The 280,637-nt window shown below is 43.1% G+C and overlaps 12 protein-coding genes and 1 long non-coding RNA gene across 19 annotated transcripts; 9 read left to right on the top strand and 4 right to left on the bottom strand.

Annotated features, from left to right (window-relative positions):
* Positions 1-8,871: 8,871 nt before the first annotated feature.
* ndnf (neuron-derived neurotrophic factor) lies at positions 8,872-19,865 on the top strand. Its single transcript, XM_041039525.1, has 4 exons — positions 8,872-9,246; positions 15,201-15,395; positions 15,840-15,964; positions 17,180-19,865. Exons 2-4 carry the CDS (start codon positions 15,202-15,204, stop codon positions 18,574-18,576), a joined length of 1,716 nt encoding a protein of 571 aa, XP_040895459.1. The 5' UTR covers positions 8,872-9,246; position 15,201; the 3' UTR covers positions 18,577-19,865.
* A 7,536-nt stretch (positions 19,866-27,401) lies between these two features.
* On the top strand, positions 27,402-54,197 carry prdm5 (PR domain containing 5). The gene is made up of 16 exons (XM_041040596.1): positions 27,402-27,618; positions 28,428-28,511; positions 29,043-29,165; positions 30,435-30,603; positions 30,752-30,929; positions 31,155-31,247; positions 31,368-31,489; positions 32,143-32,222; positions 33,639-33,723; positions 33,818-33,975; positions 34,428-34,521; positions 37,083-37,243; positions 39,968-40,061; positions 47,475-47,560; positions 50,676-50,780; positions 52,595-54,197. The coding sequence occupies exons 1-16, from the start codon at positions 27,520-27,522 to the stop codon at positions 52,757-52,759; spliced, it is 1,896 nt and encodes a 631-aa protein (XP_040896530.1). The 5' UTR covers positions 27,402-27,519; the 3' UTR covers positions 52,760-54,197.
* Positions 54,198-115,146: 60,949 nt separating this feature from the next.
* On the top strand, positions 115,147-118,693 carry LOC121183205 (chymotrypsin-like elastase family member 3B). The gene is made up of 8 exons (XM_041040161.1): positions 115,147-115,220; positions 115,329-115,417; positions 115,499-115,596; positions 115,775-115,903; positions 116,060-116,196; positions 116,716-116,858; positions 116,973-117,125; positions 117,277-118,693. The coding sequence occupies exons 1-8, from the start codon at positions 115,178-115,180 to the stop codon at positions 117,292-117,294; spliced, it is 810 nt and encodes a 269-aa protein (XP_040896095.1). The 5' UTR covers positions 115,147-115,177; the 3' UTR covers positions 117,295-118,693.
* A 5,405-nt stretch (positions 118,694-124,098) lies between these two features.
* slc34a2b (solute carrier family 34 member 2b) lies at positions 124,099-128,450 on the top strand. Its single transcript, XM_041040380.1, has 12 exons — positions 124,099-124,144; positions 124,238-124,360; positions 124,448-124,576; positions 124,735-124,878; positions 125,060-125,171; positions 125,296-125,491; positions 125,578-125,673; positions 125,987-126,098; positions 126,688-126,855; positions 127,157-127,273; positions 127,370-127,494; positions 127,625-128,450. Exons 1-12 carry the CDS (start codon positions 124,099-124,101, stop codon positions 128,165-128,167), a joined length of 1,911 nt encoding a protein of 636 aa, XP_040896314.1. The 3' UTR covers positions 128,168-128,450.
* Positions 128,451-137,347: 8,897 nt separating this feature from the next.
* On the bottom strand, positions 137,348-147,115 carry LOC121183946 (protein sel-1 homolog 3). Of its 2 annotated transcripts, none has more exons than XM_041041283.1 (24): positions 146,931-147,115; positions 146,269-146,791; positions 146,017-146,143; positions 145,403-145,524; positions 145,104-145,219; positions 144,758-144,807; positions 144,487-144,610; positions 144,249-144,387; positions 143,940-144,080; positions 143,643-143,848; positions 143,355-143,534; positions 141,508-141,630; positions 141,180-141,320; positions 140,973-141,035; positions 140,717-140,893; positions 140,501-140,628; positions 140,054-140,137; positions 139,856-139,943; positions 139,495-139,570; positions 139,294-139,412; positions 138,988-139,109; positions 138,425-138,536; positions 138,117-138,180; positions 137,348-137,948 (listed from the first exon to the last, which is right to left on the bottom strand). In XM_041041283.1, exons 1-24 carry the CDS (start codon positions 146,994-146,996, stop codon positions 137,701-137,703), a joined length of 3,339 nt encoding a protein of 1,112 aa, XP_040897217.1. In that variant the 5' UTR covers positions 146,997-147,115; the 3' UTR covers positions 137,348-137,700. The 2 variants fall into 2 exon arrangements, with proteins under 2 accessions (XP_040897217.1, XP_040897218.1); XM_041041284.1 differs by having other exon boundaries at positions 139,862-139,943.
* A 620-nt stretch (positions 147,116-147,735) lies between these two features.
* LOC121183320 (proteasome subunit beta type-11-like) lies at positions 147,736-149,034 on the top strand. The gene is made up of 2 exons (XM_041040351.1): positions 147,736-148,383; positions 148,552-149,034. The coding sequence occupies exons 1-2, from the start codon at positions 147,736-147,738 to the stop codon at positions 148,891-148,893; spliced, it is 990 nt and encodes a 329-aa protein (XP_040896285.1). The 3' UTR covers positions 148,894-149,034.
* Positions 149,035-156,027: 6,993 nt separating this feature from the next.
* On the top strand, positions 156,028-169,303 carry LOC121183319 (cadherin-24). The gene is given in 12 exon segments (XM_041040350.1): positions 156,028-156,534; positions 160,129-160,423; positions 161,332-161,451; positions 161,792-161,959; positions 163,294-163,475; positions 164,094-164,350; positions 164,450-164,870; positions 165,840-165,957; positions 166,084-166,392; positions 166,537-166,726; positions 166,852-167,251; positions 168,443-169,303. Coding segments are annotated over 12 exon segments (3,828 nt in total).
* Positions 169,304-171,776: 2,473 nt separating this feature from the next.
* Positions 171,777-175,879, bottom strand: cltrn (collectrin, amino acid transport regulator). The gene is made up of 6 exons (XM_041040574.1): positions 175,634-175,879; positions 175,145-175,203; positions 174,818-174,903; positions 174,490-174,606; positions 173,081-173,275; positions 171,777-172,995 (listed from the first exon to the last, which is right to left on the bottom strand). Exons 1-6 carry the CDS (start codon positions 175,698-175,700, stop codon positions 172,863-172,865), a joined length of 657 nt encoding a protein of 218 aa, XP_040896508.1. The 5' UTR covers positions 175,701-175,879; the 3' UTR covers positions 171,777-172,862.
* A 2,429-nt stretch (positions 175,880-178,308) lies between these two features.
* Positions 178,309-196,043, top strand: reps2 (RALBP1 associated Eps domain containing 2). 3 transcript variants are annotated; one of them, XM_041040832.1, is made up of 19 exons: positions 178,309-178,696; positions 182,631-182,754; positions 183,255-183,430; positions 184,562-184,667; positions 185,093-185,199; positions 185,296-185,437; positions 185,571-185,634; positions 186,745-186,913; positions 187,023-187,076; positions 187,323-187,401; positions 187,863-187,937; positions 188,327-188,375; positions 188,483-188,619; positions 188,955-189,016; positions 189,175-189,264; positions 192,268-192,354; positions 192,453-192,586; positions 193,103-193,208; positions 194,653-196,043. In XM_041040832.1, exons 1-19 carry the CDS (start codon positions 178,517-178,519, stop codon positions 194,719-194,721), a joined length of 2,010 nt encoding a protein of 669 aa, XP_040896766.1. In that variant the 5' UTR covers positions 178,309-178,516; the 3' UTR covers positions 194,722-196,043. The 3 variants fall into 3 exon arrangements, with proteins under 3 accessions (XP_040896766.1, XP_040896767.1, XP_040896765.1); XM_041040831.1 differs by having other exon boundaries at positions 178,310-178,696; positions 184,559-184,667; XM_041040833.1 differs by lacking the exon at positions 187,023-187,076 and having other exon boundaries at positions 184,559-184,667.
* Positions 180,081-185,814, bottom strand: LOC121183665. Its single transcript, XR_005894216.1, has 4 exons — positions 185,540-185,814; positions 183,261-183,591; positions 183,020-183,108; positions 180,081-181,354 (listed from the first exon to the last, which is right to left on the bottom strand). It is a non-coding gene; the product is annotated as an uncharacterized LOC121183665 (long non-coding RNA).
* Positions 196,044-200,138: 4,095 nt separating the features above from the next.
* nhsa (Nance-Horan syndrome a (congenital cataracts and dental anomalies)) lies at positions 200,139-249,226 on the top strand. Its single transcript, XM_041040873.1, has 9 exons — positions 200,139-200,519; positions 238,925-239,077; positions 239,946-240,079; positions 240,789-240,851; positions 242,777-242,969; positions 244,370-244,501; positions 245,087-247,939; positions 248,173-248,296; positions 248,394-249,226. The coding sequence occupies exons 1-9, from the start codon at positions 200,240-200,242 to the stop codon at positions 249,043-249,045; spliced, it is 4,584 nt and encodes a 1,527-aa protein (XP_040896807.1). The 5' UTR covers positions 200,139-200,239; the 3' UTR covers positions 249,046-249,226.
* A 5,899-nt stretch (positions 249,227-255,125) lies between these two features.
* Positions 255,126-266,455, top strand: zmp:0000001174 (retinoic acid-induced protein 2). The gene is made up of 2 exons (XM_041040540.1): positions 255,126-255,258; positions 262,852-266,455. Exon 2 carries the CDS (start codon positions 262,929-262,931, stop codon positions 264,582-264,584), a length of 1,656 nt encoding a protein of 551 aa, XP_040896474.1. The 5' UTR covers positions 255,126-255,258; positions 262,852-262,928; the 3' UTR covers positions 264,585-266,455.
* Positions 266,456-267,594: 1,139 nt separating this feature from the next.
* Positions 267,595-278,703, bottom strand: LOC121183776 (sex comb on midleg-like protein 2). Of its 4 annotated transcripts, none has more exons than XM_041041017.1 (15): positions 278,635-278,703; positions 276,704-276,799; positions 276,078-276,152; positions 275,666-275,736; positions 275,073-275,307; positions 274,461-274,549; positions 274,110-274,353; positions 271,812-272,077; positions 271,607-271,700; positions 271,302-271,505; positions 271,028-271,189; positions 270,618-270,746; positions 269,601-269,822; positions 269,347-269,510; positions 267,595-269,226 (listed from the first exon to the last, which is right to left on the bottom strand). In XM_041041017.1, the coding sequence occupies exons 2-15, from the start codon at positions 276,723-276,725 to the stop codon at positions 269,101-269,103; spliced, it is 2,103 nt and encodes a 700-aa protein (XP_040896951.1). In that variant the 5' UTR covers positions 276,726-276,799; positions 278,635-278,703; the 3' UTR covers positions 267,595-269,100. The 4 variants fall into 4 exon arrangements, with proteins under 4 accessions (XP_040896951.1, XP_040896950.1, XP_040896952.1 ...); XM_041041016.1 differs by lacking the exon at positions 278,635-278,703 and adding an exon at positions 278,427-278,505; XM_041041018.1 differs by lacking the exon at positions 278,635-278,703 and adding an exon at positions 278,427-278,505 and having other exon boundaries at positions 269,347-269,507.
* Between the last annotated feature and the right edge of the window lie 1,934 nt (positions 278,704-280,637).

Raw genomic sequence — 280,637 nt, 5'->3', positions numbered from 1 at the left:
TATGAATGCACCTGCCCGTCAGTGTATTGCATTATTGCAGGTAATACAATTAGGCGTGTGTGTCTCAGTGTGTATGTATGTGCCTGTGTGTGTGTGCATCCACACATTGTCAGAGGGCATCTCAAGTGTCCCCAGAACTGGGGGTCAGAGGTCGAGAATGACAGGTGTCTCTGGCCTCAAGATGCCTTGCTGGACACTGGCAGGTGGAGGAGGAGAATAGATGTTAATGAAAACAGGATAATCGTTTCTGTTTCTTTACTCTTCCTTTGCTTTTTCTGACTGATGTCATGCTCCTCTTGTACCTCAGATGCTCTTTAAATGCAGTTAATTCACTATAAACTCTTTTGCATCACATGCTCTGATATACTCTGATATGCATGTTGATGATAAAAACTCCAAAAGCTAATTTACATAATCAAGTGTAGATCAAAACATGACCACAGAATTATCATTCTTTCTGAAATTATTTGTAGTTTTGTTGGAAAAGGTGTCTCTACAGGTTTCTGAATCCAAAAACCCAAAAACATTTTAGATAAAAAATGATCACACTGCACAAAATCTTGCAGCTTTGTGATTATTTTAGATTTATGCTAATTATGCATTACAGAAACATTCTTGTTTGACTGTTTTTCGTTTGTTTGTTTTTTAACTGAGCTGGGGTTTGTTATTGCCAGCGAAGAGTAGGTGAACCTTGTTAGAAGAGACTTCTGTGAATCTCCCCTCTACACCTGTTTCTCCTACCCAGAGTGCAGCACTGCATCTTCCTCATTTGAGCTGCAGCGGTGGTTGGAACTGTAAACTTTACACATTACTGCCGCTCAGTGGTAAGAGCTGACACTCAGAGACCTGCACTGAGTAGGGAGAAGGCAAGGTGAAAGGTTTTCTGTTAGCCATAATTTCTTTTCAATCGATGCAGTCATGACTGTGAAAAGGCTTTGGTCAACACTCTGAGTTCTGAAATTTCACATTATCTTTTAAGTCAAGCAAATCTAACTGCTTCATAATTCTCTGCACCACAGTGTCACGACTGCCCTCTGGTGTTTTTCAGGGTATTAACATCTTTTGCAAATACAAGAGTCACTTCCACACTAACATACTCCGCTGAATTTACTGTTTTTAAATTGTCTAAAATGTCCAAAAAGACCTGCACAAACATGAATACCCTCAGTCCAGGTGACAGTCGTGGAAGATCAAACAAAAGAAACAGGTTTTATCGGATATACAGCAAACAGTCCCTTCCCCCGACAGACCCTCCTCTGGCTTTTGTTGACTCATCTGCAGCTCAGCTTGACAGTTTATCCATTGAAGCCTCAGAGAAGATTGGAGAAGGTGAATGGAGACAGGCAGCTGGTCCAGATGGTCTCCTGAGCAGGTTTACGGAGGAGTTTGTTTAAGATGCGTTGATAAAGTAAGTGAAAACTATCTCAGTGTTGCAGTAATTAAATGCTTGTCAGGTGAGCACGGCAGGGCTAATTATGACATGTTTATATTTGTTTCAGCAATGTACTACATGCATTTCAATCTCAATGCTACTGCAGGAACACGCCAGCCAAACATGACACAGTTGTTGAAAAACAGTTGCACTGATTGCATCTATTTCTGGGAGTGATGCACTGGAAGAGTGGGTGCTATAATTCCTCCTGGCTGTGAAGAGGGCCCCTCTCAGTTTAACTGAAGTAACTGGGAATAAATCCACAGTCTTTGTTCTGTGCAAAAATACTTTCTGTAGTTCTGCCAAATCTAGTACAAAGCTTCCGCAGGCAGAATTAGTCAAGTGGGTACCTACCAAATGTTACAGTAAATTCCCTCATCGTGTTACTATTCCTCCTCCATGGCTCAGCAAAGAAATGGTCCAGGAAAATTTTGCTTTAAAAAGCCTGTGTCTTTGGACAATAATAGTTTGTATAATGCAGACTGCTGAAACATCATGAATGCATCTTTACACAGAATGAGTTCAGTATATTCTGCCTTGCATCTCTTCCAGTGAAACTTTATTAAGAGGGGATCTTTGCATTTGCATATTGGTTTACAATCTTTTATGATTATTAATATCTTAACACAAATCTTAATGTGATTTACCTGCTGAAAAAAGTTAATAAAAATATTCACTATACTGAATCTCTCTGGTGTGTTATTGTACCTTTATCTTTTCAAACTCATAAAGAAGTATGATCTGTGACAGTAACTTAAAATACAACACAACAACCTACTGAAACTGGAAGGTGCAGAGGGGCATGAAGATGAGAGGATCTGTGAATATTGTGAATTGTATGAGGTGGAAATTCATTTTATCCTCCACTGTCCTTACTATCATGATTCATTTATTTTGTTATTTCAATACATTGTGCTGTTAGATGCTAGTTGGTATGCATATCTGAATTATGTGTTATTGATTAAAGTGTCTGAATAATAACAAAAAGGAGCAAATTATTGAAAAGCTAAACATGAAACACTGAAGACTCTTTTGATGCTGCAGATGTGACTGCAGTGCGCATCTCTGGCCAGGAGGGGGCAGTATTTGCATTCCTAATGCTTCACACATCCCTGCAGCCAACTCCAGATATTGCCTTAACAGACGTGACACTTGGGAGTGAGGGACTGAATTCTTGGAGGCTCTCTAATACCACTTTGGCTCTTAATGTGCCCATATTAAAGTCAATGAAACATCTTTTTATTTTGCATTTAATTTATGTGTTTTTTCAGTCCAGTAAATTGGATTATCATGTCCGTGGTTGTTTCTCCACGGCTGTGAGAGTGTGTGCTGGGTAAATTTGTTGATCTCTAACATTTGATATCAGAGCCATAAACTTGGCTTGCTCCAGTAGACTGTGATATGGTTGCTGGAATGTTCTCTGAAAGGATTTTATGGTCTTTTCCTGTAAAGTCTCTTTTGGGACCGACTGAAAATCCTCCTCAACAGACAGTCAGGACATTCAGTATTTTTGTAGAAATTCCCCCTGACAACCACAGAACAAATCTAATAAAGTCTGAGCACCTCGCTGGGCTTTCTCAGGTCTCTGTGATGATTGCAGCACTCCCTCCCTGCATGATAGAAACTCTAAATCTATGTGGTTCTTACATTCATAGACCTTTCGCGTTATCTTCTTTTTTTTTTGCACCATTATAATGTGTTAAAAAGTTGATGTCTCAGCATTGAATTATAATACAGCTGTTCGGCTACAAATCCATCCACTTTTACAGAGCATGATTTACATTTGATGTAAGTTTCCAGTTTGCGCTCTGTTTCTGCTGGACCATAAAACATCACAGTAAATCCTGTCTTTGAACTTCTGGCAGAGAAATGAGAAACACAGGTTTTCCACAGCAATGCCATGAAAAGGACCATCACTTTGTTTATGGGATTATCTGCTAAACGTGGATTTAGAACTATTCTGTCTGGGCTATTACTCATTACAAATTTAGAGCAATGACTAACCTTATGTGTGTACCTGTGCAGAGAGATCAATACATTTGTACTGGTGAGTATTTTAAGCCGATGGTTCTTGTTGCACAGACTCAGTCTTTTTGTGTGAAATAAGGCTCCAGATGAAATTTATGTAGGAGAAGATTGAATTACCTGAGAGAGGGTCTGGGAATTTTTCCTGTTTCTTGTTTGATTTACCCAAAGTATCTGGGTTAAATCGAATACAGGTACATGTATCATGCATGGGTCGAGCATCAGTGATCAGGCTGGTGCTTAGAGAACAGAAAAAACTGGTTAGATTTACTTAGAACACTGTCATATGGGATAATGTTATTAAAAAGAACCAAGAAATATAAAAACATTAAAAGAATAAAGAATAAATTCACGTGACATTTAATGCCATTTAATCTATCTATCTATAAAATGATAGGTAGATGATAGATGCTGCATGAATAGGAATAACTGACAGTATGTATATACAGATGGTCATTTTCAGGGTCTGGAGTGGAAAAGAAAAACAAACAGGATTTGACAGATCAGCAGCAGATGAACCAGTTATGTAAGCGATGAACGTAAAGTGAGCCGTCTGTCCTTGTTACACGAGGAAGCAAGGTGAGCTGTTATGTGTAGGTGCAGGCCAATATTATGGAATTATGATATGTGGTCTGAAGTAAATGTGATATGTGGCTTAAAATATAACAAAGCCTATAACATGATGATGTTGATGAAAAATACAGAGAGGCACATGCAGAACACAAAGGCTTTTTACTGCCATGCACTGCACACCTCTCCTTTTTCAACTAGATATGGAACTTTACAATCGAACATGTCCCCTATGAAATGATCCTCTCAGTGTTTGTCGTCCAGGAAACCAAACCCCATCCACACATTTCTTTTCTTTGTGTGTGTTGTCTCCACATGTCCACGTCTCAGATTACAGTGTCTTCTTTTTTTTTTTTTTTGTACAGCTCAGGGTTTAACATGACATAGCTATGGATCATCTGTCAAATCAGAAGCGTATTCCTAACTGTCCAAGGTGGATGAGCATGTGCCAGGGCCATTTGTTACTCTGTCACATACAGTATGAACTGGGTGCAGCTGTTATATCCTGGAGCACACCTCACTGTCTCACAATAGCACAGATCTCTAAGACAGAGTTACATTATAAAAGCACTCTGCTTCTTTAATTCTTTATCTTTCTTTATAGCATTTAGCTCGTACCATCAATACCATAATAAATAAAATTATAATTATTTTAATGCATTTGTGCCAAATTTAGAAATTAGTTTAACGTTGTTATCCTCAAGATTTCAGTCCAGGTTGAGTTAGCAACACCTGTGGTTACCATGGTAACAGCAAGCGTGGTTTAATGCTGCCGCTAACACTGTTTGAGCACACACTTTGTCAAAAATATACCAGCAGAGCAGCTGGTGGGTCTGTTTACAGTGCGACCAGACAAACTTTTACAGGTGTGTGTAGGCAATCTGAATCAAAGGCAGGGGAAACAATGAGGATTTAGAAAAGATGATCACTTCAAACATCTGTTTGCATTGTATATGTGTGAATGTCAGTTGTGTGATATGTTATGCATGATGTAGTGCATCTTCTGGTTTGTCCCCCCCGTCCAGCCTGAAGACACAGAGCAGAGTGGGAAGAGTGGATCCTCCTCCACTTGTCTCTTTCTCCTCACGGCTGTGTTTACAATCGACATACCATGCCTGGAGCTGCTGCGCTCTAGAGTTTCACTAAAAAGGCCGGGCACAGACTCCTGTTTGAATCTGCCTCTGTGTGTGTGTGTGTGTGAGTGATTGTGAGTCTAAACTTTGCGCTCTGTTTATGTCTCCCTGTCCCCTGAGAATTTCGGGCACCTCTGACATGCTGCTCCCTCGCTGGATAATAGGATGAAGTTGGACGCTGACAACTACTGCTCTCTTATTGGATAATGAGAGGAAGTTAGATGCTGACACGACACGCACTCTTCACTTGTGTCCTTTCTCATCTGGTTTCAATTGTGGCTTCTACTCTTTTTTTTCTATCAAGAGCCAAAAGAGCTTTTGAAGAAGAGGAGAGGATGAGTGAATGCAGGAGTTAAAGGATATAGACTAATTTTAGAAATGTTGAGCCCCTCACTTACCCAAATGCGCTGTATGTTTATCTGTATTTGTCTCTGCAACCTAATGGATCGCTATGGCACACAAGCTCGACAAAACACAACCCTTCTCAAGTAACAAACCCTTCAGGCCTGCCTTATCTCCACTCCCAGGTTCATTCTGTTTGAGCTGACAGAGATATCTGCTGAAGGCCAGGTGGGTACACGATGGGCTAAAACTTGCACAGGATGTCCTCAGCACAGCCTCATTTCCCTTCACCATCCATCCCTCCCTCATTCTTTCCCTTGAACTGTAACCTCCTGTCTCTCCTCCCACTCCGTCTTGCTCTTCTCTACAGACATGATGCCTTCAGTGTCACTTAGAGCATATTTTGACCGGTTTATCTAATGGAAAAGATGGGGAGTGTATACCATCTTCAGCTGGGTCAGAGTTCACGCATTCTTCCTCCTCCCTGCCCCCATCAAGAAGGAACAAAAGGAGAAAAAATGATGGGGAGAAATGTTTACAGAGTGGATGTTTGCCTGCACGAGGCTCTTAGCACTGCTGAGTTAATGATGAACTCAGTTTTAGGCAGGTAGACACTAAAAGGCAGACCTCATCCTCTGATGTGGGGTGAGTGATGCAGATTACACCTTCCAGCCTCCGCTCAGCATCGAATGAACGCACTTTGGTCCAATAAGTTATACTTTCCATCCTCCCTGCACTAATGGATTACCTGAGCCACTGGAGAAGAGTAAGGAGATGAGTTAGATGAGGCCACAGTCAGCGACAGAGCTGTCCCGATCAGGATGGTAAACAAGGCTGGTGAAATGGGTGACTCGATATCCAAAAAGCAAACAAGTCGGCCACACAATCTCCACGTTTCACGCTGACAATAAACCATTAATCATTGCTGAAGTTCACTGGGTTAAGCTCGGCTAGATAAAGGCTCGGTCCAGCCAAATTACCAAAAACATCTTTCTCACTTAACACTAGAGCTGAGTGAGGAACATGTTGTCTTATCTGAGGGGGGTTACTACATTTTAGGTCGTATTTGTCCAGGTTTTGAGCTGCCTAGGTATCATTTCACAGAGGCTGATCAAATGCATGTGTCTGAAATGGCCACTTGTTTACCTGAATACAGATAATACAGTGACACACAGATTAAACAGCATGGACTCTTTCTTCAGCAGAAAGTGGTTCCAGTGAAAACATGCAGGTTAGGTTTTGTGTTAAAGTTTGGAATTTTATCAGTATTATCAGTTTTATTTATTTATTTTTAATTATTACTCCAAGTTGTCAAAAGAAAAAGTACATGATTTACTGAACATGTGACATTTGACAGGCAGGAAGTTAACTCCTCCAATCCTCCGGTGGAGCAGCTCGGTGACCAATACTGTAAACTTCCAGATGTAAACGTTCAGGATGTAACTGAGTGAATCAGGGCGTTGCTGGAGAGCAGAGTGTTGACGTTCTCAAACGCAGAAAATGTGCGTTTTGTGTGAATTTTTGTCAGCAAATCTATTAAAATGAGACTTTTTTTAATTCTCTGCAGTGGAGTTGAAATAGCACAGAGGGATTAGCATTACAGGAGCGTTTTCCACCCCTTTATTCCCCTCCTCCTCCCATCTGTACTAAACTGTCCCTGGTGTGGATACATTTTCAAGATTCTGGCATGTAGCTGGGTTATTTTGTGTGTGTGTGTGTGTGTATAGGGGTGTGTGTCTGAGTTATTGTGAGCTTACACGTCCCCTGAGTGGATTCGTTTTCACAGCTTGGTGGTGTGTCTAATAGAAGATTCAATTTGGCATCTAATCTTGAACCCAGGCATCAATAACCCCAACACACCTGTACATCAGTGCATCCCTGTCTCTGTTATACGGCCTAAAAAAAAAGCTTCTACAGCGTGTGTTATAAACTGATGTGAAGCCTAACTGATGCTGAAAAGAACATTTTTTGATGTAAGTGCACTTTCCAGACTCGTTGCCACTGCCTACATAACTCTGTTCAGTCATTTGACCCTGAGATGATCATGTTTTCTAAGAAAAACTTAGATGTGGAAATAAAAAAAAAAAATCTGTCTTTTTTCCTTTGAGTGAATAAAGCACCCTCTGTCCTCTGTGGCCTTGTCGTGGCAGACGCTAGATGACGCTGTTGTGCCAACACATTGTCCAGCTTCTCACTCTCAGCAGTCTGCTGTCCAAAGGATCTGCTACTTATACTGAATCAACAATCTCAGGCTCGTACATTTATAGATATTTTCACGTAAATTTTTGGGGGAAATGAAAAAGTTAAATCCAGATTTCTGTAAACATCAGGCTGTGTCGTGGATCCACCTGTTTGACAACGGTCTCATTTGAGAACAAGTTTTCATTTGGGTAGATGTTAATAAAATGACACACTGAAGATGAGCCGAATGAGAGATGAAGATGAGATGAAGATGTCACCTGCCCAGGTCCTGCTGGAGCCTGAATGCAACCTGCAGCCGCTCACGCGTGAAAATCTGCAGCTACATGAGACATGAAAGACGGTCCTCCTGGGGAGGAAACAGCAGGAAACAGCAGCATCCTCTAAATCTAGATTGCCCCCCGCCCCCATCCACCCCCGCCCCATTCAAGCCATAAATTTGGGGGCAATTCAGTTCCGAGACAGTCAATGGGTCTTATCTTGGATAAATATTTGCTTCCCTGGGCTTCAACCCAGCAACAGACAACAACACCAATGCCTCACAGGGAATTTCCACAGCTGATCATCAGATTTGCATCGGTGAAGTCTATTGTCACTTTTTCCTGTGCATTTCTTGCCATCACTAAAGTTGCTGTGCAGAGGATGTGTACTACGATCACGATTTACATGCCCAGCTATCAGAGGCCCATGATAAAACTTGCCTACGCAGTATAGCCCCGAGGGTTGCGTGACTCTGTCAGGGCGCTATCGCCCAAAGTAATAATTTCCAGGGAGCATCAGAGTAAGCAAGCAAATAAAAAAGTATGAGGGGGAACCCCGCTCTCTAGAAACCATCAGGCGTCAGATTTATGCTCCAGTGACATCTGACAGTCTGTTTTTCTGCGGCACTAAGCCCGGTTTACTCCAAATGTGATTTAAAGTCAAGTAAACTGAAGAAGTTATTTGACTTTCAACAATATTATACACAACGGAGAATTCCAGTGATGTGTGTTCCAGATCCAGTTCCTCTGTAGTTTATGCACAGAGTTTGAGGGCCAGTCAAACCTGGGAGTAACTCTGTCTGGTCCCTGTTTGGCTTTTTTTTTTTTTTTTTTGTGGTGCGCTGCTGCTGCTGAAGGAGTGGGCTGGTTCTGTGTCTTGGAGTCTTCCTACAGAGGGAAGACGAAGTTTCGCACCAGTTTTGCCTCCAATCCAGTGGAGGTTTCAATAGCAGCAGCGCGGCAGGGGAGGGACGCACTGCCAGCACTCAGGATACCCACTCACACACACTCTCTCACACACACTCCTGCCCACCAGAGACCAGTTAAATCCGCAAGAAAACTGCAAACACGCACCAGAGCAGTCGCCTAATCCGATTGATAGGCACCAACAATAGAAGTGAAAACTGGGGGAACTACTGGACACTGCAGAGGACAACTTGTGTTTTGATTTTTCTTTGAAATCGCTTTAGTTGTGAAGCACTTTGTGATCTTGGTGATATCAGAGCGGTTTTAGGAACAAGAAGCGCCATCCTTCAGATAACTTCGCCTTTTCATATCCCGAAAGGTAAGACTGTCTCCTGTTAAGATTGTCTTTTCTTTTTTCGTATGATCTTCCTTCTCGCATGTAGCGGTGCGTCTGATCCAGAGCTTCTGAAAATTAGTAGATCAGGAAAAACAAACATTCTTCCTCGCTTTCTTTAACTTTTTTGAAGCGTTTTCTTAAATTTTATTTTAATGCGCAGAGAAAAGCTCCATATAAACCCAGAGCCGGACTCCTCGGGTAAAGTAGTGCCTTTGAAACGTCTGCCAGAGAGAAAGAGAGAAAGAGAGAGGGGAAGAGGTTTTGCGGTTTACAACTCCGGGAAGTTAAAAGTTTCAAACACATTTCAATCAAGCCCGAACTCGCATGCTCTTTTAATTTTGGGTTATTTTGGTTTGGGCTGTAGCCTGTATCACAGCACATGGCACGGTGCTGACGAGGACCGTTAAACTGATGAACTTTAGAAAACCCTCTTGCTTTTGTGCCTCCCGAGGGTTCCCATGCTCCCGGGGGTGACACGGCGCCCATTAAAGCCGATTTATCAATACGCGCAGTATTTCTAACGGCCCGTGCGCTATGTGTGGCGTCCTCTCCGTGCACGCTCCTGGCTGCGCGGGTGTGGAAAACCCTGCACGGTTTTATGTTAAATGTTTTGGCTCACTGCGTCACCCACGGGCGCTTTTACGCACCTGTAAGCGTCCGGGCGGGTGGAAGTGCAGCGCTTAGCGAAGGATAATTTTTCACATAACTGACATTTGAATATATTTGACTCACCGCCGCCTCACTTGATTGAACTAAACCGATTCGAGGCAGATTAATGACAGTTTTGCCCGCTCTGGCAGTTGTTTTCCCTCATCCGGTCCATGTGAGAGCCGTGTTTTTCCTCTCAGTCGGCGTTTAATGAGAGACATACCCGGAGTGGGGATTTGAATAACTGTATTTAGTAGCAGGGTGAAGCCACACTGCCTCCCTTCTACTTTCTCAGGAGAATGAATCATGAACAAAAAAAGTCTTAAAATGGGAAGGTCTGCGTCGCATACCGTAACTAAACCGTGATTTGCATATGAAAACTCTCGGGCTGAAAGAATTCCGCCAGTGTTGCTGTAGCCGTTTGCGTCCAGAGAAGTGACAGGCTTCAGCGGTGGATATACAGTCTCCTCCGCGCTGCCTCTTTTTTTTTGTGGTCACTCACACACAGAGTCACTGGTGAAAGATTAAGGACGCACGTTTTTTTTTTAAATTTCCTTAGTTAAATTATTCATCATATCCACACCCCATGCGCCCCCCAGTCCCCCAGCACATTCATTTTTGCAAAGCCCCTCATTATGCTTCCTCTGATGGACACATGCAGACGCAGAGCCCGGTCACACTAGCTGCTAAACAGGCTTTCTGTGCTCCCATTCTCTGCTTTCCCCAAGCACAACACAACGCATCATGATTGACTCATTTCCTAGACGCAGACAGGGCATGTGCATGAGTGGCCTGGATGATGGGCGGTGGGTGAATGACTTTCCCATGGGGCATTTGCTGTTGTAATCTATAATCACCCTTGCAGCCACAATGCCAGCACATCAGCGACAGCAACCCCCACTTCCCCAACTCAATTCTATTTGAAACGCAGAAAGCGGCCCTGCGACCTGACCCTTCTCATAGAGACATTCCAGGATGCAGTGCTAAAAGCGAGCTCCAGAGATGGACTATAAAGAAGCAGGAGGGGAGTGTGAGAAGGAAAGGAAACTGGGCTCTCCTTTCCTTCGGGCCGTTGTGCCAGCTTTCGTGGTTCTGATGATGTGGAGGGTTCAGAAACTCAAACTGTGAGTGATGTTGTGGATGGCGAGGAGACGGGTCCTGAGTGATGATTTAGACTTATACACTGAGTGGAGTGGAGGAATGTGATGGTTTATACACACACACACACACACACACACACACACACACACACACACACACACACACACACACACACACACACACACACACACCAGATAAAAATCTCCACTCTTGGATCAGAGCCTTTACCACAGTCTCTACCAATTCATTAATGAGCTGTTTAGCTGTCCAAGAGCATCAGACCTGCTTTGGTTTGGTCTGCCTATAGAACAGGTCCAGGTCCTGTGCGGTTCCATCCTTGGCTCCCAGCTCTCCATACACTCCTCTCACTCCAATCCCCACATTGGCCCTGAAGTGACAGCAGTGATGGAGCTCGCTACTGAGGACCCACCATAAATCTGCCTTCAGACTTCCTTAAAGAAAACACACAGAGGCTTCAGGTCCTGCGAGCCCCTGCCAGGCGTCTTGTTGGGTGGAATCCGAAATGTCTCTTTATTTGTGTTGAAATTAAACTGTCTTTTATTCCCTCCCGTTCTGTTAATGAGCTCCATGTGGCAGCGGGCAGGAGGCTTATCCGTCTTGACAAGGAGCTGGAGGGAAGGAGAGGGGGACCGGTTAAACAAAGTGGGGGGAGAGAGGGGAGGCCGGGGGAAGTTTGGTGCACACATGCACGAGCATAAACGTGCACATGCTCGCATGACGGCGCCGGGGATACGTGCCTGATCAGGTGGATGAAAATTGTGGCTGAATCGTTGCAAGTAATTGATATTTTTTGCTTTAATCATCAGTGGATTGTGAATTATTTTCATTTTGCAGTTGATTGATGTCGCTGAAAAGATTGCGTCCATCTGGGATACGTAAAGACAATAGTGTGAACACTGTGTTTTTCCTTTGCACGATTTGCTCATAATGACCCCAAATTAGAGCAGGGTCAAAGCTCTTATTGGCAGAAATGTAAATGAAGGGATATGATCCTCAGATCAAATAAGTCACGAGAAGAGGCGGGAGTCTTTTTCTTGTTTGTTTGTTTTTTCTGTTTAAGATTGATACTGTAGATGTGTCAAAGACAGCTGTGGAAAATCATTTTCCTCCCATTGTTAACTGCTGCATTTTCCCTTTCATCCCATTACACAACTCTCCCAGATTCCACATCTTGCCAATTAGAATATACGGGATGTTTTCCAACCAAAATGCTTAGTTAATTCCACTAAAAGTGAAACAAAAAACTATAAATGTACAAATAAACAGACAAAAAGCAACAGCAAAACAAAGCTGACAAGATTGTGGGTGACCTTGCCTTAAAATTATCCCTTCTTCAAATTGCAATCATACATTCTTCCCTGTTCTAATTAAACATTCGACTTTATGTGTTCCAGATGCAGCTTTTTTTGATGTGTTATTTTGGTAAGGGAACCCTGTGGCATGAGAATGATGCAGGCCCGCATGTAAAAGCAGATCCAGTGCAGACTGTGTTACCATGTTGACTCTGCGCTGGTCCATGCAACCGCAGTGACCCAGCACAACTGCTCTAATATTCAGATGTCATCTCTCTGCAGTATATACTGTGAACACACACTGAGTGCTTCGGTGCATGTGGGAGAAGCAGAGAGTCATAGGGTTTAAATCAGTAGTGTCACATGTGAGGAGCACACTGAAAGCACACATCAAATGCGCTAATGACAGTGGTGATAAAACCCTTTCTGTATGAGTGATAGGCATTATGTGTAATGACATCAGCGTGGTGGACAGAGCCGTCCGGGGGACGGGGCCCTTGCTGTGTCTGTGTGGCGTTTTGGGATGCTGGAATGAAAGACAGCTCTGAACAGCTCTGTACATACCACCTCAGCGCTGTCTTGAGTATTAATAGACATGTCTTTGTTCCGACTGACACGCTTCTGAAGTGGAATGAGACAAGCTGAGGCGATAAGGATCTCCACTCGCTGTGTGAGTCAAACCTCAAAGTACCACTTAGGCGGCTTTTCTTTTGCTCTCTGAAGTCTAGCAGTACAACGGGAGGTTGGGCTCAGACAGCAGCAGAGACGGATACACTGACAGGAGCTGTCAAAGGCTTTTTTCCCTCCTGCTTGTGTTTTTAAAGGACCATAATGTAAAAATGAAGCCATGTTTGTAGTGTGGAGGTTTGTCCAGGCCTGAGTCTGGTTTCACTAATTCTGTTTACGAAGGCAGACGGTTGAGGAGAAAAAGTAATGAAGGACTGAAGTGAAGGCTATATGTGTCCAAGTGTGAAAGAAAAAAGGGATTATTTGTTGATGAAAAAACTGTGATCAAGGGAAAGAGACAGACAAGGGAGGGTGAGCAGAGAAAGGGAGCGGGGTCATTAAAAGGACACCATCTCGCTTGCAGTAAATGGCAGTAAAGTATCTGGCTAATCTGCCATCATTACACTGATTAAATCACCAGGGATTTGGCGTTCCCATCAGCTGCAATCAATGGGGCAAAATCAATAGACAGGGGATACGTGAGAGGCTCTCAGCCACGGTCAGCTGCACCTCGTCCCGAGCCACAGCTCCATCTGTGGACTGAACCACCAAACACTTTCATATTAGCGTCAATAAAAGTTAAACGACGTGGATTTGGGGATTTTTTGGTTAAGCGTTTTATGAAATAGTGTGGTTCCCTGGAGCTCCGGGCAATGTCTTTTCCTTCACACGTCTGTGTTTAAATCTAATCCCCCCCCCTCCTCACTAAGGCCTGGAGGACTCATTCGCTCTCACTTTACTTTTTGTCTCTCACTCATTGATTCACTCACAGATGTTGTGTGGGTTGCCTTCCAGGTTTAATGGTGAATCTTAATTAGGGCTAAAACCTAAAGGAAAACACATTTTAACATTAAATGAAATATGTAGGAAAAAAAAGCAGAATGCCTCTGAAAACACCGTAATGTCTGCTGCTGAAACAATGTGATGCCAAATATAACTCATTAAGAACAATTTGTGTTTTTAGTCAATGCCAGGAAATGAAAGGATAGATAGGAAAATCCATTCAGAACTTCCATGGCAAAAACAGACATTTTGGACACGTAACAGATATTCACCATTAATATTTACTGTTAATGTGCATTTATAGTTAAAGATAGACATTTTGAGAAATACTTGTTTTCTTGCCGAGAGTTACATGAGAGACTGATATCACTCTTGTGACTGTGCGCTAAATATGAAGCTATAACCAGCAGTGAATTAGCTTAGCTTAGCATGGCACAGAGACTGTAATCAGGGGGAAACAGCTTCCTCGTTTCTGTCCAAAGGAGAAAAAAATCCATCTAACAGCACCTGTAAAGTCTGTCCTTTTATCAAAGATATGTTTGGTTTTCCTGTAACGGAATAGCTTGACATTTTGGGAGGTGTGTTTACTGGATTTCTTTGCAGAGAGTGAAAGTCCATAACACTATCATGTCTGTAGCCTATGCTAAATCGTAAGCTACAGCCAACATTAGCTTAGCTTAACATAGTATAAAGCTTTGCCAACCAGATCCTCTGAAGTCTTTAATCAAAGAGTTATGTTTGATTTTAAAAGAAATAGTTTGACATTTTTGGAAAGACACTTATTGATACCATACTCATATCTTTAGCCTATAATAAATACACCAGCTAGACTCAAGAGTCGATTAGCATAAAGACTTGAAGCAGGTGGAAAAGGCCAGATTGTCCAAAGGTAAAAAAAAACAAAAGAAGAAGAAGAAGAAGAAGAAGAAGTTGTGGTGTTGGGGATGTGATTTTTGACCTGAAGCAACAATAACCACAAACTGTAAAAACTGCAACTTGTCATTTTTACACTGTTCCTTTTGTACAAATTAGACATACATGATATTAATTTGTGAGCTCTGTGTGCTGGTAGACAGACTTTGTCAACTTTGGACAGATCCATGCTAACTGTCTCCCCCTGTTTCCAGCCTGTTGCTTCATATTTAGTGTGGTACTGATCTTCTCATCTAACTCTTGGCAAGAGCAAATAAGCAAATTTCCTAAAATGTGGAACTATTCCTATAAAATTAAACACTATTCTATGATCAAAGAAAATACTATCTCAGTAACAGGACCTGAAATCCTATGACAAATATAATTAAAAAACAAACTGACAGCTAGTACGGCGTCTGCTTGTGACTGAAGTCATTTCTCTTTATCTTTCAGAATGAGGCAGTGTAAAGGTTGGAATACGGTGCTACTGGTGCTTTTGGGACTGGGAGCTGTGGCCCAGAAGCTGCCCACGAGAGACGAAGGGCTCTTCCAGATGCAGATCAGAGACAAGACGCTGTTCCACGACTCCTCCGTCATCCCAGATGGAGCTGAGATCAGTGGCTACCTTTTCAGAGACACAGCTAAGAGGTAAGAGCTCTTCAAACCAACAATGAATAAATGAATTCACTAATGCTGGTCATTAAAAATTGTTTACATGTTGTTATGAGTGCAAAAAGGAGTCAGTTCCACCTTCTACTGCCGACTGACCCATAACAATCACTGAGGAAAACATTAAACTTGTTGATGGCCACTTACTGTAAGCAGATAGGAAACATCAGATGTTGTACTGTAACATGATCTATTATGTTGATGCCAAAACTAAATAATAGATGAGAAAGTTGTGTTTGTGTAATTGAGTGTCTGTCAGCTCAGAGAGAGAGAGAGACCAAGGTCGGTGGGACGATAATATCATGGCGTGCTATAGTCTCAAACAGTCTGCTCATGCATTTACCCCACACATTATTTACTATAACGTCAAACTATGACGAACCATGAATGCCGGTGCTCATATCAAGCCTTTCATTTTCACAGGTACTACTTTGTGGTGGAAGAAGACAACACACCCTTGTCTGTGACCGTGACACCTTGCGATGCTCCTCTGGAGTGGAAACTCACACTGCAGGAGCTGCCAGAAGAGGCCAGCGGAGAGGGATCAGGTATAATTGACATCAGGCAGCAGTGGAAGAGGTTAATGACACGTTATGTGGAAATATCACTATCCCCCACACACAATTAACTGGCACAGTGATGTTAGGCTTTGTGTTTTGGTGGGTTTTAATTAAGTCACAGTCGTAGTGTCTAGTCTGACCACTTATGATGTCTGACTCGGCCCAAGCTGACGTCTATAATTTTAGAGAAGGGCTCCACTCTAGTCAGCCTACTGAATCAAAGCTATTACATCCCTTTACTTAAGCTGTCTTGGTCTTCTTTAGGTAAATCCTGCTGCACTCTGTCTGTCTGTCTGTCTGTCTTCCTTCCTCTTTTCCTTCCCTTCTCTCTGCCTTTTTTTTCCCCCCATTTCTGCCTCACATTAAAACTTTCTCCATCTGGAGGGTGTCTTTTCAGCACAGGAGATCTTGCCAGATGACCAAAGTGGTGGTTTTGAGCGTATGTGTGATGTGAGCATACATTTGAATGTCAATACATTAGCACCTGCGTGTGTGTCTGTGCTCTTGTCAAATCAAATATTACAAAATGATTTATTGGGTAGCTATGCTGTTGAAGACACGCACCTTCCCTCAAGAGAAAAGAATTCATCCTGGAAGAACAGTAACAGCCAAACACACAGGATGCCACTGGTAGAAGTGTGACTTCACAAAACGTGCTGCAGCAGTAATTCAGCCAGTGAACTTCTTAATGTCCCTGCAGCTCTTTTTGCTAAATGTCTCTGGTGGGAGTAGATCTTTGAGCATCGATTTTTAGTGCATAACTGTGCACACTCTCTGGCTGACAAAAATAATATTATGGTTTTTTGCTCAAGCCGGAGTAAGAGCTCAGACTGTCTCTCTCATGTAGAAACTACAAGGCGCCTCTTTCTAACACAGCTTCTCCGGAAAGGCCGAGTGAATGCTGGCCTGTGATCTTTGGGGTTGTTTGGAGTGAAAACATGGCTGCCATGTGAGGGGCTAATCGTCCGTGAGGCTTGCAGAGCTTCATCATGACCTCGCAGCATCAACACATGAAAGATTTTCAGTATGGGTGGAAATTACTTTTCATCAAAGCCAAAAAATGAAAAAGAAGAAAAATACTTTAAAGGTCATGACTAAACACCTCTGTCAAAAGGTTCAAAATTTGCAGTATAAATGTTGGTCCATTTGGATACAGTGTCAAGCAAAGAGCTCATGTAGTGTGTATTTGTTTTTGTTTTCCAGGAGAGCCTGAACCTCTGGACCAGCAGAAACAGCAGGTGACCGCAGACGAAGGGACGGAGCTCTTCACCTACAAGGGTAATGATGTGGAGTCCTATGTGGCCACCAGCACGCCCTCTGGCCTCTACCAACTGGAGCTGCTGTCTACAGAGAAAGACAGCAACTTTAAGGTGTACGCCACCACAACTCCAGAGTCTGACCAGCCATACCCGGAGCTGCCTTACGACCCTCGTGTGGATGTGACTGCCCTAGGCCGTACCACTGTCACCCTGGCTTGGAAGCCTACACCTACAGGCTCTCTGATGGGCCAGCCAGTCCAGTATTGTGTAGTAATCAACAAAGAGCACAATTTCAAGAGCATGTGCGCTGCTGAAGCTAAGATGAGCACTGATGATGCCTTCATGCTGGCTCCAAAGCCCGGCAGAGACTTCAGCCCGTTTGACTTTATGCACTTTGGCTTTGTTCCTCCTGACAGTGGTTTTGGCAAAGATCGAGGGCTCACAAGTAACAAGATCTCACGTGCGTACACAGCCAAGCCCAAAACATCAGACATTCAGAAGGTGTGTATTGGCAATAAAAATATTTTCACCGTGTCAGATCTGAAGCCAGACACACAATACTACTTTGATGTGTTTGCTGTCAATTCTGCCACCAACACCAGCACAGCATACGTGGGAACTTTCGCCCGCACTAAAGAGGAAGCTCGTCAGAAGACAGTGGAACTGAAAGACGGCAAAGTATCGGATGTTTTCATCAAGAGAAAAGGCAGCAAGTTTCTGCGTTTTGCCCCCGTCTCTTCCCATCAGAGGGTCACTCTGTTTGTCCACACATGCCTGGACGCCGTGCAGGTGCAGGTGAGGCGCGATGGTAAGCTGCTGCTCTCCCAGAACGTGGAGGGGGTACGGCAGTTCCAGCTGCGGGGAAAGCCAAAAGCCAAGTACCTGATCCGCTTGCGGGGTAGCAGGAAAGGAGCCTCCACTTTGAAGGTACTAGCCACCACACGACCCAGCAGCAAGCAGCCCTTCCCTTCACTTCCGGAGGATACTCGCATCAAAGCCTTTGACAAGCTGCGCACCTGCTCCTCCGTCACCGTGGCCTGGCTGGGCACACAGGACCGCAACAAATACTGCATTTACCGCAAGGAGGTGGCTGATAATTACGGCGAGGAGCAGAGGCGCCGGGAACAAAACCAGTGTGCCGGGCCAGAGACCCGCAGGAAGTCAGAAAAGGTCCTGTGCAAGTACTTCCACAGCCCGAACCTGCAGAAAGCTGTGACTACAGAGACCATCACAGGTCTGGAGCAAGGCAAGACCTACCTGCTGGACGTTTACGTGGTGGGACACAGTGGTCACTCAGTGAAATACCAGAGCAAACTGGTGAAAACAAGGAAGTACTGCTAAATGACTCTGCAAAGAATAAATCTATTATAAATATATATATTAAATAAGTTTATTTAACTCTAAGTGATATTCTACTAAGGAGTGTATACAGACTGACTACTCACACAGCTGATGGGCCTGTGGCAGTGACTGAACTGTTTGTAGAGAGAGAGATATCCACCTGTATATTTATGTTTACATTTCATTGTGGCACGTCTGGGTGGCCCATGGTGTGAGCTGCTTTGTTACCAGGCTTGTCGTCTTGACATCATGTTGCCACTGGGGAGGCAGAACTTCAAAGAGGATCATCTTTCATGTTCTATGTTGCTTTGTCGCTGCATGACATTTGCTTTTGTCTGTCATATTTGTCTGTTCCTTCGGTTTCACATCACGTTGATCGGAGGAGATACAGTCGCTGCCTGTATTGTATAAATCTCTCACTGCATATTCACATACATGTTTTAGGAAGAATTTAAATTATTTTATACTTTTCGTCTCTCTTTTCAATTGTCTGTTTTTATTGATGACAATAATAACTGTTACGAGGAAATTCCAGTTTTATGAGGAGGTTGTTGTAGTTCAGACATTCCCTTATGTATCTCAGCCAGTGTTTGCTCTAGAGCCCATCTTGTAAATGTGTTCTGTGCTGGAGATCTGTGTAATTATCACTGTATCGCTGTGTGTGTGTGTGTGTGTCACATGTACAGAGTTGTCCTGCCAATATTCATGTACATAAACACTAAATATAGAACAAGTAATCCCTGTGTCACCCTGGGTGTCATGTTCTTTTGCCAAGCAGTTAACATCACAATCATGGCTCCGAGATGAAAGAGCGCTCTGCGTATTGTGTTCATACTCTCAGACACCTATATCAGGGCTGTGTATAAGCAGGACTCGATACTTGGAGTTATTTTAAATGATAACTTGATCCTAAAAATGATTTGTGACAAGAAAAGTTCATAAGAGGATGAATTATTCGCTGGAAATAACTTTTAAGACCCTCATCACACACGTGGAAAATGTTACTTCCTGGCACCATCGTTTGCAGTCAAATCTCCACATCTTAGCATGTTCTGAGAGCATTTATTTGCCACTGCTAGACAACAATTCATATTTTTATTGGGAGGTTTTATTTTTTTACATGGTCTACTTTTCTTGTGCTCTTGCACAAGAAACTTCTAATACATACGTTTTAGCTCTTTACAGCTCTGAGACTATACTCCATCTGTTTCACATGGTCCCCCTGTAATCTTTGTTTTTGTATTAAAACAGTCACGAGAAGTTATCTGATGTTGCTGCCCTGTACACTGATCCCCTCAATGATCAAATACAAATGTTGCTACACAGGATGTCATTGATTTGTAAATTTGCATTTCATACATGAAATGATGCACGATCTCAGTATCAAAATGGACGGAGTAACACGTCTGATAAAAGTCAGATGTCTCCTTTAAGATTCAAAGCCTTTAATATTGGAAGAACTCTTTCTGCGATTTGCTGTTATGGTTTGTGTCAAATATAACATTATTTTGTTGTGTTTAGCTTTTTATGACATTTAAAGTCACACTATGTAACTTTAGAGAGAAAGAACAACATCATTGACCTTCTACAGATTAAAAGTTGAATTTCTAAGTATTAAAACTCACCCTTCTTCATGTCGGTACACACGAGGGTTTTACTGATACGGCCTTACTTGGTCTGGTCGTGACCAGTAGCCTATGGTAGCCAATTTTAAATAATGTTAACAAACTTTATGTTAGCAATCTTTAGATAGATATTGTTGTGTAACTGTAACTTCTGACGACTAATTGTGCTACTGCTACACAATGCCCTAGCATTTCACGGACAAACATCTCAATAAACACATTATATTGTTGTTTATTTTACTTTTGTGATGAAACCACTGGAATTAGTATTTCAAGAATTTAGAACTTAGGAGTAATAAAGTCAGTAAAATTCAGTAGCTACAGCAATATCAGTGCAGCGTTCACTAGCATTAGCTAACATTATCCAAGACCAAGTAAGACTGTAGCAAAACCCAGATTGTATTGATGTGATCAGGGGTGCTTTTTATTTCTTGATTTCATATGTAAGAGGAATACTTAGTTTGTTCCTGAAATTGACTGGAATAATCTACTAATCAAAATAGCACACTGACTGCACAAGTTTTGGAAAACTTTTGAAATGACACCATTCCAAATTAAAAAAACAGGTGATACTGAACAGGCCGCAATCTCTGCAGCAATCGTTCTGTTCATCTACCCTGTTGTTTTAAGCGCATACACTTCAAGAAAGCAAGCACCAAATTTGGGAGAATTGGGTGACTTGCAACACTATTTAACCATTAGACACAGTTAACCACGAATAAGCAAAGAGAAAAGCCAGACACACATCAGTGCACACATCCACACGTTCCAATTAAGAGTAGTCTCAGGTGAATGGAAATGCTTTCTCTGTTGTGGCCAAGAAAAGCAGCTGTTGCTCGTGAATTGCCATGTTTCCATCCCGACCTTGATTCTGGGTAGCTGTGCTCCGATTCATCGCCACAACTCACAGTCATTCAAGTGCTCCTGGTCAGAGGAAATGGCGGAAGGCTCCACCTGGCTTCCATTAACCTGCTGTTGCCCTGAAATAATGTGGATGTGCTTCCAGAGAGTTGTGGGAGTGTCATGGATATCCCTGTAAACCGGCTCCAATAAAGCTGGTCAGTTCTGCCTAAGATGTTATCCTGCATGTGTGAATAAGATCTGCCATGAAGCCCTTCTTTAAAGAGTCCCCTGCTCTCCGGTCAGCTCAAGAGGTCTAGGGTGGAAAAAATGTACAGACACTTCTATTTTGCCAGCATGCTTCAGGAGATCTCCTCACAAACACTTACGCAAACATACATATACAGAGAAACCTCTATCCGAGAGCTAACCATCTGCAGGGCTGTCCATGTTTATCTTTTGCTTGGTAATGAGTGCAAGGCTTTGATGTATGAGGTTTGTATATATGTGTGTACACGGAGCAGTGTAAGGACTGGAGACAGACATGTAATGCTCGGGTAAGTGGTGGAGTAATCACAGCGGCTCACGGAAGACCTGGTTCTGGTTCCTGGTTCGGTCAGTTTGATTTGCCACTACATTAGATTCAGGCTGACGTGAGCCATCATTTCCGACCAGCCTAAGCAAATGGAACAAATGTATGCTGTTTGTGACACCTAAATTAAACTGAGGTTGTAAATGCTTACAGCATCAGGAATTAAAGTTGACTTTTATATAGGCTACATTATTTATTCTCTCTTGTGGAGAGTTAGATGAGAAGACTGATACTACTCTCATGTCTATTGTCATGTCTATTCTTTTAATACAGATCTAAAGAAAGGAAGGTGGTTAGCGTAGCTTAGCATAGTGACTTGAAATAGAGTGAATCAGTTAGCATTGATCTGTCCAAAGGTTAAAAAAAAAATCCTTCAAGCACCTCTAAACTCGACTAATTAAAACACTATATATCCTTTGTTTAATTTATACAGAAAATACACAAGACGTTGTGGCTTTTTGGGGAGTTATGTGCCACACCTTTTCCTGGTTAGTCGCTGTAACTTCAGTAATGCTGTTTTGTGCAGCTTAAGCAAACCAGATATGACATTTTAGTTAGTGGGGTTTAGAGGAGCTGGAATGTGGAATTTTGTGGAAAACCTTTGGAGAAGGTCTTGTTACTTTCTCCCATTTCCAGTCTTTGTCCTAAGCTAAGCTAACTGGCTCAGTCAAATAAATCTTTTGGTAATATCACACCGTTCCTTTGAAAATGGATTCTCCTCAGTTTCACTAATTTTTTTTACGTTATTAAAAATAAAAACACAGTTTGAACAAGCCATCCAGAACTGCCCTTTAAAATGATTCGGCATTGAGAAACAGTGCTGATATTCAGTGTCTAATTCTTTCCATTTGGGAATCAGACTTACATGCCAGTTGAGTTCTGTGCTTGGACCAGGGACACTGCCAGCTGATCGTAGTAGTGGCTTATAAATGATGCCATTATTAAAGGAATCGTTAACCATTTAGGGAAATATGCTGACTCACTATCTTGCCAAGAGGAAGCTTGTGATGAGAAGCCTCTCATGACTGCTCTGTATGTTAGGAGTCTGTTAGCCTGGTTTATCTTAAAGACTTTGTCCAAACATAAAGAAATTTGCCGACCAGCTTCCTGAAGCTCAGTAATTAACATATTACATCTTGCTTGTTTCATCTCGTCTTTTTATACTTCAGTTTTTTTGTTAACTAGTGAACTTTAGAGGTGTTGGCAGGCACATGTTTATTTAACATATGGACAGAGCCAGGCTTCCAGTCTTTATGCTAAGCTAAGCTAATCCATCTCCTGGCTGTAGCTTCATATTTAATGTACGGGTATGAGAGTAATATCAGACTTCTCATGTAACTCGGAAAGCAAGAAAGCGAAAAATTCCCCCCAAAAGTCAAACGATTCCTAGAAGTTAATGACCTTCACACAGCCAGTTTCTCTAAAGTAGATGTGGAGCATTGAAAAAATAGCTTTTGGTGAAAGCGAACTGTGGTAATTTCTTGCAGAAGTAGGACTCCCACCACCACCCTCGCTTCACAAAGGGCTTTAGGAGTTGGCATTTGTGAGCATGCTTTGTGCATGTGTGTGTGAATGCACTTGCTGCTCAACTTAGAGCTGAGTGACACTTTTGGACAGAGATTGTGAAAAGGGAGCAGAGGCTCGAACAGAATCCAAACAGAGATGGACAGCAAACAGACGGACACACTGGGAGGGCTTTGAGTGTAACTCCCGTGGCAGAGAAAAGCAGTGAAACACTGTTGTGCGCAAAAAGCTCAGTGCAGCGAATTAAGGACTCCTGCCATCCAAGGGGTCGGTACGATACTTGAGGGTGGCTAAATGAAATGACTCGGCCTTACACTGGTGGCACTGTCTGAGAAATTTCCAAAGTAAACAATGTGAAATGAAATTATGATGCTTTGAAACCTCACACACGTACAAAGCGAGGGAGCCCCGGCAGGGAAGTGCAGAGGAGTAGACCATGATGAAAATGATTCCACTTCAGCGGCTCCAGGGATAGATCATTGTTGAGGCTCGGGTCCAAACCAGCTCTACATAGCTCTGATTTAGCAGAGGGCCAGGCAGAAATCGGAGGCTTCCTTCCAAACCCATCCTGACCAAGAGCCCGTTCCCAGGAAGGGTGGAGAGGGACCAGTGGCCCTCGGGCATTGCCCGTCTCAGCCAATCTCCATTAGGATAACTCAGGCAGCGAAAAAAACAATGACTGGCTCCTGAACATGGCTTTCATTTAATCCTGTGGTTTAACTCTAAGGTCAGTTTTATTATCTTACACAGACACAAACAATCTTGTACATATCATTCGCATTTGAGGATCCCTGGATGGAGATCCTGTTATAATGCTGATACTCCTGCACTTGAATGTGATTCCGTGTGTGAGTGTGTGTCTGGGTGTGGGCGCTGATGTGTGTATGTATTAGCTGTGTGCACACATAAAGCTCTGTGTTTGTGTATTTGTGTACTGGCTGCCATCACTCCCTCTCACCCGAGCTGCATAGGGGTGGTCCCCCTGCTCTCTTGTGTTCATGAAATCACTTCTAAGTGCCTGTAATTTCTCATGCTTCATCAGTACTGTAATTTCAAAAGGCTCCCTCTGAAGACCCTCCTTTAGTGGCGACCCGGGGTTGTCAAATGAAAACATCATTTATCCAGTGACCTCGGAGCTTCAGGAAATGGTTTGCCGGCTATTCAGCGACAGCCTTGAAATAGGGAGCTGTGGTGAGGGACTGCGGGGGTTTGTGAAACATGAAACAAAAGGTGGTCTGGCCCCTCAATCTACAGTATCAGGTTTGAGAGATTTCAGAAAAATGCACACATCCATTTGGAAAATCTTGTATGGAACCATTTGTATGTTTGCCAAACTGAGGTTTTCCTCCAGTGAAAATATTTACTTAGAAAAAAAGAAACTCTGAAAGTATTTATTTCAATGCAATCCGTTCCTTCACCATGTCCTAAATGTGGTTTCTGTAGTTTTTGGCCCTCGGAGAGTCAACTGGCAGTCCAGCCACTGAGTGGCTCCGTTCCATGACTGGGTACTTTCAGGTTCAAAGTCGTGGTCCTGTGGGGATGATGATCTAAATGTCTTTGTTTAGTTAAAAAAAACTTTATCATTGTAGATTTTTAAGTTCTCAATGCATCATTGTCATTGCTAATGCTGGTTTGTGCATGTGGAGGCTTTGTCATTACATTATAAGGTGAGTCATGGATAGCGTCTGTCACTCATACATGTCTGTATTAGTCAGAGATGGTGAAAGATGAATGACCAGACTTTAGAATAAAAGAGTAGGAGATGCTGTCCATGGCTGTTTGTGGGTATTATGTCTGGAAGAGACTAAAAGATTTTTAGCCATGCTGACTGCGTGGTTCTTTGGGTGGCATAGTGTTGGCCTGTCGGTTGTTCCACTACTTTATTCCACACATGGCGATCCAAGCAACCACTGGATTGGATTGTCATGAAGTTTTGTGCAGACATTCGTGGTCCTAAGAGGCTGAATCCCCAGATGATCCCCTGACTTTTTTTCTTGTGCCACCATGAGGGTAACTATCTGTGGTTTTTGGGTGAAACATCTCTACTGCTATGGAATGAGTTCCCATGAACCTATGTACACACATTCATGTTCCCCTCAGGATGAACTGTGATCACTTTGGTGATCCCTTAAATGTTTGTGCAGTGCCACCATCAGGTCAAAATGTCAGTTTGACCAGTATTTTGGCCTGTGACCAAATTCCTGCAAAATTAACAACTTACCCATCAGTAATTTGTGTTAATGCTAATTAGCAAGCATTAGCATGCTAACACAAACGTGTTCTCAACATTATACCTGCTTTGCATCAGCATGATAGCATTGTTATTGTGATCATCTTGCCATGCTGACATTAGCATTCAGTTCAAAGGACCACTGTGCCTTCAGGAAGTACAACCTCACAAAGCTACAACTTGATTTGCAGAATCACATTCAGATTGTCCCGGACCAAACACGTGACGTCCCAGTTTCCTACAATCTGAGACTCAAACCTGAATGAAGAGTCCTAAACCTCCACAAATCTGTGCACGCCAGCACAGACTCTCCATGATCTTAAAATGGCCAAATGTGGATTATCGTCTTGCCTGGTATTGGGTTCCCTGGTTTAGGAGATGAGTCCTGTGTGAGTTTCTGTGTGTCTCTTGTGCAGGTGTTGGAGATCAGAGCTGGTCTGGATAACCCAGGGATCTTAGTGAAAGCTGAGTGAAAGTTAATGGGTTGGAGGGTCCTCAGAGGGCACAGAGGAAAAAAGGGGTCATGACATTTAATCGTCTTGTCCCGACAGGCCAAGGCTCTGACAGAGAGGTCAGGGAAGACAGAAATGGACCAAGGAGGACATGGGTGGGGTGGACACACACAAAGGCCCTCTCAGTGCAGTGATCAGGCTTGTCACCCAGTAAGTCTCCCTGTAACCCTCTCTCATGGCTTAACTCAAATACACATGGAATATGACTCCAGGCCACTGAGGACATTATCTTGAATACAACAGTGATCTGAGGAATCTGGGGGGTGGGACATATCCCAGTGAAGGACATATCTACTCCAGTTTTAAAAACAGCAGTTGGAAAAGTCTGAGAGAAACACTCGAGCACACCAGCTCATTGACTCTGAGGTAAACACGAAACATCCCGATCCAGTCTTTGCGGTAATTGCCGACCAACGCCGGCCATCTGGACCAATCATGAAGCAGTTCGGCGTCGAGCCACAGCACAACAGGAAGCCGTTGGCATAAACACCAGCTATAAACATTGTAAACAAAACCAACATAACACTGACACACTGCTGATTAAAGGGCGAACACGTTTGCAGAAGAGGTGTTCAAAAGCAGAATACACACAAGCAGTCAGTGATTAGAGCTGACACTAATCTCTGTGTGCAGGGTGAAAGTCAACAAATCAAGGTGAGTGGAGATAGAAAGAATGCATCGTAGATAATGTGAGGTCTGCTTGTGCCCTGATGGTTTCAGCATTGTCATGCAAATACATGCAAAAGGGCAGTAGAAACCACGTCCACTGCTTAAGCATTTAATGTAAACGGTTAGTTAGCTAAGAAAAAAAGTGTCACCTGGTTTTATTCTCAAGACAGTTTTCACTCAGTGTCCAGTTTAAATTCTACAACAGTAGTCGTACTTGTTCTACAGGAAAAAAAGTACTTATAGTGAATAAAAAATAAGAACTAATATGGCAGTTTCACCAAGTATTGTATTATGTTCATTCTGTCCACTTGTAACACACATTACACACATATAATAAAGCTGAATATTAAATCTCAAAAATCTAAAAACTCAGAAAAGCAGCATCTCAACATGAGGTGAATTTTATACTTTATAACTTTAACTGCTCTTTGTCAAATTAAACAAAGTTTTATTTTCACCCATTCTAAACCAGTTAGTCATTGACGCTGACAGAGTGAGTGAATATGTTATAGACTCACAGAATATAAGTCTTTTCAGGTTTGGGCTTGTTGAGAGAAATACGTGTGTAATCATTTTGGGTAATATTTATTAAGATTCAGTGTTTGTGTATAGCCTACAGTTTTTAGGGAAAAGTATAAGTTTTACTACTATTACTATTATTACGACGGTACAAACTATCATCACCGCGTTGCTCTCACGCTGGATGGGAGAGCAGCCTGAAGGAAACGCAGCCTGGAAGCGTTGCACGACAGTAAAGGTAGCTTCTGGTTACAAACTTTGGACCAATCAGGACGCCGCTTTGCCTTCCTGCAGCAGGAGTAACAGAAGTTCAACCTGGACCGCTCCACGAAGAAAACTATCTGCTCTAATTTCAGACTGACAATGCTGATTCACTTCCGCTGACATATCCGACAGCCAAATAATTGTCACTGAAGGAAGCGCTTCCGAGTAATGACAATGTTGGGCATGTATGTGCCAGACAGATTTTCTCTGAAATCGTCAAAGGTCCAGGATGGAATCGGTCTTTACACGGCGAGGCGAGTGAAAAAGGTTTGTTGTTTCTGGCTGGGCAACTTTGTAAGCGAGTTTTCCGCGCGGGAAGCGTTTGATGCTTGTCTTTTTCTTACACTTCAAAGCGCTGTAGATAAAGTTTTTTGTTGTTGTTGTTGGTGTTAATCCCTTATAGTCTGTGTCAGAGCCTCAGTCTCAGCCCACGGCTCCTCTGACGTGAAGTGCCACGTAGCTGCAGTAACTCCGGCTGCTTCTCTCCGTCTCTGCGCAGCGACCCGTGTTCCAGCAAGGGTCGCGCGCCCGTCTCGTGAACACATATTAAAGTCCAACGTGACGGTTACATTCAGCTTAAAGCTCGACTTTTTTTTTATTTAATTTATTTTTTTTTTACGACGTTTTGTTAAACTGAAGGCGTTTTCCCACCGCTGTCTGATACACGGCCCGGTGTTATGACGCTGGGAAGTGCTCCAGGAGATGAATGGGTTCATGTGTCAGTGGGGACACATTCACATTCAGGTGGACATTGTCCTTTAAACCCGTGGCCCTGTAGTAAAACATGTTGAGGATGAACATGAATACAACATGTTGACCACGCCCCCCGGAGTTTTGGCTCTTGTGGGAAAGTCAAAGGGAGAAATGTCCTGTAGTGAGGGGATGTGTTCACATGTCACATTAAAGCGTAGGCCTGCCCACAAGACATCCAACATGTGTCCACAGTGCAAAACATCACGGTTTGGACTGTCCACTGGGGTGTACAGTGTTTGGATATAATTCATCTTGGCTGCTAGTTTCTTTTTTTTTCCTGTGCCATTGTGTTTTGACAAGTGATCCCTGTGTTTGTTTTAAAGGGAGAGAAGTTTGGCCCCTTTGCAGGTGAGAAAAAGCTGCCCAGTGAGCTGGATGAAGGCTCGGACACCAGGCTGATGTGGGAGGTGAACGCACACACATCCACAGCCGTGTTCCTACAGTCACTGTGCACACAGTGTTTGTTTTGATTTCTTTGGTGGAATGTGCCTTTATGTGGTTCTATAAACCATTCTCCTCCTAACACTGATGTCACACGTTCATTAACACAGTTGTCTCCTTGCAGCACAGGACACTTCCTTTACCACAGGACAGCTGTGGAAGAAAGACACAGCTGCTTGCATGTGTGTCCAAAAATGTCCAGCGATTTTTCTGTGATACAGAGAACAATGAAGTATGCTGCAGATTAATTAACCCCACTGGCTGATTTAAACTGACTCTAATCTCATGATGCAGTGAAGCCACTGATGGTAAAACAAATGCTGTGATGTATTTATCTTTAGCTGCCACATTGTGAGGTACAGGCACATGATGAGATGTTCATATGAAAGGCCAAACTCACTTTGATGTACAGAAGACAGGGGAAGCAACAAGAGGAGATGAAGAATCAGTTGTTCACTTCTGACAGCTCATGCAGTCATTGTTTTTTTTTTCCCCAGGTCCGTGGCAGTAAAGGGGATGTGCTGTATATTCTGGATGCGAGTAACCCACGCTATGCCAACTGGCTGCGGTTTGTCCATCAGGCGCCTTCGCAAGAGCAGAAGAACTTGGCAGCCATACAGGTATATTTCCTCTCAGTGGACAATGAATCCCTTACACTTACTCAAAAGAAAGAGAGAATGATGCATTTTACAGGCAATACACATCTGTCAGGACCAGCTAATGATTTTTTTTCAACCAAATGTGGCTGTAAAGAGACCTCGACGATCAATCATTTTTGACTTGTATAGGTGGAAGACGCTGGCATTTAGTTCAGATCTCTGCGAGACATCCCAGACGACTGAGTTTAGTTTATAGATGACAACGGTGAAAGAGTGAAAACGGTAGATAAGACAAATGTGCAAACATACAAACTGAAGTGAAGGAATTCTGTATTTTTCTAATGAAAATAGGTTAAAAGTGAATGCATGCCAAAGGATGCGTGTTGTTCCTTTACATTGCAAAACGTATCGCTTTGTGCTTCAGGTCTGTTTGTGTCCAGATGACTGAACTATTTTGTAAATATATGCAGCAGCATATTCGTTTCTGGTGCATTTATCTCAGAGACATTTATTTGGATTTTGCTGAGGGAGAGTTTTTGTGATTGTTGAATTTGTCAATTTGTTATTTCTTAAAGACTCCAAGTTATTTTTATTGACAAATAATTCATCAACAATAGTAACCAGGCTTATGAACACCAGGACAACTTTTCAAAACACAAAGCACACAGACACACATTCACACACACACTTGTGAACACAACCTTACTGGGTTGGATCTGGATAATTTCACCTCTTGCACTCTCATGCGAAAGATAAAAAAAAATTGTTCTCTGACAGTGGAAGAAAAAAATCGAAGTGGAATGAGGAGAAGATGAACATTTGAGGTCTTAGGGCCAAGTTCCCTCCATTAATACACGAATCCCCAAAGTGATTGGTCGTTCAAAGGTCATCCATGTGTGTTAAAGCTCTGTTTTCCATCAACAGTGACATTTATTGTGCAGCTTTCCTCTTCTTAATCATTATTTATGTGTATTTAGAATCCCATAGTTAAAACAAAATGACGCTTTGATTTTATTAGCGTGACCTTTAAGGACAGGGAAGTTAATGACAACATTTTTAAGGGTTTGAGCTTTTGACCTGTGGCCTCAATCAGGCCATAACAGACTGTTGTCTGGGTGTAATGAGTTCAACCTTCAGCCAGTCTCAAGAGTTACTCACAAAATGCTTATAACTGTATTTTGGCAAGAAAGCTTTTGTCATTAGCTACATTCCTCCTCTCGAATTTGTTAGGCTCAGTTACGTCAGTTCTCCATGGCGTCGTTAGACAACAGCCATGTTTTTATCTCTTAGGATGGAGAAAACATCTTCTACCTGGCTGTGGATGACATAGAGACAGACACAGAGCTCCTGATAGGCTACTTGGACAGTGATATGGAGGAAGAGGAGGAGGAAGAAGAGGAGGAGATCATCAAAGATGAGGATGAAAACAGTAAAGACGCCAAGCATCTTGTTGAAATGGGTACAGTGAAATGATATTTCCTCATTTGTATGTTGTGTAATCATAATTAAAGATAATAATTTATAATAGACACAGGAATCATATTTACCTCTTAAGGCTCTGCTGTTTGACTTAACGTGCTCACTGTGTGGGTACCACATCTCTACAGAACTAGTAATAAAGAAGGAGGACCACCCCTGCTTGCTGTGCGAGAGCAGTTTTCCCAGTGAGGAGATCCTGGCCGCCCACCTCCAGAGCCTGCACCAGAGGCCCAGCACAGAGGAGAAGGAGTTCAAATGCAGAAACTGTGGCAAGAAGTTCCCCATCAAACAGGCTCTGCAGCGCCAGTGGGTTTACTGTTGCATCACTTAACTGGCTGTAGAGCTGTTTTATCTCACTTTCATTTTTTTTCCCACAGTATCTCAGGTCATTAAGAAGTTAGAAAAGTAGTGAAAATTGAGAATGAAGAGAAAGTTTTAACTTTCTAAATTCAGTACAGACAAGCGATCACCCTGATGCGTTTCATTTCCTACATGGTGCCTAATTTGTTTTTATTTTGAATCCTTCCTCAGTGTTTTGCATTGCTCTGAGTCACTGGATCCATCAGCCGACTCTAAAGCTCACCAGTGCTCCTTGTGTCACAACACATTCAGCTCAGAATCCAGGTAATTTATAACCTGTATACATAACAACAAACCATTATTACCATTAAAAACACGTATAATTCTGTAACTCCTAAAGCTCTTTCCTCCTGTTTCTTTTTCTTCTGTATTCTGCGTGTACAGTTTTGAGCAGCATAAGGAAGCCTGCAAAGGAGATGCCAGGTTCATCTGCAAAGCAGAGAGCTGTGGTAAAAGATTCAAGAGCAAGGACGCGCTGAAGAAGCATAAAGGAAATGTTCACACAGGTTGGCGTTCGAGCCTCTGTCTGCTTGTCTGTGATTTTCCTTCCCTCTTCCTATCCACACGTTCACATGCTCTGCCCTTTCCTTTCTGCAGAACGTCATCTAATGAAGTTAATTGTCCATTAGCAGCCTCAGCACTCAAGAAACTGTAGTAACAGTACTTGACCTCGATCAGTTAAAATCTCTGCAATATTGAGACACATCTCTAATTACTTGCGCTCTATAATTGCTGACCTGTGTGTTCTGGGGCTGCTCACTCTTTCAGATAATTGGACTTCCATAGCTATTTATGATGGGATGTAGGGCAGCGGGGATCTGCACAGCCTTACACGTGAATCAAGTATCAACCCGAGATTAAGACATTCATCTCGGGGGCTGATGTAGTCGGGATCCGGCCTTTATGTTTTACCAATGTGGTTAGGACAAGTGTTGTGTGTGTGTGTGTGTGTGTGTGGGCGAAGGGGAAGTGGCTCAGACGCGACAGATGTGGGTCATGTGATTCAGATGGGGCTAAGGGAAGGGTCCCAAAATGGTGGGACGGTGGGATCACAGGGCCTGTGAGGAGGAGAGATTGCCCACGTTAGATACCGGTCCTGTCGCTGAGGCAGTATGAGCTGAGGTCATTTTATTCATGTAGTTCTTTCTTTCTTTTACAGGGAGCGCCCGACGGAAACTCACATGCACCATATGCAACAGAAAATGCTCGTCCTCTCTGAATCTACAAGAACACAGAAAGGTGAGACTCTGCAATGAGCGTCTACTGTGAAGCTCAAATTATCACACTCAGATATTTTGCATTGGATCTGAGAGGATTTACTCAGCTTAGGTAGTTTTGCATGATCCATTTTTACAGCGACGCGTCTTTATTGCTGTACAGTGGAATCCATCACACCCGACTGTTTCTGTAACCCAGACTAACCTCTTAATCACTCCGAGTTCGCTTTATTCAGCTATTCCCTCTCCATGTGAGGGTGTCTTTATGATCAAGTTGTTACAAATTTATTCGGGGCGACACAGAGCGGAGGGTTGGTTTCTTTTTCACTAGCTCATCCCACAGGTCTTGTGAAATTTAAGAGGCTCTGTTGGCAGACAATAAGGTTTTAGCCTTGGCGTCAGGATTCTCCCTCTTACTGATGGATTACAGATTTGAATGAGGCCGTTTAAATACTACTCTAAAATATTTTCACACAAAAATGTTTGTTTTGGTACTGTAAATCAGTACTTTACTTTCAGCTATTTTTTTTGTTTCAAGCCCAGCTTCACTTTGCTCGATGTTGGGCACTGGATTAGTGTACAGTTTGTCTCAAACAATTTGTATTCTTGGCTGTCATTCATTAACTTACATTCTCTGTTAATTATCCCAGTTGTGACATTTCATTTTCTCCTGTCAACATCTATCATCCAGACTAATCAACAGGCACTAATCCATCCCCGAGAGCTTATTTATCATCAAGCCACTGTTCAACATTTAAAGTCACCTGGAAGTTGGCATAGTTCTACAACTCTCCAGCTTCAGATCTCCAGGGTGTTTTAAAATAGAAATATGCAATATTCCTGTGTGGCCTCCTTATGTGCCAGTTATGTCTCTCTTGTAAAAATGTTTTCCAATCTCGCTCTATTGTCTGAGCCATTATATTTTTTTAGAATAGGAGATTAGAAAGTCAAAATATGTTTCCATAAATTTAGGCCACTTTGAAGAACTGAGTCCTACTTAAACAAAGTGTTATTACAAATGTTTCTGGTAAAAGCTATGTGGTGTATTCTTATAGCTTCATTCTTATTCTTTTGCCAAAGAGCAATCAAACTTTCCATAATGACACATTAGTTCCAAAGCAGCTTAAAACTGCCATTGTCATCATGTAGCTGAACAGGCCTGTGCAGTAGCAGCAGTGACAAGAGGAGCTGCTTTGCATTAGCATATGCTATTGAAGCTGTTCGCCGGGGAGTGATTGAATTTGCAATTATAGGAATTATACTGTAAAGCAGAAGAAAAGGATTGAAACTTTTCATCACTTTAGTTGCTTTTCTGTCTACAGACATCAGAACAAGATTTAGTTTCAGCTGACCACCACAGACCGAAGTTACCCGGAGTTTTTGAAATGATCGGCAAGACCAAAACTTTAACGTGCTGTTGTTTGTTCTTTTGTTTTAGGTACATGAAATATTTGACTGCCACGCGTGCGATAAGAAGTTCATTTCTACAAATCAGCTGAAACGCCATATGATCACACACTCGGGTACTAAAACACAGCATTAAAAACGTCACTCCTTCCCTTTCCCCATCATCTCTGTTTACCAGAATGCATCTCTCTCGATCTTTTTGTTGGTTAGAGAAGCGACCGTATACCTGTGAGATCTGCAGCCGCTCGTTCAAGCGTCTGGATCAGGTGACGGCTCATAAGATCATCCACAGCGAGGATAAGCCATACAAATGTAAGCTGTGTGGGAAGGAGTTTGCTCACCGCAACGTCTACAAGAATCATAAGAAGGTGATCACACATTGATTCACTGGTGAGCTAAATTATACCATTAATTTATACCATTATATCCAGCTGTTTGGTATTTGCTGAGAAGAGACAGAGACACTTCAAAGCTGAATTATTAGTTAGGCTGTAATCAGTCAGGGTCTCGTTGGTGGCGGTTATCTGTGGGGTCTTTGGCCCTCTCCACCCCTGAGGTTCCCCATGTTTACTTTTGGGATTGAGGTGTCACTCAGATAGACAGGTCAGGGACGGATGGAGGGGGAGCAGAAAAACAGAAGCACTTTGAACTTAAATCCCCTCGAGCTGCTTGTCCCCATCGAGTAAACAAACCAAATTGGCTTCGGAGCCTTGCCCGTGATCCTCTCACATCAATTTAAGAAGCCTCATCAATATCGGCAGCGAGGCAGGAAGCCCTGAAACCTTACAGACACACTGATGCTACTCTGCTGTCTCTGCAGACCCACTCTGAGGAAAGGCCCTTCCAGTGTGAGGAGTGCAAAGCGCTGTTCCGCACCCCCTTCTCTCTACAGCGTCATCTGCTCATCCACAATAGTAAGTATGAGTGCGAGTCCTCCTGTGTGTTCGTCTAACCCGCCCACAGTGAATACATACGCCCACAAGTGAGGCTTCGGCAGTCATTTACATTACGAGACCATTGACAGGAAATGAATGTGCGGCTGACATTAATGCTAAAGCTAAGTGCTCTAATGTAACAGTAATATAAATAGCCATCATAAAGTCATTAAAGTGACTTAGTAATGTGCATTATAAAGCAACAGTTAAAGTAATATGTACCTCTTCTAACATTAGATAAATTAGCATCCATAAGCTACTGGTCACACCGGACAAAGTTCAGCTGCAAAACTCCAGAGCGTACCAAACTGAGTGAGGGTGCAGAGAGGGGAGGGCGGTCACATGTGAGTGGTTGTTTTGGAAAAAAAAAAAAAAAGTTCTCTGACGTGAAGATATCTTATTTTAAATGATTATCAATTGGTTATCGTATGATGGTCTGACAAACTGAAGTATGTGGATGGGAAAGTGATGTCAGACTTTTGGACCCTACTGTAATCTGTGGTGGACTTTTCTATTTTCATAGGTTTTCATAGGGTAAACAGTTTATTGACAAGATATTCTGCAGATCAACTGACAATGAAATGAATTGTTAGTTACAGTCCTACTCACTTAATTTCTCTTATTTTGTGCCACACTGAAACAAATCTGAATATTTTTTTCATTAATTGAGCCCTGTGAAATAGGAAGTATGTTTTTTTATTTGGCAGAAATGACGTCAAATTAAGAAATTACATTTAAATTAATTTCTCCCTTGAGTTTGATCATCCAGAATTCTAATCCTCTTAATATCTTTAAGGACAAGAGTTAAAACCACTCATGACGTGTTCTTTAGGCGATCGTCCTATATTTTCATCTGTCTCAGCTCATCCTTACCCCTGTGGACATTTCCATTAACAATACATGTAACTCCATCAAACATCTCTCTAAAGACACATCAGAAAGTGCACGAGCTGCCTGCTCGTCCTGGGTGCTCTAGTCTGACAGAAGCTTTCTGCTCGGACAGTTGAGCGGCAGTTGAGCCTCGGCAGGATGCGGCGCTGGTCCTTGAATTGAGCCAGATAACAAAGAGATTGTACAGCTTAAGGCATTTCCTGCCGCTGTCTCAGGAGGCAGGCCATATAATACCAGGACCTGTATTATGTATCAAGTTCTAGACAGTATGTGGGGCGGGAGGACCGAGTGTGTGATTTCACTGTACTGCAGGTGAGAAAATAGTCATGCCAGTGAATGAGTGTGTCTGTCTGTGTGAGTTAGCTCCTTAATGATTGGCCCGCAGTGAGAAAATGAAGCACAGCTGTTGTGGCATTTAGAGGTGAAATCATATCAAAACTCAGTCGGTCTTATGTAAGAACATTTTAGAATTCTTATCCTGGATCTCTTCACTTTTTCATTTGTAGTTTGTTTGCATGTGTTCCACAACTGCACAGACTTAAAAATTATTCGTTTTAACTTGACGAGATTTGATCGACAGCGTAAATGACGCCTCTGAATATCTGCGTGAGGCTCCCTGTTCTGCTCTGTGAAACAGAGTTTGGTTCACTGTCGAACTTTGTCCAAGAAAAATCAAAATACTAGAAAATTAGTGAGCGTGACAAGTTGTCTCAAATTACTTGTTCGTGCCACGTAGGAACAGATCAGTTGATATGCTTGGTTCTTGCATGAGGCTCACTGAAACATGCGCACCACTTTTATATAAGGTCAAATGACAGTTGGGGACTTCTGGTTGTTTTAAGACCGTGAGTTTAATCCCGTGTGTGCGAATGTTTAAATTAGTGTCTGTGCGCCTGTGTAAGCTCCTGTATGTTTTAATACCAGACTGAAGCCCCGTTCCAAGTAACAATGAAATCTTTATGTGAGGGTGTTGTTGACATTAATTATCATCAAGCGAATGTTTCGATTTGAGTGAAAACACAATGGGCCTCAGCTTTCGCTGCTGTTTCGTTTTATTGCGCTGACCATCATTGGCCTTGGTAACAGGAGAATGAGCACAAGCTTGTAACCACTTGCCCCCACCGAACACACATTCAGTCTCTCCAAACTACTCTGTGGAAATGGAATGATCTCCATTTAATGGAAACAACCACTCTTCAACAATAGAGGCTGTTGTATGGAGGCGGAGAGCAGAGGCGTGAAGGAAAGCATCAGGCGTCACTCTGTGAACAGCTGAGACTTACTGTCTGACTACTGTCTGTCTGGGGTCCTAGTGCTTTTCAGAGGAATGATTAATAAAATAGGGCACTTGCACTTCAAACCTACCAAACTATTTATTATTCAGAAGAAACAGACTGCAGAGAAGTTTGTTTTACAGTTTCCCTTTGGATGTACACAATAAAAGACAACTTTTTCCTGACCAGACCTTTCTAAAGAAGAATCACTGCTCTTTGTAGTTTTTCTGCCCACACAATTGCCCCCGTGAAATTGGGTCCCCTCTTGCTGTGCGTGCTGACATTATAATTCTGACTTCATGACTGCGCGTTTACAGGCACAACAATGGAGGACTAGAAATGACTCTGACAAACAGACCTTTATGCTTGCTGCAGGTGAGAGGACGTTCAAGTGCGACCAGTGTGACGCCACCTTCAAGAGGAAGGACACGCTCAATGTCCACATCCAGGTGGTGCACGACGGCCACAAGAAGTACAAGTGCGACCTGTGTGAGAAGGCCTTTGTTACGCCGTCGGTCCTCAAGAGCCACAAAAAGGTAAATGAAAAGAACTTGAGCCAGACGACCTCAATCGCAGACAGAGATTGCATGTCTGCTGGGACTGTCATTTTGTCCCGAAAATGAGTTCAAGGGAAATTGTTGTTGTATTCATTTGAAATGCAGACATAACAGTTAGAAAATAACTTATGAAACCTTTCAAAATTATCTCGAATGAAAAAACATGTTTGAAGTTCTGCATGCAGCTTCAGGTACTTTGTAAGAACTTCCATCTTTTCCATCATCAATCTTCTGCTGTCAAACTAAATTTAAAAGGGAAGAAACGACAGCCCGAGCATCTACTTTTCTAAAATGTTTCCATTGTTTCATATCCAGTCTTACTGTCCTTGTCTCACGAAAGTGATGTAGCTAATATCTTGGACTGTCAAACCTGGCAGAGACATCCATCTTGACTGTTGCTGCTCTTGAAGGCTTGGAAATCAGTTCCTATGTTGATTAGAAATGGCAGTTAGTCCATTAGCTCCGCAGGGTTTCAAAGCCCCAAACAGATCACGCTGCAGATTATGAGCCCTGAATCTGACAGCGTCCGGTGTGGTTATGGATCAAGATTGAAACCAAACAGCTTCTTGGCACAGGGCAAAAGAAAACGTCTCGGAGGTTGTCTCAGAACAGTAGGGCTGAAGACAGGCATGTTGAACTGTCTCACTGCTTATGAGGTCTGGAGGCTGCTGAGAGATCTGGCCTTGATCAAAGTCAGGTTGCAGAAGAGACGACAACTTGCCGGCGATGTTTACATGTCCAGAGTAACCCTGCTTTTGGTCATACTCGTGTTGAAGCCTCATCTAATGAACACTTTGATACTCTGCAGCTGTTTGTCTGTGCAAACTTCGCTTCCCACTAACAATCACAAATAGTTATCACAGCCATCTTTTGTTATCAAAGTCTAACCGTAGCTCTGTGCAGCATGTCTGACTGAACATAAGATGAAACTGAAAAGTAATTGACCTAAATAACTGATCATCAAAATAGCTGCTAATTATTTTTCCGTCGATTCACTAATCGTTTAATCACCAAATCTGCTCAGCTCTTGTTTTGAATTACCAGGTGGCTCCTGTCCAGGCACGTACAGATGCAGCCACTGAGCCTGACTGACTTGGAATGGAATGGAAAGAATTATCTGACATTTTTTTGTGGCAAATGCAGTCATCTCTTCAAAACCAGGATTTTTTTTATAGGTTTTGCGAAAAAAAAAAAAAGGGAAAAAAAATTGACTTGCAAAGTCAGAACCATCCTCTCTCCTACTTTCCTCCTCAAGCCTAAACAGAATGGATCTTTATGTCTTGTTCTTGAGCAGCAGTTGCTTGTGTAAATGAACGGTAATGCTGTGCATATCTGGCAGAACAGGCCCGAGTTATTCATGGAGCACTCTTGTATTACAGCGAATGCTTTCTCCTCAGTGGGCCTGGATTTGTGTTATATGAGAGTGTGTGTGTGTGTGTGTGTGTGGCAGCATGTATGTGCATGCATTGTATGTTTTTCACACTGTACAAGCCGGTCTCACCCCTGTCAGTGCCCGCCGAGAAGAATTCACAATGAATGAAAATTACAGGGTTGGTTTTAACTAGTTTCAGACTTACACTGTATTTATTCATTTATATATAAAACCTTTGATAATTACATACAACTTCCAATAAAACTCCATTTTGTGTTTTTCTGCTCTGTCTGGGACACACGTGTTTATATACGTGGATTTGTTTGTGCATGATTGTCTGTGTGTTTGCACATGCTTATGTGTGTGTTTGTGTGTTTGTGCGTGAGTGTGTGTGTGTGTGTGTGTATGTGAGTGAGCATGTGTGTGTGTGAGTGTGGATGGAGCCTTTGTAACGAAACACCCGAGGTGTCAGAGGGACACAGTGGGGTGATGGAGGGAAGGATGGGGGCCCGGAGAGGAGGTGTTCCTGGATTGTTGTACTGCTGTTGAAACTGTCGCTCTGAGTTTGAGCCTTTCATACTCACGATTATTTTCGGGAATTTACAACAGGCCAGGAGGTGGAATTCAGAGCGTACGTTTCAACAAGGAGAGAGGGAAGGAGAAGAGTGCAGGGGGGGGAGGCAGAGGAGGTAGTACACTCTTTCCACATGCTCTTCTCGCATGTTTGCATGTGCACCCCAGAGCTCTACGCTGTGGATTGTCGGGCGGTGGGGGGAGAGGAAGAAGAGGGAGGAGGAGGAGGAGGAGGATGAGGAGAGATGTATGCATACGTGCACCCTGGCCTTTAGTCCCCGGGGCTTTGGTCCCTGGCAAACCTGCATCGTCCATGTTCTTTGATCCTGCCTTCAGGGCAGCTCAGCGCATCCACTGTCAAGTGAACATGTGCATCTCCATTTACTGAGCCGGCCACTCGTTGGTCCATTATGGGGGATGAAAAGTGGTTTACTCTTTACCCAACCAGCGAGCGGACTTAAGAAAATGTACTAAAGAAGGCATTTAAAGTGGGAGCTGCTCCTCGCTAATGAACAAAGACGGACTACAGTCAGATTATGTTTGTGTGAATGCTTGTTTGAAGAGACAGTTTGATGAAGCTTCATTTTCTGTTTCTGATAAATGATGAGTATCTGATGAGTATATGTCCTGACATGGAATTCCAGCTATCACCATAGGTCACATTTTACTTTGTAATGTAGGAAGGATGTGAGGACGAATGTTACACATGTTTTTCTTAACATCAAACACATGTCCATTTTATCATTTCTCTTACCCAGACACACACGGGGGAGAAGGAGAAGATCTGCCCGTACTGTGGACAAAAGTTTGCCAGCAACGGCACGCTAAGGGTGCACATACGCAGCCATACAGGTCAGTGGTCCTCCGCAGTTCAGTGCTGATCGCCACTGATTTGGAATGTGTTTAAGTGACATTATTCATGTAATTGTTATGCTTGTCCATTTTATTTTCCTCTGGTTAAAGGAGTAGTTTCTGGCAGATATGCTTATTGGCTTTCTTGCTGAGAGTGGATCAGTCTAAGGATGGGGCCCCAGATAACCAAACCAAAATGTTTAACTATGCATTTAAAGGTTTATCAGCAGAAACAAACCTGGACACCTTCTTAAATCGAATCTCAGTGCACCTGTGCTTCCACCTTTGCACTATCTTATCCCAAACAAATGGATGAAGCCCATTTAAATGGTAGAGAATTCCAACATGTTGCAGCGCTGCTTGCGCCAGTCTTTGCACGGCCACAGAAATAGAGCCCTGAATGTTCATTAAACTGCCTTAAACTAGAAAGCTACACATTCCTGTGCGTTTCCTTACCAACAGACTGGTGCAGAGCCCTGGCACGGCCACACGCACTTCTTGGCCTCTAAACTTGTTCGCTCACTCTTTCTTTCTTTCTTTCTCCCTGCCTGCTCCTGGCCGTCTCCCTTTTTTTCCTCACTCCCACTTAAATTCATCTCTCTTTTCTTCCCTTTTTCTCTCTCATGTTGTCTTCTCTCTTTGTCCTGTGGAGTTTTTTTTTTTGGGATTGAATACATCAGTTTCCTCTGCTGGTTTTCTGGCAGCAGACACACCTGGTGATGAAAGGTTTTCTGATCTTCCTATTTAATCCAGGTGGAGCCATGGAATCATTACCGGCTCACGTAAATGGCCGTCTTGATGAACAAATCATTTACCTAATCGCACCTCAGTCAGCTTCACTAGCGGCCCACAGTCATTTTTTAACCTTTGGGTTCAGTTTCATCTAAATCATATTTGTAGCCTGTTAAAATTTCCCTCCAGGTGTAGTTTGTCAAAATGCGTTTGCATATTTTAGTAGTGGAAGGACGACGGTCCGCTGACAAGCCTACCGCATTTAATCAACAGGGTATGTATGTGTGTGCTCTCGTACATGTGTATGTGTGAAGGCCAAACTAACAGAAAGAGAGAATGTATGCGAGTGTGGGCCGCGGCCCAGTCTGATTGTATTTATATAGAATAAACAAAAGAGAGGAATGCTGGGGGAGGGGTGGGAGCCGAGGGGACACCTCAAAGAAAGAAAGGAGCAAAGAGAGAAAAGACCACTCCAAGAAAGCATCCAGCCGGATGACCCTTGACCCTGACTGGCTGTAAATCTGTCCCCTCATTCTATAGACTGGGTTTTTTTTTTTGTTTGTTGTGTTTTTGTGTGAGGGGAAAAATAAGCTTTGGTGAACAGTGCGAGTCGTTCTCTGAGCAACAATCCTGACAAGACTCATCTTGTTCTCAAACACTGAAGAGTAAATTTGTCGGCACGCTCAGCTCCTGCAGCTCATCCGTGAATATGCAGAATATTCTGTTTAAATGTGGAATGTGTAAATCGTAAAACAAGCCTCATAATGTGAGTAAAACTTTACAGACGGCCAGTTTTTCTGTCAGTAATCCCTTTAAAAAAGCCACCGGCTGAGGTAAAGACCTTTAAATCGACAGCTTCTTTAGCTGGCAGACGGGAAAGCTTGATCTTGTTTGTCTTCCTGCTTCACAGGAACAAGTCAGCATTGATTATTTACCTGCTAAACACAGAGGACTTTGTAAGGAATCCTTGGAGATTTCCTTCCCCTATCATATTACCAGCAAACACTGTCGGGCGTTATGAGAGAAATGGTCAAAGTGTGAAATAGATTAAAGAGAAATTTGACAACATCGACCTGAAAGTATTAAGTAAGCTGGAAAGACGTGTTCTGTGTGTTTGGCCTTAGATTTTGTTTCAATTCAATTTGGTCAGAACATCATGTTGAGCTCAAACAAATTAGCTGTAGTGCCACAGAGGCAGGCGTCTTCTCGGAGAGCAGACTTTATGAGTTCGCCGACGACCCATAAAGTGCGAGCTGTCAAAAACTTGGACGAGGATGTTGAAGACGTCGTGGAGCTCAGTAGTCAGTGATGGATGTTTCTATCATTTTCTAAATTGTTCTTTTTGGCCCCACGATGGAGAAAATGTGTCCTCCTCCACATCAGAGCTCAATGAGAGCAGACTTTCCCACCATGTGTGCCATGATGTGGTGAATAACCATCGTGGGGTCGTGTGAATTATTTGTGCCAGGGGAAATGTTGACAGAGCCCAGTGCCTCGCTGTCACACTGACATCATAGGACGTGTAATGTTTGGGCACAGTGATAACTGTAAGCCCCTGAGCTCTGTTATACAACAAATTGGTGCGGCATTTCAACTCTTAATGCTGATTTATGTTACGTGTTTATGTTACGTTACGATTCAAGCTTCAACATTTCGACTTTTCCCACACGCAGACGGGGCAGTGGGTCTCCAGCGTGTCTGCACATGTTCGGTAGTCAACAGTGGAACATTTGTCATAAATTTAAGTTGTTTGCTGATGATTTTCATCATCACCAACAGAGAAAAGCTGCAAACTGAACAAACACAAACACAAGACAGAATAAAACAAGTAGCAACAGCTTAGTTAAACCTAACTGGGAGAAACTGATACCAGCGGGTCGAAAGCAGCTCACAGACGGCACCAGCACAAAAAATCCAAATAATTTAAAATGTACATTTAGAAATGTGTGTGAAATATACGCATAGTGACTTTAAAGAGACACTTTACTATGGCACTGCCATAAATTTGGTGGAACAACAAAACTGAATCAGCAGAGGCTGAGATATCCTAATTTTCAGTTTGAGTATAGATGTAATCTGGTGAAATTAGCGTCCAAATTTAAAGATATTTACAGAAATTCAGCAAAAGTAAATGCTAAATTAACTGTGATTCAATCCGTCACTGTTCTGCTGATTGCATTGCAGTGAAGAGACGTAACTGAAAGTAAAACCTCAGACTAATGAACACGATGTGAAGAACATGATGGAAGTGCAACATTTCTGTTTGTTTATTCTTTGTTTTCTCCTTAATGATCTCCTTCGCAGATGTTTTGATCTGCCATTACGTGTAGCCTCTCCAGTTTAGCAGAGGCGTCAATGCACTTTGAAGTTTATTTACTAAGTTTGTTTCCATTACACTTTGCCACATGATCCTTTTCATCAGTTTCTTTAATCAGATTTTCCACCGTGCCCCTTTCTGCTAAATACGTGTTGTCACCAAGCTGAGAAAACCGCAAGGACATCATCAGGGTAGTTTTCAGATTTTATAAGGCTTCATACAAAGACACAGACGACATTTTACTATGTGTGCTAATGTTTAAAATTGTGGGAGTGCCCCTTTAATGTACTGGTCAACAGAACAAGCAAACAGCCATAAAGATTCTTTCTTTGCTCGTCCAGTAAACATTAAAATTCACTCAGCTTGGAATGTGTATTATATGATCACAACGTTTCCCTGAGGGAAGCACAACCAATTCACAACAAGCCCAGGTTCTCACTGACTCAGACCACTGGGCAACCATTATTTCCAAACCCTAGATTCTGTTATTACCAGGTTAAATACAGTAGATAATTTACATGCAGGCCAAAACCCAGTGTCTGGCTTTCCTCAGAGACATTGAGTAAGGAGGGGTTCTGTAACTTTTGGACGACAGATGACAAGTAAAATATATCTGCCTCGCTGAACTAAAGACTTGTGTTCGAGTCGTGTCCAATTTGAAGCGTTTTAACATCAGTAAATCACTGGTGCATAAATTTTGAAACATGGAATACACTATAATCTAACTTAATTACATAATCATTTAATTTAATGACCATACTGGGAAACTTAGAGTCACAGTGCATTTTTTTCTTGTGCACTTTATGCTGAATTGCTGTAAATGAGATTACTCTCTGGCACCGATCTCTGTGAAAATGTGTGTTTTTCAGTGAGGCAGCAATTGATATTTGGGTCAAAATAATCAATACTTTCTATCCTCAGAAAAGAAAAAAATGCTGTCTTTTATTTTTCTAACAGACACTTGTTATACCACTGGCACAGGACAGAGGACACTGACTGTCTCGATCATGGTTCGATCATACTGATGTTTTACAAAGCTACACACTGCAGTTTTAAGTGATCTCACAACAGAACAACTGCCCTCAGCTGGACATCTGGTAGAACTCTGGGTTCGCTGAACCTGTTTACGTACAGATGATTTTGTTTGTCTTGACTGTGGTCATGGTTACAGTCTTGTGAAGCAGAATCACCTTACACTGAATTATTGTCTGTCCCTGCCTCACTGTCGCAGCTTTAGCTCTTTTTGGGTGTGGTGTAGATCCTTCATTTGGATTGAGGGTTGTGTTTTGAGACGTGTCAGGTTCGTGTGTGCGTGGTGAGGCTCGGGACTGGACTCGTCTGATGCAGGTACCTTCACGTGGGCGAGTTTAAGAGAATTGTTTGAGGAAGTGGAGAAATCTGCAGAGACCATGGCCATAATGGAAAGGTCAAGTGTAAAAGCTGTTGGGCGTTCCTGCGGCTCATCAAAGGCAATCTCTTATTGTCTCCAACACACTGATATCACATTACGTCCGTGGCCCCTGTCGGCATGTGGCACCAGGCAGAGAGTGGAGGGCCACTGTCTGACTGAACTGGAGGAAGCCAGGAATTAATTTCTGACGGACTACACTAATGTCTTTCAGACCGGAGCCCCAGAGCTACAAAGCGTTCTCCATAACACGAACGCTGTGCGGCAGGCAAAACGACAAAGCCGACCATCTGCTAACCAGACACACGGCCGCGCGCGCACACATACGACACACAAGGGGTGCCAAACGGATCGATTAGCAGACAGGGAGTGTGAGGGCCACAGCAGGGGGGCGGGCGGGGGGGAGACACCCAGGGTCAAAGAGATGGTGTACTGTTTCAGCACATGCTAAATCAGTTACTATCTCTGCACACATAAAGCCCCAGCTCAGGGCTGCAGCCACCCCTCGTAATCCCCAAACAATCTGGCTCAATCTGGAGAATAAGTGGAGGGTTTCTTGTTACAGTAACACTCAGCACAACAGACACCAAGCCCCTCGCATGAGCAACAGAGACCAGCGTTGCAAGACTGTTACTGCTTAGGTTTCTAAGTAGCATTTGTTTATTTCCTGTTTCGCTAAGGGATTGAGTTCCTCTCGTTTTATTCTGTCCATGTCGAACCAGTGGAAAAGCAGCGACCGCTGAACAAAAGCGGTTTTGAGCGGGAGCTGTAAGTTACCATATTTATGAACGACCTCGTTTAGAATATCAAATACCATCATTTTCTCTGTTTGCATTTTCCAGATGACGCACACATGGCCAGAGCCAGAGAGCGTGTAGGTTAAGTAGGTGAATTGGTGTGCACTTATCGCGCGCCCCTGTGTGTGCAGGGTGTGGTTGTCTGTGCTGTGTATTAACTGACAATAGCCAGCTCCTGCGAGGGATGCGATCCAAGTCACAGAAGTACACGGTGCTCCGGTGCTATTAGCACACTAATGCCTTCTCCAGGACTCCCCAAGGCTAGTGCTGGGCCTTAACCCGATACCACACATGCTACATAAGACATAGGACTTGCTCTCCTCTGTCTCAAAACACATCTGGGATTCAGATTTTCCTGTTTGTCAACAAAAGGCCTCCTAGAGGCTGAAACTGCACAGAGGGGGATTTTGGGACAGAATGCCGTGTTGCCCTCATGCACACGTCTCAGTGTGTGTAATCAGTTCACATATGTCACGTTAACCCTTTCTACACCAACGTGAGGTTACGTGTTTTATGGCTCGGTGTCACAGCACTCCTCTGAAGCCCTCTTGTGGGGGGTTTATGGCGGGTGTAGACCCTGACTTGTATATCTGCTACATGACAGCTGTTGTAGCTTTTCTGTTGAAAGACGGAGGCTTTATGGGGTATGAATCACTGGGAAAGAACCATTGTAGTTGTTTGACAATTGAAAGTAGGAGTACTGGTCAAGTCTGAAAAATAAAACAATGTCAGGTTTCACAAGAAGATACAGAGACAGTCACGAGTTTTTTGTCGGGAAAAAAAAAATCAGCAATATTCAAATAAAATCATTCAAATGCAAAAATATCCACACATTTCCACGAAAAACATTTGTTTCTGCCAAGATAAATGCCTGAGTGCGCTTGAACATTTGTTTTCGCCGTGTAACTTTTAATCAAATATTAAAAAAAAAAAAAAAATGGCCATTCAGTATTTACTTAACACCTCAATCAAGCTTTCACATCTTGGCTGCTCAACCACACTTGGACTTACTGTAGGAAACACAAGAGAAATATTCCTCCAACACCGTCGTGTTTATAGCAGTGTGATAATATTACTCTTCTCATATATTCCCCAGATGGATTTTCTGATTTAATAAGCATCTTTGCATTTTGAATCCCAAGGAAACACAGCTAATTAACCTTATTACTTAAAGGGGCAAAACATCTCCCCCATCAACAAAATTACTCGCCTGCCTGTTCAACAATTAGTCACTAAAGACAGATTATGTTTCTGTGCCGCGGATAAAGAATTAGATCATTGAACGGGAGCAATAGACACAGATATCTCGCTGTAGGTATCCCACTTTTGGCAGTGTTTCATTAAACTGCACTGTGCACTTGCAGGCATATATATATAGAGAGAGTAACCCCTAATATAATATGATTCCCTGCTCTATTTTTAGTTTTCTGGACACAGGAAATTTGTTTGGCACTAGTTTCCTGATGAATGGTACAGCTATGAAATAAATGATGAATTTTCTTGTCTGTTTCATTCTGTGTTTTCCTTCCTGAATCTTTCATTTCAGTGTGGTTATATAGCTTACTTCATATCTTTTCTATAGATTAGTAATCAACTGTGGTGCTCCTATCTGGCCCGTGGATCTGGCCTGGTAAACAGATCCATGTGTCAGTGGACTGGTTGACTGACGGCCTGTCACTTTCTCTTCGTCATCAGCGGTGTGCGCTCAGATAGGATCTGTAGGAGTTTGGCTGGACTGCTTTTGATCCAACTGGGATAAGCCCCATCGCCTCTGATGTGCTCCTAAACTGTTGGCCAGTTGTAGCTCAGATATCGGGCCATGAATTTTAGCCAACACAAGCTTTGCTCTGCAATGGAAAGTCAGTGTGCATCAGAAATGACTGGCTCTGGGTGAATGATATCAGGTCTACCAGTAACCAGGTCAGGAAGAGGGACAGGACAGAGGTACTGTAGCAGCACGTCCACCTGCATCTGTGAAGCAGGACACATTTTTCTTTTGTCTTCTACCTGAGCGTGAAGGTCTTCCTTCAGTTGGAGAACATTTTTCTATCTGTCAGCGTGTGTGTGTAACATACATGCACACATTTGGTTAAACTTGTTTAAACCCTTTACATGTCAGTGGTGTGTTCTCATGTGCACTAATGTTTTTTGTCCCCTAGGTGAGCGTCCGTACCAGTGCCCTTATTGTGACAAAGCATTCAGCAAGAACGACGGCCTGAAGATGCACATCCGCACGCACACTCGTGTAAGTTTGAACCATTTCTACGCTCTTGTTAGTGTGATTGATTGAATGCATATGGATGTACAGAGTGTTTGCTGGTTGATTTTCTCAGTGTTTGCCTGTGTTATTGGCTGCCATGTCTTCTATCAGTGTAAATGGCAGGACAGGGAAAGATGCACTACGCGTCAGGTTGTCTGTTTAGCCTCGGTGCGAGTTGCAGTGTGTACACAAAGAAACTCTCACACATCCTGCCAAGTGGAAAACGTCCTGTCTCCTCTGTGTCTAACATTTGTGACGCTCCCTGCCCATTTAATTATGAGGTAATTCCCACACTTGCAGGTTCTTTCATAAATCATCTGGTAATACTTCCTGACAGTAAACACAGAGATAGTGTAGATACAGTAAACTGGCAGCGCGTGGGCTACGCACATTCGCAGTTTTATTTCTTCATAAACCGAGAACAGCTGACTCCATAGCTACTGTGGCAGCAAAGATCTTCAGATGCAGACGTAGGATACAGAGTTTTCAGGACCTGAACATGTAACTGTAAAGTGATTCAGTGCTGAGGGTGGAGAAGGTAAAAGGTAGGTTCTCATCGGACATCATGAGGTCATTTCCTGGGTTGGGACGCCGCTCATTTCCCTGCGTCACTTCTCAAACCACTGAAGTTCTGCACCGAAGCGACACTTTCCATGAGCTCTGTGAGCATCTGGACGTGTACGTTAGTGTCGCGTTTGATAAATGAGACTTAATATGTGTTTCATCTTAGATTTCCATCATCAATTTCTACAGCTATGACTGCGACGGTCAGGGCCTGTCAGCGCCGTCCCTTTCAAAGATTTGTCCTCTCTTAATGCTGTCCAGAGCACAGCGCTCTGCTGTTACAGTGTGTTGATAATGGACGTATCCTGCCCAGGTCGACGTCTCTCGGTAGAAACAGACAGGTATAATTTTGTAGTGAGCTGCTGATTAAACTGACTGATGTTTTTTTCCTAACGTTCCCAGATCTGCCTTTGCTCACAACGCTCTGAAATATGGGCTGAACAGTTACAAACAGCAGAGCCAGATGAAGTCACTGCTGAGCAAAAAACAAATGTCATTTGGCTGCAGCTCGCTGTTAATGTACAGACGAGTGGAGATGGATGCATTTGGATTTTTACCACAAACCACATCAGCGGCAAATAAAATGGACCTTTGATGGCGATACGAATGCCTGCTACTCTGGATATTAGAGCTGTTGTTTGGATCTCTGATATAAACGAATGTGAACGTATGTGCATCTTATATGTTCTTGGGCAAGTCTGTCAAATGCTCTTGGACTGGGACGCTGTGAAAGTTAAAACGTTTAAAAGAACTAACATGCAATTTGTTGTAATTAATTTAGACACAACTCTTGTCACTACTCATCTCGAAACCACACAAACACCCACACATTTAACATGACACGTGAGACGTGAGGCTCTTTTGGAGCAAGTAAACAAAACTCTGTCTTCGCATTTATAGATGTGCTCTGTGCAGAGAGTGGTCAGATTCAGAGGAACGCTCAGGTCAAAGGTCAGAGAGTGAACAGCTGCTCAAGAGTGAAGGTCACCAGGTACAGATGTTCAATGTTACCGGGGGTCACAGTGATGCATTCTGGGTTCACCACATCACCTAAGTCCATCCATGTGTTTCCTGACCTTTGAACTCTGAACCCTCATAGTTTTCGTTTTTTCTTTGTCATACAAGAACCGTCCTACCCTTATGGAGAAGGAGGTCAACCTTGCTAAAACATTTGAGATCTAAGTGGAAATTTTCGTTACACAGATCATCACAGGCTGTGTCCTCCAGGCAGGTTCCTCACACGCACACATTCCTGTCTTACTGTCTTTGTGAGGACACTCTTTGACAGAACTCATTCCCTTGCCACTTGCTCGAACCATAACCATCACAACTAAATGCCTCAACCCCAACCCTCACCCTAAACCCAAGTCCTAACCCAGATAAAATGTCCCAACATTTTTGAACCAAAATTTGTTCACACAAACATAGAAAGACATGCACACACACACACACACCCACACACACACACACACACACCCACACACACACACAGCTTTATTTCCTTTGTTTCCCTTCATTCTGTGACATGCACACTAACAGTTGCACACTTAAAGCTGCTCGCACACATGTACCCGCTCACATGTGCACATGCAGTGAACCTGATCTTTACCTCCTTTTGTATCCTGTGTCACTGGGCGCTCCTTGCTCCGCCCACATGATAGTGCCTTTCCCAGGACCCTTACTTCCTGCATTCACCCTGTTCCCATGACAACTAAGCTTTAAATGGGTAGAGCCTTCGCTATCAGCCAGACTCGTCAAAAACAGCTCCACAAAGCCCGACACTGGGAACCAGCTCCCTGCTATCTTCATGCTTCTTACTTCTCCTCAAGTCTTTTAGGTGTCACCACTGTTTCCCCTCCGACTGTCGGACACACCCACTGTCCACCCTCTTCAATACACGCACACACATACACACACAAACACACACACATACTTGGAGTTTTTGTGAAAACACACCCACAGTGAGATATCTGCTTTGACTGACAGTGAGGCAGGCCTCCGAAAGGCGCAGAGGAAATGTTCTTTGGTAAACTGATGAGGTGTGGAGACAGAGGAGTGATATTCTACAGCCCCAGAGTGCCAGTGCACTGATACACGTTCAAAGGGATTTTATGTGCCGTGTTTTCCTTACTCTTTTGAGGAATCCATGTGTTTTTGATGGCCCCTATGCCGCTCATTTCCTCCCTACTGCAGGGGCTGTACAATCTTTCATTTCATATCTTCATAAACTCACAGGGAGAGAACACCAGGGTGTGAAGGGAGAGGGTATCAGTGTGTGAAAATGAATGTGTGTGTGTTACAGGCACATTTCCACATCTTCGCGTGTTTTCCAGTGTTCTGTGCGTGTGTTTGTTTTTCCGTGTGTGTGTGTGTGTGCGTGTGCACATATGTGGATCATTACACTTTTTTCCTCCAGGTTTTGTCCATATGCGACCGAACTGGGGAAGTTTTGTTTTACGTATTGTTCGGCCGCACACTGACAGATGAAGTACACCCTTTAAATTCGGTGTGTGTGTGTATCTGTGTGTCGCTGCAGGAGAAGCCGTATAAATGCAGCGAGTGTAACAAGGCCTTCAGTCAGAAAAGAGGGCTGGATGAGCACATGAGGACCCACACAGGAGAGAAACCTTTCCAATGTGATGTGAGTATCTACCTGCCTCTGCCGTGCCTCGAAACCAACCTGTGCCTCGATTCTTGATTGTATTTGTCCGTGTGTGTATGTGATGACGCTCTGGCACCCGGCCAGATGAGGGGAAGAGTTGGGGGAGCTGCTCAGTAAGAGGCTGATAGTGATCTTGGTTGTCTGAGGGGGGGGGGGGGGGGGGGGGGGGCTCACGTAAACACATTGAGAGGATCAGAGGGAGAAATTACCCCTTGTTTATAATACTCTGGGAGTAAAAATTATTCTCAGAGACTGGAGAGGGAACGTGTGACAGAAGATGTTGTCCATGTTTTGAACAAACTGTTTCTGTGTTTTATAACCACGACAGAATTTTTAGAATGTCATGAATTCATAATCTGATGAAATTCTATCTAACCCTAAAAAAAAGAAAAATGCAGTGATGGATAAATGTAAAGCAAAGATTCGGGGCACTTTGGGGTAGTTAAGCTGTGTATGAAGCACACACACGATACACATACATTTTATACTTTGACTTACACTTTCCATTGATATCATTATTTATATAAATGTCCACAAAGTTTTAATCACTCTCAGACTAATCCAGTGACAGAGCAGGCGCAGTGTCAGACTCTGAAAAGCCCTGTTCAGTCACGAATGTAACCCTAGAATACAAATGTTTCTTAATTCCATAAATCCATCACCCAGCTCTGGATTCTCAGATTTTTGTTTGAGCTTTAACACTCAAATAAGCCCCAATCTGTGCCATCGCTTTGAGCTCTGAGCTAGAAAATGTGCCCGTGTCCCTTTAGAATCATCTATAGTTGTTGTTGTTAAGACCACAGAATCAGTATCCCATTCACTGTCACTGAAGCATCACCAGAAAGTGTCTCCCAGCGGCAACCCAGCACTCATCTGGATTCTTTTTCCCTTTTGGACGAGACATTTTCATGTAAATAATTCTACGCTAAACTATTAAAGATAATACAAATAACATGTGGATTGTATTTTGTGGTGGATTTTGAGTCAGACAAAAGGATCGCATGGTTCCAGGAACGTTTTCCAGACAAGCTAGAGGGGCTCCATGAGCAGCGTCTGTCATAACAGTATTAAAAATGTTGTAGAAGCGTCCAGTAACATCTGGGTTACGATGAGACATGGAGGCCCCACTCCCATCAGCCCCTGTCGCTGTTTCATTTATAAAATTCTAAATATTTTACCGACACTGGATCAGATTTGTAGATTGTCTGCGCTATATTTAATTCCACTTGGATAGCAACTTGATAGCACATCAATACCAGTGTCCAAGTTACCTGATAACGTATTCATACGGTTTTATGTGGTGTTTCTGCTGCGTTCATTCATAGCTTCCATTTTTTTTTCTTTTTTGCCCACAGATGTAAACTGTCTGTGAGATTTTCTGAATGTAATTCATAGCACTGAAGTTCTTCACAGATGGAGCGAGAAGGAGACATGCTGTGATTCCTGAAGCAGTATGTTAAAGTGCAGCTGAACGCCAGCCAGTGGTGGATTATGGTGATTGATAGAGGACGATGGAGTCATTTGTACAGTGTAAAATGGCTCATTTGTGATGGATGTTAAGTTGCATGCATTCCCTCTCTCTACTGGTAGAAAAAAAAAGGGGGGGGGGGGATTTCTGTCGCGTATGTGATTTACAAATCATCCTCTGTGTCTCCGGCTGTGCCTGTGATAAGACTGAACCCTGCAGTGAGCAGAAGAGTTTGGTAAACAAGACCGGAGGCTAAATAGAAGTTGTGTGTTTTTGTTTGCTTTAATCATTAACGTTAACATGGTTCATTTGTTTTGTTCTGTAGGTGTGCGACCTGTCATTCAGCTTGAAGAAGATGCTCAGCAGGCATAAGCTGACACACAACCCTAACCGGCCCATGGCGGAGTGCCAGCTGTGCCATAAGAAGTTCACCAGGAACGACTACCTCAAAGTGCACATGGAGAATGTCCACGGGGAAACTGAGAGCTAGAGGCAATTATGATGGAAGCACTGGCTGAAAATCTCTGATATCTGATTCCTCAGATAAAGTTCAGTCTCCTGCTTCATGCAGCCAGTATGGCCTTTACATACTGTATACACAGATGGATAGATAGCAGAAATGTTGTTATCAAAGATACGTACATGCAGAATATGGAAAAAATCAAGGAGAGTATTTGAAAACTGAAACAAAGACTGTACATTTGTAATTTTCAGTCATACTGTTTAGATGCTGCTTTGGAGATTTGAACAAACAAAATTCCAGGTATGTTTGATCTGCCTCCAGAGCCGCTGTCTGCTCACAGGGCAAACGAAATGTCTGACATTTCACTTCCAGCCTTTCTGACTTCTAACCAGTGTTACTGTTCCTACTGTTACACCCTGACCTCTTTCACTGTAGTATTTACTGAATACCTTACTGTACATCTGTGGCCAGTTGGCAATTTAAAAAAGAAAGAATCAAACAACAGCAGCATGCGACCAAACATCTTTCAGTGCGCTTCTCTGGTTGTACCTGTACACTTGTTTACACATTTCTTACATTTTACAGCTGTTCTTTTGTGTTCAGACATGTTTACTGCTTTGATTCTGTTGGGCCCCTGAGCATACTTTCAAAACATGTTGCTTCATTTATGGTTTCCAAATATCACCTTTTTGAAGTATTAAAAAAAAAAAAAAAAAGATAGTCAAAGAACAGATGGAGAGGGAGAAGTGGACCTCGGAAAACACAAAGTTTCTATTTACATGATAGCTTGAAAGTGTAAGCATGCTGTCCTCAGACATTCGTGCTCCTTTTCCCATAAAAACCTGCGGCTGTGTGATGTTTGTTGCTCCATGTGTGCAGAGTTCCCAAAGAGGTCATTTCAGAAGACCTCCATTTCAGATTTCCTCTGAAAATTGAAGGTCCATAAGACCCGATTTCTGTCTTTAGGTAAGATTTGGTGGATTACTGCTCGACCTACATCATTAACTTAAAGTGACTGGGTTCAGCTGTTGTCTTTCCCATGACCTGTTGCATGAAAATCAGTGGTATTTAAAGTGTGTTACTGTTCCTGGGTCCCAAATTAGGGACCGAAAGAAAATCCAAAGTACTGTTTGTTGACTTATGTGATGAATTAAGTGTTTTCATATGAATGGCCCAGGGTTATTGGGCCTTAGAGTGTGTGTTTACATTGTTCTTTAGTAATGAGAGTTCAGTACAGTATTTCATGTATTTCAGTAGTGAAATTCTGTCCTGTTTTCCATCCACATTCATTTGCTTCCTCGTTTACTGCCTCCTGTGATTAATGCCCAGTTTTCCAGCTGTTTATTCTGCATCTGTAGACTGTGAATTGTCACTTCACACTTTTGTATTTTGAAATGTATAAAACCTCATCACCTACTAAACATCCATTTCCTCCACTCGTTCTAATTACGTGTTTGTGAACTGTTGACATTGGAGGTGTGTGTGTGTGTGGGGGGGGGGGGGGTGATTAAAAGTGTTCACTTCTCGTTCTTCTATCCTCTATTCTTGGGTTTTCAGTTTGCTGGGAGTGAAGGCTAATTAAGGCTTCTTTTTTTTTTTTTCGGAGGCCACAGTCATCGCTCGCCTGATCTGTAAAGCCACACACTAAATGGTGCCTCTGATGGTTTCTCTCTCTGTGGATGCGGGGACTCTTTCTCACGTCCATCCCCTGCAGAGGATTTAACTCTGAGAATCTCGTGAGCGGTGAAGTGAAGTGGGAGAGCTGCAAGTTGTTCTCATCATCGCTCTGTGAAGTTTGTCAAACGGGCTGCCGTTCAAACTCGATAAATCTTGCCATGTGTGGCTTTGGCTTCCTGAAAACACATAACTATTACAGTATGTCGATCTTCGCGTCTTTCAGTGTGTGCTGTTTGTTTAACAATTAACTAATTACTGGTGTTCATGTTAGATTACATTTCAGCTCCACTGCTCACGGCGTAGAAATCAGAAACTGCATGATGTCTCCGCACTCCTATCAGCCGCTGTCAGGCTTCCCAAGAAGCACGGTTAGTGATGACTCTTAGTTCACATGCGGCCGGGATAACCCGCTCTCCCTCTGGGGCTTAGTTCACTGCTTGGCCGCGCAGGGCGTGGCCCCAGCCGCCCGGGCCCCAGCTGCCCGGCCCCGCTGAGGCCCACGCTGCCCGCTGAGCTCGTGCCGCCTGCCGCCTGCTCTTTAGTGGTGAAGCCGCCATGCCATACTGACGCATTCACAAAAACAATGGCATTTATATTGCATCTTGTAAACAGTAGTAGTAGTAGTAGTAGGGATTTCCAACAGTGGAAAATTATTGTCTGCCACATGTCTCGTCTGTCCTAAACCAGCTGACAGGTCAGACTGCTGAGATGTCCCTGCTTTTGATTATCGCTGTGCTCTCTTAAGTCTGTAACAATGTGTCTTTCCTGTCACTGTCCATGTCTCTAGTTTTCCATTTTTGTCTCAAAACATTTGATTTTCTCATGGGACTTTCCCAGTGACCCGCTGATCTTGTCCTACACTTCAATCAAGTTTTTTTTTTTTTTCCCCGTGTGCATCCCTGCCTGCATGTGACTCTCCCTTCCTACTGGGTGTATCATGCCAAAGCTCCCAGTCAATGTGTTTCTAATTACATGTTTTTACTGGAAGCCCCAGTTTCCTGTGTTGCCTCCCCATTTGTGAGTGTGGCCAGACTGGGCCCCGACCAGCGTCCACAGAGCCGAACGCCAGCCCCGCCCACTGCCCAGGAGTATCATTACCACCCCGGCCCGGGTTTATGGCAAACCGCTGTCACGTTAGGAATGACACGGACACGCTTGTCTGACCTCTGTGTTTGGCCGACGTTGCCGTAGCAACAGGTAGCCTTTCCTTCCACTCTCCTTGACCAGAGCAACGTGGAATGCATGTGCCCAGAGAACAGTGCCATCCAGAAGAATTTTAATGCGATCGGGCAGGGCGTGTTTGGGTATTCTGGGTCACCCTTTCAGCTGTGATGGACATTCCCTCAAAGCCACATTTCCATGGAAACAGACTGTGGAACTGTGGTACCTAAAAATCCTTGACACTGAAAACCAGCAAATGTTTGAGCCATAGGGCTTGAGCTGAAAACTTGCCCATCTAAATAAAAACACACACACACACACACACACACTATCCTTCACTCACAATATTCCTGTCTTGCTTGCTGACTGACAAGATGGTTCTAATTTAATCTCCAGACACGACTCCAGGCAACAGATCAGAGTATCAGGTCAGGTAGACAGGGATTATTTCATTAGGAGGAAATTAGGAGAGGAACTGTCATTAAACTGCGCACAGCAACTCCCAGCCCCCACCCTATACTCAGCCCCAAACCTCATTTACATGTACACAATCATTTAAGAAAGACAACAGGAAACTCAAATATTATCTTCTCAGCTATGCAATATACAGTTTCAGAATGTAGTTTTATTTAGAAATGTTATGTAAACAATGGGTCAAACGACTGTGTTTAATGTAAAAAGAGTTGCTCATAGTGACAAACCCTCAGACAATTACCGCCTAACTCTTCACTTCCTTTCAGTTGTATGGAGTAGTTGAGCATCTTTCAGCTCATTGATCCGGTTTTACAGCCGAAGGTTTCACTTCACTCTCTTATTCTCTAACCTCTCCAACTCCAAACAGCAGACCAACACAGCTGGTGACTAGCTAGTGAATATAGTGGAGCATTTAGAATATTCCCATAGGAGAAGGTGGAGACCAAAAACTGAGCTAAAAGAGAGTGTCTGTTGATCTTATATTTACAAGGTGGCCAGAAACACGACTCTAAATGAATGCTAATGTCATGTCTACTCTATGTGTAATGAGGAAACTGTTTGCAAAAAAAAACATTTCTAAGTCATCTGAATAAGGTGTTAATAAATCGATGTGTGGCCAAAAAAATCAGTTAATGCTGATTTGAATATATTATGACTCAAAATTCTTTCACATCTAAAGCCAAAAAAAAAAAAAAAACTTGTAACACGTCATTCTATGTCAAATTTTGTTTCCCGTGTGGAAAGACCCTGTAAAATCAGAGTAGACGTTCATTAATGGCAAAGCAGCACACACTGGTTGTTTATGTTTAAACTGCCTGCAGGAAATGGAACCACATTTGAACTGGAGCACAATGGTGCTCGGGACACAGACTCGTGAGAAAGACGAGAACTCTACAATATACAGAGGCTGAAAGCTGGCCAGGAAATGCTACAGAAGAATGATGGAGAATTGTCTCCTTTTCCCAGTTTTGTCCTCTTCGGGAGGTTATACCCTGTAAGAATGGCTCGGCCTGTGCCAAGTATAGCTGCTAATTCCAATAAACAAGAATGTTGACTTTTTCTAACTGTGGAGAAATACAGGGGATGAAAGGCCCCGCAGTGAGTTACAGGACATAGAGGCTCATTCTGAAAGGCTGGAGGACTGAAGACATCAGTCAGTGGGTCGGTCCACCTCGGGAGCTTTAGTGTTGGTGAGTTCTGTCAACACATTGTTGCTCTGTGCTCTCGTTCCTCGGTCTCATTAGGAACTACAGTGCTGTCCTCACTTCATACACACTGACTGGATGTCTCTTTATGTGGCCATGCACTGTAGCAGCAAAACAGATAGAAGTCAGACAGGGTTGGTCATTCAGGCTGGTGTGATCTTACAAAACGGACCGCAGGGGGTAAAAGAAACGATGCCGATGCTGTGCTCAAGTTCAGCTGTCAAAGGCAAAATTTAACTTGGCAGAAAACATACAACAAAACAGAAGATCCAATACGATTCTGACCTTTGCTGCGGTTCAGTGTGACCCACTAAGTAGAAAATGTCTATGATGAGCAGCCAGAAACCAAATTCATCCCATTCTTTTTATTGAATATTTGAGGATGCTGTGTAAAAGGCTGCCTCTCTTTCTGCTTCTGTCCTCCCCCCTTCAGAGTGCTGCTCTGGGATTTATTGTTAGGTGATTAGTGATGACAGAGAAGACTCAACTGGTCTAGCCAAAACATTTGTGCAAATGTGACGATAGATGCGCCATAATTCCCCTCTTTTCTCTTTGGTCAGACTGTTGCTCATCCTCCTCCTCCCCGTGCTGTCATTGTCTCAGCCCCCATAATCTTGGTGTTTTGGGAGATCTGTGTTACACACAGCCCAACACAAATAAGACCAAACTCCTGCTGGGCTGGAGAACCACGGGTAAAGACTGCAAATGTTTCACTGCGAGAACACGCAGAGAGAACACAGAACAGGCTGAAGCAGAGTGAAATGAAAATATTAAGCACCGGATGAAAGAAAAAGCCAATTTTAGTATTTGCAAAACATTTTAATTTTTTTGAATTCATGCAAAATTGATATATTTGGAACAGCAGTGGCCAATCTGTGGAATTAAATTTAACCAGTGACATAACATTGGCCGTATTGTCCCCACTCATGCTACATTTCTGTTTTGAATTTTGCACCATGTTTGAAATCGAGTCCTGTGTGAGTTTGGAGAAACCAAATACCACAGCGAGGGTCTGTTTCCTGTCAGAGCAGCCGGAGAAGCAGCGCTGAGATACACACCTTTCATGTGCTGATTTAAGTTTCGGTCCAGTGAGCAGTCACACGCACATGCACGCACACACATATCCACACACACAGAGCCGAACACGCACAAGCACGCTAACCTCATGGAGAAAGGCCTCCGGTTTCTGTGGCCCTTCTGAAAAGTGTGAGGTGGGACCAGGATTTCTGTCTGGGTCCTGTGAATTAGCCACGCTGAACTTGTTAACCTAGACCACACACACACACACACACACTCACACAAGCAGACACACACATACATGCGTGCACTGAATGATAATTTCCCCTGCCATACAGGGACATCATGCGAGGGGAGTGACTGTTGTCAGAGTGAACAGCTGCCGGGCCCAAAACACATCTATCTTCCACAGGAAGTTATTGGTCAAACAAATGTAATGAATCTGTTGTTCTTGTCTTGTTGACCGTGACCGTATCTGTCTCCCCCTCACACACACACACAGCCCACGCAACATACACATGCACTAAAAAAACAGGCGTGCATCTGGCTCTCCCTCACCCCCTTCAACAAAAACAGTAGGGTGGAGAGAGAATCAAGGTCATGGACCTCTGGCATAAAAGAAGGCTGGTTCTCTGCCACATGCATTTGGTTTCTGCACTCTTATCAATGAAAGCTCTCGGCAGCTTGCACAGATACATGCAATATGTGTGCGCTTGCACATGCACAGTGTTGTGAAATGACACAACATTGGATCCATCTCAAAAACAGCCCATTACATGTCAGCTTTGTGTTGCTTCATTTGGCTTTTGATCACGGCTGTAGCTAAAATGTGACCTAATGTACGAGCCAGTAAATGTGAAGCCGTCCAGTGGGATGTCATGGATGGGGACCTCAGGTCTGTGAGCAAACAGGAAGTGAATACCGTCCTCTGACATGAGGTCCCTCACTTCCTTCTGTATACAAATAAATGTTTGTTTTTTTCGGTTAGTTTCTGTCAGTATGGAGGATAAGAATACTGTAACCTCTGTGTAAAAAGGATGCTAGAAGCATGGCAGATGAGAGGTTCATGTTTTCAGTTTTATCTCAGAGGATATAACAGAATCAGTTTTACATGGTTTTGTAGGGCTAACATAATGCTAGCTTCTCCAGAATCACCTTCACTTTATCAGCTGTTATTCATTTTTTTGGTAATATATAAAAATTAAGGCGGGTGGCAGATGCTAAAGCTAAAATGGATGCTAATCGCAGCTCTACAGCTCCACCAATTAGTCGTCACACTCTGCAGGTGCAACAGTCACAGAGGAGGAGAGAAGCTCAGTCCGTCATGCTACATTTCTTTGGAAAAAAAAAAAAAAAAGACTGCACATATGTACAACATCAGACAATGCTCTGCCGTCCTGCCTCTGGGCTGTCATCAGAAGCAAATGATTTATAGGGGAACGTGTTCGTGTTCACTTGTTGGAGAGCTGATAAAATAAGGAAGTGCAGATACCTGTTCCCCCGAGCGGTGCTCTGTAAGACATCAGCCTTGATCCCATAACTCCAGGAGCCCAGCCCTGTCATGCTGAAGAATGAGTGAGTCTGACCCGGGGTATGGAGTAGTCAGGGCCTTCAGATTCTCATAAATTACACCCTTGTTATAAATAAAATCCTGTCCAAAGAGCCAAACAGGGAGAAGAAGTGGTGAAATCTGGCTTCTGTTCACTACAATGAAAATCAAGGCAGAGCATAATACGGAGAATAATGTCGACTTTTCGAGACAATATCTGCACACAAAAAGAGGAAGACGCTGCTCTTCTTTTGTTCGAATGAAAATAACCAGATAGTGAATCTAGAAAGACCTCATTTACATTCTCAAGTTTCAGCTTGTGTTGGGCCTGAGACAGTTTACCTCCATGTCCTTGAACGAGCCTTTGATGCACTGAGCCTCAGTCTCTGTGCCTCAGTAGCACACAATGATGTTTGTGTAGGACTTTCCGCTTGTTTCTCCTCGCAAATGTGGGCAACCCGTATATTTAACCTCTGCACCAAACCTTTACAGTCATTGCTCTCACATCTCCCTCCCTTTTTTTTTTTTTTTGCCACACACGGTTCAAACTGATACCATCACAAGGGTACTCATGCACACCAGGACTGGAGGCTGCTCGCTTTACGGAGCACTATCTGGGAGCCATTGTGCTCTAAGTCGTTTCTAGCTCCCTTTTCTTCACGGCCAATGAGCGAGGCCGAGCTTAAGCTCCATTAAGCAGAGGGGCGGTTATTTACTGTATTTGTTTTCTTTTCCTCAGCCCTGGACGCGACTGGCCACAGGTGCAGGCTGAGCTCAGAGACCTCGGGGGGCAGCGGACCACCAAACGAAGTGGTCTCTGTGGGGGATGTAATGGACCTTCCTCCTGGTCCTCCTGGACGTGGACCATTTGAACCAGGATTTGTGCTCTCAATGGAGTCTCGTGTGCTGAGTTGAGGGACAAAGGATGAAGCAATTTTTCTGTTGTTTCCACTCTTCTTGCTATTCTAAGCTAAGCTAACCGCCTGCTGACTGCAGCCATGTATTTAGTGCACAGACATTTAACTCTCGGTAAGCAAATAAGAACTATTGCTTCAAATGTAGCCTGACAGAAATATTTCCCTTCATAATTTACAAAAATTGTCCCTTTAATTAAACCGTTTCTCATCTTTTGTTTTTATTCACAGTATTTCACGAGCGTGCCACGCAGGGCAACATATGTTTGAGATTGCTGTTCTGTCGACTGATTTTTAAAATGTTTCTCATCTTCAAAGCGCTCCTCGGTTTCAGTAGCCTCAGCTTTTGGCCTTTACATCTCTGGGAGTCACATGCAGCTTAAACTGTAGTTTATCCACGTGTCACCGAGTTTTCAAAACAAACTGTAATTCTAGATAGCAAAGGTAGGAAGTCTGGCTACTTTTGTCAGGCAGCGTTACGGGAACAAGATGCTTCAGAGGGGCCGTGTTTGGAGTCGGCCTTTTGTGAAGAGCTGGTGTTTGGAGCTGCGAGCACGCTTTAGCTCAGGTCACCTCTGCAACAGCTTTTGATTTTTCCGTCTTTGTTCTCCAATCAGAAACGTGTTTCAGTTTGAGTTTCATTAAAAGCATATCCTGAAATTGGATCCGTCTCTAAGATCCAGCTACAGTGTGGGAACAGTGTGCGAGCTAACTGGAAGCAGATCATCCTACCCTTCATCAATGGACCGTGCTACATGCGTGTGTGTGTGTGTGTGTGTGTCGTGCGTGTGCACACCTATGTTTTGTCCAGTGTGTGTTGCATTGTGTTACATATCTGCGCTTGTGAAACACTATAGCCCAAAGTGTCACTTTCTCTGCAAACGTCTCGCAGGGTCTGACATCAACATATATTCACTGTGTATGAGATCATTTACCCCTCAGACATATTAATGATTATTTCATTCTCTCTTCCTGCCAAGGAAACACCCTCGCCTCTAACAGAGCGCAGCAGCACACTTAGCATGGATTTTCCACAGGATACAGACGCTTGAAGTGTCTCTGCTGCTGCCTGCTAATCCGACAAGTGCCAAGTGTCCTACAAACATCGTTGAGGTCTCATGATTTGCCTACAGTAGATGCTAGCATGCGATCACACATGCCACAAAGCATCTCATCCTCATCAACTTAAAATAGGTTTCACTTTTCTGACCTTCCACAAAGAGCCCCTCAGAACAAACAAGGTGTTAAAGACTCCGGGACTATGGCAGCAAATTGCTTCCATTTTGATCTCGCTTCATTGTCCGCCCACCGAAGAAAGCGATCCCGTAACATCAGGGGGGAGGAATGTGTCCAGGATGCATTCATTAGCCCAGAGCTGTTGTGTAGAAATCTCAGTCTCCTTTTTCACATCATTACAGGAGCTTCACATTCAGGCCTCCTGGGAGAGGGAAAGTGAGCAGAGAAATGTCTATGCAGCACATGCAGGGAAGAGGTTCCAGATGTGACATGTCAGCATCAACGACACGCAATGACAAGGTGGAGATGTTGAGGGGTGGAGGGTGGGGGTGGCTGACTGACTGACAGGCTCTCAGCGTGAATGAGAATATCACTCAAGAAGAGAGTGAGAGAAAAATAATCATCTTTTCAATGGAAACCTGTGTTTGTATCTCCAGACACGTTCGGAGAAGGCTGTGTTTACATGTGAATGACTGCGCTCAGGCTCGTGTGCATGTTTCAGCGACAGCATTATGCTCTGTGGCCAACATCAGAGTCAGTGTGTGAAAGGAAAGACACACACATATATGCATCGTCTAATGACAGAAGAGCTGCACAGTTCTTAGCGTGTCTGTGCAAGTTGAGATCCAGCCCCATTCGCCAGAAAACATCAACACTGGTTCCACAAAACCCTGGACTGTGTTCAATGCCAGTGTCCAGTGTCCAGTGTGTGTGTGTGGGGTTAGGGGTTAGGGAAAGAATGGCTTTGGCAATGGACTCGTTGCAAATGTTCGACACAGAGCTCAGCTCTGGTGAACTTTGACATGCAAATTTAACACAGCTACAGCCGTTCACCTGGCGAGTACAGACGAGGCGGTGGTCGGCCATTCCTGCGTTTGATTCAGACGGTCTTTAGAGGAAACAACGGAAACACAGGAAACAATGAATGTTTGTAATCCAGTGTAGCTGTTTGTAATTTGATTTCACTATTTACTGTCCGTTCTTCTCCAGCTGTGTCAGAGTTAGATTAAGTTACTGCTAACGTTCCTGCTGATGCTAACTCCTGTTAAAAGCATTTTAGTGGTGAAACACAAGGTCGCTTTTATTGTGAAGCAGTCACAGGAAATACAGTGTTTGTAACTGTGGTTAGATCATTTCAAATCAGTGGATGATTTCATTATTACAGGGTTAATAAGAAGAAGGAGCTGCTCCAGTGACCTTCAGCTCCTCAGTAAGGTAACCTACTCCACACTGTGCCCTGCTGTTGTTTTGAAAACTGCTCGCACCATGTGCAGCATGAAATCAGATTTTAATTTTTGACTGATGTCTTTATCAAAACAACATGAGTTTGTTTGGCTGCACTGTAAACACATCCAGACGTTGCTCCTCTGACAAACAGGACTGAAATCTTAAGGATTCTATCTTTTAATTGGACACTGTTAGTTTCCGCCTCTCTACAAACAGGACACAGCACTGTTTGTAATTGTGAGGTGCAGAATCATTGTATAATGAAGGCAACTCCTGGGATATGTGTCTGGTGAAAAGTGTGCACCTTTGTGTGTTCATTACTGCTCAGAGACATTGAAGTGTAGTATGTGTGTTTGTGCATACCATCCCTGGGTCTGTGGGCCATATGGAATCTACTGTACGAGCAAAAAGAGGAAGCCCAGCTGCACAAGTCGATGCTGCCGAATTCCTAAAGAGAAGAACGTGTCCAGCCGATCCCGTCTGTGACACGCCTTCAAACGGGGCAGAAACACATGTGAAGGAGGGACGAGGGCTTCAGTACCTCGTCCAACTCAGTCGCCAGGTCGGCTTCATTACCTCAGAAGCGAGGCCTGGACCACGGCGCTCTGGCTAAATGGGCGATAGAGAGCCAATCAGGCCCCACAGTTTCCTGCTGGGCACAAAGTCACTCTCACAGGCATCGAGCCATATGTCAGCCAGATGCTGCTGGCCTCATTCCCCTTCAAAGAAACAATTAGGCGCAATTATCGCAACATATAAATGAATTTCATCCATGATTAAAATGTTTGGGGTAGGGGGCGAGCGGGGCGCACAGCCAGGTGGTTGTAATCTCGATGGCGGTCGGAGTGGGGCTTTGCTCAAAAAGGGCAAAAGAAAGAAAAACCTGCTGAGCTGTTTATTCAGGCACTTGTGCGTCTGGTCAAGTGCTCCCACTCCCCCCTCTCACTGCATGTTCGCCCCACCAGAGAAGGCATCTGTCCCTTAATACCGCTTTAATGAAGGTCATTCATTTTAATGGAGCCTCATTTCAAACTCTAGTAATTAAAGCTCGCGGTGCACTTGACTGGGAGGTTGTTGAGACAGTGTGAGAGCCAGTTCTCCAAATAAACAGTCCCCCCCCCCCCCCACGCAAACCAGCGGGGATCTGAACGCCACAATCACGCTCGCAGTCGTGGAAAGAAGAGAAGGCGGCTCAGCACAGAGTGGAAATCCAAAGCAGGTTAGACAGATGAAAACCACATTTCGTTACGTGGCAAGAAGGATGACAGGTGGCTCGAGCATGTTGTGAGGATAACAGAACAATCACGTGTAATCGGGTTTGAAAGGCTGAGAACACAAGGAGGAACCGAGGAGTGATACAATGAGATTCTGATGTCAAGTGTTTGTCAGCCCGCAACTGAAAACTGCTTCACTCACTGTAACTGTGTGTGTGTGTGTGTGTGTGTGTTTTCTGCAGAGAGAAATAAAAATGCGCGGGAAGATGCTGAATCGACCGAGGAAGAGAAAAACCATCCGGGTGATTTTAAAGCGATATGCCCTCGCTGTGCCAAGCTGCACTCAGGAAACACAGGAGCATGATGTGTTTGGATTCCCAGATGAAGATAGACAGGTAGGTCATGACAGTGAGGTAGAAACATGTCACTCTCTCTCTCTCTCAGACACACACACACACACACTAATGAATTCCACCTAGGCTAAAGCATTAACAGATGTACATTGCTTTCAGCTTCTATCTGCATGTTGGTGTGATATGAAATAAATTCTAAATAAATGTGTAAACACGAGATGAAAACCTGTGAGGTTTTTTTTCTCTGTTTGAAACCAACACATGGTTAAATACATCCCAGGATAATTTATGTATTTACTCCTCTGATTAGACAGATCCATCTTTCTAGGTGTGTCATCTACCCAGCATGCTTTGGTGCTTCCTGGCGTCAGATGGTATAATGTTGATGTATGATCTGTGAAGAGGAGCCTTATTTTATCTCCTGCGTGGTGACATGGGACGGTTGTTTTATCTCCCCGGTGGAGGCATGTGATGCTCGTCAGCGCCCTCAGCCTATCGGCCTGCCTGCTGAGGGCCTGATGAAAGCACAGGGCCACCTTGTCCAGACGGCAAACATCCATCAGAGGAGCAACATGTCAAACGGCGAGGGTAGAGGAGAGTCATCCTCAGGGTGAAGGAAGGGCACGGGCTCGGTCAAACAGGGTTTAAGCCTAACAAACACCTCAGCAGTGGTGCTGCTGGTAGAGATGTTTGGACGGCAGCTTCTTACATATTGGCAGTCAGATGTATAATGCTGTAAATACAGCAGAGACTCCCGTCCACTCTAAGACATTAGGTAAAACTACACGTTATCTTGTTATGGGATCACACAGGCATGTTGAATAAATCTCTAGTTTTAATATTACGCTGTAGAACTTTGGGATTGTGCAGTTTTCACTGTATTATTTACTGTTCCCCTTGGAAAAGTATTAACAGACCGACGTGACCCTCCACCAGACAATCCTGTCTCAGACTAATTATTATAACAACATATTAACATAAGTGTGGAGAGTCTGGCTTCTCTCAGATCTCGTACAGAATCTCTCTTTCTGCTCCTCGATTCTCTGTACACACACGACAGTGCAATAAAAACTGCACAACCAACAACACTATTAAAATGTATAAATGCGAACAGCGAGGCCGGATAATTCCAGGCACATGGTCGTCAGACAACACTTACAGGCCTGATAAATGAAAGCAAACAGACGCAAAGACACGAAAATGATCAGAGCTTTTCTTGTATTTCTCTGCTCAGCGACTAACACACCAGCTCCCTTTGAAGTGGTTTGTGAGGGCTAATGATCGGCATGTTGCCCGCTCTCACAAAACAAATGTTTCTATTTTTGCAAAGTGACCTCCTCTTTAGCAAATGAAAACAAAATGCGACATCCATTTGGAGGCAATTGCCCAAGCAGTCTGATCATTTCAATGGGGCCTTTATAAATTTCTGCAGTTTATCCTCCAGGCTTAGTGACATTTGAATCTGTGAACATAATTTCTCCCTCTCTCCCTCTCTCTCAGTGTTTCCTGATTGCTTCCACACACTCGAAGCAGGTCCAGCTGGAGACTGTAAAAATAAACTTCATGTTTAAAAATGGGCAGATTAGCCCTTTTAAATTGGTTTCTTTTCATGTTTTTGTGTCCCTGTGTGTCCAACCTGGCAGGAGCCAGCAGGTTGAGAACAGAGTGTGTGTGTATGTGTGAGTGTGTGTGTGAGTGTGAGTGTGAGTGTGAGTGTGTGTGAGTGTGAGTGTGTGCTGCATGTGAACATAGACGAGTGCTCAGAAACACTAATTGGCAAGAGAGTGGAGAATAGGACCTGTCGCCTGCCAGATGTTACTGTAAAGGTGCGGCGCAGGTCCACAGCGAGGTGTCGGAGGCCTACGCTTGCATCAGAGGGAGCCGTCAGGACTCTGGCCCGCTCTCCTGCTGGACACCTGGCGTCCTGCCTCCCTGCACAGATGTGCACGGCTGCTCGCTGCATCACGTTCAGGCTGTTCTATCTTGATCTTGATGTTGTATGTTGTCAGATTTTGTTTACTGGTGAACAAGGATACCGTGCAGAGTGGCTGTTGTGGTCAAGTCAAACCAATAACTCAGAACAAAACTTTGGCTCGTTTGGAGTTTTATTACATAACGACTTTGCCTTTGGAGATTCTGTCTGCACAAAGACTCGGATAAAGAGAAACGCACACTGGAAGAAGATCTGCATTTCTAACTTTACCCAAAATACTTCAGGCTTCCCTTTTCAGTCTTTACTGTGCTGGCAGTGCTATCATTATACTGAGTCTCAGCATCATGCTTACAATGCCATCAGAGGGGTAAGTTCAGGACAGTGATAACTGTGATTGAAAATACTAACTGAGAACCAAACAAGATGCGTTTGGTTTACTTGAGTTTGCTGAGCACACGCTCTCACGGCCGCCTCTCGTTTTTCAACAGTCTGTCATTTTTCTATGGCACATTATGAAACCTATAACTCTTCACTCATCACTTTCAGGGAGACAGACGGAGAGAGAGAGAGAGGCTTAACGTGAACCTCAAGCAAAACCCATCTGGGAGGCTTAATTACAAGTAAGCTCTGTTTAATAAGCACTGGATCATATGTCCATAGAGGAGGAGAGAGGAACCTCCAGAGGCTCAGGAATGTCGGTGTTTGTGTATGAATGTACATGGTCGCATGCCAGCACTGCTGCACCGAGGAGCTGTTTCAGGTTGGCACTGCAGTCGACTCTGGCAGGGGAAATTTGGCTGTGGAAAACGAATGAGTAACTCTCTCCCCACCCTCAGCAACTGCTGATGAGGTGCTTTTGAGCAAGGCACTTGACCTTGTGTTTAAAAAGCAAAAGACCTCTCTGTTCTGAATGGGCACACATCGCAGAAAATAAGATAACGTCACAGAGAAAAGCCTCATTTTGGCTTCAGCTGAACTTTAAAGTGCATCTTTGCACAGAATGACGATGATGGATTCATTTTCCACATTTTCCAGCATCTCTCACAGTGGAGTCATGCTAAGGTATCTATTCACAGCCAGTGTGGACAGCAGGAATGATTATGATAACCAAAAACTCAGTCAGTGTTCCAATGGCAATGTGAGTATCATAGGTAGGCTGGAAAAACGAACCTGTCCTTTAAAGCAACAATAGACAACTATCCATACAGGCTTCACTGGTATGTTAAATACAGGTACTGTACATATGAGATAACTGCTCTCCTGTCTCCGTCTCAGATCCTCCAGTTTAGTCAACTCCAAACTGTGTTTCCTGTCTCAGATGAAGCTGAAGAAGAAGCTGTTTCGCTTCCTCTAACAGATCATCAAGTTATATAATAAAATTCCTCCACAGACAGAGGTTGAACATACAAGTGTCGCAGGACTGTGACTTAGAAAAACACAACATGAGTGACTGTACTTTCTGTGAAAGCAAAGCACCAGCTGGAGGTTCACAAGTGAAAATAAAATCTGTAAAACAGAAGGTTTGGGGACGATGGGACACACGTGTGCCCTGCTAACACCCTGACGCTGCACTTTGCTGTTTACTGTAACATGGGCACCGACTCGGCCCCTGCGGTCGTGGTTGCTGTGATGACATCATCCACACGGTGGCTTAGCCGTGCACACGGCCCGACGTCAGTGTTCTGCTTCTCTTCCTAACAACAAACATACAAACCCAACCTGCTGACGATCACAGACGATGTCCACGTCACATTAGTTTGACACGAGCAAGACAAAGCCTTTCTGCAACCACCGGCATGACTTTGCAGCCCCACATCCAAAGCATCTAATCCAGCACAGTCAGATAAAACCGCCGAAACTAAAATAAGGGCTTTAATTTAGCGTAACGCTCACAGAATGGGGGATTACCCTCAGAACAAAACAAAAAGCATGCAGGTTTTATAGACTCTGGAGGATGTGATGTGTGACAAGATGAGAGAATCACCTCTTCTATCAGATGATATCACCCCCCCACCCCCACCTATCATCCAGTCCATCCATATATCCGTGACTGTGAAATAATGACCTTATGAAGCAGTGAAACTAAAGGCCTTGTTTGGCCTTGGTCTGCTCTCTGCTGACTGTTTTCCTGTTAAAACTTTTATCTCAAAGTTAGTCCGGCTTTACATCAGCAGCATCTCTGATAATCTGTCGTACTTCACAGTTATGGCTTTGTTGTCTGCAGGTCGGTTCACTCTGCCGACGCTTCAATTAGTGTGCTGCTCTGCTGAAGTTCTGTTGAAGGAGAGATGAAGGATCTCTGACTTGACTAATAGCCTGAGCTCTAATCTGGGGTGTTGATTGACACTGTCTTCAATGGCCGTGTTTACACAAGGTCCCGCCGTTAGCATCTGTCATCCAGTCACCTCTCATACATGTCACGAGGTGCCCGTGTCCCCGCTGTCTGGCCCTGAGTCAGAGTAAGATACACAAACACAGCTTCTGTCGTCGCAAACTAAACTTCCACGTGCTCTTAAAGCCAAAGGCAATGACACAGTGTACGCAGTTCGCATTCTTTTTCCAGGTTGTGTCCACAGCGCTGCTCGCTCCTCTGCTTCACGCAGGGCCGCTGCTACACGTGTCTGCTCTCAGGCCACATAGTTAAAGACAGGTGAGCTCGTTTTACTCTACTCTGGAAAAGCACTTTGTCTCCATTCATTCTCGACAACGTGAATCAAGCGAACCTTAATAAAAACAAAGCCTTGATTTGATTCTGGCAAAATTCCTGTTTTATCGTTTTTTTTCACTGTGCCTTCGTTGAGTGAGACATTATGTTGCTCTATAATTTTAATCATGCAGAAATACAGGCAACCGCCCTGAACAAATGTTAAACATGTCAACTAACAAACGTAACTTTCTTTTCTTCCATACATTTTCTACTGTTTTTCTCTTATTATTACCTCCCTGCTTCCTTTTACCTGCCTTTTTCCTTCTTCTCTCTTCTCATATTTAATCAACACACTGACTCTTCATTCTGCTAAATTTGTGCTCCACTCCTACTGTGGGAGCTAGTTAGCTTGTTAGCCTAGCTTTCTAACATTAGCACTGATTCCCACAGTGAAACCGTATATGTTGTTTTAACACCTCCTGAGTCCTCTGTAGCTTCTGGAAGCTCAGTGTTGGCTGTCCAGATGTGGTGACCGCAAATGAATAAATAAATAAAACATTTAATCCCTTTACTGAATACAACTTTGAGTCTGGACAAACCTCAGGGCATATACACAAATTTACTGGCAAAAATAAAGTTTTATTTCAGCTGAACTTTCTTATTTAGTGTTTTGTGTCTTATCTTTCCAAACAGAAAAAAACTAACTCACGTTGTATTGTACACAGTCATGTTTAATTACACAGCCGTGCATTTCAAGCTCGGTTTACTGCCATGGAGTATTTTAGAAAGACGAATCAAATAAATGTTAAACAATCTAATTGCTGTACATATGGTTTGTATTATCTGTACACGCTGTAACTCTGAATGACACCAGTGCTGCTCTTTAGTAACAAATGTGAGACACACTCATGAATATAACATACTGTACAGTCACATCCACTTGCCTTCACAGTGAGCAGCTATTTCACAAATACTTCCTTCATTTGTCATTCACAATAAAAGTCTCATTTTCTCATCTCTGTGGTGACAGTGATAGAGTGTGTGGGGTCTGAGCTGCGTAATGAACTATATACTTCAATCCAGTAATTACACACCGGGAGCTGCTCCCAGCAACCCTCGGGATACGTCGCCATTCCTTTCTGACGAGATGGGAATTTCCCGTTTCTGTGTGCTGTCCGTGATTTCAGGTGTTCAGACAAGCTTTAATATGGAATATCTCACAGGAGCCTTTGCCTCAACTCTGCTTGTGTATTGTTCAAGCAAGGTTATGGTTATGTTGGAGGTCTTTGATGAATAATCAGAGCCCCTGAGAGGAAAAATCTCTGCTGCTCTTTACTCCAGTCATCAAAGATTTTGAGCTCCAGAACCAGGAGACGGAAAATGATTATGTCTGTTTACTTGTGATGCAGAAAAGTACAAGAGGAAAAACAGCAGTCTCTGAAAGAGTACGACTCTGAGGTGGCAGGATCAAACGTGACCGAGCCAGAGTGACGATGGAGGGATAGGTTGTGTTTCGCGCAGGAATAATTTAACACTTCTGGAACATTTCACGTCAAACACATGGCCCGTGCAGCACTCCTCCAGGGGAGAGTTTCATTTCACTGCCCTGTACCTGAGCTCAGAGCTCTGCCATCACAGTTTCCCCACCACACACACCACAAAACGCCACTGAGCACTGTAAATGCTTTGTCGGAATACGTTTAGTTGTAATGCACTTGATTCAGTGCTGGCAGGTTATCCGGCAAGTGCCAGTTTTTTTCCGTGCCGGGACCACAGCCACGTTGAACCTCACAGACATGACATCATGCGACAGACGGATGCATGTAACAGGCAACCCTTCACGGCCGCGTTTCATCTCAGCCATCACGTTAAGTATCTTTCACATTACCTGAGTTTTGGATTACCTCAGCTCACTCTGCTGAAATCAAGCTCTCAGCACCAGTGACTGAACACAGGTTTTGTTCTCTACACTGACAGACTCCTTCCATGTTCAGACTGATATGTAAATGTTAACAGGTTCATTTTAGTAAAACTTTTGTCATGTAAACATGACCGGGCTGATTTAAACTTTAAACTGATTTAAACTTTTTTGTGTTAAACGTGTTAAATCGTCATAAGGTTATTGTAAAGGGGCCTGATCTAGGGGGGTTTAGTCTATATAAAAAATTGGAGGTAACAAATTTTGTGCCAATCCATCCAGTAAATGATGTAATTTTTCACAGAATAATACAAAAATAAATTTAAAATAAATTTGACCTGCTGCTGGTGCTAGAGAAAAGATCGGAGAACCACAAAAGTCCACAAGTCATTCTTTGGGGAACACGAATATCTGTACAAAATGTCATAGCAGTTGCTGAGATATTTCAGTCTGGACCAAAGTGGCGGACTGACTCCCTGGAGCCTTTGCTGTTGGCATGGCTAAAACCATACGTCTCAAAAATGTTGGGACAGAAATGTTTTAAGGGAAAATAAAACCCTGTAAATTTGGGATTAAGTGCTACTTTTGAAATGGTTAACATCTCATTTTGGAAACATACTTTAAAGTAATAGCTTTTATTTATGCAGATTTTGGGAAAATGACGATATGGAATGCAGTTGGCACTGCGTACTCCCGTTTGAAAGTCATTCCAAAGAGAAAAACAGATTGAGTGATTGGGAGAGAGAGAAATAAAGAAACAAAGAAATGGACTTTTAGGATTTTAGGATTATGTTTTGATGAATGTAATTAATTATAAAGCATTACTTAAAAGGCAGTTGAGTTTAAGGCTACTTAGCTTAATTATTTCACTGAGAATATATAAATACTGTAAACTCCACTGTTCTTTCACTGTAATCTGTTTTCAGAATTGGCTTCTTTGGCAGAAGAAGTTTAATATGTTCTTTTCTGTATGTCACTCAGTTCTACAAAACTCAGCAGTTCCGTCATCTCTCCTTCCACCACTAAAGTGGAAGTCATCCTCTCAGCCGTGAAAATCATTCCTGTGTTTAGACATAACCCTGTGACATGGGCTTTTAGCACTGTGAGACCAATGAAGCGTTACTGGCTGTCCAACATGGTCTAAGAGTTCACCGGCACTCAGCACACAGGCACCAATGGAAAGGTTAGATCACAATTCTTATACGAAAAACAGGAAGTTCAACAGAGATCAGTAAAACGAAGCAGTGATAAAACACAAAGCCTTTATGGCAAATTTCTGGAGAGCACATTATGTCTCTGTGAGTCCCTGGAGGACAGGGGATGAAGGACATGCTACAGTGCACAGGCCAATCCGTCATGTAATGGATCATGATCCAGAATTTCTCTTTTGAACACTGTTCTCCTGTAGAAAACTCCAGAAAGGCTCCAGATGAGAACTAAAAGTGACTAAGTGTTCCTGTTTGAGTAAGTGAGTGTGTGTGTGTCTGTCTGTCTTTGTGAGTCAGTGAGCGTCTCCGGGCTGTACAGTAGATAAGAAAGGGCAGCGAGAGGCATGGGGTGTCCATTACTCACTGGATGCCTGTGGAGAGCAGATGAGGCAGCACCTGATTCCGGTTTAATGGTGGAAATGGATGCACAGTCTCCCCTCGGAGTAATCCCCTTTATGGCCAGCGTTCACCTGTGATATATGGGAAGAAGACAGATGCCAGTGAGGGAGGCAGTGGGACACAGAGGCGATTGGATGGATTCTTCTGGGTGACGCGGAGGCCGAGTGTAGCTTTGAACTCGTGCCACGGTCCAGGGTCATGCTGGGGGTGATTGAGTGCTGCTGTGCTCCCATAAGAGAGGGAAAGGATGAGAACTTATTTTTGGTTGAGCCAACTGGAAGAAGACGATCTTAATGGCCATACCTCAAGCCAAGTGCACTCGCACGTTGACCTCAGTTTCAAAAAAAAAAAGCTACTGCCATGAGTCATAGAAAACAGGCGAAGCACATTAACAGTACAACTTGTAAAAGGTTTTATCACAGTCAGTGCCGAGAGCGGAAAACATTACATTTTAGTATTAGTATCGAGCGGGATCTGCAGATCATTGAGTATTACATTTAAAACAAGTCAACGGCAATGTTAGCTGCTCCGTTAGGCTGCTATGCTTTGAGCTAAATGCTAACACGCTCAAAATGGTGATGCTAACATGTTGATGTTTAGCATGTAAAGTTTACCATGTTCATCATCTTCTATAAATGTAGAAGCAAATTTCGTGGTAAAACTTTGGCCCACCACTGATGCCAGAGGAAAAGTCATAGGATCACCAACATCACGTTGATGCATAGTCTGGGGACCATGAATCAAGTTTGAGCAGGACTTGAAATTCTCTTTGGTCACTGCCTGAATCTGTTTATGTTCATCTTGTGTCACACTTTTGGATCCTGGGTAACGTTAGTGTAACGTTAATGTGGATAAAAACTGATTAGTAAGTGTGTGAAGTCACATTATCCACAACACTAACATGCAGACGTGCCATTGTATTGTATACTGGTGAGTGCCAGGACATTTAGAGCACTGATCACAGCATAACTGTTGGTAAGCAGACGCACCAATAGAATCAAAGCAATGACAAATGTTCTGCCCGTGTAATATAACCAAGAAGCTGTACTGAAATTTAAGAAAGGTGAAGCCCACCCCCCAAAAAAATAAATAAATAAATAAATAAATAAAGACCTGATCTGTAAAGGAAAGGTTCAACACTTAAGGTCACAAGGGATTCATTTAAAAAAAGGGGGGTTGGGGCACAAGGTTTCATCATTGGCAGTTTGAATGTTAAGAGACTGAAACATCATGGTTTAATATTTTGAATAAATCTTAACATTTTTGCCTTCAGATAGTGATCTTTTGTCTGTTTTTTAATGCTCGACCTTTTCGGATATGTTCGTGGCTGAAAGACTTTCCTTCTTTCAAAGTAATCAACACAGAAATGAATAAAACAGAGCTGCCAGCACTTCCCACGTGTTTTTCAGTGTTTATGTATTTCTGATCATATTACCTCATGAAGAATTTATGACAAAGCGATATGAAATATGATAAGACCGAGCAAGTGTGAAGGCATTTGCCTTCATACTTTTTAATTATTGACAGTCCGCTGTATGACTGCAATAAAAGAAAAGGCAGTAATATCCAAAGCAGGTGGCAACGGTCCTGGAGGCCGATTCCACCGCTGTATAAAAATGAAAGCTGACATCCTTAGTCAGCCATGTTTGCGCAGGTGTGTGTGTGTGTGTGTGTGTGTGTGTGTGTGTGTGGGGATGATGATGACACATGAAACTGGTTGATAATGTTATGTTCAGTAATGTTTATACCATATTTGTGGGTAAAATAAGTAATGAACACGTCACCATTTTCCTCAGTAAACATATTTCTAAAGGTGCTACTGATCATTTTCAATTTTCACCAGAAAGAAAATTTATTTAATACTTTGTACAATAGCCTTTGTTGGTAACGACAGCTTCAAGGCGCCTCCTGTGTGGAGAAACAAGTCGCATTCATAGCTCAGGTGTGATTTTCAAATCTCGAAGGTTCTGTGGGTTCTCTTCTATGAACTCTGATCTTTAATTCTTTCCATATATTTTCTATTGAATTTTTTATTGTTTTCTTTCTCTCAAACCAGCTGAGAGTTTCCTTGGCTGTGTATTTGCCAGTGCCATATGCTGAAAAACAGCCCCACACCGTGATGTTCCCACCTCCTAACTTCACTGTTTGTATGGTGGGTTTTTTCTGTTCTCATCTGACCAGACTATATTCTCCCAGTATTTCACAGGCTGGTCTAAATGTTGAGCAGCAAACTTTAAACGAGCTTCAACGTGCTTTTTCTTCAGTAATGGAGTCTTGTGTGATGAGTGTGCATACAGGCCACAGCGGCTGAGAGCATTACTTATTGTTTTCTTTGAAATAGTGGCCCTTGGCTCTTGGACAACTCTAATGCTAATTCTTTTCTCTCCTCTGTCAGAAACCTTGTGAGGAGCACCTGGTCGTGGCCGCTTTATGGTTAAACTATGTTCTTTCCACTTCTGGGTTACAGCCCCAGCAGTGCTCAGTGGAACATTCAGAAGTTTAGAAATCCTTCTGTAACCAACACCATCAGTATGTTTTACAACAATAAGGTTGTGAAGGTCTTCAGAGAGCTCTTTGCTTTTACCCATCATGAGATGTTTCTAGTGTGACACGCTGCTAATGAGACACCTTTTATAGGTCACCAGTTGGGACTGAGCCAGCTGATATTAATTTGCACTGACAAGAGGCAGGACTGATTACTGATAGAGTTCAGCTGGTGTCTTGGCTTTCCATGCCTGTTTGCATCTCCCTTTCTTCACATTACACATAATTTAATTTCTGAACTTATTTGTTTTGTTTTCTTTGTTTGTGTGGATTATTTGGGTTGTGACCGACGTCTAGTGAAAATTTCATGTCAGTAGCACCTTCAGAAATAAATTAACTGAGGAAAATGGTGACGTGTTCAAAACTTATTTTACCCACTGCATTTCTCTGCAGACGTGTTAATGTTGAGAATCTCAACAGAACCCGGAAGTGAATCACACACTACTACACACACACACACATACACACACACACACACACAGACGCCTAGTTGTTGTTAGTTGTTGTGGGTACGACCCCTCACAGGGACCCCTCTTTCACACTGGAGCATAGGGGGAGTCAGAGCACAGAGGACTCAACTACCAAGTCTTTTTATTGCTTTATTGCTTCCTCCCAAAGAAAAGGAGCATAAAGGACTGTAGCCCCCCACCCCCAATCCCCAACATCCCCTCAGCCCCCCACGGACCCCCTCCTGCTGGGAAGAACAGGCCTGCGGTGGGCATGAGGCCTCCCCCTTATTGAAGGCCGGCCTCTGAATAGTTGGCTGCGGTCATCGTTATCCTCCCAATTAACACTCGTTTGTCTCCAGTGAATTCAATTAGAGCCATATTCATGAGTGACCAGCAGGGGAGGCGTGCGTGTGGGAGGGCGGGTCACTTCCCTACACCACATCAGAGCACTGTAGGTCGGCTCTTGTTCAGACCTCCATGCATATGCGAGTTAGCCCCCTTTATAGAAAAGAACAGCAGTGAGGAGCAAAGGATCATGTAGAGTTTCCACTGAATATAGATTAAGGAAGTTAATTAAAGTACATGAAAACAAGATTTCTGCCGTTAGATACAGTATTTCTGCAAAGCTACTGCATTTAAATATGATTCATGTGGATAAAAGTAAAGCTTTGCTTTCTAACCAGATGTTTAGACAAATTTTTTATTTTACTTTTTCATGGCTAAAAATAAAAAGACAGACTCTGGAAAAACTGTTTGGTTAAAAATCGATAACGTTAGTTTTCTGAAATGCTGACTAAACCGCTGTAGCATGTAACCTTGAGTTACATGCTACAGCCAAGCTAGCATTGCTCTTGAAGCTGCACTTAAGCACAGAAGTGTGCTTAGCTAAATGCTAACGTCGGCATGCTACCATGCTCACAATCACAAGTTTTCATCTGAGCACAGGGCAAACTTGAACCACATTTATAGGGAAATCAGCAAAAGAAAACGCTAATTAACGTGCGTTTCTATCCACTGTTAGAAACGCACTGCTGTGGGCACCAGTTTTCCAGAAGCCATTAAGTCACTGCAGAAATGAGGCTGCAACACGATGAGGTGATTAAAGTGGCACTAGTCAAACCTCGAACACTGAAAAAACATGTAAAAAAAAAAAACCTGATGGAAAGATTTTATGTGTTAATTTGAAAAATGTCTTTTATTGCTCCCCACAGATGGTTTTATCTGTCACTATTATTTTTTTTTTTTTTTTGTCTCTTCAATGGAGCGGAAGCTTCAGCGGACATTTATGTCACATGCTTCCTGCCCGTCATGATTTATTCACCATATGGAAAGTGAGTAGATTGACGCAGTCATTAGGATTCATCATCTGGGGAACATGAACGTCTGTAGCAGATTTCATAGCAATTCATTCAATAACGTTTTACACATTTCACTTAAACCTCATGGTGACTAGATGCAAAGTCACTTTTCTACCAAACTAAATTCACTGTTTAGACATAAACGCCTAGACATCCTTTGATCTGCAAGTCACCAGCATCATGCCTTGGCCTCTAAACACAGGCCTGGCAGCTCAAAATGGCCACTTTAAACAAGAAAAAATACTACGGCGTTCTGTGTCTCCTCCTCCCTTTTGTTTCCTTTATGCCCTGTGTGTGTTTGGTTTGTTCCCGTTTGTGTGTTTGGTCTGGGTGTGTGTGTGTGTGTGTGGCTCTCTCTTGCCACTAAGTGACACAGCTGTTCTGAATCTGCCATCAGCCTTTCCACCTTCGGTTTATGTTCTAACCTGGCTCTTCAGTCTTGTTTGTCACCAAACAAAGTCACCTATCTCAGTTTTTTGATCCCTGCCGTTTATTCCTGTTCTCATCTTGTTGTTATCCTGTTCCTGTAGGATCACCTGTCCATTCACTGCTGTCAAAGATCATCTAATCATCATCCCCAGATACCCGCTTACTCCGCTCCATTGTTCATTCCATGCATTATCTTCCCCCCAGCAAAGGACATCACCTGGCCACAGCCCGGGAGCAGCCTCCCTTCGCTGGCCTAACCACACCGATCCTACAATGAACACTGAACTCTGCACTCCACTGTCTCTGAGTCCTGCATGTGGGTCCAGTCTGGTTAACTCTGTTGCACTCCTGCTCTGTCATAACATGGGCAGTGTTAGCTGTAGTATAGGACGGCTGTGCAGAGGAAAATGTTCCCCTGAGTTCAGGTTTCAGTCCAGTGTCTCTGCCTCTCCCCTCGGTACCGCTGTGTAATGCTGTTCTCGCATGCAACGCAGACAGGATGTGTCAACAGATAAAGCCAAATGAAACACATCTGTCCAGTAGTCTGGACCAGCGTCTCCGCAGTCAGCATCGTGTCAGCACGGGGACATGCTGATTGCACTGGCAACTCCAACTGCAGACCCTTGTTTCAGAGGAAAAGCAGAGGACGTTCGCGAGTGGTGAAGCAGAATGAGTGAAGAGCTTATCCCTCCGAGTGTCTGACACCGGGGGCAACGGGGAAATCAGATAAGATGTCACTGAGGTTGAGCGAGTCTGACGTTTTAATTGAGAAGCCCGGGCTGCTGCTGCTCTACATGAAGCAAGCGATGGGATCAAGTTATGAGTTTTTGGCCGGACCGCAAAAGCGGGGCCAGCTCTGTAATCGCCAGTGTCTGTCGCTGACTGACAGAGTGATGAAGTTACACCACCGGTCGGCCAGCCAGGTGTTGGAGTTTCTATTACGTCATCAGGCAGTGTTTACGGGCAGAGCTGACCCCTTTAGTTAAATTTTTTAGTAAATACTGTTTCAGTCATTATTTCAGACTTGTTCCATTTTCTGACATCGGAAACAGAAAAACATGTAAATGAGAACAGCTTCATTGGAAATGAGTCTGTATTAAATCACTGTGTTTGAGCACAGAGAGCAGGAGAGACGCAAACAGAACACTAGGCAGAATAAAATACATATTCATGACGAGGTGATGCTATGAATATGCTAATCAGTGTATTACATCATCTGCTGGTTCTTTACCAACTGGTCATCTGGCTCTTTAGCTGCTAAATGCTCCACTAGAAACTAGCTGCTAACTTTCCCTGTCTGCAGCTGGTGCAGGATCAGTAGCGTACAGTGGCGTTTTAGAGGGTTTTTTTTTTTTTTTTTAAAGCCGCCTGCTGTAGCCAGTGATGACCATAAGAAAGCAGCGAGAGTGAACCAGAACAATAGCACTGCAGGCTGGAAAACCAAAACAATGTGCTGAAGAAACATTTTAAAGCTCTGTGGATCGGAGGGGAAACTGCAGAGCTGACTAAATGCTCTGCAGATTCATTACTGTGAGCAACACTTTTCACATGCACACACTCATTTGATCCATTGTTAATGTAAAACTTTAAACTGGATCCCATTTTTTAGGAATCATCCTGCAGAGCAAAGCTGTGGTCGAACTGCAGGGGCCGCTGGCTTTAACATGTCTCTGCTTTTCCCTCACACGCTTTGCTTAACAGCACTTTTCTATGTAGCCAATGTGTGTGTGTGTGTGTGTGTGTGTTAAAGAGCAGAACCATGGGAATGATGTGTGGTGATGTGGTGAGCGCATCTACCCCGGTGGCTTCCTCTTTCCCAGCCCTCGCTGTAGCTGCTCTTGTGATTATCATCATTTTTACTCTGTATTTTAATCAAGTAATTTTAACCTTGTGATTGCTCCATCACCAAGTCATATTTCTCCACTAACATGGAAAAAAATAAAATGGTATTTTTAACTTTTCTGGCTGGGTCCTGATGATGCATCTGCTGCTTTTTCTTTGTATGAGTTGTTGATCTTTGCGGTACTTGAGCTCTAAACCACATTTTCTACTTCTGAAGTTTTCTTATCAGTAATTAGAAACTATATAATTTTTGATCTCAGTGTGTGTGAGCGTTAAACTGTACAATGAGTATTAAAGCCCTGCGTTGTGTGTTTGGGTTCCTGCCTAATGCCCTCATTCGGACTGAAGGATGAGCGTGTTCACTTAATGTGACACTGAACTAAATCGTCATGCTTTGCAAATTCTGATGAGCTGATAAAGTGGTCCTCTTAGAGATGAGTTGGCGGTGTGTGTGTGTGTGTGTGTGTGGGTGTGATCATGTCGATGTGTGCTTGTACATGTATTCATTCTTGAATGTTAAGCAGCCTTGGTGAACATTCATGTCATCAGCCCTCACAGTTCCTGCGTGTGAGTGTGTGTGTGTGAGGTCCGTCCGCTTGGAAACCCCGTCAGCCTCCAGCCAGGGCACACAGGCCCCGGCGTCTCCTGAAATCACCTTCATGTGGAGTGACTTTTTGCTCCACCGGCGACAGGGCAATCCCACTCTTCATTTAATGGCTCATAATTACTTCAGAATAGTTTAACGATTGCACTAAATTCAAGCTGAAGTGTTTGGGCCTCTTGTCTCCAGGATACAGGGCAGGCCTGGCGTGGAAGTAAGAGAGTTTCTCTGCTGTGTCCAATACAATGGGGCGCCGTGTTTTCACTCTTGGAAATTATCAGTTGAAACAGAATTGTGAGAAAAACTATATTAATTTCATTTTTTTTTAAATTCAAAGGCCAAAATAAAGAAAAATAGAGTTCTTCAGAAATGGGATCAGCTTGGCTTCGTTTCACTTCACTCATGGCGTTAAAAATCGAGACTTGCATCCAAAAAAGTGAAATAATTTTGCCCAGTGGAATATAACTGCCCACAGTCAAGAAAAGACGAGACAGTTTTAAGAGGCTGGAAAGTTTTATATTACGGCTCTTTTTACAAAAACAAATGTATTTCTTTCTGAGGGACAGGCTTCCTGTGAAGTGCTTTCGTCTACTATAACCCCTGTATTCTCAAAGTATTTCTCAAATGCATCAAGGCCAGGAGGTTTTAGAAAAAAGAAAAAAAAAGGAGAGAAACAGAGAAAAAAATATTCTTATGATATTATGCAACCACCTCTGTGCTGAACATGCTGTTTCAAATGACCAGATGTGATTCTGCACATGTAAAAGCAGCAGAGAGAAAAGACAGTCGTGGTATAGAAGCGAAGCGTTTCCTCCTGTACGACAAAGTTTCTCTGAGAAACTTGCTTTGCCTTAATAAGCTTCACTGATGAGTTCATTTATGTAAAAGCATGAGCTCACTCCATAGTTGCCACACATGCAACCCAGTCAAAACACAAGGAAACGGGTCCAAAAACAAAAACAAGCCTGTGCCCTGACTTTCGGGGGTGTTCGGCATCACACACCACTGCTGCGTTTCTGAGGGGTCACAAGGTTTTGGGAAAAAAAGCCCATCTGGAGGAACCTATGACACAGGGGTGCAGAATATCAGGTAACACTTGGGCTGTATTTTTTCCACAAGTGTCAGCTTTGGAAATGTTAAGCCCTTGTACGTGCGTATGTGTCTGACAGGGTTTCATTTCTAAAGTTCCCAACAGGCGACGTCTTCGACTCTAACGCTTCACTTTGTGTCTCCACCAGCACCACACTACAGAAATTCATTTGAAAGGTGGTTTCTGCGGGTATGAAAAGATTATCTGTACCAGCCACTGTTTCTGAAATGTTATATGCCTTTCTTTCTTTTTTCAAAATAAGTCTTAACCCTGTAAAACAACATGAGCAATCTCTTTACTGGTCATAAATGCTTCTTTTATCTCTGTTGTGACAAATAGCTTTGGTAGCTGTGACACCGAGCGGCTGAACGGGACACTTTGATTGTATGGAATTAAATGCAAGCAGCTGCGGGGCTAATCGAGGGACATGCCATTTGGCTTTAATTACAGAAATGTCATGAAAGAACCACACCAGCACTGTGGAGCAGAAAGAAAAGGGAGAATAAAAGAAAACCTGGCAGAGGTTGTCTCATGGAGATTTGTAGAATGTAGGAAAAGATCAGGAAGAAGGAGGAAACTGCCTCTCTGTTCTTCTTCTTCCTGTCTGTCTTTATGACCCCAAACTGAGATGTTTTATGAGGTTAATGTTGTTCTCAGATATATACCTTGCTATGCTTCACTTACAGCTCAGAAACATATAAAAATAATGTATATTTTTTCATGGACTGTTTCACCAAAGGAGAGATTTCCGTTTTGTTTTTTTTTAAGTACCGTGGGAAAGAATGCATCATACTCTGGGCTTTGTAGTCAAGAAATAACAGCTCTGCTAAAGAGCTAAAGATTGTGAATGTAGTGCAGTTGTAATATATTATGTAGTCCTGCTCTGTGTTCCTGCGTTAGCCCAAGATTGTCCCTGCATCAAAAGCTGATCAAAACCCTCAATTTCCTCCCTGCCAAAACACAGGACTGGAATGATAGAAAGGTTGTATGGGAAAGAAGCAGAGCAAAAGAAAGTTTGGCGTGTGAAGTTAAACAAGTGGGGTTGTGGAATTACCCTTACACAGATGCAGTGGATTAGGGGTGGAGAGGGCCACACCCGGCTAAGGCACAGACTCATTACACTTGATTGATTAGTGTGCAATTAGGTTGGTCACTGATCACTGGTTGACAAAAATACGCATCACATCCTGCGCAGTGATGACCGAAAGGCCACAAACTATAAGGACGCAACGACAAATCCGCACAGTAGCCTGCAGAGGAGTAAAAGTCATGTCTCTAAGCTTTCCCTTTTCAGACGTGACATCTACCAAAGCACCGGGGAATTCCATGAGGTTTTCTGTTGACAGCTGTAAGTGGGCATGGATCGCATCATGCCAAACAATGCTGCTCACTGTTTCACCATGGTGACGCAGCACAGAGGTAAACGGGTGTCAGATAATAGATAGGGACTCTGACCAAGCTGAGATCATGAATAGAGAGCGTCGAGGCTTGAATGTCCAGGTCAGGACGCCACGCTGAATGCAATGATTCAGTGATGCTGGAGCGTCAAGTGTAGGCAGCCGCGTCACAGCTGGTCACGGTTTGCTCTATAAGAGCTGTGGCTTTGGCAGCCACTTCTCCAGAATGGTTATTGTGAGGGGAAGTCGGAGGAAAGGCTGACCACCCTTCCCAAAGCTGAAACACAGCGCTCTTTTCTTACAAACTCAGCTGCTATTCTTTTTTTTCTTTCGGTATTTACATGCCCGAGTCAAGCCTTCGGCCCGCATTCACACGAAACCAAGCTGTCGTCACCGGCGAGGCCGTTCTTTCTTTTCAGTCTGTCGCACATGGCCAGAGGTTAGCCAGTCTGGTCTGAGGGTTTCAGCTGAACCCAGACGGCAGGTGAGGTCCCACTGAGCGCCGAAACCCTGGAATCCACCGCCATAAATAACAAACTGCTTAAATGTGCTGGACTAACAAGACCATGTGACCGACTGGAGTTTTCCACATTCCTCCGCATAAACTGATTCCATATTCACCAGGAACAGGTCCAGCTTTTATTGCCAAACATAAACCATCGTAATGGCATACCGTTTTACTATACAGTATATCACCCACATAAACATCTTCAAAAATAAACCTGAGTGTATGTTTTTCATTGGATTCACTGGGTTAAAGTTACAGAAATGTTTCCATGAGTAGATTAAACTGTCAGCATCCACTCTCAGACTCCACTGTGTTCAGACTGTAATGTGGTTTAATGCTCTAAATAAGACTTGCTTTTCTTACTTTTGGCATGAAATATTGAAAATATTGATTTAAAATATTTCTTCTCCTTTTTATATAAATCATGTATAAATGCTGTTCTCGTAAATGCAACACGCATCCCTGGATTCCCGGGAATCAGAAACCACCTCACACTGTAGGTGTTCAGCAGCAAATCTGGAAGCTCTTATGAATCAACTATTCAACTATGAATTTATAAGAATGGTTGCAGATTATTACTTCAGCAGAAGTAATGTGTAGAATCAAAGGTGCAGGGAGTCCCATACATTTTTAATGTACAGCTCTAGGTGGAGGATGGGGCTCTGCGGCTAAAGTGTAAGAAGATAAAAGGAAGGGGCATAAGCCAAGCTCACACTTCGTCACATGACTCTCAGTTAATTGTTTCCTCCTTTACGGGCCTGAATGTCTCACCCACTTTCATCACCATCATCTCTTTCATGTTGTTTTTTTTTTTTTTTAATGAATCTACATCAGTGGTTACTTAACATTATTTTGCTGTATTTACATGAGGCGGTGCTCAAATAAACCAAATGTCTTTGTCTCCGGCCAAAGTTTGTAAATCCGTCGTTGAATTATTTCAAGATGGCAGCAATTTTATGCCGGCTATGTTTTCTACAAGGCCCACTGCGTCCTCACTTCCTGTCCGCCTCTGCTGTCTTAGGTTAACAGACATTCCTTGTAGCCCATGGGAGTCCTGCTGCTTGCACTGGGAGCACCAAATACACACGTGCACAACCACACATACAAGTGACTCAACAGCAAAGGTAAAAGTTTTTACGTTACTCATAACTTTACTTTGTCACGTCTAGCTTTGGAGTCAGGTCATGTTCCCCTGTCTCCTTTTGTGTCATTTTATTTGTGTTCCGGTTTTATTTTGAAATCCCTAGCCTTCTGTCTCGATTCATTTCCTGCCTTCCTGTGTTTCCCACCTGGCTTGATTACCTGCCTCACCCTAATGTGCTGCACCTGTGTCCAATTGTCTCCCCACCTCCAAGTGTATTTAAGCTGTATGTTCCCCTTTGTCTGTGCCAGACTGTCTTTGTCCCATGTGTCCAGTCTTTTTTGTAGAGCAGTCTTTTGTGTGTTTAGACCCTGTGTACCAAACTCTGCCTTCAGTTTTTGTCTTTTACTCCCTGAGTTGTGTTTTTAATTCCTTTGTTTGTGCCCAACACTGCAACACAGCACAGTTCTGTCAGAGGAACCTTTAAACTGCGCTAAAACCTCAATACCCAAACATCACATTCTCTCTATTCAGATGTGTAGAAATAGAAAACAAGACAATGTGATCTAACAAACAGCAAGTTTTGGAAGTATTCACTGATCACCAACAGCTAGCTTAACATTAGCCCTGCTTCTCAAAGTTAAAACCTGAGGTTCACACTCAAAAAACCTGAATTTAGGATTAACAAAGAACTGAGAACATGCAACATATAAACACAACAACTTGAGAGTTACCAGGAGTCGCATGTCTCCAGGCAGACCCCTGATCAACATGCACCAGACTGTCAACTACATGTACTTCATTGGAAGTAAAGGCTCCTTCAGCAAAGGCCCACATGCCTGCACATACAGCAGCACAACATACCGTCCTCTCAAAGTTATTACAGCCACGAAGCTGCAGAGTTCACACACACATCCCACTGCTGGATAAAATCCTGGTGATTCCTCTCAGCTAACGTTAGCCATCTGTGAAGATACATCCCAGCAGTCCCACACTGTCCCTGTTCCTCATGTTTGGTACATCTCCACACAGGTGAACACAGAGACACCAGACTTCTATTAACCCTCATCAAACTCCTGTTAGCTCCTGCACAACACTACACATCACACGCTTTAACACTGCATTGTTGTTTTGTATCACGGTCGGAGCAAATATACTCAGTGGACAGTCAGCCCACGAGAAGTCAGTCAAACAGGCAGATACACACAGATTCGTGCCCCCGCAACTGTAATTCAGCAAAGGTTTCCTCGTTCCAGCCGTAACGTCTTTCTACAGCAGGAGTCAGCAGCTCTGTAATGGCGAACCTCTCCTGTCATGCAGCCTATAAATGCAGATGAAAATACAGGGGGATAAATCTACTGTATGTTCTTCACCCTGCACATGTCCCACAAGAAATACGATACTCGCAAGTCTTCGAGAGGAACAATGTGACACACAACTTTAATATCCACTCAGTGGCAGTGCATGAGAGCGTGAGCCGAGAGCCTTCGCAAAGCTACGAGCCTCTTCAGCCCCGCACACTTTTTCCTGCTGAAACCTTTAGCGGCTATTCTTGTCTCCGGCACCATGTAATTAAGTTCCTGTCGTTCTCCGCTCTCAAACATTGCTCAACATAAACGCAGGCCTAGCTCGTTAATTAGTTCCAGTGTGCGATCGCGAGCCGCTGCTCTCAGACGCTGAAATGAACCTACTCCCTCTCTATGTAAAGCACGGCGGTGGAGAAAGGAGGGCCGTAAATGAAAGTGGAACATCAATCCTGAGGAGGCGATGGGAGGGAGTCCGTGTCATGTTAATGAAGAGAACAGGGGAAGCCAGTTGTAACTCTGCTCCCGACTATGGATTTACTGAGCTCCTCCATTAATTGTTATCTGTTCCTTTAAAGTTTTTAATGCAGCGCTTTAATGTACTGGTTTTCAACACCAAGCAAAAATAAAAAAAAGTGTCAGTTATACAACAAATAAGAAATGTGCCATAATCTCATTTATCGAAAGTTAGGCTCAGGCTCCTCTGTGTGCTACTGCCAACGAATAAGTAGTAAGATGTCATCTGTTATCTTTCTGCATATATGGATGCTGGGAGGTGGATATATGTTGTGCTGTTTCCATATTTGACATGAATCATATGTGACAAATGTGCGAAGCGATGTATGGTACAGGTGGAGAGATGAAGTTCCTCAGCTTTCATCTTCAGATGCAATTAACTGTGCTATGGATGGGAGGTGCTGATTAATGCGGCCCGGTGATATACGGCGCCGCAAAATGGAGGGGCATATTTATGAAGTCCTTTAATCTCCCTTGACAACAGCCTCATATGAGCCAACAGGCTCATCTCCCATGGCCACATTAGGCCAACTGTTCTCCTCTCTGCCATGAATTACTGCTGTCACCTGTCGGGAGATTTCACAGGACAGCGCTTCATTTGAGGTCAATTTCTGTCTTTCCCAGCAGATCAGCGGGTCCAGCAGAGAGTGAAGCCGATAAAGTTTGGGATTTTGAGGAGTGTGGATTATAGGATCAAAAGGCAATGGCGCTAATCCCTCCCCCGTTATTAAAGATGATAGCGCTATAAATGACAACACATGCAAAACTTCTCCCAACTCCAAACTCTTGGTAGCGTATGTAAGTACTTAACAGAACCAGGCTCAAGGGATGGGGGCCGCCTCCAAGCTGGATTAACCAGGAGAGATGGGATGTTGATCCTATAGTTACTCTCTCAGTTCCCTAAGTTTTTTTTTCCTTTTCACTTTCTCATCTTCTCTGTGAGGAAGTGCATGGCTGTGTGTGGAATGGAGATGGGAATGCAGAGACAGCAGCAGCAGCAGCAGTAGCAGTGAGGTTGTAGGAGCTCCTGTCTCTGCACTGTACACAATTATCTCCAGAAGCTCAGGAAGCTAATTGGAAGAGATGTGGGATAAATCCCAGCCTGGGGGAATTGTGCTAATTTTCCACTTTCAGCTGACCTAATAAAAGACCCTCCACTGGAATGACGGTATAGTGGAGGAGAGAGAAGGAGAGAGAGGAAGCAGTGCCATTCTGTGTTAACATGCATACTTAATGACCCTCACACACTGGGATCTCACAACACCAGCACAGATTATATTACATCTTCAGCCTTTAGTGCCTTCTTTCGCTTACACAAGCATTCTGGTAACATCCATGTGCACAAGTGCATTAATTCTGGGAATTGAGCCCAGTACCTATCCATCTGACACAGCCCTCACATTACTTTGTCCAGTGAACATCCCAAACAGCACGGACACTCGCTTCACGGATTCCTCCCGAGCAGTGAAGTGTGCACAACCACAGTCAGGGCTCCTCTGTGCATATGACAAATCTAATCCTCCTCCTTCTGAGTTCTAACAGGGAAGTCTCTATTCAGACTCGACCTTAATCATATTAACCCCATTTTTTCCACTGTGTGCCAGACCTGCAGTTTGAACTTAGTTCCAGGCTTCCACTGCGTTGGGCAAAGCCCAGGCAGAGGCCGTCCAAGAATTCAAGTGGTGCTACGCAGCCAAGTTTTCTAAGCCACAACATGTCACAGAAGATGGGGAGGAAAAAAAAGCGCTTTTGTTTGAGGGACATATAAAACAAGTAATAATAGGGAGGAGACAGACTTCTCATGAAAACTGACAATCACATGGTAAATATAGAAAAAAAAGTTTATATTTTGTGGTAATATGCACACAATCCAGAGTCATGTTTTGTAATCAATAAACAGCTGTTTTTTTTTTCTTTGTTTTGTTTTTTTTTTTTAACATGCGCCAGTTGTTTGTGGTTGTCTGGTGGACTATTATTGTCCCCAGTCATGAAAAATAGGGAGGGAAACTGGGAAGGAGCAATGGATCTGCATTGTCCATTCAAGCGCTCTATAATGTCGCAGAGCTGGTTGCAGTCTTGCATGCACGTAGGCGTTTTAATGTTTTCCATTATTTGATTCCAGCCAGTTGCACCAGATGTTTGTAGATGAAACTGGGCCTCTTTATAACACACATGTAAAGTAAATTCGGAGTTATGTATCATAAATCTGGACAGCACCACACCTACAGCTACCATGAATTTTGAGTTCCAAATACACCATTGTGTGCTCTCCACCAAATCTAATATGATTTTAGCTCAATTTTTAACAACAGATAAACAGTTTGGTAAATTCATGCAAATGTTAGATGTTTTTGAAAATGTGCGCTGGCGCTATGACAGTAAAATATGCTAGTGCTGTTACCAGCAATAACATTTAACAACATTTCACAAACACTAACTTGGTAACCGATGATTTGCATCATGGTCACACACTGACACACAACTGTAAATGTTGTTTTGTGATTATTCAAAATGCATTAATTTACATGAAGACTAAAATAAATGTTAGTAGAGGGACATCCTTCTTTTAGAGTTGATGTTTTTTAATTGGGTGAAACAGCAGCTGCTTCCTGGAATCCAGCTAACTTGTGCCTTTACTAAGTATGACATTCCATTCAAGCCTGAAATAGAAAAATGCACGTTTGAAACTAACTTTGTGGTATTACGGACACAAACTGAGAAATTGATCTTACAGACACTATTAACTGGTGCAAATCTGTTCACAGCTCCTCGCCCATAAAGGAACTGCGCTGTGAGGGCACCACCGAACCCCTCCTCATCACTTGAACCTTAATCCCACCAATGTAACCTGGAAAACACGTGATTATAGTTTGAGGATCTGACATGGCTTTAGACGGCTCAGATCATGGGATGTGCAGCGTGTTAGCGGGGTCAAGCTTTGAAGTCTTTCTGAGAAATGTGTCAGTTCTGATCTTTATTTTCCAGCCTATGTTGAGCTAATGCAGTTTTATTTTTATGAATAGGATGATAAGATAAGATAAGATAAGATAAACCTTTAATAGTCCCACAATGGGGAAATTGCACAAAAGGATAAACGCACAGCAGTTTTCCATTCTGCACTGCCAGTAACAACCTGGTCTCGAACCTGCGTCTACAGGGTTGGTACGGCTTTCAAGCCGCGAGCGATCCACGTGCGCCACCGCTGGCCGTCGCCGTCATGAAATGATACAGATAATTTCTTGTGACACTGCTGTGTTTTATCAGAATCAAACAAAGTTCTGATAAATGGCATCTGAAAAACATGAAAGAGTCACTAAGGTTGATAATGCTTTATGATCTGATAATGATTTAATGACCTGACATGTCGTCTCATGTCACAGCAGACTCCTCTTCACTGTGTCTCTCTGTGTCTCTCAGTGTTTCCACAGACCTTTCTAACACTTGGGAGCAGCATTACTTTATTTTGGAATAATCAAAAGAAACAAGAGACCCCAGAAACACCCTCCAACAGATGCAAGCAATGACACGCAAAAGCCTTTCCAGAGGCCAGCTTATAATGCCTTTTAATGGTCTTGTTTAACAAGCAAGGGAAGTGGTTTCCCCCCATTACCCACAAACCCCGAAATCTTGCCCAGCCAAGGACAGGGATATCCCAGAGTTCAATGGGAGAGGCATCAATCTTCTTGTCCCCAAAGACATGTGCTTATTCAATAGAGAAGGATCAACCGTGCCCTGGACCGTGTCAGAACTCACTAAACACGCATCACACAGCCTTTGCTTTGCTGGTTCAGCCAAACCGCTCGCACTAAACCGAAATGCCACCAGAACAATCTACTGTAATTGATGTTTTCTCGAGAGCAGTCTCAGCTCCGCTGAATAAATTTAAAGAATCATCTGCATGCTGTCTGGATTACCACAAAGAAACTTCAAACACTTGGATGGCATTATTCCCAAAATGACATCTGAATTTGCTCCACACTGTGACAGCTAAATTTCACACAGTAATAGACTTGAAGCTATAAAGATTTTTTTTGAAAATCATATATTATTGTTGTTGTTGTTGTTGTTCATATCACCATATTATGACTAAATCTAAAATTTTATAGTGCTGTTGCAGTGAGTAAATCTTACCTACGACTGTAAAAGCCCCACAGAGTAAACAACTGAAATCATCACACAATATGAACAAATGAACCCTTCCAGCTGCAACGAAATGCACGATCAGGTTTCGTAAAGAGAGCACACACAGTCTTAAAATTCCAATCCATGCTTAATGACAACAGTTTGACAAAAAACAATCACAATATTTTGAGAAAATACTGCGCCGGCGTGTCAGCAGGTCCATCTCCATGCCAACAAGCAAACTCCATCCGCTGAGGACCATGTGATATGGTTGAAAGGTCTAGAAAAAGCTAGTTAGCAAACCCTTGATTTGGGATTTTTATATTTTAAGACTAAGTGTGTCCCTGGACACATCAGATTATGTGTCCAGGGACACATTTTGTAGCCACCATAAGTTTTCGTGTAGGTTTAGGTAGAGACACATTTCACTGTATCTCCACTTCACATACTGTTGGAACTATGCTCCATAAATTCCCCCGCCTCGCAGTAATCCTTCCTCAGCAGTGCCGAAGATCTGAATTAACTCGTGACGTATAGTCACACTAAACCGTCCAGCGCTCAGCTACTGTACAGTCACAGAGACTGGATGCAGAAGCCTGGAGATGAACTTCTGTATTAGCATCAGGGTAAGACTTTGTTTTTAAGCTTTAGCCGGTACAACGAATGTACCCTGCAAACAGTGCAAATCCTCAGCCTACATGAAGTGATACCATTCAGACTCACAGGCAGGTGGGGCTGGCACCACACTGTAGCTACACATTGATGCTGACTGGTATTTATGTGTAGAGTTCATGTATTAAATGACTGCAGAGTAGCTACGGGAAAGTAGTTTTCGATCTGTGGGAGTCGGCACCAGAAGCTGCTTGGTGTTTTTGGAGCCAGTGGAAACGAACCCAGCGTTCGGTGCTTTGTCCCAAACTGAAAGTGTCCCGGTTCAGCCTCACTGAACAAAATAAGTTGAAAGCCACAGGCCCACACTGCTCATAATCAGTGTGAGATTTTATAAACTCACTATATGCTTCCAATCTGTAATATCCGCCCTGCTCCAAGGAAGCAGAGAGGAAAGGAAACATTAAAGCAACCCCCTGAGGTTTCCTATAAGGCACAAAGACTCTGGATATTATTGCATTGTATGGAGCTATGAAACTATATGAATATTTTCAAAAAGAAGCTGCAGCCCCTCCCTTTTAAATTCCCATTTTAATACAAATTAAAAATGTTTTTACTATTTGTGTGCTGCTATTTTATTTATCCATTCCATTTTTGTCAGGATATTGGCAATTACAGCACCAGTGGGCCCTGCCTTACCATTAAAAAGCTGAAACATTTTGTGGCTCAGGGTAATTTCCTGCTTGCAGTTTTTTTTCTGTACAGCTGAATGAAACTGAATGTGCAATACTTGTTATTTTCAGTGGAGTGTACTTTGACATCGGAAAAGGATCCAGAGGATAAAATTCTGCTTAGCGCTGAGAATGTTTTGAAGAAAACACTATACTTCCATTACACCTGTGCGTTTCACATTTCAGCAGCGCTCTTCTCTCTCCTCTCCCTCTCATCCCTCCTCTTCCCCTCTATCTGTCATGTTAATGATCCTCCCATTTGGGGTTCCTGATATCCCAGCTCCTCTCAGAGGATCCTGCTTGGCAGAAATAGAGTTTAGAGCAGCAGAGCTGTTTCCTCATTGATTTTGGATCTGACCTTCCTGTAACCTCACGTAAAACAATCGCCTGTGAGCCCAAAGTCCCCCTGCAGCAGGAGGAGACCAACCGGCCGACCGTGGAGACAGTCAAACATAGAAACAGGCAAAGAAAAGACACTTTTATCACACTTCCCTCCTGACAGCAGTGAAAACACAAGGGAGACAATAGGGTCACACAACCTGAGAACACAAACGGCTGCTGCATCCCAGAGATGGGTGATCCCTGTGAGGCATCAGTCAAAAAAGCAGAGAATTTCGCACAACAAGTCGCTGCAGTTGTCTTCATTACATGGAGTCCTGAAATCTCGGTGGAAAAAGATAAATTAAACAGAGGGTAAAGAGGTGAGCCGGGAATATCCAGCTGTGAATTGGCCTGAAAAGCATGACTGTGCCAAACCAAAGACGACAGACAACCTGAGGGTCATTACTCTGTGATTAAATACTGTATGTGCAAGAAGTCAAATGTGGAGGGGATGGAGAGTGGGGGTGGTGGTGGTGGTGGTGGGGGTAATTGTAGTTTATCTGTGGAGCAGCTATACAGATCTCAGAGTGACTGTCACGCTCTTTCTTGAACCCTAAACTTCAAAAGTCCTTTTCTTCATGAAAACCCCTGTGATAAATAAAGGTGCGTGCACTCTGCTCACCTTAACACACATCTGTTTCTACGCTGTCTTGTTATCACGGTCCTTGACCACGGCAGGGAGCTCGCCCCGTAATAGAGATCACAGTGATGGATGAGCTGGAGTTTGGAGAGACCTCTGGAAAGAACTCTGGATCCTGCTTATGAAGTTTGTCAGGAGTCCAACATGTCCCGGTGAGAAGCTGGAAAGGTGAAAGCCACAGACGAAAGGTTGTAATCAGACGCGAGCTAACTGCTCATTTTCTCACTCTTTAGGGATTAAATGCTGTATTCTGCTGTCCGTGACCTACACCGTGCATGTGACTAAGCCTACAGCAAACTGCACCACAGATGTTAAAACTACTTTTTTTTTCCTCATTTAACTCACACACACACAAACACTTGGGTGCGTCTCAATAGGAAGTGCTTAAATTCGACGTAATGGCAAGGGTTCTTTTTTAGGACACAGCCTCGATTTTAAAGGACTCCTAAACTTAACTTTACCATCCTGTTACTGAGGTGAGACATTTTTCCTTCTAAGACTTGTCTTCTACCCTCTGTGTACACTTGTAGGTGAGGGCGTGTGTGGCTTTGTGTGCGACATTCCTCTGCTCAGCCCTGTTATTGTCGCACTTTGTGGCTGAAGGAACAACAGCAGGACAATGGCTGCGGCAGCTGTTCAGGCTGCGTCAGTGGTGAAGAGGCAGACACGGCCTGCCACTTCACAGAGATATTTCATTACAGTGACTGTCGTGTGTTTACCTACATTTCTAGATATCATCTTATTGAAGGTATTTAGGATACTGATTCTTCTCTGGACCAGAACGTTCATTCTCAGGTTTCCAGCTGGTCTATTGGAAACTGGAAACAGTTCCTCTGAGGAAAATGCTGATATGTATCACACCAGTGTACAGTGCAACTGTACACTACATAAAAAAAAATAGAACAAATATACAACACAATAATGAGTGTGGTACCTCAGAGTGCAGGTACAAAGTACTGGAAGCTGGTGAGGAAGAAATGCTCATTTTAAGTTAAGACAGCTCATACTGTAACTGCCTGTTCATGGTTGTCAAATGAATTGATGTTATTATGCTCAAACAGGTGTGCAGAGTTTCTTCACATGATCCTGCGTGACTTAATACTTAGCCGCTTTCAGTGGGAACCTGCTAACAGGCTTATGGTAAAAAGTTTTCAAAATGAAGGCTCGAGTGCTGCACATTAATTTGCTTTTAAACAGTATTTATGACTGGTTTCCAGAAAGCGGCTTAACTCTGCAAAAATGTCCACAATTAAGCTATCATGACATTGTGGGAACATGTTTTCTCACACCCCGCTACACAGGCTTCCTGGGTTGTTTGGGAAATCCATCCATAATTCAACCTGGTACGGCAAAATCACAAACCACGGCCTCATAAATGACTACAAACAAACACCTCTCAGTCACAGGTTCAACAAAAAAAATCCACAAAAGTAGTATTTATGGACATTGTGCTAGACTGCATTATATCATTCAGGTGTTCCTTACATTGTGTCAGTCCCCTGCAGATAGCCGAGAGTCCACAGAGAATTAATTTGCATTGTACTCGGTCCATAGACGGATCTAAAATAGCAACATCCTATAGCTGAGGTTCACATTTATTCCTTCTTTTCACCCCAGTGTAATTTCTCCTTTTGTGTGGTGCCTCGCTAAAGCTGTCAAAGGTCTGTAATGAGAAGTATTAACCTCCTCACTGCCTGTTAATTGCTTTTCTTTGTCAAAAATGAAGAGATGGGAAATTGCTCACTCTGCACATTTTAGATATCATCTCCTCCTTTTTGCCTTTTATTCTCCCATCTGCTTGGCTGCACATGCACTCCATTGCCATTCTGAAACGACAGAAACGTGAGGAACCCGAATGGCCTGTGTCTACGAGACAGTGAGCAGCCATCAACAAGCATTAATAATGTGGTAAACCACTGACTGCACATAACCAGGCGCTGCCGTGGAGGTGGCGAGCTGAGAGGTGAGGGTTATGAGTGGGTCTAAACAAGATTTTCCAGGACTTCAAGTCAACATCACATCGAGTGCGGTTGCTCGGGACTAATAAGCGTGGAGGGAGGGACGGGACCTCGACACTGAGATGCCCTTACCCGTGGCACGCTGAATGTTAAAGTGTGTCTCCAGCCTTATATAATGACAGCTCCGGGGGTTAATGGCATCATGGGTGTTTATATCTGTCATAACTGAGTCATAACTTATACAGGCTGTGCCATTAATGACAGGGGATCTATCAACAGTGCTTTTATAGATATCTTCTCTTATCTAAGGGAAAAAATCCAATTCAGGTTTGGTGTCATTCCAGTTTCTTTTTCAACCTTTGTTTCCAGTCAACACTATGACCTGGTGCTACTTGTACCAGTTTTGTAGAAGCTGACTTCATTTACAAGGTTACAGTACAGTAAAAGTTTAAATGTTAACATGCTCACACGCTGATATTGAGCTGTGATTAGACAGAACTGGGTGACTTTTAGGAGCAGAAAAAAATAAAGAAAGACACGAGTGGGTGCAGTTAGCTAATCCACCAGGGGCAGGTCAAAATGAGGCCAAGGTTGAATATGTTCCACCTTGATTTAAAAATTTATACCAGTGCTTTGATGAGTCTATGTCACAACAAAACAAACAACAGAAAGAACCAGAGATCAGTCAGAGGCTGAGCTGAAAACCAAGACACACCTGCATACGTTTCAAGCTAGCTACAGCTAATGTCTGTGTGCTATTGGTCAAATATGAGCAAAATTCGCTTCCTTTTCTGTCTGAACACAGAAAATGAAGCGAATAGTATGCTAATATTTGCTAATTAGCACTAAGCACAACTATTTGTCCACAAACCATTGTATTTGACAAATTAAAAATGTGTCACTATGGCCACATTGCTCACATGTAAAATCAAAATAAAGATGAGCTGCACTAACTGTGCACCTACTTGCCCTTGTGAGGACTACTCTGTACAAGGTGCTTTCAAGGTAAGCAAAACTAATAAAGTCATTATAATAAAATCGTTCTTGGTAGCATTTTATTGGGTTTCAATATCTCAACTGTGTGAGTTCATTTTTGGCTTCGTTTGCTTTTTTATCTGATCTCTCCTGGAACTTGGAACCGTGTTTAGAACTCAGGTGTTTCTGGCCAGAGGTGATAAATACACTATCAGAGCCAAAGATAACAGGTGCCAAGCTCCTGCTCATGCAACTGAACCATGTCACTGGCTGAAAGTAGTTTGGTGTAAATCACTGATTAGAGGAATAAACTGCAGTGGCTGTATTTATTGCTGCACTGTGCTGTAACATGCTTTTATGGAGGCCATCTGCACATGTACGTGCACACACATATACACACACTCATTCCTACAAGAGTCATAACCGCAGAAGGCAAAGTTTACCAGGCTTTATTTAGAAAAGTGTGTTCTGTCGATTTTTTAGCAGTCAAGCAAATAAACCTCAATTTACTCATCTGAACTGGACCTCCCTGTCTGATGAATGGACCGGTGCAGAAAGTGCCAGCTCTTGAATAGGAGCTCTTTAAGGAACAGCTGAACCCATAATCAAGGGCTAATAGAAGAGGATTGTACAGCAGATTAGAGATGATTCAGTAATAAGACTCATATCCGCAGGTCAAGACCCCTGAGTTCTGCTCCGCCTGACTTCGCTCCTCCACTGGAATCACAAACAAATCTTCCAAATACTGGCACTGGAAATAATACAGTTTAACCAAATCCCACTTTAAAAATGCTAGATTTTTGCATGAGACGTAGCTTGTTCCCCAGCCGTAAGTTTCTCATCCTTTTCCATTAACATTAAATTTCAAATCTGTTCAATCAATCCATCATCTCTTTCCCTTTGCTGTGTCACCACACTGTTTCTCCCCAGCCTCTTGCTTCCTGCCACCCATTCTTTTTCCACCCCTCCCTCGCCCCAATCGTTTTTTTCCCCTCTCTTCTTACTTGCCTTCCCCCTCTCTTTGCCCAGACTTCTTCCTGTCTTCTTTTCCATCCTCTGCTTCTCTTTTCTGCCTCTCTCCAAGACCTTTTCCACTGCAGCCATATCACCTAACGCTAATGAGGGTTTTAATCATTTATATGGAGGAAGAGAGGGATCACACCCAGCGGCAACAGATACTGTGTCTGCAGAAAGAAGAAGGAAAGAGAGAAACATGCTACATACTCATTTGCACTCCAGAAAACCAGAAATATGCACTCTATGACTACTGAGCCTTTTCACTTCACCTACAAAGGGAACAAAATTCCAGTTATGTTGTGTATCTTTCCTTTATTCTGAACCAAACGTGACCCTCAGCTAACTCGCAAACTGGATCACGTATGATCATGTGCAGTTAGCTCTGCCTCCTTAGGTTCGACAAAGCGGCTTGCCAAACGAGAGGACATGAGGGCACAATGGTGGAAAACAGTGAAATGAACAGAGGTCTGAGTAGAAGCGCAGCACCACGCTGCCACCCAATTTGGCCCTAGCAGGGGCCCGGCCTGCAGTATTTACACAGGATAATGTGTGTGTAAGGCTGGGGTCCATGGAGAACATCCAGGACCATACGCCACAGATCCAGAGCCAGAGGCCGGGTTTAGTGGCCCCTAGGCTCTTGTAAAATTAAAAGTAGTTGGAATGTAGATGCTTTGCAGAGTGAAAGAGCTGCATCTATGCAGCAGCTCAGCTGGGACCGAGCTGGCGGAGAACACCTGTCTCTAGACTGGACTGACCCGCAACCTCTGAGCCCACATCGTAAACAAGATTTTCTGCATGCAATTGTGTGTGCGCTTACTCACTTTAACAGAAATAGATGAGCAAGAAAAATAACATCTGTTCAGGGTCATAAAATCTGTTCCTGAGTTTTGGCTTATTTTGGAGTGTGGGATTAAGTTAGTCAGATATTTTTCTGTGTGAATGATGTTTCATCGCGAGTGACCTTTGTCCTTCACCAGCAGTTGTGAAGGATAAAGACGTGATACTTTCCTTGAGCATAGCCATTTCACTACTTTACGCTTCTAATAAATTTCAGAAGGTGAAAATTTTAACTCCACTACTTGACAAAAGCACTGAAATCTGGAGACACTGAACTATCAACGTCAAAAAACCTCAACCAGCTGAAATATTAAAATGCTGCTCACGTTAATGCATGTAACTGGCTTTTGTGTATGAGCACCTTACTTTCAAATCCCCAGTTTATTTTGCAAATATGCCAATACGTTTCGCTTAAAGCTGCACTATTTTTTTTCAAGTGACGATGTGTAATATTGCTAAAAAGGTAATAATAATTATCACCTATCATTTCGCAGCACAGATGTTTCGCTCAGCAGTGGGTGGAGACCAAAACAGAGCTGAAAGGAGAGTGATATTTGCACTTTAACTCTTTCTGATCTGAATCTGAATATTTTTTTCCACCATTTTCTGTATATTGATAATTCTGGAAGCTGAGTAGACACAACTTTATTGACTACAACAGAGCTGACATATTTTCCACTGCTGCTGGGAGTGTTTCTGCCCCGCAGCAAATAATTATTGATCCCTGTATTATTGTTTTTACTGCTGGAGGGTACAACATTACTCATTAACTTCCCACAAATAATGACGTCTGCACAGAATGAAATGGCCCACATGGCAACCTCAGTAATGATTTAAAGTTGTAACCGGGGCAGAAAATATTTAAAGCTCAGTTTATGTCTGTTTTTCATGTGGGGGGAGGTTGTGTTTATTATGTCACATTCTTTCACACGAAGTGAAAATGTGGGAGTTTGGGAGTCCTTGCGTCCATTCAGTGGGGCATTACCATGTTCTTTGATGGACTTCATTGGGCCCAAAGGAGAAGGACGTAACCCTGTTTATTTAAATGCACAGCTTTGTGTTCCCTTAAATGCTGCTCTGTCTTCCTTCCTCAGTCACTGTGCCTCCATTCACAGCAAAAAACAAAAACCTTTGACCCCTTTTGTCTGCTTCATTTGTTGCTCCATTTGATTGCAATCTTTGTGCTTCATAGATTTCTCAATTTAACAATTTTCCAGTAAAATGAGGTTGTTTCTCTTTAGACCTGCCTTTGGCTTTCCTGGCTGGGTCTCTGTGCCATTCCGGTGGGAATCTGCACCTAAAGACCTCTTTTTGCTGTGATGTTCCGATGGGAATGCTTGCCCGAGTGACACTGGCATAATGGATTTCAGTCTTTCTGCTTTCTCCTCTCAGCTTGTTACAATTAAAACCGTAAGCAAAGACACTAAACAGATTCCCAGCCAAGCAGTTACTGGGTCTGGCTAGTTATTCTTACTTCAGATAATGGCAGGATTAACTAATTCAGAATGGGCTATTATTTGAGCTAATATTGGGTCCTTGCTCAATACAGTGCAGGCTTGACAGGTCAATCTCCCCACACTCTGGAAGATTATAATATTTCATCTCACAAAAGAGGTTTTATGTCTTAATTCAGCCCACCACTTACTCTTTCTTCTTGATTTTGAGCTCTCAAATCACTTTAGGGTGATTCATGGGTCACCTTTTATAGCAATGACATTATAAGTGCAAAACTTTAAAAAGACAGTTTAATATAAAATCTTAATGTAGTTAAGTTTAAACATTCATTTTAAAGCCTCTTTAATCATGTGAACCCTGGTAGCCCCATTCAGGTGAAAAGAACCACCGGTGCTTTGAGTTGTTGTTAATACTGTGCAGTTGTGTGTTGTGTTGGATGCTTTATGTATTTGGGCAGAGCCGGCTCTGTTAGTGTGAGTTTATGAGCGGCTTTACGAGCTGGTCGCAGGTCTGCTCACAGAGAATGATGCAGAGGCCTTGAACAGTGCTATTGACTGGGCTAACTGCACTCCGTCTACAGCGAGCTAAAATCAACACCGGTATTATACGCTTTAGTGAAAGACCTGCCAGTAAAACACTTCTCTGAGAAACACTGTTGTGGTCAGTCCCTTCGCGACTTCTAACTTCCTTCTTTCCACATGAGCATAACTGTCGGCAAAACATACAACACGCGTTGTACTGAAAACACCTATATATACGAACAATGATAGGAGGGAGTTTGGCCCACTCCCCGTCTTCCCTGATTCGATGACCTTGTGGCAAGCGCCAATTTTGGGTTTGGAAGAAAATACAGCCTCCTGAAAATGCCTTAAATTGTGACCCACCACAGAGAGAGTGTAAAAAAGACTGTGGCAGAGACAGACAGGGAAGTGTGGTAATATGAGGTGTTTTATGATGCCGCCAGGGATAGCCTGATAATCGTGAAATATTGTAGCAGCGCTGGGGCCAGAAATTCAGCCTTCAAGATCCTGGGCAGTGTTTCTCTTAAAAGGATCGTAAATTATTTTGGCAGGTGGGTTCTAAACTGCAGGCCACACAAGGCAAGGACCAACCCAAGACTGTGGCTTCTAACTTTCAGCCATGGAACAGCGCTAACTTGCCATTTTGGTGCAAAAATATTCTGGTGTGCTTTAGACAGTGAGGGTCAACCAGTGTGGTGAGACTCTGATGACTCTTTAGGTTTAGCTAGGATAGCATTTTGTAACACATAACCAAGGTACACAAGACAGTGTCCATTTTTTGTTTTTTAACACTAAAAGACATATTTAATGTCTCAAATGAGGACGAGATGTGTGACCTTCCAATTGGAGACATGACTGGGCTGTGTGTGTGTGTTTGTGGGCGTGTGTGTGTGTGTGTGTGTGTGTGTGTGTGTGTGTGTGTGTGTGTGTGTGTGAAGGGGATGGCTTTAGCAAACCAAGGGCTCATAAAACGACCAGGATTTATATGGAGTGAACAGTATGTCCAAGAACCACTTCTGAGTTATGTGTCTAACAGAGACTTGTCCTCAGACACAGAGCAGGGAGGGGCACCAGTGAAATCCAATAATCTGGTCTGTGTTCAGTTTATTCAGTTCCCAGTCAGAATCTCCTAGTGGCAACTCACATTCAGTCACATAACACAACGTTCAGATAATCATCTACAGATCATTTTTACTTTCTTAAGAAATTTAAGTATTAACGTCTATTATTCAGCTGGAGAGGGAGATCATGACTGTACTAGTACTATCAATACATTCTCGTATTTGACCTTCATAAATAAACTGTTTCATGCAAGTCAGTAGCTACTTTTATCAAATCAGGCAAGCAGAATTTTATTTTAATATATTTTAATTTGATTTCTTATAATCGATGTGGCTTTGATTAAAAAAAAAAAGCCTTTAGTGCTGGTCCGTTCTTTTCACCAAATCCTAAATGGAATTAAAATGAAACATACTCAGTTTAAACAAAACAACAACAAAATAAATCAACAAATAATCCAAATCCCAGGATTTACTAACCAGTTAGATGTATGTAAAGAGCTTAGCATATTCTCAATGCTTAAAGACCATGGTGTGAAACACATCCATGCTACAGTACCATGTTACTATGAGAATGCAGCTGTCAGAGTCCTGCTGACCTTTGACCTGAGCTCTGGGACCAAAACATTTCCTTCAAGAGGAAGCGATCATCTTTGTTGAATATGAACAGAAACACAATTTCCATGATAAACAGCTTCTTAGAGATGTACGGTTCCCCTTCACCTAAAGAGGGAATTCAGGTTTAATGGTGCATGTCAGTCATTGTTGGCAACGATAAAATACAAATTAAAAATTTACATAAAAATTTACATTAAACAAATACTTTGACTTCAGCCACCACACACTCATTTAGTAAATACAGTCAGATCTTTAAAAGCTAACACTGGAATGGATTTATGACCAGAATGTTTTTTTTTTCTGTTTACTATCTCTGTCACAACCAACCTAAAATTATTTAGCTTTAGCCAAATACAGTGAATGATATAGACCTTTTCACTAGTGGTCCATCCACTGTCAGATAACATGATTGCTTCCGGACTGAACCAGCCATAAGTAAGTGCTAAACATAAATAGAACTCAGGATGAACATAAAACTCATAATGGATAATACTACTTAGTCTCTAGTAGAACAGTGGCCAGGCCTGCATTAGATAGATAGGTGGGTGTGTGGTGAGCAGAGTTCATGACAGTGAGGTGGAGCAGGTCACAGGGAGGTCAGCGGGACTAGCTTGGTGGTCTGCAGATGCAGAGCGACAGTTAAGGCCGGGGATCTCTGAGGCTGAGCCTCAGTGCGGGGTTATCGCAGTCACCATCACACACTTCCCAGGTTCTGGTGACATGTTATGGCTATCACTGACAGCAGCTTAAAAGCAGGTTACATCAAATAAAGAGCTGCACCCATGCATGTAAAAGCCCTTTGCTGCAACATATGAGCCAAATTAAATCTATGCTTGGATCATTTTCTGCCTGAGAGGCTCTGGGTTTTTTTTTTTGTATGCATTAGCAAAGATTACCAAAAATTATATGGTTTGCAAGAGGCAAATGATATCTGATCAACAATTAAAGCTGTTTGATGTTTATATTTGATTGGCTAAATGAAGGATATGGTTTTGGGTAGCCTATTCTAATTTAAAATCGGCGTACACACATGCAAATGCGTGCATACACGTCAGCTGAAGCAGATCCAAGAGGTTTGTCCCCACTTTTTGAAATCCCTGGGACTTTTTTAAAGGTTGCTCTGAGTAAGAATGAGTCATTGGCCTCACAATGGGCCACAGTGACAGCCCGTCCTCCGTAGAGCTCTGATAGCGGGAGAATGCCACTCTGGGAGGGTTTTAGACGCTTTATATTCTCTCCACGCCGGGGTCCTAACCCTCTGTGTCGGCCCCCTCACCCCTCACCTCCCGTCTCCTCTAATGTGGCTTTATTGACTGTGACACACTGAGCATGGAGACGATGACCAAACAATTAAACGTTCCCCCAAAGGAAGGGCCATTAGAGTCACAAACCATTCCACAGGCTTTGTGAGCCCGAGCATGTGTGTGTGCATGTGCACGAGTTTGTGCGCGTTCCAAAGTGTGACAATACACAAGTAACGGTGGACAAGTGAGGCGGGATAAATTCCTCTCGCCACACCATCCCCCAACATCAGCTCATGAATATGAAACAGAGTTCTTAGCTTCCTAATCTACACCAACGCCACAAGATACATCGGACACTGCAAACACATCTCTTGTTTTGGTTAAATTATCAGGAGATCAAGAGGATCATATGATCACATGATGCTATTGTTAGCTGATAAAAGTAACTCAACCCTGAACTCTTTAAACCAAGCATTTCATATTGTTCTTTCCTAAGATTACTCTGCGACACATTCCGTTGCACATCTAAGCCTCCGCAAACTGGGTTATCAGTGAAATCAAGCTCACTAACGCTCAAGCAAACATCTCAGAGATCAACTGGATTATGATGAATTTCAGTCTGGGGTGTATTCAGCTGCCACGTAAAGCTCATTCTCTACAGAGACGGATCTCTGATGAAGTGGGGGGAAAACAATGACAAGTGGCTAATACTCTTAAAGAAACACACACACACATGCATGCATGCATGCATACGAGTGCGTTACTGCAGAGTGTTCCTCATGACTTTGAGGACCCTTTGTTTTAGTTCTAGCTCTGGTTCTGTTCTGTCTGCCGCATGTAAATATGAAGCGAAACCCCATAATGAGGCTGCTAATGGCCTGCGTGACCTCTGACCTCTTGTCTCTGTTAGGGTCTTCACAGGGCCATAGGCCAGCCACATAATCGCTTCCATGAACTACTCATAGTCCTTTCAAATGTGACTTTTAGCCCTGTCGAAGAGTTAAATGTTAATTTTGTGAAATGCAGCTAATGCTCGCCTGTCACTTGTCGTCAGGTTTGATTATGTTCGTGAGCGGTTGTTTGTCCTCCTTTATTAGTTTACGCCGCGATGAAATGATCTGTGTTTCATTATGACCTCCTGGAAATAATCCCGTTGACAATTTAGACACGGGTCATATACCCATAGACAAAGACACACACTCATACGAGCACTGGAAAGATTATTTAAAAGGATTAAAACTGAATGGAGAATAGGATGATATTAAAGATTTTTGTGGACATAATACTAGATGACTTTTCCCTAGCTTTTTCTGACATATCCTGGGGTTGGTTTTTAAAAAAGACGGTAAAGTTTCATCTGGCATGAAGATGTTTAAAATTTTTACCTATTCAAAGGTTTTTCATCAGTTGCCATCTGTTCAATAAATGTTTAAACCAACATCTTTGTATCCAAATATACTCTCAGTAAATTTCATCTGTTAAACTTTTACCAGATCCCCCCCAGTGAGACAATTTCATTACTGTTAGAGATGACATCAGGCCAAAACAACTGGCTCTTTTATCTTAGTTAGGAACAGTATCAATTGGATTTGCTGCCTTTAAAGAAAATTGGAAGAACATGAGCCTGAAACGGAGTCAAGCTTTAAGTGGCATGAGTTTGGTAACAGGTATAAAGAATTCAGTTTCCTGTGTGTGTGTTTTCATTCACAGAGGAAATCATTAACTTATGAAAACATTCCTCTCTTTGGTGAGAGTTCTTCATCTGAACATTCACAGGTGAGCCACAGCTATAAAGGCTGAGCTCAGCAAGAGAGAAGTTTTCTTTTGTTGAGCGACAAAGTTGTGAGTCAGACAAAGATTTTGTGTGAATCTGGATGCCAGTGGGGCTATTCAGTGCTTTTCATAATGTCTGTGGCTATGAAGAGTTGAACGCAGTATGTCACTGTAAGTTTGTTGATCATTTAATTGTTTCTTAATCATATAATTATCACTATACCATGTCTATAAAATTAAAGCCACTCTGACATTTTATAATGGCAAGGGATCAAATGACTATATGTAAGGTTAGAATGGTCGTACTGATGAACCCACAGAGAATTATCACCAAACTCTGGAGCACCAATCAGTTTGACAGATGCTTTTAGCATCTTTCAGCTGGTTATTTTGGTTTTACAGTCCACACCTCCACTGTTCACCCTCACTCCTTTCATCTGCATCATTTTCAGCCATGGCAAGCAGCTGTTTTTGCTGAAAAAGCTCTTAAAAAACACCGTATGGCAACTTACCACAACCAAAAGGCAAAGTAGGGCTTAGCAACTAGCTAGTGAGCATAATGTTGCAATTAGCAGGGTCTTGCAGAAGCGAGGCCCGAGCTAGCAAGTGAGGGAATGTTGCTATAACTTTCTTTGGGTTGGCAAATATACAACTCTAATGTTGCTGTATGTCCTAATCTGTAAATTAACAACTGTTTGCAAATGAAGCGAAGTTCACCATATTTAAAAATCAATCAAAAGTTAATCAAAAGTTAATACAGGTTTAAATTAAGAGTTGCGCAGAAGGTGCGCACCAGTGGTGATATTGATGCTAATGCTTTAAATGAATGCCAACAAAGGGGACAAGCTGACAAAAATATTATAATTAAGAAATTATTAATATAAATTAGAAATTATTCCAAGAATATTTTTACTGCTGGGGGACAGAAAGACTCAGAAACAAACTCACAGAAACACAGCCTTTCACACAATGCCACTGGTAGATAGCAAGTTTTTCTGGTTTGTTAGCAAACAGCTTGTTAGCCTTCAATTCAATTTCAATTAAATTTTATTTATATAGCGCCTTCCACAATCAAAATTGTCTCAAAGCGCTTTACAGAGACCCAGAGCCTGACCCCAGAGCAAGCACTTAAGGCAACAGTGGCAAGGAAAGACTCCCTTTTAACAGGAAGAAACCTTGAGCAGAACCTGGCTCAGATGGGGGACCCTCCTGCCGATGGCCGGGCTGGGTGAAAGGAGGAAAAGGAGGAAGATAGGACAGCTAGGAATGGACTCTTAGCTTGTGATACAACCTAAGAGTCTGACTTTCTACCTCACGACAAACGCCTTGAAGAAGTCAAGTATCATTCTTCTTGTACCTTTTGTAAAAACACGTCTTCATCTACCCAGATGTTCAACTTTTCTGAGATGTAACCTGCCAAAGAAAATATGTTAGCTTATTTTGAGGGTTATCGTTAGCTTGTCAGTGTCGTCTCTTGGATGGCGTGCCACAAGCTTAGGAAAAATTCTCCGATCACAGGACTTCAGGCTTGAACTATATTCATCATTATCACTAAAAAAAATGGCATTTTGATTCAAACTGTTCTTAAAGCGTGCTGTGATTACACACACACACACACACACACACACACACACACACACACACACACACACACACACACACACACGTTTGGAAAGGATTACAGGTTGGGTTTTTTGTTTGTTTTTTTTTTTAGACTATCAACCACTTTGTCATCACCTAATGTGTGGCACCTGTGTGTGCCTCATATGCAAAAGGTACAAGTTTAATTAAATATGATCATATGCAATTAATCACAACACTGTGTCCTTAGAATACATATTTCAATCACGTTATCTTGGTTAATACAAAAATAAATTAAAATGTCCTGTGCAGTGTATAAACCCAACGTAAAGTTACCCACTACTACCATCTACTGGAGACTGTTGAGGCATTTCACCAGTCCTCCACACCGTCACAACCACCTGCACTGATGACCGCATTAAAGCAGGGTCACCTTCTTGAGTTTCTCGTGCTGGAACCACCATTAGCTCTAAACAAGAAAGAGAAGCCCTTAAAAACACAGCAGAAACTGATGAAAATTTAGTTGTCGTGAAAGCAAACTCCCAATTACATTCTCAACACGCTGCTCAAGAGGATTGTTACTTCGACGTCCAAATATGATCTCAGAACACTTGTGTATGTGCGAGCGGGTTTAGCCAAAAACCGAGAACAGACGGACAATAAAAGAGCAAATGTGAGCCACACGAACACAGGAGCTGCTAACTATGATGAGGTCAGGCCTCTTTGGGGCTTCTCCTGTTGCCAACGTCATTAAAATGAAAAACTAAACAAAAAAAAAGTCTTTCCTCAAGCCTCATAAATAAGAACTATATGATTCAGAGCTCAAATTTCTTCTTAGGCGTCAAAAATTAGGAGCTGTAAAGGCTGTGTTTGCTCTGTGAACCATGCTAGATGTGTTATAAAGCAACATCTGGAAGTTGATATTTAAAGGGACTATTTTTGAGGTCTTCACATGTTAACGAAACACTGTACTCTAAAAGTTTAGCCAATAACAATTACAATATCTGCCTGCAGATACAGTAAGAGTTTGTTGTCAGTTAATTGTAGTCCAGACTCTCTATTCTCTGAAGTGGGCTTAAAAAGAGTTAAAGCCACCTTTACTGTAATAGACGCATTATTTTTGTATGTTGTACAAGCTTTAAATACATGTCATAGCAATAACACATAGTAAACATTGATGGTGTTGTGATGGCTGATGCCTTTTGAGACAGTGCCCCCCTCTGGATCAACTTAGGGAAATCATCCTAGACCTTCAAGTCTTTACAGGTCACAGACACACACCAAGTATGTTTGCAGTCATGTCACATTAGCACATGAATGTGAACAGTGTGTAATGTTATTCACCACTGATCTTTAGAGCATTGGGTGCACATCTGTGGATGGTAAATGCCTCTGAATATGAACAGCTATTAGAAAAGGAATAGCTCTAGCTATCATAATAAATCCGGTGTTTTAGTGGAAGTTGCTGTTCACACCTTTCCCCTCCCTGGTTATAGAAAAGATTAATACTGCTCACGGTCTAATCTGGAACATCTGCTAAAAAGGATGTGGATCTGTCATAACATTCCTCAGACAGACACCGTGTCATTCCCTAATCAGATGACCCCATGCACATCCACTGGGATTTGGAGAAATTTTTCCTCACACTCAAAGACTTACATAACCCCAGAAGAATCTGTCTGAAAGCGATCCGCAAGGAGACAAATGTGCCACAACAGGTCTTATGTGAATTCTGTCTGGATGACCCAGACAAACACCAGAGACACCTTTAGACAAATCCTGGATCCTATGTAGGTCACAGAGGGAGTCTGTGCCTGCTCTCAGTAGTCACTCATGAACTGGAACTACAAGAATTATATCAAACACAGATCAGGATCAGGGCAGCATGGACATATAAACACACACTTGGTGCATTCAGGACTGCTAGCATTTAGCAATCAAAGTTTTGAAAGCTTTAAATCTCAAAAGGAAAAGTGTTTTTTGTATATTTTGGGAAACTTTTTTTTTCTTTCTTGGAGAGAGATAGATGAGAAGATTGTTACCCCTCTTATAGTTGTTTGTTAAATCTGAAGCACGACCAGCAGATGGTTAGCTTAGCTTAGCATAAAGACTGCTCAGTGGGAGATATACAGGTCTCATTCAGGCTGTGAATGAGACCTGTGCTTCAATTTGACAAATATGAGAATGGTATCAATCTTCTCAATTAACTCTCAACAAGAAAGCCTATAAGCATGTTTCGCAAAATGTCTAAGAATATTTTGCTCTCAAAGACTATCCCAGATTGTCCTCACGATGACCTTCTGAGTCTGAGGAGAGCATGACATGTTGCTCAGTTTTGGACCTCTGCAAGGGTTCAGGTCTTTGTTGACAGTGCTGGTGCCGGCACCAGGCCGCCCAGACCTCAGCCCCTGTCATCCCAGCATACACAGAGGAGAGTGGTGAAATCACTAGCACATGGGCTGTAACACACACTCTGCTTGTGTTTGGAAAAGTGGCATGCTCAGCACCACACTCCTGACCCCTGACGCACACAGACTATTCTTTTAAAAATAATAAAAATAAATCCACCTGGGAAACATGAGATGAATCCAGAGATATTTAAATATTTAGAAGGGAAATCAGAAGTCTGTTATATACATTATGAAAACAGCTTGTAGTCAGATCTGCTGCGAAAATTGTGAATGTGGCTACAAATGTTAATGGCAGCAAGGATCCAACACAATGTGTGTGTGTATGTGTTTGAGTGCATAGTCTTCTCTGTGAGCGCATGTGTGAATGCTTACATCTTACACAGAGAGCTCTTTGTGTATTGCTCTAAATTTCTGGAGGCACCGGCAGTGAGCAGGCTCCAACTTTATGTCAGCGACTTTGTGACAATATTTATATAATGTTTGCATAAAATTATAAATATACAGGTGTATTTACCTGTAAGGACGGGGCGAACTGCTCTTTCCCATGTTGTCTTTGAGACCAGGCACTGTGGAGGTGGTGTTGGAGACATCAGGGCAGTGATTTGTATGTATTTGTTTAAGCCTCAGGTTTCAGGCTGAGCTGGGTGCGTGTCACTTTCATTAACACGTCGGTGCAGCCGGCCATGTGAGTGCAAGGTCATCTAGAGTTACACACACTATGTGATTACCAACAGGCTTTAATTTTACAGGCAAGAAAATGTATAGCTGTATACAGGCTATTTCTGTGTGTCTTTAAATCATGCCAGTTTTTCATTTGTCATCCAGAAAACTACAGATATTTGATTACACCCTTTTTATAAGAATGAAGTATTATTAGTCTGTCCTCTTCCTTTTACCTTTCTTCATTGGAAAAATCTGGTATCCTTATTTTGAAATGCAGGATGTGAAATAAATAACGATACAATTTTTGCAAGTAAAAAACTGTGAATCTGGAGTGGCCTTCTCTTCAGTGGCCTCAAAGCTTCCATTAGCCAGGTTGCAAGAGATTTATGAACTTTTCACAGCTCAGTATATTAAACCACTGCCGCCTGCCAATTTGCAGGGGTGTTGCAGGTATCAGTGGGAGTGTGAGGTGAGCTCAAGCTGGTCAGTGGCCCCTTTATGAAGCCAACACATTCAGAAAAGAAAAAAAAACACTAGAAAGACATTCAAAAAATTAGCCTTTTGCCATTATTATAACTTTAAGGGTCCAAATATACAGTTTATCCACTCATTGTACTGCAATGTACATGTTCTAAAAAATGAACAACTGTGCATATTTACCCTTAAATGCCCACTGTTTTCAGCAGCAATACCATGCTGGCACATGCATGTACAAGCTTACAATAACACAGATGCTAGCGCGGTTGCAGGTAATGCAGTTACTCTATTTTCTGGCCAGCATGGCTGATAAAACAAATCTAAATAGGTATGGTGACAATCAAAGACCCCGTCTGAAACATGAGTCTGGTTGCATGTGGTTTTTCCATTTCATTTGAAGTCTAATAACAGCACTTCTGTAACTATGAAATATGGAGGGGCTGTGTGTAGGGAGGGCTTCCTTGTTATTGTCCATCAGTCACAGCCAAGAAACTTAAGCCTCTGTGGGAGAGAAGACTAAAGACGTCTCTCAGTTTTCCCTGTCTGGTGTTTCTCTGTCACTATCCTTCTGCTGGCATCTCCAAATTTCTCTGGAACCTTCCTTTGAAAGTGAAATTCAGTAGCATATTTCATTTCAGCTCAGTAGGTTAGTGTTAGGCACTGAGCTGTCTAATCTAACCCGACAGTCAATTTGGGGGTCATTAGCCATCAGAAAGTTAGCGATTAAGCCTTATTATGTCGATTTCCTTTTGATGTCTGGGATCCTGAATTATGGATCTGTTCTGTTCAATTTAATCTCACAATAACCAGGTGGCACTTTCAGCAACCGCTGAGAGGTTAGTGCCAAAAAGTGTTACTCTTAAATCTCACGCATGAAAGGAATCCATTTCCATCTGTCACTAAGGTTTTGGTTGTCACAGCGTCACACAGTGTTTCATTGTCTTTCCGTCTCTGAAACATCAGTCCGGATCTGTTCTCCATGTGCTCAGATGTTCCTTCCTTGAGACAGAATAGAGATGCTTTCCACAGTGAAACCAGCCAGACTTCTCATTTTCACTCTCCTTAATAAAAAGCTTCTATCATATCAGGGCCTGCAGCTGAACCCACTTTTGATTTGTGAGTTAACGGTGCAGAGATAATCATAGTGCCTCTGTCTTACATGACCAAAGTACTTTGTGTTTATGGGCTCTTGATGCAAACCAGTGCAGCGGGCTAAACTGTTTTTAATTTGACCAACAAGGTTTTAGTTAGGCAGTAGGCAAGAAGAGGGGAGGAGGAGGTTGAAACAAGGAGGCAATGAATCAAACTGAAAAGTGTCGCCGCAGGAGCCTCGAGGTGCCCAAATGGAGTCAATTACCAGTAAAAACTTACAGTTTCTGAACTGGCCAGCGGGGGTCCGAGGTGTTAAGGTTGGATCATCAGACAAAGTGTGAAATAAAAATGAGGATGATTAAAGACAAAGAGAGAGAAATAGATTCTTTGAATCAGTGAAGCTCCAACTGCTCGGCCCAGAGGGGGACTAAGTTTATTTGGATTTGGGTTTCCTTCATCTATCAATGCCAATTATTAGAACGGGGTCTAATTGCCTTGTTATGAATGGCTTCTTTTCTTCCACCCTTTTGTTTTGTTGGCTTGAGGGCCCTCGGCAGACAACAAAGGCATTTACTTTGTAGTCGTTCTTCCTCCTGACAATGACCCCACCATTATTCTACAATCAGAACAAGACATTTGAGGGCAAAACAAATTTGGCTTTGATTTTACAGGCCTGACTTGAACCTTACAACAATAAGCCTAAATATCACTTTTCATTTGTTGACATCCCGGGGTGAGCCGTAAGTGACCTAAACCTGAGAACTGTGGCCAAGTCGGTCCAAATGTAAAGTGATGGCTCAATATGTAACACACAGATAGCAGCAACAATGTTTAACATTCCTCTAATTCTTCATGCATGGTGTAAGAAATGAATTTGAAATTAGACACTCTTCTGCTGCTAGGATCCCACTGCACAAAGCACTTAAGCTCCAGCGGAGCAGCCTTCAACTGAGAAAGACTGTGCAGCTAAGTGTGAAATAGGCCATTGCTGAAAAAAAAAAAATTACACTCACTCAACTTTTCATGGCTGAGTAAATGTTTTAAAAAGTGCTCAGAACCAACATCTGCTGCAATAATTAGATTAAACCCATCTCATCCATCCTGACAGAGAAGAGACGCAAGAACAGAGCAGAGAGCCTCAGCAGTTAGAGAGAACAGGATTTCATGTCAGAAAAACCAACCTGAAGGCTACAGTTTGTACAGAGCTACTAACAGACATAATCATCTCTGACTGGAGCCTTAAGGCAGACTTCACTTCGCTTCTCCATCACCAGCAACCGTCCTCTGCAAATGGAGAAGGAGTCTGAGAACCGGATGGTTCCAAAATAGCCCAGGGGAGCCAAAGAAAGGGACGGAAATGATTGATTGTAACGCTAAATCGGATTGTCCAGCAGTGCTACAAATCATCATTTAAAAAAGACATGTAAATGTGCTATGTTTATGTCACTGATTTACTTAGATTATCATCTTGAGAAACGCTCTTGTTCTTTCATGGTGAGAGTTAGATAAGAAGACTGATACAGCTCTTGCGTCTGTATGCTAAATATGAGGCTAACACCAGCAGACGATTAGCCTAGCTTAGCTCAGAATGTGTTGTTTTTACACAACCGTTTCTGGTTACTGGCGCCAGGCCGAGGGGCGAGTCTGTGCCGGCAGCAAGGGCTACACAGGGCCAGGTGACACTGTGTAAACCCGTGGACCGAATGAGGAGGACAAACTTTAACCTGTCTCCCGCTGGCGCTCATTTATTTCTCAGCCAAAGCACACTGCCACTTCACCGCCATGCACACACCTATTTACACGTTTAGGTTACCTAGCACGCTCACTCAGCGGCGCGCGCGCACATATACTTGAGCAACGGTCACAAAATGGCGCGGTTTACACCGCAGCCACTGAGAAAACCTAGCGCCTCTTAGAGACCGGCAACCGGCAAACAATACTGGAACAAAGCCAACACTCATCAAACCATATACACATCTCACAAACATCTCCACAGTCTTTACAGCAAAAAGTGCACATTGCGCCAACAAGAAAGAGGGGGCCCAGCAAAAAGGCGAATAAATAAATAAAGCACTCACTTCTAAAGAAGTCTCTTATCGTTGTGCCGCTGGAATTTGGGCCCAAGGCAGGAGCTACAATCCCAGGCTGTAATCCAGACATGTCCCTCTTTCCTCTATAGGCCTTGGCCACCACAACCTCCTCACTTTTATACTGGTGGACTGCACCTGGTCAAGGAATCAATATCAATTATCTCTCCCGGTACACCTACACCAATAATAATATCAGACAACATACTATCAAATAGAAGTTCACTCAAACCCACTTTAAAACTACATATCTCCCTTCAAATTAGATACTTATATGGTTATTTCACCTCAAAAGACAAAACACCCCTCCCACTTTACCACACTTGGTTTCTTCCCTTGTGAACCCCCTATTTAACCAAATGGACCGCTCCAGCTCAGGTTTGGCTGTTTCTGGTCCGATAGAGGAAGAAGTGCAACAAAGGAGACAGGTGAAGACAATTCAATAAATCAAATACACAATCACAATGTGTCTTCATGCCCCACACATCCCACCAGCAGTTTCCACCAGGATTAACATTCTGATAACATCCACCTGAGAAAGGGTGTGTAGTGCATGTGCCTAACTTTAGGGCAGGGGGTCTCCCCGTGACACTGTCCTTCTGGAAAATGTTATTAATCAGTGGAAGATACACTGTACAGAGCATGCTTTCAACCAAATAATATCATGTCCATGCTTCCCATTGTTCCTCTCTTGTGGTAAAAAGTGATATCATGAACTAACTCATGAGAGGCTGCATATACTGTGCATTTATTCAGCCTATTTCATGCCTTCTATCAATGACTGATATTCTTCTTCTCAGTGACTGGAAACTGAATATTGGCCACTTGATGTGACAGAGCAGTAAAATGTGATTTATGTTCCGAAGGCTTAATTGGCAGCATTTCCTCCGACTCCAGGCTGCACTAGTCAGATTTTTGTCATATCTGAAAACCTTAGGAGATGTATACTTGGCCTTAAACTGCGCTGGCTGGTCTCAGATAATTTATCTCTGTCTTGAGCTACCACTGAATGAAGAGCAGACCTTCTTCTGTGGCTAACTGTATTTCTCTTTGGAAATATTGATTTACGTAGTTCAGCAGAACAATGTCTTGATGGATTTTTTTTTTCTTTAAAAAAAAAACAGTGAAAGGGTCATAGATGCAGGCGGTTTGGGAGCAGCTCATATAATTTTACAACAAACTACATTTTTTCCAGCCATTTCATCATAAAATCCAAACATATTATGCTATAAAATGTTAGATTCTGTAATGCGATACAACAATCAGTTCCTCAGACATTTTTAACTTTGCTTGTCATTTTTAGCCATTGGTGTTGGTATGCCTGACTAGTGCACTTTGGCCCAGACTGAAATACTCATTTGCAAAGTGTTGTAATGTGCAAAGTTTGTTTTAAAAAGTTAAATGTGTTTCTGCTCCTTAGTCTTCTCACTGACTTTTAATGTCTCTATAATAAAGTTTCAATGTTTGTATTTTAAAGAACAGTAGTTCACTAACATTAAAATGATTTAAACATACCATTGATTCTTTTTCACACTGTTTGACTTTATAGGTGTTATTGTTTCACACACACTCACTCATTATAAATGACAATTCCCACCTGAGTGGTCTCCTGTAAACAGCATCAGTGGTTAATTCACTGTCAGCTGTAACTTTTGCAGCCCTTATCAGAATTATTCACAGTTCTGTCATTGCTATGTTATGCAAACATACAGCACATGGCTGCTTCATAAATCTTCATGCAGTGTCTGGTGTTGGGAATTACCGTAGCACGGCGAGATAACAAGCAAAGCCTTGTAGCTGTTGAAGCAATATTGATTTGATTTGCTCCCTAAAAGGGGAAATTTATAGATGTGTGCCGTCTTCTCTAGAGAGTGATATTAGTTTCCCTCAGGAGGAAAGAATACTGTCTGAGCGAGGCATGAAGAATTGGGTCCAGATTCAGCAGGAGCATGGGCCCCTCTGTGAATGTATAACATGTTATTAAGGGAGAGAAAGTTGTTACAGGACTGTTTCTCTTGAAGGTAACCCAAAGCTATCCTGTTCTGTGGTCGCAGGAAGAGAATTTATTTCTCGCAGCACACTGAGCATCGAGACAGCTGATGACACTAAACCTTCGTCTCAGTTTCTCTGCCTTCCTCTCTTTTCTCCCCAGTTTTCTTCTTCACTCACTCTGAAGTTGCTACCGCAGCTACTCTCGTTTTCATGCACCCAACACACTCACTTTGGGAACAGATTCTGTTTATTCAAGCTGCAGGGTTCTTCACGTTCAGCGGCATGTTTTCGTACAGCTATGTGCAAAGGTTGTTTTATTGTGTTGTGTTATTTTGTAATATACTGTGTTTAGCGATAAGCTGTCACTGATGCTTTTGCGCTACAAATCCCAGAAGCCACTGTGTAAATAGCGTAAGCAGTAATGTGGGGTCCTTCTGCTTGTATTTTCCATTAGTGACCTTTCATTGCTGCACTAATGCTGACTACCCAATACTGCCTGCAGAAATGGAAAATGTATTATTTCCTCTAACTGTATTACAAGTCTAGGTATATTTTCTAATCACTGGAAACACGCACTAAATGAATGTAGCTACAGTATAGTAAGACAGAGGACAAGCTACTGGTCTTCCTGTGGTGTACAGGATGTTCATGTTCAGTGGAAAAATCTTTCCTGAAGCACCTTCAAGACTTCAGATTGAAAGTTCATTTTTGACTTTGATAAACCTCCCACTTTTTTCCATCGTCACATCGGTCCCGTGTCCTGACAGACCAGCTGATGCATCTGTGGAACAGGAAGTTTTTTCCCAGCTACAATCAGCTCTGGATGCTGATAACACGTTCAGTGTAATCAGTGTTTGGGCTGACGGACAGACTGAGGAGGTATAAGAGAGCTGAACTAAACAGAGAGAGAGAGAGTGTGTGTGTGTGTGTGTTTCCTCCGCAGACTGACATCATGCTGCAGACACTGGTCCTCCTGCTGCTTCAGGCAGCATATGGTGAGTAGTTTGGCTTGGATGAGGACATCAAACAGAGTATTAGACACTATGATTAATCACTGAGCTAATGTTATTTAAGTTATAAAATTCATTATTATGTGTTTGCAGTTTTCGGATGTGGTACACCTGCTGTCAAGCCTGATACCAGCAGAGTGGTGAATGGACAGGACGCTCGCCCCCATAGCTGGCCTTGGCAGGTAACCACGTTTTAAATTCACTCAACATTTCTCTCATTAAGAATTACAGTAAATCCTAAATGTCCATTTTTTCCCACCCAGATCTCCCTGCAGGTGAAACATGGCAGCCGTTACCATCACACTTGTGGAGGAACTCTGATTGGACCTCGCTGGGTGCTGACTGCTGGACACTGCATCTGGTGACTAACAATAAGATCAGACAGCCACCCTGTGATTCGTTCATAGACTTATCGCAGCAAGCACACAGAAGCAATGTTGACTTGTACGATGATACAGATGAGACCCAGAAGTGTGGGAATATGCAGAACGAGGGAAATAATACAGGTGTACTGTGAAATGACAGAAAGTGTCTGACAGGCCAGGAGATGTGTACCGTGTGGTCTTGGGAGAACATGACATGAGCCAGCAGGAGGGCACTGAACAGATCAGAGATATTCTTCGTATTATCGTTCATCCAAAGTGGGACATTGACCATGTGGCTAATGGGTGAGTATATTCTGACTCCTTGGGAACAAGTAAAAAGAATTATGCCATTATACCATTATCAAAACAAGGTGTGTAAAGGTGTCCTGTAACCTACCCAGCCTGTTCAGCATAATCTGAGTGAAAACCACTATATAACTATAATTATTTTTTCCACAGAAATGATCTGGCTCTGCTGAAACTGGATAAGAGCCCCATTATGAATGACAGCGTTGGAGTGGCTTGTCTTCCAGAGGCTGGAGAGATCCTCACCCATGGGACACCGTGTTACATCTCCGGCTGGGGCAACCTTTACAGTAATGTCACCGTGTCCTCATCTGTCATCCTGTCTTTGCACTGCAGATCCACTGCAGATCTCTGCAGTGTTTCATCTGCATAGAAAATGAAAAGGACTTTGGCTCAGACAGGTGCAGATGGTGCCTAGAACTCTGTTTAACACTGGAGCATTAAATGTTAGCATGGTTGACATTAACAATTACACAGTCTGTTCTCTTTGCCAGTGTGGGGCATTAACACATTTACTGTAATATGATTGCTTTTTCAGCAATGAGTAATGTAAGGAATTAGAATTTGGAATTCAGTACATCACAGTTACTAATCCTACTACTGCTCCGTTACTTGCTCCGACATTCTGGGATAAGATTCAGGAGTTTGGTGAACAGACTGATCTGGGACATGTTAGCTTGGCACATGAATTCATGAATAACTGATTACAGTTTTCAAGTCACTTTCCCAACACTGTTCTCTGCCTGCTACACACAATCTAAGTGCAAATGTATGTGTTGTTAATCAGCTCTGTCCTCCCTGTGTCTCAGCCCATGGCCCTATGCCTGACAAGCTGCAGCAGGCCTTGCTGCCTGTGGTGGAGCACAGTGTGTGCAGCCGCAGTGACTGGTGGGGCATCAATGTCAAAAACACCATGATCTGTGCAGGAGGAGACGTCGTAGCTGGATGCAATGTGTGTGTGAGGAAGCAAAAGGAAAGCAACTCTTACCTGTCAGAACTGAACCACCTGCTGTGAACAAGGTCAACTGCTTTATAATGTGTTTCTAAATCCCTCTCTTTCTCTCAGGGAGACTCTGGTGGTCCTCTGAACTGTTTGGGTAAGGATGGCAGGTGGTACGTCCAGGGTGTAACCAGCTTTGTTTCCTCCCGCTTCTGTAACGAAGTGAAGAAGCCCACCGTCTTCACTCGCACCTCTGCCTTCACCGACTGGCTCAGTGATGTAAGTTAATCAATACGCCTGCTGTGTTTGATCTACAGCAAAAACCTCAGCTGTGCATGGCTCTGTCTGCAGAGACACTGAAATGTCCTGCAGCCAATGCCACTCATAAATAAAACATTTGACCTGTCAACAAGTCATGTTTTCTCTACAGGTCATGCTGCATTACTGAGGATCTACGATCAACGACTGATCAAATCCAAAAAATAATGAGGTCCCAAGTTCCAATATTTTCTCTGTTCATAGTCAGCGTTCACATGAGGGTCAGATACAGAACATTAGAAAACAGAAATACACAGTGTGTTTGAATAATTTTCATACACTGCAATAAACGTTTGTGCGTCTGTGCGTACACTTTTAGATGTAAATTGTTGGACTTTTTAAACAAAGTCACTTAAATCTGCATTTTTCATGTCTTGAAAAACGTGAGAGAGAAAAGCGTAGAAAGAATTCCCCGTGTCTGTAAAAAATGCAGAGTAGCACTACATATTTCATCCCTCCTGCCGTGTGATAAGAAGAATGAGGAATGGCTGCCCATCACCGTGTGCAGACGATTTATGAATCAGTATTTCCGATCAATCATCAGCAAGGTCGGCCAAGTGTCGGCGCTGGTGAACGCACTGTGTGATACACCCAGGTGGGAGCTGAGCTGGAAAGCAGCATTTCACATCAGATAAATGGTGGCAATAGTTTACCTTGATGCACCGCCTCAGTCCACTGCATCAGGTAACAGGAGCATTTTGAACCACTTCTGAAAAATGCACATCGACCACAGGCTGTTATTTTTAGCATAGATGGTTTAACACACAAAGTACATACAGCAAGGAAACTTTGTTTGAATCTATCATGTCTGAAAGACTCCACTCTTACATTTAAAGTCATCAGTATGCAAAACGTGTTGAAATATTATTGACTGTGGACTTGTGAGTGGTGTGTTTGGTGAAAACAGCCCTGCCTGTCTGACAGCAGAGGAATATATTCACTCTAATGTGTGTCTGATTTATTAAAAGTGTCATGATTGCAAAGCTAAAATATTTACAGTCAAATGGTCAATTGAATAAATGAGGCTGCGTTTTTTAAAGGGTTTGTATTATTTATCTGATTCTACAAAGTGGCTGAAGATGTCAAATAAATGCAGAGGAATAAAAAGCCTCTGAAGTGGAGAAGAAGTATAAAGGAGTGATTTAATGATCCACACTGAAGAGCAGCCTCATTAATCCTTCAGTTATTACTTCCAAAACTGTTTTTTTTTCCATGGATCAAGGGGTAAAATGCCAAAAGAGAAAACATGAACCTGCACTATTGACAATGAGACATTCATCACATCCAGACAGGTTTAAAAAGGAGAACTGTTCTAATTCCTGTCGATGTAAAAGCAAAAATAAACACTTATTGGTTTCTGTCTCCTCTTCATCACAAATGGAGACATCGGCCTTTGGGTGAATCAGTTTATGAGAGCTCTGGTTTCCAGTCTTTAGAGTGAAGCGACCTAAGTCTTCAACAAATGCTTTATTAAGCTTGTTAAAGCAAAACAAATGAATCTTCACTGATGAATAAAGTTCTGTTGTTTCAAACCATGACATGAGCACAAAGCTTTTGATGTTTATCTATCTCCACCTGCTGGTGGAGGTGGGAACCTGCTCAGACGTGACAGCATCACAGCAGCTTCTCTCAGAGCTGCTAAATGGACAAATCAGTACCAACTCCAGTGATCTCTCCAATGCTCACACATGACAAAACATAAGACTTAAACTCTTATGATGTACTTATGACATGTAACGTAACAAAAGCTGTCCAACTCCTGCTGGTAACGGGGAGAACAGGTCCCGCACTCTCCAAAATCCTATTTCTGTCCCCTTCACTTTCACATTTTCAGTTTGACTTACACACTAAAATCCTTCTGAATATCATCCTCCTTGTGTCCTGCCATCACAGTCCAGGGAGCAAGAAGCTGATAAAAATATTAATGCTCATCTGAGTTGCCTTTAATCATTACAACAGCCAGCCCAGTGCAGGGGACGGTTCTGTTTTTGTTTTGCCCCAGGTTTTGCCTCTCAGGCTGCAGTGTGCCCTGTCGTCGTTGATACAGGTTTTTGGGACCATATTGAGCCTGAAGGCAAAACCCATAGATAAACAAAAAAGTACAAAGTAATCTGTGGTAACATTTCTTTTTTTATTGTTTTTAACTGGTTTTATTAAAATCTGTGATTTGCTGATCATTTTCAACACAAGAGTAACAAAAACTACTGATTAAATCACATTTTTAACCCACAAAACCGTTAAAATAAACTCTGCTGCACCACACTATCAGGACACTGCTGGTCATGCTGCCTTATCATCCCTTCTTTGGTAAAAATGTGTGAAGTTGTTAATTATTATTTTCTCAGTGGTTCAGTGTCTCAGGTGGGTCACGGGACCCCAACTGATACCCTGCACCACCTTTGTGCTTCAGTGCACAATGAACTGTGTGTGACCTACAGCACATTACAGAGCGGGATGGCTTTGCTCCAGGTACTCCATTAAACCATATGTATTCTGAAAGCTTACGATAAGTTGATTTTAAAATAATGCACTATAATCCACAGTATCTGAAATTACATTTTTACTCACTCAACTCAACAGGTACATTATATTTTAGAAGACATCAACGATATGTATTATGTAATGTGTTTTACTCAGAAATGTTAAATGTGGTTTTGTGTGAGTTGTTGTGTTTTCCTGTTATTTCAACACAAAGGGGCTTTCCATGCTGCTAAAGGTCAAGGTGAATAATGACATCATTACTGCCACAGGTACATCTGATATTTCCTTAGAACAGGCAAATTAAAATATAAATTTACTGTGGTTTCTGTCTTTTAAACAGTGTCTTCAGAATACAAGGATCAAAAGACACAGACTTTCCATCGCATCTAATTGTCACTTTGCTCCTAACCTTGATATTGTAGCTGCTCGGCCTGAGCCGAGTTTTATGGTTTTATGGATCACAGCACAGCCTACTCACAGTGTAGTACTACAGGGTGGCCCCTGGCAGTAACAAGAGGGCAAGCTGATTGACCCTCTGTGGACTGTGCCAGCATGGAAGATAGGTGGCATCAACCCAGTGGCCCTGCAGGCAATGATTGACTGTGATATCATAACAAACCTCATAAAAAAACACAACAGTTTACATTTGGACAAAATGGACGATACGAGGCAGATGTAGAATATGCTGCTTTGAATGGGGAGAGGAGAGCTAATACTGTTTTTAAACTGTTTTGCAGTTTTAGGTTTTTAAAAGAAAAAAAGACCAAAGAAAAAAAAATGTCATGATGCATTTTCTAAAAAAAGAAAAACTACTAGATAATTACAGGCATAACTACAAAGTATTTTGATTAGCGTGTGGGTGGAGGGACCATGAAAGCAGCGTTCCAAAGGTTAAAGGTAAGACTCAGCTGATTTTTCCATCCTATGTGGGTCTCCTGAAGTCACATGGGGAATAACCATTGCATCAAACCTAATGGGTTAGTCAATAAATGACTAGGTGAATTACAAAATATAGCCACTTTAAGATGCTTCTGTATACTTCGTGCGCCACGCTTTCTTCACTCGAGCTCGTCTCATGCACACATCAGGTCATGTTACTATGTTCAGTGTGGAGGGGTCATCGTCAAGACAAGACAAACTGCTGGAGCCTGTCACAGATAGTATTACTGGTCATAACTGCACAGGAGCTAAACCTGTGGGCGCCGGCTCAAACAGCCAATTATCAGTAATCAAACAGATAAATAGATATTCAATCAATAATCTGTTATATGCTGCACCTGGCTTTTATATCTTTTATCTTCAAAATAATTAGCAGCTAATAATTACTCCTGATGAATTTTTGTTATGCAATATTTGAAGAAATAATTAAAATTTGATTGTGATTTATTACCATAAAATTATATATGTTCCTATTAAAATATTAATATTTAAGAAATGTATTTATAAAGGCATAAACTAGATGAATTAATGCCTTAATGCCTTTTTTAAAAATGATATTTACGCCTGGCAGTTTGTTCTGGCAGTTTTTAATGTGGTTCTGCTTTTCTCTGTGCACAGCTGTTGCACCAAAAGTGAAGTAAAATGGTTTGGAACATTTAAAATGTATTTTTGTTTTCAGGTCTCAGAGTGAGCAAAGAAAAGAAAAGAAGAAAAGAAAGGGAAAAAATAATCACAAAAGCTGGTTTTGAATTAGTTTACATTCAAATCCAGATTTAGATTTTTGTTTTTCATGTAGAAATACTGAAGATAAGCACAGTGTCAGGTGGTTGTTCTGTTGTAATCACTGAAGTGAAGTGTCTTTTAAGATATGAGCTTCGTTTGTGTATGTTTTTCTCTGCGTTTGTTACTTTTAAAGGTTCCTATGCTGTATAATAATGCAGAGGATTATTTCGATTGATTTAAAAATGTGCTGACAGGCGTTATTTATTGTGTCTGTACTTTTGTTGTTTTGTTTTGTTTTGTTTTTTGGAGTAGGTATTTTCATTTTTTATTTGCGGGTGCAGTTGTGTTGCTCTGCACTGTGCTCCTGGTCCTGCCTGCAGCTGCAATCACATTATTGGTTCTGTAGCTGTCCAGTAGCACCGTGTAATGATTGTTGGTTATGAGCAGTTGTTTTGAGGTTAGTACAGGATCAGTTTAGAAGATCAGGTTACTAGCTCTTAAGGCAATAAGAATTTCTATTACTTTTTTCTAGTCATTTTACTTATGGCTGCTGTTTCTAAGAAATGCACTGGTGTGATTTTTTTACTCATGAGTTTTGATCTTAAAGTGATAAAAGCTGTAGAAGAAGAGGACGACAGGCTTTTTAGACGTATCTAAAACATCTAGAGGGAATTCCAGGGAAGGAATTACACATAAATCTAACTCTGATGTCCAAAGCAGACTGATCATGAGGGACTCTTCAGGCTGCCTTTGGAGTCCCACAGTTACCATAAAATCATCTCCACTTAAATGGCCAAATAAAGCGAGTACTCCACAACGAATGTGCCGCATGACAATAAGAATAACCATAATCATCATCTATCATAATAGATTTAAAATATTTTACAAAGATCTGCTTGAAGATTTCAGAGTTAATTCTTTTCCATCAACTCAGTGAACCCTTTTTTATAAGTACAGCATTAAATCTGTGGTGATTATTTTATTGCAGTTTGGGAGTAACTGAAACATGATTCAAGCTTAATCATTTACTCATATTCACACCATTGATTTTAGATGTAATATGCACTGTTGTTACAGGCGTATCTCAGCCGTGTCTCTCGCTATAAACTCAGACTAATAAGCAATAAATGTGTGCACGGACAAGCGTGTGTGAATGCGTGTGTTATCTAAGGAGCTATAAACCTTGTGCATGCGCATATGTGAGTGTGTGAGTGGGAGAGATTGAGAGTGTGTGTATGCACATGCAAGGTCGGGCCTGTGTAAAGATAGTAGGTAGATAATGTATACGACCAGAGCTATATGTTACACTCCTTGTTTTAAGTTGTGTTTGTATCACAACAACAGTTGTGGTGAGTGATGGTGAAATGCACTGCATGAAGCAGCTATAATGTTGTGTTTGCTACACACTGAACATAACACAGCAGAGTCCATCAAAAAAAAAAAATGAACATTTAAAAAGCACAGTGCACGACAACCTGCAAAGATCAACAGAGGATTAATGTGATGCAGAGTAATAATAAGAATAAAGTGTAACCCCAGCCATTACAGGTTATTGTCTCTCTGTGGACATCATGAGTAGTTTGCCCAAAGAGTGGTTTTCCCTCTCAGTTTAATTTGAGGGGTTTCCAGAGTCCTGAGGAGACAAAACTATGCCGTATTTTAGGGGGAAAAAATCATTAATTAAAAGAAAATATAGAAAAGTTAGAAGAAGAAGAATTTAAAATAATTTTGTGCAGCAGAAGATTCTGGTGACCTCTGGCCTATCAGAGCAGAAATCAGAAGAAAAGCGGCTTAGTCCCATTCACAGCCACCAGGGGGCAGTTTCTTTGATTTCATGAATGTATGATGGAGTGGTCTATTACCTGTGCAATGAGTTACACCTGTGGTCTAGTCTAAAGCCTGCAGACCGGCGCTGCCTCACCATATCCATTTTGAACTCATGTGCTAATGTTATATTTCAGCTGTAACCACACTAAAGTCGACCAACGTAAAGTCGAATAACTGTATTCGACTGTAGAACCATGTTGTGCGTGTGTCCGTTCTCCCATCCTCTCCCTCTCATAATCCTGAAAAGTGGTGTGACTGCAGATGTTCGGCTTTATCAAACGGTGTGTCCCACATACAGATGCACTTTCCAGTCACAGGTACTCGTACACATGTGGTACACGACCTTTGAACTGAGAGCAGCGCGCGCGTGCTCGGCGCGGCGCTATAAAAGCAGCGCTCTGCTTCGAGGTGCGCTACAGGTGGAGCCAGGTGAAGCCTCCCACTCTCCTCTCAGAGGTCCGGACAGACACGCGCTCCGCCGCAGGTGCGTTCACTACCATCACTGTTATACTGAAGTAGAAAACTGGGAAACGGACTCAGACTGAATCCTCACTGATCGATGAAATGCTGAAATGAGTCAGATTACCTGTGGATCCAGGGAGGTTTCGTGTGAGATGAAGCTGAATTTAGCGAGACACTTATTTGCATGTGTTTTTATTCAGAGACCTTAGAGTGATGTGGTTGTATTTCTTTATTTTTTTTTTCCTGTTCAAGCCCAAAACTGCATAGAATTTTACCGTGTTACCTTCACTGTTATATTTACTGATATTTAGTAGATTGAACAGTTTAATATGTTGCATTGAGAGTTCATTTCTTTTGAAGAGGTGCTCTGCACAGCTCATACACACACTCTTCAACAACATCAGCTTTTGCTCCATTTCCAAAACTTCTTTTTTTAAATTGCACGTAATTATTTGAATCAATCATCTGTTGTTTTATGGGTTTTTTTGTGCAACAGACAGCCATGGCTCCAAGACCAGAAGTGGGGACTGATTCCTCCCCAGCTCTCGGTATGTCCTGTTCTCTTGGAGTCTGTGAATCTCTCCAAACTCCTGTTTTTGCCACCTTTACTTAACGTTTCCCTCCTCACTGCCCTCCATTAGATGACAACACTCCGGCTAAGGACATCCCACCGGCTTACTCCACCGTGGACCTGGTGAATGAGGATCCAGATGCAGATCCCTGGAATCTCCCAGAGCTCACAGACACTGGGGTCAAGTGGTCAGGTGAGGCGTCTTGTCATTCTTACAGCACAGTGTGGATGACTTTACAAAACCTGACTCTGATTCAGTGCTTTGTGTCGGTTCTTACAGAGCTGGATACAAAGGGGAAGATTATGAGAGTGCTGACAGCCGTACTGAAGCTGGTTACGCTGCTTGGTCTTCTCTACATTTTTATTTGCTCTCTGGATGTTCTCAGTTCTGCTTTCCAGCTGGTCGGAGGTAAAAAATGAATCACATTTCATATCTTGGGTCATTATCGCCACCCATCACTGCACATTGACTTGGTAATGCTAGGGGCCAACAAAGTGCTGCTTATGTAATGTGCGTGGAGTGTTTTTAACCTGAGGCTGTCTGTGTGTGTGTGTGTGTGCACACAGGCAAAGCTGCCGGTGACATCTTCCAGGACAATGTTGTGTTGTCCAACCCTGTGGCCGGGCTGGTGATCGGGGTGTTAGTCACAGTGCTGGTGCAGAGCTCCAGCACCTCCTCCTCTATTGTGGTTAGCATGGTGTCCTCTGGATGTAAGCAGACACTCACACACATGCACATACCTGCCCTCACATGGAAGATGCATACATACACTTAAATACACAATTATATTATTATAAAAATATTTTTTTGTACCCATGCAGAAGTAGCCCCGGTTAGCAGTCACCGCTGTAGTGTATTACACATTTATATAATGCTGTTTATGGTTTTCAGTGCTGGACGTCCAGTCTGCTGTGCCGATCATCATGGGAGCCAACATAGGAACATCTGTCACCAACACTATCGTGGCCATGATGCAGGCAGGAGATCGAAATGAGTTCCGCAGGTAAATCAGAGCCTGTCGTGATTTTCATCCTGTGACACATGGACAGGAGGAAAAAAAAAAAAAAACAGTAGTAACACTCAGAAGTGTCTGGTACATGTTGAAGAGTGTGTTACTTCACCTCCAGGGCATTTGCTGGTGCTACAGTCCACGACTTCTTCAACTGGCTCTCTGTGCTCATTCTTCTGCCCCTGGAAGTAGCTACAGGCGTCCTGTACAAACTCACCCACCTCATAATCGAATCCTTCAATATCGAGAGTGGAGAGAACGCCCCCGACCTGCTCAACGTCATCACGGACCCTCTCACAAACTCCATCGTCCAGGTAGAGACGGTGACATTAAGATGCAGCATTAACATTAAGAAGAAATTCTCCTTTAAAAAAAAACAAAAACTTTTGCCTTCTCATAGCTGGACAAGTCTGTGATCACTGGCATTGCCACTGGTGACCCAGCAGCCAGAAACAAGAGTCTGATCAAAGTCTGGTGCAAAAAAGAGACCAACACGGTAAGAAATCAACAAGCTGCATCACATGCATGAAATTATTAGTTTGCCACGGACTGAACATAACACAGTAACAGTAAAACCACATGATAAAGCCATGGTTACCTCTGCTTTTTCTGTGTTAATGACTGATATTTTCCTTCTTGTATTGTGACCGCAGTGATTCTGTTAGGTCATACTTTTTTTACACTGTGTTATTTTATAAAAATGTTGCCTGTGATCATTCAAACATGATCATACCGTAGCTGCATTAACTTCTTCGTTATTGCACTGTCTGCTCCTGCGTCTAAAGCTGTGTTTGTGCCTTTTCTCTCAGACTTTCTGGAACGCGACGGTGGAGAACTGCACTGCCGGTGCCGTCTGCTGGGAAGAAGGAAACCTGACCTGGACCCAGATGAACACGACTTGGACTGATTACCAAGAGAAATGTAAGCGTGTCCCCATCAGTGGACAACCACGGCTGGAGGAGGGGGGGCATTTACAAAGCAATTAGGATTACCTGATCTACTAAAGCTCAGTGAAATATGAGAGAGCCATTCCACCACAGCAACGTCCTTCATGCAGACCCTCTGATGTTCTGACAATGACTACCTTTGAGCCGTTATAGTGACTCAGCTAATACCCTCCCTTGACCCAACTACCTGCTCAATAGGTCTATTCATTGTCTCACTGATGCACCTGAGTGCCACATGACCATAAAATGGACCACTTCTTCAAAGTATTCTGGCCCCAAATAAAGTTAATTCTTTTGTGTTTGGTTTTTAAAATAGAAAAACCATTAATCTGATATGATCAAAAACTGGCCTTGAGTGATAAAGCACAGTTTGTTTTCTAATTACAAGGAATATACACACATATTTTTTTTTCCTCACTAAAAAAAAAAACTCCTTACAGCTCCATTTATCAAAGGTTTGCTCTGAAGTGAGTCACGCACACGAGGGTATTTTTAGCTGTCACATAATACAGGCCTGAAGTGGACATTTTAATGCCAGTCATCTCTTTGACTGTCCATTGCAGGCAAACACCTCTTCGCCAATACTAATTTGCCAGACTTGGCAGTGGGCCTCATTCTCCTGGCTCTGTCTTTGCTCGTCCTCTGCACCTGCCTCATCCTCATCGTCAAGCTGCTCAACTCCATGCTGAAGGGACAGGTGGCTGTGGTCATCAAGAAGGTGCTCAACACAGGTACGGAAACAAAATAAATCCTCCTCAACACACGCCATTCATCCTGTTTGATAGTCAGCACATCTGCTTCGATGGTGTTGCTTGATGAGCAGCACAGGTACAGCCTCCCTGCTGCTTCTGGCTCACCTCCAGGTCCAACAGTCCTGCCGTGTGGTGGAGAAAGCTCAGGCACAAATATTGTTTTGATTTAAAAAAAAAAAAAAGTCCTTGTTTGCTTTGGTCATGTGGTCATAACGTGTGCGGTAACACTGTGCTCACTTCATCAGGTTTATTGCTCACCTGTGTTTCTGTTTGACGACAGACTTCCCCTTCCCCTTCACTTGGGTTACTGGCTATATTGCTATCTTGGTGGGAGCAGGAATGACCTTCATTGTTCAGAGCAGTTCTGTTTTCACCTCAGCTATAACTCCTCTTGTTGGTAAGTTGTCCTTTATATATCAGTATATGGCTGTAGTTTGTTTTTTAGATTATTCCAGGACTTACTGTGTATCTCGTATCAATCTTCTTTCACCAGGTATCGGTGTCATTAGCCTTGAGAGAGCCTATCCTCTGACCCTGGGGTCGAATATTGGTACAACAACCACTGCTATACTTGCAGCTATGGCTAGTCCTGGGGAAACACTAGCCAACTCCCTGCAGGTAAGATGCAGTTAAATGTTTCCCTTGTTTTCACGCAGACTAACAGCCTGACTCTTGGGATGGCACTGTTGGTCAACAACCACTGAACGGATTGCAGCCATGTTTGAATGTCATTTCTTTGTTTTTCTAGATTGCACTTTGCCATTTCTTCTTCAACATCATGGGTATCATGCTGTGGTATCCAGTCCCCTTCATGCGAGTGCCCATCAGGTTGGCCAGAGGGCTGGGGAACCGTACGGCAAAGTACCGCTGGTTCGCTGCGCTCTACCTCTTCCTGTGCTTCTTGGTTTTCCCTCTGCTGGTATTCGGCCTGTCTCTGGCTGGCTGGCAAGTCCTGGTTGGCGTCGGCGTGCCCCTCGTTGTGTTGATTGTCTTTGTGATCATTGTCAACGTGATGCAGTCTCGATGCCCCCGCTACCTGCCCAGGGTCCTCCGCAACTGGGACTTTTTACCCCGCCCCCTGCACTCCATGGCGCCGTGGGACGCTCTGGTAACCTCATCCATGGGCTTCTGCTGCAAACATTGCTGCTGCTGCTGCAAATGCAAGTGCTGCAAAAAAGAGGAGGATGAAAAGATCAGAAAGAACAGCACGAGGAGTCTGGAGATGTACGACAACCCAGCCATGTCAAGAGACGAGGATACAAAGGAGGCTGTCAAAGCAACACATCTTTAATACTCTAAAGTTTAAAAAAAACTTGTATCTCAATGCAATAATTTTATTTGTAACACACTTTTAATTGTTCGTCACTTCTCAGGTTGTGGTATGTTGATTATTCCCTTGTACCAGATGATATATTAAGCTGTATTGTAAACACTGCCGATCACCATCACGCCGGATGTAGAGAAGTGTTGGACGTGTCATTATGAACCTGCTGTTTCTGGACATGTGTTGTTTATTTTATGATGTTTTCAATTTACTGTGCAGACTCACCGTCTGAACTGCTATGACTTAACTATGGGTGGCTCTGAATGTTATGACTTATTTTTGTATTTTTTATGATATGCATAAGAGGCCTTTGGTTTTATTTTCAACTTTGAACATTTAAACTTCGAACGTGTAGCATTTGAAATATTTGTTATCCTTCAGTATTTAAGACTATAATGTTTGTAAATAAAAAAAATTGCTATTTTTAAAGGGCAGTTTTGTTATTTTTCCCCCGTCCAGTTCCATGCAATCAACATGAATATCAAAAAAATCTGATATTAAGCTCAGATGTTGCTGCTCTGCATGATAGATGAGGAGATTCACTGGTTTCATGTAAGTTTCCTGTAGCAAATAGATTCCAACGTTCATATCTGATGTGCCTTTGAACGGCAAGTTTATGACTTCTGAGTGAAATACCAAGAAAAGTTTAACTACTATATAACTAGCAAGACACAATCCATGCAGCTCTTGATTTAATTTGGTAAAGAAATTTAAAGATTTTTTTTTGTGTGTGTGTGTGAAGAAAATGATTTGTATAATAATAAAGTGTTTTTGTAAGTTGTTTAAATGAAAAAGAACAACGAATTTGTGGATTCTGAAATGGAGTATGGTGTAGGGGTTAGGTAAGAATGATCTTAAGACAGCAAGAAATGGCCCCACATGTAGTCATCTGACCTTGTGAGTCCAATCAAAGTATCTGCTCCTCCCCCATCCACCACCACCACCACCACCCACGCTGCTGTGCCTGGACACTGCCCTTCCTGAATGAGGTCCAGGAGATCTAGGAAGACTTCATGAACACAATGCTCAGCTGAGAGGCAGACTTTAACCACCATCTTTTATGGCTTTATTTATTAATTAATAATAACTGACAGTCACAAGGTGTCATTTGTCATTACAGAGAACAATGCTGACAGTGCATGTGACTGATTTCAGGACAACGCTGAATTAATTTCAGTGTGATTGTAGCTTTAAACGTACCATAAATGAGCTGTTCATTAGATAAGTCACAGCAATAACACTGAGGATTCAACACACTTGTAAGATAAGTTAATATTCATTTAGGTTATATTCCCAAATATGTTTTTATTTGACGGCCTTGAAGAAGTGTTTTCGTCACATGGCAATTAAACTTGACAGTTTAGAGAGTGCACGGTTAACACAAGCAACATGAAGCTGCAAAAAAAACTTATTTAAGTCATCAGCAAGGTGCTACACTGCAGTCAGTTACTATCTGTGTGCCATGGACTGTGGCTGGTAAAAAAATAGTTAGTGTGGCATCATAGTGTGCAGGTCTGGAGTTCACGTAAAGTGTATCCCTGTTTTATCTTCAGGTAGGAACACAATACAAAAGGCAAAGATGGAAGCATAGATTTGAATACTATGATAAAAATACAACACTTTATAAGAGAGTAAATATAAATATTGGACCATGCTGTGGAGCAGATAGCAATTACAAAAGCAGGTCCACTGACCGTAAACGGTTTACTTTAAATATGAAACGAACCAGGCCTCCAGTTTCACCATCCATCACAATCCTTCATCCACAGAAAGCTGTCACTAATCTCTGTGTGTTGCATTTATCACAACACAACATTTCGCAACAAAACGGTTCGAGATTGTTCACAAAGATACCAGTGGTGTGAGCACAGCTGACTGGGCTTTGGCTTCCACCAACCGACCGTGGATAAACTGCTCTGAAGCAACTTTAAATTATTTTTTCCTGGCACACAATCTGTGTCACCTTTACACACCGGCTGGTGACGCAGTGGAAAGTGGTGCTTTGGAGCTTATATTTTAGACAGAATTAAGTTACTCGAAGATTATTTTCCTCCACAGCAAAGTCCATTATCTGGACACATACTTCACACGTTTGTAAAAAAAAAAAAAATAAAAATTAGGTAGTTAGGTATTTAGGTAATAATAATTATGATCTGTTCTTACACTTACAAAGCAATAAACTGAACTACCAGCATTCAAGGTCACATCAGTCGTTATTATCAATATTATCAACTCATTTAAACTCGAGGGATCAAGCAGGGACAATAAAACCGGCTCTAACAGAACTATTTCAGATTACAATCATTTTACTGCAGAAACATTAGAACACCTCAGCTTCAAGTGATGAACTGTCTTTTGTAGGTTATCTCAACAGTTTTGACCGACATGATACGGCAGACTTGCAGCTTATCAGATTTCCACAAGTTAAGGTGAACTCATGCTGTTCCAAAACTTTTTTCCTGCAGAAATGTATTAGATATGTTTGATGATCTACTAGATCTGAGATTGGAGGAGTTTGTATTCAGCATCACAACAAAATGTGCACCTTTACATGCATTTTGCTCCAAAGTGTAGGAAGAGAATTTCAAACCAGCTTTAACACTGACATATTATCACCATTTAAGTAGGTGAACTTGTTGACACAGTTAAATCTGATATCCACTCTCCTTTTAGCTCTGTTTTTGTTCACTCTTTGTGCCCACTGTGCTCACCAGCTAGTCATTACCTGCGTCTGCCTGCCATCTGGAACTGGGAACGCTGCTGAAGAGCAACGCTAATAAACACGCTAAACACGCTGCCATGACCAGCCACCAGGCGGGCTGTTTTCTGAACCCTTCTGTTTTGTTTTGAACTCTTTCGTGGACACTTGGAGCTTTTGGACTCTGGTCTATTTTAGCTCTGTTGTGTAGTTCTTGTTTTATTTTGAAGTCATAGCCCTTCTGTATCTTGTTCTACTTCCTGTCTTTGTCTAATTTCCCGCCATTTGTGATTGTCTGCACCGCCCTAATTGGTGTCACCTGTTCCCCATTGCCTTGTGTATATAAGTCTTGTTGTTCCTCTGTGTCCTGGTTTGTCTGTGTCTGTACCTCTGTTGTTTAAGTTTTGTTCTCTGGCCCTAGAATCTCCCAGTGATTTTGAGTTAATTGAAAGACTTTAAACTTTACTCGTCACCTGTCTTGGGGTCTTTGCATCTCTCTTCCCTCGTGTTTCGTTAGGAAAAATAAGTGAAAAGACCTGGGGAAAGTTTGCAGCATATCACACAACAATACACTGCAAAACAACCTAAAAGATCTGACACACAGTCCTCTTTGAATTTGATTCCTCCGTTTATTGTTCTGTTCGCCTGTTTCACAAACACTAAATGCTGAATACAGCCTAGAATACCTGGACTGTCAGAGCAGTGCAGCGGAGCGCATTTTTCTCAGTTCCAAATCTAACAATGTTATCAAGTCAGGCTGGTCCTAGTGAGCCTCAGCAGACACGTCTAAAAGATAAATGAGCTTGTTATATTTCTGCTATGGTTTCATGTGGATGCACCGGTAAGAACAGAGGAGCGGTGACACAGTGTATTCCCTTGCTCACAACATTGCCACCAGTCTGTTAGGAAGGCCCAGTTAATCTGATTATTAACGGTAGTACAGATGGTTTTACAGCCGTCGGCAGGCTAGTATGTAATTACTGGCTGCTGACGGCTGAAGGTCCACAGCAGCCAGCCGACAAGTGAGGACATATGGAGACTGTGGTTGGACACAATCTGATCTTCACTCACAAGTTTGTTCCAGCTGCAATATGAAGTATGTATGTAAACTTCAGCAGCTGCTCTAAATGCAGTGTGTGTGGTGTCGCTTTCAGTTTTTATTTGAGTTCTTCTGTTTCCTTGTGTTTGAAACTCAACTCATAAAACACAGTAGAAAAATGTAGAAACACTGTCAGTGCATTTTCACACAAGTCAGTACCAGTGTGGCCTTCTCCATTATATTCTCATCATTAGGTGACATTGTTGACATTAGGTGTCAGCTTTAAATCCAGTAGGTTTTTCCTTGTCAACTATCAAGAGAAGACTTTGTGATCATAACCTCAGAGGATTCACCACAAGATGCAAAAACAGAACAAAATCATTCTGAGTTGGATCACCGGAGTTTTCCAGAGCGAACAGAGCGATGGGATATCCTCGACTGGCCGAGTCAGTCACCTGATTTCAGTCTGACTGAGCTGTGGTCCACCGGCTGGAGACCAGACTAAAGGCTAAGACCCCACAACATAAAGATCTGAAGGTGGCTGCAGTGAAGCTCTGGGAGAGCATCACCACAGATGATACAAGGCTTTTACACAAAACATGAAATATTTTCTTTGACTTCAGGCGTATCTGTCTTATTACTTTTGAAACCCTGAACTCTGGGACTGTATTAAAGGAGTTATATCTCCCTCACAGTTCTGTCTATACCGATGTAAACCTTCTCAGATTAAAGCTGTGATTTGGCACTTTAATGTTCTGTCAGTGATTTTTATTTCAAATTGAAAGCCGAGCCTGAGGAACAAAAAATGTGAAGCTGTCCAAAAACTTATATGGACTGTGATCCCTGCATCACCAAACCCTGCAGGTGCAGCATCTTATCTGCTGGCTGTCACGACATAATTATCAAGAATACTGAATCATTCAAAACAAAATTGTGAGAACAACAGCTCCTAAATACATACCAGCTCTGCAGCGGTACAAACTGGTTCCAGCCCATTGAGTCCAAAAACAACTCTCCCTGGCTAATTGCCTTCCCCGACATGTTCACGGCTCTTTATAATTACTAGTAAGCTAACTACTGCACACACAGCCAACTCACAGCTTTTATTCAGTGCAGACAAAATCACTCAGTGTATGACTTACTGTGACATTACTTGGGTGGGTCACACATTTTCCCCTTAAGGCTTCCCATACGGACTTAGATGCTCAGTCTGTGTACAGTGCATCAGGTCTGTGTGCTGAGAGCATTCAGTACTTTAAATTATCCCTAATGACATTTCCAGGCTAAGCGGTACTCTGACCTTGAATCAGTCAGGGCTCTGGGCCTGTGTCATTTTAAACTGTTGGAACTGTGTAAAAAGAGCTTGTTCTGCAGGGCACCAGAAATCCTGATAACATTCTTGACTTATTTCACATTGTGCAATCATTCATTCACTCGCATTCAAGTGCTACATTTGCACACATACTTTAGATTCATGAAATTCATCCCCTTGACTCTCTGGTTCACCAAGGCTAAGGACCAATGGTCAGACTCCCCGGATGCCTGCCCTCTGGGCTGCCAGTGGGCAAGGATGTCTATTATCATTAATCACATTAATATAATTAATAATAATATTAATCATTAGTCCCATTGTTGGGAATTGGCTTTGTTTTGGGGACAAAAAGCAAGTCCCCATAATGTAAATCAACAGATTCTGGTATTGAGTTTGGCAAAAAATAAATACATAAAAATATCCCTCCACTGAGCTGTTATATAGTTGATATTGCAGCCTCTCGCAGCCACCATACTGGCTATCACTATTACTTTCTGTTGAAAATGCACTCGGTTGTCAGTTAATTAGGCACACCTAGCTAAAATTATGCCATCTAGTATTAAATCCTTCTTTCATGAAGGTTATAATGTTCAGTTTTTGCTGAAAATGATGTAGAGAGGCACTGATTCAGCTGTACGGTCATTTTGGAGGCAGTTAGTTTGCAGTGCCCTCAAATTGTACTCCTTTATACTGACAGCTGTTTGCACTATTTTGCCCACTGTATTTCTAGTATGCCTAAAAAAAAAGAGCACATCTTTGTGTTGTGTGTCAAACAGTTTGAACAAAGAGATTCAGAGATAAGGAAGCTGGATTTGATAAAAAAAAAAAAAAAAAATGTGTTTAAATATGTGGTAAGAGTCAGGACATGCAGGCTCGCTCATGAAGTTACTAATTAAATTTAACATCATCATCTATGCCAAAAAACACTGGCTGGTTTCTTTGTCACCAAAGCCATTCTCTGCCTGCAGCAGGATGCGGTGTTAACTTCAGCTCATCATGAAAGCTGATGGAAAGTAGAGTTATCACGTTACATCAGTAGCTGCTCATTAAATTTATGACTTTATTTTTGTTTCCTTTTATTACGGTGGCAGGGTTATTGTTCACCAGGCTGGTATATACTTATGTTGCATAAGTCCAGCTGAGGCTGCGTGGCCAATGCTATTCATTAATCGCATGTTACAGAAGAAGTGAAATTACATTGGGGGCAGTTTTATCAAACTCTTTTTTAATGGTGACAGTGACTAAAATTGCTTTTGACATTTGTGAAAAATTACTGCGTGCATAATTTGATTTTGTGACATTTGTGCACATGCCAAGAACACATGACCCAGCTGGTTTGAAACCACTGGACTTTGAAACATGTGCAAATCAAATATTAGGGTTTTTTTCTTTTTTCTTTCTTTTTTTATAACAATAATGTCTGCTGTGAATTTTTTTATCCACCCCCATGTTAATCAAATATTCCCGAGTTCAGTGAGAGTTTAATTCAACTAGAAGAGAATGAACAAAGGCACTTGAGAGATTCTGTCTGCCATGAGCGATGGTACAGTGTGATAATTCAAGGACACATCAATCAGCATGTTTCATTTAACGTATTGAAAACCACCTGAATAATTCTTACCTATGTCAGGTGAGGTTTGTTGTATAACCTGAATCAATAAAAAGGAAAAAGCTTATCAGTAGAATCTCAAAACCCATATGACACATACAGTATGTGATACGGCAGAATTAAAATACAGCATCAGACTTTTGCAGATGCACAGATTTGGTTGTAATCCATGTTTTACAATTAAGTATTTCTGTACTTTGAGCCTTTTGGGTGTTTAGTGGTGTTTGTATCTGTTTCTGGTCTGTGCTTCTGTTGTACTTGGTAACCAACTGCTAAAAATACTTAACACAACAAAAATAGTTAATTTGGGTATTTTATCTGGTGTGACTCTGGTTAGCACGAGGGCTAACCTCCTTAGAATAATAAAAAAAGGGGATGTTTTTCTTGTCCTCACCACTCTGCCAGCGCTGCATGAACCAGGCATTAAAACTGAGCATGTTAGCATACTCCCGTTAGCACTTAGCTAATTTGATCCATAGCCTGTATAAAACATGGACGTAGCACCCGTGACGTCACCCACTGGTTTCGGGGAGTCGGTTTAGTGGGAGTGTACTTTCCATATTTGGCGAAGAGGCGGTTACGCTACGGGTCAGCCGGCCGAGAAACCGGCAACTTCGCGCGGAGCAACCGAGCTAGCCAAAGGCTAATCAGCTAGTCTAACAAGCTAAAATGTTTAATATTTAATATTTACCGGCTTTCACCGCTTCCTCCATCCACTATCCACTTACAGTTACAGCAGCACACAAACAACAGCAGCCGCTTACTGACGGAGCTGCTCTGTCCATGCAATGTCGGACTTTTTAAACAGAAAAATGAGACGAAATAAAAGTGTAGCCTAGTATTCCCGCAATAAACGGACTCTGAGAGCACGGAACACACCGCAACAGCGTTCCTAACATTAGCTGCTCCGGTCCTCTAGCTGTATCAGCAGCGACCAGAAATCGGCAAATAAGTCATAAGCCAGCGGTAAAATATGCTAATACATGCTAATTAGTGCAAACATCCAGGTAAAATAGTGAGAAATTTACTTACCGAAAAAACTGCAACACAGCCTCCTTCGACGGTCGGTTAGTACAGTCCACACTACAACAAGCCATACTGTCACAAAACCCTATCCGAACATTGGCAAATAAACACGGACACTGCAGACCCTGTCAACCGCTGGAGGTAACCGTAGGCCTCTGGATGTAGCCGCCTAGCCCAGCCGATGCTTTAGCAACGAGCTAACTGCCAGTGCCTGTCTACGGACTGTCACTCAACGTAACCACGCCCCAATTTATTAAGCCTAAATAACACTAAAACGGTTGTGGTACAAAAAAATTCACCCCCCTCACAGTGTTCACGGAGGTGGAAACTATCAATGGAGACCAAAAACAACTCCCCACTTGATTTGATCTCATTTTGGTTAACAGCATGAATACTTGTCAGAGGGATGGGACGTCCAAAATCTACATTTCCTTTTCACAGTTGAGATTCGGTGTGAAGTCACCTTAAACCAAGTTATAGGCTTTTTGTTTTTCTTTAGATTATCACCTCTGATGATCACAGTGAAAACAGATTACTACAGTACATGTGTAACAGTATGCAATGTTTTTGTTTTGGCGACCTGTCCCTTTAAAGAAGGAGACAAAGACAGACGACATAAGGTACAGAGATAGAAGAAGGAAGAGGGAGATCATTAGTCCATCCCCAAATTATACAGTCTTCACACTAAACTGAGGGAGCTCCACATGGTGTTGTTTACACTGTGAAACTCCTTATTTAACTAATGACAGCTCCATGAATACCAAGCAACAACACTCACTGCTATAAACTGCGCATCATCACAACAGTCACCCAGAGCTGTAAATAACTGTTAACAACTGAGTAACGCTGCCTATTCCTCATATTTGCTGGCAGCCATAGAAACAAAATCCCTCAAAGGATATTGCCCATGATGTTATCTTTATGAACACAGTAACAACATCACCACGGATGGGCATTACTTTTTGACTAACACCCCAACAAGGACTCCAAAGGTGTGTTTGAAGTGTCTTCCATTGCTATAGTAACTTATACTTTCAAATGCCTTCTGCTTGTCTCCCACAGCGACGGCTAAAACTGATACTGTCTTATCTTTTACATCGACCAGGAGCAACTTCCCAGCCAGAGGCTAAATCAATAACCTATGAAATTCCTTTGCTCTGGCCTTGGACAAAATGTTTAAGTGCCCTCCGTGCTCTCATTGCATGTCCAGTCTCCAGTGAGACACTTATCATCCACACGTCACTGATAGGGCCGAGAACAAGCCTTAATAGCTGACCTATTAGAACACAGCTTCCAGCACATCTCCCAACACATCCATCACTGGGGCCGGATCTTTCTGCTTTTTAAAGGCGCAGCCATCAGAGTATATGTCCGTCGGTTTTAACAGTCCCCACTCTGCGATAGAAATCGCTCATTTTCACAAGGTAAATTACTGATTAATCACGGAAATATTCAGTGTTGAAATATTTTTTATTGGACTTACATATTGCATAACAAGCACTTCACTTTACTTCCTTGGCACCACATCCCCAAGACAATATAAGCTCTAGGTTGGATTCAGCATCAATTAAATGGACTGGACGATAGGTGTTTTATTTTCCACACGTAAAACAATCATTATCAAATCTCTGATAAAGTAGCTCACGTTCTGATCTGCATTTTTTTTTCCTTCCTGTCTTAAAATGAGTCACATGCCTCGAACAAATGTGTCACATGAATACTGCTGTAACTCGTCCCCCTAAATGTACACTCTCACAGTAAGTACTGTCCGGGGCTTTTACTGTGGCGACTGGATCACTGTGCTGCGTGTTGTGTGTCATAGGAGATGATAGAGGAACGTGGTCCAGAAAGCACACAGGCACACACCCGACAGTGTCACAGCCAAATCGCTGGCCTGCCGGAGCCACTGCTCACCATCTATGGGAAACCATAGATTCCCTGCCGCTCCGTTGGGTCCTCCCATGATGCCATCTTGCTCTCTGTTCAAGTTGACACTGTTTTGACTGACAGGTGATGTCCTCCTTACCCTCAGTTCAACGGCACCACGAACGGGAAGCCTTTGTTCTGAGTTAATTTGCAGATAAGAAGGATACATGGAGGTAAGGACAGTTTTCACAGAAAACAAACATGATTACAGAGCAAGCGGTAGGAAACCAATATGTGGGGAAATTACACCATCTAGTGGCAAATATGTGCACATGGGTGCAGTAATGAATGACACTCATTACTTACCAAGACAGCTCTGAAATGGCACAATGACAATAAGGACACAGACAGAAAGAAGAGATGCATATGCCTATAGAGAAATAAGAATAAAGATTTAAATAAATTATCACATTTTGTTTAATCTCAAAATAGCAATCTATAGTGGCTTTAATGTCTTATTCATGATGGAAATCCAATTTGCATTTTCACGTTTCAATAATTAAAATTAGATCATATTATCAACGCAGGATAATAGACTTCAGGAGGGCAGCTTGTAGTGTGTTTAATTTTTCTCTTACTACATACAGTATGAGTTGATTGCCTTATGCTTTTACCAAGAGGAGCTGTGCACTGTTCTGAGTCACTCTCCTCAAGGCTTTTCCCATCTGGACTCCAAGCAGAGCTAAAGAACAGGGCGTTGCTTCTTCATGCTCAGTCTCTGCACATCTGAAGAGAAGAAACAATGGAAAGAGTGAAAACTGTGTTACATTCTACAGCAGTAATGTTACCTCCTCATATGTTTGAGGTAATAACATGAGAAGCACATTAGTGCTGATGTCAATGAGCAGCAGCCAGAGTGCAGGAGCGGACCTGGGAGTCCAGCACAGATATATTTAGCAATAACAACAGCTAACGTTAGATAGAACCTAGAACCAGAGGCTAGAGCTTTTCCTCAGAGGAATATTACATTTTAGTAAGTATTTGCTTTCTTGCCAAGACTTAGAAGAGAATTACTCTGCAGACTCTCGTTCCTTAAAAAACTGGTCACAGGTCATTTAAAATATCAAACCATCATATTTTTTGCTAGAATAAAACAAGCACTATTGTTACTTCTGAGTTCTATAGACAGCCTTGGATAAATATTGTGGAAGTTTATGAATTAAAAAAAAAAAAGCACCTTGTTAAAATCTTCTCCACCACAGTGTCCTCGTCATCGTGATGTGACACATTAAACAAGCCGTGGACGCTCGGTGGAAGAACGTGTCCTTGTTGTGCCAAAACGACCAAGTTGTACATTCCCTGTGAGTCGGTGCAGAAATAAAGTCGTAACAGGAGGCTGATGGGTTATTCACTGAGACGGTCTGAGAAATAATAACACTGTATAATTCTGTTTATTGTTTTCGTTGCGGTGGCCCTGAGCCCGTGGAAGTTTAATTAAGTTTATCATTGGGTGATGAGATTACAGCCCAAGTAAATCTGTCACCTGAGGGCTGCCTGCTAGAGCTGCTCTGCTATACATCGATACGGCCTGACCAGCCAAGGATAATGAGCCTTCACGTGTGCTGGAGGAATAGTAGAAGTAGTCTCCCATTTTCAGCAGAGCTATAAAAGAAGATAAATACTTGCTGTTCATTGACCAGATTGACAGGGAGAGGGAGAGCAAAATGAAATGAGAGGAACTCACCGGATGGATGGGGATCATAGTTTAATATAGAGTAGTTATGATATCTCCACTGACAATCATAACTGAGATTCAGTTCCTGCGTTTGGGAGAATGATTGCATGGTGAGAGAGAGAGAGCAGAGCAGTGATGAAGGTTATGTTATCAGCTGCTAATAATTTCCCTCCGGCTTGGTTTTCTTCTCTTAGTATGTGACTGGAATTATGTGCTTCAGACCTCCAATTATATGAAGTTAATGATATATGATAATATATGGTGGTGATGACTTTGATTTCAGATTTGTGCTTAAAATCAAGATGAAAGAAATATGCAGTGTTTTGTTGAAGGGCTGATGCAAAGTGTTGAAACCAGAGAAGCGACATACATGTACCTCACACAGGTGTGCAGCATTGCTCTGGGCCAAACCCAGACCAGTTTCAGCTGCCAAAACATACTTCACAAATGCTTCCTGCCTGTTGGCAACACGGTAAGACACATGTAACCAAGCTGAGACAAAGAGTAAAGACCAGAGAGAATGATTAAATGAGGTCAATTGAAAAGTAATTGAAATTAATGTCCCTACCAAGAGCCCCGGAGGTAGGCCTGGAGAGCCTCTCTGATCATAAATCCAAGGTGTCCGTTCTGTTCACAGACCTTTTTTAGGATTCTGCATGGAGGGTAAAGGATGGCTGATGAATTATGGAATTTAATTTGCACCACATAAACAGAAAATATTTTAACATGATCTAAAAATAGTATCTGATTTGTTGAGGTCATTCTAAAAAAAGCCTCTACAGCTGGAGCAGGAGCTTCTTTAAATTCATAAGTTAGCAGGGGAGCATTGGTAAGCAGAATCACTCTGCGCCAGACAATAATGCGGTGACGGTGGCTCTTATTTTTAGATATGCAAATACTAGGTTCTGACCTTGAATTAGCCACTGTCATTGAAATTAGATGCCACTGAGCTGCAGGCTACAGTGCAACAGCCCATAACAAAGCTTTCTTCACCAAGCTAATGAAAGCCTCTTACATCACAGCCCTTTCCACATCCTGAGATACCCCTTCCAGGCTTCCTGTTGAAAGGTACCAAGCTGCCTCCACTGATGCAGCAACATGACCAGAGCGAGACGCATTCAGAAAGTGCTGGAATGCAGCCGTCTGTGGATCATACAGAAAACGCGTCAGCTCATCAATCATAACATATCTGTCATCAAACTACATTTTGGACAAGGTGTCGGCCTCGAACCTCATTCCTCCGTGGGTCGTGTGGATTTTTCCCGCTGAGATGATAAAGTCCCAGGTTGAACATGCCGTCTTCGCTCCCATTTAGCGCAGCTTGCTCGAAGTATTTCACTGCATTTTTGTGGTCGTTTAATATAATCCCATGGTACCAGCCCAACCCATTCAAGGCATTAATTGAGCCCTAAAGCGAGGAAACAGACCCTGGTATTCATAGTGAAGACACACGCTGTAAACACACAGATTGATTACTTCACACAAACCATCGCTGCAGCTTTCTCCAGCAGCTGAAAACCTCGGGTGTAGTTTCTTTTCACTCCCTGGCCCTGAAGGAATCAACATCAATCAGTGAATCAATAACTGTCAAAACACACACACACACACACACGCACACACACACACACACACACACAAAATATCCAGTTCAATCCAATCATAAAATAGGTTGAGCATGTATAATGTTATAGCACCTTAATCAGTAGGATGGAGTAGTCGTACATCGCTGAGGGATCCTTCATTTGCATAGCACTTCTCTCAAACCACTTCACTGCGCTCACTATGTCTTTTGAGACTCCATTTCGTCCCCAGTAAAGCATTGTTCCCAGGTGTCTCTAAAGATAATAGAGTTTTTTTTTTTTGTCTTAAAACTGACTCTGTGTACTGACCACAAAGGAGACATAAAAGTTGGATTTAACTTTTCCTTTCCTTTTTTTACACGTCTTCCAAAGACAAACATATTCATACAGGCCTTATTTGAGTGGTTCATCTTTACAGAAAGTCCAAATCTATCACACGTACCTGAGCTCCAGCGTCTCCTCTCTCTGCTTGGAGTTTCAGGTACTGAAAGACGTCACTCGTCTCATGTGTCAGGCTGTTTAAATCCTCTTGGTTGCTTAGATAGATGTGGTCAGGCATGTATTGCTTTAGGAAACAAAATAGAAATATTAATATAGTAAACTATTACTACTGCTGCTATGACGAATAATACTACCTGCTTAGTAGTAGTGATACTGCTGCTGTTATTTATTCCACTGCCAACACTGCCATTACTTTTACCAACATTATTGTTACCATTGCCATTAGCACCACTGCTGTTAACTATGTGTACAACTATTATCAGTATCACTGCTCCTTCTACTGCTCGACTAATGCTGCTGCTGACAGTACAAGAGCTGTTTCAACAAAGCAACTTCTTTCTGTTTCTAATCTGTTGCTGGTGCAGAGACATTGTTTTCTTTAAAGCCCCAGAAAACTCGGAATAGTGCTTTCTTAGTAACATGAAATATTCATGACTCAGTGTGTGACAATCAAAGTTTGGCTTAGGCGTCATCTATTTAAAGTTTAACATTCAAAATCTCAACTAATCTGATTCATCAGGACTGTGTGGGTGCGGTATAACACTTTGATTGACGATGTTGGCAACATAAACAACACCATGACAGTCATCAGCTTGGGAATCAAATATAGTTAAATCCCGTTTGGTGCTCAGAAGTAAATGGATGGCAACGCATTGTTTCCGCTGAGCCCCGCCCACTTCAAACCAGTCAGAAGAGCTCAGATAAAGAGCAGAGGCAAATCAAAGCCTTCTCCCTTTGGCTGAACATTTTCTGGTCACATAGGATTCCTAAGCTGACAAGGAAGCTGATAAAAACAGCTTCTCTTGGCCTTTTCTCCGGAGGGATTGCTGCACTGTCATCTACTCTGGTCCTCAGAAAGTTTTCCAGTTGGTCAAAATACCACAGCTTGAATTTCCATTAATAAACTTGGACACAACTGGTACATTCTCGGTAGACTGGCTGTCTATTCCAGCTGGAGCAGACAGTAAGGTCTGTCCGTTGTCTTCGTGAACCTCTATTCATTAGGTGCAGCTTATTTAAACACTCCAAGAATAAACATGAAGTCAGTCTGAAGTGGACTTTTCTCATAGTGGGCTTCTTATCTTTGCAGTGCTCTCCCTCTTTTCATCAGGACAGCTACCTCATTCACGTTTTTAAATTAAGATTTAAGACCCACCTTTTCTCTCTGTTCAGCTCTGATCCAACTGGCTGGACCAGCAAACACTATTAATCATATTTTGGAGACAGCCCCTTTTGTATCACTCTTGTTATGTGCTTGCACGTGTACAGTGTGTGTGCACATGTGCAATAATAAGTCTGGATTTACTTATTATACTTACAGCTGTTTATTCTGTACAAACTGTGCCTTTGTGTGTGTATATACAGGAAACTGGCAGAGAATTAAAATAGAAAAGTGACACCACTCCTGTCCAATGTCTGTGTGTTTGGTTTGGAGCTGGAGCCAGAAGCCGGTTAGCTTATTGTAATTTACAGACTGGAAAAAGGGAAACAGCTAACCTGGTTCTGTAAGAAGTTAATTACATCTGACAACCAGCACCAATAAAACAGACTAATTAACATGCTACACCTTGTTTGTTTAATCAGTGCAAAAACTAAAATGTAAAAATGAAAATTTGTTGTTTTATGTGATGAACTATTTCTTGGTATTTTCCCCCTATTAACAGTGTCTTTACTAAGCTAAGCAAACCAGCTGCTGGCTCCAGCTTTGTCAACCTTCCTGGAACTTTCAGTCTGGACCAGTGGCGGACTGACCCTTAACACAGTTTTCAGTCATTTATTTAAACATACCTTATTTTCATGAAAGCTGGAACTGTCAATGCTGCTCTGTGTCCCTGCATTGGAATAGTAGCTATAAGCCACGTCCAGGTCTTTAAGAAAGCCATCGATTCCTTGTGCGTGTTTGTACCCTGAATGCATCAGGGCGAAGCGGTTATCACCTGACGCCCCGATCAAACTATAGACGTGACCCTGAAACACACAGAGGTCGATATTATCAGCCGTCATTACAGGCACAACGTTCAGGTAGAGACTTTAAAGATAAAGTAGCAATTAAGGGAGAAGGGAGGCATTGACTACCTGTTGTTGATCGACTGAGTGTCCTAGGCCACCGAGGTGGATGGAGGCCAGCAAGAGCGATGCTTTGTGATTCCCAAAGCAGGAGCATACTTGTAGCAGAGACATTGATTTGGATGTAATTTTAATTTGCATCTGATCCACAGGGAACACTGTATCAACTGCCTCCTTAAACAAAGGAGTCCTGAGGTCCTCCATGCCCAAAGACCCTACAGAACAGGACCGCTGTGTGAGCTGTAGGATGCATCCCTTGTACCGTACACTATGTGCTGATAAACCGTGGAAAACAATTTAAAACACCTGTTCTGAGTTCCTCTGCTTTCCTTTGCAGGAGACGGAAAAGCGTGCTGTGTTTACGTGGCGTTTCCCAGGTCCACGTTTCTGTGCAGATTTTTTCACCAAACTGACGCCTCAGTCTCATGAAGTGAGGAGTACAGACGCCTGAAATAAAACACAAACAGCAACAGTAATCTGTCAACACTGGTCTTCCCACACTTAATAGGTGTGCAGCTGCTGTATTGACACCCTTGATATCAGATCTATATAAGGTTGCTCCCTGTAGAACAGTTGCAATGTTGCTTTAAAGGACTTGTCAAAATAATATTTCACCTTTGCTGATTGTTGACAACAGGTGACTCTCGGTTACTTCCTTCAGCAAGGCTTTTGTAAAAGCTTTTATTTCCTGACACTCACGATGGGTCTTATCCAGTTCCTGTAACGTTGTCTTGGGATGAAGCGGATTTTTTATCTGTGATATGAATAACATTGCATTTCACAGTGGGATTGATGGCAATAAAAACAAGGAAACAATGATATCTGACTTGTGATTAAAAAGTAAGCACTTTACCTCTTCAGTTCCAAAACGATAGTATTTGATAGGCCCAAAATACCCACGGATGCCTGGCATGTATTTGCTTCCTCCAACCACAAAGTATCCATCAGTGTCATCATAGTAGATACTGCCCTTAAATCTATAAGATATTTACGGTAATACAACTCAAACACTGAGCAGTGACTGAGCTAATGGGAGCTTTGCAAAGGCAACAATTATGTTTTCCTTATTTCACAAGAAAGGACATAAAGAGAATCTTAAAAGAAAATCAAATCGAACGTCTTACTTGTAGACGTATCTGCGGGTTTCATCATCCCACGTTGCATCCAGCAGCACCTGAAAGTCAGACATAATAATGCATGAGCTCTTGAGACTCAGAAAAAAAAACCTACTCAGCTGTGAACAACTTCAAATTGCAGTACACACTGCAATCGCCTGGAGTTTCCCAGCTGGAAAGGAACCATCGTTCAGGATCTTACGGCTGTTCCAAAAGGAAATCAAACACTGCAAAGCCGCGGCACCAAATGAAACTCAGAGGAGAAAGGATGACTGTAAGATGTTGCCCCGAGCTGCATTTTAATTTCTGTTTTTTAACCCTCCACCCCGAGGCTCACATGCCCATAGCTCCATACCTTTGAGTCCTGTATGTAACAGTCTAATCTAATCCATTTCCACAGGGGCAACGCCACACTGGCTTGGAACGCTTCATCTTCTCTCGTTGTCACATGTGCCTGAATTATGACGCTCCCTACACAGGAGATATGACAGTCATATATTTCACCACAGGAGATCCAAAGCTCTTTATTAATACATAACGCAGTCTGTTCCGCAGTCTCACAAAACACACATCATCACTTACAATCATCCCATGATACCTCAGTCTAATCCCCTGAACTGGTGTCAGGTGTACCCACAAGCTGCTGTGACCCACCTGTGTCTGTAAGCTGCATCAGAACAGAGTCGTATAAATTTTTCCTATCGACATGATGGATGATCCCACAGAGCTTCCTGTGACACCATTTCAGTAGATAGATCCACACGGATAAGGTGACGCTGAAAACCAAGCAACGAAACAACATGTTTTGACAAATCATTTCTTTGGCCGCTGAAGCGTAAGGTTGAATTTAAAACGCTGCGCTGTCTGCTAAAAATGACTGACCTCGCTGTCTTTCATTGACCGTAAATAAAAAGCTTACATGCTCCGGTGAAGAGGCTTCATGAAGCTTGTAAGGTTATTTATAATGAAGTAAAACTAAAAGTGGAGTGTGTTCTAACAGCTGCCAGAGCTGAAAGGGAAACAATCACTGACCTGTGGCCTGTCAATCTATGATAATCTATGATATCAACACAAACCACTGACATTATACACTGTGCATTTGAAGCAATATAACATTTAACTTCTAAGAATTCTGCTATTCTCGAGTGTTTGGTAAAACACTTTTTGAGAAACCTGCAGGAGATTTTTTTCTTGCTGTGTAGTTGAATTTCATGCAGAATAAACTCCAACTAAAACGAACTAACTGAGACGACTGTGTTAAGTCCAACCTGGGCTGTGTCACAGCGTGAAGGCGCGCTCTCTCCAGGGCTCCGTCGATGAAAGGCTGGAACCGGCGGACCACTCCAAAACGCTCACCAGTGCTCGCCAGGGGGAACTTGAGCACATCGATTATGTCTGTGACCGAGCAGAACAGCAAAAGTTTACACACACAAACATGTTCATGTTTCCTTTGAAAGTTCTGGTGATAAAGACGGGGCATGGACAAAATGAGAAAATGTCAATGTGATTAAAGGTCTGACCTGACTCGTGTGGACACTGACTGATTCCGTCTCTGGTCATCTGCCACATCAGCTGAGCAGACCATGAAGGGCACGCAGTGGGAGGTTTGGTTGGACGGTCTGAGAGTGGCATTATCTGCAGCACTTTATAAATTCTCCACATGGAGTCATGGTATGTCGCGGGTCCACTGTCATTTTTAAGACGGTGTAGCCAAGCACGTACTGTCGCACTTTCAGCCTCCAAAATGTTCCTGTTGAAGAAGTCGTGTTGATATATAATGGACGGAGGCAATCTGAGCTGCACCTGGTGGATCCTGTAGACTCGGGGTGCGCTGCTGTTCCATTTCCTCCGGAAGACGACTAAATCTGTCTTCCTTAATGTGGACACCACCACCTCCACTGCAAGCTGACATGGCCCGTGGCATTGATACCGCACACGGACAACTGAGCCATCTACCACTTTGTCAGGGGCTGAGTCAAATCCTATGAAACTGTCAGACAGGCCCTCACTCTTTGGTGAAATGGCCTGTAAAACACATTCTCCCTGCGTGAAGTAAAAGATACACAAATGAAATAAAGTTAAAAAAAAAAAAAAAAGCCTTCCCAAAGATGATGATATTCCCAAAGATACAAAAGTAGTATAAAAGTATTTGCTGTATAAAACTGTGACAGATTTCTCTTACCATTAAAACAGCAGTGAAGACATATCCAAAAATGACGGTGCGCAACACATTCATTTTCTTTTGCATAAGATGAATTCAACCATAAACACAAACATGTAATCCCTGAGTTAATTGCTAATCCATTCGATAAATACAGTAAATTATGTGTGAAATAAAACTGGCTCTCTCTGTGTTCAACACCTGGTAGCACAGTTTCCAAACAGGTGGCAGTTGTCTTCGAGCATACACCCTGTGCGATCCAGGATTTACCAGATATTCTGGTGTTGCAGGTTCAGCTATTTACATGAGTTCCATGAGTTTTTAAAGGGCTACCTACAGCACAGTACCACAAAGGTTGGGTTAAATGTACTCTGCCGTTTAACAACAAGGTTGTTTGATTCATTTTATTTCTGATTCTATCAGGGAACTTTCCCTGTGCATCAGAACTCAGTCTGACTTAATTTGATGTGCTCGACTCAAGGCTTTGCCATTACCCCACGTCCTCTCTGGCCTACGCCCACACAGGACTTTGAAGAAATCTGATCTGAAAAACAACCTGATATTGCAGCCAAAATTAATTACCCATGGACCACTGACAGTCTATGCTTCAAAGTCAAATGAGGCATCGGTGACAGTTGCTGATGGGCTGTTTTACAAGACCTCATGTAGATGAACCTGATCTTGTTGTCTATAAAAAGGGCTGCTGTTAAAACAGACACGAGCTACAGCTCTAGATGACCTACAAACCTTTGTCAGACAATTGACATGAATATTTGTAAACTTGATTAGAGACCGTTTTTGTGAAGGAAAAAAATAATAATTTTCAATGGCTTTACAGGACCTATGCAATTTCCAGGACATCTCCCTGGACAGTGTAAGCACTGAATGCTCTTCAGTGCCTTTTGGAAAGAAGACTGGATGTGATCTCTCTTTTATGCCTGTTAGCAACAGCACAAGTCTGTTTAATTTTTATATACCAGTTGCAGATTACCTAGATGAAAGCCCGATACAGTTTGGGCAAATCAGCACCATCCAGAGCTCCAGCAATATCTTACCTCAGGACTCCATCCTACCATCCCTCTCTTTGCCCACTAGTCCTCTTCTGGATTCCTCTCGGCCTGTCCCTTTGCCTTTTCCCCTTTCTCATGGGACCACCACCCTGGCTTTCATGTTTCAGGGCGGTGTGTTGGCTGCAGCAGACACTCGTTCCAGTTGCTCCGGGCTCGTGGCATGCCCAGCCTCCCAGAAGATCCTGCCCATTCACAGCCACTTGGTCAGCACCACCTCGGGCACCTCAGCCGACTGTGCCCTTTGGAAACGGATTCTGTCTCGAGAACTGCGGCTTTACCAACTCCGCCACGGCCGGCGGTTGTCCACAAGCGGAGCTGCCAAACTGCTTTCACACATGCTTCACCCATTTAAGGGAACTAAGCTGTGTGTGGCTGCCACGTTGTGTGGGTGGGACGGAGGAGAGGTAGATGGATGCAATGACAATGGGCGTACAAAGGCCGATCTTGACAGTTGCACAGAAACAACAAAGAAACTGGAAAAATCTGTAGATACCAGTATTGACAAGGTCTCTCTGGCAAAGTCAAAGAGTTCCTCTTCAACTTTTGATGGTCAACAGTGCTTTCCCAGAAAGAAAATCCATTTCTCTGGACCCAGTCTGTTTTATGTGTGCAGTGATGGTACTCGCCTGCAGGGAACACTCTTCTCTGTGGGCTCAGGATCCCCCTATGCCTACTCAATTTTGGACCAAGGAGTTAAATGGGGACTGACAGTTGATGAGGCCACATCAATAGCCAGAGAGGCTGTGTACAGAGCCACACACAGGGATGCATATTCAGGAAACCATGTAGACATCTATCACATCTCCTCAAAAGGATGGACTCGCAGGAACAGAGAGGATCTGAAAGAGGAATATTACAGAGAAAAGGAAAGACAAGAGAGAAGGATGAGACAGGACGTGACTTTGTCTGAGTAAAGACATGAAACAAACTAAAATGGCATGAGAAAAGAAAGGCAAACATCAGGGAGTATTCTGGAGAGACGTGATGGCATCTTTGCAGCAGATACTAAATTAATGAACAGGACAGGCAGTTGCATCCTCCAGGCTATTTCTCAAATGATTTGGGCACGCATCTCGTTCCCTCTAATAAACAGCTGATGTTTTGTTTGTGCTGATGATAAAATGTATTCTAACAGCGCACTGCTGGCTGGCATTTTGATTTAGACATTAAAAACATTATGAATCATTTGGAGCATGTTAGATAATGACTACCTACCCCTGCTTGTGTTTGAGCCCCACACACACACACACACACACAGAAGCATTAAAAAAAGGGACCACAGCGAAGAGTCCAGAAAATCTAAATGACTGGAGGCTGAGGGTCATAATGTATTACCATATTTAAGGGAACAAATTTAGCTGTGGCAATAACCAGTAAGGAGTTGAAAGCTGATTTGTGTCTGCTGTCAGAATACTTCTGAAGTTTCCTTGACACTTCAATAAATTAATGAACACATGAAATTTTGCTGAACTTGCTTGTCCGTTCTGTATGAGCAGTGTGGTAGTAAATTAAGCCTACTAGTAATTATTCAAATGACAATGACTCTGCAAAGGATATTAGGGCAAAGGGTGTAAAGCTGTTCACCCTCATCCACACACTGTTCACTCCTGACTGTTCATACTGAAGTGAACGGTGGTTAAAGGTTTCAAGGGCAATCCATCACATAGGAGTAGTTTTACAGCATATGGGTTATACTGCACGTGAAAATGTTGGAGTGGTGCTTAATGTTGTGTTGTCACGTGCTGATATGATGAGCTTATTTTTGCAACACACTTTATATGACTGAGTTTTTAATGGTTAATGTGTGCATGTGTGCAAGCGAGCATGTCTACGTGTTATTAACGGCGTAAAATAAATTACAGGCAGGGCTGCATGACGATGCTCAGCACATCTCCAGTGCAGCATCAGACAGTTGAGTGTCTGCTACGGTATGATTGACTGCAGCTGAGAGAGTTAGAGGGGAAAACCTCCCTTCTTCCCCAGCCTCATCTATAATTCCCAGCTTCTCAAGTTCATTAATGACGAGCGAAAAACAAAAAGGGGAAACCAATTTGGTGGTCCAGATTTTAAAGCTTGCAGGGCCAGGCTTGTAAGTGCAGAGCGAGTTCTGAGAGGAACAAAGACAGAATCAGAATCAAAGTTTTGAGCCTGCAAGGCAAACTGTGACTCAACATTTGAGGAAGCACTTGGGCTTCCATGACTTGCCCTTTTCAAAGCTTTTTGTTCAGTTTTGGCAGTTTCCACTGCTCAAAAGAAAACCCCCAGCTGACAGCAGAGAAAGCTCCACTGGATTAGGGTTAGGGTTAGATTTAGAAGTGAAATGTCACAGACACTGGCTTCATCAAGTTTCATCAGTGCATCTGTTTTCTTTTCTTATTTCCTTTCGTGTTAAAGAACTTCACAAACATCTGACCATTACAGCCAGAAATTAGCCAAAGATTCTTTCACATCCCTCTCTTGCTGTCTGAGCTCAGAACATGTTTTGCTCTTGCAAATCTCTCCCTGTGTGCTCTCAAATCCTGACTCACAGACTGATTACTGCTCGGTTTTGTATTGTGCTCGGGCTGTATAGTTTTTTGCATTAATAAACCTCCAAAGCCAGCTGAGTACAAGAGATCTGAGGAATGACCTCAGGGCTGCAAGCTTGCTTTCTAGTCATATGACTAACACTTGCCTCACCACAGCTTGTTTCTTAGTCAGGAGAACAAACTCAAGAAAGATCAAGAAACACTGATGTGCAAAGCAAGACTCTCTGTAGATGAATGATTACTTCATACAGTACTGAGATGCTCAGAGCACGGGATTCTGCTTCTGTGATGAAAAACCACCGACCCGTTCTCAGTGTCTTTCAGATTAAAAATATCCAACACATTTTGTTTGAGAGACAAACATATTCTGTCTCATGGTAATATGTCAAAATGCCAAAATGTCAGATTGCCCAACATTCTTGCAGGAAATCTCATGTTAGCCTGATTTCACATTTAGATCTTGAACATCTAAATGTCTTAAATGTGAAATAGATGCAAATAGAAAAGTATGAAATTATTTACTTTTTAAATCCTTGGAATTTGGATTAGTAAATACAAATTTGTATTGTCTAGTTTGAAGTTAGTTTTTTTTTTTCGGAGACAAAAAAATTTAAATTACTTTAAATAATCTGCTTGAAGTCGAGACTTAATGGGAGACGGGATTACAGCAATGTACCGTTTATAAAATCATTCATTATTTTCCAAGAAAAACCACGTCATGAAAAAAACCATTCAACTCACTGGAGGAAGTATTAAAGTGGGAGCAAAGGAGATAATTGCACACGTTTTTAGCAAGTGAGAGAACACTGGTGGTGAAAATTCATCTCTTAATGCATTACAGTACCTATAATGCCTATAATAACCTATAATAATAGCCCTTACAGTAGCTATTTCCTTGTCCAGCTCCTGGGTGGAAAAATGCAAACTTGTTGAAGATGATTGTGCAGGATGGCTGCATTTAAGCAGCTTACAAAACACTGCACGGCTTCAAGGAAATGACACAGCATCACCAGAAAACACTGAAGGGGCTTAAACGATTTACATGTTATTGAGAAAACTATGATAATGAACGTGATAGTTAGAAACCGATTTTTCTTTTCTTTCTTTTTTTTTTTTTGGTTTTGAATATAGACTGTATAAGACATGTTTTGAAAACATTTGGGGTACGGTGGCCGAGAAAGGCCACGCAAACGCAAACGTCGCAACTACAAACGCAAACGCCACAACACAAATATAAAAGCCTCACAGTGGAAATGGAGGAGAAGTAAGTGAAAACCTTCAGAAACTTACAATTATTGTTGTCATTATGTGAATGTTATGTAATAATTACCTTTATATTTTAATGTTTACTCTGCCGTCGAACTTCTACTATGAAGCTAACTCCGCGACGTTAGCTAACGTGAGGTTAGCTTAAGCATCAGTAAGCATCTGAAGAAGGTTTCACTTACTTCTCCTCCTCTTCCACTTCGTATCCAGGAGGTAACAGCTTCCGTGGTGATTTACTTCCATTGTGAGGCTTTTGTGTTTGTGCAACTTTTGATTTTGTGTTGCGACGTTTGCATTTGCGTGGCCTTTCTCGGCCACCGTAAAATTTGGTTTGACTACAACAAACTGAAAAAGTAAAATGGTATGTTGTTAATATGTGTGTGCATGAGTACTACACACATTACCATCCTGGTCACAATATTCAAAAACCAATAGGCTTTCAGGGTGAATATCATCTTTCTGAGCTCTATGAGAAACTAATGGAGAGAGGGAAAGAAAGAGGTGGGCAAACGGAGAGGGAGGGGGGATACAGAGAGAGAGAGGGAGAGAAAGAGAGAGAGAGACTGGGCTAAGTGGACAGACCTCACGTTGAGCTCAGATGAACCACGGCATCCTTTCCCACGTTGGATCATTTCAGCTCCAATAAACCGGAGAAGCACCGGAGCGGAGCCGCGAGCACACGGTAAGCTCTGTTTTCTTTAAATCTTCCAGATTCACCAGTTTATTTAAGTGAAGCCTCTGACACCTACACAGACCTGACAAGTTTCCAGTCCTCTCCACTTTATCAGGTTTGTTTTTTTGTTTTTTGTTTATTTCATTTGGGAGGCTTATAGTCGCGGTGCGTCGGTTTCCAACTGTTTCCCTGTCAGTTCGAAGCCGTTCTCGGATAATAAGCAGAAACAAACCTTTCGCTGCCAGCAGCAGATGTTGCCATGTGCGAGCTGTTGAGGTGAAATAAGAGGAGGCTGATCGAGGTGTGAGCTAAAGCAAAGCGTGTTCTGGGTGAGTGAACTGAGCGCCAGGCTCTGACAGATGGCTCGGATGATGCTGCGCCTTCTTCCTAATTTTCCGGAGAAGTAGCGTTTGCGCGCGCGTGTGTGTGTGTGTTGACACGCGCGCGCTCATTCTTGTGTGCGCCACGCTCACCTGCCGCGTGCACTTGGACGCGGAGGGGGCGGGGGCAGTGATGGGGTCGCCGGACCTCGGTTAGTAGCCCACAGTGATGTTCCAGGGACGTCGCGTTCGTTAGAACAGTTACACCAAGTGTGTAAATCACATTAACATGCACCAAGTAGGTCACTTTTCTGGATTCCTCTAACGAGACAAGGTCACGCTCCGGGCTGTTCAGTGTGTCTCTCTCCTAGATATGCTAATAGGCTGTCCAGATGTGTGTGTGTGTGTGTGTCTGCGTGTGACACAGAGCAAACAATGAGCCATCATACGCTTGGAGAAATATTATAACGTCCTCCTGTGTTTACAATGCGCTGTCAAAGAACAAATGATCATGTACAACTACTCTCTCTCACACACACACACACACAGACAGAGCGCCTTCCAACCACAGAGGCTTTTCCTTCTGACAGATAAGTACATGGCTAACTAAACACTTGCTCAGCACAGAGCTCCTGCAGTGGTATCACTTAAGGTTAAGCTGTCTGAGTGTCAAACCGTGACATTAATGAGGTGACTGATGTGCTGAGCACAGTGGGCCTCTCCTCACCAGACTCTCTCTCCTCCTGTGTGGAGCAGAGAGTCTGGTGAGAATGGATGAGAGGTCTGTAAACATTAAGACGAATGGCAGAAGCCGAGAAAGCCGGAGATGTTCAAATGGAGCAGAATCTGTCCGAGTCCTGGTTGTTTAAGCCAGTCGGCCAGCCCCCCCCCCCCTCCCAGTGTACTTACACCACCACCACCACCCTCCCTCCTCCCCCCCCAGCCTTTCTGCCTCCATCTCCCATTTTTCCCTATGTAAAAGTCCTGACATGCACAGGCTATTTTTAATAAAAATGAAATAGCCTTGTTGCAGTGAAGCGACTCGATGCAGAGTGAAGTGAGACTGAAACAGCGATTTGCAATTTAGAGCTATGTCACCACTCATCATTCCATTCTGAGCCAGCAACGGCAAATCGTCCTCACGCTTTCATCCCTCTATCCCTGCCTTACATTTCACACATATCTCGCACACACTCACACTCTAAAGACTTCAAACAACAGTGAATGGCATGTACTGCTGGCAACGTGGTTTTGGAGCAAAGCTGACAGAGAGAAATGTAAGCCGTGAGCTCAGTCTATGCTAATGCACAATAGCTGAGGAGGACAAAAGTGTTTTGGAGGAACCATTTCTTGTACTTTGCTAGATTTAAGATGATGGTAAACGGAGGCAGATGCTGAACATGAAGCATTACATATGGATGACTTGGTGTAACTGATGTGCAAAATGAGAAAAAAATGAAGGGTGAATTTCCTTTAGAGAAAAAAAAATGTAAAGGGAGGAGAAATGACTTATTATTTCCTATGATCACATTCTCAAAATGACTCTGTTCTTAAGCCTGCTTTTTAGAAAGTAGGTCAGTATCTGGAGTGAAAAAGAACATTGGTTTAATTTTCATGTGTCCTTCCTTTATGTAGCATATCAATTTGGATATATAAGAAAATGCTATGGTTCATATTATACACTGCCATCAAAGGCCTGTGCATGACTGTAGACCTTCTCTGTGCTTATTTGCATCTAAATTAATCAAAGCATGTGTGTGACTGTACATTTGTTTCGTCAGATGAGGCGAGAGGATTTAGGTTTATCAGTGAGCACCATGCCATTTATGTGCTGTAGCCATGATATTGATCATTTGCCTAGCGCAGCAGGTTGTGCAGAAAAATCTCTTTAGCTTTTTTTTTTTTTTTTTTTTTTAGCATTTTAACGCGCGAGTGTTTCCCTGTAAATCTGCTCAGGAGAAGCACAGTCGTGAAAACTTTATTTAAATTTGTTTTAGGCCCACATCACTGTGCACCCATGACTCATGCACTGTTGCACTGTGTGTGTGTGTGTGTGTGTGTGTATGGTAATGCATGCCTCCATGCGTGTATAAAGGTGAAAACAGATGACAGAAAAATTTACATTCATTGCAGGAAATTGTGAGGCAGAGTGATGGATGCAGGTGGAACGTGGATGGAAAAACTGCAATTACACACTTTCAGTCTTGTTAAGCTGCTGACACTTTTCAGTACATCAAGTTTCAAAGATCAATGGCCACGATCTGACTCAAATACTAACGAAACTCAGATCATTAAACTTTTAGAAAATGAGGACAAGTCATTGATTAAATTATTTATGAGTCTAATTAATCTCTTAAGGGGAACTTCTGTCTCTACTGGGCATTGAGGCATGGGCAGACCATCTTTAGGGATGGCATCAATCACCTGATGTTCGGGCAATTGTGTTTGACAAGGAACAGTAAAGTACCTGAGCTCCACCTCGTTGCCAGGACCTCAGGCTCTGAATTAATTGAAATTTTTTAAGACCACACTTAACTCTCTGATAATGCCTGAGTGATCAATAACAGGATTCAAGCACAACAGCAATGAGGATGATATGACGACCAGCACCTCGGACAAAGCAAATTCTCCTTTTTAGGTTATTTCTTATTGGACCATAATGCACATAATTTCTCTGCAAAACTCACAGCTATTTTTACAGCAGCTTGACACAGAGCTCAGATTAGCAAACAAAGCTGAACGACAAACAGCAGAAAAAAATAATCTACAAATGTGTCTCATAATATCCTCCTTTTTAAAAGATAATGAGCGAGATGTGAACGTCTCTTTGTCTTCTCACTTCTGCATCTTGAAGGACTTGTTTTCCATTTTAATGAATACAGTGAAGATCACTCTAATTATGTGTTCTCTCAGGTGATCCTGTGCAGCATTGTGTACTGTTCGGGAAAATGTGCGAGAAGAAAGTGAAGTGAAGACTCACTCTGGGAAGAGGACACGTGAAGCAGGAGCAGGAAGGAGGCGGTAAAAACGGGAGATGAACCATCATGAAAACCTGCCCCTGGTCAGCCATTCGTCAGTTATCCTTTAAAGCAAACTGATCGGTGAACCTCAGCTATGGCAGCGCATATTGTGCTTCTTTTTCTTTTGTTCTGTAAAGGGGAAAGAAATTGCATCTCAGTGGTTGTTGGCCTTTCGGAGGAAGATCAGAATTTGCAAGTAACATTAAGCGCGAGACAACAAGTTTTAGCACATCCAGAGTCCATGGATGACTTTTTTGTGAGAATCAAAGACCTGGAAAGCCAGCTTCAGAGTAAAATGGATGACACGAGAACCATGCCAAATGTGGCTTTTAAACTAAATGACAGAGAACCTAATGATTTTGACTTTAAGAACAAAGCAGCAGGGAAAACAGTCATGCTTAAACATCCTGAATCTGCTGCCAAACCCCTAACACCTAAACATAGCCCTGAACTCACTGTGAACCACAAGGAAAGGAGCAATTTGACTAATGGAGAGGTTGAAGGTGTAATTAATGATCACAGTCTAGTGCCGAGTTCCGAGGAGGAGTACTCTCTCCAGCCCGAGCTCCAGTCGGAGACAGGTGTCGGTGACGTTTTGCCTGAGAAGACACGAGGCCGCTCTAAATGGGTCACGGAGTCTGAAGACGGTCGGTCAGGGCCTCGCTCTCGCCGCCGGAGGAGCTGGCTCTGGAACCAGTTCTTTGTGATCGAGGAGTACAGAGGACCCGAGCCTGTGCTCATCGGACGGGTAAGCTGTTGTCACAACCGGTCAGCATGCACATGCGAATCACCTGTATCTGGTGTGTAGTTCTATTTGTGCTTCATTTCTGACAGTGCAGTGGGGCATTCTGAGCACAGCCTCTTCAAAGGACATGAGATATATTTTGCAGAGAAATCATTATCACACAAAGTATAATTTAATATGAGCAAACAAAATCCTATTCTGTCCTCAATACATGTATTTACATGTTTGCCATTATCCACAAAAGAGCACAATGATCTCCTTCACTCGGTGTGACTCATTTCCCCTGCTCTGAAATTTCACTGTGTTCTCACTAAACCCTTGGACACATGGTTTTACTGGTTACAGCGAAGCAGGGAAGCACTGAGAGAATAACAAGCAGCACCACATGTGCTGGTTTATACTTTTCCAAAGTCAGAATCGAAGGAATCCAAAGAAACACTTCATTTATTTGACTTCATTTGAATGCAGCCTACATAGAGTAATTCTACATGCACATTGGAGTTAAATATCTAATTTTTATCATTATATATTAATCAGATTATAGCACGATTAAAATGAGATGTCCAGCAAAATAATATCTTAGATTTAGATTTAAATGTAACCAGCACAGTTAAGGCTGCATTAAAGGAACTAATGTATATTAATTACTATAATGCCTCGGCCGCGTAGCTGGAATCATCCAGTTAGCCATCTAGCTTAGTGTTTACTGTTCATCTGGCAGAACTTAGCTAGCTACCTATCAAGATAGCTAGGTGCCAAACGAACATAAATTCTTTACGATCACGCGTGGCTGTCGTGTGCCTGCCTGCCTCTCTCAGTTCACTGCCTTCCACAGTAACCTATAACACCACTGGCAATCCGAGTGGAGACAAAACAGTCATTTAAAAATTACCTTCTCCAATTTGGCTCACTTTAACACAGTGTGTGAGGTCGAGTGAGCCAGAAAACAACCCTCAGAGCACACAGAGCAGATATGTGAAGAGCAAGACACACACTGTGGGCGAGTGTCCAAGGGTCAGGGAAACCGAGAGGGGGCAAATGAGCATTTGTGCATTTTTGTGAATATTAGCAAACAGGCTGACAGGCAGTTGTTGAGGGCAGAATGGATTTTTGTTTGCTGAAATTATTCACATTTTTCTTTGCATAATAATTTGTCCATAGATTCTAATGTCTTGTCTTTTTCTGTGCTCAGAATGCTCCATCGTGAGGAGTGAGGCACAAATATAACACCATACAATTGCAGTGTTTGTGCAGCCATCCACCCCCCACGACCCACCCCCACCCCTCACCCTGCACCCCTGCGCACTTGCCGTGTCACATACTTGAGTCTTTACGGTCGCCACACCAGCACCCTTCAACTGCTGTCGGTGTCGCAACACAAGAAGTGTCTGAGATGATTTAATCCACAGCACACACCTGAACCATTCAGATCCCAGGGGTTTACTTGTAGCATTTCACAGTCAGGTGGTCCGCACTAATGCAGCTGCTGGCAGCTACAGTATACTCAGAGTAGGATTATATCAGCTGTAACACTAACAGGGAATGTTGCCAGCCACTCTGTAGCTCGCAGTATACTTTATAGTGACAGTCTAGATTGGATTCTTACCAGTGCAGTATACACCTCATAAATGTTTAATCTTCCTCTCTGGTTGTTATTGATACAGTCAGGGAGGGGTGTTAAAGCAATCAGTAGACACACAACGCTGCTCATTCCTCTGCACAGTCTTGATGTTGATGTTCATGTAATAAAGCATCCCTGCATTGCAAGGAAGGGGGGGGGGGGTTGGTGGAAGCGCAGCGTTTTCTCTCGGAGACTGCTCGGTTTGTTTGCCAAAACTATGGAGATGATCGTGTCAAACCCATTACTGGTGCAAGGTTTGAGGAGAGTTATCAACAGTTCAAATCACAGGAGCCTCAACCCGCGTGAAAGGAAAGGAGAGAGAGTCTGGCTGCTGCCAAAGAAAACAGTGTGAAGCAGATATAAAACCCGTAGGTGAATGTGCTGCATGAGTGAGAGGAGGGGGGGAATTCTGATTACAGAGTGGGAGAGAAAGTGACAAAGGAACTGGAAGAGAGAATTTCCTCTTTTTTCGAGCTTTGTTTGTACAGGGTGGATAAATTTTCTTCCCTGCTGTGAGAGTGTTTTTCCATGCTGACTGAAGCACAGCAGGACTGAGCCAGCAATTAGACAGTGAGGAGAGGAGGACCTGGTAGAACGAGAGACGATGGAGTTTCGGGGGGGGGGGGGGGGGGGGGGCAAAGAGCAGGGGAGCCAGATAGGACATAGACTCTGACAAAGGTGTCTCTCGTGGTGAAGTGTGGGATCAAAATTTAAACTAGCTTTAAGGAAGAAAGGAGTGAGAAGGATGTGGGTGTAGGGATGAATAAAAACCCTCAGTCCCTTATCTAGCAATTTGTAGGGTATGCTATCATGAGTTTCTATAATCCCAACTTTATCCTCCCAACACACACACACACACACCACACACAGAGTGTACGCTAATCTTACACATTCTCCTGGTCTCTGCCTGCATGCTGCGCAGCGTGTGAGAATTGCACTCGCATGAACATGTGTTGTTAACGTGCATCGTATGCGTGAACATACAGACACTTTCGCATGTGCGTCGTTATGTAGGCAAAGCAAAACAAATTTCACGAAACAGAGCGAATATGCAAAACTCATTTGCAGTCGCCCTGAAAATGTGTAGTCATTGTTGCAGCTGAATTTTAAAATCAAGGCTTTAGTTCTCATCAGTATCTAAGGTCCACAGCAGCAGAGGTTGTGAGTAAGCCTTGTGGATTATGAGCATGTGCAGTTGCGCCTTAAGGGCAGACAGATGTGAAGGCTCCTGGTCAGAAAGCTCAGTGTCATGAAGGCTGAGTAATCTCTTTAGCTTTCTATTTCTGTGTGTTTGGCCTTTTACCTATCTAGCTCACACTAATATCCTCTCTGCCATTAAATACCAAACCAGTATTCTGCACCAGAGAGCAAAACCAGAGAGTCCGAGGGGGAGAGAGAGAGAGAGACAGAGAGAGGGAGTGAGGGGAATGAGGGGAATGAGAAATGTGAGCAGATGGGCATCCTGTGTAACCGAGGTAAGTTGATGAAAAGAGAGAGACACGAGGACTGGAAAAAGAGGTGGTTTAAAAGGTACAGGGAAGTGAGACAGATGGATTTACAAGAAGGGCAAGAAAGGGACAGATGGATAGAGGAGACAAAGATATACAGATGGATACTGCCTGTGTTAGCAGAATGCATCTGTGAACATACATGTAGGACATTTGCAGGGCCACTGTCCACATTGATGTGGTTTTGCCCTCAACAAGCCCCCAGTGGCATGTTTGGTCCGATGAACTGATTGGCTGTCTGCATCAGTACTCATCCTGGTCCCCTATGTATCTTCCACACCTGGTGCCATTAATTTCACATTCACTGAGCACATCCCATCTTAACATAAATCACCCATTTTACACAGTCATGTTTGCAGTACTTGCCCGACAAATAGATGAGTGTTAATGAGCAACGCCCGCGTCAGCGTTCTGTGTTGTCGCCTGAAGGTGTTACTGTAATCGACTCCGTGTGTTTTTGTTTTCCAGCTGCACACAGACATGGACAAAGGAGACGGTCGCACCAAGTACATGCTGGAAGGAGAGGGAGTGGGCTCCGTGTTTGTTATTGACAGCAACACAGGCAACATACACGTCACCAAGTCTCTGGACCGCGAGGAGAAGGACCAGTACCGCCTCGTTGCGACAGCTACAGACCGTCAGACTGGCCGAGCCCTGGAGCCCTCCTCTGAGTTTATCATCAGAGTGCAGGACATCAATGACAACCCTCCCATCTTCCCCAATGAAGCCTACGTTGCCATGGTGCCGGAGATGGCCAACATCGGTACGGCAGGAAAACAACGATAAAGGGATACTCCACCCAAAATCTACTGAAAGTTGGCTGTAAAATGTTATTAACGATGTCCTTCATGGAAAGCAGTGGCTGCACTCAGCTTGGATTCATGTCGTACTTCTAATGGAGGCTGCGTCCGACAGCTCTCTCTTGTTTTCTCATTCTCTATTTTCTACGTAACAGAAACTCTATAGTTTATACTGAGAAGGCCCAAACCCTCCATCTCTACAGCCATGCTAGCAACTAGCTTAACTAAAATAATTTAACCCAGACTCACAGGAACTGGTTTTATTGAATAACCTGTAATAATCATAATAATCATTATGTCTGTGAAATGTCAGAGTAATGCCCATCACAACTTCCAGAAGCTCAACGAGATGCATTCAGATTGGTTGAAAAAACCCCAGAGATGACGATAAATGATACAGAAAAGCGTCACATCTAAGCTTGAAAATGCCATAAACAGTTAAGTGATTATTATTATATTTGCAGATTAATCTTGTCCATCATTTAATCTGCTAATCGCTGTAATTCTAAGCCTCCCCCTTCAGCATAATAGATTTCCTCACTGTCCAAAAATATGTAGTATCTTGTGTCCAATCATATTATCACCAGAATGTGGCTAAATGCACAGTTTCTGGCAGAACTCCAGAGTATAGAGCATATTTAGCCATATTTGTCTAAAAGATAAATGTTTTGAACGTACTGTTCACATGGATAGACAGCAGAGAAGTGGATAATCCTTTTAATCCTACAGATGTAAGTATTTTATATTCACAAGATAGATTTTGAGTGGAGTATCGCTTTAAGATGGCTTATGAACCATCCACCAGCTTTTACGACTACACTCTGAAAGGCGTTTTTAGCCTGTCACCTATGTCGCCTCCTCTGTTTCACAGGAACTTCCATAATCCAAGTCACAGCCAGAGATGCTGACGATCCAACATATGGAAACAGCGCCCGGCTGGTGTATGCCATAACTCAGGGCCAGGACTATTTCTCTGTGGATCCTCAGACAGGTCTGGCCGCAGCCTCACATGTAGCACTCACACCCTCAAAGCTGTCTACCATAACATGCCTCTCCAGCTGATGATTACACTTCACACAGTAAATCCCAGCGGTGCTGTTAGAGATCATATGTTGTGCCTTTCCGACCATATGTCCAGTGTGGAGAAAAACATTTTAACTAACGTTTTATATGATCCGTTCAGAAACAGAAGTGGCCCGGAGTCACATGTTTTCCAATGTCCTGATTCTAAAATGTATGCATCTGACTCGCTTTGATGCTAACAGCATGAGACACTGTGTCACTGTTAAATATGTTGCTGTTCCATGTCCCCTCTCCCCACTCCCCACTAGGCGTCTTGCGGACAGCCGTACCTGACATGGACAGAGAGACTCAGGATGAATATCTGGTCGTCCTCCAGGCCAAAGACATGGGGGGGCATCTGGGCGGATTATCAGGGACTACAACCGTCACTGTGAAACTGAGCGATGTCAACGACAACCCCCCTCACTTCAGACGGAGTAAGCACTGCAGTTATCAGATCACCACGTAACCGCTGACTGCTTTCAATATCTATAGCTTTAGAGTGTGTGTGTGTGTGTGTGTGTGTGTAGTAAAGATTAAAATGATGAAACATCTTGTAAAGGCATTTGTGACAGCGGTCTGATATCTCTGCCTCCTTTGGGTCCTCGTTGCTTTGACAGGTTCAGGATAAGATATAAGCTCCAGAGTAGCTAAACAGCTCGTCAGCCCAGTGTCTTTTATTTTATGCACTCGTCCTAATCATTGTTTTTAACATCAGTTGCAATAACATAACCGTTGCCAAGATGACTGGCATTAACATTCATACAAACACTCCAGCTTGGTCCCCGAGGTTCAAATGGACTGTGGCTTGATGCTGAAGAGTGAAAGATCATGTCCGCTTTTTCTTATCCAAGCTTTTCCCTGTTCCATGCTATTAATATTTCATCTTAAAGTTCAGTGCTTTCTGCTTCAATAGACAGTAAAATCACTGCAGAATGTGTCTAACACTTTGAGACATATACTGCATTTCTTTATATTCTACCTTCCCTCTCTTCGCTTTTCCCCCTCTTCCCTACTTCTTCTTCCTGACAGTCTCTGCTTACTGCCGTTCATCTTAATGTTTAAAGCTCCCTTTTCTATTGTTGATATATTGTGCTGCAAAACAATGCTTTATAGAAGCAATTTAATATTTCCGGACACCGGCAGAGCCTTATTTATTTACTGATATCTGACTGCATCTTCCGTCCCTCACCACCTTACTCTAAGTCATTATTTTCTGTTTGACAATAATGCCACAATTTAAGCAAATGGCTCATTTAGCATGCTCTTTGAATGCCAGGGGTGTGATTTTCTAATATTTTTTTATTACGTGGAGGATTTGAATAATTAACAATCAGCAAGGTAGAGCTGCTCTGATTAAAAGGAAAACGTTTCTCTGAGTTTGCCGCTTGTCGCTGCGCAGCATCGCGAGCATGTAGAGGTCACTGTGTTTCTCCAGTAAATGACACGACCTGCCGCCGATCACTGGCGTGCTTGCCAAGCGGACACACTGAAAGAGTAACAACTCAAATTCTTAATTTCTTAATAAATACAGCCATTGATTCATAACTAGCTGAAATGGACTGTGTATTATAAGTTATTCAAGAAATACATGAAACTCTCCTGTAAGAAAAGCCATAATAACCACGTGCATTATGAGAATAACCACTGTGTTTTGACTAAGAACTGAGCCAGACACTGTCCTGCTGTACCTTATTTTTTCTCATGGAGACTCATCATCATTCAGTGCCAGTTCTCAAAACCATTATCATGATTGTTTCCCTCTCTGCAGGTGCATGGTCATTCTCTGTCTCCGAGCTAGCAGCACCAGGTGTGGAGGTGGGCCGTCTCACTGCCACCGATCCTGATCTGGGAGAAAATGCACAGCTGGAGTTTACTATCCTGGACACGGAGGAGGCCGAAATATTCAATATAACCGGAAGAGACCGAGAGGCCGTCATTGTTCTGAACAAGGTGAGTGACGAGACACAGGTACAGGCACAGTGACTGCACACGGCACAGTGTCAAACAACTTTAGTTCATTATTAACCAAAGTTTATTCAGCTGCAGAGGATTCAGCTCCATTTATCTTAAAGGGCCACATAATGTGAACAGAATCTAAAAATTCTAGGAAATTTACTTCGCTCTGTTGTTGCTAATTAATTTTATTTAATCAGTTCAACAGTTCAGTATTCCACTCAAACACCCTCTGCTGACAGGGTCAGACTGCCGAGACTCTACAGTGAGAAATTAATCAGTAACAATGAACCAGTAATTAGCTGGTGAGAAACTGTAGCTTTCTATGAGTAGTCCATGTTTAAATCTGAAATTTCAATCTTAAATTAAAAGGGTGAGGAGGGTGAGGAAAGAAGAGAGACTGGTGGGTAATAACCCAAAAATGTATTAGTCCAACTGGAGGGTGTGAGAGATATAGTGAGATGAAGAAATGTAGGAAAAGTATGTTGCTGTACATGAATTATGAAGTACTGTGTGTGAAATAAAATATGCAGCATGTAAACATAAATCATAAATGAAAGATCTTCTGTAAAGTATAGCCTATATGTTGCGGTGGCTTTATTCCTCGCTCGACAGCTGCTGGATTATGAGACCCGCAGTTCATACACTTTCTCCGTGGAAGTTGCCAACCCTATAGTGGATGCCCGGTACCTGAGGAAAGGTCCCTTTAAGGACCAGGCAACAGTCCGGGTCATGGTCCTCAATGCTGACGAGCCGCCGCGATTCTCCCAGGCCCGGTACCATCTGGACGTGTCCGAGAACTGCCCCCCTGTCTGCTCCGTTGGCCGGGTCTATGCTGTGGACCCGGACACAGGACAAAGCACCAACATCAGGTGGTTATTACACCATCACTCGCTCACTCGCTCTCACTGGGCTCATTTCATTATCTTTTTCTTTCCTATTTTTGCTCGTGCCCTATTTCTGTATCTCAGGTACTCCATCGATCCCCAGTCAGACCCCGAGGCTCTGTTCCGCATCGCCTCTGACACAGGTTTTATCAGCACAGTGATGGAGTTGGACCGTGAGCAGGAGCAGTGGCATAATATCACTGTCATCGCTACACAGAGGGGTATGTCAGCCCCTCTGCCCTCGGGCGCTATGAGCAGCGGAGCTTACCAGACTCATATTTCACCGAAAGCACCGCCTGGAGTTCGGAACACAAAGTGTGGCATATAAATGATAGAAATTTAGTGATAATTTCAACATTACTGTTGGTTCCCCTTTCTTTCAGACAATCCAAATCTTGTGTCAAGGGTTGTGGTTGCCATAGAGACTCTAGACCAGAATGACAATGCACCAGAGTTGGACAGGCAGTACACAACATCTGTATGTGACTCCAGCGCCCCCGGTCAGGTGTGTTCTTGTTTTTGTTTTTTTTCCCTGATATAGAATTAAACTTCAGTTTCAGTGTTGCTGTCTCAGCCTCTTACACGTGACTATTTCTGAAAGGAACCTCTTTGGTTAAAAGCATGACACATTTCCAGGTATAATACGAATAATAATATAATATAATATAATGAACATTAATAACATACTGTCACAAGGCCTTATTCTTCATAATATAACTGAATTGAAATAAACTACTCCCTTCTATCCACGTTAGACTAATCCATAAGATTTCAGTCCTGGCTGATTTGGTTACCTTGGTAACGATTTAACACCACATCAAACACTCGTAAGCTGCAACAATGCAATAATGAAAAAAGTCAGTCAAAAATAATTACACCCATGTTCTAAATTTATGGCTGTTTTTTTTTTTCTTGTTCCATTAGTCCCCTGCAAAATGAAAGACCAAAAACCTCTGTGACTCCTTCACAGACAAAGCCACCGTGTGTTTTGCTTTTATTGTGAGTCGGCAGCAGTAGGAAACGTGGGGTGTGCAGTAGCAGTAGCTAAAACTGCTCCGGTGCAGCATTAGGAGAGTGAAGCATAAACAGTGAAATTAAAAACAGTGTTTCCTGTAAATCCCTTGTGGTGGAGTCCATCACTAACACTGAAAGCTACTATTCAAAGCTAATTATAGAATGAAAATACATTGAATGGTATTTCTAAACATGCTAAACCATTAATAGTATTAAAAAACTGTTTGAACATCATAAGGGTTATAATTCCATCAAATACAGATGTTCCAGATCCCAACATCTGTTATTTATATTATTTTTTCCACATAACTCCTCACATTTAATAAGTCTTTAGAAGTCTTTTTCCACCAAAGGTGATTTTCACATGGAAGATTCTTTCTCTTTGATCAATACGTAATTCCACCCCTGACATTTATCTTGAGAACCATTAAAACAGAGCTTCCTGTTTTTGGTTCTGCAGGTAGTTCAGGTTCTGCGAGCCATTGACAGGGACCACGGAGGGCAGGACACCCCGGTCCACTTTAGCATCCCTCCAGAGTCCAGCTCTGCACTCAACCTCACTATCAGGGAAAGTGGAGGTAGCGCTGCTTTGCTCTTTTTTTTTCTCCCATTTAACACATGACACCGACCAAAGCTGGTGTATGCTTGTTGTGCGCTGACCGTGTTTGATGCGTGTGTGTGGGTTTTTTTTGCCATGTTATCAGGTGTGACAGCCAGCCTGGTGCTCCAGTCGGCCTTGGAGCCCCTCCCTGGCTTCTCCTCATCCTTACTCACCCTCTACGTGCCAGTTGTGCTACGTGACGGGGCCTCTGGTCTGACCAACACTGGCACGGTCACTGTGACCATTTGTCCCTGTCTTCGAGGGGGCATGCAGACAGAGGACAGGGGGAGACAGAGGGACAGGAGGTGGGAGAGACACATGGTTTGTCTGCCCGTGCCGTCTGCCTCTCCATCTCTCATATTCAGCCTGGTCACCTTACTGGCCATGCTGGCTTGTGTCACCACTCTGCTGGGTAGGTCTGGTTGGTTCTCTCAAGTCTCAGAAGTTCTATAAATATGTTGCTGGTGACTTTTTGAAAGACGCTGAGCAGTTGTGTCAGGTTTTTTCTGTCATGTCTATAGAGTATGTGGTCATGTGTCTCTTTTTTGCCCTTTAGTGGTGTGTGCACTCTCGCTGTCATTGCGCCATCAGAAGCGAGACTCCCACTCACCCTTCGAGGAGGATGATGTCAGGGAGAACATCATATCCTATGATGATGAAGGGGGAGGGGAAGCGGACACCGCAGCGTTTGACATTACGGCGCTGCAGAGCATGCACAGAATGCAGCACATGCACAACAGAAACATGTGAGCTGTGCCCACAAATTAAAAAAAAAAGAAAAAGTTTATCCTTGCCATGGTGGCTTATGGGAGGAGGATGTGCGTGTTTGTGTGTGACTGTGTGCTTCTCTGACATTTATCTCTTGGCACAGATGGTACACCCAGCAGAATCCGCCGAGGGCCAGGACGTACAGCTGGAGCCGTAACTCGCGCCCCAGCTTGGACCCTCAGCAGCGGCCCGGCTCAGCTCCGCTCTACGGACGTCTCTGCTACGGCATCCACACTCTGCCTGTTCTCAGAGATTATCCAGCTGGGCCACTGGAGGCAGGTCTGCAGCTAACGCAGCTGACCCATGGGCTCACCGGAGGTCATATCGGCAATTCCCTTGTCATCCAGAACCAGAGCACCTTTGAGCCTCTACTGCACTCTCCTGAGATGAGCTCTGGTAGTTATGAAGCAGAACACATGCTGGAGAAGAGCAAAATTACCGACAGAAATGAAGGCAGCGAAGCAGACGCAGCTGATAGAAAAGAGGATCAGGATCAGGCCAAGGTCAGACAATAGCGCTGATATGAAGGGATGAAAATGTGTAGCACATATATGAAGGCAAAGAAAGGCTCTAAGGATCTCATAAACAATCTTAAAAGCAAATAAATACCTGTCTCTGAACCTGAATCACTACTGAACATTTCATCTTAAAATATAAATACCACTGAAATCTTAATTTATGTGGCTTGAATTCTTCTGTTTCATAAGGAAGTAAGTTTTTTTTCCTAAGTATTATTTTGTTTTCACAGTTTCACAGAGTTGAAGTTCAAATTCATTTATTTATTTTCAGATCTTAAGAGTCAGGACAAAAAAATCTGGTTACCAAAACTGGATTGGTTGAACTCAGACATCAAAACGGGATCGTACTCTACATTTGTGAGCATCTGGGTTCTTTGTATTCATTATATCAGAAAGCAAATGTTGATTTGCGTGTCTCTCTGAGTGTAGCTGTATGTACAGTTGATTTTGACTGCCTTCTAAATCATACCCACTGGGCATCGTGCGAATGAACAGACAGTTGAAGCCTTTTTGGACTTTTTTTTTTTTTGTTCTGTTTAAATTCATTAATGAAAGAGTGGCCCCTTCAGCAAGCACAGGTCTGTCAGTTCCTCCAACCTGGTGAAAGTGAAACGTTGTCCTAGATAGCTGAGAAAAACTGAGGAAAATACAAAGAATAAGAATATTTGTACTGAATTTCTCACTTAAGATGAAAATGTCTCTCATTCTTACATGAATCCAATATGGCTGAGTCATCAGCATATAAGAAAACATTCAGTACAAGCAGATCTCCAATAACTTCAGTCACAGCAGCTACGCACATCAGTGTATTGAAGGTAGAAGCTTCTTAAACTCTGAATCTCAAAAATTCAAACTTTCAGATGATTCAGACGAGCGACTGGAAACTCTGAGCATTTGAATTATCTGTCTCACTCAGCTCCTGAAATGTTTCTGAACTTTCTGAAATGGCAAAACTTCAACTTCTGTAATTCAAACCCCATAAATTCAGAAAAATATTCCAATGCAACCAATTCAGTGGTATTTGAATGAAATAATTAAGTATTCAGTCGTGATTAAATTTCATTTTTTCAGTTGCAAAAAACATAAAATCACTTTAGTGTTTTTTTGCTTCCATATGTTTGTCCCTGCGTGTCTTTTTGAATTATCTAAACTCTCCCTTCTCCTTTTCTTTTACAGGCAAACCCAACGGAAGCAGAGTCGACAGCAGCCAACAACACAGTGAACCTGACCTACTGTGACCCAAATGAGTCTTCATGCCAAAGTCACACCAGCTCCTCATCAAACCAACAAGAGGGGCGACCGGGGTCATCGCAGACTCAGCTCAGCACAGGAGCCACCAGCTGCACAGTCGATGACATTGACACTGATTCCTCCATTCCCTCCGTCTCGGAGCAAAATTTTTCAAATGGCGGTCAGATCAACTCTGTAAACGCTCCTGTTTACCTGAAAGGAGACACGTACAGCATTGTGGGCTCGCTGAATCCAAACAGCAGAGGGACGTGTATGAACGGGACCAGCAGCGGCGGGTTGTACCCAGCGGGGGTGCAGCTACTGAACATGTGCAGACTCCAGAAAAAAGATTCGACCCCACAGCCTTTGCCCTTACCTGGGGGTGTGTTTGGCAACAACAGAGGCTGGCTGCTGGGGGCGGAGACTGCGAGAACAGAAGCTGCCAACCCGCAGCCTCTCCGCATGGAAGACCTTCTGAATTTCCGTCTGGATCAGGTCACCTTTGACCTGTCGCAGCCGCCCTACGACTCGCTGCAGACTTATGAGTTTGAGGGCCGTGATTCAAGGGCTGAGTCACTGAGCTCACTGGAGAGCGATGGAGAGAAGGACGAGGGGAGAGCGGTGGGAGGGATGGAGGAGTTAAACCAGAAGTTTCAGAGGCTGGTGGAGATCATCCGAGAGAGGGAGAAGGAGAAGGGAGGAGAGACGCGAGCAGCCGAGGGAGGTGAGACAGCAGAGCCTGCTCTATCTGAGACTCATAAACAAATGGAGGACAAAGAAAAAGCACAGCAGAGATGGGATTTCTAGACTGCCAAAAAAGAAAGGTTTGAAAGAGAGGAGAACTCTCTTGACAGTGATGGATTTTAAACACAGCAGGGGGGGTGAAATACACAGCCTCTGACAGGAATCTTCTTGTCCCCCCCCTTCCCCCCCGCCAGGAAAAATCCATGAGGCTGACAGCATAGTGAAGATCTGTGGTGGAATCAGTGCAGAGCGTATAGTTTTCACCTCCACTATGTTTAGAAAATGCATATGGAGTCTGTCGCTTTTCACACTCTTGTAACTGATATTAATAATGCACTTGGGCTTTGAAAGCTAAAGTTATGAAAAATTTACTTTTTTTTTTAAAATATTGATTCTGAGCCCTGAAAGCTGCATTGTTAGAAAATAGGCCTCATTAAATATTGACTGGAATTGTGATATTTAATATTGATAGTTTAATAGGGGCGCACTCACTAGGAATCCCTGAAATCTGAATGCACACATTTGCATCACACTTGCAGCTGAATTGGAGAGTTTTAAAGCCACACAGGCGTACAGGCCTGTGGGTCCACACTGCCACGTGTTCACAGGGCCACTCCAACAAATCTCACTGTATACATTTATGTTGTGTAGCTCTGTAGTGAGAGTACAACTCCGGCAAGTAGTCACCATTTCGGTAGCAGCATCTGCTCACTATGCAATTTGCACACAGTTAGAAATGATTAGATCGTCACTGTTAAAGATGTGTGTGCTGTTGTGAAAGTACAGTGAATAATGTCCATATGTAGATATATATCAACCTTGGCTTTTGTTATTGCTTAAGTGTGGACAGTTTTTTTTTTTTTTGGGCAGGGGGGCGGGGGTGGGGGGGGTATTTAGTGGAATCCACACACAGGAAATTAAGCATCCATTTTGCAGTTATTATACTGTTGCAGACATAAGTTAACAACATACAATGTTCCCCATAATTTCACCCACACAAGATTATTTATAATTCACCACTGCGTTTGCTCGCCTGGAATTATCTCCAAAGGCTTATTTATGTCCAACCTTTTACAGAGACAAAATTAGGCAGAAGCCATTATTCAACGTGGTACACACGAGCATTGTTCTTGTGATGAGCCCAGAACACAGAGGCAACAGCAAAACAATCATTCACTTTAAGATTGTGTAATGTTATTCAGGCCGGTCTGCCATTTGACAATGACTCATTTCTTTAGCTATTTCAAAACTCATTTATTATTCAGAAGGAATCAGGATGAGTTTATTAAAATAACGACATTATTTTTCAATAATATGATAAAATGTGTTTGACTTTCTGCAATTATTCCTGCTTTCTGTCTTCCTCTACAGTGGGAATTTAGGTCTTAATGAGCTGCCGTTCTTATAAGGTTGCGATGCTTACCAACTAAATTTGACAGAAAATCTTTGGCTCCATGACGAGAAAAATGAGGCGTAGAAACGACTGGACTCCTCAGGCAAGAGAATAAAATGCAGAGGAAAAGGGGTCGGATATTACATGAAGTGCACTGCATATTGTCAGGATACTGTGAGTATCCTCTCACATAACACCAGCTGCTGGAGAAATATCACTGTTCACATGTTACAGGAGACATATCCTTACCCAGAGATCAGGAACAGATTTAACAATGAGCTAAATATAGACTGTGAAATGTGAAGGACTCTTTGTGTTTTCACTTCAAAAATAGTCAGACAAAAATAAAATAACAGAAAATTAAAATATGTTTGAAATTCAAATGTTCACACAAACACTTAAAAGAGTGCCAAGAAGAAAAGAGACAGCAGGGTCTGTTTATCCCAGCTTGTCACCACAGCAACTGGCAGCACAATGGTGCCACCTAAAGGTGAATATGTGGAGTGAATCTGTGCTGCTGCCTGAGCAGTTTACTGTGTGATCACAACACAGCAGCTGAAAAGGCAAATATTTAAAAAAAAACAAAAAGGAAGTGAAAGTTCGGTTAAAAATAAAAGACCATAGTTACTGTAAAATTGTAGAAACTGTTCTGATTCATTTTGTAAAGGTGCAGGAAACTGTCACAGTGGCTCATAGCCATGTTCAAGTCATGTTCAAGTCTGGAGCTTAGAGGAGAAGTGAAGGGATGGTATGAAAATTATACAGGGAGGAGAGGAGGCTCTGTGGAGGGGGAGGGTTGTGTTTACTTCTTCTTCTTTTTTTTTTTTTTACTTGCTGACTGGATGGTGTTCTCTTTCTTAGGAAAACCAGGAACGGCCCCCACCACAAAAATTTTTAGAGTCCCTAATTAGATCTTCTTGTAACAACAAGTTTCTCATTGCATTAGCGGCTCCAAACCAGATCAGATCTCCCACAGGGGGTCTCAAAATATATTTCAGGTGTCAAAAGATATTAAACAAGATAGGAAAGCAGAAAAAAGGCATGTCCCCGCTGCCCCAAACTATGTATATTAGTCAGACTTCCCTCTAATTGTTGCTTTTTTCATATGAATGGGCATGACACATGGGCAATGACAAAGTTTAATGGGATTAGAAGCCAAAAGGATTGTAACACAGGACCAATGCTGAACATATCCCTTTACCCCAAATGGCCTGCTGGAGGCAGCAAAGACAAAAATCACATTTAAAATTTTGAAACTTTTTACTGGCACTGAGCACAGATAGTACACCGTGGGAGCATCCTGACACACCTTCTTTATGAAATTTACCCATAGGTCACCACAACATCAGACTTTCATCTGGACCAATAAAGGGGAATCGTGTTTTCTAAGTTTGTTCAGTGGCTTAAAATGGGGAAAGTTTGAAGTTTTGTCTTTTCCTGCAGCGTGCCAGAGAGGCCTCACATTTTCAAACCACAGGACATGTCAGGGACTTGATTACACAAATCTCTGTGTTCAAAGGATGCTGCACAGTTCTGCCACAGTTCTGTCGCAACATTATGTAAATTGTGTCTAGCAATATTTTTGCCAACCATCGTGATAATGAGCTTGAACACTGCTTCAAAAACTGCAGCTAAGCCCATCACTGACTTTAGCAGGGATTTCACTGTCACTCTGTAGTCTGGAAAAAGAAAGAGGATGATGGCAAACGAATAGACAGCAAAAGGCTCTGCTCACCGCAGACATCTCCTCTGGGCTCTCATTTGATTTGATGACATCAAAATCAATCACATTTTTGACAAAATGCAGATTAACTAGCCATTTGTTGTTTTAAATGGCTTACATTTTTTCCCCATAAATGCCTAAAATGGGACCAGCTTTGTTACCTATTTCCATTTCTTTCTGTTTGCCAAAAAATAAATAAATGTGAATTTACGGTACAGTAATTGGTTAGTATAGAATGGTCAAAGTCAATTGTCAAAGCACAGTACTATATACATTCATTTGGAAAATGAAAGTACTGGGGGGTTTTTTTTCATAACAATGGAAATACAAAGCAAAACAAACAAAATCATAAAAATGTATAAATCATTATAATGAAAAACTTCAACTACAATCACGAACAACTTCAAAATGATCAGATTTTACTGTGCAACAATAATCCACCTGGAGCAGCTTCATAACTTTTTCCCATCTCATTGCTTACATGGAAGAGTTTTTATACAAGTGTTTTACATCTGTGTGAATCGCTCGTCATCTGAGAAGGACATGTTGTAAACACCCTCACTTGCAGCACCATTTTCTACCGTTTTCACCCGCGTCTCTTCTTCAACTTCCTCGTTGTCTGTTTTCTCAGCCTTTTTGCTGCAATTAGAAGCCAGAAACACGACGGATCAATAATCACATTTACAAAACGATAAACATAATGCATCTAAAGTCATCAGCTTACCGTTTCTTTTGGACCAGAGAGGACACAAGCAGAAAGATGATGCCGGCACCCACAACTCCCATTACCACCCCAAACACAATCAGCCATGGAGGGGTGTCAGGGTTGACCGGTGCTGCCAGGGTGGGAGGGATGCCGATAAACTCCAGGGTTTTATCAGTTAGCAGGAAGGCACTGTTGATCCGATTCCTGGACTTTCTAATGAGCATATGTAAAGTTTAATCACTTTATGATTTACCTTCAGAAAGTACGGTGTTTGATGCGACTTGCTGTTATATTAGCATTTGGGGTTTCACTTCTTCTGCAGTTGTATTCCCGGCACAGTCTACCACGCTGTGATTTAGCTGTGCTATGAATACTGGAGACTATTTTCAGACCAACATGAGTCTGTCACAAGTGAGATTTTGCTGATGAGGGCCACAGGTCTGAGTCTCAGCTACATAATGAGTTGTTTGCCATACCAAGAGCTGCAGTAAGAAGTGTTTGACCAGATAAGACTCCAATATGGCTGAACTCTTTCACTTTAGGTTGCTGAAGTAACTTGCTGTAACTCTGCTGTAAGCTTACGGCAGCTAATATGCGCTAAAATTAGCAAAACAACCCATTTACATACATTAACATTGACATTTCAGCAGAAAAACACACTCACGTTATCACATTAGCATAATCACTCATTCCTCTTCATAAAAACTTCAAGTTGAACCGATAACAAAAACAACACATTCGTGCTTGGGTCCATATGTTGTGCTGTACTTGCTCTGGGGTGAGCTAACGGTGGCTAATTTTAGCTAATATCAGCAGAATAGCACGTTCCTTTTTCATAAAAATGAAAAGTTAAATTTAAAAAAAAAAATTTTTAAAGCACCCTTTCCTAGTTTTGCTGCTACAATTGAACTTTGCATGGTTTGAGCGTATGTGACTAATTTTAATTAATGTCAGTAAAATCACATTTACATCTTCATAAAAAAGTAGAAAAGTTGAGTCCACCACCAAAACAAGCAGTCTCTGCTTAGTTCATTAAATCCTGGAGTTTTGCTGCTAATCCTAATGCACTTGCACGACCCTTAGTTTTTATGGTTTTCTAATGTTACTTCAGATAGGCGCTGGTGTGTAACCGCCTGAGCTAATTGTGCCACAAGTCACTTAATTATTCAGCAAAACCGAATCACTGCCTGCTCAACAAATCACATCTGTGTTAGAGAGAGATTATGGTTCAGTCATCATTCTGTCACTGCGATTTCTACAATCAATGAGGGGAAAAAAAAAAGACAACTATATAATCAGTGAAGACTTATGCACTTGTAAATTAGTTGAATATGATCTGACCTCCCTGGAGAGGGGCCGAGAAAAAAAACAAAATTTTCCAAACAGGGATTTTAAAAAGAAGAACTACAGTGTCTGTGTATCGTTACCTGACGGCCTCCTCCACACTTTCTTTATCAACAAGGCGTGAAGTGTTCAGCGGTGACGTCACCACAAACCAGAAGGACACTCTGGGAGTCTCATCACACACTATGATGTTTGACACTCTGGTGAAGTTCCACAGGACAATAAAGACCACGTCAGTGTCCTAACATGTTCATAAACCATGAGTCACTGATTTCATTATGGTGAAAAGGGATTATACTGTATTATATTAGGGTTTTATAGCCTCTGAGCTTATTTCATAAACACACAAAAGTACTAATTCTATTCTTTTATTGATTTTCAAATCAAACAGCAAAAGAGAAGTTTTCTTACTCAAATTCCTGCCCTTCGATGTAATTCCTCATGGCAAAAGCCAGAGTTGCTCGGAAAAGGAACATTTCATTTTCATTCCAGACATACTGCAACAAGGGATCATGCACTGTTTTCAGTAAACACCTTAAAAGTTAATTGATCACCAGATGGACCTTGTCCTTACAGCGAGTCATCACACGCACTTTCAGTGAATTCTGGACAATATTTAGCATATTACTTTTTACATGGCTAATTTGTTCAAGTAGCATTTAATCAGGTATCAGATGTTTCTGATCTGATGCTTTGATCATTCTGTGCAGGCATATTAATATTTAAACATGTACGTACAGCTTGATCTCCCAGAGCAGTTCTGATGCTAAGTCGAACTTTGTAGCCGTCCGTAGCATCTATGAAGATAAAACATATTTAAATATCCTCTGCATCCTGTGAATTTATGCCCTAGGTTTAAAAAAAAACTTAGCATCATCTAACATCACTTCATTTAAATTTCACCAGTTATTTCCTCATAGGGTTTTAAAAAGTCTGTCATATGGTATGTGTTTTAGTGTAATGGCTGATGTCTAATGAAAGCCATTGTTAGGTAAACATCTGAGTTATGTGTCTAATCCGTCTTTGTTCCAGTTGAGACATTAGAAGCTGCATTCCACGTTAAGAGGCAACAAGGAAATAAAGCTAGACTGATGGTTTTACAATCACAATGCCTGTGTTTCATGACAGTCTATTAAAAGAAATATATGAGATAAACCTTGAGCACACACAGTATTATACGAGAACATGAGAAAAAACACGAGAGCGTCTCCCTCTGTGATCACTTACCTGGTGTACAGACCTTTTCTGCCAAAGCAGACGACAAACAGAGCAGGAAAAAGATCTTTTCCAACATCTCCCCCGATAACAAGAGGCAAAATAATAAAATGCTGCACGTGAAATGCCCAGTGTTGAATGATTTGAGGAGGTCAGCCGAGGAACTTCATTGGATAATGTCTGGGCTTAATGGTTAAGCCAGGACACACCTGAACTAACCTGTGTTCTTTTTAAAAAAAAATGGCTGCTCCCTCTCACCTCATAGCATGGAAACTGTGAAGTGGGCACTGCAGCGAAAGTGCTGCTGTTTGTTCAAGCTTCCAAGGAGCCAGATAGGTTTGCTAATGTGAGAGAGGCAGACCTGATGGAGAAAAACACCACGGCTCAGTCTGCGACTGTTTACTCAGCACAGTACAGTGTGTGACCCGGTCATGCAGTGTGCCAGGCACTTCTATATTAAGCAGCAACATTTTTCCCTTTTCTGTGGCATGACAACAGAAAAACACTGGAAAGCAGTACAGTATCTGACTGTATCCGCTCACTGGTTAAGATAAGCACAGTATAATTACATTCCTTGAAGGGCAAAAACCTGATTTGGCATACTGGTCGATTCTAGTGAGGTCATTATGTTCACTGTGTGAACAGCTCTTTGCTTTTAAAAACTTTTCCCAGCCCTCACCAGCAAAAGTTCACCAGGCAAAGGTGAGAAAACCTTTAACAGACTACAGCAGATCCCACAGAAAATCCTGTAAAAGTTCTTTTCCCAGATGAGACATATATCCAAGGTTAATCATCCATTCTGCTCTGACAGCAAAGCTTGCAATTTGGTTTTTGTTCAACCATGAGGGACGCCTGACACAGCCATTTATGAGAAACTAAGTTGACACAGGGCACTCAAGGCAAAGTCTCTTCATCATGATAGCTCACTGTATCTACCATTTAAAATCCACACCATAATTCAGCGCATTAAACTGCGCTCATGGCCCACAATAAATGATCCTTTGCTCCCATAAAATGTCAGAAGTGTTTTTCTATAAAACAGACCCACCCATGCTGAAACAACATGAAAACATCTCACTGAGGTTTACAATACAATTGAACCACTCCCCTTCAGAGCCTTGCCAGAGTCTTTACTCCTCTCTACAGACCATAAGTCTGTTTGTTTGGGAAAACATGATAGTAATTCTGACATTCTCCAAGAATTATGGGGGTATTCATAATGTGAAGAGAAAAATCCTGATAAACAAAGATCAAACACAGAAACGTTAGGTGTCTTTCAGTCATTCCCTTTGCCTGGTTCATTCTCTGCAAAAGGCTGATTTAGAAAAATTGCTTTCAGTGTAATACCACTGACTGCAGGTATTTCTGTTGAACAGATGATGGCAGTAGAGGTCCTATGGGTGCACAAGAACTTGGACATGACAGTCCTTTTTTTTGTCCCACAGCAGTTAAAGGCAGGACAATATAACCATTCATCCTGCAGAAAAACAAAAAACTGGGCCACAATAATTAAACTGATCAAAACATGAGCAACAAAATGTAGAAACATGGCAGGACATGCATCCAAAAGCAAAACTACTAAATTGCAATTTAAAGACAATAACAACATAATAGCCTGAACTCTCATCCGGAATTAAAGCAGCTCTTTAGATTTCATGAACCTCACTGATTTAAATGTTCTTATGTGTCTGTGGAAAGAGTTATCATTGGGTTAATTGGGCTCAGGCCTAATTTGCTTGCCATGGGAGGTCTAATAAAGGACGAGTTGCATTATGGGAAATGTAGGATCCAGTGCTTTGGAGCTCAAGCCATACAAAGGCCACTACAGTTTCAATTTTACCACTTTACGTTTCTTTCAAGGTTCCCAACTTGATGAAAATGCAATATTAAACCACTTTAATACCAATTTAAAATTGAATAATGGCACCAAAGGTCTAACATTAACATTAACTCGGTGTCTGACAATATATTTTTTTGGAAAAAATTAAACAAAAATTTAAACAGTTGTGCAACTTTTCTCTTTTTCTTCCTCCAAATTGTAAATTTTTATAATTTAATAATTTAAAAGTGCTTAGAGTGCATGAGAGAGCCAGGAGGAGTACAGCTGGTGGAGCATGCTATTGCCTGAGAGCTGAGGCTACAAGTCACAGTTATGGGATAATAATAGCTAAAACCTACTGTAACAGTAGCAGAGAGAAGAGCCATAACATCTGCAGACTGTCTGAGTAATGTCTGTTATACAGTAGCATTGAAAGTTAAAGTTAAATATTAGCCACTATAAATATGTAGCAGCAAAACCGGCTGAGCTCTGCCTGGTCTTCTGACTCGTTTCAGTGTTGCATGTTCAGTTAAAGTGTCCTGTTGTTATAATTAAGATGTTATGGTGAAAACACATTTAATTTACTTTCAGTAGGCTACTGACAACCAGGGAGGAGAGCAGTGCTCAGGAGGGCCCCAAAGATCATTCACAGATTTGAATTGATTCATCTTTTAATCTATTTAAACAGTGCACAGCTGCACTGTGATGAAACATGCGGTAAAACTGCACAATGACCAGTCAGAGAGTGATCTCAAGATTCAAGTTAGCGTTTTATTATAGGGTGGGAAACATAAAGCAGACAATGCCCCCTTCTTCCTGTGCTCTACCGCCCCCACAAGACGCAGGCCGGTACTGCTACAACCAGCCATAATGGGCAGTAGGAGTGGATGAGCCTGAGCCGAGCAGGCAGTCTGTCTTCACAGGGATCGCTCTTGTCGGAGGTGATACCGTCCTCCGTCCTCCGCTTGCCAAACCCCCACTTCCGACCTGAAACCGGAGCCGGTGTCCGGAGCAGGATGTATCGATCTGTTTGGTTGTAGTGCTCTCAGCGGATCCTCCATGCGTCAGCCCCGGGAATGGATCAGGAATCCGGTGTGGCGTCTGCAGGGAGTTTCATCTCCCTGAATGAACATGAGCAGAGATATTACTCAGGTCTCCACAGTCTGTGTCAGGCTGACACTTCAGGAAAACTGTCGTCCAGCAAAGTGGCGGAGCTGTTCAAGGCGTCTCAGCTACCTCCCGAATCCCTGCATAAAGTGAGTGCTGCCTTTATTGCACATCTGCGCCTGCTTGGTCATCACATGTTATCCAGTGTGAAGGGCTGAGAGCTGCGGCTGCTGCTCCCCAGACCAGGGGGGGACCAGCAGGAGACACTGAGCCGGGTCTAAATGATCAGGCTGTGGCCTCAATCATATGATCAGGAGGCTTGGTGTTTTCTTTGTGGAGTGTCTTTCTGACTGTGTGTGTGTGTGTGTGTGTGTGTGTGTGTGTGTGTGTGTGTGTGTGTGTGTGTGTGTGTGTGAGAGAGAGAAGGGTTTCACACACCTCCTTTCTTACACCCCTCTGTCACACAGGAAGGCAGCTCCTTTCCTTTACTGCATTTGCTGAGCATGTGTCTGTGGCTCTCCTCTCCTCCTGTATACTATACACAGTTTCTCTGGGATGCTGATACACATATATATGAATTTATATTTAAATTTTTAGGTGTAAGGTTAGGCTTAGTTATGAGAGTCAGTGGAGCTGTCCTTTCAGTGTCCAAACTAGTGTAGGAAGTGTGTAGGGTATTGCTTTCTGGGAATATTCATTTGTCTGTTCAAATAATTAACAATAAGCTTGTTTTGGTTTTAAATGTTGTAATCAACACTTTGAGGAACACCAACACACCAACGCCAGTAAGAGTTAGGTTTGCAAAATCTTCTCTCTGTAAAGGACTTCATCAGTGGCTTTGTTTTTTTAGCCCATTTACTATAAATCACATTTAACACAACTTTACATCGCAGCTAATCATTATTTTTAATTATTATTTTTTTTTAGCAATTTCCCATTTGTTTCTGGATTGATTGATTCATTGTTTAGTCTCTGAATCTGCGTGAATTCAAACATCTCTAGGTCTTTTCATGTTATTTGTTTTTAAAGGATGATATCAGACTTGCTTTGCAGTAACCATATTCCTGACTGTGACTGTTTTCCATTGGCTGGAACACAGAATCACCAAGTCAGAGTCATTTTTGCTGATGCATCACAGGAATATAAACATATTTTTCCAGCTCAGATGAGCACGGCAGGTTACCGCCTCCGTTCACGCTACTCTCTGTCCCAAGGGGTTGGCTCCCGGCGATCGCAGCCTATTGTGTGTCTGTGTGGGTGTCAGGAAGTTTGGCATGGAGCTCCGCTTCCTTCCTGTCCGGCCTGGATCGCTGCCACCACACAGGGTTGATTGACACACAGCCTTCTGAGCTGTGCTTGGCCCTGCTGCAGGATGCCTGCGGGATCACTCTTGGACTCAGAGCTGATTTCTGGGTCATTATGTCGCACAGTGTCAGAGAATTATAAACGGCGAATTTCCTCCAGGATACATGATGACACAGGAGTCGTGTTAGGATTTGACTTGACTTGGTTTTACTGTAAATACACTCTCTGCTATTTGTCAAAACAAAGGGGATTTTCCATCATGGAGAGTATGTGGAGGTGTGTTTGCTGAATCATCGTATACCTAAACTCACCAGATTTACAAAGGAAGTGTCTTTATGTGGAACCTGTGTTTATAGCAGATAGCTAGTAAAAGCATGATGCTACTTCCTGCTGAGCTGCTGTTGCTTTCTGTGAAGCCAGCAGTCATTCAGATAAAGACTCTGCTTCCCATTACCTTACTCTAAAATAAAATCTATTGTTATGCTCCTTACGTGGACTTAGAGTACAGACTGTGGATCACGCTGTTACTGACTGACATTATTTTCACTGCCAAGGAAGTAAATATTTGCCATAATGTTTTATCACATGAACACGATTACAGGCACAGCAGCCATTCTCACAGCACAGTGTGACACAGGGTGTTGAGTTGGAAGATTTCCCCCTGATGCAGACCGACTCCCTACATGGAACTTTTAGAATTACCTGTAAATAAATGTCTGTGCCTGAGTTTGCTGTCAGGTTGCAGAGGTGTGGTATGGTATGTGTTTGTGCGCAGTGGCACGTTCAGGTACATTCAACCAGACAGGTTCTGCAGCCACGTCTGTCAACACATCACTACTGTGCACCTGAGTACTTCTTCCACCACTGAGGTCCTTTACTTAGACAAACGTGATTGTAAGAATACTCCATTACCTGCAAATTAAAGTCATGCATTCTGGAAATTTTTTTGCAGCTCAAGTAAAGTGTTAGTACCTTAAACAGTATTTAAGTACAGGACTTATTGCATATAGTGAATGTTTTTTTTTTTCAGCAGTGACTCTGAATACATACAAAATATATGCTATCACATGTCAGCTATATCATGGTGCAATCAGAGTGATTTGTTATTTTACAGAACTGAATGACAGAGTAGTTTGTAGTACACAGGAAATGCGTGTAAGTGCTCATGTATCTCTGATATTCATCATGCCAACATGTCTTATTTTCAAACTTGATTTCCTCAGTCACATTGTTAACAGGCACATGATTAATTAATATCCGGTAGGCCCCACCAAACCAACGATGATATTATGTGCGCTGAAATGTTTCTGGCATTCTTCCATCTGCCTTGAATAACTTTCCCCCTCAGGCCACAGATCTGACCGGTCAGTCTGGTTCCTGAAGGCTGTTACTGGTGTCTCTGAAATAATCTCATCATCAGTCCTCCTCCGCCGACCTCAGGCACACTCGCCAACACGACAGACCGGACCTGAGTTGTTTTGGATCCCGTGTCTCTGTGAAAGCTGTTGAATGAGAACAGTGCAGGTCAAGCAGGAATAATGTCTCATGAGGCGATATGAGCCGCAGGCACTCCACACGCCCCTCAGCCTCATTAGACAGTGGGTATTAGCAGCACCCCAGTCATTCATATTTCATTCAAGACATAGCAAATGTGCTCTTACTCCTCTGTGACAGAAGAACTCACTTACAATTTGTGTGGTTATGAAAAAAACTTGTTAGTGTTAAGATAACTAGTGTTAATCCATTGTTGCCACAAGAAGATGGATGGTCTGGCATTCAGCAGTCATGGCGAAACGAAACAACAATCCAGAAAACCTCATTGTGTTGTTGAAGTTTCATGAAAACATAAAACGAGTCCTGTTGTGAAACCATGGGATGTCATTTTTGTAGGGATTAAACATATAAGAAGAAGAGTTAGGCTAGCTCTTCCCCTCTGTTTCCAGTCTTTGTGCTAAGCTAAGCTAACTGGCCGCTGGCTGCTTATTTTCCAGTATGTTGAACTGTTTCCTTTTTTCTTTCATTGTTTTACCCAATGATCAGGCCTTGTCTTACAGGGCCAACGTTTTAATCTAGTTTTAATACCTGTCATTTTTCATTTTATATTATGCCTACATAATCCCAGTGTAGAAATACTGTTGTTATCTGGGACTGTGGGAAAAATGGGTTAAGGGGAACATGTGTTTGTATGTGGTATACCAGATGCCATTAATACATCCCTGACAGGATTATCATTATTAAGGTCCCTTTGTTTCAGTGCTGTATTTAAAAGCCTCGTGCACTTTCAGTTACAGAAGAGCTTGTGTTCACAACATCACATTTCTAAACTCAGTTTTATACAGTTTTACTTTTCAAGAATCTCTCACTGAATTTTCTTTCATTTATATTTTGGAGAATTTTTTCTCTATTGACCCACATAATCCTAATCTTCTTTGCTTCCCCAAAGCAGTCATTGTACCTCTAATCAAAAGAGTACTGGATAAACAGATCCCACTGTGCAGCTTATCCCGTACATTCTGTTTCTTCTGCCTTTATTCAGTTAGTAGAGTCTGTAATTTTGTACCACGCATTATCTTGATCAGGGTGTAAAATAATCACATGTTTAAGCTAACTCTGGTCCTGGCTAGATTATGTTTCTGTAAAGAGGAAAGCACTGCACTGCTGGCTGCATAAAGATGAGATGTATCAGAATAACATGTTGTTGAATCTGTCCATAGTTGTCCTCAAATTTAAAATGATTCTAAACTTTCTGTTGATGTTGTTGTTTTTTGTTTTTTTCAGGTGACCGAGGTGTGTGGAGCAAAGCGGCTGGGTTACTTTGGTACACCTCAGTTCTACGTGGCCCTGAAGCTGCTCGCCGCCGCCCAGTCTGGTCTGCCCGTTCGCCTGGAGAGTGTAACGGCCAGTAAGTCTGCTGCTCCGAGTGGAGGCGTCTTACGAGAGCAAAAGGGGATCAGGAGATTATCTTAACATGGCAGGATTTGGTCTAATCTGGATGAAAGGGGAGTCGCGTGGAAAGGGCTAAGTGGGTTTGTCCTCATTACAAGAACGCAAAATCAGTCACACCCCGGCCAAAGAGAAAATGTGTTTTTCAACACGAGAGCTTGATGGATTGTATTAGGAAGAGTATGAGATTTTCAAATTCACCATGGTGTGTATTAGTAACTCACCTCGGCAGAGTAACACACTGAGGCGCTCAGCCTGATTAATTCCCTCAGGATAATTCTAGTTGTATCAGAAGTCATTATACAAGCGGCAGCTGATGAGACAAAACAAAAAAATCCTCTTTATATGCATTAAACTCTTTTTGAGGTTATTTCCAATGAAAAGAACAAAGAAAAAAAATCTATCTGTTATGGTAAATATTAAAAAAATATAATAAATTATTTTATGTCATGGCTATAGATCTACCTCTGCCCAGATTTGTTGGGCTGAAGAATGAACCAGAGATGCGATACTCAACCATCCCTCCCAGCGTAGAAGCTCCAGGGGCTCAGTGTGGGACTGCATCTGGTTCTGTCTCCTGGACTCCAGCTGACAGGAGCACCTTCAGACACCTGGAGACCAGTGTAGAGAAGAAGGTAAGCATGGGACGACCCTTCTGGTGATCCAAGATATGATGTGTTGAGTGCTGTCAGTGCAACTATGGATCACTGTCAAGATCCAGTCACTGGGTGCCAAGATGAGGAAACGTGTAGAGCTGACCATGAATGGCTGCACTGAGCAAAGACATTCCTGTCCGCTGTAATCATCAGAGCAGAAAGGCCTTGTTGATTAGAGATTAGAGAAGTATGACAAGTCAGACCAGCCACGAGTACGCAAACATTCATTCGCAGAAGAGCTTCACAGAACGCAAACCGAGTGAACGTGATGTGGACGCCATCTCAAGCTTTACTGCATCAGCAAAGAACAAGAAGCTAGAGCGTGAACACGATCACCAGAACTGGATGAAGACTTTTCTGACCACATATTGCTACTGGCAGCACGGCCAGTACCTTATTAATGCCAGTCTACATATCATTTCTTTACTACATTGTCAGTGTGGCACCCTGGTAACCAAGGGGTTAATGCACTGATCATAAACAATACTGTGCTTGGATCGAACTCCTGATGGCATTCCCCATCTCTCTCTCCGTTGTTTTCTGTCATCTATCTGTTGTTGTCTCTCTTATAAATTTATAAAATATGCCTCCCCAAAACAAAAAACATTGTCAGTGTTTACTAACTATATCTTAGTAACATAAAAACATAACCACCTCAGTACTGAAACATGAAGGAATCCTGGCAACCTAGTCTTTAAGATGCAAACCACAGAACCACAACGTCCCTGGTGTGATCCCCACCAGAGATCTTGGTTGCATATCATCCCCCTCTCTCGTTCACCCTCTCTTTTGGTGTTGTCATCTATACTGTCAGCTACTGAATAAGCACGAACATGCCATCGTTCAGTGGAGGTGTAACAACAGACTGAAATAATGAACCGTTCCAAGTTTCACTTTGCTAACAGAACCGTAGTAATCCCGCAGCCTGCCCGGTTTTCAAATCAGATATTTCCAGATGAATGCACTGTGACGTTTAGGAATTATTGTCTCAGGATTTTTACTGAAACATAACTGTGCCTCCATGTTTAGAGCACATTTTGACATGAGATGGAACAGGCTGCTCTAATGACAAATGAAATAACAGATATTCTGTCCCTGTTTTGAAAGGAGACTTGGTCCCCACCTCGATCGCCCTGCACTTCACCGCCCCGCTCTCCGCTGACCTACCGGAGCTACCCGTACACCAAGCAGAGAAACGGAGCAGACTCACAGATGAGTAAGCTCCAGTCTTGCATTAGCCCTAAGAACAGCATGTATACTTCTTTATATTTGGTGTATTTATTTGTATATGGATGTTTATTTATTTAAATTTCTCTTTTTATTTCAGTTTCCAAGTAGAAGCAACTTAGTTGACTGAAATTTCAAGAAGTAAACGTCTTACAGTGGTCATGTATTATGAATTAGAAATGAATTGAAAGGAAAAAGATGAGGTTTTACTGCATCTCTGACACCTGTTCATTCCTCCTAACGGGGCAGCTCTGATTTCTATCCTCTCACTTTGCTCTCTGCTGGTCCTTTGATCTGTAAATCTCTCATTCTCTCAGATCACATTTTTGAGGGGTGTAATCAGTAGGAAATCATTGCACGGCAGTCTCAGGTTTCTCCTCCATCAGAGCTGTGTTTTTCTCTCCTGTCCTTCAGCCTACGAAAGCAAACAGTCCTCACGGCCGGGCGCTCAGCTGGAGCAGCACTCCTCGCCCAATAACTACGGGACCAAACCCACTGTGGAGCATCCTGCTATGGCTCGGGTACGGACAGATTTTTGTTTTTACATCTTATCATCATGTAAATTTTCTTTTAAATCTATGTTATGTGTTACTACTTATATCTGTGCATCTTCCCAGGCTTCTTCAGCAGAGAGGCTGGCCCAGCAGGGTGCAGTGGACTATTCTGACGATGACCCCTGGAGGATCACAGAGGAACAGCTGGAGTATTATACAAATCAGTTCAAGAGCCTGCAGCCTGACTTGGGGGCTCTCATCCTGGGTACAGAACCCTCCCACACCCTCCACCTCCCACCCCTGCTACACCTGTTTCACTGAAAAATTAAATTATGTAAGAAAAAAATAATCACTTCGCATATTTTACCTCTGTGTTGCTCTTTGCTTTTTTTTTCCAGGAGCTGTTGCAAAAAACTTCTTCACAAAATCCAAGCTCCCAATACCAGAGCTCTCCCACATTTGGTAAGTGCTGACTCATGGTGTTGTCTGTCCTTGTCCTGCTCAGGGGTCAGTTCGGTGTTTATCTCAGCATGCCTACGAAGTCACACACAGGCCTCGTTTCTGAAAATGCAGACCAATACCGTCTTATCATCCTCGAAACAAAAACAGATTCAAAAGGATATTCTCAACAATTTTATCATCTATTTCAACACAGGGGTTGGCTGTATAAACACACTGTGTTCCCATTTTTCTCTTATCTTCTAAAATACAGCTAGCCTGAGCTGGTCCAAAGATAACAAAATCCACCGACCACCACAGTGTCTCATTTTAACTCTCCAGTTTTTGTATAAAGATATGACTTGTTAGTTAATGAGCTTCAGAGGTGCTGATAGGTGGATTGTGTTTGGACAGAGCCAGGCCAGCTGTTGGTTCCTGTCAGCGGCTAGTTAGCTTAGCTCTTTGCAAAGCCTGGAAACAAAGGGGAAACAGCTAGCGCTCAGTCTCTGTCAAGGTGACAAGCTGAGCTAACTGGCTGCTGTGGTTAGCTTAGTTTAGTACATATGTCAAATGTCTTTATTTATATGTGACTATGTCATGATTTAGCTTTTGTTATTAATAAATATTAGTTAGTGACATATGCTAACACAGTATCTGTTTAGGCAAAGTTGGTTCTTAGTTTTTTGGGGGTTTTTTTCCATTTTAATCCATTTTTTATCTTTTATTTTAAAAGTCTGCAAGTCAAATAATTTCCTTGTAATTTCCCGTAAAGTTTCCCAGAAAGAATAACGCATTTTAGCCCACATTATAAGTAAAGACTGTGTTCAGTTTGTGAAATTCAAATACATTTACTAGTAATTATTCGAATACGTGCTTTCTTAACTTAGCTTGATCAGTTTTTTCTTTTAAGCAAATTTCTATTTTTCCTACATATTAGTGTCAAATTACATTGTTCTTTTATGAAAACTTTTAAAGTAATTAGGAAATTATACGGAAATTACAGACCCCCGAAAAACAAATTGTTACCAAAATAGTTTCTTACCTGCTAGCCTAAATGTAATAATCAGGATTATTATCACAGCTCCACTCTCAGGTTTTCCAGATGTTCTTCATCTTTTCAACTAATTTTTTAAGGGAGTTGAGTGATGTGGATAGAGATGGAGCTCTCACTTTCTCTGAGTTCTGCACAGCCTTTCACTTGATTGTGGCACGCAAGAATGGTTACCCTCTCCCAGAGAGCCTTCCTCCAACCCTGCGGCCAGGGTTCATGCAGCAGGAAGAGGATATACCGGATACTCCTGAAGTGAGTCAGACGCAGGCAAAAATCTGTGATCTCAAACATGTCTTTTCTTTGCTTAAGTAGTTTTCTGGTTATTTTTTTATGTAAAAACACAAACTATACTATTTTACAGAGTGCAGAGCCTCTTATTGTCTTTGAGGATGCTGAACCAAGGCCCGGTCAGATGGTAAACCCAGCCCTCAGATACTCTGCCAGTTTTTAAAAATGTGGAGTTCCCCTATGTTGCCTGTAGGGGGCACTAATAAGCTGAAAATGAGGCTGCTCCGACTTAGTCCAAGTGCAGTCTCACCATGTTCAGTTTAAAGCTTGTACTTCCTAAAATGTACAACACACTTTACATTATTTCAGGCAGTGATGCTGTATTGTTCTAAATGATGTAGGAGATTAATTATTTTCTCTCTGTTGTTTTCAGGATCGAAGCATTATAGACAGGATCCAACCAAGTTTGGAAGCAACAAAACAAGACGTGAAAGAAGAGTCTTGTAAACAAGGTAAAATAAGACTTATTTGACTAAATAATCCAAAAAATACTGAAAAGAATTGTGTTCTAAAATCAGATGCAAGGTGCATTCACTTCCTCTGAGTGAATTAACTGATCTGCTAAAGTCACAACAACATCTCCCGGGGACAGTGGCACAAAAGAATCTTTCTGCATTCATTTCCACTTTTGGTTGTTGTTATCGTTTTTTGTTGCTGCTGAAGTGTACAACTTCCTGATAGTGCAGCATGATACAGAGCATTCACACATACTGTATATACAAAACAAAAAAACTATGACTATACCCCTCATCCCACCAAACAATTTCAAAAAAAGAAAATGAACAAGGGAAATTATGTTAAGAGACTGTAAGAATAACATGAAATGAAATCTTGAGAAGTTGGCACATACTGAAGTGATCAACTCTTCGTACAGTGGATTCTGCTGCTAACATCTTTATTATTGTGTCTACAGATGGAAGTTTGAAGAGGGTGACAACATCTCAAGAGAAACAGACTCTACAACTTGGTGCTTTTCCTGAGAGGCCAGGTGATACTAAAACTCCTTTTTACACGAGGAAACTAAACTGAAAACTTTGTTCCTGTGCATAAAAACATAATTTGTCAGTTTTCATATGTGGTCATGTACCACAAATACCCCACTACCTTCAGTATGTTCACTGCGTTTGGAGTCTTTCCTCTTTTGCCTATGTGGTAGAAATGCCTGGTAAATTTACATGTGATTTAGCAAAACTGGAATATTAAAAAAATGCCACGCGACATAAATAACATAGGTAAATATGTGCAGTCCAAATCTAGTTATTTTAACGAAATTGGAGTGGTTCCAAAGGGAAGTAGCTGCTTCTCATTTATAGCAACCCAAAATAGACCAAAAAAGACTGACCTTACCTTGTTCATTTAACGTTTCCTTCCTCATAGAGCCCCCTCAGGACCTGGACCCACAGATGAGGACAAAAACTAGACCGAGGTGAAAATCACACCAGTACAACACAGAAATGTTTTCATTAATGCCCTGAACTCCTGATTAATATAGTTTTTTTTTTTGTTTTCCCGCCCATGCAACCTCATCGGCAGGTCCTACTCCAGCACTTCATTTGAAGATGCAATGAAGAAAGCAGAAGAGCCTCCGACCCCACCACCTCGGCCCCAGAAAACCCACTCCAGAGCTTCCTCACTGGACCTCAATAAGCTGTTCCAGCAGGGCGTTCCAGGTACGACTGACATGTGTGGTCTCTCCCTGTCTCCACTCAGCTCTTCTCACAGTATTAATTTTCTAACACAGACGCTGAGAGCTCAAACTGCCTGGAGCTACGGTGCACTTTGCAGCTGAGCGATTGTGTTTTGTTTGTGACAGTTCTCCTTTCATGAGAGAACAAAAGGGGGAACTGGAGATAGGTGGGTTTGTATTGTTCGGTCTGAAAGCTGACTGCAAGTCAGTTTCTGATTATGAAAATATGGCTGCCATATTTGTGAAATGTGACTCCTGAGAGCAAAGAAATATAGCCTCAGTGGTTTGTAGCTTCATGAAACTTTTTCTGGAATTTAGGGATAAAAAGCGGATGGTTGCTGCCTCCTCCAGCCCTCCCTCCGAGACCATCAACCTCACAGGTAAGCCTTGTTTGACTATGGCAGCAATCCAAGCCAGTGTGCTCTTATATCAAACAAACAAAGCCTTTATTGTTCCTCTGAGCTCCAAATGCACCAATGTCTCATAAATTAATGATAAAAGAAAGCTTTGCTTAATCAGAATCTGTTATGTCTCTCAGGTTTCTCATTTTATGAATGCTTCAGAGAAACCTCCCGCGAATAAAGTGCAGCAGCCAAACTTTGCTGACTTCAGTCGCTTTAGAGAAGAGGTGAGCATAAACTCTAGTTTCCTACTTTGATTTGTCCGGGTGTTTTGCAGATGTTGCAGGCAGCAAAAGTGTCTCTGCAAAAGGAAGAAAAAAAAAAAAATCAGCAGGCAAACTCAAAATTCCACCCCACACTGCAAGTGTTTCCCACTCCCCGATTTTCTGCCTTCCATCTCAGATGTTGCACTATAAATGTGTCACTGAGCTCATGTTTGCCAAATACACGAGCCTCTGTTTCAAGACACAAATGAACTCAAAGGTTATGACAGCAGTGTACATCAAAGTCTGCTCTCCTGTGGGCTGCAAGCGAGCGAATACGTCAGAGGTTTATTTATGTCTACGGTGACAGGTCGTGCATTTAGTCTGGGCGCTTTTCAGCCTCATTGTCTTTGTCCTTCATTTGTCATTCCTGACACTTCTTATTATTTTGTCTGGGTATGTGCTCGTGTCCTGTAGTGTAACGGTGTAAAAGGGTTCAAGGTGTTATGTGACACGACGCACCGCGCAACGGTACAGTGAAAGTTTAATATTGATGCAAGGATACACAGTTAAAACTTAAATGTGTGTGTGTGTGTGTGTGTGTGTGTGTGTGTGTGTGTACAGTACATTACATTATACATTCAGAGAAAGAACTTCCTTATTTTCTTACTGTAACTTCTGTACATTAACATTTCCTCTTCTGCCTGTGGTCAGACTAAACTCGGCAGCATGGATAACTTCCATATTAGGACTTATCCTCACTTTAATGCTCTTCTGAACTTAGATCGTTTTTCTTCAGCCCATTTGCTGGTGGCTTTTGAAACTTTGCTTCCATAGCATGGTTGAGTTTTTTGTAGCTGGTGCACGTTTATTCACAAGAACAGTTCTTCTTTACTAATAATCCATGTCTAATTTAACTAATAATCAGATTAATCTTCACCACTGAGGGAAAAAACACTGATGGTTTCTAATTTTCTTATTATTTTAATTACCGACCTCCGTTTGTTTCTCCCAGTTTCTGTAATCAGTTGTAAGCCCTGCAGGCACAATGAACAAAATGTGTAGACCTAAATATATTATTACTTAGGATCCATTTCCTGCACATGCATGTGAAAATTGTCAGAAGCTTTGTTTTCACACAGCTTTGTGTTTGTTTGAGGCTTTCTGTGCTTTGTGGGATCCACCCCTCTGACTTTCATTTGAGGAATTAGGTGTAGTTTCAAGATTAACGTGCACAGCAGCTTGTTTTTTTGGTTCTGTCCTCAGTGGTGTAATCCAACACATCTCCTCTTAAATACTGTAGAATTACTCACATCCTACGTCTTAGTATCATTTAGTAAGATGGTTAATGTGCTGCTCTTGTTTCTCTAACTCCTCCTCCGTCCTGCCACAGCTGTTTGTGCAGTATCACCATTTCTCTGCCTTCCCACAGGATATTTTACCAAGTCTTAATTAAAACCAAGCAGACTGAACGATCCCGGAGGTGGTCATACCCTGTATGTATATTTTTCACTTAGTAAGACAAACGGAAACTCACAACAGCCCAAACCCCTGAGAGGGACATTTTCTAGATGAGTGAACTATAGGCGTCGTTAAAAATAACTTCCTTAACGTAAAATATGTCGACGTTAAAGGTGAATATTTGATAGCAGCTTTTGCAGGGAAGCCTTTGGAGCAGCTCAGTGTGCAGTTATTCTAACTTCACTTTTCCTGGATTCACTTACCTTCACCTAACTTTGCTTCACTTAATTTCACTACACTTCACTTTTCCAAGCTGTCGGTGAGACTCTGGGCAGGCGGCCAGGGTTGATGCTCATGCAGTCATGACCTAAATGCCACATTTCCAAAGCACAGCAGAGCTAAATACACGTATCTGTCATTCCAACTATCATCTACGCTCACCACGGCCCGCTGTCCGCCAGAGAGTGGAGAGTGTCAGCATCGATCCACTGGACAAGTTAACACATTCAGACCCCGACTTACCTCTCCTCTCTTCCTCTGTTTGCCAGCTCACTCATTAAGCCATTTTATCAACACTGCCCCAGGCTGGTTTAGCATCTATAGCTTTATTTCTCCTGGTTGGTTTAGGGTTTATACTGGTTTGCCCTTTTTTATATCATTTAAATGAGACCAGTCATAAAAATCCTGCCCTCAGAAGGACTGTGTGACATTGACAGTACGTCTTCAGCCCTTACATTTCTGGAGCGAAACAGCCGTGACCTACGGCTGATGTGACCACACAAACAGCTAATGGAGCTCCTGTGGTTTATTGCCTCTGTAGCAGCTACTACGGTAACTTTTAAATGTTTCCATGCTGTGGTGATGTTTCACATTCAATGGCGCAGTGAATCTTAGGGGCCTTTTATTTGTGTCTCCTTGCGAGTCAGTTGCGTTTCTCAGCGAAATGCGTTTTTAAGTTTCATGGGGCACAATTTACAGCAGCAGCATTAGCCTGTAGAAACCATCAGGAAAGCTCAGGCATCCAAAAACTGCCGCCGCAATGGAGACAGCAGCCCTTAGAAATTAATGGATCAAATTCACTAAATCCAACATTAGCAGATGGGAAATGTTGTAGAGCAGAAAACGGACCAAAGGTGCTGCAGAGTAAGGGATGCCTTCAACTTTCAGAATAACTAATCATGCAACAATGCAGCTAAAATGAAGGAATTGACCTTTAGGTGTAGGGCCTGTCTTCACACTCTTGCACTGTTTACCTCTCTGCCGAATGAAAGCAGGTGGTGATACGTTATACATTATGTCTAGAAGAGAATAATAGCTGAAATGCAGCAAGGAGATGCAGTAAACGCAGGTTAATCCATCATGGCTGCCCCAGAGCAGCCGAGGCTGGAAAGCACTGCATCGTGGTCCCTGTAGGGAAGCTGCTGATCTATCTTCAGGCAGACACACTTCATCCTGCCTCTTTAGCATTCCTCTCATATCATTTCACCTTATAATGACATGAAAACTCTCACACTGGTCAAGAGTTCTGGCATAAGTGTCATGCATTTGCTTTTGTCTGTGTTTCAGGAGGAGAGCGGTGTAAAACCTGAAGAACAGGGTCCACGATCTAGATTTGGTCCAAGTACCGAAGACTTGACGAGTTCTTCAAAACAGGTCCGAACCCCTCGCAGAGACGTGGGGGGGCCGTGCTCATTTCATGTGGAAGGTGTCTGTGTCTCTGTTGATTTTTCTTTCCGTTACCTTTCCTCCAGGACATGATTGGCGTTTGCCACAGTCAGGCTCCTCAGAAACCAGTTCGCAGGAAGTACCTCCCAGAGAGCCAGAACCAGGAGACGGCACCTCCACCTGCCACGTCGTATCCTCACCCCAGCAAACCTGCTCAAAAGTAAGTCAGACAAACAAGTTCACTTCTCAGCTAAATCTTAAAGAATCGGAGTTTTATTGAGTAGACAGATTTAATAGCTGTGCTGTAAAAGTACGCACTGTATAGTCACGGTAAGCCCCTGAAACTCATCTAGACAGGAGACAATTCAAAAGACATTAAGCACACCCTAACCCACCATAATGACTCCAGCATATGTGCTTCTGTCTCCTCATTGACCAGACAGCTCACTGAAACTGTCAGTCAGTGCAGTAGATGGTGACCATCAATAACACTGGTGACTGGAAGCTGTGGCTGGTTGAGTGATGTAAAGCTCCAGCGTTTTGCTCTGATCCGTTTTGTATCCGCTGTCTCTGAGCACAGAAAGCCATTTTTTCACAGTCTGTTCGTTTTAACTCATGTTCCATCACTAAATGCTGCTCACACACTTTTCTTTTTTGATAAATAAAGTCTATGATTATTTTATCTTTATAGAAAATGAATTTAAAACAGTGATAAAAGTGCACACAACTCTCTCAGACTGCTGTCCAGACAGAAGAGGGAGATCCAGATGGCGATCCGGAAGAACAAGGAAACCAACGCAGTGCTGACACGCCTCAACAGCGAGCTCCAGCAACAACTCAAGGTCAGCACATCTTCTGTTTTTGAGAGCACAAAGCATTTTGTAAATGTAACCATACCACTGTGGACACAGTGTTTTGCCAAAGCAGTGCGTGTCCATCTGTGTGAACTCTCTGACTCTCCCTGCCCTCTGGCTCCTTCGGGACACTGTGAAATGGGGAAAACCAGCCCTGCAGCTCTTAGAAATCACATCACAAGGGTCCTCAGTACACTACATTTAACCACAGCCATGAGAGCATGGTAGTGTTCGTGTTGAACACATGTTGAATACTGTTTTTGAAAGTTGTTGATTGATTGTCAGAAGTTGAATTGTGCTCAGCCAACAGCAAACTGGTCCAACTTGGTGAAAAGCCCTGAGCTCAACTGTCTGCTCCCCCACCCATCACTCATAGCTGAACTAATGGCACAGACTTGGATGTTTGCATTGGGAATCTGCCTGTGGCACACGCACCCACATTTGGAACACATGCTGCATGCCTGTCATTCTCCTCGTAAATGATCCAGTAGTGAAACCTTCACACTCACAGGCAGCACTTTTATATTGTTTCAATACTAATGAAGATTAAAAAAAATAGAGTGGAGATCTAACAACACACAACCAATTTCTTATCCAAATAGGTAGCAGGGTGTCTAAGCTTTTCATCATGGCGTTCTTCTGCCATTAACACTGTGTAAGCCAGGCTGATATTTATTCACTCTAATTCTGCTAGGTCCTCTAAGCATCTGTGGAATTCTGCAGAGAAAGGCATATGTGTCTTTATATAGACTCAAGCCTTGTTGAAATACCAAACAGTCATTGGCATTCACAACTGTCTTCTTCAAAATAGAGCCCGGGCTGGTCAGGCATCCAACTGGAGCAGGGCGTGCGAGAAAAGAAAGGAGGCTGGATGGAAAGGGAGAAGTCCTCTCTGACTCTTCCTTAAAGTCAAAGTTAAATTTTAAGTAAAGACATGTAAATAAATAAAGACACACAGTGGGGTCCAAAAGTCTGAAACCACCAAAGTCCAGACGAAGATCAGACCAAAGACTGAGTCTGAGACCACGATCCCATTCCTCCCTTTCATGGGAAAGTGGTCTCAGACTTTTGGACTCCACTGTATGTCTTCATTTAAAATTTTACTTTGACTTTAAGGGAAGTTCAGGGAAGAGTTATCCTTTTCCATCCTTCCTGCTTTCATGGGAAAGTGGTCTCAGACACTTTAGTGCCAACGTTGGGACAAACTTCACATTTTTAATCTGGGAATCAGCAGATCTCTGTGTGCTGTTCACTCTGTCCAACACTTTCGCTCTGTGGGATGAAATGAACATTAAAACATTTTGCTTGCAGGGTTTTATTCTTGTCCTAGACCACTGTTACCATGGAAAGCAAAGCCAATAATGTAATTACTGCCTGAGCTGCATGTCTTGTGGAGTGATCAGAGGTCATGTTTTCTTTTGGTTGGCTGCAGGTGGTTCACCGGGAGAGGGTCAGCCTGGAGTCCCAGCTGGACCTCCTGCGGCCCCTGGCCTTGACATGACTGGGCCTCAAGTCTGGTTAGAGTCATGTTACCAGTGCCTCACTGGAGTACGTCAGTGTCTCTATCAAATAACAGTGTTTGAGCCAGCATACAGAAAGTTGCTGTTTTTTGTGATGAATACAAAATAAATGTAAAAGGGCTGAAGATGGAAACAAAGGTGCATCGTAGTTTGTCTGTAAGGATGTGATTAAGTCCCACGTCCAGATGCATTTTTTTTTTATCACTGTCTGATATGCTCATGTAAAATATCCTGTTATTCGTTGTGATGTTCTAACTTATTTTTTCAGTTACTGTTAGTTTCTCCCATAAAATTGACCTTGCTTACAATATATGTAACAGATTTGTACAAAAATATTCCCATGACTCTGATTATGTCCTGTGTTTGTAATAATTGGAACTAAAATACAAAAAAAATTCATTTTGTTTTGTATACACTGAATTGTATTCCATGTGTATCCACATGGTCTAAAGCAAGCGATGGTGCTACAGATTAGTTTATGGATCTGATTATTTTTTGCACTTAAATTTTCCAAAATGCACATCCAAAATCCCGATGAGGTATGAAATGAGTTTGATTTAGCTGCTCACATCCAGCCTGCACACAAAATGTGATTGTCTGTTGACACTGAAGAATGTTGACACTGGATTTGTAGAAAAATATGTACATTTTACTTGAAAATGGGCTCCATCTTTAATTTAAGTGCTGATCTGAACTGCAGAATTTTTTAATCCCCTTATGTTTGTTATGATGTGAAGTTGCATCCTTGCTGCATCCACACTGACATAAGTTTGAAAAAAAAATAATCTCCAAGAACCAAACCAGTGTAAATGGTCAAAAAAGAGATGAGCACAATATCCTTCTAATGTTCTACAAGATAGATTTCAAAACAGTTCCTGTCTGTGTAAGCAGATGTGCTTTGGATTTTATCTATGCAACGATGCGGTGCTGCTCAAGCTTGCTTTAGACCATTTTGTTCCCACACATCTAGATTGCTGAATGATGGTAAATGAATTGGTTGAATTACATGATGGCATGCTTGATACTGCATGTTTGCTAAAATGATGTGAGCATTGGACTGTAAATTAACCTGAAATCATGCACAACTGAGCTCTGAGCTGAAGACAGTAATCAAACTAAACAATAAAGTTGTCTATTTTTTATTGCTTGTTATTATTTTATTGCAGCGGCGGTGTGAGATAAGTCCATCCTTTTTGTCAGGAATTGAAAGAGACATTGTCTTGCCCTTTTACTGGTGTGTAACAATATGAGGGTCGAACTGAGGAACGTGGATGTGGAAACCACCTTAACTTCCTAATAAACTTATGAGAAAATGTCCAAAAACATTTACTTCTTCTTGCTCTTAACTCTCAAAAGATGATGATGTTGAAGTTTGATTGCATCTACAGATATATCAGAAGTCAGCATCATATCGTGCATATGAGAGTAAACGAGATCAAACAGTCTGCAGCTATGACCCCCCAGCCCTCACAAAGCAGCTGGGCTTTCTCCGACACAGACACAACAACCGAGGGTCAAGCCGATCACCAGTGATGGCGGTATTCCCAGACCCTCCGCCACTGCCGTCCAAAAATATCCACTGACACACTTGGCTCCCATTTGGACACCTCACACGCTGATGTGCTGATTTCTCTGTCATTCGTGTTACATTCAAGCTCACTTCTCTCCTCCAGGTCCAGCAACAAGGTGCTTTGGTCACGATCAAGGACTTTGACATCTATCTGGACATTTTTCCAACTCACTAAATGTTGTATTAGTATTATGGTTTTCAGAGCTAACTAGCTGCATGGCTCGAGAACATTAACAAACTTATGTTAGCATTTAGCAGTGCCTATGTACAGCCTCATAGAGCTGCTTGCATGGCTGTAGACTCTTAGTCTTGTTACAGTTTGAATGGTTCGTGTATTTCGTGTGTTATTTTCCCTGGAAATAACAACATGTTCCTCATTTTGAGGAAGTGATTTATTCTGCAAGATTAAATTGAACCTAACAGAGAGCTGAACGTCCTCTGGGGTGATTGAAATCGCAGGACTATTTTTTTTTAAGAAAGAGCAAAATGAAACAGATTTTTTAATCCAAGGAGAGCAGCTGAGCAGCGTTTGAGCCTGTGTGAAGGCATGATGGGATAAAATGTCGCGCCCACATCTGAGAAAATGAACGAGCTGGAGTGAATGAGTTCAGTCTGGGAGACAGACACAGGATGCCAGACGACAACATGGCGCTTGTAACTCCTCAATGCCATAACCGATATTTGGCACAGTCCTTCATGTCAGTACCTGCTGCTTCAACTTACAGTATCTCCTCCCACACCGTAGGTTGTATTTCATCTTATACATCAGGAGAGGAGTGTGTTCATTCATTAAACCACACAGATTAGCAGGGAGCCATTTTCACTGAACTATAAATACCACTTAAAAGTGTTTGGTTTGCATTTCAAGATGACAGCTGCACGTGATGACGAAACTATATGTGTCCGCCACGTGTCTGCCTGTCTTTAAGTATATGCCTGTTTGATATAATTACCATCTAGCTATCTCACACTAGGTTATTATTACCTACATGGTTATTACTATTAATGACTCGTCTCGCTGGAGACAGTGATATTTAGTGCTCTCAGACAGAATTAGACTGAATACTCAGTGACAGAACTGGGCCTCCATAGACATCCACATTAATCTGTGTCACAGACACTACATTGTAATGACCAAATGTTTATTGGAATAGAACAGAGACTCAAAGTTCATCAAATGAAATGAACTCTACTGGCTGGCACAGACATGAAGAGCACTTTTTGTTGTTCAAGTTCAGTGTAAATAAACTGTACCCCTATCTCCCCAGAGGCTAAACGTTAAAGCTGTCTCCCCTCATAACAAAGATTACCAGCTTTTGTCCGTTCAAGTTAGCCCTTTTGTTGCAGCACCATTACTCAAAGATGACGACATTCGCCGTTTCTCTCGTCTCTCCTTTGTCCCACGCCAGGCTTTGCAAAGGTTGCACTTCTGGTGTGGACATTAGTTAGGCCACAGGAAGGGCTTTCAGGCTGTCACCTCTGCTGATTCTGGCCCCGTCAGCTGCTGGGATTTAGCTAAACACTCATTCAGCAAATGTGAATGAAGCTTGGCCCTGGCTGCTAGATCTGCATACAGAGGTGAACGAAAAACATAACCTAGACACGGATATGACAACTTCAAAGAGGGATTATAGTGAGAGAATTATAATTATAGTTTTGTTGGGCATCCTAAATGAAGCAACCAACAAATAGAAGCTCTACAAGCTGCAAAAACTTGTGTTGGGTTGTCTTTCTGGAATCACACATATTGTGCAACGTCTCTTGGACATGGCTCCAGCTTTTTAAAATACACGACCTCTCTCTGCTTTGTGACAAAGATGTGTCACACATAATATAATCCAAATAATACGGTCGAACCACCTCAGAGTCAACGGCAGAAGTGATTCTTATGCAGGTAACACTTCATTAGTTGTGTGCACTTCATAAACATTTTCTTTGCCGTCAGCTCTGAAAATGAGGTGACGGGTAAAAGCAGGGCTGCAACTAATTATTTTCATCACATTTAATTAATAGATTAATCACTGTCAGAACTTATCCACTGTCAGGGATAAGTGTCCTTCACAGACAGTTACTCAGAGTCTAAGTTGATATTGAAATGTCTTTTTTTATCTGGAAAGCAGGAGCAAGATAAGCCCGAAAGTTGTAAAGATCATTTTAAAAAGCAATCAGGTTTTTACCAAGGGGGCAGTTGTAGGTTTCAGCAGTGAGGATCACTTCCGCGTTCAAAAAGCTGCAGTTCCTCGGCTGCCGCTGGGGGCTGGCTCCAGAAGTGAGCAATTCTCCATTGACCCCCATGTTAAAATAGCCAACTTTACAGCATAAAAAAACATATTTACAGCCTGGTACATTTCTTGTTTTTGGTCTCTATTGATAGTTTCCACCTGGTCCATAGACAGGCACTGACAGTTAGCATCGGCTGGGCTAGGTGGCTACATCCAGAGGCCTCCGGCTACCTCCAGCGGTTAACAGGGGCCGCAGTGTCCGTGTTTGTTTGCCAATGTTCGGGTAGGTTTTTGTGACAGTATGGCTTGTTGTAGCGTAGACTGTACTAACCGATCGAAGGAGTCTGTGTTGCAGTTTTTTCGGTAAGTAAATTTCTCACTATTTTACCTGGATGTTTGCGCTAATTAGCATGTATTAGCATATTTTGCCGCTGGCTTATGACTTCATTGCCGATTTCTGGTCGCTGCTGATACAGATAGAGGACCGGAGCAGCTAATGTTAGGAACGCTGTTGCGGTGTGTTCCGTGCTCTCAGAGTCCGTTTATTGCGGGAATACTAGGCTACACTTTTATTTGGTCTCATTTTTCTGGTTAAAAAGTTTGACATTGCATGGACAGAGCAGCTCCGTCAGTAAGCGGCTGCTGTTGTTTGTGTGCTGCTGTAATTGTAAGTGGATAGTGGATGGAGGCAGCGGTGAAAGCCGGTAAATATTAAATATTAAACATTTTAATATATTATTATTACTATCACTCTTTTTATTGTTATCAATAATAATAATGTTTTTAACTCCACCAAACGCTGCAGCTCCACCTAAAACCTCTCTATCTGAAACAGTCATGTTTAAAAACACAGCAGCAACATTATGAACTCTGTTGTATGCAGTGTGTAGCGGTCGGACGGGGTCGAGCTAGTCGGGTCGGACTCGGGGACTGTCGTGTGGCGGATGTAGCTGCGTGTAGCTGCCGCTTAGCTTGTTAGCCTAGCTGGTTAGCTGATTAGCCTTAAGCTAGTTCGGTTGCTCCGAGCTAAGTTGCCGGGTTCTCGGCGGGCTGACCCGTAGAGTAACCGCCTCTCCGCCAAACATGGAAAGTACACTCCCACTAAATTCCAAGATGGCGCAGCTCAAATGCCCATGGGTTGGTCACAAAACCGAACTCCCCAAAACCAATGGGTGACGCCAGGGGTGCAACGTCCATGTCTTATACAGTCTATGGTTTTAACCCTTTGATTCAATAATTTTCTCCTACCTGACAAACAGTGCAATATTTGCACAGGACGTCTGTGGTGTTCAGTGTGATTTTACTGATCATATCGGTCTAACATACACACCAGGCTTTGCTGTGATGTTTGCACAGTGCCCCGTAGAAGTGTTGCATGACCATTATGCTCATTTTTCCAGGTGACTGTGAAGCCAACACGGCAGAGCAGTCCGGATCCGGGGAATCCCGGTATTCCACTCCAGGTCTTCCCGCTGCCCTTTTTTTAAAAAACCACCTCTACTTTGGGGCAGTGAAAAACACACTAGCATTGGGGCAGCAGATGACCCGGCGCAGCAGCGAGGAGCACAACAGTCCTCTCTAACAAATGAAAGGATGGGGGGCAGCAGCTGAATTCAGAGAAACTGGATCAGGGGTCGAGGGGAAAGAACTGCTTTCTGCTCACCCTCGGGTGACTTTTGTTGGATTTACTCCCCGGTCCACACCAACATGCCCTTTGCCAAACGAGTCGTGGAACCTCAGTTACTATGCAGGTATCAGATCCCAAACGAGGAGGGTCTGCTTTTCGAGGACCTGGTCTCCATCAGTAATGTGGCTCTATCTCGGACCTTGCGGCAGCTGTCGGACCTGGCTAAACATGCCTGCTCCATATTCCAGGAGCTGGAAAGCGACCTCGCCTCCACCAGCCTGCGGGTCAGGGGGCTGCAGGGCAAGATCAACCAACTTCAGCAGACCTGCTCCGAGCTGGACCCCAAACAGGAGGCAGTGCGTAAGTACCTGACGCTCGCTCCCTATCTGTTTTATATTAGAGCTGCCTGCGCGCGGGCTCTGAGAGAAAACGGCACGAGGAAAACACACGAGGAAGCATCCTCCTCACTTTCTATCAATGACATCGGAATAGATTTCACCAACAGTGACGCAGATAAAAAAAATATATAAAGTTACTACAGAAACCAAACCAGTTTAAACCCACGAAGCCGGTTTATGAAGCTACACGCGTTTTTATTGATTCATCATATCAGGTTCTTCGCTTTAGTTGTGATGTTCTCTGGTGTTTTTGGAGCCGTGGGGTCTCACAGGGAGACGCGCTGCTGTTGTCATGTCTCCCCACGCTGAGGGGCGTGTGACAGCCTGGCTGTCCCGGGCTGTCCCAGGCTGTCCCGGGTCACTATACTGCCATTATTCCTTATAGACAGGAGGCCTTCTTATCAAAGAGCACAGCATGCTTATCAATGTTATGGCTTTTTGTAGCTACAATAAAAGTAACTCTATTAATAACGCGTGTTGGTCCTGGCGAGAAACAGTTTACCTGTGTGAGCGTTTCTCCAATTTAATCAAAATATCGATTTTTTTTGTAACATTTAAAAACATCAGTGTGTTTACTTTGATAACCAGTTATTAAAGATGGAGACTAACATGTATGAGCTAAACCCTGGGTGCCTCTGCAGTGCTGTCTGCTGTCCTCACAGTTGTCCTGCTGCAAGTGTTGAACTTTGCTTGGCCGTCAGTAAGAATTCATTACTCTGATAACACAGCATGTGGCCATCCCCTGGCTCTTTTAATCTCTGCCCCCCCCCCAATGAGGGGGACTGAGGGGCGGTGGGGGGTTGATGTGATATTGGTGAGTGTGTGTGTTTATGTATAAATCCACTCTTCAGGAAGCACTTAGGAAACCTGTGCACCCCTCGCTACCCCCCAAAAATGTCCATCCCCGGAACCGTTCCTCCAGCTTGGACATACCCCAGTGGATTTACCCTGCTTGAGCTCAGGGCGAGCGAGTCCTTGCATGTTCCTCAGACCCTGCTTCCTGTGGACTGTGACTGGGTTAGTTTGCCTGAAGGTATTTATCTGCTGCCTGCCACAATCAAAACACAGACCCGGCCCCTCTTAAACCTGATTTAAACCTTGAGATGTCTGCAGAGATTTTCTTGAGGCTCGTGTTTGAGACTGTGCTGCTGACTTGTTTTGTTGGCCTGTGTAGCATCTTGTTAGGTTCAGTTCACAATAAGTTGAATATTGAGTATGTCTGCTCTGAGTCACCCTGTCATGGGTTATCTTGAAATTGTAAGTCAACGGCAACTGGATTTGCTGGGGTATTGTTTTTTTTTTTTGCTTTTTTCCAATTTAAGATTAAATTTAAATGTTTTTCTAATGTAATTCATGGACGGAGACATGAATACGACCAGATGAAAGGATATATCAAATCCCTTCTTGCAACATGTTGTTCGGGGGGATATTGCGTGCTGGGTTGCAGGATAACCCCTTTTGCCTGGAAAAGCCTAATTACTCTTAATTGTGCTTTTCATGTTAATGGTGTCAGGGGCAGCCTTAAACAACAGAACCCTCCCTCATCTGAATGACAATTAGTGTAAATGGAGCAGTTCAAGGCTCTGAGAGTTTTGTAGGCGGGGGTGGGCTTTTATGATGTGGCTGTGACTTGTCCAGGGGACGACTGCTGGGGGACACAGCTGCAGATCCTTTCACCGGATTGGATTATGCAGAATCAGATACTGAACCATTGGTTAGGTATTACAGGCCTTGTCCCGTGTTAGCCACCTGTTTGTTTGACCATCAGCGTCAGAGTGTGGTAGTGTAGCTGTTATGTTGTTTGTATGCAGACGTGAGATGGTTTGCTGGACATGCAGTGTCTCTTTTTCGTTTTTGGTCCATCTCATTTCCAGCTTTTTACTCTCTATCAACTACACCAACTATTCAAGAGCTGTACTTAGAACTCCACAGAGTCTATTTATAGACGCTTAAGTGATGCCCCTACTGTTCGAAATTGATTGACATGGTTATTTATACAGTGGAATCCAACTAAACACTATAAGAGTCCTTTAAACAAAGAGTACACACCTACAAATGTTTCAGTGATAATGAAAAATAAAACACTCTTTCTCTCTCTCTCTCTTATCCTCAGCCTCACACACACACACACACACACTTAAGCACACACTTAAACACAACCAGGCGCCTGGCATGTATCCCTCAGCCCTGTGTTTGGACGGCTCTCCTGTGACACCCCATCAACGTCTGCGCTGGACGACCATCAGAGCTCCTCAGCTAGACTGGGCTCCGTGGTGCAGTCGCATGTTAGAGCACTCTGCCGGGGTTTTAAGTTACACTGGCTCAGTGCTGAGGGGGAGCCGTAATACTTGTGGCGGCAAGTGGCCCTCTGGCTTTTCTGGTGCAAGAGCACATGGCTGGCAAGTTTACCACATTCCTCGTACAGACTGCGCCAGTTACTGCCTCACAATACCAAATAGAGGAAAGCAGTAGTCCCATAGTCCCACAGAGTAAAATGGAATAAAACTTTTAACACAGCAGCACAGAGTATAGTAATGCTGCCTCAACTTTCCGGTGCTGTGTCATGCTTTTTGTGCACAGTATGGATACACGACCGGAATCTCGTTATATCCACGGCACATTAGTTTTGCAAACTGTGTGCGGAGTCTAACATGATAATTGTGTGAATCTAAAGTAGTAGGTTGGAAGTGATAAGACGTGCTGTCTGTTGTAGTATTACATCATAAACCTTTGGTACAGCTGTAATTCATTGACAAAATGCTTTGAACAACAAAATGTGGCAAAAGAAGGCAGTTTTTTTAATTTCACACCAGCGCATCATTAGGATGATTATGTGTTTAGAAATTCAAAGCGATGGACACAAATAAAAGTGTTCACAAATGACCCCACATAAAAGAGCCGGTGGGATCAATATCTTATCTTTTATATAAGCAGAGTGCATTCATGTTGCTGCTGAAGGAAAAATAACTTAAAGTTGTGTAGAATTCACATTTACCCGAGACGTCTTGGTTTTTAATTAACCAGCTGAATTCATCGAGGACATTAGTAACTGTTAAGCGCAGTCAGCTCAAATGTTTGGGCTCAGAGAAATCTGTTTACACGGTAACTTGCTTGACATTTACTACATGTTACGTAACATGTAAGACCTGCAGCAGTTATGATTTCTACTCCACTGTGCTTAAAGGTGCTTTAAGCCTTCCACTGTGCTGCTTTCCCACTTGCCTAAACAACCCTTGTAGTAAGGCTGAGGGCCACGTATTTCTGCCCTGCAGCTCCCGTCCTCTCTGTCTGTTGATTTCACTGCAGAGCCGGTCTTCCATTTCAGCACAGCGGCGTTTGTGCAGCTCTGTGAGCCTCGGTGGCCTGGAATGAAAGTTTCTGTGGACGGCAGCGGCACATCGTCTGTGCTACTATAAACGCCACTGCAGCAGCTTAGGCCAGGAAACCACATTAGTCCGCTGACAGTCCCTTCTTCCTGCATTTAACTGACCCGGTCCGGCCATTACTGGGACTTTACTAAGTGACGAGTCAATGCTCACCACATCCGAGGTCAATATCAGTCGATGTGGGAATTTGCTGTAGGAGTGTTCTGCCAGTGGATGGAATGAAAGTTTATCAGCAGTGATTTCTTCGGTATATGAGGTGGGATCATTTTTCCAGAAAGTGAACAAACATCTTAACTCATTCACACGAAGAGAAATGCATCAGCGCATCTCAATCACATCATTCACCAGGATCAAGAGCCTCTGCCTCTCTTTCTCTTTATAATTATCAGAACTGTGAGCATGTGCTGGCAGGTCCGGACAACCTGCCGTTGATATAGTACCCCTGCTAATTATAGAGCAGATTTCAAAGACTTGCCCTCTCATTCCTGCACCAACCGCCCTCCTCCCCCTTCTTCCCAGACAGGCACTGAGAGGGCCTAGACAGCCTTGATGCTGCGGCTTGTTGTTTTCATTCAACTGTCACATATCTGATGTAATTTATTCTATCAATGCTCTGGGCTTATATCCTGCACTGACGTTGCATTTTTTGGGTCCAGGGTATGAAATAAGCATCAAACTTTGAACAAACCAGTGGCTTTGTTCAGCATTCCACACTGTAACTCGATAATATGCTATAAACACTTTATTGTCAGCATATTATTTTTATACCAGAGGGCTTTGACATTGAGATGTGAAATGTGGTCTTTGCACCAAGTTGAACCGAAGGTTTCCCCCTTCACCGGGCTCCATTAACTATATGTGCGTCTCAGCACCTCGGCCCCCGGTGGATTGCCTGGCCTGCGATTGAAGTGGTTTCTGCTGAACCGTTCTGTCAAGTCAAGCATTCCAAAAAGCCAGTGACCAGGAAACCACAGTGCTCGCTTGCACTTCTGGGACCTTGCACCCCACACGTGCTCCCCAAATTGGCCTGGATGGCTGGTGTGATTAGGGGAGATGGGGGAGAAACCGGAGGCTGTGTTTGTTTATGAAGGGAGACGTTTTGTTAAAATTAAGGTTTTTCATTGCTGCACTTGAGGGAAATGTGTGAGTGATTACACTTTACATTCCTGCGGTGGGACCCTCCGTGGGAGCAAGTGCTTCTGAGCGTGGGGGTCCACACCTAAAATCCCTCTGCTGGTCGTCTGTATATTTTCAGGTATACAGACCAGCGTTTGTGTTTAATGTGTGCGTGAGAAAAAAAATCCCCTGTTGTTTTAACATCAGGTTCCTCCAGAGAGTTAAGCTCTAGTTTGTTGTTGGTGAGAGGTGATTGTATTTTCTGCTGCAGAAATTGGGGGCCGTGATAGGATAAGCAGTCTCCTCGCCCTGAGGTGTGTATGCGCTCCTCATACACACAGACACACACTCACTTATTTAATAACGCTCCCCAGCAGTCATTACTCTTTATGGAGTCCTCAGTGTGGGGCTAAGGCACCGAGGGGCCTTTCAATCCTGTCCTGAAAAAGTGGTGGGGGCAAAGTCATCTACCCCCTGACCTCAAAAGCCTGCTGACCTCCCAACCCCCTCCACACACCCCCTTTAAAACACAAAAGAACAAACACAGGCACCTCCATCTTGCTTATCACTCAGCCTCTAAAGACTTGACCGGCCAATTAGAGTGGATTTAACGTTTGACATGATACTGAATAGCCACAGGTCAGCGGACCGGCAAAACCCAGTCCAGGGCCAGGCGTGATTAAACTGTCAGAGTCAACTCAGTAACGTGAGTGAACTCTTCAGTCCAGGGTGTTACTCATGGCTGGAGAAGAGCTGAGCCATGAACGGCTACATGGCCGTGTTTGGGTGTTTGTTGTCCTTTACTTCCTCCACTTTCTGTGAGTTGCTCAGTTTTGACTCACCCACTGAGCTGCAGCAGAATCTGTTCTTTCATTTTTCAAGCACTGAACACTTGAGCTAGACAGAGAAACTCTCTGAGTCCCATGAAATGCCACAGTGCCTGTTGTATTTGATAGTTCTCAGGTACCTGGTGGTTTCCTCTCTGAAAACAGTGTTCGTGTACCAGAAACAAATGCTGGTTGTAATTTTGTGCACAGACTGAAGCTCGGTGTGATCTCACCTCAGGAAAGACCTCCTCTGTACTTGGCTTTTACATCTGGGCCACATGTAGCTGTTATTCTTAATGCTTTAGCTGAAACTACAAGATTTTCTCCAACGATAAAATAAATAAACGTCTGACTTCAACTTAAACTAACTTTACTGTTGTGTGCAGTTTACAACACCTCACCGCATTCTTTTCCGTAGCAACCTGGAGAAATATTGACAGCTCACAGGGCTATAAAACTTATCACTGGCTGGCCTTTGTCTTGCCGCCACTAGCCAGAAGCATTTCAGGCCACCTGCGTGGTTTTCCTCTCCTCACTCAAGTCTGTCTTTAAAATGATATGATCCCCCGCCCTGCTTTTGTGCTTCTCCACAGTCCCCTCCTCCCAGGCCACCACCATCTCAAAGGCAGGCTTAAATATTACGCAACCGAATTATTCTCTCAGAAATCTTAAGACACATCTCTGGACCTTTGCAGAAAGAGACGATAAGAAGTCAAGTAAAATTCTCATGAACTCTCCTTTCCTTACTCCTTGTGAATATTTGGCTCGCTGCAGGGTGAGATTAGAAGGAAGTGAGAGATAAAGGATCTGAGACGGTTACTGTAGAAAAAGGGCCTTATATTTAGTAAATCCTCCCATGCTCTCTGAAAGACTTTCCTTTTGCCAGTGGGATGCTATATATTGTCGTGCATTGCAATGTATAAGTGATCTATGTATGCAAATCTCAAATGGACATTTTAAGACGACACTGTGAGAAAATGTGAGATAAAACTGACCTGGTATTTTAACAGGAAGGAAGCACATGTGCAGTCTTTGCCATGCAGGTGTTTAGACTGGGATTTGAGTGGAATGTGAACTCCCCTCACCTCTCCCTGGTGTGCGAGGGGATCAGTCAGGTTGAGTCTTTAAAGTTGAAAGAATATTTTCAGCAGTCATCCTACCATCAGGTAAGTATGGCAAAGAAAGCACCTGCCAGATATGAGGGTGTGGAGAAACGGTGATCTGCTGGATTTCTCTTTTTACGCTGGTGTTGAGTTTTCTTTTTTTTTTTGTGTGTGGGCTGACACTGACCATTCCCTCGTGATTGTCTAATCTCCAGCCATTTAGCAGCCAAAACTACGCACGGCGCATCTGTCAATATTTGGATTCCTCTACATCACTTACACTTCGATGTGTAAGTGATATAAATGATAATAACATTCAACAGCAATCAGAAATCAGACATCAGTATTGATGAAGCCTCGTCCAGGAAGAGTCCTCTGCCATCTTTTGGCTGTCTGATCTAATCAGTCGTCCTCTGCTCTCCTCGTATGACTTCTGTCGTTTCAGGTCTCTCTCTTCGTGGTCTTATCTGCTTCCTGCTGTGTTTGTACCGTCCTGTGGGCCCTCACTTGTCACACTTATTTACACTTTAAGTGCAAGTGGTGGAAGCCCCCCCTCCACCCCCCCGTAACAGGCCGGTGGAGTGCTTGTGAACGAGCGTCACTGGCCTGGATACAGAGCTTGTTGGAGCTCTGCTTCTTGTCACTTCAGCACTTTGCCACGAATGGACTGCGTCACTTTTGAAGCAGAATTTCTTTCTTTAACTTTTATCTTCTGAACACTAGTTCTGCATCAGAGAAAATATTAAATCAGTCATCATTCATCCTTTCATAGTGAAGATTTCATGTTAGATGTGCATCATTTTACTGCTCCAGATGAGACTAGTGGTGGCGCTGAGAATGACCCGAGGCTTCCACACACACTTTGCTGGACAGATCAGCGTGAAAGGACGACTCTCCTCCACCCGACTCATTGTGCTCTGGAGCACACACAAGTTTACCCTCCTGCACTGGCTTTTGTTCCTCCCTCCTTTATACCCTCGTCCTCTGGGACGCTTCTTCGCCATCCGGATTCATCCTTTATTCTTGCCAGTAATTTCTGTGCCTGCCCTCTCCCTCAGGCATTTGGTATACTTTGCTCTTCTCTTCTGACTGCAAGCTTTCTCTCTCTCTCTCTTTCTCTAGCTCTCACTCATCTCTATATCCCAGTTTCTTATTTTGGGTTTCAGCCAGTCCTGCTCCCAGCAGCCCCACTGGGGAGAGACCATCCTGCTATAGCAGGGAAAAAGTGCTTTGCCATAAAAATGGATGACCTGCTCTCCATTATGTTCTGCTTTTCAGAAAGCAGCTCTCTGAGTTAAACATTCACTGACCACTAATCAGCCCAGAGCTGATGTTTTGTACTGTGGATATTTGGTTTAATATATGATACAGTTTCTGAGCTCGCTGTTCTCCGGGCTCAGATGAGCCATCGAACTTCCCCTCGGCTCAGCCTGAAAGAGTAACGAGCTTCATTTGATTTCCCAGTAAATCCTTTCAGTTTTACTGGGACCATTGTTGCTGATCGCATGACACATCAAACTTCCACAGAGTCTGTCGCGCACAGCTCTTATTATTAGATGTTTAATTGTGAGAAAACAGGAAATTCTGCTTTACCATCAATCCATCCCACATGTTTCCGAGAAATGGATTCTCACCCTGGAGAAAGATCCGGTTACCAATCTAAAGGTTGCACTCTCTGTGTTCCACTGACATCTGAGTACTGAAAACATGAATTGATTGAGACACTTTATTGTTGCTTTTATAGTTTAATCTTCCAACTACACCTGTCGAGATTATAAGACACTGTATCATCGTGTCTCTGGAAAAAAACTGTCTGGAGTTGTCTCGCTGTTAAACATCAGTGTAATTCTACCTTAACAAACGACAGCTTACTGTTTACTGTGCACTAGAGAAGCCAAGAAGTGCTGAAGTTCATCAGAAGTCTACGGCTTTAGTGTGTGATCAGAATGTTCCCGCAGCCCTGAGCTTGTTGGGAGGGAGAGACCGAAAGAAAAAGTGAAATAATATTTGGGACAAACCCAGTTTTATATCCTCCGTCATAGCTGCTGCTGCTGCTGTAGGGCTTTTGTGATGATTTGCCCAGTCTGCCTTGGCAGCCACTCTCCATCAGGCAGCAAGCCATTGTGCAGCAACTTACCGCAAGAGTTTATGCTTCAGTGTTAGTCATACAATGTTGGATAAATCGAATTTGCTTTTTCTTCTGGTTTTCCACTCTTACTAAAATGGAAATAATCGTGTAAAGAAAATGACTAGCATGCTTTTAAAATGCCTTGTATGCTGTGGAGGGCAAACTGATCATGCTGAAGGGAACAAAGTGATAGCTGGAGTCTGCAGTATGGGACGGGACGAGAAGAAAAGTGCTTGGAAAAGCTTTTTCTCTCACCAGAGTTATTTTGGTGAAGTTATGAATGCTGTGGGCGACAGTGAAAACCAGGAATCTTCAGAGAATACCAGTCACCTCAGCCAAAAAGAGCAAAGGTGACTTCAAATGGGAGTCAGTCTTTGAATAATCCTTTGATGCCACCGACAGGGGGTATAACTATGATACCAAAGTTCATTAACATCTGGCAAAGCTTTCAGGTTTGTTTTCATATGTAATGTGACCTCGTACAAAGTCATTTGCTAAATTCACTTCAGAAACAGTCTAGTTTTTCTGTACACAGGGGTATCAGTATTCAAACACACATTTTTGATATGGATTCGGTTTAAACGAGATTTTCAGTTTCTTTTACTTCTGTTGTGGTTTTGACTTGTTTTCACTGTCAGTCCCTGGGGAAATATTTCCTGGAAATAGCTTTTTATGACCAGTCATTTATGGGAAGTGCGAGGGCTGGTGGCTGTTGCATCACAGGAATAATGGAGGGTCAGTCTCTGGCAGATTGTTCACATCAGTTTATCTGAGCAGAGTATCCCCTCCCTCAGGCTGTGTCTGAAATGGCAGCTGTACGCGGCGCATTGAGGAAAGTACCTAAAGGTGCTGCTGTGTTGTCACTCGCTGAGAAGCCCCATCTGTTGGCTGCCAGCCCGGAGTCCATGGTGCTGTGGACGGTGTCTTTCATTAGAAGCACAGAGTTTTGTTTTCGACTCTCTCCTCCTCCTCCTCCTGCAGGAATACTCCCAGGAACCACGCTAAGCTGCAACCGCACATCAGGGTTTGTTTGTGTGTTTCAGTGTGTGTGTGTGTGTGTGTGTGTCTAAGTTTTTCCTTTTGCCGTGTGGGAAACTGAAATATTTTGTAAAATTCGCTCTCTTTCCAACTCGCTAACATTATTGCCTGGCGTGAAACACACAAATAATTCAGTACAGTGTGAGGTTTGTTTTTTTTACAAGACCAGTTTTATATATCTCATTATAAAAAATTTTGAGCGGCAAACCCAAACACACCACTGAGGTCCAACTGAGCCCAGCGTGATTCTGAGGAACTTCAGGATTTCGAGGCCCGTGGCCGTCGGTGCTGCTCGGGTAGCAGCTTCACCAAAAATTTGATTAAGTAGTCAAATGTTCAGATTAGTCCACAGTCCTGACGTCTGTCAGTCCATCTGTGAGAAACTGCTGCATAGTGAAGTGACAGTTGCTCTCGGTAGAGTGGCTGAGAGAGGTGGATCATTGTGGCTGTTTGATACTTTAGTTCAGCTTCAAGCTCCGAAGCATTTTCTGAGCTTTGGGACGGGAAAATGACCCACATCCATCTGTGCTTTAGAAGCTTGTCCTGCTATTCGCACACTACAAATTTGACTAGATAGCCTGTCAAAGCAGTCAGGGATGCATCTGCATTCGAACCGTGCAACATACACGGGCAGATGTATCTCTGGCTACCTCCGAATGTGGTTTGTCATCCTGGTGCATCCTCAGTACAGTTGTACCTCAGTTTAGAAATGTCTCCGGTCACTTAAGGACGATTTTGGGTCTAAGCATGAACAGGACCGGCAAGATCAAAGGCCCGACCCGCTCCCCAGAGTGCCCACCAGCCAGTGCACAGGAGCCAAGTGGAGGTGTGTCAGACGATCCCTCTAGAAACACACACACACACACGAGAAACATGTCTGACTGACATCCAGACATAAAAGCACTTGTGCAAATGAAATGGAAAGCAGGGCTTTGAATGGCTGCCATGCTGAAACAGAGCGGCGTTGGGGCGAAGGCCTGCCCTCACAGATCTCTTTGTGCAGGCGAGCTGCATGCCAGCTGGCTGGCTGCTGGGAAGTTTTGTGTGACTCATTACCTCTCCATTGAGGGACACAAAGCTGGGGCGCACTCGCCCATCAGAGCTCGGAGCCTCCCGGGCCTCCAGTCTTCACCTTAACGTGCGGTCAAGGTCGCAGCTCCCATGCTGGGATGACGCCCGGCAGCTTCAACAGCCAATCAGAAACAGAGATCTCCGTCACGGGGCCAGTTTGAATGAGGCTGTCAGTGGGAAGTCTCTCCACTCACTTAATGTGTGGACAGTTACCTTGGCAGCAGTTTGTCTGAAGGAAGAAATGTCGCCGTTGAGCCCACTTGGCAGGACACATTGATGGCTATTGATTTGAATTCTTTCACTACATGTGTCCTGAAAGTGTGTCCCTGTTTTACTGCCCCACTGTTTGTTCACCCTCAAACTAAATGTCACAGTGGCACCAGCTCATGACAGGAACGCCTCATTTATCACCTCGATGATGTCGATTCATGTTTTTTTTTGTGAACTTTATTGTTAGTTTGAATAGGGTGGACTCTGAGATGGGTGGGGTGGAGGGTGGGGGTCGGTCCTGAACTGTGTTGAATCTGTGTTTTCAGAGGTGCAACACTAAAGCCAGTGCACAGAGGTGGATCAAAGACAACTTCATTCTGACAGACGAGAATAACACGTTGTAATCAAAAGCATATGCTGCGTGTTTTAGGAGAGCCAGGTTGTGGACGGAGAGCCGTGATGAAGGAGCAGATACGGTGTGAAAAATAGCTGCGGTGTTATTCTAAGCTTAAGAACATAATAAATACTCACCTCCATACCAAGGCAGATTATGATGACTTACCAAAAGCAGCAACAATTCCAAAGTTTTTTCTTTGCTCTCACTCTCTGTCTGTGTTGTTGGATGGGTTTTTCATTTTAGAAAAAGCAGCTCGTATCAGGTTAACCCCTCTATCTGAATGTGGGAACCTGTGAGACACTGCCAGGGCCATCTGTGACTCTGCAGATGGCCCTGCTTGTTAAAGTGGGCCATGGTAGGACCCTGTCGTCTACCCAGGATGGGACAATGGAGATTACGGGCGTCTGATCTCTTGGTTTAAATGCAGTCTGAGGACTGCAGGACACGGGGAGGGGCACGCTGCCCTGATCTTTGAATTGCTCCATGTTTTTTTTTTTTTTATCCATATGAAGGAATTATAAGACGCACAGGCTTTGTTGGGCTGAGACAAAGTCATTTACGGTGTCACTGAGAGCGAGTGTGATTTACAGAGCGCAGTTTATCTCACATTTACGAGGCTGAGTTGAAGAGTTTAGTCTCAGTTGTATTTGTGGAGGCTTTCCTTGCTTAGTTGTCCTTCAGTGGCACTGGTGCTGCCTTTTGTTGTGTGTTGGTCTTTTTACGGTGGCTTTTTGTTTAAAGAAGGTTCTATTCAAGAAAATGGGAATCATTAACAGAGGCTGAATCTGTGAAGCTGGGCTCCAGAAATTTCGGCCCTTTGACTTCTTTCATTTTTACCATCGAGCGTTGCTCTTGTCCGCACTGCATTCAGCACACACACCCTATTTGGTGTTCCTCGTTTCTTGATTGTTGTTGATGTTGGTGCTCTGCCAGAGAATGATCTGTGTGCTCAACCTGTCGAGCTGCCAGAGTGAAACGTGGTACAGACGGAAGAATCTGCAGAAGACGCAAAGATTGGCAAGGGTAGAAAGGAATTACCTGTTTGTGTGGATGAAGTAATGAGAATACACATCTGTTTAGTGACACATACACACCTAGAAAATACAACCTCAGCCTTGTTCTTTTGGCTTCACAGTGCTCACATGCATCATGACAGTGGATTTTGAAGGTATCTTTTTTCTTTGTTAGTAGTTCAGGGATTCAAACCAAATACTTGTTCATGACGTATGCTCACATGTACGTACAGGATTATGTTTCAGCCTGACCTCCGGTTCTTACTCAGCAGGGGGTCTGCAAGTTAAAGGAGCACTGATCCAGATCTTATTAAGGAAGTGTCGGCGGTTTAGTGAGAGTTTAAAGAAACAGGCTGAGTCAGACTCACTTGGCTGCACAGCTGATCTGAGTGTCTCCATTATTATGGTCACAGAGTCCAGATATTGTTTTGTTTTGTTTTTTTTTAAACTGTGTGTTTTGGCCTTTTGTTGAATTCTAAGTTATTGCACAACAGTCACTCGACTGGTTCCTCTTCCCACAGCTTATGTTTTGATGACCTCTGCCATGAGAATACTTAAGAAACCTGAGATGTTGGGAATAATCCAAAGCTAAGGTATCCAGGAGTGATTTATCTCTCTGTTCAAGCCCTCCTCATCCGTGAAACACCTAGTAATTTATGACTTCATGTGAGGGAGGGAAGCCATCTCAAGAAACGTCTCTGGGCTCACTGTTGAATCCAAATGAAAGAGGTTAGTGCATAATTAAAAAGCTTAAAAGTGATATGAGATTTTACTGTAATATTGTAGGAACTTGAATCACATTTTCATTCCCGATCTCTGTTTTTGTCCACAGAGCAAGATCTTCATAATGAGGTCTAACTGTGAAATATGGTTGGATATAATTTTTTCAAGATGTTGCGAGGTAACCTAAACCTAAACCACATGCAAAGCCAAATCAGATATCACACAGGACGCTGTATCAGAACGGTCATTCACTCCTCCATCCAGTGCTTCTTTCATGTTATACACTTGGGGCAATGACCCTCCTCAGCAGACAACAATGCATTTATAATGGGAGTACACAGGGATTCATGCCTCTGCAGTGATGTCATGTACAGCCAATCATACCATAAGTAAGAACTATGCTGAGCTTCTTTGAAAGGCACTGGGCAGCTGCTTCCTCATTCTCCATCTGTGAAATGTATATGTTCAACACAGGCCTTTGTTGCTCAGTGGCGATGGCACTGACCCAGGGTCAGGGGTTTGAATCCTACTGTGGCGACCCATTGTGAAAATATATACGTTCGTGGTATTTTAATGCAATTTAATTTGGACCAGATGTCATCTCAATGGCTTCATGAAAGGAGCTGCAGTGTCAAATGTGATTCAAGGGGAAGCTGAGGTTGAGGTGCAAGTGAAAATGTGCAGAAGGATCAGAAGTGGCATCAACAAAGCCATCTGTCTGTTTTAACAGTGGGCAGAGGGAGTGTTAGACACATCATCTGTGTTTTCATATCGGCTGTCATTCTCTTTTACAAGAGTAAGTTGGTTCTTTTTCCCCCTGGAGGGAAAAACCTCAGTGTTTTCAGTAATCGAGTGATGGCTCAAACACATCAGCCCCTCAGTAGCTGGTGCAGCCTCTAAAGCAGATCGTGGTTATTTGTTTTGTAAGAATTACCTTTGGCTCCTGCAGAAACTTTTTGTCTGAGCAAACCAAAGCCGACCGAGCATGTTCGAAAAACATTTGATCGCGCTGGTTTTTAGTCTACAGTTGAAACAACACGGAGGTCACGAGTAACGACTTCAAAATGAAAACAGATATGGTTCATTAAGTAATTTGTTGGTAACCGATTCTGTAGTCCTTGAAAAAACCCACCAGGACTCATTAATGATTTATGAATACAGTTCTTAGTTAAATGTTGTGGCCAGAGGAAGAGAAGAGAATAGACGAGTCTCCGCTCCACGGTTCAGTCAGTTTCATGTGCAGTATTTCAGCTTTGAAAGCAGAGGCCGGTCTGAGCTGACCAGAGATGCACTGGTTTGGTATGACTGTTACCACGGCAGCAGTGAACTCAGTCGTTTGCAGTAAAACTTGAATGCTTGGATCATGAGGATCCATTGATTGTCCCAGCTCACACATAGTCCATATTTAAGGAGGTGCTGAAGATTAATAGCTTTTTGGCTGAGATGTGTGATGGTAATGGGTTTACAGCAGGTTTTACAGCCTCATTTGCTGTATCACAATCTGGAGATATACCCACCCCCTTTTTTTTTTTTTTCAAATAAAAAAATGGTGTGTGTGTCAGCTGCAGCATGATTCATGCAGCCAGAGTTAACTTTTTCCTCTTATTGACTCACATTTGCTGATGTCTGTTGATGGCCATGTAAGGCGTAAACATGGCTCACAGCTATTAATGTTGCATTAGCTGTGGTGTTTTAGTGGATTTAATTTGCAAGTGCTGACAGTGTGGGTTGTCGGTGCCCGGTGTTGTAATCGTGTTGCTTTTGTTGACATGGAAGGATGCCTGTGGGAGGAGCGCCGATCGCTGACACAAAGAGCCATTTCATCAGACCTTCAGAGGAGACAGGGAGTTTGTGAGACGATGTCAGGGAGCAGGTCAGTCCTCAGTCAGTGGAATTTCACATAGAACCTGTTAAAATGTGAGATCGGTACCACGTCTGCTGTGTATGGTGTGAATTCTCGTCTAAAAAATTCAGATTTTTTTTTAGGTAGTAGAGCTGCCGGGTAACAAACGAGATTTGCATATTCCCCTGATCCCCTGGATTAGGATGTTTTATTTAATCTGCCGTTCATGAGGCCATGGGGTTCATCTAAATAAGTAGCTCGAGGCCTGTTTGGTTTTGTTTTTTTAGTTTGTGTAGTTTTCCTCTAATCTGTGCAAAGTTGTTTTTGTTGTCGCTCGCAGGCCTGTGTTGTCATGCCACATGGTTCGGCTCGGTCACGGTCATCAGTGCAAGTCTTACAGCCGTACAGTCCTGACATTCTCAAAGCCCTCAGGGTGAGCAAGTATAGGGGCGACGGAGGACGCATTCCTCTGAGCACAGATGTGACCTGTCCATCTGGACTTTTACTTTCTGCTAGGTCGCAGGGCTGAGGGGGAAACCGGAGGTGTGTGTCTGTCGTTTGGCTCATGTCTCTTGTCAGATATCACACCGCAGATACACTGTTTTCACACCAGAGAACAGAGTGACAAGCCTAAACCACAATCCTCTGAGACCTCATTTCCCTCCATAAACAAGCTGTAGAGGGCCTCCAGGGGGACCCGTCTAGACCACGATTACTCATTGTTAGTAAATGCACATACACACACATGTCAGGAGTTATCCTAGGTAAACCCCACAATAACGTCAAAGAAAACTGTTTTCTCTACATGTCACCTGAGAGTGGTCCCAACATGCTGTGAGGAAAAAGGGAAGCATGTGGTGGAGCGTGCATCCAGATCTCTGAGAACCAAACTGTTATCTCGTGGCAGCTATTTGGTTATCTCACCACGCGGGAAAATTGTTGTCATGTTTTTCCTTTTCTGGCGCTTTCTGATCAGGTTAGATCCTGCCCTACAACTGTGCGCTTCAGGTGTTACCCAAGGGCAAAAAGTAAAAGGCGCTTACTCACGAGCTTCTGATTTTAGTTAGGAGAAGGCGAGTGGTATTAATGGCTTCATTTAAGTAGACTGGGCTCTAACCATTACAGTGACCACTGGTGAAGCAGATGAGAGCAGCAGCACAGAGCATATTGGCTTGTGGCAGAGACTTGCCAGCAACACCTGCAGCCCGAACAGATGCCCCATGCTTTATCCATCACTTCCATCCATCCTGTTGCTCATCAGGAGGCGCTGACCTGTGATTCACCTGCTGTGTGTTTCACTCCAGAATCTCTGTATCTGTTTTCTTCAAAGAAAACCAGGCTAAACCAGGTCCCATTCATATTTTGCAGCAGCTCACTATTCCATTTTTGCATCATAAGAAGAAAGTAAAAAGGTTATTTAACATACATTATGATTTTTTTAGAACATTACTACAGATCTTTATATTAACATTGATTCATGTAGAATAATGTCAGTGTTATGATTCAGATCCATGTGGAGGAGAACAAGGATTTGAACTCGCTTCCAGTTTGTGTCGTTCCTGTTTATCCTCCTGAGCAAAAGACCGTGTCCAACAATTGCGTAATATCCCTAAACTGCAGAAACGTTTTGACGTGCTCTACGCTGCCTGTAAATGACCATAAAAACAAAAAAAACACACAGGATATGTACCTGACCTCAGACAGATCTCTTTAATCTGTTGCCCCTAATCTTCCGGTGACAGGGGGCTCCAGTGTTACGTGACACACTTCTGTCCCTGTGAAGTTTGCTGTCACTGCTGGTGACCCTTATTGGGGCAGGGACAAAGCATGTGGAGAAGCCCTCTTTCTTCTCATTAGTATTCACTCTCAATCACAAGCTCCACCCACGCAGGCGCCGGTGACATCTGGTGGGGTGTGGACCGATGTCGCTGACCCAAGCCGCCTTTTAATCACGTGTTTTTATTCAAATATGTGCCAACTCACACGCAGGCCTGTTTCAGTCTTTCCAAACATTTATGGCTCAGGTAAATATTTAGTTCCGTGATAAAAGGTTTTAGTAAGAAAATAAGAAGGCGGGCTTTAAGGACCAGTTCAACATTTTGGGAAACGCTTATTAATTTTATTAATTTTCACCCAGCTTCAGCAGGGATCGGCCCCCGCCCATGACCCTCAGAGGATGAGCGGTGTAGCTGATGGGTGGATGGATGGCTTATTTGCTTTTCTTCTGAGAGTTAGACGTGAAGATCAGTATCAGTTTTGTCTCTGTGCACTTCATGTAAAGCCACATCCAGCAGCTGGTCTGTTAAGCTTATTATAAAAAATGGAAACAGAGGGAAACAGCTGGTCTGGCTCCGTCCAAAGGTAAGGAAATGCTCCTGTAAAGCTCACTCAGCACGCCATGTTAAACAAACATGATATGAAGCGTTAATTGTAGGTGTTTGTGGGCTGAATGTGTTTCTGAGCTAACCAGCTTCCGAGTCTATCTTTATACTGGGCGTACAGACATGATAGTGGTGTCATTCTTCTCATTAATCACTTAACAAGAATGAGGAGAAGCATATTTTCCAAAATGTTGTACTATTCCTTTAATATTTAAGAAGATTATTCATCCCGTGTGCAATCATATGACTGCTAACCCGACTTACTGTAGGAGTAACTTTAATTCTTAATAACCTGGATGGCGTCAGCAGCGATCCTCTGATCACACTGAGCGGGCGCTGCTGTGTAACGCCTTCCTCGTATTACTTGATAACTCACAATCCTCTTGTTGATGATTAGAGGGTCTGCAGAGCAGCAGCGAAGCTTTGGACCCTCAGACTCATTCGCCGCTGTTGGATTTCCACCGGCGCCTGCCAGGGCGGGATCAGCTCGCAGCTCGCTGTGATGTCACTCCTGCCTCGGCTACAAAGTTGATGTGATTACCATCTTAGAAATCACTGTCAGACTGTGGAGACCAAATTACCATGATGGTTCCCTCGGCTTTCTCGCTCTCTCTCATGAGCAGCCCCTCACTCCTCAGCTCTCTCTCTCTCTCTCTCTCTTTCTCTCTCTCTCTCTCTCTCTCTCCCTCTCTCTCCCTCTCTCTCCCTCTCTCTGTGTCTTCCTTGTCTCACTGCGACTGTTCCTGTTGAGCCAGGTTACCCTGCTGTGATATCATGCCCAGTGGAGCCAGACTAATCACAGTCACTTCCCTGGATCATTCCCACACAGTGTAATTCATTTTCTGGACGTGGGACTGTCTCTCCTGCTCAGTCAGAAAAGTGGAAAAAAAAAAAAAAAGTCAATGTTCGCTGAAGTTTTTTTTTCTTCTTTCCTTTGCAGTCCATCTTTTCTTTTTCTATTTTTCCTCTCACAAGGGCTTGGCCCAGCCTTGTGAAGTGACTGTGCCAATTAAAATCTCTTATCTTATTGTGCTGCTTCTTCAAAGGGAGCTTATTCTGCGCACACAGAACCACAGGAACTATACAAGTGGCTTGTGTACAAGGTTTTGGTGGCTCTAAAAGCATTGTTGGCTTTCCTCTCCACTCGCATTCCTGCAGCTCTCTTGACCACACAAGAAGGCTAACGCAGAAGAGTCTGGAAGCCGAGGAGAGACGGAGGAGTTTGCCAGTTATCAAATATTTAGTGTTTGCACAGTTATTCTTGCGCTTGTGTGTTGGCAGAGTGAGAAGATCTGAGGCATCAGGAAGCAGATTAATGAACGCCTGACAATCTTTTTGCTCTCGGAAAGCCAGGGAATTAAAGTTTAATTTACAGTTACTGATCAGTGGAGCCGAGAGCCGTTGTTTAGGGGCCTGAACACAAAACCGACCACACAAACAAACCGACGAGTCCTTTCACCAGATAAAAGCTCACCTAATGGGAGGGGTTGGTGGTCACGCATAACTGAGTGGCGGCTGCTGAGTCTGGGGTCTTTCACATGTGGAGAAAGTACATCCTTCACCCCCACCCCCTCAAACGCACACATACTCAAACACACACACGCGTATACACATTTCTCCCTCTACTACTTTTGAAAGAAGCCTAATCCTGGAGTTTGGTAGATCCTCTCTTTAACTGGCCTCGCCCCAGAGTCTTCAGCAGCACACTGTAGCTGCCACTTCTTCACACCAAGTCTCCCTCACACATATCAGGGAGAGAAGTGTTTTAGATTTCACCATACCGTGACGATAAATGCACATGTACACAACAATTATCAGTTTGTAATTATATAAACCAGAGAAAAGCAGCAAATCTTCACAGAAGAAAAGCTGGAACCAGGGAAACTTTTGATCGATGGCTAATTTTTCTCTCTGTCAGCTAATTGACTAATCGTTTCTGCTCGAGTCTCAAAGCCTTGCATTTTGAAGCCATCAGACAACAGTAGATCTGCTTATACTTTACTCTTTATATCGTCCAGATTCAGTTTGCACTGCTGCCGCTCATCCAGTTATCACAGTTTTAAACCTTACAGTAGTTATTGGCTGGATTAAGATCAGTATATCTTACATATGATCAAGTCTGTAACAAATAAGTTTCAGAAAGTCTGATTTTTGAATTGAAGGGTGTGGAGCACATTCTAGAGAAACTAGGACAAAACTGTAACGTGATACATCCAGATGAGTTTAAACCCCCAGATTTTTACAGGGAATAAACACTCGATAGAATCCAAGCAGACGTTAGCAATCATATCGAGCTGGAAGGTCAGTCCAAATTACAGCTGTCCGTTAAACAGCACTGAGTTTGAAATTAAGGTGGGTGTAATTGTACCCAGATTGTCCTAGCTGCTACTTTACAGAACCTGCCTTTAGTTTAGTCTTTAAGGTTGCTCTCTCTCAGACAAGTTGCAGGAGATTTCATGAGGGGAGCGGAGGGAAGGAAAATCCGGTTGGGATTCATTCGATATCCGGACTGGGGCGAGCAAATCTCCTCAGAGCCGTGTTGCCGGGCAAGTTGAGCTAAAGCTGCCTGCTTGTATTTATACTGGCACAGTGTTTGTGCTGAGGGAGGCATATAATGATTTTGTAAGTACACATAGACTGAAATATGGACACTAATGCTGGTCTCTGCAGAATCTTTTTGATTTAGTAGAAGAGAAAATGTCTTAACTAGACACAGAAATATGAGAAAATTGTGCTGATTCACTGTGTTTTTATTTCCGATTTGATCTGTTTATGTTGCTCTGTGTGTGTGTGTGTCTGTGTGTGTGTGTGTATCAGTCAGTATGTGCAGACAGACTGACACAGGGGAGTCAGTTGAGTAGTGAAAGTGCTCATGTGTTGTGCTAATGCTGAGGCTGTTTACTTAACAAATTATGTCCCTAAATGGGAAAGGGCACTGAAAGGAGAAGACAATGAAATCATCTTGCTTGGTTGGCTTCAGTATTGAGGTCGGCCCTGTTTTGAGCAGCCCCTCACCCCCCAACCAACCACACACACACACACACACACACACACACACATACATACACACACATACACACACGCCAGAGCAGAGGGACAAGGGGGACTAAACACACACACAGTAACAATGCAGAGCAACGCCATTGGCTAACAGACCACGCACTTCTGGCCAATAGCGGCGCACTGAGATGATCCTGTATACGTACCCCAGAGAGTGCGGTTACCTATTCAGACTGTGTTTCATTTGAACTTGTGTAAAGCAGGAGTGATGCAGCCGCTGAGTCCATAACTGAAAACGTGAATGTGTGGAGCAGTGATCGTATCTGGGTTTTGTTGGTTTCACATGTAAAAACCTTCCTCTCAGTAAAAATGGGCCTTTAAGTGCAGGGAAGCAGAATCTTAGGCTGTTTATCTGTTACAGGCGATCAATCAGCTGATAATGAACCGTGAGCTCGTTATTGATAACCTGCTGACATCTTGCACTGAGATCAGAGGAGGAGCTGAGTGCTGCTGGGATGTTTAAAGTCCGCTGCACATCCGGGCTGATGTCATGTGAGTTTTACTCCGGCTCCTGGTTACATAATGTGAGCAGGGCTGGGCCTGCGATGACTTCATAGGCTCTTGGCAGAGCGTGTCCGTTTCTGAAGTATTTCTGGGAAGTTGTATGTGTTTCTGAAACACGAGAGCTGCTGAGAATGGTCAGCACAGGCTTATACAGAACATAAACCCCTAATTGATGAACATAACCCTAATCTGTTTCTTTAGTAACCTCATAGTGTTGAAGAATTCAACGTAATCCTTTAGGACCTAGAAACTGAGCGTGGCGCAGAGCTTAAAGACAGAGCAGAGTTTACTTTTGCCTGAGGGTAATTCAAAAATGCATGACTTGTTCCTGGGAAGTATAGAAGCTCACATTAAAGTGATCAAATGCTGGTTAAAGTTACGTTCCCTGCGCTCCCCCTGAGGCTGCCAAACATGATTTTATCGAGTAAATATATTACTTCACCTGAGATCAGTAGATAATCTGGTTTAACAGTGACTGTAGTGTGAAAAAAGGGGGTTTCCATTGCATTTGGTGTCATGTAAATGTAATGAAATAAAGTGTTTTTTCCCCTTTATTCTATTTACTGTAGTGGGCAGTCATCTGCTCTCTGTCTCAGCTTGTTTAATGCTCGTCTGTACTCTGATTAGCTTCCATCCTGCACATCTGATAAAGCCACCTGTTGAACTGCCTGCATGGTTTTTGTTGACATATTTTACTCTCCACCGTGTTCACACTTAAGTGACAAAAATCTAAACAATATTTTACCACACAACTGGACTGTAAGCCGCTGCCTTAGCATAAAACGTCTGAAGAACTAACTTGGCGGTGAAAGGCTGATCCATAATATCAGCATTTCAAAGTCTGACACACAGGTGCACCCATACACATAAACACGTAACGTCTGTAATATGCAAACACGGTGGATTGAAACTCTCTGTGCACGTGCAGCAGCCCACAGGCAGGCCGACATATTAAGTTTCCTCCCCTCCCATTATGGAACCAGTTTGTAAGGACCCTGTTTTCATCGACCATCCTGTTTCTTGTATCTCTTTTCACCCCAAATACCAACCCTCATCCTTTGCTCCACAAACAAAGGAGCATTAGACCGTGAAGCAGCCTGGACTTTAGTGAGGGAAATATTAGAGGAAGCAAGCAATTTGGATGTTTCCAGACCCTGAACAACTGTTTTCCTGTGCGGTTGTCACCAGGCCTTAAACAGTTACTGTCTGTTATTCTTCAGTGTTGGAAATGGAAACGTGTCATATGTGATGGTTCTAGTTCAGATGAGTGGAAGGTCGCTTCATGAACTTTTGAATGTGTTGTGGATTTTATTCTTCTTCACTTAAATCACTGTATTATGACGCGGTTTAGATGGACACGATACAGCAGGACACACTGATTGTGTGATTGTGTCGGTTCCTGGCCACAACAGTGTCGCAATGTTTTCTCTGTCCCAGTAACAACTGGAATAGTCTGCGATCAAAGAGATCGTTGGGTAGAGGTCACATCTTTGTTTCCCTGGCTGGACGTGGACCAGCATGGATGAAACAGAGACCATCTGGAAAACGGCTTACGTCCACATGGTTCGGCCTGAACCACAGCCCACTCAGAGGGTAAACTTTGCTCATCCCTGCCTCAGAGACGGATCATTTGCTGCTTTGCAGTCTCTGTCGTTGTTTATGAAACTGTCCGTCTCCGAAGGCGTTCAGAGCTGTACGTCTTGATGTTGAAACTTGACATTAGCTCAGCATTGTGACATGGCTTTCTAGCAGCCTTGTGGGCTCCGTACAGTCAGGGTTTGCCCTTTGGCTGGGCTTATATTGCAGAAATCTGCGGTTAGACTGCTGCTGAGCGGCGCAGGCTCTGCCCATTCGGTGCAGAATCCAGAGCCATGGAATTCATTATGACACTGTGTGCTTTACAAGAATCCAGCTGTTTGTCAACAAAATGCCATGTGGTTGTGAGATGTAAATTTATAGTGGCCTAAGTGGTGGTTTACACATTTGGGTTAATGTGTGAACGGTACACAGAGCCGCCAGTCAGTCAGCCATGAGAAGTCAGAGAGGTCAGAAAAGAGTGGCGGCTTTCTCTGAGCATAGAGATAATACGGAGCAGAGCTTAAGAAGTTGGTGAAAATAATGAAGAAATTCCACTCTCCCTGCTGATCCCTCCAGTTCTCTGCCTTTTGTAGATGCCCTCCTTCCCCTCTTACTGGCCCCCCGTGCCTAGTTTATCCTGATCCCTGTGTTATGGGAATGGACAGGCAGTACTTCAGGGAGCGCCCTCCAAACCTCGGCTCATGTGAGGCCGTGCTCTGAGCGGGCCGGGGTGTTATCTATATAAGGTAAAAAAAAAAAAAAAAGAAAAGAGCCTCAGATCAGAGTGAGGGAGAGCAACTGATCGGCAGATAAAAGAAAAATGAAACATAAACATGAGGCACTGAGGCCCACCTTTGATGTGCACATCCACAGATCCTCTGCTGCCAGCTGCCTTTTCTGTGCATGGATCGTGCGTCGGCCGACCGAAAAAACACACATTTTTTCTTCTTTGTTGGTCCCTTTGAAATCTGGCACTCTCAGGGAACAACAGTCATCTCCGTAGTGATCTCTACAAAGGGTTTTATCAACTTTCAGCTCAGTGTTTTGGTTGTACAGCTGTAACTTTGCTGTTTTTCTCTCACCTCGGTAATTTCCACATGCAGCAGCCAGCTGAGCATAAAAACACTGATAAACCCAGTGTACATCACCTGCCAAGCAAGAAGAACCACATATTTCTCTCAGGAGTTGGTGGAAACCAAAACAGAGCTAAAAGGAAATGCTACTTAAAGTGAATGACAATGTTGCTCCGTCAGCCAGTGTTTCTTCAAATCAGCTAATAGCTTTACTTGGACACCACTTAAACTACAGTCATGTTGTTTATTTGAGGGTAAGGGAACATAAAGAGGATGAACAGAGTCCGTCAGTGGATCAGAGAGTACTTCCCCCTGTAGCTGAGGGATTTAGAAATGGATGCTGCCTGTCACTGAGGGAATATTTCCCGTAGTGTTATTGACACATGCTGCGCAAAACATCTTTCTATATTAATCATGCATTTGATTAGATGGAGCACACTTCAGCTCGTCATAAGCAAAGCACAGAAATGTCAAACTCCAAATGAAACACTACCCCTATGGGAATATTCGCTTCAGGAAACTCTATATTCTCTCACTATAAAGTACAATGCAGCTGCTCAGATTGGGTTCACTGCTTCGGGAAGACTTGAATCTCAGGCTTCCGGGTGACTTCTGATATTTAGGCAGGCGGGGCGGACAGGATGCCAGGGGCCATGTTAAAAGGATACCCAGTTGTTTGGGGGGGTTCAGTTTCCCTGTATGACAGTTGAGACTGACAGCATCACTCTAAGACACCGGAGGCCTTAATGGAACCGAAGCCGCTGCCTCAGCAGCTTTGTGGAAATGCCTACGGTTGAAACATGTAATGGTAGTAGAGTGCGGGGTGTTCAGTAACACAGCGTCCCTTCTGATATGATTTGTAGATTTGATGGTCAGCTGTGTTGCATTTATGGCTCCACACCCTCCTGTGATACATGTGAGAAGTGTTTACCACAGCACTGGGGCACCAGGTTTGTATTAATCCACTGCTGAAAATAGTCCCCCAACAAATGCAGAACATACTTGAGCTGCAGTTAAATTTCCATTTATAGGCTGATCATTGATCATTATCGTGGTAGAACCCTGCAACACCCATAACACTGTAGATCATCTCAGTGTCCTAAATGACATACACATACATACACACATGAACACACACACTCAAACATACATACATACGCACTCCTGCCTCTCTGACAGACACACCCTCCTAAACCACTATATGCTGCAAGAGCTGTTTGTTCAGCTGGACCCGGGGAACCTCCTCTTCTTGCAGGAGTTGGGAAGTTAAATTCCATAGCTTCACAGAACCCTCTCTGGGGTCCGGGGCACCGATGGCAACGGCATACAGCAAACAGATGTTGTATTTTTCAGCCCTGATTTGCTCTTCGGGGGTGGGACCTTGGGAGCGATGGAGAGCAGATTTAAGGGCTTGTGTGTTTTTATTACTTGGCTGCTGCTCCCACAGGTGCTTTAGGGGAAAGAGCCCAACTTGCTTGTTATGATTATGTCCCTGCTCTTCCTGAAAATGAGCCTGTTTTTTTTTTCTTTTTTGTTTTGCTTGTGTTTTTGGTCAAACTGAGACTCTGTGTAAAATTACAGGAAATATACTGAAGTGTTTCCACTGTGAGTCCTGAGAGAGTGCAGAGTCAGTGATAACAGCTCAGGGTCATTTATTATCTTTCACTCACACACTCTGCTTCACAGCATGGTTTTAGTTTGAATTTCAGTGCTGTTGCTGGAAAATGTAATTGTGTAGCTCAGCATTTGTGCTGACCTCGCAGAGCTGTGAGTGGATCTGTAGTGGAAATGGGCTCTCTCCAAACTGAAGTTGAAATTTGCTCTCAGTCTGATCTTGGGATTTGTAAGGGCGGGTGTAGCCTCGGTCTGACTTGTCCTGTGGTCTGTGTCTGACTGCAGTCTGTAGAGAAAAGCCATCTGGTGGAATTTGGACACCATTAGGAACAGCTTGACTCTGTGAAGATAACTTTTCCCTTTGCCACCTCTGCTGTGCGCCGGTGGTCTCGTGCACGTAGCCACCCAAACTGGCTGGAGAGCACACACCCAAAACTGTGCAGGAAAGGAAAACACTCCTCAGTCCACATGTTACAACCAGAAATGACTCATTCATAAATAAATACATGACCATTTACTCTTTGCCAGGTGAATTTATAGTTATATCAGATTTTTAAAGATTGGTTAAAACGTAGTGGACTGTGGTTATAAAGCAACAACTCTGTGTGAAGCGGTTAGCAGTGTGGTAAATTAAAACTAATTTGCCATTTGGCCTCAGGGTTGGATGATTGATGTGTGTATGCACAGGCGGTGTATTTAATTTCCTCCGCTGATGTTGTCAGGTGAGCTATGTGTAGGTTTTATAAAGCACTTTTAAATTACGTTTGCCTGTTCCTTAATGTTTGCTTTGATAAACAGTCTGTTTTCTTATGTAACTCAACTCGACGTTTACAGTGATCTGTAGTTATTTTCATTCACATCAGTCTTTCATGTTTATTTTTCCATGGCGTTAAAAGAACCGACTGAGCTGAAACCCTGTGGGTATATTTTTCTTGTTTGTCCACTGCCAAATTATTTTTGCTAAAGTCTCTGGCAGGTGTATTTGGGGGGTCTGAGGGCTGAAGAGGAACATGCTTTTGGCCAGAAGTGCCCTAAACAGCAATTGTCCATTCGTAGCTTGGCAGCAGTAGCTAGTCACAGTAGGTCTGTCATGATCCAGATTTGTTCACATGTTAAATTAGGTTTTTTTTTTTTTTTTTTTTAGTCCTTTCAAAACCAAAAATACGAGAGCAAAAGTTTCCTCCATCATCGCTGCCCTGATGTAAGCTGTTAGCATTAGCATGCCCTAGCTTACAGCATGCGGTAGTAACCAAGCATTACTTCCAAAGCAAGGAGCACACATTAACTAACAAGGTTATATTAGTCTGTGGGGCTACAAGCTATGTTAATGAAAAGTCCCAGTCATGACAAACTGGTTTCCTCACTGTGTGGAAGCGGCATCTTGATGCCACTAGACTTTAGGCACCTGGATCAGCACCTGAATTAGCCTTTCTGTTCATAAAAGAAGTCACTCCTTCTGTTCTGTGGACTTTGACTTGTTTGTGACTAAACACTCGACATGCTGAATACTCTGTTTCTACAGGAGGTGTCACAGTAAAATAAGAGAAGAGTGGCCTGCATTCTCGTGGGCTCTGACTTGCGTAAAACTGTCACCACATGCCAACAAAGTGTGTCATGGATGCCATGGCTTTGGCTGCACCCACTAATTTTACATCATGACATTACAACAGGACCCATAATTACCAAAATGCTTGCTACTGCAATTTTGTGGTGGGCACAGGAGCACAGCGTCAGGACATAGGAAAGACAAGAGACACAGCTCCTCAGAGGAGACAAAAACAGTGTAAGCCAATGACAAGTGGTTAATTTTAGAAAAGAAACAAACAAAAAGCCTTGACAAAATGTCACATCTAAAGGACATAGCTGCTGCTTTATAGCCACAAAGAAAATTTGCTCTTTCAGCTTGATGACGCCCGTCCCTCGTAGCATAATAACCAGCAACCACCAAGATTTTAGTGCTTATTGGCATCCAGTCCTCAGGCCTGCCATTCATGAAGCACTTACATGGGAGAGCCCTCCAGGGACAGCAGGCTATTCAAGAGTCAGGCCTGCTTTCTTTCCTGGGCTTTTACCCCGGACCATTTTTTTTTATCTTTCTCAGTGAACTTTCCCTGGGATAGAGCCACATTCAGAGCGCGGCGGCCCGACACATGAGCTGTGCCCCGTCGGATGCCTGAGTCTGGCATCTGTAAAATCGTGTCCAAGAGAAACTCCCCAGAGAACACGCGTGTAGAGATTACAGTGAGGTGAAGATATTTGGTTCCTGTTTGGGACAGTCTCACAACGTATGCTGGATGATAAGATTTCCTCTGAGGGGCAGTAAAGCAAAGTTGTTTCTAATGTAGTGAAAAACAACCCTGCTACTTTTCAGCCACAGTACTCTCAAGAGATTCGTCTGAGCTGAAAAAAAAGCCCAGTATTAAATTATATCAAGATGTTTTTCTGATATCCTGCTGTAATCAACTCATAGTGTGTTTTCTTTCATTCTTTTTCATGCTCTTCCCCCCCCCCCCCCCCCCCCCCCCGACTTCCTGCTGGTTTCTGCTCATGATCAATAGGTAAGTATCAATTAAATTAATATTTGCAGTACATCTGGAACCAATCTGTAAATTTAAACAAATAACTGTTTTGTTTTGTTTTGTTTTTGTACATTTTGGTAGTTAGTTTTTCCCACTGCTGCTCAGACACACATCTGCACAGGACTCATGGTTCATTGCAAGGTCATACTTGAGTTTTCTTTCCACAGCTGAGGTATGGTGAGTTGTGAAAGAGCACACCCTCTCCTGAGCACATGTCTCCATGCATATGTGCCCATTTCCATGGAGACACAGAGTTTAAAATGAGACAGACAATGGCATCCTTTTTGTCACTTGCTGGCATGAGTTGAAATGAGGAGTCAGCGTGGCGCTAACGTCCTGGCTGTGATTTGCTCGGCTCATTCGCTCCAGCTTGTTGATGCTTTCCACACTGCTGTGCTGAGGAGTAAACACACACCTCTCTGTGAACAGGCGCGCTCACACACCGGCAGTTAGACAGCAGGTCACCACTTAAGCCGAATCATCTTAAACAGTGTGTGTTATATTTGTATTCCAGGCTAACAATAGAAAGGCACATGTGGTAAACTTCCACAGTGCCCTGGGAGAGAGGAGAGAGGATCGCACTGATTTTCAGAAGCTGTTTTGTTCGTGTCCTCACAGCAAAAAAAAAGTGCTCCTCCTCCTTTATGTCAAACCTGACACCAATGAAACATAACTTTCTTTGTGGGATTTTCCTCATAAATGATGCCAGCCTAAACGCCTCACGGACAACTTGTGTGTTTTGGTGCTGTCTGCTGTTGGAAGGCACCAGGAACTGGTATGGCCTGATCCTCTCCATTGTTTCCACTCAAAGGGCTGCTGGGTTTGCTCCCTGCATATCCAACCTTCCTGCCAGCAGCTGGTTTGTGTTGATCCAGCCAGGGCCTCCGGTTCATTCTCTCTCCGAGCTGAATCCCATCAGGCCGAGATGTTTGAGGGATGGCTCGGCTCAGCTCAGCTCGGTCCTGCCAGCTCAGCCTAATGCCGCTCCCTCCTAATGACTTTCCCGCAGACACACACAGGTCACTCGCCTACGAAGCCGACCTCAGTCTTACCATATCTGTCAGTTAAAGAGAGGTTTCCATTGCAGTCGTCCGACGCACATTCTGCCCTCGTTGTCTCTTTCCAAACCACACCTTCCCCCGTGTCTGTGTTCTGGGTTTCCTTTTTCCCCTCGTTGTGTTTCCCTCCCTTCACAGTCTGTCTGTTCTGCTTATTGTGCTCCATGTGAGCGGTGAGTGATGCCAGTAAACTGGTGAAACCAGAGTCTGAGGCTCACACGGCCCAGTGTTTACACAGGAAACTGTGTGGAGAAAACTTTCTGCGATTAAGCTGCTCAGACACTTATATAACAGTCTGCATATTCTGGTACCTTGAGCCAGGTTACAAAGCTGTTGTCCAAATGTGTGAGGTTTCTCCTGACGGTGATAATGTGCCACTGTTCACATACACCTGCACACACGTACACATACATATACACACGTACTGCGTGTACATATGTATGTTCACTGCACATCAGTCGCTTCACTGTTTCCATAACCTCTGCAGCTCTGCCTGTGACCCGAGACCGGAGCGCCGTACAGACGTGTACCCTCTGACCCCTCGGCCTGTCACACACTGAATAACCAGCAAATGAATGAGCAGCTGCACAAAACACTGGACGTGCTTCTGTTGTCGGGAGCTGCTTTTTGTGTAAAAGGTCCATGATGGCAAACACTGTGCAGTGAGTGCACTGTCCCTCTGTCAAAGTGTAAGACCAAGGTTGTTCTTGTTGTCCCTAGACTCTGACTTATTCTCATTCTTGATTGATTGCAATAATTAATCAGACATTCAGTCATCGTGAAATTGGAAACATCTCCACGTCTTATGCTGCAGTATCATGGATGTGGTTTTGTTTTGAAGTTACATAACATCCACAGCACAGAGGCAGCACGATGGACACTTTATTATAGTGACACACGGGAACAAAAAGCTCAGTGAAGCGTGTTGGTTTGGCGGTGAAAGAACCCAATGAAAGATTAATCTCCATTGCTATTCTTTTCTTGTTTTCCTTGGCTTTGTACGTATGGAAAGGTAAATTCCACTCATCCTGTCTGGCCACAGAGAAAACACTTTTGTTTCACCTTTTTAAATGCAGCCATATTCCCGTAAGTACTCAGGCCCGTGTTGACAGAGCTGACCGTGCAGAGGCTGCTCACTTTACTTTTCCCTTGTTCTGACTTCAAGGTTTTTCATTATCCTCCACCTCGTGGTTAACACTGGCCTTACTTCCAGTAAAGCCAGGAACTCACTCTCTTTGTTACACTCCTACCGAGAGTTCCCGCCTTTCTCGAGGTGCCTGCGAGACGGGAGCGCAGACTGAACAAATGCAGGAGGTCAAAGGACACACATTTTCATTTGTGAGACTAATAGGCCAGGTGTACCTGGAGGGTATGGAAAACTCAGAGAGCTTTTTTCAGCAGGGACCAGCCCAGACACACCCCTTCCTCCTCCGCAGAGGCTGGGCATTAGTGTGTGTGAGCACTTCAAAGGTCTAGCGAAAGCAGAGACCCGGGCCAAGCTCAGCGGGAGAGCCATTACAGCCCAATAGGAGTCAGCTGTGACCTCAAAGACCATTAAATGATGTGATATGAGAGGGTGTGCTGCAGCCTCCCGGAGGCCTCTGCAGCAAATCAGGAGGACAGAGCTGTAAAATGAACTGCAGGCTGATTTAAGGGGTGAGGGAATTTTAAGTATGCTTAGGAGAATGGGCTGTTACTTTTTATTCTTAAACAATTTTTTGTTCTATTATTCCTAAATGCGGTGCGTTAACAACCCTAAAGGACTGCCTCTTACTTGTCCTAGGATATTTTCCCAGACTGGTATGTGCACTAAAAGCCCACAACACCAACAGAAAGTTATTGTTGTCTGTACTTTTTGTATGAACTAACTTTAAACATGAGAGGATGGATTGTTTTTATCATTATGAATTTTAAAACCCATTATCTTTACCCAGAATAATAGAAGAGGCCAAGTGGAGTGAGTGAGTGAGTGAGTGGCCAATGAGCTGGTGATTTACTTCAGTGTTTACTGATGTGAGCTGACCTCCCAGTCTGTATGTACAGACCTAATAATGAGATGTTTAGAGGTCAAGAGGTAAAGAGTTGGTGAATACAGGCCGCGACCCCTGCTGACCCCGCTGAGTGCGCATGTGAAACATAGAAAAGTGAAATGCAGCCTCTGTTGGCTGGGAGTTGCTCTCATTCACAGTGTTTGTCATGCTGTGGCTTTGCTTTTCATCACTCAGAAAGTGTGAGTCAAAGAGCGGATGCTGGTAAACAAAAGGTCACGTTGTGTGGAGAGGACTTGCAGAGGGTTTGTTGATGGTGAAGATCTGCGTTTTTAATCAGGGCAGATCTACTTACTGTAAATTCCGGAGGAGTTCATGGTTTTCACTCTGGCTGATAAGTGTAAATCAAGATTTAATTACAGCAAACTGGGAATTTCTGCGGAGACTCCCACTTTTCCTGTTTGAGCTGTTCACTGTGACTTATGATTAATTGCATTGCATAACTGCAAGAACTCAGTTCTCCCTGAACGCGTGGAGGCTGATACTAACTGCTGCAATTCTTTAGCAACATTTTTTTATTTATTCAGTCTGCTTTTTATTACCTGTGTAACCTCCACCAGCTCTGGGAATTAATGTATCGTGGGAGGAAAAGCTGTTTAAACAGCAGGGTCAGATTTCAGAATTGTACTTAGCTTTGTCCTTAGTACTTTGCTAACTCTTGGCTAGTTGTGAAAATAAGTCCATATGCATGAATTTGTAGACATTTAATCACTGTCTTCGTGTGGGTGCTAATTTTCAATTTTATGTTAAAGTAGCAATAAATGATTTTATTGGTCACTGGAGGGCAGTGAAACGAGCGGTAAACTCAACGGTGACATATAATCACCTTATAAAGTTGCTACGGTGAACGTGTAAGCTAACATGCCTGTTTACACACAGAGTAGACGCAGAGCAACGTTAGTATTAAGTTGGAGTTGTGTTTCTGGACACATCGCACAATGTGTAAGACTCATATTCACTCCTCAGGAAAATATCTGGATCTTTATCTGCTAAATGCTGTGGCATGTTCACTAGCTAAATGCTAACTTTGTCTATGGTTTGGTGCAGGGCAGGCAGCGTGCGACAGGTTTATCAGAGCTGTTGCACTGAACATTGTTGTTGTTCTGTAGAGCTAAAGGGAAATGTAGGGTCTGGGATAATTATTTGTAGGTTCCTCACTAAGAGTAGCCCCTTTCACACTGCACATCAGTGACTCAGGACTCTTGTCCTTTGCTCAGAAACACGGCCAAGTTCAGTGTCACAGAAATGTGTTGTGACGCTCTAACAAAATTGCCTGCTCATTACTGTGCTATAAAACACACCACACACTCTCATGAACACTCCACATGCTGTAAAATCTTTACAAAGGAAACGTCAGGCATCGTAACACATCCCCCCCCCCCCCCCCAAAAAAAAACCCACTCTCTCCTCAGAGTAAGAGATCTTCTTGTTGGCATCCAGCCTGCCCTGCGATATGTACCACTCTGGAGGTTTCAAAATGGAAAGTATTTCAAAGTCACCGCAGCCTGCTGTTGGACTTTGTAGTGGTAATATGAAGCAGCTGAGAAAACAGGCCTCGGTCGTACACCACTTCTCTTCTACGGCTCTGAACGCTGGGTGATCTTCGGGAGGATTTCAGTGTCAGGAAATGTCCAATGTGCAGCAGCGTGGTTTCAGATATTATCCAAAATAATTCTTCGTCAGAGCGGTTTAAGCACTGTGTGTGTGTGTGTTTAGGAAATGAATAAACATCAGAAATTTTATAGCTGTGTTGGGGAGCGTGTCACAAGCGGGAAGCTTTGAGGTTCAAGTTTTAAGTGATGTGGGTTTGAGATTATTTTCCTGTTGCTGAAATATATTTTCTGTCTACCCAAACTATTTATATGGAGCCCACTGTGTTGGTGCATTACCATGTTGTTTCAGATACTGTAGTCGCTCTCTATAGGGTAACACGGAGCCCTTGTATCTCATTATTTGCCATCAGCAGAATGTTGTGTTTGTTTTTTTTTACAATGGAAAGTCTGATATCTGATGGGATTTCCCCATCAGCTCCTTCTTCATTTCCACCCTTGCTGTACCTCCCAGCACATAAGCAGACAGACAGTTTGGCGGTCCAGGCTCTGATCCAGAATCTGAGCGTAGAGCAACGTCTCCTGAATCACTAGCTACGATTTAATTTCACCACCAGACGAGTTTTCGTGTGTGGGCTCGCGGCACTGCCAGCGCGTGCTGACGTCCTGACCTCAAGTCAGGAAATACAAGCGGACTTTAGTGCACTGCAATTAAACAAGAGCAGTTTCACACACCTGCATCAGTTTTCCTCCACTGGTGATGTCATACTCTTATGTTAAATTTCACTGTGTCCAACTAAAGATTTAATTAAACAGAACGGTTTACAAGCCTATAAATAGAAATCAGCTGTCATGATAAGCCTATTTTTCATTTCTCAGCCAGGTAATTAACTGACTGAGGGACAGTAAAGAACTTCAGGAAGCAAACTGGTTTGATTACAGCTTAGCAGCCCTTTGCTGTGGTACCTGCAGGCAGCTGAGAGCAGCAACAATGGCTCATTTAGCCCCCCCCCCCAACAGGCCTCCCGGTTCCCAGCATCACATTCCAAGCAGAGGTCACGAGGCCCACCTGCTATCCCACATCAAAGCTCCAGGTGAGGTGAGGGAGAGCCCATCTAAATAGGTGGGGTGGGATAAACACGCAGGAAGAGAGAGAGAAGGGAAGGGAAGAGTCCTGGTGCCTTTGCATGCTAAGATATGAATGATACACTCTGATAAAATGAGCACAATCAGCACATTTTAATTTGTCCTCAAAATGTCAATAAATTGCCGGAGACGAGTATTTGTCCTTAATGACTTTTAAGAAAGAAAAGATTCTGAATTATTAGCCATTATTTTTGTTTTTGTTTTTTTCTACATAATAATTAAGCAACAGTTATTATTGATTAAGTCTTTCACTACAAAATGCCAAATATTTGTTGGGTCTTGCTTCTCAAATGTTTTTCTACAACATTTTACATGATTGCAGATTGAATATAAGTTGGTTGGGGACTGAAAAGCTGCGGATGTCAAGACTTTCCTGACTTTTAGCACCATGTATTCATCACACATTCATCCTGTACTTCCCACAATTCATTACACAATACTATCATATTTCCAGACTGTAGAAAGCTCTCCTCAGACCCACAGAACACATTGTACAACTGTTTTCACTGGTTACACATGTGCTTGCTCGTCGACGTTATCATTATCATTTCGACATTTCAGCCACTTGCATCCCGGACCTAGCTGTCGTGCAGATTCCTTTCGGTTTTCTTTCCTTCGGTGGAACATCTCAGCGGGGCTTCAAGCTTTAGCGTTGTCTCCTTACTGAATATAAACAATCTTGTGCTCCACCTGCTGTAGTGGGTCAGCAGCAGCAGTGATCAGCTGGGAGGATGTGGGCTCAGAGAGGATTACCGGGGAGACGGGTATTATTCTGTGCCTACTGGCACTGGGACTCTCCTCTTTGTGTTTTACTAATCAGACCTCAGAGAGACTTTCTCCAGCAGCCAGCACTCAGCGGAACAGCAGCATTGTTTGTTCGGGGGCCAGGCTTTCATCAGTGACTACTGACTAATAGTCCTCTCTGAAATGTGATTAGTGTCTGTGTTCACGCCGTTTGTTGCTTGAGTCAGGTGAGTAGCATTCATTCTGTCGTTTGCTGTTGTGCTGCTAATGAAATGCATGAGGCTCCTCATCTGAAAACGATGCTGCAGATGTTTGTTCTCAGTGTCATTGTTGAATGATTTGAGTGACGCAGGCTGTTTTGTTTACAACCTCGTCTTATTTCGTGTACAGCACAATACTGGATTTGTATTGTTATGTTGTTCAGAGCACATGAATTCTTGACCCAAAGACTGAATCACAATGACACATTGGTACTTGAATGACATAATATTTGAGGAAATGAGACGAGTATCCTCTGTCCTGCTCATCCTTCGGCATTCCTCTACACCCTCCGTGATCCTCCATTGTGGGTTAAGCGGTCAGTGTTGTTTCAGCGGTTTGGATTAACACTCAGACTCTCCTGTAGCAGACCATAAACAGATTAGTTTAGCCCAAGTCAGGGCCTGGCTGCACCATCTGTACCCAGCACTGGGTGGGGAAGGGGGGACGTGGGGGAGGAGTGTGAGCAGATGTTCCGGTGGAGCCGTAGGTCAGTGTGGCAGTGGAACTGAGGGACGTCGCTGTAAAGACATGAGGGACATGTAGAGACAGTTGAGGTGAACGAGGGAGAGACACTGACTGATTTAATGTCTCAGAGTTAAAACCACACCGCTCTGTCATGGCTCTAGGATGCTGTCTCACATTCACATCCCAAGGTACTGTATAATTTACTGGGGCTTTAATTGAGCTGCATGTACGTCCTTCTTCTTTTTTTTTTTTTTTTTGCTGTGCATGCAGAACGAGCTGCTTCAGCGGTTAGAGAAACATGCCAGCGCTTTGTTTGAGCGTTGTCACAAGATGTAAGAGACGATGAGATGAAAGAGTTCGGCTCCTCGGCTGGTGTTGGAGGCATTTGCTTGAATGTTTTTGCTTGCTTAGTTTAACCTGTCTCACAGAGCGTGAATAAAACCGAACTGCTATGACACCCTGTTGTTGCTGTGCTCTCTCTCTTCAGTATTGAGCCAAAGCTTCAGACTTTTGTTCCCACTTAGTTTCTTTGATCAGAGTCAGGTCAGGTTGTACACATAGTTGACTCTGCACTGTGTAAGTTCATCTGTCTGCGTGAAATCCAGGAAAAAAAGTTTTTTCTTACCTAAGTTTGACCTAATAACTGGCATCTGTGGCTGTGTTTTCCCAGGCCACTGGCAAATTGTAGGTGTGCGAGAGTGTGAGTGTAGGTGTGAGGGGGTTTGGCTTGGCTCTTGTCTGGGCCAATGCTGAGTAAATTACAAGGCAGAGGCAGTCTGAGGATGCAGGCTTACATCCCCCCCTTCCCCTGGCCTGCAGGGCTGCTGGCAGGGCTGATAGTGGTGAGGTTGTTGGGGGGATGATCCTGCTGCAGATGAGGAGGAGGAGGAGGAGGAGAGATTGATAGGCTGTGTCAGGGTGATTTCACCTCAGCAGGAAAGTTCACAGGATGATTCATTGTGAAAATAAGTAAGGAAGAAGGAGAATAGAGACTTCCCTGTTTGCAACTCAAAAGAAAAGCGTCAGACTGCCCTGAAGTTTCTCCAAAAAAGTCTTGTTTTCCTTCTCACCCGAGGCCATGTGGCTCATTTGTTCTCAGTGCGGCCACGCTGAAGATCACTCAGCCTGGCTGTGAAAGAAAGAGAAAGCTGCCGAGAGGTCAATGAGATGACTGAGGCCTGATGTGTTTTCTTTGGCCTCGTTTGGGGTAACAGCTGACCACCCCTCTCCCTTTAAAGGGTTTCCCCATATGGACTTCTGTCACTGTGAAAACATCTTTAAAGGCCCCTCGCGCACTAATGCTTTGTTGTACAAGCACGGACTCACTTAACTAAAAGTCAGAGGTTTCACTGAGCAAGGTGAAAGGAAGTACTGATGTGTTTTTTAGCCAGGGGAAGATAAAAACAGGCAAAAGTTGAATGGAGTCGGGCATAGAGAGCACAGACTGTGTCCTAGTTGTTGTTGTTGTTGTCAAATGGGTTTTTCAGTGTGCTGGAGACCTTGAGGGTGTCACAGCAGGGCCAGCAGGGTCATATCTCAGCAGGGAGGCAGGGAGGAGAGAGGCTGACAAACAGCGTCGGAGGGCTCACATCTCCCCAACACATCACCAGTTACTCTCTAAGATTTCACCACATCATGCATCATGGTTTGCCGTGTTGTTTGAAATATTGTGGGTGTTTTGTTGAGTTGTGTTTTTGCTAAGAAGACTGAAACCACCTCTCGTGTGTGCTAATGACGTAGCAGGCTCAAACTGCTCATCGGTCTCTTAAATGCAGTTCAGTTCAGAAGTTCCCCATCAAGAGAAGCAGCGCCGCTTCCCAAATGTTAGTCTGCTCCTGGATGAGTTCACCTCCAGCATCTACAGCTGAGGAGAAGACACTGCACAGAGCTTGTTTTCAGGTCGACAGGGTCACAGCAGACGGCTTTTAGATCACTCTGGGGAGTTTTATGGAAAATGTCAAGATGTCTCTATAAACACACTGCCTCTCCTGGGGACCTCATGCATGCCCCCATGTTTCTTGGAAAGGACCTGTCAGAGACTTCGCAGAAGTCACGCTGCTAGAAAATCACATAGCATATGTAACAGCCCTGAGATTCAGTGCGATGCTGACCTTTGGTAGCTGTGATTGTGAGTTGAACTGCTTCGTCTTTGAGTGAAAGAGACTAAAATTAGCTTCTGGCTGGACTACAGAGTAAACATGGAGCGTGCTCAGCCAAAGCTGCCTCTCAGCGGACGTGGAGGTCAGAGTGTGTTTCAGAGAAGCTTCCAGGTCAAAGACAAGTTCAGAAATGTCGGCCAGGTAGGAGAGGACTGGCAGATGTGTGTTACTCCTCAGGATATTCCTGAGATTCTCCTACAGATGTGTAAGATGTGATCTCACACCTGTGTCTGACTGAATCGTTGTTCGTACAGTTTATTATCTGACGGCTGTTGTGAAGAGAAAGTGTTTTGTTGTTGTTTTAGGGGAGGGGGAGGTGTTCCGTGTGTCAACACGAGCATTAATGAGCATTCTTTAATGTTAAGATTATTTATTGCGCATACATACTCTATCATTACTGTATAAATCACTCATGCTTTCATTTCAAGCTGTCAACGCCCCAAACCGGCAACAGCATAAATACTAAACGGCTCCTTTTAAACTCAAACTTTCCCTCTCAGCCTCTGTGTGCATTATGTGTAATTTGAGAGCTGAGCGTCTCCATCTCTGTAAGCTGAGGAGGTGTGAGGGGGAGCAGTGACATTAGTTCAGGCGCTGGTCAGTGTTTAGAGGATGGAAGTCACCGTATCAGGTTACATTAATGCCTATTGTTTAGCTGCAGGTAGCAGCATTGCATTAGTAAACAGGCTATTGTCCTGCTAACACTGGACCTGATTATCTCGCTCTTCTTTCTCAGGGTGCAGCTTCTAATAAGAGTCAGTGCTTTATACCTGAGCCTTCAGCTGCTGCCGTGGCACCGTGCAGTCGCAGAAATGGAAAGCTCATTAGTTACACACGTCTGCGGACTTCACCTTAATGAGGTTAACTGGTATATTACCGCAAATATGGCAAATTGCGGCAATGTGGAAATTTAAAGATTGTCTTACCAGGAGCTCAGCAGGCTGCCCCATGTGACAAAAGCCAGTTGCTTTTCCATTAGAAGTCTTGTCACACACAGTGTTTGCAGTAGATCTGCTAACATGTGCCATACCTTGGTTATCAAGAAAGGAAAGTTCTTGAAGTGGTAATGTGAGCTGAGTTTGTGACTGTTCTCCCGGAACAGAAGCTGGGTAATTGCATTACACTGGCATGTTATAGATTTTCAGTGTTTATCTGTTTCACGTCAGCAGGATTTATTTGTTGTCTGACCAGCTCCGTCTCTCTCTCTCTCTCTCTCTCTCTCTCTCTCTCTCTCTCTCTCTCTCTCTCTCTCTCTCTCTCTCTCTCTCTCTCTCTCTCTCTCTCTCTGGCAGCGGTGTCGAACCTGGATGTGGAGAGTAAGCTGACGAAACATTACCAAGCTCCCTGGCACCAGCAGAGGAACGTTTTCCACCCTGCCACGCGGCCAGCATGTGTAGAAGAGCTCCACAGGCAAGCCAACCTCAGCCTGTGGGCCCTGCACCAAGGTGAGGCCCTCAGCACCACTCAGACCCTCTGACCACAACACGGACGAGCAGCTGTTTTACTCTGTCATCCCCAATTCATGCACCTCTGTGTTTTTATTTTTAATGTCATTTAACTACAACACTACACATTTAAACATTTTTTACTATTTACTTTGTGTCTTACATCATATAATAAGACACTTCTGGGATACATTTCCACAAAAAAGGTCTGCGTGTTGTTGTATGTTCTGTCACTGGTGCCGTTCTGCCCTCTAGTGGGTGTATTTTGAAACCGCAGCCTGGTTGTCAGAGGAGTGTGACTCGAGGCATTAGACGTCATATATGGTAAATGTTCTTTTGCTGCGGTGGTGAATAATATAAACACACCTGTGCAGACCAGTACAGCTGCAGTCAATCATGTTTGGTAATTACTCCGGTGATAGTTTGTGTGGTTGTTGTTGAGTGCGTTGTGTGAAAATGTGCCACTGCTAACTACACAGACAATAAAATTAATTCACTGCCTCTCTGACTTAATGACTTCACATTAAAAGCTTGACAAATGCAATATTTATTGCAGGCCCGTTGTACTAATGGCTTTGTATTATAATGTCTCCACCCATTTCATTTCTGCCCTGGGTTTCCTTGTTTGTCTAAATCTGAGGTTAAAGGAAAGTAGTTTGTCTTAAGTCTAAACCGACATACTCATTTAAACACTGAAAGTTATTGGTTGCTTTAATTGTTTCTCCTGTCTATGGGGATATTGTTTCAGAAAAATGTGGACCTTTACGGAGACACTGGACCTGTTTCAATTTATGTTATGTGTGTGTGTGGATATAGGGAAGTCGCACACAGCATGTCCTCAGTGTTTTACGTGACTTGTTTGTTGTAGGTCATCAGAAGAGAGGATCGGGCAGCAGGGAGCGGAGGGTTACCATCTCGATCTCGGCCGTGCCCCCGATGCCCATGTACCCCTCCCCTCACGTCATCCAGAGACAAGGACAGGGGAGCACAAATCTGACGACGGTGAGGACACTAACATCTGATCCTAACAGCTTTTCTACTTGATTTGTACATTTTAATCTGATTTTTAGGAAGTCAGGGAGCCAGTGAATACAGCAGAAGATCAAAGGTCAAAGTGAATCTTCTTTTTGTGGCCATATTAAATTATTATTAAACTATATAACAACATTTTACACAGTTTCTCCTTTGATTCTGTTTCTGTTTCAACTGTGTACTTGGATTCACTGCATTAAGTATTGAGCATCTTGAATATTTTTTTAAATGCTACATGCATTTACTGTTATGCAGAGATGTTTGATGTACTTCAGAAGGTAAATTCACGTTTCTTCCCCACAAGCAGCCAGAGAGACATTTTAGAGACGCAGCAGCACAGTTGACACAAACACAGGTAAAGGTGGACTGTGTTTGGAGTGTGTTTCATGTTGCCTGTGCACAGCAGGTTGTTTAAACTTGAAGTTATATTCACTTTTCATCACCTAAAGCTAAATGTAGCTTCAGTCTCTAAAGAAAGTTTTTTTTTTTCCCAAAGCCATCAACCTGCCCTGCCTCAAAAATAATTTCAGTTTACATTCTCTTCCTCGCCAGGTTTACCCATGCATTGTTGTCTGTTTTGTTGATGTATTTGTTCATGTCGAATACCTCCATGTTCATTCCTGTCATGTGTTTTTGTTGTCCTTCTTTTTTTTTTGTTTGTTTTCGCCCTGTAATTCAGTTTGAATCCACCCGCTCCTCCTCCCCTACCGAATGTTGCCGCTTCTCTCCCTGGAGCAGAAAGGTATTGGTCCCTTCCTTCCTCCCTCCCTCCCTCCCTGGTTCCTACGTTCTCCTTCTAACACTGTATTTCACAACTCCTTACCTGTTCTTGTTTGTCTGACTCCTTCTAATTTACATAACAAATCCTTTTTTTAATGCATGCCTACTGAATACAGTTTTCTCTGGCAGTGGTAGTGTCCTGCTCCACCCAGTTAGTAAAATGGGGAAATAGTTTGCTGTGAAACACAACAAGAGCACCACTTTAAAGTTTCATCGACGGCGACACATCATACATTTACGCCTGAGACGGTTGTTGTTGGGGTTCATGTGAGGGGCCGGGCTTTGAGCTTGCAGTATGTGAGGAATGTGTATGTGAGGGCCACAGTCACAGCCGCCCAGCAGCCTGGGTTTCTCTAATGATAGGGTCGACTTCTCGAAGCTTGCGCCTGTGATTACCCATGATTCCTCTGTGCTGCGGTTTCCCCAGTACACCCATCCCCGAAAGAGCTGACAGCCTCATGTTTCTCTCTCTGCGCTCACCAAATATATCGTCTTTGATGCCCACTGTGAGAAAGAAACGAGCCCGTGGACAGGGGCAAACACCAAACACTGCCACTCCTTTTTTTCCCCCTCTCACCCAGTGTGTGTCCACTCTTCTTCCCTGTCCGTCACCGTCTCTTTCCTTCACTCTTTCGTCTCGCTCATCCTTCCTCCTAAAACCGCCTTTCTGTTTTTGAAACAAATAAGCTGTAAATGGTCTCCCTTTGATTTCTTCTTTTTTTTTTCTACTACTACTTGGGAGAAGTTTCCAAGGAAACGGTTTTCTTTTGTGGCCGGGGTTTTGTCAGGGTCTCATTGGTCTGCTGGGAACAGAGAGCACAAAGGCTTGAGAGCTGGCTTTAAATGGGGGTGGGAGGTTGTCGAGTTGTGGAGGTGGGAACCAGTTGAGCCTGAGAATCAGTCCCAGTTTCACATGTGCCTCTCTGTAGGAATCTCAAGGTAAGAATTTAATAGACTTAATTCATTTAGCATGGAGGTACAAGTTATAGGGGATCTACTGTATTCAAGTATGAGAGTCCGAGGAGGCCCATGGAAAAAGGATGTGGAGTTGTGGGGTAGTCTGAGGGGAGGACTGTGCGGTGATTGATACTGAAACTCGGAGGAATGCTGCTGTGAAGTATTTCCTCTCTAATGTTTCCAGAGACTCATTATTATGCAGGAGACTCGCATAGGTGCCACAGATTGTCAGAGCATGAGCTAAGAGTTTCCAAAGTGGCACGTTAGGACTGAAAATGACTGTTTACACCGTTTGTCACATTTCTGTCCTGTGCTGCGGTTGTTGTGTGAAGGAGACTTAGACTTAGGATTTAACATATGCTTCACAGTGTGTTCCAAACCTCTGACTGGTCTGACATATTTGCAGTCTTGGATACAGTCAGGTAGTCAGTGCTGTTCTTTTTTTTTTTTCAGGTATAACAATATTTTCTGATTTGAACATGTTGTAATTCAGAACTTTTCCTACGTAGAAATTTTGCATGAAACCTACTGATTAGATTCTCTGATTCTTTCCATTCTCTCTCACTAAAGCATGTTTTGTATTTCCATTACTTTAATGAGTTTTCTCTGCACTCCAACACTCTCCAACATGAAACTCAGCTGCTGGAAGGGCCTGTTTATTGATTTACCTCTGCTCAGACAGTAAGCAGTCTTTGCTGCAGATTAATAAGAAACTAATCTCTTCTTCTAGCCATTAGCTCTTTCCCAGATAAACAGTTTTTGACAGCACCAGTGCAGTCCCTGATTTTAATCACTGTACTCTACACATTTCGCTCTCTGAAGCTGAGTTTTATCTCTCTTTTTTTTTCTTTTTTAACTCTGCTGTGCCATTTCCCATGTAATGCCACCTAACCTCAACACCCTAACCATGCAAATATCCATCTGTTGCAGGCTGCGCCCCCTGACCCTGACACTGACGGGGTGGCTCTAGGTCACCGGTCTAAGTTTCCCATCCCTAACATCCCCTCCACCCTGGACAAGCAGACTAACTGGTCTAAAGCCTTGCCGCTGCCAACCCCAGAGGAAAGAATGAAAAGCAGTTCCCAAGTCATCACCTCATGTGTCATCCCCATTAATGTGACCGGTAAACTTGAAGCACTTAATGTTTTCTGAATGTGTTTCTGAATGTGTTGTGTACATGTTCTCCATCAGCAATGCTAGCTTTTTTGCTTTTTATGCTAAGCTAAGTTAAGCTAATCATCTCCTGACTCTAGTTCAATGGTCAGCATACAGCCATGAGTGGTATCAATCTTCTGGTCTAACTATTAGCAAGAAACGAATAAGCATATTTCCCAATGAACTATACCTTTAAAATTGTGATACTGATTCCAGTCATAGTGCCCAGCCCCCTACCTAACTCTAAAACCCATTAACTAACACATTATATTTGACAGAGCTAGGCTAGGTGCCCGCCCCCCATCATTTCATGTCTTTATGCTAAGGTAAGCTAACGTTTTCCTAGCTAGTCATATTTAACAGACACAGAATGGTTTTGATCTTCTCGTGTATCTTTTAGAAAAAAGCCACATTTGCCAAACATACTGTAACACGTACTGTTGTTCAGTGTACAGTATATGCCAGTGTTCAACAGATTTCTGCACACTTTCTGTTAGCACCGTGTTAGCACTGCTAATTAACATCAACAGTTGTTATGTTACAACACCTGTTGCAATACAAAAAAAAAAATTAGTTAATTGTTAAATGTCATCATTATCAGAGGCATTAATTTGTCTACTGAAAATCAGTGTCAATGTGCAAGTCATGCTTTGGGCCCTGTTAACTTTCATTCTCGTGCTTTTGTGCTTTGTGCCTGCTGTTGCAAAGAGGCAGGTTGCTGTGACATGAATGCTAATTAGTTCTGTCCAGATTGTTGAAAAGGCCTGCCCGATGTTATTTGCTCACATTGACTCAAAGGGAGAGTTATACGCCAACACTGGCTGAGTCAGAGACAGTTGAGGACAAAAAAATGCACATTGTAAGCAAAGTCCAGTAATTGCTATGGTGCTGAAAAGCCTGACCTGCTATCACATGATAGTCATAATGTATGGTGAGGGAGAGGCAGGAAAACAAAGAGGAAACACAAAAAGAAACCAGAGACAGAAACCGTCACAGCAGGATTTTCCCTTTGGTTTGTAAAAGCATCAACATGTTGACTTTATTGTTTATGTCTTGTGACTGTTTTTTTTTTCATGTGTTTGATAAGGGTCAACTACATTCTTTTGATTTCTTTACTTTTCCTAGTCTGACAAGTTAGACCAAGAAGTCAGTAACTCCATATTCAGACAGGGAGTTTGTTTTACTGTGGCTTTGAGCTCCATCAGGTAGTTGTCCTCCACTGCTGACTGCTATTTTAGTAGAATGTTTAATTTAGTTCAGCTGATTGAAACACATTTCTCTTTAACTCTCACAGCGTCAGAGTTAAAGAAGGAATCGCTGCAGTTGCCACTAAACAAAGATTCCTCACATGTCCCGTCTCCGTTGCAGGGGTCGGCTTTGACAGAGATGCTAGTGTGCGCTGCTCGCTCGTTCACTCGCAGTCTGTGCTTCAGAGGAGGAGGAAGCTGAGGAGACGGAGGACTGTCGCTGGCGTTCCCAGACAGGTGCAGCAGGATTTAGGTATGTTGCTTAATCTGATTCTGCCTGTCAGTCACAAACACACCTGATATCTGAAGGTGAATTTAAGCTGCTGCTGTAATAAAGGTAATGTTTATATTATTTACTGTAATTTCTGACATAATCTTTGATTTCACTTTGAGAAACATGGCTTAGTATTAAGTCTAAATCATATGTTATGACATTCTGTCACTGGGAAAACAAATGTGCTTTACAAAGTAATTCAAAGCCATTATGTGTTAAAATATATCCGACATGAGTAACCTAAGAGATCAGCTATATAATATATTAACATAAATATGACAGACATCACCTTGTGATTGGAGGCATATTTTTAGTGTTGCTTTGTTCTGTTTTCAAGGTATTTTGGGGAATGTCATGCTTTTATTAGACAGTCAACAGCACAGCGATGACAGGAAATGAGCAGAGAGGTGTAGGGAATGATTAATGACGAGTGCCTTAAACCTTATAAAACTAAGGATTTTTGTGCATAAAAATTAATAAAGTGTTCATCATCGTCTGATCTCAGTTTTTTAGTTTAATTCCATTTTCTAATGCCTCGCATTCTTGTACCCTTTCTTCTCCCAGACTCGGATGACTCTCCAGGTTCCAGAGAGCGGACAGTGATAGTTCATGCCAGTCCAGATATCACGCCCTCCAACGAGGAGCTGGCCAGCCATCTCAGCACCAGAGACTCAGGTTGCCAGACAGAAGACTTTCTGATCTCAGGAGCACCATCTCGGAGGAGGATCAGGGCCCAGAGAGTCCAGGGAGTCTCCGTCTCCCTCTCTCACTCTGCAGGCAACATCTCCTCACTGCCGGACAGCTCTGACGCCATGTTCACTGCCTCGGTGGGTGCACGTCTGCGCTCCAGGAGTCTGCCCCGAGACGGGAGCCGGATGATGAACGACGGGCATAATGACAGCGATGATGAGGAGGAGCTTTCCCCCTTCGGCACTGACCACTTCCTGTCTGGACCCGGGGAGTTGATTCTGAAGGATGAAGAAGAGAGCACAGATGACCAGGCCATGTCTGAACACCAGTTGGGCCTGAAGTATAAGCAGCTCTCTGAGAGTCCGGAGCGCAGCTGGATGGAGAGGACCAGATCCCAGCTGCCCAGGAAGGCCGACATGGGCAGCTGTGAGATCTCATCCAGTTCAGACACCTTCAGTAGCCCTGTCCACTCCGTTTCAGCTGCAGGGGTGCTGGGAGGCCAGATGGACCATAAGGAGGACCACCAGTCTTCCAGCGGCAACTGGAGTGGGAGTAGCTCCACCTGCCCCTCACAGACCTCGGAAACAATTCCCCCTGCCGCCTCTCCCCCGCTGACCGGCTCCTCACACTGTGACTCTGAGCTCTCCCTAAACGCTACCATTCACGCCAACGATGACCACACCGGATTCATGCTGGACCACTACCAGGGCCTCAGGACCCAGAGGGCAGGCTCCTTCTCCTCCACAGCTATGGACATATTAGAGGAAGTAGGGGTCAGCACTCCCATTGAGCGGGAGTGGAGTTATCACCACCCTGAGCCCCCACGCCCACAGGACTTCAGCCCTGAGCCGAGCAGAGAAGCCGAGAGCAGCCTGGGCTGCCCGAGCTTCACCAGCATGGCCACCTGTGAGAGCAGCTACTCTGACAAACCGCCGTCGGAGAAGGCAGACACCGTCTCACACTACTCTGTAGACACTGAAGGGTACTACACCTCCATGCACTTTGACTGTGGTCTGAAAGGCAGCAAAAGCTTCACTTACAACTATGCAGCCTCTGGCTCTGACTGTGGCCTGTCTGACTTTAGTGGTCACATGACCCTGAGGAGACGCTGCCTCTCTTTAAGAAAACCAAAGGTGAAGCCGTCTCCGCCGAAGAGGAGCTCATCCTTAAGGAAAATATGCAGCGAGGGGAACATCCCTGACAAGAAAGAACCAAAGATTACGTGTGGGCAGCAACTTCCACTGTCTTCCAAGGAGAGGAACCTGCAGCTGGCTTTGCCTGGCTCTCCAGGTCGTTTAGAAAACTCTTCACTCTCCAGAGAGCCACTTGTGGTCTGGGGGGTGGAGGGCTCAGCCGATCTACCTGACCTAGGTGTTTTTAGCTCCACAGATGCACATTCATTTAAGGATGAGGGGGTTGTACAGTCGGACTACGCAGACCTGTGGCTGCTGAATGATTTAAAATCCAGCGATCCTTACCGATCTTTGTCGAACTCCAGCACAGCTACAGGTACGACTGTTATCGAATGCATCAAGTCGCAGGAAAGCTCGGAGTCCCAGACTTCCCAGTCTGGCTCCAGAGCCACCACTCCATCGCTTCCGTCAGTGGAGGGTGAGTTTAAGCTAACTTCTCCGGAGAAGCTGGCAGCCCTGGCCAGCCCATCCAGTGGCTACTCCAGTCAGTCAGAAACCCCCACCTCATCATTCCCCACCACCTTCTTTCCTGGGCCTCTGTCACCATCCAGCGGCAAGAGGAAGCCCAAAGTCCCAGAGAGGAAGTCGTCTCTTTCCTCGCTGACGCTTCAGTCCCTGTCCGGCAGGGATGGAGCCACCTCGAAGAGAGACCTGGAGCTGCCCATAATCCCTCCCTCCCACCTCGACTTAAGTGCCCTTCACACTGTCAACAAACCCTCAGCTTACAGGACCCAGATTCAGACCCTTCACCAAAACAAACAAAAAGCTGCAGGGTCAGCCAAAGCTGCAGCACCCACTAACTCAGAGGTGTTTAATGCTCACTCCATGTCCATCACACCCACAGTGCTGCACTCCGTACAGCTCCGGTCCGTCAGTAAGGAAACCGAGGGAAGTCACGAGGACAGAACAGCTTCCAAACTGAAATGTCCCACCGTGAACTTAAAAAGCACACTTTCAAGTAGTAAATCATTAGAGCTTAACAGTCCACTGTTATACAACTCTCATCATCATCATCATCATCACACATCCTCAGAGATGTTTGAATCAGTGTTTACCTCAAATGAAGAGCTCGCGTGTGGAGAAGCAGCTTGTCAGAGCGAGACGAGGAACAAGCAGGACAGAGAGGCTCCTTTAGAGAGTATGGCAGCATGCAGACTGCAGTCAGAGCCGTCGGTGGACATCCATGAGACGTCCACAAGTGAGGAGGGAGAGACGTGCAGAGAGTCAGTAGAAACACCCGTCTGCTCTGGAGACTGCAGCTCGCAGTCACAGCCATTACAGCAGCACAGAACTGAGCCCCCTGAGGAACCAATGGGTTCTGCTCCCTCTGTTCTGCACAGCTCACCCAACAGATCCAACAGTCTTGATAAAGTGCCTGCTACTGACGGTCAATCAGAGTCGCCGCAAGAGAGTCCAACTGGTAACGACGGCTGCGGAGAAGAGGAGTACGAGTCATCAGGTGTTTCAGCCGAAAGTGCCTCTCAGGACGGCAAGGACGAGTCCACAGCGGAGACAGAGGATTACTTCAGCAAAGGTATTTTATTACCCTTATGCATGTTATATATGTAATGAATTTTGACATTGATAGAGGCTGATTGACTGGGGTGGATGTACTGACCCTGGTGTGAAACAGGCTGGGGAACCCTGTTTGAGTTCTTACCCAGCCTGCTGACTTCTGCTTCTTTATAAGGGATGCTGAAAAAAGGGTTTGTGTAGAATATACTGTATATGCACTGCACCCAGAGGCTGACTGATCTGTGTCAACAGACTCTACACCCAGTGACAGTGCAGTGTCCCCGCTGAGTGACGAGCCAAGGCCAGAGGACGACAGTGTGTTTCTGTCTCCCACCAAAACTCGCACCACTGAGGATCTGTTTGCGATGATTCACAGGTATTATTCACAGTCTGTGGCACGGCACGTTGTTTGTGTTTGTGTTTGTGCTGTGTGTGTTTACACAGATTCTTTAAGTGCATTTCTTCATTCTCAGATCCAAAAGGAAAGTGTTGGGTAGGAAGGACTCCGCTGAGTTAGGTGTGAGGAGCCGCCTCGGTGCTGCATCAGGGAACACGCCACCCAGCAGCGCGGTCAGCGCCACCGGCAGCACTGTGAGCTCCCCCATCTCACTGGCGTCGCCCTCCCCCGCTGTGACCCCACCGGGCCTGCAGAGAGTCCCTGGGCCCATCTACAGGAACGCCAAGAAGTCCAGCACCTCCAACGAGGAGTTCAAACTGCTGCTGCTTAAAAAGGGCAGCCGCTCGGACTCTAGCTACCGCATGTCGGCTACAGAGATCCTCAAGAGCCCAATCGCTCCTAAATCTCCTGGAGATTCTGTGACGGAGTTGCCCAGACAGCCCGAGGAGCCTGCCTCCCCCGTGCAACAGCAGCAGCACAATTCAGGACCAGATCAGCTCTCCAGCCCCTACCCCAGAGCCAACGCTGAGGGCTTCTCCCCGAAATCCTTCCCCACGTCTGCTGCTTCCAGGCAGGGCCGCTCCAGGATCCCCCCGCCCGCCAACAGCAGCCGCTACGGCATGCGCAGCCGATTGTACTCAGCACCCATGCAGGCCATTTCTGAGGGTGAGACAGAGAACTCAGATGGAAGTCCTCATGATGACCGCTCATCACAGGGCTCCACGTAGAACGAAGTGTTAAAAGGTATGAAATTATTTTGCTAGTTTACAGAGAAAAGAAATCGACCAGAGTTATAATATATATGAGATGTGGTGAGGGCAGGAGCAGCCATGAGGTTCATTTGGTAAAAAGAATAAAATAAATTAACTGTTTGTGGCTGGTTTTTTTTTTTTTTTAGCTGTTTCCTATTCTTTTTTTCTGTGGATACTTTAAATAAAACATTTACCTGTTTTCAAAAATATTTTATATGCACAATATTTCTAAAAAAGAAAAACTGCTTAATGAAACAAATAGTTAGAATCAGGGAACAAGGATATTTAGCTTCTGCTTTTTTTTTTTTAGAAAAATATGATTTATGGCCAGAAATTATAGGCAAAACATTTTCAGAAAAACAGGCTTAAACATATTTTGTTATAAGCCATATAACTGACTCCCTTCCTTCAGCCCTCATAGAGTATAATAACGTTTAATCTTTGCTGTTCTGCTGACAAAAACTGTCTGAAATTGATTTTTTTATCAATATCTTGTGAAATAGACAAATATATTGTATTAACTGTATGTATTCTGTGAATACCTATGCAATTAGACACACAATTTGTACATTTCCTCAAACCAGTTATACCAAAATTATTTTGATACCCCCCAGCTGAACATCAGGACAAACACTGTGTGAGAAACATCGGAAAAAAACAATGTGACGCCTCAGTGCATCTGTTCGAACTGATGGAAAACTGCATTTCATGTGATGTGTTTGTATATTTTCCTCCGGTCCTTTTTAAAAGCACATAGTAAATTATATCAAAGAAGGCGTACTGTGACAGCATTTTAAAATTCTCATGCAATAACATGATGTGATAAGAGGCGAGACAGGAAATGTCAGAGCCGAGCACTAACTTGACAATCTTGGGAGACAAGAACGGAGCAGGTGTTAACATGGGAGATGAAAAAGTGATCAAAAAGTTGGAGGGTGGTGAAACTGGAGAGCTGTAAGAGAACAAGGAGGTCAAATGTTTAAGAAGAAAAACGTAATAATGGTCATTTCTGGTTTGCTGACTTGGTGTGTTTACGAATTGTTGAAAGAGGCGAGTGGAACGTGTTCAGGAGGATCAAATAAACCGTATTTTACTCAGCAAGTGACAAAGCAGCTTTGGGCCTCAGCAAGTTGAGTGTTTTTGTGAGATGTTTCAGTTTTGATGGAGAACGTAGGGTTAACTTTGGAGCCAGGTTATCGTCTGTGATGGAGAGAAAAGGTTCTGGATTTGATTATGTGGCATTTGCTGCTGTTTTGTACCAGATGATGGTCTGTTTTATTCCCCATCAAAAATATAACGCTCATATTTTCTGTGTCTGAATAATCTAAATATATTTATTTTTATAACGGACACAGAAAATCTCCATACAGCCCCCACGTGATTTGTTTTACACCTTCAAAAAAACTAAAACTGAAGTCTTTTAATGAAAATATGCAATGAATTGCTGGAATTTTTAAACATGTTTTATTCAAATACTTATTCTGTTTATAAGAGACGATTTTAAATCTTATTTGAGACACTGGTTGCAGAGACAAACAGGAAAGCAACTCATTAGATGTCATTAAAAGATGGCAAAAACAGTCATAAGCTAGAAGAGAGGTTATCGTTGTAACCCTGGCACTCTGAAGCTGTGTTCTTTCTTTTTTTTGGTCCCATGTTTTCACCATCTTTTTATAAGTAAACTGATGGTTATCAGCCATCATGCAAAGCTGAGGAGTCTGCGCAGCCATATTTCCATATGGAAGACTGTTCTTCACTATTGGTACACTGTAAATATCAAATTAATTTTGGCCTTAATGGTGATTCTCCATTACTAATGCAATTACAAATAACAGGGTACACAATGGATTATGTCTGTGAACCTTCATTCCACGTTTTTTTTTTTTTTTTTGCACTGATAAAGTGATGTTTGTGAAGTTTCATTAGTCTCTTGCTATACCTGGAGATATTTATAGAGCTTTACGTGGAGCCGTCGGACTCTCCTTTGAATAATATCCACGCTCTGCGTACGCTTTAGAAGTGGAGTAGATGCTTCTGCCAAAGGCTAGAACGTGTACACGTTAGTGGCATTGAACTGTTTTTCTATTCTTGTTTACTTGACTCAAATGTTCTTGAAAACACAAACCGATACTAAAAAAAGAATTACAGCGTAACGTATGGTACTAGACACATTTCATTTCACATCGACCTCTTTATAGTAAACTGTAGGTGTCAGCTTTGTATTTTTTTGTACAGAACTTGTAAATACAATAACTTTTGGAAATGTCACAAAGGTTGTTGAATTGCTTCTTATGTAAAAAAAAATGTTTTCAAAGTTTACATTAATTTCAAACCTTTGTATATTTTTGAGCTGTGGAACACTTTGTCTTGTATTTATTTTTTAGTAAGCATTGTGGAAATCCCATAGTAAAACCTATCAAAGCCAACTGCTAGCACCACAGGCTGCTTAGCAAATGTGTATAAAAAGACAAATAAATGTGACTGCTCTGAAAACGACTCTGCTGATCTGTGGTGAAGTTGATGGGTCTCATTTTAAAGTATTTGAATCCTTTCCTCGCTGTAGGGCTCTCGTGGCTTCAATGCAGATATAAAATATGGCTTCTCACCTTGTTACAGTGCAAGTTGTCATCACATGAAGTTATTATTCAGTCACAAAAACAACCGATGTTCTTCAGTGGGCTTCGGCTTGGTCTCAGTACCTTTATATGGCACCATCTGTAAATGGTTTCGGCTCAGGATGGCAGAATTAGAAAAACACTACATAAATGTGGTTAAAATTATATTCATGAACAACTGGAGAACTGTGATCCTACAAAGCACTGTAACATTAAATCACAGACTCATATCCAAATTGCAATTTTAGATTTTTTGAACTGTTTTGTTGTTTCACATACTGTAAAATGACAATAAAACACCCTGAGAGTTTTGAGCGATGCTCTGAACCATCATCTCCAAATAATCTCACTTTAAGTTCTTCTAGATTATGCTGGTGTTGTTATACTGACCCTGAATCAGGCTGGTGTACAATGAGCTGCGGCATCTTACCACAGCCAATGACACACTGCCTCTGAGTCAGACCTAACACTAGAGGGTGTTCTTCGGCTGAATACACAAGAGAATGTCCACGGGGTAATTTAATGCAAATTGGGTGTAAATTTAAATTAGGCCTCTTTGTGTTCTGGCCAGAGAAATAACACAGCTGTGATTTTTTTTTTTTTCAAACCTCTGGACATGTTCCTCTTGACATAACAGACTGAGCTCTTAGCTGTACTTCTACACATGTCATTTTTGCATGTGTTATGTCAGTTTCATGGTCGCGCTCCAACACCAAAGTCAGTGTGAATTCTCTTTGTTGCTCTGGCTAATGTCGAGCGAGCCTGTGACGGACAAAAACGCCTTGTTCTCAGTCAGTACATGTCAACTGAGCTCAGACTGTATGTGAAGGGGAAAAAAGAAGGTAAACAAAGCGCTGGACTGTTTGGCATCCCAAGTGGGTACCCATCAAAGGGCACCCTGACTGTGAACCCTGACCTCAATTAACATCGGAGACTGGAAGGCTGGGTATGAGCGGTAGGTGGTGTAGGAATCGAGTATTTTTGTTCTTAAGCAAAATTTATGGCATGTTTCACAATAGTAATGCGTGTAATTGGCCCAGATGGAAAATAAAATGGAAGTACAATGACTTGTGGTCCGCTCCATAGCACCTAACCATGAGGGGTTATGCTTCAAGCTTTGATGGTGGTTGACTACAGAGATGTCTTTCTCGTGTTTGTCTTTGTGCTGGACAGCAGGCTTTGTGTCATTATTTGCCCTCTGGCTCTAAGACAGTACAGTCGACATTGTATAGGCCTTAAAAGCAAATGTCAGCTCAATATGACTTTTATCATTGACTGATTGTGGAAAACACAGACAAAGGCAAGTAAAAGACCTTCAAAAGAACACAGAGCTTCTCGGCTCTCGCTCACTGCAGCCGCGAGGGACTGTACGAAAATGATCAGAGCGGTGGCTGCTTTGTGAGGGCATTTTTATTTTATTATTTTTTTTGTTTGTTTGTTTTTCCCCTTTTTGTGGTTTATATATATATATTTTTAAATAGACCTAATAGTTACATCAGTGAGGTGGTGTTAATGTGCGCCACAAGCCAAAAATTAAGCCGAAACATTTTCAACTCATGGAGACAGGTTTCAGCATCGTTTTGAGGAACTCGGATGAATTTAAGCTAAATCCCATCTCTCTGTTGACTTTGTATGCAACGGTGCTGCCTCCAAAATTCACTTCACATTTTGTCTGAACACACAGGGACAGGACTTTATTAAGCTGAGGTCCAAAGGAAATATTTATAACCCTGGGGAGGTTCTTGCTTTTTATGAATTTAAAGAGGAGGTTCAGCTCCCCTCCCCACCTCAGTCATTTTTGTACGGTCCCTAAGTGCAAGGAGCAATCAAAGGACCTGCAGAGGACTCACTTATATGTGATTATAATTGTGCTGCTTGACTAGTGGGTTAAATTTAGGACCATTAAGTCTCCGTATTTGGATTTATAATGTTTAGTGACACATTTTTCCAAGATACACACACACAAAGACAAAACTGCACCTGATCCATACATAATGAGTTGGTATTGGCTGTCATGATGACAGTAATATTAACATTTATGGGTCTATTTTTGGCTAACAAGTATTGATTGGAATGGTGCAGCATGTGAAATGCACACTTAGTCTTGCTCTGAGCTTTTTTCCCCCACATGTGAGCAATACTGACTGAAGACAGGGTGGGGGAAGGGACACCGAAGAGGTAACCACACCAAAGTCACCACCATGCCACCAGGGCATATTGTGAGGCTCATTATAGTGCATTAAACAGGCTCCCTGTGGAACAATGAGAGGCCCTGGGGCCCCTGAGGCAGAGCCTGAGGCTGGTTGGGACTGATATGTAGACCCAGGGGATCCTGCCCACCCGGGCCTGTCACTACCAGACTCCCATCCCCAGCTGCCAAACTCCATTTTTCTCTGCTTCTGTCATCAGGCAGTCACCAGGATAACGCCGTCTAGAACAGTGTTTAAAAAGAAAAAATAAAATACTGCAATATTTAATAAAGCATTTTAACTTTGTGTATTCCTCCAATCTTATTATCATTACAATACACAGGACGTTAGATGGTGCAATAGTAACGTTCAGGTTCAGGTCTGTGGGGTCGTCGAATATTGGCTATATTTTCATGTAGTTCAGATTTTTGATATTTTTGGTCATAGACAGGATTGTTTGAGTCAGTCATGGTTTTTTAATTTAAAGTTACAGCCTAGTGACTCCTTTTATTTTACAGGTCTGTGATCTGGCATTACGGATCAGTAAAACTTTAGGGGGAATAAGAATGTCCTTGAATATCTCCATTTTAATCCAAATTACTGATTTACATTCAGACAGATTCTATTCTCCCTGTACTGTCAGTGTATCGTGTGTTTGCCTGTACACACGTTTCACATTTCTGAGTTTGAAATGCTCAAAATGATTCACAACAAAAGCTGGAGATGGATGAAGGAGGATTCTGTGCAGTAGAAACATATTTGTTTGTTCTGCCTTTTATTCTTGTAATAATCTGACAGCCCTCGAGATTTAACTTGCGATCCCTTGTGGGGGTCCCGACCCTCACGTTGGGAACCACTTCCTAGGTTACAATAGCAGTTAAATGGGTTTTAATCAGAGGGGCACCAATGCATTCATTTCCCTGTAGTAAGTGCCAGATTATACACTTTCCTCCATAGAAATAAATAATCAGAAAATAAACAAACAACAAAACAAAACAAACATTCTGGACACGACACCAAATTACATCATGCAAAATGAAGCACCGTGCAACCGCGAGTGAGATTTAACTTATTTAACATTTAGATGTAAATCACTATTTATTCAAATTGTTGAAAATTTGTCTTCTTAATTTATTCCTTTTTTTTTTTTTTGTTAATGTGTCCCTAAGTGGAGGGGTGGAGGAGGGGAGGGGAAGGGGGAGGGAGAACCCGCTGACGATGCTGCGTGCGCAGCTTCAGCCTGGAGTCGCTACGACGGGACCGCAATGATGAGATAAATAGCAGCCTCATCTATTTCTTTTAAAGTATTACGGGTCTGATTGAGCGGTAACCGCCCGGCGGCTCGGCGGCTCGGGGAGCTGCTGACACGCTCGTCTGCTTCAGAGGTGAGTGAACGCCGGCGTTTGTTTTACGAACTGGGGTATTTTTTTTTTTTTATGGAAGGGGGAATGACATTAAAGGGAAGGAGGTGAAACAGGGTGAAGCCGAGGCTTTTTCTGATTTTTCACGTCGCTCTCGCGCTGAAACATTAAATCGTTCAAACGTTAGCACGTGGATTATCGGGGAATTATTGAGCTCGGTGCACGGCCTCGTTCCTCCAGCGTCTTTAAGCTTTAATTTTATTTATTTATTTATTTTTTCAGTGTCAGAGCCGATGTGCGCAGCTAGCTTGTACCGTGAATAACGCGTACTGTCTGACAGCCCGAGCCCGTTGTTTGTTTGTTTGTTTGTTTTTTAAATTATTCACCAAAGGACCGGAAACTTTGCAAATAACGGGATATGATTTAGCGCGAGGACCCTTCTCTCTGCCGTTTATGACTGTTTAAAAGGCAGCGGAGCCCCTCACGCGCCCTCAGCCCTTCGCGTTCTCGCCGTGTGATGTGTGGAAGCGAGCGCAGTCACCGCGCACAGCCCCCCCCCCCCCCGTCCCCTCCTCCTCCCCCCGTCTTTCATGGCGAACCGTCGGCTTTGCTCGGGGACCAGACGCGTATCTGTCTGGGAGGAACGGTAACCGTGTCTGGAGGAAGAAAAAAAAACAAAATGTCACTGAAGAGATAAGAAAAGTATCCTGAGATGAACCCGACCGTGTCCCGGTCAGGGCCTGCTGGAACAGCCTTGGTTTAACAGTCAGGGCATTTGCTGATGTTGCTCCTGTCACATGTGCTGTGACAGAACTGCCATAGGAAAATAAGGAATTTTAGCAGACACAGCTTGAGCAGACGCAGCCGCACATGAGTGTTAATGCCGGGTTTATTGGGATAGTAGGAAAACACGGCACACGTTCTAAATTAAAACGGATTTTAACCCGTTTCTAATTTTGAACGTTGACATTTTATTGAGGCAAATTGCAGAGTTGTGTTCCTTCCTAACATTTATACCCAGTGTGTTCTGTGCAGCCACGTATTAGATCCAACATCGTTCAACCACATAGCAACACTTGGCATTAACGTGTTTTAATAGGTTTGGTTTGAGATTCTGAGATGATAAAATTAGTCTTTCAAAGGCAAACTGGATTTAACAGTGACTACTTGTTAACACAATGATGATGATCACAATTGTATGAATTAGAACTGTTAAATTATTCACCAGTTTTGACTGTCACTGTGGTATGTAGGAGATCAGCTGGAGGGATGGCTGGCTGAATAAAAGATAAGCTGCACTGACGTGAGAGCAGTGTGCATCAGTCCAAGGACGTGAATCTCATGATGAGGCTCTGTGCGTCTCTCTAATGAGATGTAATTGGCTATTGGAGCGGAGGGTGTCGAGGGCGATGACCTTTACATCATCAGCCGTGCTTCATCCATCCCCCCGGTGCTTTGTCCCCTCCTCCCCCCAGTTTAAAGTCTAAATTAAACCCGTAACAAGGAAGGAGCAAAGAAGGGGACTAGTCCCGGTAACGTGTTTGGTCTGCAGTGCAGTTTAATGCAATGGAAGTTCAGGCCTTGTTGTTTTCTCCTTGCTATTGACTTAGTATGGTGTACATTCCATCAATGAGGCAAGGAGACAAAAAAAAAAAAAAGGAAATGTGGAAATCATTACAGTAACGGGGACAGGGGAGGGCTTTGGCTCTCTGTTAGGTCTCTTCTTGCCTATTTAGTCAATTAGCTGTTACTGGTTAGTGATCACAAACCTCTAACAGATGATGTGTGAGGCTTAGGAACGCCTTAGGATGTGTAGCTGCTCTTATCGGTGTCAGAGACATACCGTGCGCTCATTCGACGAGAGGATCGCAGGTTTGTTTGTGTGGCATGTTTCTTAGATTAGCTCATATATCATGAAAAGTGCATTACGCTGCTGCTATTTTTATCAACCTCCTCTACAAACTCGATCACCGTGTGGAAATAGGGAACTCTAACAGTGTTAACGGGCTGGATTTAGGAAGATTAATACATTTAACCCAAAGCTATTTATGGGAATAAGGTCGAATTTAATTTTCTGATAATTCTGAGACCCTGTAATTTGAATGTGTGCCGGAGTACAGAGGTGTTAGAGTCAGCTGGAGGAACTGGAAGCAGATCATCCTCGCAGCGGGTTAAGTTGAATTTCACTAAAAACAAAAGTTAAAAAGGAACAACCAGAGACATGGACATTGTGACATCTGTCTCTGACCCTCCCTCCCTGTGATAACACAAAGTGAAGCCACCGTGTCAAATAATGTAACTGGGGAAAAAGATGAGCATGAGCTCTATGTACTTTGGCTCACGCTGCACTTTGCTGGTTAAACTTCCTTCTTTGTCTGTGGAGTTTGACATTGTACTCACATGATTCAAGTGAAGAGGAGGTGGAGCGGGGAGCCTGTGTTTGCTTGAGAGAGGGAGGACCGACTGTATGTCACCCCGGTGGTGAGCGCTGCTTAGCATCAGGTCAGCTGATCTGAGGGCTCAGATTAATACCAGCTAACGCTTTTTTTTATTTTCCCTCATAAAACATGAAGTCGAAGCATGAAAAGTTATTTCACCCTGAGAGGTACGATCAAACAGACGGTGCTATCCGGGTTATTTTCTCCACTTTGTGCACAATCGGCCCGAACTGTTACAGTCTGTGACAGAAGGGGTGTCTGAACCAAGAAAGACCTCTTTCATAAAGGTCAGTGAGGCTGTATCGTGTCACAGACCTCATGACCATGTTATCAAGCAGGAAATGTCTTCCCTCAGACTTCCTGGAATGCAAGTGAGACCGCAGCATCAGAAATGATGATACGAATTTCCCCATTCAGAGTCTTTATTTTAGGACATTAGATCCAATTTTCCTTTTTTTTCAGAGAAATGTACCAAACAACATAAAGGACAGTCCTGCTCATACATGTGTGTGTGTGTGTGAGACTGATGTATGCCCACGCTTTCACTTCACTCACGTCTTTGTCTGGCTCGAGTCCCGTGACTTGCTGACTGAGTCTTCCTTACGAGGACAAAGCAGCGTGTGTGGCACGTAAGTCTGTTAGATGCATATAGACTGCCACGACTGCCCAGCCCATCACTCGGAGAAGAGGCAGCTTCCCCTCTGAATCGTTAAAAGCCCGTCAGATCCACGCGTTGTCAGGAGAAGACAGGGAGGGAACCACGGAGGCTTCAAGCTATAAATATACAAAATCTTGTATTGGGTGTTTTTGTACTCCCTAGGTGCTCACACTTCCCAGACCTGTGTCCCCTGTGTCAAACGGAGACAGGGTTATCGGTCGCCTGTCTGGCTGTAGGATCCTCTGTGTAATCCATCAGAGCCCCATTACAATGATTCATCTATGCTACAGAACAGTATAAAACCAGCCTGGGGGGGACAGAGGGCTCCTCCTCGCTGCTCACTGAGGCAACCCAACACCACATGAAGGCTGAGAGGAAAAAAGACAAAGTGCCACATTTTTTTGTTAGAACATTGGAACTGTATGTGAGCATTTCATTGAGTTTTTCACGTTAAAGGTAGAGCTCACTTTAATGTTTGAGCTTATTTGAAATTTTCACCCTTCCCAGGACCCGAGCATCATCATCCATATTGCTCCCATCAATAATTGACCCCTCTGACATTGGATGCAGTGTATCTCATGCACCCATGGGACGTTTTATCGCTGCAGATGGGCGAGGGTTGACAGCCAGGTGCAGGTGCGACGTGTTGTGTGATCAGGAAAGCAAACACACAGCGGGCTTATAAAAGCACCGGGAGCATGATAGGGAGCTAACAGCTGATCATTTATACACTGGGTTGCCTCCTTCTGTGTAACATGTCCTGTGCAGATCAGTTTTTATGTTTTATATGTGATGATGAGACAAGAAACACTTGGGTATGTTCTGGCTTTGAACTTTGTTGGTTTGACATGTGGCTGTAACGAACACTTACTCTCATGTTTTTTTCAACTGACCATTTATTTTCTCGATTAATTGATGAGTCATTCTGTCTACAAAACACAAAGAAATAGTGAATTACAGTTTCCAAGTTGCTTCCTACAGTTAGGTCCAGAAATATTTGGACAGTGACGCAAGTTTTGTTATTTTAACTGTTAACTGGTTATGAAAACATGTTCGCGATACAGTTATATAATCAATATGGGTTTAAAGTGCAGACTCTCAGCTGTAATTTGACAGTATTCACACGGGGAAGGGTTCAGGAAATGCAGCTCTTTAATGTGTAGCTGCCTCTTTTTCAAGGGACCGTAAGTAATTGTACAGTTGACTCAGAAGGCTGCATGGGCTCTTCCCTCGTTAACCTGTCATCAATTAAGCAGTTAAAAGATCTGGAGTCGATTCCAGGTGTGGCATTTGAATTTGGAAGCTGTTGCTGTGAACTGTGAGCTCTCAGTGGAAGTGAAACAGGCCATCCTGAGGCTGAAAACAAAGAAGAAAACCATCAGAGAGAGAGCAGAAATGTTAGGAGAGGCCATATTAAAAAGGTACATGGTACATTGGTACGTTCTGAGAAAAAAAAAGAGCCCAATGGTGAGCTTAGAAACTCAAAAAGGCCTGGACGTCCACAGAAGACAACAGTGGTGGATGATCGCAGGATCCTTTCCAAGAAAAAGAAAGAAAACCCCTTCACAACATCCACCCAAGTACATCAGTATCTAAGTCTACCATAAAGAGAAGACTTCATGAGTAAATACAGAGGGTTCACACCAAAGTGCAAACCATTACTTAGCCTCAGAAATAGAAAGGCCAGATTAGACTTTGCCAAAAAAACATCTGAAGAAGCCAGCACAGTTCTGGAACAGCATTCTTTGGACAGGTGAGACTAAGATCAACCTGCGCCAGAATGATGGGAAGAAGAAAGAATGGAGAAGAATTGGAACAGCTCATGATCCAAAGCACACCACGTCTTCTGTAAAACATGGTGGAGGCAGTGTGATGGCATGGGCATGCGTGGCTTCCAGTGGCACTGGGTCACTAGTGTTTATTGATGATGTGACAGAAGACAGAAGCAGTCGGATGAATCCTGACGTGTATAGAGATATACTTTCTGCTCAGGTTCTCAGTACAGATGGACAATGACCCAAACCATACTGCGAAAGCAACCTAGTTTTTTAAGGCAAAGAAGTTGAATATTCTGCAATGGCCGAGTCAATCACCAGATCTCAACCCAGTCGAGCATGCGTTTCACTTGCTCAGGACCAAACTTAAGGCAGAAAGACCCACAAACAAGCGACAGCTGTAGACAGCTGCAGTACAGACCTGGCAAAGCACCACAAAGGAGGAAACCCAGCGTTTGGTGATGTCCATGGGCTCCAGGCTTCAGGCAGTCATTGTCTGCAAAGGATTCTCAATAAAGTATTAAAAATGGACATTTTACTTCTGGTACTGTGAAGTTGTCCAATTATTTTGAGCCCCTGAAATGAGGAGACTTACAGTTCCTAAATGTTTCATAGGATAGTTTTGTTCAACCCTTTGAATTAAACCTGAAAGTCTGCACTTCAGTTGCATCTTAGTTGTTTCATTTCAAATCCAATGTGGTGGCATGCAGAGCCCAAATCATGAAGACTGTGTCACTGTCCAAATATCTCTGGGCCTGTACTGTATACTGTAAACTGTATACAATGGGTAAAATATGTATTAAACACATCACCATTTTCCTCAGTTAATTTATTTCTGAAGGTGCTACTGACATGAAATTTTCTCCAGATGTCGGTCACAACCCAAATAATCCACACGAAGAAAACAAAACAAATAAGTTCAGAAATTAAGTTATGTGTAATGTGAAGAAAGGGAGATGCAAACAGGCATGGAAAGCCAAGACACCAGCTGAACTCTATCAGTAATCAGTCCTGCTTCTTGTCAGTGCAAATTAATATCAGCTGGCTCAGTCCCAACTGGTGACCTATAAAAGGTGTGTCATTAGCAGCGTGTCACACTAGAAACATCTCATGATGGGTAAAAGCAAAGAGCTCTCTGAAGACCTTCACAACCTTATTGTTGTAAAACATACTGATGGTGTTGGTTACAGAAGGATTTCTAAACTTCTGAATGTTCCACTGAGCACTGCTGGGGCTGTAACCCAGAAGTGGAAAGAACATAATTTAACCATAAACCGGCCACGACCAGGTGCTCCTCACAAGGTTTCTGACAGAGGAGAGAAAAGCATTAGCATTAGAGTTGTCCAAGAGCCAAGGGCCACTGTTTCAAAGCAAACAATAAGTAATGCTCTCAGCCGCTGTGGCCTGTATGCACACTCATCACACAAGACTCCATTACTGAAGAAAAAGCACGTTGAAGCTCGTTTAAAGTTTGCTGCTCAACATTTAGACCAGCCTGTGAAATACTGGGAGAATATAGTCTGGTCAGATGAGACCAGAAAAAACCCACCATACAAACAGTGAAGTTAGGAGGTGGGAACATCACGGTGTGGGGCTGTTTTTCAGCATACGGCACTGGCAAATACACAGCCAAGGAAACTCTCAGCTGGTTTGAGAGAAAGAAAATAAAGCTGCTAGAAAGGCCCAGCCAATCACCTGACCTGAGTCCAATAGAAAATCTATGGAAAGAACTAAAGATCAGAGTTTATAGAAGAAAACCCACAGAACCTTCAAGATTTGAAAACTGCTTGTGTGGAAGAACACCTGAGCTATGAATACGACTAGTTCCTCCATACAGACTTTTAACTTTTGTTAAAAGTATTAAACAAATTTCAGTAAGCGTGTTCAATACTTTTTCCCTATGTGTGGATTATTTGTGTTACAGACATCTGGTGAAACTTTCATGTCAGCGTCTTTAGAAATAAATTTACTGAGGAAAATAGTTTACGCCACGCTCATTCTTCAGACTGCAGTCCGTGTAAATAAGGACAAATAATGGATTTTGTCTTGATATTAAATCGATTTAATAGATTAGAAACTGCTGCCACTGAGCAGACGTGGTGGAACTGGTCCCATTTGTTGGACTTTATTTAAAGTACCACTCCACCAATTTTACATGTCATATTCAGCTCACAGAGGACTGTCGTATAACCTCCTCTGAGTCTCTGGATGAGCTTCGTCAAGTCTGAGAAAAACGATCTGGATGATGTCGTGGTGATGTCATCAGGGTTCCCACTGATTGGGCGTGGAGACGACAAAATTAATAACAGAGAACCACAGACAAAGTTATGTACTAGAGTTGTGGTGTTTGAGCCGTGGGTGTTTCCCAGGCAGGGAGGGTGGAACTAAAGTTTTTACCGAGTTTGCATTATGGGAAATGTAGGATCCAGTGTGTTGTTGTTGGGGGTTTTTTTTTGCCTCCTTTGCCTCCCCACCGTTTTATGCTTTTAATAGTCTTAATTTTATGGAATATTTTGTTGGAACTGTTAAAACTTATACTAACTATTCAAAATAGTAAAAAAAAAACCAAAACATTTTTATATTTTAAGTTTTAATTGTCCTAACAACTTCTTCCTGAGCTTTATTAGACACAACACAGAGCAGGTGTCCTTCGAATGCTCAGAGGACAAATTCCTCAGTACTGTCTGCAGGTTTGAGTGTGTGTGTGTGTGTTTAAGATTTCCCACGTCAGTTTCCTGTGTTTCAGGGCTGCTTGGAAGAATAATGGACGAGACCCGTCACTAGCACTTGATGAACGTTTTGATCGACTCTTCACGCTGAATTATGGAGGGCAGTGATGACGCGTCTGGAACCGCGACACAGCCGCAGACTGATGTGTGCAGCGCTGAGGTGGGAGGAAGAGAAGTCGCCAGTGAAGTGGAGGATGGAGCAACTCCGCTCGTTCCTGCCGACTCCTGTGACGGCAGCGCGACAGAACTGAACAAAGGAGGCCTCTCCAACCTGGTGGAGCCCCCTGCTCCGTCAGTGGTGAATCCCACTGGTGAATCTCCAGGAGGTGTGTCGCTTAAAGTCGCCACAACCGTGCTGCACCCAGTGTGTCTGGGGGAGAGCCCACTGATGCTGCCCATTCACCTCCAGATGGCCGGAGCAGCCGGGCCTCAGCTCGGCCAAATGGGGGCAGCACCGTACTTGATAACAAGCCAAAGCCCCGTTTCGCTTCCCTTGGTCTTGGATCAGCAAGTCATCCAGCACATGAGTCCTTCTGTAATCCCTCAGGCCGCTAACTGCCCCCAGCTGCCGCTCCAGAACAACGTCCTGTGTCAGAATCCTTTGACGTTTGGTTTGCCTCCAGGTGTCGACCAGAAGTCAGCGGGACAAACGCAGGATGCTAACCTGCTCTCTCTCCTCCAGAATCCAGCTTTTGCTGCCATCTTGCAGGACCTCTTCCCTTCCCAGGCCGGTTCATCAACCTGTCAGTCACCAGGCTCTACCTTCTTCCCCCTTCCTCCCCTCACACCTCCCTACACCTCCCCTCTGGCCCCGTTCGTCCCTCCTGCCACACTTCTAGTCCCCTACCCCGTCATCATCCCCTTGCCAGTGCCTCTGCCCATCCCTCTCCCCATCCCCATTCCTGTCCCTCAGCCTGAGGACTCAAAGGGGAACATGCCAAAACCAGTTTGCACTGTGAGTAAAAGCACTCAGACTTCTCCACAAGATACTACCTCTCCTTCGTTGTCTTCGGGCAGATGCGTGCCACCGCTCCAGCCACAAAATGTGTCGCCATCCTCACTTCCTCTAGATGAAGGACAGGCCTTAGATCTTTCTGTCAGGGCGTGTCCAGTTGAACCAAAACAGGAATACCCCAGCCTGCAGCAGGACAGTGTGCTTGACTTGTCAGTGCCTGGTGTGAGGAAAAAGTCATGTCGCTCCAGCTGCTCACCAGGACACAGAGAATCAGCCTTCCAGTCCAGTCAGGATACAGGTGGTACGTCGTTGTCTCTGGGAGTTGAATGCACTCAGAGTTTAGATTCCAAACTCCTGGGCAGTCTGGCTTCACTGGAGTTCAGCCGGCAGCACAAGTGGGTGGTTGACAGCAGTGCCGGTGGGTCCAGCTCTCTGAGCCAGGAGGCGTCTCTCAGCGGGTCCGGAAACCTCGAGATAGTCAGCACCTCGCAGACGGCCAAGGTCATCGTCTCTGTGAAGGACGCGATCCCCGCCATCCTGTGCGGGAAGATAAAAGGCCTCTCGGGAGTCTCCACCAAGAACTTCTCCATCAAACGGGACGGCAGCCAGGGTGCGTCTCTGCAGCAGCTCTACGGAGTGCCGTCGGCGTCGCAGGCGGAGCAGCGCGACCCCAACGACCCGCTCAAAAAGGTCCCTAAAAACAGAGCTATCAAACTGAAGAAGGTCAGCTCGCAGGAGATCCACTTCCTTCCCATTAAGAAGCAGAGACTGGCAGCGCTGCTCCCCAGGAAGTGAGAGTGCTCGGCGGAGGGGGATTAATTGCTGGAGCGCTCTCTGGTAATCCCTCCGGCGCGTGTAACATAAAACACATGTGGGGACATTCTGTAATCAAACTCATACACTTAAACGTCCAATCAGAGCTCAGAGTTTGGCTCCAAATGTTGCTGAAACTGAGGCTCGCGAATGTGCGACGGTGTGACGCAGAGGTTCCAGAGGAGGTTTCTGTCGGAGCCTTTCTGAAGTGCTGTGTTGTTTTGTAATGCACTACTCTACAGTGTTACACTAAACCAGAAATGTTTTTTTGTGTATGGCAGCTTAATGGGCTCTCCATGTGGCTTTGGAGTTTCTCTTTATAAATCAGAGATGTTAAAGAACAGTTTTGACTTTTTAATTACAGCAGAGACACATGGGTTCCATTTTTCCATTTTGGTTCATGGTTTGTTTCCATGTGTAATTTTTCTTTGAGTGCACTGAGGACCTGAAAAAGCTGGTAGCTGTTCAGAGCGCAGCAGTATCTACTGAGACCATTAAACCGCGTCCCATCATCGGAAATTCCCACAGTCACCAGTAGCTCAGTGGAGCGGTGTCTTTCTGATTGGCAGGGGACCTGGCGAGGCCACAGCTACGATTTCATTAAAATGAATGTTGGCAACAGACGCCTTTCACGACGAAATACATTCTGACTTTGTTAAACGGCAGGAAAAAAAAAAAGAAAAAGGGAAGTCTTAATTGTTTTCACATTTAAACAGCTTTCTACAGGCCCGTCCAAATGTAAGGAAAATATGTGTGGACAGAGCTGTTTCTGCTGCGGGCTGAGTTAGCCTCACAGCAAGTGAATAAGACACGATAACCCCCGGCTGTTTCCACTGACAGACTCTTATTAGGTGGAAGTTTTGATGCTGATTTCACCGTTTAAATCAACTGAAAATGTGAAGGGGAGACTTAGTAGAAGGGAACAGCCAGATCAAGGAAGAAGTGATGAGCTTTTCCTTCAGTGAGAGAAAACACTGTTCATGTATTTGTGTGTGTTAGTCTGTTCTTAGAGTCAGTACTGGTAACCCCCCCCCCCCTTTTTTTATCAGACATGTTGGTGTAAAACATTGCTTCCCAGTAGTTTGGTGTCACTTTCATTGTTTTGTGCAGCATGGTGTTTCTTCTGTCCCCATGATGATGATGATGATGATGATGACCCGAGTTGTGAATGTGGAGAACGTGTTGTGTGTCAGTTCATTCCTCCTGCTGAGTGTGCACTTTGTCCTAGCTTAGTTGGACACAGTTACAGGGTGTCCCACCTATTCCACGAAGACTCCGCTGCCCCCGTCGCGATCACAGCGCTTTTGAGAATCTGTGAATTACAGGCCAAGAACTAATAACAGCCACATGCAGACTGTCTGGATGAACAGAGGAGGGATGGAAAATGCATTAATCTTTCTTTTTTTTTTTTTTTACCAGTTCTTTATTTATATTGACGCCTGCAGTCCACCCATCACAAAGCTCTTTTTCCCACCGTGAAGTAGTTTGAAATGTTTTACCACCCTAATTTATTCTTCATACAACATTAATTTATACGGTCTGTGTATATACTGGACGGTCGGTCAGGAGACAAAGTGTGACTGGATATATTAAAAAAAACCAAAACAAAAAAAAAACAGCTTCCTTTGTAACTGTCAGCCTCCTGAAGCACCTTTGGCTTATGAAACTGTTGTTTTAATGAAGATGTTAGTGAAGAAACACAGTTGAAACGCTGGCAGTTAAATGTTTGCTTACTGTACAGTATGTGTGCTTTTTATATGGAAGTGAACTAAAATCTCCAAGGTCTAAATTCCCTTGTCTGCCTTTTCTTGGTGGTATTTTCTGTGTGAAAGGTGAGATTTCTCCGTTTGAAATCAGAGGAACGTGTTCTCCTGTCAGATTTCACCCGGCGGAGTCTGGAACAGGCGTTCTGAGAAGAATCTGTTCTAAAAACACCAAATGTTTCATCCAGCAGAACCAGCTTTGATTCGCTTTCATTCCTGTCAAAGAGCCCGACGGGAATAAGCTCCTTACACGTTCTAAAGCCTCCACAGGACACTGACAGGTACACCTGTCCAGTCCTTCAGGTGTGAAAGCAGATGGTCCAGAGGTGAGGAGGCTAAACCGCCACATGAAGTGTCAGTGATGTAACCATGGTACATGAGAGCTTTCAGCATGAAGTGCAGCGATGTGCAAATGACTCATCAGACTCATTTAGCATCTCACTGATTTGTGTTGATGAGAAATGCAACCGTTTCTCATAAAGCGCTGCTTCACTGAGTTTTCTCACTGTTTCCTGTCTGAGACGCAGCACAGAGCTCCCGGTTGTTTGTCACTGAACTGACGGTGGATAATTAAACCTAAAGTTTAAGGTAATAATGTGGTATTTTCACACAGTATGCCCCCGTCCGATCGCCCTCAGCGCACACAGTCTGAAGACACTTCTCCATACAACATGTGTGATCAATCAAAACCATTTTTTTTTTCCAAACTGCCTGAAGTGTTTTCAAACTGTTTTGACAGTTATTGTCTTATTGTTCAAGTCATAAACACAAACAGGCCTGGTTCATTTCTCACACTTAGGTAAAATTTCAAAACAAATGTCACAAAGACCGATGTGAGGAGGGAAACGAGGGAAATGCTGGACTCAAGTTGTTCGGATGTGATGTAGTTCTCACTGGGCAAAGCTCTTGCTTCATGTGAAACAGGCAGCTGATTTCCTGGATGGATTTTTGTAGGCAACACATAATAAGGCTGTGCAAAAATAAAAGCCCCTCTTTTTAAAATCTTCCTGAAAATATTTCAGCTTTTTCTTTTAAATTCATTTGCAAAACTTTCCAGAATTCTGATTTGCCTTTGTCATTACGGAGAAGTGTCGACTGATGAGGGCAAAGTGAATTTAAATGATTTTAACATCAGGCTGCAACATAACAACACGTGGGTCTGAACACGGCGAACGCAGCGTAACTAATTTGTTGTATTCAGTAAGAAGACGTGCACATGGTTTTGTTTTGGTAGGTTTATAAAAACAAAAAGGAAAATACACAACATCATAAACGCATATTGTTTATCTGGTGTGACGTAATGGACATGTGACTTTTTGCAACACATATTTTTCAAGTACTTTTAAAGAAGATGCAAGAGAAGGAAATCAACAGCACTTCAATCCTGTGTTGAATATCGTATGGCACAAGTCTTTTGAAATCGAGGAAAAGAATAACAGGAAAAATTCTGTTAGGTATATTATAAACAGTGTGCTACAAAAGCTCGTACTAACAAAGACCACATAAACCTGAGAAATGTCATAGGTAAAGCAAGGTAGAGTCTAGTACTGGGAGAATCTGAACTAAAAGCGCCGTATTAAGTCTTAAAAAGCAGAATGGAATCCACTGTGAAATATTCACCCCCATCCCCTTTTATCTTCACATTTCTAACTTATGTATATGATTTCCTTAAAATATCAAGTTTCTACAAAATGTACATTCTGTCGCTGATATTCATGGTTAAACCCATAAAACTGTACACATCTGTTTTCATTGCTAACAGTGATTGTAACGGTCAAAAGTGACAACACTGAGGCCGCGGGAGGACCGACGAGCTTAAACGATGACGAAGATGACTGATAAAAATATTACATTAAAACAGAAAGCCCTTAGAAACGCCTTCACAGTCTGTCCGCTGAAACTGATACACCCATGGCTGCTCAGAGTTCAGGACGCAAGCGCTTCGATGTTCGTAAGAGCTGCACGGACGCCGAGCAGGAGGCAACGTAGGGCTCTAAGACACAATGACACGTCATGCCACGCAGAAGGCGGTGACCCTGCAGGACACTCGTGGGAAAGATGAGGCTCAAATAAAAACAACATGATTTCTGTCATGATACCGACAACGTTCAAGCCAATGAACACGTCCGTCTGGCACTGCATGAAGGAAGTGGAATGCTCTGACATTAGCATCCTTCAGGCGGGCAGATATACCCGTGCCTTAGGTATACACGTGAAGACTGACTACGGCTTTTCAACAGCGCAGATGAGGGAGCATCCAGATTCTCTTGAAAGAGCGTGGGGAAGAACATCTGATGGATTCTTTTTCAGTATACCAACCCTTCCTTATTAACTGGAATAATAAAAACAGTATATAAGAAGAAACATTCTCCATCTTTGGGGATCCAAAACCAGGATCAAAAGATTTCATCTCCGTAAAAAACAAACAAAAAAAAAAAACAAAAACGTGTCCACGTGTGCACATGTGCTATGCAATGTAAACACTACAGGGGTTGTTTTCCTTTGGGATTTCATTAAGTCAGTGGTGTCTATTAGACGTGAACAGCTTTTTGTTCACTGATGAGGGGATGAGGTAATGTGTCAGCACTGCATGGCACACTTTCTCCACTCTGGAAGTCTGGATGAAGTCGTAACGTGTGTTCAGTCTCTCGAGGTGGGTTCTGGACGAACGTGGTCCCTGCGTGGCCTGCTGATCGCCCGTGGGTCTGGCAGGAACAGTGCTGCCCTGGCTCCTGTTACAGTTTGCCTTGTTTCAGCCTCTCTATGTGGTGGCACAGCTTCAGCGCAGGCCCCAGCTTTAGACCCATGTACTTCATGATCATGTCGCTCCGTAGCAACATCAGGGCTTTTCCATCAATCTCCTGTGGAAACAAAGAGCAGGACCCAGTGTGTTGAGAAAGCATGTAGAGAAACAAATGACCTATAGCAGCCAATGTTGATACCAACAGACAAAAACAAAACATCTTGTGGTGTTAACTCACATGTTTTCTGAATAGTTCAGCGTGTGGAGCTAAAGCTGTGGGGTCAGCATCCCTTACAAACTGCATCACCTCCTCTATGGACCAGGAGGAGGGGTTTTTACTGGGCACCTGCTGACTCTCCCGGTCAGGTGCTAGAGCCTCAGGACCTGTGGTGGAGCTGGCTGCTGCCAAAAAAAAAAAGAGTAAACACACCGGGCTTAAGGAGGCAGAAGAGAGTATTTGTATACATCTACCTCCACAGATTATTACTGTACCTTCAACTCGCCGGAGCGGCTGCGTAAAGCCGGGCTCCGCAGGGTTAGAGGAGAGGCGGTGCATGGGTGTGTTGTTCCCAGGATGGTAGAGGCTGCTGGCCTGAGAGTGGTACTCTGAGGAACTCCGCGCTGTTTGGGGGCGAGGAGTCATCGAGTTGGAGGCTGAGTCCATGTAGCGCTGCTCCTTCATTAGGCCGTTCTCCTCGTGGGGCAGAGTCTCTGCTGGAGAGAGGAAAAAAAAAAACAAGTGACATTCAAATATCACTTTTAAAAAAAGGCTAGTCGCCAAATATACATCACATAAAAGTGGCTGTAAACAAACAAACATGTCCTTCACTTTGTGATGAAGGCAGTAGCAGACGTAACATACTGCTGTCCCTCCAGTTATGAGACGAACCCAGCCGCACCACTCTTTATGATATCATCACTCTTTTCAGTGCCAATGCTGACAACAGCACTGTGCGAGCAGCTAGGCTAACTGTTTACACACACTGGATACACACTGTGGTATGTCAGGAAAAAACAACCTGGTATATTGTACAACACAGACACCAACACCTTCTGCTCAGCCGGAGGTAAATAAAACGACATCAAAATAAAAGATGTGTTTGTAATGTTGTTATAACAGACGCAGGAACAGTAACATCCAACGGGAGGAAGTGTGTGGGGAAAATGCTCGGCGAGATCTGGAGATGAGCCCACAGGCTGCAGCCAATGAGATCAGAGTCCTTTAAACACACTGAGCGTTTAAATGTTGAGACATTTCCAGCAGCGTTGAGATATGTTTTATGTTTCTGTTGTTGATGTTGCTTTTGTTTTTGTTTTTTTTTATGTACTGAGGACTAAGCCCTGAGGCTGGATACAGACTGATATTTACATTTCTGACTTAGAATTGGAAGCAATATAAAAGTTAAACTGAGGCAAAACGTAAATGTGCATGTTCTCCTCACAGCACGTCACATGATTGTGCTCCAGTATAAAAAGCCTGTATGAAAACATGTGCAAACCGAGCTGTACCTTCTGACGGGTGAGCCTCAGCACGTAAATGTTTGGGAGACAGAGGGGCTGCGTACGGCGGAGACACTCCAGAGAGACTCCGTTTACCACCCCGAGCCAGAGACGGAGCCTCCAGCGCTTCTTCTTTCACTGAAACACAGAAACCAGGAAAAACTCAGTTTCACTGTGTAGTTTATAACTACCCAGCACACACACACACTCCAGGACTAACATATAATACATTATGAAGACAAAGGAACAGGAATAAAACATGATACCAAACAAAATCCTGAAAAAAATGTAGTTTACAGCTGGGACATCTGAACAGGACGGATGCAGTGAAGGTTCGAGACATCTGTTCATCTCCTACTGTTTGTCTCAGTTTGTGTTTATTAAAAGAACTTTGAAATAACACAACTGCGAAACAATACCTGACTTGTTCCTGTCATAAGCAGTGTAGTGGCTGAACGGCTGGCTGCTGAACAGATTGTCACACTGCAGGTGACGACACATGGTCTCCAGGAACCGCAGCACGAAGGAAGCACTGGAAGCTGAAGGTAGTTTGACCACACGAACGCCACCATCTGTCCTCACTGAGACGAAGGACAACACGTTTTAGTGCTCTAGCACTCATCTGTCACACAAATGTCTTGGCTTCTTGTAACACCTGTGTGTGTGTGTGTGTGTGTGTGTGTGTGTGTCTACCTCTGACAACCTCTCCTCCTCCTGAATGAGTCTGCAGAGCAATGAGCAGGACTTTAGGCTGGTATGCACAGTCTATACATGACTGGACCACCTGCTGGAGCACAGTATTCACTGGCCCTGGGCCAAAGTGGTCTGGCAGATGCTGCATCTGCTTCCTGTCCAGGTGGGGACCACAGTTTCCATGCTTATTCACATACACACACACTGAAAGAACACGCAAACACAAAGAACACAGTGAACACATTAGATACTAGGATGTCATCTTCAATGCAGTGCAGATTATTAATTCATGAACCGATCCCTACCTGTTGAAACCACAGAGTTGTGACTGGGGGGGCTCTCTTGTGGAACCTGGATGCTGGGCAGCTGTGCCGGGCTCTGGAGAATCTTGGGCTTTCTCTGAAAGACACGCGTTCATTTGCGGACACATTTTAGCGTAAGTGAAGTGGAAGTAAAAAGAATGCGCGCGATGTTTAAATATCCCTGAGCTCGACTTGAGCAGGGTCTCACCTTGCTTCCAGGTTTGGGTCCTCTCTTCTTGTGGGGCCGGGGTACAAGCTGTGTGTTTTCAGCTACGGTTCCATTTTGGGCAGCAGCTGCTTCTGCCACAGCTTTGAGCAGAGCGATGGTCTCACTCTTGGGCCGCCGGCCCCGGACCCCCTTCCTGACAGGCAAAGGGGGCAGAGGGTTGGGGAGTCTGTAGGGGGACTGCATGGAACGCCTACTGGGCTTGGAGGGTGATGCCGGGAGAGTCTGCAGGCTCTTTGGGAGGGTAACTGAAATAACAACATCAATAAAGTAAATGAATGTGCTCTCATACATAATCATGACATCATACTGAGCGTCACGTTTTTAGTATCCTAAAATGATATTTAACGGTGGTTCATTCATGGTTTAACTGTCTTTGGATCAGCCGTACAGACGTGTGCTCTGTCTGTCCATGCACAGAGGACACTAACAATATTACTGTAGAGTCTCCTCTGGCTAATTAGTGCGATAAACTGTGTCTGATTATCTCTCGACCCAGTGACCAACACAGTGCGCCGTGCTGCTGCAAATCAAAGAGAAGCTGTGGTGCCAACAAAAGGCATCTCAGGAGAACCGCCCCGACTCACGTCGCACAGATCCAGATGATGCATTTAACCAACTGCTGAGAACAACATCACCAGCATTTCATTTTCCAGCAGCAGCTACTCAGCAGTGAAGAGAAGTAATAATAATGTCCCCAAGATAAACATATTAAAGATGTTCTAATGTACAGAATTACAACAACCTGTTCTGGACACAGTATAAGTCAGAGAAAGTGAAAAAATAATGAGCAATATTAATTAAATTCCTCTTTTTGTACAGGACATTGAGCTAAATAAACGAATATGATTCCTATGATTCCAAGTACAAAGTCTGTTCTACATATCTTCAAACAGAGAAATCACCTCTTCAGCCTTTTATCATTACACATGTATGTGTTGTTAATGCTGGTTTACTCTAAAAAAAAAAAAAGCTTTGCCAAGAACACAAACAGAGTAAAAGTGGAACTCACCGTGCTGAAAGAAGAAAAACTCATACCCACACAATGCAACAGCCCATTTACTCGCTAGTAAATATTTTTCTGTTTCTGTATGTACTAAGGATCCCCTAACGATTCCCACACATACGGTGCAGTGCCAGATAATAAATCTTCCTCCAAAAAGCAGCATAAGCTCAAAACAAAGCCCACACTGACAGAGAAGCTGGAGTACGCAGACTGAGAACCTTAGACGAGGACGAGCAGAGAGAGAGAAGGGTGAAAGGGTGTGTGCGTGTGGTTTCCATTTCCCTTCACAACCTTTTACAGCTGACACACGAGCAGGTAGAAGAACATTTAAAAAGAAGACTGATGTAGGACTGCAGCAGCAGCAGCTGTGTGTCATTTGTTTTGTGGTTGATAATCTTATCCTCTCTATCCAGAGTCTTTTACACAAACGTGGTTGAGCAAATGTCAGAGCCTGGGCTGAGCAGGTTTTATGTAAACATATTTTTTCCATGTAAACAGGTATGATGTGAGGGGCATAAATCCTCTTTCCTTCCTCCCTCCCCTTCCCCCTTGTAATTCAGCCTGTTCCTGCCCACCCAAACACAGTGACGCACGCACACACACATCGACAGGACTCCGCAGTGTATCTGCAGAGTTTCACATGCAATGCACAGTGTGTCTCCCACAAATGTTGGCTGACTGCTCACGACACTCCTGTTTCTGAATGTCGCCGCAGTTTGTCAAGAAGACCATGCTGAAAACACCACGTTAAACCTGTTACTAAGCAACCGCATTTTCTTTGGCAGCGCAGCCACCGTGAGGACTGTAGAAATAAATCCTTATCTATCCAGAGCGATTTCTGTGTGAAAAGACACAACATGGAAAAGAGCTGTGGAAGGTTTACTTAAATAGGAAAATACCAGTTTCTGAAACTCAGCAGAACATACCATATCCTATCGCTGGGCTCTACTGACTCTTCCTGGTTTAAATACAAATCGCTGATTTCCATATAATATAAACTATGATATATTTATAAAGTTTAAAGTTCAGTGACAGTGTAGAGTAAATCTTTTTTTCAGTCTCCCTTCAAATACATGAAAATCAATAATGATGATTAATACTAATCATCTGGTGATTGATGCTAATCATGTTTACACGCGGATGCAGTTTTCTGGTTGTGGGAGACAACTGCAACTAAATGAGTGTGAGGGAAACACTGATTACAGACAACGGCATCTGCCTCACACCCCACTGTATGTGCAGGCTTGTGTTGCCACCTGCTGGGTGACACTCACCACTGTTGCCTGGTGGCTGGAGGCTGTGCTTAGTGAGGGTGCACCAGCCCACGGGGAAGATGTCCCGGGAGTCGTACTTGCACCAGTAATCAAAGGCACCCCGCCACCCATCGAACATGATGAAGACCTCATCGCCCTTTACTTCCCCAATGGTGGCAGGGCAGATGAGGTACGGGTTCTTTTTGTCCACAGCTTCAAGCTTCATGCCGGGCTTAAAGCTGTTCTGAGGGGGCCTCGGAGGTTCCTGGGAATTAGGGAAATATCCTCATTAAATACACACACTGCCAATAAGATGGTGCCATCCTGTTTGTATAACAAATGTTTTCAGAGCTGTTTTGAAGCAATACGTACCTTTTTAAAGGCTGTTGCTGGTGCCATCTCCGCTCCATTTAAGGTTCTCAGCAGAAACATGGGCCACGATGACGCATTCATTCGAAATCCTGGAGGAGAGAATTTAATTAAATCAATGCCAAAGATGAAACAGGCAAATTCAGAAGACAACGTTTACTTTTATTACCACACCATGTGATCTGTGGGATAGTTTTAGTTTGGGTGGCATTAGTGTTGTTGTTTGTCAGATAAACTAAGTTCTCACTGAACTCCAGAGGCCCAGGAACTAGTGTGTGGCCTTTTTCTTCACTGGACTATTAATCTGATTTTTGTATTGCTACTCTACAAAGAAAGTCAGAGAGAATTCATATCACATCTGGGATATTTGTTTTGTGTGCCTGCAAAAATGGACTGTTCAGTTTCAATCAATGTACATTTACTCAAACATTTCAGTGTGTAACTGTGTTATTTTGCTTTTTTGATCATTCAAGACTTATAATAATAATTTGTCCTGGCAGATCATTTCTTCTGTTTTGTTGAGAATAACAACTAAGAAGTGAAAGCTGACATTTTTCCTTAATTATAAATGACGCTAATACTGTGATTCCATCCCACCTCCCCTGACTTTCTTACCCAGTGGCGGCTGCAGCATGTCTCCGTTCTTCTCACAGGTGCCAATAGGCTGGATATCAGAGGAGTCTACCAGTCTCCAGAAGTCATTGCTGTTGTCGCTTCCATCCAGACGGAGGCGCAGACGGACTCCGGTTAAACCCATCACTGTAGCAATACAAACTGACGTGGAATTGCGTGGGTCATGGGCTTCAAGCTTCATTCCTACTTTGAAGTCGTTGGAGGGTGGGACTCTAGCCTGCAGATCACAGAACAATGCCATACACGACACTGTTAGCTCTTCCCAAACAAGAAAATCATCGTTTCTGCAAGAAAATCATTATTAAATCAACCCGTCGCTCCAGCCAGGTTTAAATTATGTCTGCTGCAAAATCTGTGTGATGGCATTTGGTAGAACTTTAGCTGCTAGCGGCACAAAAGGACTCTATGTGTGTGAGTGGTTGTGTACTTTTGATAGAGCGATGTTTCATATAAAATCACAAAACAGAGAACTTAATAAAAAGGACTAATACACAGGCAGTGTTTTGTGCACCGTTTTATTTTATGGAGCCGGTCTATCTTCATGAAACTGGCCCCATGAATGGAGAACGACCTACCTGACGAAAACAGCTTGGCGGAGCTGGTGCAGATGATGTTTCTTTTAGATATTCTTCCCAGCTGAAAGAATCTAAAGAGAGAAAAACGTTAAATACTTTGATTATGAAAGGTGATGTTCATTGCAACCTCCTGACTCCTTTGTTTATAAACAATTACATAAAATCCAGTTAGCGTACTTAGAGAATTATGCTGTAACATCACCAACTACCTGTCAATGCACTGTGAGGTTATAAAACATAAAAAGCCAAAGTCCTGCTCACATTCCAATCCTGACTTTGGTCCACAAGTATCACTCAGATGATAGATTTTTATTATATCAGTATTATGTTTGTCTCAGCTTTTTGGAAAGACCAAAAATCAAACAGAAAATCTGTTGTTTGTTTATCACAAAATACCAAATAAAAAGTTCACCTTTATTTGTTGCAGGGGTTGTACCTGTTTGTAGCACTGTTCTTCCTGGTTTGTCTTTTTTGCCATCTTTCTGATCTAAAAATGACACAAAATGTTAGAAATGTATGAAAACACAAAAATGAATCAAACAAAAGTAAAACCCAGCTTTGATGGATTTATCTGTGCAATCCCGTCTTCCTAAATTTAATCGTGTCACTTCAGACCCTCTACTGAAAACTAACATTTTTCACATGTAATACAACAAACAATTACGTTGTTAAAACAAATTCACGTGTTGATACACGAGTTGGAAAACTGGTAATAAGTACGGACAATAACTTGTGACTTACTAGTCACAAGTTTATTAAAAAAAAAGGAAAAAACTGAACTGTCACATTGACATGAGTATTCAGACCCTTTGTTTTCTGTTTTCATTTACTAAGGAGTACTGAGTGTAGATTAATGAGGGGGAAATTAGCTTAAACAATTTTAACATAAGGCTGCAACATAAAATGTGAAAAAGTTAAAGGGTCTGAATATATAAATATAATAAATTTCCTTTTTCTATTTTCAACACATTTGCCTATAAAACCTCCAAAGTGACAAACACTGTCTTTATCTGGCATATTTAAAGGACAAGCTCTTGCCTTTTAGCGGAGTTTTTCCCATGGTGGCAGTTTTACGATGACACTCCAGCCGCAGGACGCTGATCTAGTACGCCTCTGTGTCTGAGCAGTTCTGTCCTAAAAAATATCAAAGGTGAAAACATTTATGTACTGAAGCACACACAAATAAACAGCACAACAGTTCAAAGATTCATATGAGATACAATCAAAATCACAGTGTCGTTCATTAGCCTCACAATACAAAATACAAGGGCTTTAACAATTAATGTAGACGACACTTCAGGAATCATAAAATCAACAGTGTTTGTATTTGGATATAGCTGCTTGTGGTGACACATACAACTATGTCGGTTATCTTCTTGAATGTTCCATTTTTCAAACTTTAGGCTGAGAACCAACAAATGGATTATTACCACTTAGTAAACTAAATGCCAGAGAACAGCTGAAATGTCCATCACAATTTTCCAGAGCTCAAGATGACATCCTCAACTTGCATGTTTAGTCTGACAAACAGTCCCCAACCCCAACACTTTTACACTGACAATAACGGAAAACAGCGAAAAGCAGAAAATCCACACATCTAAGAAGCTGGAACCAGCAAATGTTTGATCTAAGCATCATCAGCAGAAGTATGACTGAAAACAACCTGCAGCAGGGAGCCACCTAAACCCTGACGGTAAGTAACATGTGTGCATAGTGCTAGCAAAGGGAAAACAAACTTCTTTTGAGAAGTAAAACATATCAGAACCCGTTTCATGTTCAGTAGTTTGGTATTCCAATTATGGACACTCCCACTGAGACAGGAAGGCAATAACTGGGTGGGTTTCTTCACGGGGTTCAGCACCGTTACCCACAGGCCTGTAGTGTCCTAGGACAGCCCATATGACACCGTATTAAACTTTCCGTCCGCATTTCCAGATTTCAGGGAAATGCTAATCGGTCACCTACGGATTTCACGACCGAGACACTTGCGAAGTAGTGAGGGAGGTAGTAAGGAAACAAACAGCTGTCCTACATCTCTCTGGATGGCACACACGAAAAAAAAAGACGGCGGCGTGCGTCGCCAGCTAAAATCACCTTTCGCAGTAACATCGTTGGCTAATTCATTTACGTTGACGGTGAAACTGGCCATGTTGGATGACTAACGTTATTATGATGAGGCTAACGCTGCCGTTCTGTGCGCTAAATTAACGTTCGCGTTACATTTCGGCACTCGGCCGTTACCTACGATATCTAACGTTATTATCCGATGAAACCGTTGCCTTATATCGACAAAGAAATATTTGAACACTTTCCAATGTTTTTCTTTCCAACTCAAACGTTACCTATCAGCGTTAACTGTTAGCGGGCTGGTTATGTCACCTTACATCAGTTAAATGTCGAGGTAACGTAACGTACATTTTATATATAACACTACACTAAAAACAGAGGTTTTTTTTTTCTGTTTTAAATTTGCGTTCTAAATATGCGTTTCTACTCTCGGACGCCGTATCTGATGCGCAGCATTAACACTGATATAGTTCCAGGCAATAGCCGGGGCCCAATGTTGACAACTGGGACTGCTTGATTTGCTAGCTACCGCTTCTGGCTAATAACTAGGTTGGCTAACCTTAGCGTTAACGTTAACCCTCTGAGAGCAGTTTCTTCCACATAATCAAGGAGAATTACACATAACCAGGATCGTGTAGCTTCAACCGATATTTAAACGAAACTCTGTCTTATATATTCTAAGGATCAAACTTACAAGTGCCGTCTTTTTTTCGACTGAAGATTCACTTTTCTCTATTCGTCAGCTGCCATTTTTTCACGAATGTAGTGTATGCTTACACGCATGTAAGTTATGCCAAAGATAGTATTATACGGAGAGCAAAGGCACCCAGAGAAGCGACACGGGCTTGAATCTTTAGGTGTAGTTCGGTAAGCCAATGAACGCTCGTGCTACTCATACTTACAGCCAATCAAGCAGAGGTTTACTCATTTTGTCCAATCGTCGTCGTCTGGACCACTTGGTCTGTAATTTCGTATTCCAGAAAGCAACACTAGTTGGCCATCTTCACTTTTTCCTCATCTTTACAAGGTCTTTCTCTTGCATCCCCTGCTGAGGTTTAAAACTGATGAAAAATTGCCAGTGAATGCCACAAGAAACGTGAAAACTACACTGAAACACAGTCCCTAAAACTCTGACCACTGACGCCCTCTCGGATAAACAACTTAAGACACAGGCTGCTATTTTTAGAAGTAATGTGACGGAGGAAACCACACCACTTAATTATATAACCCAATACATCATTTTACAATAACAGTACTACAATGTTTTAATTAAAGTAAATAAGTAAACAAATAGTAGAAAACAGGATGCCTGCTTTAGCTAATAGAGTAGATTAGATAGTATAATTAAAGACATTAGAATGATAAAATATGATAAAATAGTACATATTAGTAATAGTACATATTACAGATTAAATATTATAAAATTGATTTAAAAAAATAATATCAACATTTGGAGAACTATTGAATTGTTAAACTAATTATTAAAAGAAAAAATGTAGGTGAATTAGAATAAAAACAAAAGAACAAAAACCAAATCAAATAAGAACACAGGCAATTTCAGTGAGGGTTAGTGAAATTTCTATGTAGGCTTGTGTAAAAGGTTTACAGCCTATTCTCAGCCACAATAGGGAGTAGTTGGCTGACGTCATCACATTTGTCAAACAGCAGAACATGACTCAGAATCATTGTCCCATGTTAGTTTCAAACGCTTGTGTTTTCCCCCACCCACATTTTTCCTATCAAATCTAGATTATTCTAATCGTATAAAACTAAAGTTGTGGTCAACAGGTTTCTGCATGCGTGAAAACTCTGAAAGTAGCTATAAAATATATACTCAATAAAGACTTGTGACTATGATGAAGGAAAACTGGGCGCTAGTGTTTTATTTTTAAAGCAGGAATTGACTGGGGTTTACTGATGGACTGTAACATGTACATTTACTCAACATTTGTACTTAACGTAATACTGTTTTTAAGGTATTGTACTTTACTTGGGTAGTTCCAGTTATGTCACTATAATACTTCTACCCCGTTGCTATTCAGAGGGAGATTGTAATTTTTACTTCATAACAGTATGTGACAGATATACTTCGTCACTAGTTACCCACCAAAGCAAGACACACAAAAGGTCTAACCATCTCCACGGATTAAACTTCTTAACAGTATGTAAAATTGTTTTTTAAAAAAAGCTCCATCAACACCAAAGCGTAAAATGTTATTTACACAGTAATGGATCTGTAATTGTAATTAAATAATTATTCATAAGTAAACAGATAAACATGTGCTTGTTATGACATGATGTATACACAGACAATGACAAATTAAAGGGTTACGGAAAACGGAATAAATGAGTGGAGAAACATAAAGAACACAGATGCTTCTACACAGGTGTACTGCCTTGTACAATTCGGCAGTTAACATCCACTCATATGAAAATGCTGAGCAGGCCCAGTTGATTCTGATTTTGTATCAGGATGGCAAGAGGAAAACATCAAAGTGACTTTGAAAGACGGTCCATTGTTGGGGCACGGACGGCAGGAACTTCAGTCACATAGACTGCTCAGCTGGATAGTGTTTCAATAGAAACTGACTAAAGTGATCTATGGGAATGACGTCAGTAAAGCGGGTCGGCTATGTTGATTATACACCAAACATACCAAATACTAATTGTCATTCATTGACAAATAGGTTGCCATGGAGCTGAGGAATCTCAGTTAGTCAAGAATAAATGTATGGATGAGAAGGCAACTACACTGTTTGACACAAAAAGTCTCCATAAGCCCACCAACACTGAGCCCTTGTGTTAATGTGATTTGTACAATTATAATCCAGCTACTAGTAGGTGGTTCTTAAAACTAGGTCATTCCCAGTCAGTTAGAGGGATTTAATATCTTCCCAGTGATGCT

Source organism: Toxotes jaculatrix, chromosome 6 (genome assembly GCF_017976425.1).
Source record: "Toxotes jaculatrix isolate fToxJac2 chromosome 6, fToxJac2.pri, whole genome shotgun sequence".
In the NCBI taxonomy this organism is placed as follows: Eukaryota; Metazoa; Chordata; class Actinopteri; family Toxotidae; genus Toxotes; species Toxotes jaculatrix.
This window is presented reverse-complemented; position numbering and strand designations above follow the sequence as displayed.

Coding starts and splice junctions, on each gene's coding strand:
- LOC121183946 (XM_041041283.1), bottom strand. CDS start 146,996: ATGCAAAAGAAAATGAATGTGTTGCGCACCGTCATTTTTGGATATGTC. Junction 139,571..139,855: donor CACACCTGTGTGAGGTACAT/GTATGTCGCTTC, acceptor TCCCAAACGCAG/GAACTGAATCTCAGTTATGA. Junction 138,537..138,987: donor GTGGAGAAGATTTTAACAAG/GTGCTTTTTTTT, acceptor TCTTCTCTTCAG/ATGTGCAGAGACTGAGCATG.
- reps2 (XM_041040831.1), top strand. CDS start 178,517: ATGGATCAGGAATCCGGTGTGGCGTCTGCAGGGAGTTTCATCTCCCTG. Junction 187,077..187,322: donor AACCAAGGCCCGGTCAGATG/GTAAACCCAGCC, acceptor TGTTGTTTTCAG/GATCGAAGCATTATAGACAG. Junction 192,355..192,452: donor TGACGAGTTCTTCAAAACAG/GTCCGAACCCCT, acceptor CCTTTCCTCCAG/GACATGATTGGCGTTTGCCA.
- zmp:0000001174 (XM_041040540.1), top strand. CDS start 262,929: ATGGAGGGCAGTGATGACGCGTCTGGAACCGCGACACAGCCGCAGACT.
- prdm5 (XM_041040596.1), top strand. CDS start 27,520: ATGACAATGTTGGGCATGTATGTGCCAGACAGATTTTCTCTGAAATCG. Junction 28,512..29,042: donor ACACCAGGCTGATGTGGGAG/GTGAACGCACAC, acceptor TTTTTTCCCCAG/GTCCGTGGCAGTAAAGGGGA. Junction 31,248..31,367: donor ACATTCAGCTCAGAATCCAG/GTAATTTATAAC, acceptor CTGCGTGTACAG/TTTTGAGCAGCATAAGGAAG.
- LOC121183320 (XM_041040351.1), top strand. CDS start 147,736: ATGGCTTTACAGGACCTATGCAATTTCCAGGACATCTCCCTGGACAGT. Junction 148,384..148,551: donor GTGGGTGGGACGGAGGAGAG/GTAGATGGATGC, acceptor TTTCCCAGAAAG/AAAATCCATTTCTCTGGACC.
- nhsa (XM_041040873.1), top strand. CDS start 200,240: ATGCCCTTTGCCAAACGAGTCGTGGAACCTCAGTTACTATGCAGGTAT. Junction 244,502..245,086: donor ACAGGTGCAGCAGGATTTAG/GTATGTTGCTTA, acceptor TTCTTCTCCCAG/ACTCGGATGACTCTCCAGGT. Junction 248,297..248,393: donor CTGTTTGCGATGATTCACAG/GTATTATTCACA, acceptor CTTCATTCTCAG/ATCCAAAAGGAAAGTGTTGG.
- LOC121183205 (XM_041040161.1), top strand. CDS start 115,178: ATGCTGCAGACACTGGTCCTCCTGCTGCTTCAGGCAGCATATG. Junction 115,904..116,059: donor ATTGACCATGTGGCTAATGG/GTGAGTATATTC, acceptor TTTTTTCCACAG/AAATGATCTGGCTCTGCTGA. Junction 116,859..116,972: donor ACGTCGTAGCTGGATGCAAT/GTGTGTGTGAGG, acceptor TCTTTCTCTCAG/GGAGACTCTGGTGGTCCTCT.
- slc34a2b (XM_041040380.1), top strand. CDS start 124,099: ATGGCTCCAAGACCAGAAGTGGGGACTGATTCCTCCCCAGCTCTCG. Junction 124,879..125,059: donor TAGCATGGTGTCCTCTGGAT/GTAAGCAGACAC, acceptor TATGGTTTTCAG/TGCTGGACGTCCAGTCTGCT. Junction 125,172..125,295: donor GATCGAAATGAGTTCCGCAG/GTAAATCAGAGC, acceptor CTTCACCTCCAG/GGCATTTGCTGGTGCTACAG.
- ndnf (XM_041039525.1), top strand. CDS start 15,202: ATGAGGCAGTGTAAAGGTTGGAATACGGTGCTACTGGTGCTTTTGGGA. Junction 15,396..15,839: donor TTCAGAGACACAGCTAAGAG/GTAAGAGCTCTT, acceptor TCATTTTCACAG/GTACTACTTTGTGGTGGAAG. Junction 15,965..17,179: donor GGCCAGCGGAGAGGGATCAG/GTATAATTGACA, acceptor TTTGTTTTCCAG/GAGAGCCTGAACCTCTGGAC.
- cltrn (XM_041040574.1), bottom strand. CDS start 175,700: ATGTTGGAAAAGATCTTTTTCCTGCTCTGTTTGTCGTCTGCTTTGGCA. Junction 174,607..174,817: donor ATCGAAGGGCAGGAATTTGA/GTAAGAAAACTT, acceptor GAACTTCACCAG/AGTGTCAAACATCATAGTGT. Junction 173,276..174,489: donor AGTGTGGAGGAGGCCGTCAG/GTAACGATACAC, acceptor TATGCTCATTAG/AAAGTCCAGGAATCGGATCA.
- LOC121183776 (XM_041041017.1), bottom strand. CDS start 276,725: ATGGGAAAAACTCCGCTAAAAG. Junction 272,078..274,109: donor CCAGCCACCAGGCAACAGTG/GTGAGTGTCACC, acceptor TTGTTATTTCAG/TTACCCTCCCAAAGAGCCTG. Junction 269,823..270,617: donor TGAGGCTCACCCGTCAGAAG/GTACAGCTCGGT, acceptor TCCTCTCTCCAG/CAGAGACTCTGCCCCACGAG.